The sequence below is a fragment of the Pungitius pungitius genome, chromosome 1 (genome assembly GCF_949316345.1).
Source record: "Pungitius pungitius chromosome 1, fPunPun2.1, whole genome shotgun sequence".
NCBI lineage: Eukaryota > Metazoa > Chordata > Actinopteri > Perciformes > Gasterosteidae > Pungitius > Pungitius pungitius.
The window spans coordinates 24406970-24651297 of record NC_084900.1 but is presented as its reverse complement, the minus strand read 5'-3'; the positions used below and the strand labels follow the sequence as shown (position 1 = coordinate 24651297).

Genomic DNA, 244328 nt, shown 5'->3' with positions numbered 1-244328 from the left:
GCAGCTTCACAACACACGAATGCAGACAGGCCGGGGTGTATCCAGGGGCAACTGAATCTCACCAGCATCAACCCGAGCAGATGAGTCCCGGTGGAAAAGCCACACCTAAAAACAAAAGGCACACGCACACAACACACCCTCCATCTACCTGGATTTGTTGATTCCAAGTGACAGGCAATGTAGGCGTTGAATTCAGATGTATAACCCCCCAATATAGTGAATATAATGAACTAATTCTCCAATAACATCAACTATTTACTCAATATACGCCGATATATAAGTAAGAGTCGGGGGGTGGGGGTTCACTCGCTCAGACCCCTCCATGCAGTTATTATGGGGAAGGTATCTCTGGAGCGGACCAACCCACAGCAGAGGACTTTGAGAAGAAGTCTGAGATTCAAAAGACTGGCAGGAGCACACACACACACACACACTTATGCAGAAATTGAAATGACAAGAAAGAAAATATACAATATATTGATTTTAATAGAGACATACACACTCAGAGCGTGTTTAGCGATCAACTGCAACATGTGACTGTCAGGAGACGACAGAAAAACAGATGGGGCACAAACAGTGCATCCCCAAACGCCGGGGTTACAGCAGAGACAAAAGCGCTCTCTCTCTCTCTCTCTGTTCTGTTCTCCGTGCAAACCATAGCTGATGATGCTTTTGTCTCCCCCCCCCATCACACCCAGCCCACACACACACACTATGTTGTCCCGGTGGACGCCAAAGTGTTCCACGTCTCCAAGTAACGACTTATCCCACTGAGCATTATCCCCTCCTCGGAGCACTCTAGCAAGACTGCTGCAGATAATGATCAAGTGATCTCTGCGCTGCAGTGAAGGCCCACCCTCAAGCACTCAGCGCGGGAGGCAAGTCTCCAGTGATTTCCTGTCTTGAACTAGGACACATCAGTTCAAACAAATAAAGTATGGCAAAGTTAATATCACTCGTCAACAAAAACTTTGCTGGCGTATTTTGACTCGATTTCTGGCGACGGTGGGAGCGACCGATGACTTATTACTAATGGATCTGTATAAATTAGATCATCGAACCATGAGAATATATTAACATTACTTTGCGTAATAAAGAGTGTTTTGGATGCATGCCTGCTGGCAGGGTAGGACACGCAGCTCTGTAGTTAAATTTGAGGCACGGTCTGTTTTGGTTTGCAAATGAGACTGTGTTATTGGCTCAGGGTAGCGGTTGTTGTAACTGACCTGAAAGTCATAAGTTGTTGTAATACACAAGGCACTTTTTAAAGTTCCCAAACTTGTCCATTTCACAAGTTCACAGAAAGACACTTTGATCCGTTTCCAAAGGTTGCCTGTTTACCAATGATTTGGGCCATATGTTGTTAAGATATTTGAACCAATTATTCCTGGTAAGATATGATGAGAGTACCCAACACAACCTATAGAGCTGCGTAGGCCGCATAACAAACCCAATGGCTGTTTTTCTAACCTACTCCGGCGTTAAGAAAAGCCCATTCTCGCACCACTGCAGATTTGAACTCTGTAAATGGCCACGGCCGTATAATTAAACGCGTCGTTTTGGCAGGTAAATGTTATTTGAGTATGTGGGGTGTTACCAAAAATGGCAGTATTTCCTGATAGCCGCCGACCCTCCGCCGTGCGTTGTGACGCTGCCGTAACGTGGGGTTTCCCAGACCTGAGTGCAGGGTTACCGCGCCCATCTCTGCTGTTTGATGGCCGGAGGAAGAAGCGACTGAGATCCTGGCGTGAAGGAAGAAAAAAAAGAAGAGGGACGACGACGGTGGGGAAGACGAGAAGGGATTTTTTTTGCTTTGAGTTGGAATTTTCGTTGAAACGGAAGACCGCGCCATACGGAACTGTGCCACGTCTTTCTGGGTGAACACCGACGTATCTCTGCGCCTCTGTGCCGGTGTGTCTCCCCCCCTCGGCGGGTCAAAAACTGGGTTCGGGGAGTGCCGCTCCTCGGTAGCTTAACTAACGCTAGCTAAATCTTAGGCGCCTGGGCGGAGAGAGGGGAGACAAGATTTAGCGGTTTCCAGTCAATGTGATATAAACAACGGATACCCTCGACTGAACGCGGGTAAGGATGTGTATTTAATGTTTGAATGTGCGCCTCTGGAAATGCAGTAAGTGGCTGTGCACTTTGCTAGCTTTTCGAGCGGGGAAGATGAACGAAAGGGGTTAAAAGTGGTAGAGTTAGCGCTAGCTGCCGCTAGCCCGATGCTAGCCTCTTGCTGCTGCCAAGAGAGTGGGTGTGGGTCACTCTGAAAGAAAACTTAACACATTGCGTTAACCCCGTTTCCAAATTCGGCAGGATAATATTTAGCTGGTTTAGTGTGTGATGTTTCCATGCGGCAAGCTGGTGAGGTTAGTCGAAGCCCCGCGTGGGTAAACTAGAAGGTTAACGGTTAGTTGGTGAAGGCTTGCTAGGTTAGCAGCACCCCTCTCCAACGTCCGGGTACCTTCCTGCTTCTCATTGCAAATATCGCTATTTGTTTCAAACTCTAGCCCATCTATACGAACAATATCACAACACGGGGCGCGCTCGAGTTGACGTTAAATCGGAATATCGAGCACACTTATTCCCGAGATGTTGGATCTGTATGTCGGCACACGTTTCACATCTAGTTATTTAACGTTACCAGGTGAGCTAATTTGATGGCACGTTCGCTACTCGGGTCATTGTTGGCCAACCCTTTGGCGAGCTACGATAATGACATAATTACAACTTCTTCTACTTGCGTAGCTCCAACAGACGTGAATATAGTTTGGATTTAGTTACTTCCTCTCGTGGTGTTAAACGTAACGTCATAGCACCATGCGAACACCAGCGAAACGAGTCTAGATGTGGCCACTTCACCAACATATTCTCCCCCACCACCCCCGCTGCTCCACGGCCAGTCCACGCCAGTAGCAGCCTACGTCTGTCTCCCGGTATGGCTGATCTGTGTGTGTGTGTATATGTTGGGTATGGCTGATCTGTGTACGTGTTGCGAACATGGAAGCCAGAACCATTAACACATAACCGTACCCAGCGTGAATACGGACAGTGTTGTTGTCGAGAGCCGTTTAAAAAAAGACCGTTTAACTCCAGCGGTGACTGGTTGGCCTTTTTAATAATGAAGAGTTTTTGGCACATTTCTCAGTCGCAATCTGTTATTTTGACGAACTGTGTTTAAACGAGCTGGTTGACCTAGCAGCGCTCAATCCGGTGAATCGAAACCAACCCACCGGGTGTTGAGGGCTACTTTCAGCCACGGCTAACGTTGCACGGTAACATTCCCCCGCAAGGTCTCCCCCAAAGCACGCAAAACAAAAATGGGAAAGGCGGTCCTGCGATTGTAAGAGCGCACGATGTGTAAAACTAATCTGTATTTACGTCTCTCGCCGAGCGGAAGCGCTGATTTCCAGATCGCAGAGAGGGGGATACGCGCCGCCGTGGACCCGCTGGGGCTTTAGCCATTTTAGTGCCACGAGTGTTATACCCACGTCGCTTAGCGGACACACCGTTCGACCTCAATTTGAACTTCTCTCTTTTAACGATGCGACAACGAGATTGCCTTGTGATAATTGGATTCCCCCAATCTGTTTATCTCGATCACGGGACTGTTTGCAGCGTGAGATGTTTAGCGGCTCCACCGGGCCGGACGAGTTCATGCTCCAGGCCGCTGTATCTGCAGCGAAACGCCGGATCCGGGGTTAGCACACCCGCATAGCGTGTTACGAGCACGAGAGATGAGTTCTGAGATTTGTGTTTTAGTGGTCACGCTGAGCGAGCCCGGAGATGCTTTAGAAACGAGTCGAGACGGCCTGTCGCAGGAAGTCGAGCCGAGCGCCTCTTGCAGCACCCGGGCAACATGCATGTAACGTTCAGGGCCAGCAGACGTGGCTTCCACACAAAGCTTTACCGGAAATATCCCGCTGGCATGACACGTTCGGTGTGTATTAACAGAGCTATTTGTATTTACGGGTTCACACAGATGAATTCATGTCGCCAGCGCGCCCCCTCCCTCCCGCCTCCTCGAATGAATGGGTTCCTGTATTCAGGGCCCAAGCAGCTGCAATGAACAAGATGGCGTTCAAAGCCTTTCTCATCACCGCTTTTTCTGGGACTCAGAGACAGATGCCGAGCATCGGATGAGTTCAGGCTTGGCGGACTAGATTGCTTTGATTTACCCGTCGTAGAAATGTACAGAACGTATCTTGGATTGAAAGGTATTAAGGGCGCATGCGGAATCCTGCACGGATGAGTCCAATATGTGCACCTCAGATCCAGGACAACACGGTGGGGAAGGGGTGTTGACAGAACATTGATATGATGGAACATGGTCAATACATGTATGATTTATGAGAAACATTTGTTAAACATATTTTGATATTAAACCCAATGGCATATTTTTAAGCATCTGTATAAACACCTCAAGGAAGTTGGAAATATTTTTCTCAATCCGGATGAGCACCATCTATTAGATATAACTGGATAGATTAAAAAGATAAATCTGATTTTTAATTGCAAATGCAGTGATTACGATCCATCCTCCGCTTTAAGCGCTGGTTCCCTCCCTCCCCCCACACACTTGAAGCTTTGAATCTAATGGCTTTCTCTTCATCTAGTAATCCACTGTAAATATAAAACGAAGGATATACACACCAGTGGACAGATCATAATCTTTTGACCTTTTTTTATTTGTTTTAATAAGGGAAAACATGTATTGACACCCAAGAGATGCAAGTTATGTCACTCTGCTTTAAACATTGTTTCATTAAATGCCGTGACCTAAACCATACTGACACCCAGAGTGTATTCAACTTTCTGTCCAGTGACCCTGGTGGACAAAGATGGCTAGATTTGCCAGCCTTTCTGAAAAATCTTTTGATGTAGACAGTGATACAAGTTGTGTCGCTTATCTGAAATCCTTAATGGCAGTAATGTGTCTGAAATATATTTGTACACAACCAAGCTTTTCAGTGGGATGAGTGTAAAACACAAGATAATGACCATGTGTTTAGAACCCAAGTCATTGGCCTTTAGTGCGTTCAGGGGTCTTTGTTTTTATCCCACTCATGTGTATGTTTTTTTCTTGTTAATCTGCGAGTGCAGGAAATTAATAGGATTAAAATCTCTGGGGATTTCACTCTTTGGGATTATGTGGATTTGGTCAGTGATAGTGCTGATTTTCCTTCATGTCTGATATGATCCTGCTTTTAACTATGTTCATAAGGCATCTTTAGCTTTTACCAAAATTGACGCGCAAACATTTCAGTGTGAAGTTGTTGGACTGACTGACGGGATTCTCACATTTTGGCCTAGTAATATTCATTAGTTAACTGTCTATTAACATCATAAAAAGCGGATTAATTTCTCTGAGTCTGCCTGTGTTTGTCGGGGGTAATAGTGCAGTGCGCTGTGAAAGAACGATCACACTTTAATAACTGAGGGAAACACTGACTAGATAGAAATATAAGGTAGATGCTAGCTAGCCGCTGTAGCTACACAAGCGGTAGACTATGGTTAGCTGCTGCGAGGACAGTGTCATCAGGCTGCGTAAATAAAGTGTTTCAATTGGCTCAGGAACCGAAATCTGAGTTGCGTTTTGGTACGGTAGGTACCGGTAGTGTAGGAACCAGTGCTATGTTGGTACCGGTTCTCGGTACCCAGTCCTAGTGACAAAGTGAAGAATTGTCAAAGCGAGATACCAAGCCTCATTTGCTTTCCACCATCGCAGAGGACATATATTTTGTTTTTCAGGCAATGGCTGTTCCCCAAACTACTTGAGAACTTTTGTTTGCACTAAATGACAGATGAGGTTCCGTCTCATCCCCGCTTGTCATTCTGGCTGGTCTTTGGAGTCTACCCGAGGGCTTTTCTTTTTTATTTGTGCAGAGTGGGCTTGAACTTTTCACAGACCTTCTTATGGAGCCAGGGCTTTGAGTCAGTGAAACCAGGGATTCGTGACCACTTCAGTTACAGTAATGTTTGATGAATTGTCTTCGTAGACCATCTCAAGTTGAGATTGCCCCACTGAGATGAAACTGCAGCACACTCAAATGGCTTGAGAGTGTGTTGTAGCTCCTCCAGCAGCCTCCACTCCTGAGGTTTGAGGTCAGGGAAATGCTTTTCTCTTTATGTAACTTCCGGGTCTAACAGGGTTGCTTTAACAGTCCAACGTTGCTCTGGGAGGCGGCTGGTCTTGTGGTAAGAGCTTTTCCATCTTCCATCTTGAATTAGCTTGTGTTCCGGCCAGGGATGCCTAAATGTTTTTGTTTCTTTTTTAGCTTTGAGCTTGATTCTTCAGTGCATCATTTATCACTATTTGTGATGTGTGGCTGGCCTCGATGTTACTCGCAGGAATTCAAAACTTCCATGTTTTTGTTTCAATCCAGGATGTGATAATCATCGTGGTGTGTTGCTCTGAGAGTAGAAAATAAGTTAAGCCATAGCTTCTGAGCCTCCTGTATTCATTGATCAAATGTGGCTGTGAATGTGCAGGTGACCAATCAAATATGAAGCAGCGATCAGGCTACGTTGTGACATTGAAGAGTGAAGTAAAACATCGGGTTGGGATTGATTACCTTGACTAATTGTGCCGTGCTGCCAGACGTGATAAACTTTCCTGTCTTTATTGGCACTGCTGTTCTGCACACAAAGTAGTAAACCAAGGACGTAGAGGCATTCCTTCTGTTTGTTGTTAAGCCACAATGGAGCTGCAGACACAGTGACTACATCCCAGTTACGTGAAAGACAGGACAGTTTGATTCTTTTCATTTTGTCTTCATTTTATGCAGCAAAGTGTAAATATACAAATAATAAATTCTGTCACACGGTAGATAAACCACATAAGCTGGTGCCTAATGCAGTTCTGTGTTGCCTGTGCTGCAATCATGACGTCAATAACTCGAGACAACAAGTTTTATTTTACAGTATTCTGTAAACATTTAATATATTGTTAATTGGAAGGAAAAAAATTGCCATGGCATAAACACCCTTTTAACGTTTGATAATTCATCGTTTTGTACTTTTAAAAGGAAAAAAAAAGTACCGGTTTAGGCACCGTATTGGGGGAAAAAGAAAACAATATCCATCCCTAGATAGGTCACAATTATATTATCTGGTAGTTCAATACATGATCTATATAAAAGCCACATACTAAAGCTTTTTTACATATATTCCTGTCTTAAGTAGCCACAGAACAAACTGAAAAGCACTACTTTCTTATTTAATTAGGAACTTCAGTGCAAAACAATGATTTTCTGACCAATTCAAGTATAATTTTATATCATGTCGTTGTGTGTCATGATTTCATCGCAATATGATTGTTTCAAAGACAATACTTTATTGTACTGATCTCCAGCGTTTTCGATCTCCTAAAAGGGAGATGTTTTAAGTTGTTGAAAAGGCTATTTGATTAGGTACCAACCAAAACAGTTTGTCCTTCCCTGATTAATCATTCCTCAATGGCATTATTATTTTGCAGAATAAACCAAACGGCAGCAAAGCCAACCACTGGTGGTCAATATCAAAGCAGATAACGAATTACACGCATTGCTGACCAAATGCCTGCACCTGTTGTGGATCTAAAATCTGAAGGTATTATTTGACCGCAAGTAGCATGGACGAAGATTATTGCTCAAAAGGCGCTAAAATTCTCGCCGGGACGGACAGCTTTTTTGTTAGTAAATGGGATGTAGTCTTAATATAAATTCACCACTGCTGGTGGCCGCTGCATTATGGCAATAATTACTACACTCTTAAGTTCTGCTGTGTTGTGGTTTAGCAATCAAAATCTTTTTCCTCTTCACTTACTGAGCTTCTCAGAACACAACTGAAACTGTTTCGTCATGCGTGTTGTTGCACATCCATAGTCAAATGTGGGGCTAAAGATTGTGTTGTAGCTTTCTGTTGCTAGGTGGCCTTGGGTAGGCGCTGCCACTGTTTGTTGAAGATCTGCTGGCGGCTGAGTTTTACCTGCATACAGTTAAGCTGAAATTTGCCTAGCTGTATAAGTTATAGTCACGTAACTTAACATCTGTTTGGCACACACACACACACTTTACGATGTTACAAGTTGCAGGTTCACGTGCTATTTTTAACCCTAAATGCCAGTTTGGAGCTCAAGGCTCCAGTAAACTATTTGTGTTCTTAAATGTGATTGAATACAGAAAGGGGTGAAACAGGAGGTGTGTCCCTCTGCACCAGAAGGTGGTGTTTGCATGTTTCACTGAAGGGGATTATGATGCAAATGAAAAAATCCCAAACGGATACATTACGGACTATGACTTTATGGAAAGACCCACCTGATAATATAAGTCAAAGATTGTAGCTCTTTCTTATTAGAAGAACTTAACCAGGGACACGCTTTGGGGGAAATGGGGGACTTTGCATGCAACGCATCAGGTGGTGTAACTTGTTGGTTGGTGTTTGGAGTTTGCTGTGCTACAGAGTGTCACTGATATGTCAAATTGAGTAGTTACAACAACTTGTATTACAAACGCTTCCCTCAAAAAACCCACTGACAAAGCTTGAAAAATGTCCGACAAAATATTTTCCCCTACACGTCTTGACGCTCGTCCGTGCTAATTAGAAGCCATAATTTTTCCGGAAGGACAGTCACGTGACATTTTGGTGAAACTTGAACTGCATGCTGCTGAACACAAAGCACTGTGCAAAGGACAGGAAAAGCTTTAAGTTAAATGTGACTGCCTTAATATACGTGGAGTGTCTGTTTTTAAAAAATTGGTAACACTTGTTGCAACTTGGGAATATGTTGGATTTATAGATTTAATGTTTTAGCCATTTTTTTTGTAGATTAGTTATTGAAGAAATTCTACTTGTATTGTATTAGAGCTGCAACTAACGATTATTTTAATAATCGATTCATCTGTTGATTATTTGTTCGATTAATCGATGAATCGGATAAAAAAATAAAAAATGTAAAAACATTAATTTCCAACCCTTTATTGAAAAATAGAACTGACTGTGCACTTTCTAAATATGTTTTGCACTAACAGATTGCTCCTTGAACATCCCTAAGTAAGCAAATAAAATGGACTAACACAAAAAACATACACACATCGCATGATGTATACTTTACAGCTGCAAAATTAAATATATTAGGCACAAAATCATGAATCATTGCCGTGGTGCTCCCGTGCCAGGCCATGTCGCTTTTGCATATCTTACAATCAGACATGTCAACCCTCCCGAATTTCAAAGCCCCTCCCGAAAATATCCAGGACCGACCTTTATCCTGATTTCCACCCGGACAACAATATTGCTGCACCATCCGTCACTGGGCGGGCTGTTTCAGACCGAACAATAATAAAGGTTACACCTTGAAGTCGAGCGCGGCGATTAGAACGTAAAACTACTGGCGTTGCAAAGAAAACCGCAGCACCCTGAATGTTATCACCGGAGGCCTGAGACTATTGTGGCGAAGACTGACCTCTGAGAACCGGGCGGTTTGGAGTATTTCAGTACAGTAACACTGTAATCATTAGGCTCTGTTTTGGTGAAAGTGTTCGCCTTTTGGTTAGTTTTGAGGTCCCTCACCCATTAGCAGATGAATGTATATCTGAAATGTTTATATGTTTCTTGAAAAACTAATTCAAAAAGGCAGCAGACTTTTAGGGGCATGACAGCAAGATATAGTCAAAATTCATTACATAGGGCCATCGCATACTAATGTCTTTTCTAAACCTTTTTATACTGCACATTCCTACAGTGGGAGATGCACCTCTGTATAAGCTTTGAAGAATATTGTTAACAATCGAGTAAGGTCACGTATAGAAGCACCCACAAACACTGTATATTTTGAGTTCTAACATTGGCACATTGATGATGAACAGCAGCAGTCGGTTTTGGCCTTCAGTAGTTTGAAACATTTGCGGTAGAAATTGAGTTTGAAGTATATACAACTGACTTTGACTAAAACAACTAGTGCACTGCCATACCTTTTTATTGTTTAGGTTTAAAAGGTGTATTGAAAACCTATTGATTTTCAATGTTTGGTTGCACCAAACCACCGGTAGTAAAAAATGGTTTTAAATGAATGCACATACTGTTTCACCTCCTAACAGCCACTGTTTTGAACAGTCAAAGTAAGTGGCAACAGAGCAGCTTAGTGACCCACACACGCACACCTGTCAGCACTCGGACACCGCGTAACCCTGGAACCCTGCCGAAAGCCCATCACAACCCCCAGCGGTGCTTTGCCTATGCACGTCAACCTCTGCCCGGCTTTGAATAGAAACCAGGTCTTTAGTTACGCTTTATTTACATTTCATTCTCAACATTTGGCCACCAAAGGAAAATGGGACCAAACCTAAACGGTACAGCTAGCAGGTATTGGTGAGTTTAAGTCTTTAAAGCCATAGTCAATAGTTACCTGTACGAAGGATGTAGGGCTGGATATTGCCAGAGATTTCCTGAATTGATGTAATGCAGATTCACAGAATAATCTACATCTCACAGATGGGCCGAAACGGATACCAATATTACTTGGATATGAAATGTGTTCTCGGGGGAATAAAACTTCTGCAAGGAACCCCCCCCCCCCGTGGCAATGCGTGGCAGATCCTTCAGTCGAGCAACTGCTCTCAACAACCGATATGTGATCATTCAAACAAAGATCGATTTGAATCTAGTGGACTGGCACGTGACTCTTCACACAGAAGCACAAAGGGAGGGATATGATTATTAATGCAATCAAGTGTATTTTATGTTTTTAAATGAAGCCATGCTTTTGGCTCTGGGCTAGCCTGAATTTTCTTTTTTTCCTTCTCATTCATTTAACTCATCTGTATGAAAAGCTGGTTTTGCAACTCTCCGTAGCCCAAAACATACTTTTAATGTACATGACTTCTTTGTGCTGTGGAGTGTGAGGATTGTATTGTCAGATTGTTATTATTCTTTTGGCTAATTCTGGCGATGGAGTCACTTGTAAAACAGCCAATGACTGCTACTTCTAACAATCCACTCTGTCTAGTAAGAGCATCATGGAATGTTTCACTGATCAATCAAATAAACGCCACTGTCAGTCCCATTGACGTTATGTCCCCAATCATCAGGCGTTACCCGCAGTAGGCAGCCACAATGAGGGAGCCCGTATAAAATTGTGCTCAGTTAAAGGGACAGTTCACACAAATTCCACATCTAGCTTGATCGTTTTCACAAAGACCCAACCCTATATCAAGTCACGTGTTGTAGCGGAATCTCCATACGTGGAAAAAAAACTATTTTTTTATTTCACACTTTTTCAAGTGGGTGGGGGATAATTTCATAATATAATGGTAGGGGATACACTGAAGGTAGACTGGAGCAGCTTTTATCATCCCCAATGCACTGATTGGAAAATTGCTCTTGAATCTCAAATTGTTTTGAATCAATTTCAAAAATGTATTTGATTTGTGTAATCGAAATGTGAAGTCGGGAATTTAAATGATATTTTCAAATTGTATAGCGAAGAAATTGGTTAAAGATATGAGGAAACCAACAAAGTTATGGACAGTACTACTATTAAATACTTTGGTTCATCAGCCTTTTCAGAGCCGTGGGGTGATGAAGCTTCCTCAAGTTAATGGTGGAAGAAAACGTGGTCAAATATAATGGAAATAATACAGAATACAGCACCATATTATAAAAGGCATGAATAAAAAAATCCATATTATAATGTCGCAATAGCAACACGTGCATAGAAGACTCCTTGATTCCTTTATCTACTCATCAGTTTAATCGTGGAAGTGCATGGGCTGGCTAAATCTCTTTACATTGGGCAGTTTGAGGTACACACGTCAGGTCATCCCTGTATCCCTTGGCAGATGTACATAAAGGTGTAATACACACTTGTTGATTCATATCATACATTCATACTTCATAATAACACTGACCTACACCCCTACCACGAGTAGATTACACATCACATGAAGAGGCCCCCCAAATTAGCATATGTACAATAAGAAGGTTTCAGTGCATTGTGTAACTGACCGCATGTTGTGTTTCTGTAACTTTTACGAACACTTACTGTTTAGGAAATGCAAACGTTTCACCATGCGCTTATTGCCCCTGGCTCCATGTGGGCTGATGTGGAAAGGTTTTTGGTTCATGCTTTCAACTTTTTGTCCTACAAAATACATTGTTTTCAATAGCCTCCTCGTCGACAAGGCTTCAACTGACTGGAATTGTTTCACACACGTTGGAAGCAATTTTGTGTCATTCTTCTGGGCCCACGTTTGTCCTCTGTGGATTTTTCAGTGGCCAAAAGTTGTCTTACCACAAACCACTGAAAATGAAACCATCCTTCTGGTACAATTCCACTCAGAGTTTAAAGCAGATTGTAACGTACCACATTCACCCGATGGTATTCAGGGGAAAGGTAGAGGCCGCCTCTTCAAGTTACAAATTGCTGAACTGTACCGTTTTCTTGTTTTTCCTTAAATGAGTTGTGCAGCCAGATTCAGTGGAACATGATGAACAGAACTGTGTCGGCTTATGCATACTCATTCGTAGCCCTAGGATTTTGCTCCACTTTTAACAGAGCAAAATGGGTTGTGGGGCCCGAGGCTATTCATTTTCAGTTCATCCATTCTTCTTAAGACCCATAAGGATTTGAAATCCACCCACTCCTGCAATTGTGATTAAATGAATAATCCACACATTGTCAACCTTCGCTGTTGCTTGCTGAATGACGTTCGGAGGAGTGACCAGTATGTGTCACAGTGCTAATCAGCACACGTTGCTTCAACAGGGCAGAAACCTGAATATGTCAAATGGACTTTTACTTTTAAAAAAAAATTGGTTTTGAACTTTATATTTTCGGACACCATCGTGAACATTTCACCAGACAACATTTCATCATTCATTCTGATGCCCGACATGCAGTAAGACTTTACTTCCTCGGTGCTGTAGATTAGTGGTCCCCAACCTTTCTGCCTCATGGAGGGTTTTCATGTTAGACAATATTTAGCAGATCTGACTTGAAGGTGTGGCAGACCAACACAACAAAATAACAAGCCAACGGTTGTTGCAGACCGACCAACCAACGTGGGGTGTGGAGGGTGTTGTTTCGCGCTCCCTGTAGTAATTGTTACGAGAAGCAGGAAAAAAGGCATTTGGTGATGTTTGGGAAAATATGTCAAGCGCAAATGGCCCACAAACCGGTACAGGTCCGTGGCCCGGTGGTCGGAATCCACTCCTGTAGATCCCTTCTGGTTGTTGGAATATCACAGGCCCATAGAAAGTGAGTGATGGAGTGAATAAAGCGAGTGGGATGGGATGGAGCTTTTAAGAAATGTCCAGGAGCGATCCTCTTCTGTCTTCCTGCACCGCATCATCATCTCCCTTGTTCCTGCCTTCCTTGTGACCTGGTTGTGTTTCAGCTCCATTTACCATTTACTCCATCTCTTCCCCACAGCACTTAGTCGGGCTCCCGCCCACCGACCAGACAAAAAAAAGACGCTTGCACTTAAAATATCATTTGATATATGTGCGCCTCTTGTCAAAACTTTCACTATGGGCACTGACATAAGTGAATAAATATGTATCTGTTCATTTTTTTTTATTACCTAGTTCTTTCATATTATTTAACCCAAATATAATCTGATTGTTGCACCTTTTTTCTTTTCAGCTTCAGAGCCCACATTTAGCCGGAGTAGGGTAATAGTAAATTAGTAAAGTAACTGGTGTAATCACACAATCTCCAGCCTGTAGCTCAAATGCGTGTGGCCCCCTTGAACAAACAGTGGGGTTATTTTTAACAGACCGATCACAAATGAATTGGGTCGTTTACTGATATACACACACCTAGTCGTTTAATTTGACATTTCGACTTCTCCGTAGGTTGCCAGTTTGGTAGTTAAAGCCAGTCAGTAACACTAATTGGACTGGAGGCTACAAGCACAATACGGGTTAACCCAAATTCAAAGGGCACCAGTGTGGGAGAACGCTTTTAAATAATGCATTGTTTTCTTCTAATGGATGGATACAGAGGAGAAGATGGAATTAGGTGGTTTCTCCCCGGACAGAGTGCTTTTCTAAAAGCCTACCAGTTGCGTGTAGACCTGAAAGTGCAGTCCCATTGTAAGCCCGGCATGGGAGGCAAAGGAGTCTTGGAGCCATCCACCGTTTCACCGGTCCAGCTTAGATTTAGGCACTGTCTGTGGGACCATTTAGTTGAAATCTAACATTTTAATACGCCACCTAAAACACCTTCATGGCTCTTCGGTTCTTCCAAAATAAGCCGTGAAGAAACAACTCCCATAATCTGACACATATTTTATATTTGATTTGATTTCCATGGTATTTCCTCTGGGTTACGGCAGTGACCGTCTCGTCCCACCGACAGCACGGGTTCTCGTCCTCCCAACAGGCGCGCGTGGCATCTGCACTCAGTGCACTTGGCTTCCATCCAACGGTGCGTTTTTGATTAATTGTTTACCAGTATGGGCGAGGCCTGATCTAAGCCAGACTGACCTAATTTTCTGTGAAGTGGCCGCCTATTCTCCGGCGCTGCAGCACCACACACACACACACACCGCCTCCTGCTGACCCACCAACCCCCACAACCCGTCCATCCCGATTTATCACCGACATTTGTATGTTGCCTGTCTGGATGTCCAGTGAAACCTGTTATTATGTTAATGCGGCGGATTGCATCTCCTGGTTCGAAGCTGGGATGGACACTGCCGGGTGCAATGGAGGCAGCAGAAACCACACAGCGGGTGTACTTGTAAAGTGTGCTCGCTGTCGCCACATCCGCTGAATGTTTTGACAAAGGGGGGGAGAGAGAGAGAGAGAGAGAGAGAGCGCGAGAGAGACACAAGCACAGCTAGGGAAACACCCTGAAAGAGGAAACGCCTGCTTTGAGAAGCTACGCGCTGGCATTGAGAGTGCGGCAGCATGCTGACACAGCCAGCTAGTGAAAGTCTCCCTGCAACAGTCCCTTCCATTCCCTTCTGTACTTCATACTGCATGACTGGAGTAACGGCGAAGCCACCACAACCTTCGTGGCACTCTGAAGCCCTGGAATGTGAGATCGGATGGAGAGCTGAGGGAGCGGGGACAATCGGACCGGGGAAACAGGATGTGATCCCCCTGAAGGCAAGATGTGGGGCTCATGGTATCCAAGCAGGAAGCCCACTACCCCACACCCCACCCTTTTGAATACTACAATAATGTGTGCCAAATACATGGCTGTGTTGGTCTTGTAGCTGGGTGACATGTAAACATTAATCCTTAATGTTAAGTCTGAAAATATTAGCCAATAGTTTATGGCCCAGTCGTAAAGATTCCCTCTTCACTTGCCCAAACCTCCCCTTGTACACAATGTCCCCCGTTAGCAGGGATGTTCCAATCCCATGTCTTGGTCTTTGACACGTATCTGCAACACTTCCATGCACTCTGACCCCAGATGATAAACAGACTGCACACACTCAAAGACAAGCGTTTGGAAAACCCAAGGGGCTCAACTAGGGCTGCAACAACGAATCGATGAAATCGATTAAAATCGATTATTAAAAGCGTTGGCAACGAATTTCATTATCGATTCGTTGTGTCGCGCGACTATTATGTTTGAGTATTAAAAGAAAGTTGCGCGCGCCGCGCAGAGCTGAGAAAAAAAAAGTTGAGCGCTCGCGCAGCAGAACAGAAGAAAAAAAGCTCCGCCCAGCAGAGCGTTGCTAAGAAAAATAAACAAAGAGCAGCGCTGAGGTAGATGAAAGACCATCGGAGAGACCCGTAATACTGTTCTGAAACCAATGCGATCTAAATCCTCCCAGGTATTTCACACTGAAATGGGGGGTGCGGGTCCTAGCGGGAAACGGGGGGGGGGGGGGGGTGCTGCGGTTTTCTTTGCAGCGCCAGTAGTTTTACGTTCTAATCGCCGCGCTCGACTTCAAGGTGTAACCTTATTATTGTTCGGTCTGAAATAGCGCGCCCAGTGACGGGTGGTGCAGCAATATTGTTGTCCGGGTGGAAATCAGGAGAAAGGTCGGTCCGGGAGATTTTCGGGAGGGGCTTTGAAATTCGGGAGGGTTGACATGTCTGATTGTAAGATATGCAAAAGCGACATGGCCTGGCACGGGAGCACCACGGCAATGATTCATGATTTTGTGCCTAAAATATTTAATTTGGCGGCTGTAAAGTATACATCACGCGATGTGTGTATGTTTTTTGTGTTAGTCCATTTTATTTGCTTACTTAGGGATGTTCAAGGAGCAATCTGTTAGTCAAAACATATTTAGAAAGTGCACAGTCAGTTCTATTTTTCAATAAAGGGTTGGAAATTAATGTTTTTACATTTTTTATTTTTTTATCCGATTCATCGATTAATCGAACAAATAATCGACAGATGAATCGATGTAATCGAAATAATCGTTAGTTGCAGCTCTAGGCTCAACGTTTTTTGAGCTCAGCCGTTCACACACTTTCAGTATTTAACAGAGTAGTACGCCGCATTTATTTCACCTGGTGTACCCACAGGACATAAATTCAGTATTTGCGGTGTTTCCAGGCTAGAATAGCAAGTATGGATCAGTTAGAAATCATGCAAAATATGTTCCTGATGATCATAAAGGCTGATAATTATTTGGTTTGCTGTGCTTGTCATTCGCGTGTGGTCGCGTGTTATGACAGCAATAGTTTATTTTTAGTTTTGTTCATACTTTTATGTTCCTTTTTTATTCTTTGTCTGGATTGCGTTATGTTGTATCGTGTTATCTCATTCGTCTTTTTTTTTGCGAAGGTCAACACACGCGACGAAGTGTGGGCTGCCTCTGCTCGCTCTTTAATGCCAGTAAAGTAAGTGAGCCTGGCTCATGTTCACCAAGGGGTTAATTAGCAGCTCCCCTCCCAATTGTCCTCTGCTTGTTCACTCTCATTAGTTTAATCTGGCTCTGTTGCCTCGATCCTCTTGTGCACCAGAACATCTCACAGCCTACCTACCGCACGCCGTGTGTCATCGGGGTGGAGCCTTTTGTCTGCCCCCAAAATCTACAGTCCAACTCATGAAATTAAACAAACCAAATAACTGTTTAAATACCTGCTGCTCCATTCATTTAGCCATCTTTTTTTTTGTAAATTCATAAAAATATTATTCCGATATTGATATATTAAGTGTCCTCCGTCTAGTTCCCATGGTTCACTTTTGAGGTTTATTGTGCTAATGAGTTGAGCAACACGGTATGCGTTTGGACACATTAAGTAAAGGAACACTGCAGATTTGTTTCACAACATTAAAAACAATCTTATTTTGAATAGATTTAACATTTAATGCCGTTAATATTTTTAAGAGTTTAACAATTACTAAATGTGCTGTTTCAAGCCCACAATAGCCCCGCTCTTATATTTCAGTACTTTTATTTAGAACTCTCAATTTTGTTTAAAAAAACAAAACCTCTGTAGAAATCTCCTGATTTGTAAAAAAATTAACGGCGCTTGCGTGATTATTGTTGTTCAGGAAGGAGAAATACCAGTGAAGTGTGTGTGGAGTCAAATTACACTTCCTCTCTCCTTGTCACTGCGCTCGAGATGTCGGAGCTGATAGGAGTGGCTGGAAAATGTGAAGTCTGCTCCCCTCCCCTTCTCCTCTTCCTCCCCCTCCCCCACCACCTGTCTAAAAATAGCTGGCAGAAAGAGAAGGCAGTGCAGTGGAGGCTGTATCTGTTGGCCGGCCAGTGGTTTCAACACTCCCAGCACAAGGGAAAAACCAAATCCAAATCACACCTCTAATATGAATAGCAGTAACGAGTGCTGCCATATCATGTTTTTGTAGGAGAATATTCTCTATTTCTATAACTCTCTGCACTTCATTAATTAAACATTCATCTAATTGGGTTGTTCTGGAGCATGTGGGCGTTTTGTAAAGCAGAAATGTTTGGCGTTCATTTTTACGAAGCAGTTGAAACAAACCCTGTGTTGCATCAGCTCTTAAAGGACCAGACAGTGTAATGTTCTTGAGGGGCTCCATTGATAACCTGACCTCAGCCCAGCCGCTCACTTGTTTAAACAAGTGAAACCCAAAAGTCCCTAAAATAAGGACACAACATGTCTGCAGTACAGGCCTGGCAGGGCGTTCCCAGCAAAGAAACCAAGCCTCTGTCCATAGCGGCAGTTAGTGAATTCTCTTTTTGCAATCATGTGTATTTTTCTTTTAAACCTATATAATATATATATTTAGTAGTCCGGTGAACTGACTGGGTGGGGGGGGTGGTCGTTGCGCTCTGTCTGCTGTTGTCTTGGATCAATGGTAGTGGAACCACTGACTGAAGTTAGAACAAATAATTTAAACTACCAACGGCCCCCAAATGTTTAATCCAAGTATCTACAGCACCAGTCAAAAGTTTGGACACCTTCTCAGTCAAACCTTTGATTGGTACTGCAGATGCAATACAATACATGGAGAAAATATCAGGACGGCAGAGTGTTTACAACACAGTTGACCCTAGAATTAGTCTGTGATATTACAGAAGTTTTTATCGCAGAGATTAGGGGTTAAGTCTTGTGGCTCGGATGCAGACTCATTTAGCAGCGCTGGCCAATCAGATGACAGTTAGCTGCTGGGATGTCAGGGACTTGAAGCATACCGTGTTCATTCCGAAGGTCTCAACACTCCCCAAAACCAAGGACTTGTATCCAAACAGGGAGGTAAGGTGTGTTTGCGGTACAGTCTGTACAGATGGGCATTTATGTTACCAATAGTTCCCTACATGGAACAGTTGTGTTTAGAAAAGATTGTGTATTTTTTTGAACGAGTAAGAGGAGAGTGTATCAAAGGAAGACACTGTGAAATGATTGTCACTGGATAATGTAGTGTGACTTCTACCGGCTCTTCTAGTAGCGCTGATTGTGCTGCTCAAACTGTGGATTCCTTTAGTGACCAACAGGCCTGTTAGCCACAGATCATAATTGTTACAGTAGCTCTTCTTGAGAGAATTTGTCTTCCATCTATGGAGAGTGAAAGTGTCAATGCTAAGAGTGTCAACCAGAGGATTGAGGTCAGCAGGATAGCCACTGCTTTTAGGATCATCAGCAGGTTTTGTCTTAACCGGATTTGGCTGTAGGAGCTGAATCAACTGTGTCCCAGGATTACAGGGATGACATTGGAGGAGAGTTTAGAGTCCAGAGGCCAGAGCATCGACGGCTTCATCAAACCTTGGCCGTCATCTGAGCGCCTTGAGGTTCCAGTAGTGCCACGCAACCAAGGCTGTTTCCTGTTGTGCCTCTGCTGTCTCTGGACTCTTAATTCTTGCTCCTTTTGTCAGTAAACTGGTATGTTTTGCTCCCTCATAGCGGAGTGGATTTCTTTTTTTTTTCAAGCCATTATTTTCTTTGCCTTGGCTGTTGAGTAATGGTTATCAGCTGCTTAGTGTGGCCTAATCTCTGCCCAAGGGTTTGCTATTGTTTGTGAGGGAAGAGAGAACAAATTCAACATCATCTTCAAAAATGGTCTCTTATGCCTCAAGTAACAGCTGAGTCCTTGTTGCTAGGTAACCGTGCGAAGCTGTCTCGTCTAGAAAGTGTTGGGCAGTTCTGATTCCCCTTAACTTTAGTCTGGATCAGATTTAGGAGACATGAAGTGAGACTCGGACGCATTCATTCCATAAGTTCATCACGGAAGTATTTCATTCAGAGTCAAAGAAAATACAGTACAATTGTCTTCGTTGTACAATATGTACAGACATTGTGTTTGTTTCCTGCAACGTGAGATGCGCAGTTTGTGTGTGTGTGTGTGTGTGTGTATGTGTATGTTAAGCCTCCCGTTGTTCTTGTCTCCTTAGATCAGTAAGAGTCTCGGCGGCGGAGCGAAGCACACCCTTAGCAGAGGAAAATGAGTGAACTGGATCAGCTACGCCAGGAGGCTGAGCAGCTCAAGAACCAGATCAGAGTAAGGCCTTCAAGTCCTCAAATCTGCCCATTGCTTGTTTTTTCTTTTCTATTAGTTTCAAACTTCCCGCTTAGTACTCTGGAGACTGATATTTCCAGATGGGGTTGATAAAGGCAGATCTTCCACGGAGAAGCATCGTAGTTTGATGCCTCTCTGTGTTGACATTATGAACATATAGCAGACTTTTTTTTTTTTTTTGACATTGTTTTTTCTGCTTCAAAACACAGGGCTATATGGGTTAAGTGACGGAAAGGTCTTTACAGATTTTACAGCCAACCTGTCAAATTCACTGCCTACAATGCTATTAATGAGCCGCCGAAAGAGGCGGGACAGACACTGTACAATATTTTACAGATTAATGCCACTTTAAGCTGTCTGCTAAAGTCCATACCAGCTTCCCGTTTGCATCATTGTAGTGCTATGCAACCTAATGCCAGTTCATCTTAAATTGTTACGATGCATAGAGTAAATGCTTTGATTTGTCTAACTTGTATTGCTCCATCATTTTTGCTATGTGTGCTATTATTATGGAAACAATGCACTTAAACTGAGATTACACAATTGTATATATTTCAATTAAACATGCATTTATGTGCATTTATTTAGTAATTAAGAGCCCACTCGTTTTTTAACCAATTTCTACTGCTGTAGGTATCAGTTTATTGAGGCAGGGTAAATTGTATTACCACTAAAACTTTTTTTGGACACTTTTTATTTTGTTGCGTGTTCTGATAAAGTGATCGGTTTGATGCTCTGATGATTACTGTGCTGAAGCAGTTCTGACTCTGCTGTTGTGTTTCAGGATGCCAGGAAAGCGTGTGCGGATGCTACTCTGTCTCAGGTAAGATACGTGGAGAGAAACATGTTTTACTACTTTTTTTATGAGGCTGAAACGTATTGGAGAATGTACTAAAATCAGCTTTGTTGTTTGACTGGGTGGTGTTCGTGATGTTCTTTTGTTTTTCTCAGGAGTACTCCTTAAAGTTTGAGCGCAAATAGACAGCCGTCTCAAAGTGACTTCCTCTCTCCCTTTTATCTCGTTTAGATCACAGCTAGCATCGACCCTGTTGGCAGAATTCAAATGCGCACTAGACGGACACTGAGGGGGCATCTGGCTAAAATCTATGCCATGCACTGGGGCACTGACTCAAGGTAATCTCATTCAACTCCATTCTGTCCATTAAGGAAATAATCATCCCACCAGTCTGCCTCGCCTAAATACAGGAAGTGAATATAAAAACAAGCTTGACCGTCTTTGTGCTCGTCACTGGTCCCGAGGGACCTCGTCGAGCCACCGCGTTCTACAATGGCTCGCTCTTGACATTTGTACAAAGCGATCTGTCAGGCTAACATTTACTTGGTGTTCTAGCAATTCTAAAGCAGGCTATTTGTGCACTTGCACAAGAAGTAATGTGTTTTTTTTCATTGCGCATTCGGACATGAATCAGTCACTGTCTCGGAGTATGTGTGTGTGTTGTGTGTGTGTGTGCGTGCTGTGTTTGTGTGCATTGGGGGTGGGGTATGTGGGTAGGGAAATACTCCAAATGGAGTTCAGCCTTTGTTAGAGCTGTGCCGAAGCGAGATAGCCGAGGAAGATGAAGCAACGCTCCGTTCCTCGCATGTAACGCCTTCCTTCCCCTTCCCCCGAGTCGTACACACTCACCTCAGCAACGCGCGAGTTAATCACCGTGGTGCCGGTGTGCGTCAGTCCGCAGGGAGTGCGCTGCGAACTGCTACGTCACCTCATCATAATCATCCAGTGGAAGTACTCCAGCTCATCCTGTTTGTTTCATGTGTTCATTTTGAGCTCCAAGAGGCATTGGGGGATTTATTAGACTACCTGTTGAGATTCAGCTACCCAGAAAGAAGGTCACATGAAGATGTTTTGACCGACAGTCTCTGCATGTTCTGCTATTTTTAGCCCCACACTGACACTGCTTGGATTCAGTTTGTGGTGGCGGGTTTCCAAGTTTGGGAAAGAAAACCATTGTTAGTTCAACTGTATATTGTGTTAAAGGTTAAGGGGTTCACACTCTGATGTACCAAAAATTCTAGCTAATAAATGGTTGAAGTCCTTTTAAGAGGCAAAGTGTAGTATTCCAATGAAAAAATACATAAAACAAATTTGCTGCTGAATGTAACATGCTCATTTTATTCATTTTACAAGTGGGACATTGATCAATCGCATTCAAGTAGGCTTTAGTTGAATACAGATAAAAAAGACTGCAAAGTAACAAGCGAGACACGTTGGCCTGATCTTGACAGATTTGGAAAAAATTGTAAACTGGCCACTCCGGTTGGACAAGTTGCCTTTTAACTCCAACTTCAGATTTCCATCTCAAGTTGCTGAACAGAATGTCAACCATGAGCAGCACACTGAAAGGCCCGGATGTCCGCTGACTACATCGGATCCCCACAAATATCACTTAATGCATTTAGTTACGACTGTTACCATGGTAATTCACATCCAAATTGGTGTTCAAATGGCTTTCCCCTTATGTTTTCTGTGATAATGCATAAAGCCTAAACACCTCGTGAAATAAGAAAGAGTATTCTCACACAATCCATTGTTCAACATGAAGTATTGTTGTCATTCATCGATGGGGAGCGATGCTCAAAGACATGTTACTGATGTGACTTCAGAAGTTTTGAATCAATGCTTCAGCGTCCAACTATACTCAACAGTTCTAACACTGCCCTCATTTATGAATGGAAGAGCTGGCTTCTTCCTTTCTACTTTCGTTTTGGTGCATGTGACTGACATTGTGGTCTTATTGTCTGTAGTAGTGGGCATTGTATTGAACTAGATCACAAAGTTTTTTTGTTATCTCTGTCCTTTGTACGGCTTTGTTACCCTGTGTTTCTTAGGTCTAGAATATAACGTACACATTTAATAAATAGGTAATCACTAATCGTTTGCTATTAACTCAATCCTATGCTGGACGATAATTCAATATGATTTCTGTCAAGGGAGTGTGTTGTGATGAAATAATTTATCAAGACACACAATTATGTTGTCTAAATTGATAAATATAAGCACATCCAAACTCCGATTTTGAATTGATAAAAATGCTGCTTACAGCAAACTGGTACTAATATAATAGTTGGTTATTTGTTTGCATGCATGTAAACCTAGTGCTTCTACAGCAGGAAATTGAATCTCAATTTATTCATTAGAAACACCTGAAACACTTATTTTATTCATATGCCAGATTGATTCATATCTTTATTGCAACCGTGCCGCACAACCCTGACTTCAGCTGCACAGGACCACAGTTCGGCAGAAACTCTTCTCCCGGTGTTCGACTGCGTCACTGCAGCATCACGGTTACTCAGACACCTGACGAGTGACGAGCAACACTAATTCATTTGCACTGTTCATCGGGGCTTTCCAGACATCGGCCGCCTGTTCCCAACCTTGTCATCAGAGCTCAGTTCTGACGAGAAAGTGAGCATCTCATTGCATCAGTGTGTACCAGCTGATAAAATAATCAGATCATTTTAAGGCTCATTCTCTTTTAGACTGAAATTCCCAGCACACACCATTCTGTCCCCGGCTTATTATCAGCGCGAGTGTGATTGCGGTAGTTAAGACGGGCACAGTCCCAGCCGGCCTCGGCCAGCCGGTGTGTTCACTCCTCTTCCTGGCCTTCTGCGTACTGGGATCGTCGCTGTGGTTACTCTTGCTGGAGTCACCCAGATAGCGGAGCACAGTCACAGGAGCACCTGAGAACGGGCTGTAGGATTTAAAACGGGATTTGTAACGGCTCCGATTACAACTATTGAGCTCACAGCACAGACTTTGCAAGGTGGCTTTTTGAGTTACTTAAAATACTAAAATAAATGTGGTCTTGAAAGTACTCTAGTGAATTACATAGGAACGTCAGCGCTCTTTATCGGCCTATTTTAGGAACTAGCAGTGTGCATTCTGTGGAATACTGTGTTGTTGCTGCAGTAGCAGCTTTAAAAAATAATGCCATGACACATTTATCTGGTGTACAGGTGCTGGATTAAAAGCTTTTCTATTCATTACCTGCTTAAACTCCATGCAGCGTGGTGCAGCTTTTATCTGTTTTGAAGACAGTTGAAGTCTGCACAATATTACATTGAAATGTTAATACACAAATAGCCATACAGTCATGTCACATGTTTATCAATCAGCTATTTCCATTGCTGAAGGACAGAACATGAGTACCAATAGATTGTATGATTGTATCAATCACCATTAGATTAAAGCAATCAACTGTCTATACAAAACGGCCTTTGCATAGTGAATTTTGAATTTGATGTTATCTTTCTTTTTCGTAAGGCTTTTGGTCAGCGCCTCCCAGGATGGTAAACTCATTATTTGGGACAGCTACACCACGAACAAGGTAAACAAAGTTTAACTTGGGTTCACAAAAAGTACTGAGTTATTAATAAAATATTTCATGAGTGGTGGGAAGTAATGCTATTTATAGTCAGTGTCTGTGCCCTTGATAGGGTTAGGCAACCTTGTCACATGCACTAGTCTCTCTCCCATCTGTCACTTCATGCAAACCCATACAAAATCTTCCTTCTTTCTTCCAGGTCCACGCCATCCCGTTGCGCTCTTCCTGGGTGATGACGTGTGCCTACGCCCCTTCTGGGAACTACGTGGCCTGCGGAGGCCTGGACAACATCTGCTCCATCTACAACCTGAAGACCCGCGAGGGAAATGTGCGCGTCAGCCGCGAGCTGGCGGGACACACAGGTAGGTTGGACCAATCAGCTGACACAAACCCACTCACCCATCGGCCGCACAGCTCTTTGAAGGGCGGATCAGTGGAGTCACATTTGGAACCTCAGGCAATAGAGAATTTGCGCGAGGGACCTGTGGTCTCTGCTTCTATTTGGCGATCATGCTGGGCTCTGCAGTAAAGCTAAACAGAATACATTTAGGATTTTATGAGTTAGTGTTGATCTACTGTTAAGTTCCTTAAGGCCTTGCCCCAACGTCAGTGAAAAGTAACTGGAAAATGGCAAACCTCAGACACCGGGCCGGTGTGCACGTTGTCATATTAACATGACAAAGCACTTGAGATAATACCCAGCTCAGCAAAGCTTTCAGTGATGGATGTCTGATATTGACTTTGTTTTAACACAGCGTGCAACTCAATTCTGTTCCTTTCTTAGATTCCTGTTGCATGTTGTTTTTGTCCATAGAACCAGAAGTTGTCTGAGTTGTGTCCCAGCTCAAACTAATGAAACCCTTGAGCTTTTAGGCAAGGAGCATTCATCTGATCAGTGTCACATGATGCAGGAAGTGTGTCAGCATTTTAGCTCTAGTTGTTGCTATAGGGGAGGGTATGCACTCTCTGCCAGCTAGTTAAGGATGAATTATGCACAGGGCGATATTCCCGTTTCTGGGAGTGAATAAGTCAATTCTTCGGCGCATCCCACACATCACACGCTTCGAATGATTAGAGTGTGTGATGAGAATTTTGTTCATGACTTCTTCCTCTGTGCCGACAGTGAATAAATCTAGTTCTTAATTCCATATAAAAGACACTCTATCATAAATGAGTTATTTGATCTCTGGCAGGTTACCTGTCCTGCTGTCGCTTCCTGGATGACAATCAGATCGTCACCAGCTCTGGAGACACCACCTGGTAGGTTGTGGTACTGCACCTAGAGTTGGTTTTTATATTGTATGTTTGTGTTATACTATAAGACAACCCTGTGTTCCACCCCATCAACACTAAACCTGGGAACATCCAACCAGTACAATGTATAGCCGTCCACCTCCTTGGTGGCGTCCCGTCCAAGTCCCATGGTTCCCATCTCGAGTATTCTTTATATTCTTTGTATTTCTATACAGTTATTTGAACCCGGTATCAAACGGTTAATCCTAACCCTGCTGAACAATTGAAGACTGTTGTGTTGATAAACTCTTCAGACAACAATGATCACTTGAGTTGGCAACAACTAAACTCGTTGCCCTCAGTACAATTAACCTTTGCAAGCTGAAGGCAACATTTGTGCTTTTTAAGCAGATGTATTAATGAAGTGTAGAAAAGCAATATTTTAATCTGCTTTGTCAGCCGATGCTTATGCAGTACTATCTTAAAGAGGCACAGTGGGCTAGCTTGGCCAATGGAAATTGCTACAAACAAGCTAATTCAAGAGACATCCGTGAATCAATATTAAATTTGGCAAATTTAAGCACGCTCTCTCTACTACTGGAACCAGTGGAAGTTTCGATTGCTGCCCATGTTCTTCATTCTTTTTAGGCTTATCCCAATCTTAGGATGCCATGAATATTATCGATTTCCAACATTTTTGAAGTCTTTCGAGTGAGACCTTTTCGATAGCTTAAAAACAAATATATATATACTAAAGTCATTTCAAATCCTTTTCTGAATTCCTACTTTTTGTTTAGTGAGTCATTACTGTGTATTGAACAAAAACTGATAAGAGTGCTAACTACCCCCATCACTAAATTTTACATTCTTCTGCTTTCTCGCAGTGCTCTGTGGGACATTGAGACTGGTCAGCAGACGACCACATTTGCCGGTCACACTGGCGATGTAATGAGTCTCTCCCTGGCGCCCGACACCAGGCTGTTTGTGTCTGGGGCCTGCGATGCCTCGGCCAAGCTCTGGGACATCAGAGAAGGAATGTGCCGACAGACCTTCACTGGCCACGAGTCGGACATCAACGCTATCTGCGTAAGGCTGCACACACACACTCTTTTACATGTCATCTACTCATCACATGAGGGTGTCGAGTCTCCGTTGCTGCTCGCCGTGTCCTAGTTAGGAGCCTCGGAGCAACTCGCAGGTTTGAGGAAAGTCAAAAGAGTAAAATTACAGAAATGTTAATTCATTAAGTTGGTCTTCCAGAGCTGTCTAGAGGGGCTCTAAATAAAAATGTGATGATTTGGTGCCATATATTCAAGTTTTTTTTTTAAGCACCAGAAGCACGAAAGAAACATGTTTCACAATCTCAGGAAATTACCTAAATCATTTACACTGACTAAATGTAGTTATTGGAGTTATTTGTATCCATCACGCAGAACTAAAGAACATCGGCACACAAGTATCAACATTGAAAACCTCCATTGACCTCTGTTGCAGTTCTTCCCCAACGGCAACGCATTCGCCACCGGTTCGGACGACGCCACCTGCCGGCTGTTTGACCTGCGTGCCGACCAGGAGCTGATGGTTTACTCACACGACAACATCATCTGTGGCATCACCTCTGTGGCATTCTCCAAGAGTGGCCGCCTACTGCTGGCTGGCTACGACGATTTCAACTGCAACGTCTGGGACACTTTGAAGGCCGACCGTGCAGGTAAGGCGTTGCACCAGAATAAAGGGTGGAGCTGCGTGGTTACGTTGCATTGATCAGTTTGGCTGTTTTGAAAATATGTCAAGAGTCAATACGGCTGCTCCGTTTGATCGGTCAGCAGTAAGAGTCAGTTTGGTGTTGGCGCTGTTCAGAAATATGCTGAAGAAATGAACCACATCTGTCCCAGCTGTTGTTCCGAACCAGCAAAGTCTTCTTGGGTTTATTTATTCCCTTTTTTAAACTAAGCCTGATGTTGTAATTGTGGATGAATTTCAAAGCTGAAATTCGAATGAATGTGGAGAACTATTCTGTAGCATGGTTTTAGCTCACCTCTCAACACCTGGTCTGTTTCTGCAGAAAGTGGGCGGAGCTGTCAATTGGTTTTATTTTTGGGTGCTATATTATACAACCAACCATGTTGTCCAAACACGCAGCATAGTTTCATATATATTAAACATAACCTGAAGCCTGCTGAGGGATAGTGTGTAGTGAAATATAAATGACTGATTTGTCAGTCTTTTGATTGCATCGACCTTCCCAGAATGAAAACGTTCTAATTACTTGGCCTTGCAGCTGTCATGACTCCCTTTTTCAATGCCACATCAGAAATACAGTTAAACTAGAAAAGGAAACTGTAGAGAGCAAATCTGGGTCAGGTGTGTCCATCCATGCAACAGATAATGGGCTCTCCTTTTCTCCAAACACACTCCCATTTAAATTCAAAGTACAAGCAATCGCCTTAAGGCGGTCGCATGAACGGGAGGGGGGCAGTTCAGTGTTGCGAGTGAGGCGCCAGCACGCCGTCAATGGCGCAATAAACCACTAAATAAAACATGGTACCAGGGGGAGTCACTGCAACCCTAACTGCCCCTTGAGCTTGGCCGTCTCCGGCTACTCGAAAGCGCTACGCACACTTGTACCTTTCCTAAGACTTTGTCTCAACCTGACCATACTTTTATTTTTTTATTTTTATTGCGTTTGTTTTTTACTTTGAATTCCAAGGAAGCATCTGGAAAGTTAAACAGCTGGACAATGTCCTGTTAGAAACTACATCAACAGAACGTCTGCACACAGTCGTGAAAGGTTTACTTTCACATTAGTATTACCAGTGAGGAAAAGCATACAAGCCAAAGCTTGAACACTGAATGGATGGAAGACGCGGTCACACAACATCTCCTTCCTGGCTGCTTCACAAATCACAGCCTTATGCGTGTTGAAGAAACCTCACATGACATTTGGACTAGTGATTGGCAAAAGAGAAAAAAAGTGTTGGGATCATACTAGGTTTTTGCTCATGAAGCTAAATGTTATATTTGGCGTCGAGTCATCCCGGGCCAGAAGACAATAAAGTGTAAGATAATTATAGAAAAGGGGAAAAGTTACTGCCGCATGATTCAGAAGTGTACAAGTAGCATATATATATATGTATATAAATGGCAGAGCAGCAGGCGCCCACTCCCCTGCAATCCTTGCCCCTGTGGAGCCATGAATACTTTACAGCTATTGATTGTATAGAGGGTCAGGGATCAGATAGGGCTTACATCTGAGCAGGCTATTTCAAATACACACACACACACACTCATTTGATCTTTTGGTGGGTAGAATATTGATTACCAGCGCAATTGGTCAGTATTTGCCTTTTAATTAGTCTAATCCCAAATATTTCCACAGTACAAAAACATATCTGGTATCCCGACAACAAACGTCCTGAAACCTTCATCCCCTCTTTCCCTTCATCAGCTTGTTCCTCAGCGTCTATCTCAAATGCGTTCTGTTATCCATGTCCTTTGTTGCAAGGCCAGGTTTGTTGCCTTGTCTCAGCCTGTGGTGTCTCTACAGGTGTCCTGGCTGGTCACGATAACCGGGTGAGCTGCTTGGGTGTGACCGACGACGGCATGGCAGTGGCGACAGGGTCCTGGGATAGCTTCCTCAAGATCTGGAACTAGAGTCTGAAGGTAAACAGAGGCCATTGTTCTGTGTGAGGGGGAGGCAGCAGCCACATGGAAGCGGGTCTAGAGTTTGTAGACACTGCCATCTGGAGGTTGGGAACAAAGGTGCAACATCTGAAACGGAGAAACCAAATGTTATCACGTCCACTATTTGTATCCTGTTCGATGTCGCTTTACTGTTCAATGACCACTTTGCAAAACTTCAGACATTTTTGGTGAAATTGTTTTGGACAATAAATTACAACATGAACATGAGTAAACAAAAGTGAAGTTAATCTATTGTCTGCGTGTAGTGAATATTTGTTGCTCTAAGCGCTAACCAAGCAGAGATATACATGTATGATCAACCCTGACTTGATCAGCCAATGACTTGTACAGCTGAATTATGACAATCTCATTGTATTCTTTTTGTTTTTCCCAGATGGCACCTGGACTCCAAAGTTGAGTGGAAAACCATTCCAACATCACAATGTTCAATTTTATTGCATATCCAATCTTTTCAAAAAACACCATGATACTGACTCCAAACACCCCAAAAATCTGTCAAGGGCAAAAATTCTCTCTCGCTCTCTCTCTCTCTCTCCCCCCCTCTCCCGTTCTCATTTGAAAGAGCACAATTGTCTCGTCACTCATTAAGCTATGAAAAAGTAATAACAAAAAAAAAAGCTTGAGGAATTCAGTGGAAGGGGAAATTGTGCATTCCTCCTATTAGCATGGTCTGGAATTGTATTAAGCCACCTTAAAGCAAACCTGTCCTGTGTCCTCATTACGCACAGGTCTGAGTGAACATGGCAGTGATTTAACTCGTATTGGCTTTTTTTCTTTTTTTTAGGCAAAGTTTCTTATCTATCTCTTTTTGATTTTTTTGTTGTTGTCAAAAAGTAGATCAGTGAAGTGTTGAGGTTTGAAATGAGGATCACAACTTTGTTTTATTTCCCTTGTCTTTCCAGAATGTTTTTAAGTTGAGAGCTAGAAGAACCTCCAGATCATGTCATTTTAAATCCAGCTTTATCCCAGTGGAGAACAAAGTGAGAGAATTAAGCTTCAACAGGGAGTCCTCAAGCCACTTCTGGCCCTTCTGTATATTTAGTCCCGTGATACTTTTACAGTTTCTTTTTTTCAGTGTAGTCCACAAATCTTTGTTTGCACAAAAATTAAACTTTGCATATATAGAATAATGTCTAAAGTAAAAAAAACAAACAAAAGTAAACTAACCAAGCACACGCTGTTTATGATGAATGCTCGTTTTTGAAACGAAGAAAAAACACAAAAAACAACCCTTTTAACCATTCTTACACCCTTTTGTCTGGCGACAGTGTAGAATAATTAAATGAAGATTAACTCATCGGTTCATAATCCACCCCGCCCTCTTTTTTATTCATTTTTTTTCCTCCTTGAATTTAGTTTCCCCTGGTTTCTGTTGCCCGTGGTTGGGACCGGTGATGTGATTTGGTCGGGTAGGGAGTACCTCCACTTGAGCCCGGTTGCAGTCCGGATGTTTCTCTTTTAACAGAGGTGCTCATTCCGTGCTTGGAAATGCAGTTACTACTCTGTGAATGACATGTTGTATAAATCAATGTTTGAAAATAATGATATTGAAACTTTTTAAGTTAAAAATGAAAAAAAAAGATTTTGGTTGTCTGCCATGGGTGGGTTATCTCTTAGAATCGCATGCTGTAGAATTGCTTAAAAAGGTGCATATGGAATTAAGTCCTTTGATGTTTTTCTTTAAGAAAATAACCTGTTGAATATATCAATACAATGGTATTTATATTTTTCTTTTTTCTTTTTTTTCTTTTTGGCTACTCGGTGCATACATGATTCAACTAAAATGTCAAAGCTATGCACATGAGAAGCAAACCCTGCAACATGAAAGGTTACTTGGTCCATACTTGGGAGGGATTCCACAAATTAAGAAGTAACGTAAAATGTTCAAATTGTATACACATGCATACTTGCATTCATTCACCTAAACATACACAATCTCAAATGGAACAAATGAATTGTCATTCCTTCTGTAGCAAACGAAAATTCCACTTACAAAGAAACATTTTATAACAGGTTTTTTTCTGTCCTTTAATAAAAAATGAAGAAAAAAAATCTTGCAGCATCTGAATGGCAGAATTTTCTGTTGTTCCCTTCTCCTTGTAAACAGAGGCGCTCTTTCTTTAGCAGTAGTGACATTTTTCCATTCTGTTTTTTCTCTGCGACATTCTGTACAAAAAATGTGCTGTAATTGTGCGTTAGGCCTGGAGTTGGCAAAAAATAAAATGAAATAAAAACTATAAAAAATTAATTAAATTCCCTTTCCTTTTCTCTTCATCAAATAACTTTAGAGCTCTGCACCCCCACTCTTCCCTTTTCACCTTTTGTATTTAATTTTAAAGTCAGTCAGTGTACAACCGAAAGCTGGATGCAAGATAGAAACTATATTAAAATGTACTGTTATTTAAGATGTAATAAAAAGCAGTTTGAGATGACCTGTGTTCAGTGTGATTCACTTAAAGAGGTTACCACTGAAGCTAGAATGTTGCAGACTGTTTGGTTTCCCTGTAATTATGTTCAAGTCAAATAAACAATTTCTTATCCACTGTTGAATCAGCCTGGCGTCGCTCTACAGTTATTTTCTCACAGTTGCATGCAGATTGCAATTAGTTCATCAGCATGGACCTAAAGCTCTATGTGCGGTTATTGTGAAGATGGATATTCAAACTGCCATCTAAGGCCATCTACTTGCGACCTGGGGTCGATCAGCCAACCCTCTGGTTTGGAGATGACCGCGCTCACCAATATCAATAAGGTAATTTTAACCAACGCAGTACTTACTAATCAAACATTTTGATTAAATTTACTTTGAAGAACTTTAAAGGGGTTGTGAAGCAGTCTAAATATAATACTGATGGCTGGTTCTGCATAAATCGACACATAATTAACGTTTCTTATAGCAGCCTTAAAGACAAGGAAATGGTTTTTTTAGAAGCCGTGTCTGTTTACTGTACGCTCCTTTATTTACGCAGTAGTACGTTAAACGATTAATTCAAAAGTCCTGTGTTGCATTGCTCCGTACATTTTACAACTATGAGCCAGGCGGTGGCGCTATCACACTGCGGTGAATGGGTGAAGTCCCTGGTCAGATAGTCAGAAGCCCGGGGGGGCGGGTGTCTCAGGGGCGACTCGATTTGTGCCACAAGCAGTCCGATTGCATCGTCATCCAGATGGAGCGAAACTGTGAACAGTTGTCCAATTGTCAGTTTGTGATTGTTTGACATATAGAGAGATATATGGCGCGGACTAAATTTGCTACAGGGTTAGTTATGTGCGCATAAATAGATGAAAGCTTTATTTGTGATTTATTATACAATGTGATAATTATCGTTAGAACACGTGGGCGGTACAACAAACAACATCGTGAATTCAAGGGCTCAAGCTCACAAGGGTAACGCCCGTAAAATGATGTTTCCTAGTCATAATGTAATTACATAGTTAATCATTTCCTTCTGATTCAATCAGTGAATTATATATTCTCGTCACCACGGCCTGTTTGGAGAAGTATGGGCAACATGACGTCGATGGGAAGAGAGGCTGTGATTGGTCGGTTCGTATCCGGAAGCGATGAGCTGACTGTTGACGGGTCTGTTGCAACGTAAGATGGTGTAACCGTGTCATTTAACATTAGTTTAATTATGGCGAGGCTTTGATCCAACAGCAGTTTGCTGGCCTCCACGTGTGTGTCGTCCCCTGTAAAGCTGTGGGTGAAAGGTACTGTTTCCAACTGAGAGGATGATGTTACACTTTTCGCTGAGCATGCCCAACTATTAGCTAGCTCGCTAACTAGCTTAGCAAGTTAGATTAGTCCGCTCACTGTGAGCCCTGCCATCTGGACTAGTCACCTTTCATCCTCTTAACAGTCATGTAATGCTGTGCTTGAGGGCTTGTAGCTAACATTGATGAAATACTGGACATTTGGGAAATGTATAGCAGGGTGTCGTTAACCGTTAGCTAAAGTGGCTCCTTGCCTTATGTAGCCGTGTCATAATTATACACCCAAGTTAAGTTAACGTTAGCGGTTATGTAACTTTAGCTAAATGACAGCTCAGTCAGGTAACGTTATTTATCAAGCTAGCTATCAAACGGTCCCCTCGTATGATGTAACTCGTAAAAACCTTAAGTACTTGGGTGACTTTTTCAACTCTGCTATTCTCCTGCAAAACCCACTTTATTTCGAGGTGATACCGACTCAAATTGAACTGACCGGAAGTTGACTGACTCGAGCTTCACTAACAATGGCCGTGCCTCGTCAGTTTACTCGCAGCCCGGCTGTTTGAGATGGACTGTGGAGAGGAGGTCCGAGTGGAAGCTGCCCCGTACTGCTGCTCCACCTGTGATGGAGGGGAGGTCTCCGGACGCAGCCTGGCTCGTCGCAGCAGAAAGACCCGAAGCCTGAGCAGCTCCTCGGCCGGCAGCTCCTCTGACTACAGGTGGGTGTGGACCCGGGGCCCTCGCGCTTTATTCATGTGATCACATTTTGACTTTGTAATGTGGCGTGGGTTGTCTTAGTTTGTCTAATGCTGTCTGCATTACAGTAATGTTATGATTTTGATTGTTTGACTGTTATAATATTTACAGAATGTGATGCATACTGTATGTAATATGATACATAGCTTTAACCACTGGAGTGCTGCCGGAATGAGTCGTTAACACACATGTTTTTGGCATTTTTGCCGTTCTGGTTCCCTCTTCTCCAAGTCCATGTGTTTAGTTTTTTTTTTTTTTTTTTGGCTGAAATACTGTATCTGGTTAATACCTGCTTAAAAGATGGGGACATTTTATTCTACAATGTCGGTAATTCCTTCTGGAATTTTTGAAGCTTTTTTTTGTGTCTTAACAAAAGCAGTTTCTAACCAGTGAATAAATGTTCCTACTAAACGCCATCCAGCTGACTAGTTCCCCTGTACAGCCTCGTTGTTTATACTTGCTCTCATGCAGCTATGGTGCAGCTTGTTTGTAGCAGATGTTTTCTTCTGCCAATTATAGTAACCCACGCCTCATGCATGTGGAATCAGCCGTCGTCCTGCTGTCCCCTGTTGTGTCCCACAGGCCTCGTCTGACCTAAGCTTTAAATAACCGCGCCTGGATTTGAGCAATTTATGTTTTGGTGTTGTTGTTTATGGACTTTGTATTCAAAGGCTGCTTAAACTGCTCAACCTGAAACGGGTGTCGCAGGGCGGATGCACAATATTTCAGCACATTGCCACAACGCAGTAACCCGACTGACTCACTGCTCTGGGATATCTATAAACACAGGCTGTGGTTCTAAACAGGGAGACAAATAATTCTGAAGAGGGGACAAGCATTTGTGTTTCACTGCCTCAGACACGCTAATTCTTTGTTTGCTGTGGATGTTCCCAGGGGGTTTTGGTTTTTGAAATTTTGGCCAATAGTGAGGTGGTTTCTAACAAGGAAGGGGGGAAAAGGCTTCAGGCCAAGTCCCTACAGTACAAATCTGGACTTTCCCAGGTAATGAAATGTCACTGAGCGTCTAAGATGACGTAATGCGGCTTTGTTGAGTTCATCCTAATCGGGTATAGACCCTTCTTGTTTTATCAAACTTTGCAGAAGGTCGTTGTGAGGGACTTGGGTAAACAAAAAGCTGTTTAGGTTTTGTAATAGGAAGGTGATAGAATTACTTGGACATGTTACGGTCAGTGACTCATAAATACCAAAGAATAAGGAAGTGGGTTGGAACGTGGCTGAAACGTGCATAGGATAAAACGAGTGACATCACAGGGTTCTCTCTCTACTCCGATGTCTTTGATAGTCACCAAAAAGAGAAACCTGAAACATTGAGTTTATTGGTGATAGGTGTAGACAGAAGTATGTTGACATTCAGTTATATTACAAGCCCACATGACTTCCTTTTTGTAGCTGTATTTACACAATTTTTTACTCAACATTGTTTTATCGTTGATCAAAAAGATACTTGTTAGGTTAATCAGTAATTAAGTTGCAGATCCGGGTTGTAGTAGACGGGCCTTCTGGGGAAAATGTAATGCCGATCTAAATATCAATTGAGACATGCATTTTTTCACCTCACGTTTTTTTCCCCCCTTTTGAGTTTTTAATCAATATTCGCCTCAAGTCTTAAAGGAAACAAAGGAAACGCATGTGAATGCTTTTACACTTTAAAGCTGCATTAAAAACATTTGATTTACTATTTGGCATTTTTTTTAACCTGGTACTTGACATTTAAGCAAAGTGATCAGCTCAAATTATGGTGACTTTGTAATGTTTGCAAAGGGCCTTGTCTTATATTTCAAAACAGTTGGGCTTACTGATAACGTGTAAGTAGAGCAGTTAGGATTGATAAGTGATTCAGCTTCTGTTTCCTTAACCCTTATGTCTACCTTTTTTGTCCTCCTCTCCTTTAGGAGGCCTCAGTCGCTGCATGGACCGAGCCCTGTGACCAAATTCGGCCCAAAGGCATGCATGCTTCAGAATCCACACACAGTAATGTAAGTCTGACTGAATGGTTTCTCATCTCAAGGAGTGCTTGAACCTGTTTTGCCTCTGTGGGACAGCTTTGCACGGTAGTGTCAGTCGACGCTGTGTTGCACAAAAAGCTGATATATTGAACCTTTCTTTCAACCATTTTAACTGGAGTGGTTAACTTTGAGATGAGGCTTGAACTAAACTTCCCCATAATGCATTAAAAAAAAACACCTGTTGTTAAAAATGGAAAACATGCTATACACGGCAAGACAGAGCCAGCGCAGCTGATGCTGTGGAAAAACAAACCATACCTGTAAATCTTCTCGTGTAAATGAATGGAGTTTTAAAGAAATACTAGAAGTGTTAAGCATCTGACCCGTTCCTGGTCGCTCCTCTGGTGGTTTCTTTACCGCTGAAAATAAATTGACTGGCTTCCCCTCATTGAGCGTTGACTTTACCAATAAGTAACTTTTTAACGCTACCTGACGTCACCGTGGCAGCCGTGACAGGCCGCCGCCTGCAAGCTAGACCCCAGCTAACTACTTTAGCAACACAGTGTGTTTAGCTTAGTCAATATTGGTCAAATCATTAAAGAAATTGACATCAAACACGCTCTCCATGTTTACTTTTGTCTTAAAGTGGATGCAAATATGTACTTGTTATTTAAAAATAAATGACACTAGTCTTACTTGTTCTCTAATGAGAGTTAATTATAAAAGCCATTCTCCCTTTAAGTGATAAATACAGCACACAGGTCCATACGGTACCGTATAGTTCTAAACGTGATCTTCTGAGAAGCTTATACAAACCCAGTGGTGCACTTACATTTCTTAACATCCTCTGATGCAGTCTCCTCCGATGTAGCGGAAACACAAACGTGTTACGCCATATGTCAAAGTTGCATACTTGTTTTTTAAATATTTGAACCAAGTCTGTGCTTTATGGCAGTACAAGTTTTGTTTGTTATTTATAAATTCAGCAGCATGGACTTCCTAACTTTGGTCTGTGGATTCAACAGGTGTTTGGCAGGTTTGTAGCTTGCACCTGTGAAACAAATCCGTAGATTTCCACCAATCGCATGCGGAACCTTGCCGTTTCAAGCCTTGTTGGAAGCGGCTGAACCGATCATGAGAGACGGAGGAGACGAATCCTAAAGAATTGTCATTGTCTCTTTACAAACATGCACCTGTCAAACGCAGTCTGCCTCACGTTTGAGTTGACGAGCCGCATTGTGGCTCTACGTGTTTTTTTTGTTTTGTTTTTACTGTTCAGTTAAACAGTGACCACAGGGTTAGCGGGGTGGAGCAAGATGATAATGATCCTAAACGTTCAAACAAGGCAAACCTGGGGCTGATTTGGGAGTCTAATTGTTTACCATAGCATGTGTCAATAATAATGTGTCAAACCGCCCTTAAATCTACTTAAGGAGTCAGTGGGCAGAGGTGGGACGGACTGACATCGGTTTCACCGGCGCGTGTTTGTTTTGGGGCAGCAGTCATCAAAGGTTTACTTTGTTCAAAGCTGCTCGACGGGTTTAAAGTAGCAAAACCAGTCTTTTCTTGGGGGGGGGGGGGGTTCACACCACACTTCTTTGTAAACAACAGATTGGCCGAAGATTCCCTCATCAGTTTCATAACCACATAGCCTATTGATGCATTTCACCCCACACATTCTACTGCCATCAATGGGTTGTAGAATACAAATTTAGTTTTTATTGGCTTCACAAGGAAGCTCCTAATCTGTTAATTTCTACCTATTGTTACTTAAAAGTTGACATTTTTTAATTAACTGGATGTATGCAAACTTGCATACAAGCGTATGTACCTCCATACTTGGGCACAGTGTTTACTTTATAGATAGCCTCTATTAACCTGTCATTTTAGATCATTTCAGTGATTAATTACTACTTAGAATAAAGGAAAGCATTATGTATTATTGGTTCATTGCCATCAAACTTGTTTCAGGAACGGCGTTATTGGGTTTCAGTAAATCACACCTGTCCTTTAAGGAAAGCCTTTCCCTGAAGTGGGCGTGTTCGACACAGCCGAGTGGGCTGAGCCCAGATAAAGCCAATTTTAAGACGAGCGAGAGCCTTAACGCTGCAGCAGAATGCACCGTGAAGGTTTAGTGTTAAGTCCTCACTGGGACAAATATAGCCACTGTTAGCCCATCCCGGAGCCCAACCACAGCGCATGGGGAACAAGCGAACTCACTCAGCTGCTCCAGCCGCTCGGCCGCGTGTAGCAATCGAGGAAGTTGTTAGAATGTAGAAGGAGCTGTTGTGTCAGCCGCGGGCCGCCGAGACAGAGTGCCGCTCTCCAGCTGAACGCACCCCGAAGCGCCATCCTTGTTACATGTGTACAGCCATGAAGTTCCACCAGTGCGTACTTCAGGACACTCCCGGGAACCAGAGCGAGAACGAAGTGTGGAAATGGTGAGATTATTTTTCCCAGTCTCTTTTGTTAACAGAGAGGACCTTTTTTGCAGATGATCAGAGACACTCCTAGTAGGAGTGTTGTGCTTCAGCAGAGGACCAGTTTTGGGCTGGAATCGATAGGGGAACATTTTCTGTTTGTCTTGAATGTCCAGGGTTGGGCTCATCCTTTCCCCGGAGGCTGATGATGTGATGCCATCGCTTAATTGTACCACGTCCAGGCGGTAACACATGAGAAGTGTCAATGTTTGCATTTTACCGCTGGCTGGTGCGGCGTGCCCCCGGGGACCAGGGGAGCCGGCCCTTCAATGACAACGGGGAAGGTCGGGGTGTGGATGCTTTGAGGTGAACAGAGGAGAAAACGTCCGTGAATAGATCACAGCCCTCAGCTCGACACCGCGTCAAATGAGATGCATTGCTTTGTCCTGCATTTGGAGAAGAGGCCTGCACAGCTTTCATGTTCCTGTATGTACCTGGACATGAACAGGGTTTGATCAAGCTACCTTCAATTCGGCAGGTATTTGTCTCAACCTGTTGTACTTAAAAAAAAACATGTATTTATAAACGTGTACAGTAAATCCCCATTACAAGGCACATCTAAGGGTATCAGCTGATTTTCACAATGAAACTAACAAGTCATGATTTTGACATTGCAAGTTGGCCCTCAAACTGTGTAGAAGAATTTCATGACCAGAGGCAACACGTGTTGGGCGGCACTAAAGCTGAATGCCATGTTTGTTTTCTCGTATAATATGACCGTTATTTTCTTTAGGATTCGTCTCCTCCTTCTCTCATGATCGGTTCAGCCGCTTCCAACAAGGCTTGAAACGGCAACGTTCCGCATCGATTGATGTAAATGTTGTTGTGTAATGCCGAAGATAAACCAGAGCTAATGGTTGTCAAGTAGCGCATTGATTGGGCGGTGTGGGCACATTTAGACTGTTTAAACCATGCATGCAGGAGCTAAAAAGTGAACTCTTTAACAGCCCGTTATGTATAACCGCTGTAACTAATGAGAGCTGTTATCTGGGATTTAGCGATCCTTTTTTAATCCTCAAAACTGATCGATTTCACAGTTCTGTTCATCCACATTTAGCATTGGGCCACCAGCTATTCCTGACTTGCTTGAGGGGTCTGTTCCAAGGCTGGGTGGGGGGTGTGCAGATGCCACAGTGTGCAGAGGCCTGTTAGCAGTCCTGGTTAGGATGAACCGCTTCTGGTAGTTCAGATTTCTCATTAACCCCAATCAGAGGTTCAATGCTCAGATCTTTAGTGGCGTAACTGGGGAAACCTCATCGAGCACCCGTTGACTCTGGCCTGCGTCTGTCTTTGCCTCCTGAGCTCATCCTGCTGCGTCTCTTGTGTTTTCAGGCACATTCAAGACCCCGCCAGCCAAAGGCTGACGTGGAACAAGCCACCAAAAAGTGTTCTTGTCATCAAGAAGATCCGTGATGCCAGCCTGCTTCTGCCTTTCAAAGAGCTCTGCGTATTCCTCACCGAGGTATGAGCACAAATTCACCGGCGCTAGCAGTGGAAAGGATGCACAGGCTTTTAGGGTGGGAAGTTCAATGGGACAGTTTGTGGGACGCTGTCCTTCTTTCTTGAAGTCAGTTGCTAATCTTGTCCCTGTGTGTTTTTTTGTAGATGAAAGACTTGATTGTATATGTGGAAAATAAAGTTCTGGAGGACCCAGCGATTTCCGACGATGAGAACTTTGGGACCATTACTAAGAAATTCTGCACTTTCAGAGATGGTATGAAAACTATCAGAGTCCACTTTGCTGTGACTGCATGCACATCATGTATACAGAAAATGTACATATACAGACAAGAAAACGTTCAGGAGCTCTGCCCAGATAAGTAAAAGGTTTATTTTCTATATTTCTCAGATCTTGATGACATCTCCAATCGCATAGACTTCATCATCTGCCTCGGTGGAGATGGAACTCTGCTGTACGCGTCTTCGCTTTTCCAGGTATCCAGCCAGCTGATCCTCCCACCACTTTAAAAACCGCCGCTGTATTTAGTTTTTCCTTCACTGGTATGACACCGCAGTTCCCTCCTTCCTTTTTTCATCTTTAGGAGAGCGTTCCACCAGTTATGGCCTTTCACCTGGGCTCCCTGGGATTCCTGACACCTTTCAAATTTGACACCTACCAGTCTCAAGTCACCCAAATTATTGACGGTGGGGACCTCTGTCTTTCTACAGCTGTTGGTGAACCATGTGTTTTCGTACACGAGAGACACTTCTCTTATTTGTACTGCTCATGTGTGTAGGCAATGCTGCCATCGTCCTGCGAAGCCGCTTGAAAGTCCGGGTGCTCAAAGAGAACTGCGACAAGAAGGCCAGAGTTGACGAAAACTGCATCGTTCTGACTAATGGGGACATTGAAAGCAGCCGGAAAGCTGTCGAGTATCAGGTATGCACCATGTTGCCGTGGCAACTGCCAATTGGATCTCAGTGCGCCCTGGAAACACGACAATCCAGCAAAGCCATGTGGTTTCAACAATATGACTGGCCTCACTTTTGGGCGGGTTAAATACATGTTGTGAGAGAAGCACAATGTAAACGCAGTCATCGGCTCCATAACAAGGAACGTAGTTCTGACTGCAGTTATGAGGTTAATCTCCCTTCTCGGTGTGTCTGTTTACCGACTCATTACATCATGTGTCAGAGGTTACGCCAGGTGATTTTGACGTCACGACAGATCGTGTGCCTGCAGGAGTCCGTGACCAACTGGGTAACATGCGGCTGTGTGTCTCAGGTACTGAACGAGGTGGTGGTGGACAGAGGACCCTCCTCGTATCTCTCCAACGTCGACCTCTTCCTGGACGGACACCTCATCACCACCGTGCAGGGAGACGGTGAGTGTTCAGCGGGAAGTAGTCGGCTTTTAGTTCCAGAAGAATGGGTCTTAGGGCCTTGAAATCGGTACACATGCAACGCCTGCAATCCGTCTGTGTGAGAGCGTGCACGGTGCATAATGTAGAGGAGTGTTGTGTGAGGCTGACTGGGGAATCTCACTGTGAGCAGAACCGGTCTGACCGCCCAAACAGGACGCTCAAGAAGCATCAGGTAGAGAGGCGGACGGCTGCTGGGTCTACGCACAGCATGGCTCACAAACGTTATCGGTCACACGCCCTTTGGAGGAAGTAAAAAAAAATAAAAAAAATAAGGCGTTCATCTGTTTTGCGCTGAATGTCTTTTCAAGATAAAGATAATTAAGTGCAACCTGTCTAAAACAAAACAAGTTCGGCAAGCGTTTTACAAGCATTCTTTTCCAAACAACGACAATGTGCAACCTGTGCAAAACAAAACGAGGGCATTTCCCAATCTGTCGGAATGTTGTCCGTATAAATGAAGGCTTGAACAATTATTACTAGAAGTAGCGGAGTATACTATCATTTCTAAAAAAGGCAAAATACCAAAGTCAAAAGTGTGTTTACCGAGTGGTGCGACTCACATGTGATATTGTCTCTGTGTCCCCTCAGGTGTGATCGTATCCACACCCACGGGTAGTACAGCGTATGCGGTGGCAGCAGGAGCTTCCATGATCCACCCCAACGTGCCGGCCATCATGATAACCCCCATCTGTCCACACTCGCTCTCCTTCAGACCCATCGTGGTGCCTGCAGGGGTGGAGCTCAAGGTATTTACACCAACCGTTTGAGTCTGTTGAGGACCCGCTTTGTTTTGCGCTGGTTTTACTAAATGTGGTGCTATGACATGCATCACTGGAAAGTGTACCTACAATTCAATTGTGCACGCAAGTGACATGTGGATAAAGAGTTTGAATAATTGTCCTGAGAGTCAGGCAGCTTATGTAGGATGGTTAGGGTGAATAAAACTGACTTGTGAATTCATTCCAGTAAAAGGTTTGTGGTTCATCAAAGAGTACGTATTTTTCGATTGAGGACGATAAAATAACCCCTGTTCTTTCTGTTGATATTTATTTTAGATAATGCTGTCTCGCGATGCCAGAAACACAGCCTGGGTGTCATTCGATGGAAGAAAGAGACAAGAGATCTGCCACGGAGACAGGTGAGTCCACCCAAGCACCCGGAGCGCTGACTAAGTGGAGCTAAACAAAGCCCAGAGAGGCCTGAGTAGAGGAGACCTGACCCTTTCATGGAACCGCACCGGCCTGCTTAACGGGCGCTCACCAAGTGGCAGATCTGGGTCTCTATGGGTATCTTCTCCTAGAGATCGCCTTTCTGATTCTAGAAATAAGCTGCCATTGTTTTTGAGACCCTGAAGCATACTTTGAGAACGGTCCGGTGTTGCTTCAGGAGGAAGTTGCGTCGCGGCATGTCGACACCTCCTCAAAAATTTCTTTGATTGCAGGTTCCTGGACTTCTCCTTTTGTTCCGGTCGCAGCAACTGTGACTCAAAATCGGATCTTTTCTAATCTTTTCTTCTTCTTTTTTTTCTTCCTGTACCAGCATTACCATCACTACTTCCTGCTTCCCTGTTCCCTCCATCTGCTTCCGGGACCCGGTCAATGATTGGTTCGAGAGCCTGGCCCAGTGTTTGCACTGGAATGTGAGGAAGAAGCAGAACCACATTAGCTCGGAGGACGAGGAGTTCTGAGGCTCCAGTCTCACGCACCCTTTAGGCTTTGTTTCTTTTTGTGGGCAGGTTTAACCAAACTCCATTCACCATCATTTGGCCTAATAACGTTGGCAATTAAAGTTTTCAAAGCGTGATCATTCAGTTAGTTATATCATTTGTATTTCAAAATGCCTTCTCAACAAGAATTTTATTTTACTATTTTCCCCCCAGTGACACATTTATTCTTTCCTAATGCAGTCTTTAAAACAGCTACTAGGTTATGTCCATTAACTTGAGTAGAGCTCTGAGCTCGTCAAAGACAAAAGTCTCTGAGTCGGACGCCGAGCTGCAGAAGGCGACCCAACTAACATGCTGCTGAGTGCTCTCGTACGTTTTGATTATTACGCCCCATCAAAGTGCAAAGCCCGTGCTGCTAGCCATATTTACATAAGGCCACACAGAACCAAAGTTTATTTAGTCTATTGTGCAAGAGACTGGGGACAATTTCATTTTTAAATAAGTAGAAAATTTTCATTACCAACATTTGAAAAGGGGCATTTTCAGATTCAAATATAAATCCTAGAATTTCATAAAATGATTTGTTTTTAATTAATATAAAATAATTGACTATATTGGACATATAAAGTTTTTAATGAGTCTGTAGAATACCCCAGAAGATATAATGACACCTAATGTGTAAAGATGTGACTATTAGAATGGAGTTTGGCGCCACGGTTTTGGTGTTTTCCTCCTGCATGCCTTGCAAAGCAGTTTGAAGGGTTGGTGGTTCGATCAGTAATCAGGAGGAATGCGAGGCTTGGGAGGAACGTGGACTAAAGCGCTGAAGGTGGTTTTTGGCACCTTTTTTTTTTTTTAGTCTGACACATCTAGGGACACTGCAGGAACACATCTAGTACGTTATTAACAAGTTAATTCCTACAGCGGAGGTTAAGGGTTTTTTTTTTTTTTTTTGTCTAAAGCATGTGTTCAATCAAAATGTTCATGAAATCAGGGAGGGGGAAAAAAAAAAAGTAAAATTCCATATGAATGACAAATGGTGGTGTTACACATATTTAGTTGCATCTGGGGGGGTGAGTTACAAGATATCTACTTGGCTTTAGTGACCCAAATGTACAGACTGTGCCTTACACACGCGTATCATTAATTTTATAGATATGTCATTTTTCAAGGTTTACATCACGCACGACACCAGGTTGGCTTTTGGGGTTATTTAGTATGCGATGCGTAACCCGTTTTGCAGACACGTATTCCTTGCGTTGGCTCGTATGTGACGCAGGACGATTCATTCCAGGTCCCATTTCTTCAGTGTTTTTAACGTCTGTTTTATGAAAAGCCATTCAAGCCATAGCTGAACTCTGTAGGTTTTATAGACCAATGTCTGGGCTGCGGGGGATTTAAAGTGTTGTTGTTTTTTAGACTTTGTTCTCTGCCACTGTGTAGTTTTTTTTTTTTTCTGAAAACGTGTGGCCTATCGTACATATCTGTTCACATGTTTTTTCTAGTTGTTAATAATACATGTGTGTGTGTGTGTATATACACACTATAAATTGGCTTAACTAAATGTGTCTGATGGAAAACATGAAGTTTCACCTGTAACTAAAGTGGACCAACTGAGTTGTGAAAGGCAATCATTCCTTTAACTCGGCATATATGTATATATTGTATGGGACACTTGAATGAAGATGTATTTTGTAAAGTCAGTATGTTAATCTGTTTACAATGTATCATTGCTTAAAATAAATCTATTCGATACTTTTTTTACATTAATAAGCTGTATAATTAATTTTTGTCAGTCCAGCAAAAATTTTAGAAGCACTTCTACATTCTAAATGCTTTCCAGGAAAACTTGAAATCAGATTGTTTTTTGTTTTTTTTAAGTTCTTCAACCTATGAGTCAAGAGATGATGGGAAAGGATATAGTTTGTTTCAAGTGTTGATCTGAACAAAAATAACAGGTTTTACTTGTATTTTCTACGAGGAATTGTCAACTCTTCTCTCAAAGTGCTTTCCACTTTTGTAACACTTTTGTAAATGTGTCTAATCCCGCACTTTAATAAACAAAACATTAGGGAGTTTGTATCCTCCTGTATGATCATTGTGCTTCGCTCCAAAGGTTCGTCAGGCAACATGCACTAGAAGGAGAAACGATGTTACCTGGATGTAACTCTCTCTGCAAGTAAGCGAAACCAAAGGGAATCTGGACCCATGTGGGAGTCAGCTTTCCAAATTATGTCTTAGTGACTAGCCAGCAATGGCTAATTAGAAAGCATGGCATGTTTGGAAATAAACAATTACTTTTCCTGGTCAGCCTGTTGGACTCTTGATCTTAGATTTCTTGAAATACCTCAGGCTGACAAGACCTAGTTTTGTGAATAGTTCTTTTGCATCCTTGATTGTCTGCTCCAAAGAGCTGCCTTGGAGGGCAGAAACGCTTTGGCCAGTCCAGTATTTGTTAATGATTCCTCATTCTATTTTGTGTGATTGTTTGACCGAACCAGTTGTTCCTGAACATGCAGGTGTTATGTGGACATTAAGGAATACTCTGATGGTTGTACATGCCACTAATCCCACCAAGTGGACCTCTCCTAATACCAGCAAACACCAATTGAGCCTCACTGAGATCAGATTACAAGTTGTTATTCATTCTGTGCAAATCTGTTGTGGCAGAGCTTGTCCAGTTGGGAAAAGGTAAAGCTTGGTCGATTTTAGAGTATAAACAGACCTGTGTTACAAACCAGGGGCAAGGAGGAAAAGACAATTCAATGCAATTTATTTTGTATAGCCCAAAATCGCAAATTACAAATTCGCCTCAGAGGGCTTTACAGTCTAGACATGCAACATCCTCTATCCCGAAACCTCACATCCCCAAAACGTAGGAGGGATCCCTCTCCCAGGATGGACACACTGCAATGGATGTCACGTGTACTGAATAAACAATGTAAAAGATGCACGATACATTCAGTTCGAATAACAAATGATTCAAATAATTGTGAGTAGTATAACATCCGACCAACCACTATCCGATAGAAGCACCGTCCACAGAAGCGAAAGGTGTAATGTTGGTTTATCATGACTTAATAGTAAATGTGATTAATATTTAAAATAATGAGATAGCAGCAGCAGAAGGATGCTATTGGTTGTTGAGGTTTTCCAGTGGGTTTAGAGCATGACCCGAAGAAGACTATTTCTTCTGTTGATTTTTTTTTTTTTTTTTTACAATCCCACAAGTGAACACTGTTCATCAGTGTTTCCGCCCCCCAGTGGTTGTAGTGCAGGCCTACAGATCCTCAGCATTGGATTAATTTATCGAGTTAAATGATCTACGAAATAACTTCTTAGTTGAGGAAGTAAACCCCAAAATTGAGCGGTTTTTAAATGATCATTTCCTCTCTGTGGTCACCGTACACGTACAAGTACACCACAAAGGAACAAGCCAACAGATGTGAATGGTGATAATCGCGTTATTGATGTTATAAGTTGGAGTATGCAATATATTCTTATTCAAAGGCATTTTACACAACTTTGTGTGTGGAGTCGTCCACTGAAATTCATTTATTTGGAATAATAACTTCCGTAATAGTAGTTTGGAACAAATTTCCCGTTGGTTTTTAATACTTTCTCTTTAACGCCATTATTAAATAACTTCGTTAAAAGAAGACACACCCCGGTTGGAAAGCATCAACGTATTCTGCATTATTGTATCGTGGCAGCTCACACAAGCCGCAATGAGCCTTACCGGAAACGCAGCCAGTGTGTCTTACAATGTAAAGTTATTTAATTCTTGAGAAAGACCCGGACTTTACAGAGCTAAAACTGCGTTCAATGAGTTTGGACCCCCACTAAACTTCACCATAGGTCACGTAACATGGACGAGTAACTTTGTAATGCCGACTAAATTTAACTCGCGAAGTCTGGTTTTATTTTGAAGGGGTTTGCTGGAGTTTTTCCGGCTTGTCTTGACGCGGCGCGTAAGTTGCTAGCAGCCACGTCTCCGGGTCAGCTACACAAATTCCCGACCTACATAACTTGAATAAATAGCGCCTGTTTGTTTAGCGTCACTGTTGTGGACAATGGCGCACAACACGGCCGGCTCTTTCGCCTCCGCTGACCTCGAGCCCACGCTGGCGCTAACCCGCGGCTAGCTAACATGCACGGGTTACTTCCTCTTTCCTTGCGCTCGTTGACCGGCTGCCTGCAATATATTTCACCCCAAGTGGAAGCAGTCCAACAGGTAAGAGAGGTGTTTTATTTTTAAGTTGGATATTCCATTCTGTCCGGTTACCTCTTGGTCTCGCCACTTCCCTCACGGAGTTTATCGTGTGTGTTGTTTCGTTAGCAGCCGAGTAGCTGTCGGCATGTGACACGGGGTTTCAAATAAAGTTTACAATGACGTGATCGCCGCACCAGTAGTCCAGAATAAATAGGCACGTTACCACACACTTTTCTACAATTTGGTTATCTAAGTTAATATGTTCCAGCTGTAGTGTTGTGCGTTTGATAATGCTGAATAGAACTCTGTCTCTGGGGCAGAAGTTGTTTTGAAGAAAGAATTTGTTTAAAAAGTGGTTGCAAGTGAAAGTGCATTCATTCCTAAAAGTAGCAGTACGGTACAAAGTGCACGGCATGCACAATGTATGATTAGAGGACGATTTTGTGTCCTGAGGGAATACTTTTTTTTGTTTTTTTAAGCTCATGTAGCGGAGGACCAGGTACACCAGGACTCAAAGCACCCCGGGCTTTTTGATGCGGGACTGACACTCCACCTGCTTTCCTCGAACAATCTGAAGATGGACTAACTAACGCATAAAAAAACTCATCGAACCCCCACCTGCCTCCCTCCCACTACCCACCTGCCGTGGCCCCTGGGGGCCCACGGGCTGTAAGGCGGGATGCCTTGCTGCAAGCAGACCGCTTTACACCCTCTATGGCGCCTACTGTCCCCGCTCCGCACCCACCAGGAGCGGGTGGTGGTGGCCCGCAGCCACAGCCTCCCGGGGGAGCAGATGCTGAAGCTCACCGTCACGGAGACGACGGTGATGGAGGCGGAGTCCGGCGTGTGGAACTGGCGCTCCCTGACCTACCTGGGCCTCTGGTACTTCTTCAGTTTCTGCACCCTGTTCCTCAACAAGTACATCCTGTCACTGCTGGAGGGGGAGCCCAGCTTGCTAGGTAAAGACGAGGGACACACATGACACCTGATGAAGCGGGACACTTTGTTGCAACGTGTTGTTTTGTTTTTTTTGTGACATTTTTATAGAACCACTTTGCAGAGTAACTCTGACCACGTTACTTTTCCTCTCATGGTAGTATAGAAGACAATAGTCAATTTGTCATTTGTGCACAATAACATAACATTTTATGACAATGTAACATAATATTAGATTTGTTCTCCATGATGTTGTTTCTGAATCCTGCATTTGTACGCTGCTGCCCAGGGGCTGTTCAGATGCTTTCCACTACGGCCATCGGCTTCCTGAAGATGTTTGTTCCCTGCTGCCTGTACCATCACAAGTCCAGAACCGAGTACCCCCCCAACTTCATCATGATCATGCTGTTCGTTGGGCTCATAAGGTGGCTCCCTTTTCTCTTCGTAGAAATGTACCACGTTATTTAGTAGTATGGAGTTGCAAATAGATTTATTAAGTGCTGATACTAATTTCATTTGTCTTCACAAAAAGTCCCTTTTTTATTAATGTCATCTTTTATCTCCATTTGTCAGGTTCACAACAGTGGTTCTGGGCTTGGTGAGCCTGAAAAATGTGGCGGTGTCTTTTGCAGAGACGGTGAAGAGCTCGGCCCCCATCTTCACTGTCATCATGTCCCGGCTGATCCTCGGGGAGAACACGGGTAAGGGGACACGCATGATTCAGGTCTGCGTAAGGGGGTGTAATGTCTTTCACTTGTTGGTTTGTTTTCTGAATCTGAATCTCCGAATGTATCACCGCGGCTTTGCTGCACATAAATCACTGCGGGCATCCAAAACGAGTAATACGAAATTGAGGGCCGTCGGTCAACAGGCTCTGAGCTTTTAAGTAGACGTGTCAAGGCGTTCCAAAGTCACTTCAATGTTCTATTGGCAGCAACCCAAGAAATACGGCCACGCCTTAGTATCATGCTGGGGATAAACTCAGGTCATGGTGGTTGTGTTAAGTCTAATGGAGTCATTGTGTCTGTGTGTTTTTCTTCTTGTTTTTGGCAATGTGCAGGGCTGTGGGTGAACCTGTCCCTGTTCCCTGTCATGGCGGGCCTGGCCCTGTGCACGGCTACAGAGATAAGCTTCAACATGCTGGGCTTCTCCGCCGCCCTTTCCACCAACATCATGGACTGGTACGGCAGCCTCCCCCCCCCCTCCCTCCTCCACGTATCCCACGGCCCCGCAATGCTTTGTTTAACCCTTTTGTGCCGGATTTCAGTTTGCAGAACGTGTTCTCCAAAAAACTGCTGTGTGGCGAGAAGTTCAAGTTCAGGTAAAAGACCGCAAACCCTCCCGGCTCATACCTGCACATTTTCTGAGTTTGGTGCAATCAAACTCTTGTTATAAAGGCGTTTTTCAGCCCTGCAGAACTGCAGTTCTACACCAGCGCCGCTGCAGTCATCATGCTTATACCTGCCTGGGCGTTCCTCTTGGTAGGCCGACTAATGACTCTCCCTGTGAACTAAGTGAATGTACAGTACGTTACATACGTGAAGGCTGTCGTCATTTGCTGAAGTAACAAACTGACAATGACGTTGCTAATTTCTGTCAGGCGTTCTTATTTACATACACACTTTGTGATGGGCTGTGTTTGACATGCTCCGTCCCTTTGTGTCCAGGACTTCCCAGTGATCGGGAAGAGCGGTCGAAGCTTCATCTTCGATCAGGACATCGTCCTGCTGCTGCTTTTTGACGGCTGCTTGTTCCACCTGCAGAGCGTCACTGCCTACGCCCTCATGGGGCGGATCTCCCCAGTGACCTTCAGGTCGGCCACGCTTAGCACACGGCTGTAAATCTTCACCCGCGACCACGACTTTTAGTCAAATCCAGTTACTGTAGTCCCAACCGGCTTGAACCAGCTGCGCGGGGTGGTGTTCTGCAAAATCTAGATAATTATACGCCCTGTCAGCCATAATGATCCCTTTTTATCTCTGTACAGAGTTCTCGGTTAGATTGATTAGCATGCTGTAAACGGTCTGCTTGTTGCATAACAACACAATAATGTAGCACTGTTTTGGAGTCATGTCTTATTCTTTGAGAACTTTAACAAAATGGTCGTGAGCCCGGCGTCCTCACCGTGATTCTCATATCAGACGATGACCTCATCCAGGCCATGAATTTTGATCCGTTGAAGTCAAGTGCTCTGCAACAGTAAAATGAACCCTCCTCTCTCCTTCAGTGTGGCCAGCACCGTCAAACACGCCTTGTCGGTTTGGATGAGCATCCTCGTGTTCAGTAACCAGATCCACTTCCTCAGCGCCGTTGGCACACTCCTCGTCTTCATCGGGGTCTTTTTGTACACCAAGGCCAGGCAGCACCACAGGGCCACCTTCCAGGCCGCGGCTGCCGAGAAGGACCACAAACTGCTTCTGAAGGATGGGAGTGCCCGAGCCCCTCCGTCGCACGGAGGATCCGGGACTCGCCACCAAAGTGCCGCCTGAAATGGGTGTGAACAAAACATTTTCCCCGTGGCGTTCCACCGGGGATTACTGCAAGTTTGTCCAACACATTCCAGTTAAAGAGGATCCGCTGGCGTTTTGTTTTCCCAGGATCCTTTAGGGGGCATTTTCGTGTCTTTGAGCTTAAGGTCGGGGACTGACTCTTTCCAGGATCCAATTTTATGTGCTCACACACCCTTGATCCTTTGCTTTGTCTGATAAGGGGAAGCTCAGGGTCTCCGTCAGCTTTTTAGAAGAAGAACTTTCTTTGGTATTCCAGAGTGTGCTGGTTCATCTTATCTGATGTTCAGCAGCTGCTAAATGCGTGCGTGAATATTTCTAAACCGTTGAAGCTGTAAGATCTTAAGTCTGTGTTTGTGTTGCCTACACTGTATCATAAAATGTCATTGTTCTTGCACGTGATTTGAGCAGCGAACAGGGCCCTGGAGGCTGAAGCTTTGACTTTGCCGTTTGACACATTTTTAAACAAAGTGTTGAACTTTGAAGGCCAAATCCTGCATTCCAGGAATGCTCATCCTCAAAGTCGGGATGTGTTTATGAACATAGGTTTTTCCTTCTGTAAGATACCTCTCGGCCCAGTGCATGCTGGGATAGCAGCCTTCAATAGGAAAGGGGCCATAGGGAAGGAATGGAGTTGCAGACAACACATCCAGAATCTTTCAGAAGAAGCGGTTTATTATAACTTTGGTTTTATTTTCGTGGTCGTCTACAGACGTACCGCCTGGTTCAATGACCTACTTCACTTCCTGTGGTTGTCTGTAGTCAATCTTCCCAAATGCGATCACTGTTGGTTCTTCCACCCAGGAGAGTAAAATTGGGTGGTGGAATTGCTTGTTTACAAGCTGTTTGATGTTTCGATGACTGCAGCGTTCTGACCACTAAGAACAGGACTAATGGCTTGAAAAACCCAAATAATTCCCTGGATGTAGTAATCAGTCAGTTTTCAAACAAAAGCTTCCTGCTAAATGGATCAAACCACTGTTGTATGATTCACTTGACCACTAATGAAAAAGGACCAATTGCCGTAATGTCGTCAGTCTGAACATCCCATCATGTGGAGTATTTTGGAGTTTATTTACTGGCAGCAGTCTTTGTTCAAGAAGTTTTTTTTTTTTTATGTGATCAGATGAGTTTAAACTAAAAACATTTCCATTCTACCGTTATTATTTGGGGAATTTGTTATTTTGAAAAGAGCTAATTAAACCCTGCGGTCCAATTTGATATTGATGGACTAGGGTAGCACCTTTTTTAATTCTTCGGAATGCTGCCTCAAATGTGAAATCAAAATATACATTTTTCATTTCAGAGGTTTTTGGGAATGTGCAAATTATGTAAAGAATATTGACACACTAACAGTCGTTAGTGCAGATGTGTGGAAACCCTTGTCTTTGAAGTTGGAGCGAGTTCCCGTTGCATTACTGACTTGGATACAAACTATAATTATATCCAAATCAAATGCATGGCTTCAACTCTGAAATTGTTTTCATTCACTGTTCTTAAAATGGCAATAAGCCCCCAAGTTTCTGCAAAAGGAAAAACAATGTGATCATATGTATGACAATCATGTTGGAGGACACAGAGAAGCCTTACAATTGTGTTTTTGGTCTCCAGGAAAATGTCATTCCCAAATATACTCTGTGTCTTCAGTATGCTAGCTAGTAGCAAACTCTCTGCTGTAGAGTAGGTCTCCCCAACCCAAGGACTACATGCTGGCAACAACTGCATGCAACACTACACAGGGCACACAAGGCAGACACTGGATGTGAGAACCCCAGAGACCAAGAAGACCAATGCTGGTAGCAGAATTTTGTATTAGTTTCTTATTATTATTGGATCTCAGCGCAGCATTTAAAACTATTACTACTATTGGATAGACTAGTCGACTGGGTGGGACTCTCTGGCACAGCACTTAACTGGTTTGAATCCTACTTAAACGACCGAGAATACTTTGTGCCTGTAGCTAATTACACATCAGAGCGGAAGGGAATGACGTGGTGTTACCCAAGGTTCAATACTGGGGCCCCTTTTGTTCAACATATACTTACATTATCTCTGATTATGGAAAACAACAAAATGTGTAATCATAGTTATGCAGATGACACAAATCTATATCGCCAGGGGACTACAGTCCAACACAAGGTCTGGGTAAATGCATTAAACAAATCAACAGCTGGATGTATCAAAACGTTCAACTAAACCAAGATAAAACAGAAGTAATTGTTTCTGGCAATAAAGATGAACAATGGAAAGTCAGCGCTGAGGTTCAATCACTGATGTTAAAAACCTCAAACCAAGATAGAAATCTAGGTGTAATTATGGCCTCAGACCCCAACCTGAACAGTCATATCAAGACAGTTACAAAATCATGCTTCTATCACCTGGAGAATATATCAAGGATTAGAGGACTCTTGTCTCAACCAGGTTTGGAAAAGCCTGTCCATGCATTTATCTTCAGTAGACTCGACTACTGTAATGGTGTGTTTACATGTCTCGAGTCCTCACTAGGACCAGGATGGAGGGAAGTGGATCCCATCCCTCCGGTTCTCAGGTCTTTACGCTGGCTTCCCGTCAAACAAAGAATTGACTTAAAAATCCTGCAGTTGTTTTATAAAGCCCTGAGTGGTGCCAAAGTACGTGTCTGCTCTGCTGTCACCTTATGAACTGCCACGACTCCTCAGGTCGTCTGGGACGGGTCTACTTTCTGTTCCCAGAGTCAAAACTAAACAGAGAAGCAGCGTTATGTTTTTTTGTTCCACGTATCTGGGACAAAGTCCCAGAAAGCTGCCGGTCTGCTGAGTGCCTCAGCTCCTTTAAATCGGGATTAAAGACTTTACTGTTTGCTGCTGCCTTTAATTCTTGAAGACATTTTTAAACTACATTGCAAATGTTATTCTATTTGTATTATTTTATAACATCTTTTAACATCAATCAATGTTCCTAACTGTTGGTAAATCTGTTGGTTTTTTATGGTTTTATGTGAAGCACTTTGAAATGCCTTAATAAAATGGCCGGGCCTTGCCTCAGAGCAACAAATCTCACTTGCTAGTATGAACAGACAGAAAGAGCAGTATATTGAAATTACACAAATGCGTCTAACAATGAGCTGAGTCTTAACATTTGAAGACTTGTATTTACACAGTTAATTTATGTGTGATCTTAAAGAAGTTTCTAGTGGCCCTTCATGTGAACGACTCTGTGGACTAGTCCCCACATTTATTTATCATGAAAAATAATTAGACTCCATCGTATGTACTTGAAAGGAATATAATTCATCGTAATCAGATAAAACATGGTGAAAAACATTTGTGAAGTTTATACTTTTGTTTAAGTCATGTACAGTTTAGAAGTTTCACTACAGGCTCTTCATCTTAACCGATGATGTTAAGTAACCCAGAGGATATCTGACCTGCAGTCGCATTGGGTTTGTACATTAAAGCCCCCGCCCCGTCGGGAGGGCACCTCATCTCGGGGGTGGACAGTACAGACCCATCAGACTCTCGTAGCTGAGGAACGTGACGGCGTTGACTGGGAAAGCCCTCAGGCTGTTCAGTAGAAGGCCTTTGAAGAAGACCCTCAATCCCTCCTCTCTGTAGCTCACTCCGATGCAGTGCAGGACCCCTCTGAACTCCCTGCCGCCGGCCCCTGACATCTGGACCCGGGCTTTAACCACATCCATGGGCGTGGCGAAGGACCAGCTCACCACGCCCGCCAAGCCACCTGCCATCAAGGTTGCAAACGTACCTATGTACGGAAAGGTTACAGAGAAACAGAAATAATAGGGAGTTTGGTTTCATATTTCCAAAATGTAATCGCTCATCTTTCCTGACATAAATCACCCACAGTGTTTCACACATGTCATGTTGCTTATTTCCCTCTGACACTGACCTGGCTCTTCCCCGCTCCTGGCCAGAGCCTTTCGAGTGACCTCGTAGGGCAAAAAGTAGAGCCCGTAGCAGGGTATGTCCCTCAGGGCGACGGCCAGCCCCCCCCTGAAAAGACCCTTGGGTCCCTCTTGCTTCAGGATGACAGCGACACAATGGACGGGTCCTCGGTATCTGTCAACAGTGGCTTGACTCTGCAGACGCACCTTCACCAGATCGATGGGAGCGTACACACACACCTGCAGGCGGTTCATCTTTAAGTGTCATTCCACCCAAATCTTACAACATTCATCATTCTTTTCCGATTCAACGTTGAAGGCTTTATCCGAGGTCCTATGACCTTGCAAAGCTTGAATGAGACACATTCTATTTCTATTGACACCAAATCTAATGAAAAGGCTAAACGCAACAAAGGCGATTGCCGCTTGTTGATTTTGAAGAGCTAACTGGTTCCACCAGTTCCACCGGAAGTAAGTCAATAGAGGCTATAATACAGCTTTAATGATATGATTTCCTTGCAGTGCCCTTAAACACTCGACTACAACCAAACAAACATAATTTTTCATGAGGATTCTCCTCCATGAAACACAGCGACATGCACAGCGAAGAGTTGTTCCCTTCCTATAATAACTAATCAATAAATATTCTTGTGTACATGGCTGATGGTTGCAAGTTAGATGAACCTTTGGCCTCTCCTCAGTTCCCTCACCAAGACTTTCATGTTGTGGGATGTGATGAACATTGCAACCTCCAGGGGCCAATAGTTCATTGCATTTGTCCTGACTCCATGCATCTCAATTCTCCTAAAGGTGGGGGACACAACGTCCTAGTGAAACCATAACTAAAGAGCTGAATGATCTGTCTCACACGCCGGTGATATCTGCAGAAGCGTTGTGGCCGTGAAGCTCGGCCGGGCAGTTCTCACCTGCATCAGGCCCGAGAAACAGCCGGCAGTGAAGACCTGTGCAGCGGAGGCTGGTTTTCCATGGCCGCGGCCCCCGTGCTGAGACTGAGTGAGGTGATCTAAGGCATTACTGTAAGAGCCAAAGACAACAGAGTTGGTGATGCCAGTGGTCAGCACGGGAAATGCCATACCTTTGAAGAATCCATGGAGCTGATATGATAACAAAGCATAATTACCAGATAAATACACATAAGTCAATACGTTCTGGAATTTTTTTGTTTTGCGCATATGACTATTTCTGCAGTGATGACTGGGGAAATGAGTTTGAGAGGACGTGCCACCTACCCCTTCTTTAGAGTACGTTTTAGACACACAGTGAAATATCCCTGTGTACACAGACTGGGCCTGCAGACGCACCTACAAATGAAACATATACAATGTCTGGGTCAGTATAGTTTTATACATCTGGTCCATTTAAAGATTTCAATGTGCGTGTGTACACACATATATATATATATATATAGAGATCATACAACCTTCACAGTGTCTAATGGATGGCCCACTGCCAATCCGAGTGCACCTATACAGATGACCAACAAGGATGTGTGATTTCTCCAAGTGAATACAAATACTGCATTTAGTCATAAAATAAAGCATTGTTTTTCTTACCGGAAAGGCTCCCAGCTATGAATTCCATAAAAGGCAAATGTCACAACCTGCAAACAACGTGGTTGTGGTGTTTCAGAGATAAAAGCGAGGAGGAATCCTGCAGCAGCTACAAAGGAAACAAAGGAGACTTTGAACTAACTGCTGCTCAACTGTAAGAATTATGTAACACTGAATGCTTATTTTCCCCCACACAAGTAGAACTATGATCCCCTTTATATAACATAGGAAGTTAACTATAAACTATTTAACTTCACTTTAAAGATTAAGTTTTCCTTGTTTTCCTTGCTCGATGTAATCCGTTTTGCCCTTAAAGTCACCGTACATAACAGATCTTTGACTTCAACCCACATAAATACACATTTCTTTACAAGAGCTTTTCCTGTTTGACAGGTTGGTCTGTCAAAATAAAAGCCACCAAACAATTGATCAGTTACTGTAAAATACAATTAGATACATGAACAAACCGGGTACTTGTGTGTTGTCAGTGACAGTGTGTTAGAGTGTGATTTAATATGTTATGCGTTTTTCTACTAACCCTATAAAAGGAATATGATCACTTTAATTAGATTTTTCTTTATTGAAAAAAGTTTTGCTACCAAATATAGGGAATTTGGATAAAGTCAAGTTAACATTTACTATTGCTAATAGAGCAGGTAAACAGAAATAAAAAATATATAAAAATGTAAAATATACAAGTTGTGTAGCCTATTTAAAAAAACGAATCAGGTCGAAAATGATTTCGTACCTCCACCTTCAGTTGTAGTTGTATACATCTATCTGTGTTATTATTATTATTATAAGTCAGTTTAAGTGAAACTATGACTTCATTCACCACAATTCAATAGTGCAATTAATATGTAACACGCTCGCAGTGGAATATTTTGTAGCAAACTCCTTAAAATGTGGGATTACGTAATAGCCTTCAATTAAGATTAAGCTTCTTACAGTATATTTCTTAAATATCTCGTCTTCTAGGTGTGTATAGTTTTATTTTGAAGGCGGAATCGCAAGATTTCCGCTAATTATGTATCAATAGTTTCAACCTTTCTGAAATCACAGAAGTTTGATAATTTTGTGCATGAAGAAGCGTTTTTTGTGATCTTGTGCTCATGTTGTTTTGACATGTGATAATATGGGTGATCTGACTTGAACAATGTAACTAAATATATTATAATGTAATGTAATAAATATAATTCTACCTGGTTATCACATATCCAATGTGTTGCAGATGCAAACAACACATTCAATTTATTCTTCAACTTGGAAATTGTGTTTTCATTCACCATTCTTAAACGGGAAATGACCTCTGAGGTAGCTGTATATGCAACACACTGACTTATCACCTGAAAATAGGTGGGACGAACATGTTGGACGGGTTAAGATTAAGTTAGTCATACCTCATGGCCGTTGTTTGTGATAGGAGCAGTATGTATCTGCATTACATGAGTGTAGCCTCGGAGGACATAGCGGCGGTTATCCCCAACAAATAAAGCCAGTATTGTTTGACAAACGACGTAATCACTAGTAGACGGTAGGCGACTTGTAAACAAATAGTGACGTCAACACAATGCGCCAACGAGCTTCGGATACGCTTAGGTGACGGCGGAAAAGCCGCGTTTTCGTTTTATGAATTTGACCATGTCCTCTGGTCGTTTAGAAGTATGCCTCTGGCGTTTTGATATTTCCCCGTAGATGTTTTTGCAAACGGACGTTTTAATCCTCCCCTTCCATTAGTTGTCATCGTCAATCCGAGCAGCGACAAAAGAAGGATAGCAACTCAAATCAGCCCGAAGATAATGAACGCCTGACAGACAACCGCGTTGCTAACGTTAGCTGGCTTCACAATTAACGTTAGCTGTTTGTTTCGCCTGACAGTTTACTGGATAGATAAAACATGACGACTTTAACAAGGCAGGATCTCAATTTTGGACAAGGTAAATCCACCACACGTCTTTTTATCCGAATATTGGGCGCAAGCACTTCTATTGTGGGCACATTGCTACTTTGTCTTAGTACACAAATGCTTGGAGACGCAATCATCAAGTTGACTCCTCTCTTCCAGTGGTTGCTGACATCCTGTGTGAGTTCCTGGAGGTCGCCATTCATCTCATCCTGTATGTCCGTGAAGTTTATCCCTCGGGAATATTTCAGAAGAGAAAGAAATACAATGTCCCCGTGCAGGTACAGAAGGATACGCGTGTTATTCTTCCACGCTCCCTCTGTTTGGTGAGCTTACCTGTTTGTATCTCAAAATGTGTTCTTTGGTGTTTGGTGTGTTTATTTCCAGATGTCATGTCATCCAGAGCTAAATCAATATATCCAAGATACACTGCATTGTGTAAAGCCCCTCATTGAGAAGGTGAGTCATGACCTGAGGTTTGTTAATGTCACCGTGTCTCCTCTCCCTGCATACACATCTTAAGTCTTTAATTTCCCTCCCAGAATGACGCAGAGAAGGTTGCTGTGGTCATCATGGACAAGGAGCATCATCCAGTAGAAAGATTTGTATTTGAGATTTCCCAACCTCCACTACTGTCCATCAGGTTTTTCTCCTTCGTCTCCTCCTCCTCATCCTCCTTATTTAAAAAGTTTGGAGTACCACTAATGACTTGGTTTTGTTTTTACAGCTCGGACACATTACTGTCCCACGTGGAGCAGCTGCTGAGGGCGTTCATCCTGAAGATCAGTGTGTGTGACGCTGTTTTAAATAATAACCCTCCAGGTAATGTCACTGACGATTACAAAGATAGATGCACATGACAGACACAAAAAAATCATCTAATCTGATTACCTGACATAGTTCAGCCCAATATCCAGTATTAACAGCTAAAGGATTTAGTCTCTTGACCAGTGGTTCCCAAAATCTTGTTTTAGTAATGTCCTTCTTTGTAAGACTAACCACTGCTCTGTGTACAGAAATGTATGGCACCAGATTGACAAAATACATGACAGACACAATGTTGTTCAAGGTCTTACATTACAAAATCCTATATACAACACAACTCTACAGTGCAGGTCCTACTGAAAATGCATCCATCCTATGGGATAAGCATGTAGGGACTAAGCAAGACCAGGGACTATTACAAGAAAATCAAGTGTGTAATGAGAACCACATTTAATGTTAAAGACATTATAGTAAGATAGGAACAAACCCCAGACCTCTATGTGACCTGTTGTTTGTCACAGGGTGTTCGTTTACAGTACTGGTACATACTAGAGATGCTGCTACGCGCAACATGGAGAAGGTTCAAGTGATCAAGGTGAGATTCTTCTTGGCGTTATTGCAATCCGCTCCAGTAATATGTCAACGCCGTGTAGTGAAATGCATCTGTGGTGTCCAATTTGTGCATTTTCCCTCTTTAGGATTTCCCATGGATAGTTGCTGATGAGCAGGAGGTGCACATGCAGGAGCCTAGACTCATCCCACTGAAGACCATGACATCTGACATAGTTAAAGTGAGCAGAAATGTCATTGATCTGTTTATCTTCCCAAAAAGGCCAAAAAACATGCTGATGTTTTTTTTTTTTTAATTTTCCACAAAACCTAAGCATGTGATTTGAGTTTTAATCTGCTACCCTTCACCTAAAACCAAATCATGCAGTCAATGTAACCAATTTTCATTTGGTCATGTTGATATTCCCCCCACTTGCGCCTACTGATTTTTGATGATCATTGTCTGTCTTTAACAGATGCAGCTCTACGTGGAAGAGAGAGCCCAGAAAACGTAGGCCTTTGAAAAGTATCATCAGCAAAGTATATCAGAGCTACCTAAAACCGTGAAAAGAAACAAACAAACAATGGTATCATGAAGACTGAGAGAGTGGGTGAGATGTGCACGCTGAGCTGCAGCTAGCGCTTAGGGTTGGACGGATGAAACACACATTAGGAATCAAATGTGGCTCATGTAGTTTTTACCCAGCCGGTGATTTGATTGAATGCCATAAAAATATGCACGTTGTAATTGCCATGTATCGTGTTGGATTACTTTATCGTCCATGCAGAACTTTATTAGAACAGTATGAGAAGAACTTACCAATACAATATATTTACAGATCACAGGTGTCATTAACCGTTAAATGAGGCTTCACTATAAAACAGATTCATTGTTTCTCTTCTTGGGGAAGTTGCTTTGTAGAGGTGGTCTTTTCTTCTCCACATCGAAGTCACACATGATGATTTTTTCCCCCATTGTAACGTCAGTGAGTGATGGCAGGTGTCCTTCATGGTGTCTACGATGTTATTGGTCAGGGATGCGTGAGGAGAGTTTTAGGGTGGGCTCGTATGAAGTAAAGAGGGATGTTGGTGAGTTTATCCTAAATTAAAATGTTTTATGTTGTGACAAAGGAACCTTTAAACTGCTTATAACTATGTGAAAAGTAAAAATGTGATTAAAAGTTTTTCCAAGTACAACCACTGTAAATCTCTGTTAGTGTGTAATAAAGCAAAAACTTGACTCATGGTGATTTTCCAAATAGTCTAGTAGATTAAGTCTTTGCCAAGTCTTGGCTGAACACCTGAACAGCCATCGGGTTTCCAGACATCACATCAGCCTGTACATGTAAGTACATGACAAGCAATGCAGCAGAGAGTTCACTCAACTGAGTCCATTCGTTATCAACATTCTCGTCAACTGGTTTCACCACATACTCCCTTCATTCTGACTGTAAATGTTTTACAGTTTGCCAGCTATAAATGAAGGTTTGATATTTTGTAAATCTACAAACCGTACACTTTTAATATATCATAATGTCCTTATTGTGTATGTTAAAGTGTGACATAAAACATGTTAACAAAGTAGTGTTTAATCAGTCCAGAGATAAAACAGAACTAAAATATTCACAATCAAAAGCAGAATTCCCGTTACATCCCTTCATTCACTTACACGTAATTAGTTCAAAATTAGCCTCAAACACCACTCTGCTGCGTGGTTATGAGACGGTGTTCACTGAGGTCACCCAGTCCAATAAATTCATAAAGGCCTTGGTTGAACCTTTTCCACTTCCTCATCCAACACTGGGTCCATAATAGATACAGTGTCTTTGGCTCAATAACGAAAGAGAAATGTGTTGGAACTTTTAACACTCTGAACACTGTGGCGTTAACATGCATTCACAAAGCATTCAAACACGGGATGGAGAAGTCAATGAATCTACTCTTACATTTCATTAGATTTCAATACTCGTGTGGCCTCTGTGATACATCCGATATTACCGATTCTGGCAGGAATGTTTTATTCATGTTCACTGTCCATATCCAAATAAACCAATAAAATAGACAAAAAACAGCAGTTCCAGAGCTCAGCTTTACGGGCATCGGTGGAGTCTAAAGCAACCAGAAGAAGTTTTTGAATGGTTTTTGCTGTCCATTGGTCTCTGGTGATGGAACTCAGTTCAATAAATAATAAACCTTGCATGCTGCTGCCCCCCAATGGACAGGCATCAATCTTACGACTGAACATGTGTTCTGAACACCTGCTTCCTAATAGCTGCAAATATCAGCCTATGTTTCCTTATGGTTTTTTGTAAAACTGCATTTTAAGCACATCAAACCAGTGTATAAAATCATATATATATAATTCTTTGAACATATTGTACCTAAAGATATAAAGCATTCTTTATGTCTATCGTGAATTTACCATCGTAAACCATTTCCATTTTTCACTCCAAACACATTTACACTTATTTTTGAAAATCTTAAAACTTAATATACTTGGCATTTTTTTCACATTTTATTGCTATTTGTTCATGTCGTAACTCTACTGTCAATCTGTCCTGGAAGAGTGGTCCTTCAAAGGCCACGGCTGTGTCTCTCTTTCTTGGTTTTGTGAGTGCACGTATTAAACTGGTCGTTATCCCATTCAAATATATAAGATTGACCGATAACACAGCCTTTGATGTGATGAGATGTGCAATCCTACAACCAACACCTGCCATCCTCTGTGTGCTGCAATGACCTCCACTATCAGGCTGTGACTCAGAGGGCCCGAGGGCCTCTGTTCCACCGGCACTCCTGGCGACCTTTGGTCCAAGGCACCGCACAGGCTTCTGTGAGCAAAGCTCAACGCTGAGGCAACAGAAATAAACAGACGAGCCGAGCTGATACTTCACATTTTCTGAACCCACAAACCATGCTTCTCCGTAGAGCGTGATTGCGAAAATCACCTTTACACCCATGTGCTTTTCTAAAACGTGCGACATTTGAAAAGTCGACGTCGGCACGATGTTATCCTTTTTTACTTCTCTTATTCCGACTTCCTACTTCCTACCAGGGTGGTTGACTCCCGATACAAACCCAGGGCATAGTTTACTTCAAGGTGAGCTCCTAATTGTCTCTGATGTCTTCATTGCTGCAGTCTGTTTCTAAACTGTTTTGGTTAATTGAACATTCAGTGTTGTTTGAACTGCAGGACTGGTCGGTGCTTGCGGTGTCTCGGTGCTATGCTCCCTGTTAAGACTGCACTTATTTCTAAAGGAGGAGAGGTTAGGATGATATCCTATAATAGATCAGCGCATGAATGGATTACATGAACTGTTTCTCCATCCCCTTAACAAAAACTCTTTCATTGCTAGAAGGCACCCATTTAATTTTAGTGTTTCTTTCCTGATTTGTTTACCCACAATCCACAGTTGGAGTGATAAAAGTGACACATCGAGCCAGAGGACAGCCAGTCACCAAAGAAGAACTACCACTGGACTTGTTGGGAAGCTCCAGTTTCTCTTCGTGGCCGGGACGCTGGCTGTGGTGGGCTCCCGCGTAGCCTCCTTGGTGGTCCTGGAGTTTTGTCTTCGCGCCATCTCTGGATTGGTTACAGCAGGACCTGTAAGAAGCCATTGATGTGCTGAAAATGTCCCTTACTCTACCCTACCCTAATTGCTTCATTTAGCAGAGTTAACTTCTGGGATGACTCACCACATGCATTACAAAAACCGCCCATAATGTGGTTAGATGCATCTATCAGTTTAGTTAATATTGCTCTTTTATTTCCCCAGGAGTCAAAGAAATTCGTGCAGCAGCTGCTGATTCAAAGCCAGTTCTCCCTCGGCTGCGCCTTAACCTGCAGTTTGCACTTCCTCCACGAGGGGGCGCCCCAGCGCTGGCTAAGTTTACTCCTGGCCGCAGCGCTGAGCTGGTTCCTAGCGAGGCAGGCCACGCTCCTGCTGCACCACGTCCTGTCTCTGTATAAACTCCACAGCTCGCAGCGCTACTGCGGAATTTGCATCGGCCTGCTCGCATCGGGCCGCCGCCTGCAGCCCTGCCTCTGCAGGACTATGATCATTACGTTCTCTGTGGCTGTGGTGGGCGCCGTGTCAATCATCAATCAACACTTCATCTCTGCAACTGAGGCCCTCAGGTTTTGGACGCCGTTGACTATCTGCTACACACTGCTGGTTGTGTACATGCAGGGTGAGAAACGAGAGATTACGGTGCAACACTCACGAGGCACTGATCACCTGGGCCCCAGAAAAATAAGGAATAATTCATCATTTGGACGCATATCTCTATTTTTATACATCTATATAAATTGTATAAACATGCAATGATAACGATGTGTTTTGGCTCATCAGATGAGCAGCACCGTACGCCCGGGGGCCAGGCAGTCCTGAACGCCGTGGTGGTGCGTCTCGGCGGTTTGATGGTCCTGATGCTGACTGTTGGACGTTGGGCCGACGTGCTCCACATTCTAATGTGTTTCCTGGGTGAGGCCAGCTGTCTAATCCCCACTAAGGATCTGCTAGATGCCGCATTATCACAGGTCAGTGATTCTCCCTGGAAGCAGCGCGGGGGCGGGGGGGGGGCAAAAGCACTTTCTGTCCACCGGGACCCCAAAACTGGGGCACAATATCAATGTGTTCGTTAGACTGGGTCCCAAGATGAGAACTTCTCAAACTTGTGTCCCAGGTGGAGAAGGTATAAGATCCCCAGGACGGATTCAGGTCACAGTGTTGACTCAGAATACTGAACCTACTTTTACTCTCACTGAGCAAACCTTGTTAAAAAAGCTCTTTACCTGTAAATTTGCTTTAAAACATGAGTTGAAATAGGTTGAGGAAATAGTTTTTGTTTTTTATAGGATTAACCTTAAAAACATATGATTGGAGCCCCCGCACAAATGTTCAATAGTGTTAATATGATGTATTATATAATATGATGTGATTAATGTGTGTTCATATGTACACACAGGACGAAGAGGATTACACACACTACGCGAAAAGAGATCAACGAAGACCACAGACACAAGAGCAGCAGCATCACAGATAGACCCTGTGGGATTTCACAGTCCTCTGGCACTCCACTTCAATGACACTATAAGTGCTCTTATTTCCACGTCAAAAATGAATGGCTTTGTACTTAAAATGTAATGTTTTCATTAAAAAAAAAAATCCCAGGAGGACCCTGCCATTAAATATCTTTGAAAATGTTATCTAAAAATGTAATTAAAAACACACAATCATATGGAATAATTGTATGATCCAGAGAATCATTGACACTCACTCGGAGACAAACCTTAGGCCTTGGATGTTATATTAGGGGTCTTTGTTGAATCGATGCTGGACTGTGTGGGAGACGATGGCTTTGTTCATCGTTGTTCCACAGAGCTTGTAACCCTTTCCACTACCAATTGATAGATGCCGGTCAAAATAAGACACGTTTTGCATTTTTCCTCAACAAGGAGGTTCAAGAATGTGTTTCATGTCCTTTCCAGCAACTGAAGTAGCGTTTATATATATATATATATATATATATATCACGTTTAGAGCCACGCAGTCGACACAAATGCATGTAAAATACATATTATACATAGTGAAGGCTGCATTGAACTAGTTATGCATTTCAAAGCCAGTTAAAATGCATAACGAGACCAACACACACGGTTCACGTCTATTTTATTTGCAGTAAAACAAATACGTGTTAGTTAAATTATAACGTGATCTCAAATCATCTTTCAAAGGAACGACACAGCTCAGTTCCCCCCGTTATTCAGGCGGCGGGAGGGCGAACAAACGCAGACATTAACTCCCCTCCCAACACCTGGGGCCATGGGTGAGTTGGTTTTAATTACACGTTAATCGAGTTAGCTCAACCTAAGGGCCGCTAAGTCGTTATTCCGCCTTCCACTCGTGTCTCCCGTGGCTGTCGACGTGGAAAGGGAAAGAAGGCAAAATGGCTGACGACGTCGCAAGTACTGTAGAGTCACACAAAATGGCGTTGTGCAAAGAAAGGGACACTGCGGGGTTGTTGTCGGTAATTCACCGCCTCTGAATACCCGCGGACCGGACGAGCCGACGGCAAAACACGCAACATGGACGCGCGTGGTTTTCATACACTCGCGCCATCGGCTTTATAACACCTCTTGAAAGAGGTGTTTGTAACTCTTGTTCTCGTCTTCTCTACATAATCTCGACACACTTTACAAGCAACACACATCTCATAAAGTCCGCATTTTGACGCCGGTATTTGCCCAATAGATGTGTCTTTATTGAGAGCTGCGGACCGAAAGAAACATATTCCAGGACACGGCTTTAGTTTCATCAGTCCCGTCATTCCTTGTAAAAAAAAGAAGGGAAAAAAAGGCGTGTGAAATTACAGTGGGTACATTAGGCTGACGGTCCAGTTCCCGAGATAATCCACGTCTGAGAATCACTGAAGCGGAAATTTAGTTTTGGTGTCTAGTCGATCCACCAAAATATGAAATTGTACTCCCATGGGTTTATTGGATGTTTAACTGAATAGAGTTCCACACCAGGACGCGCTGAGTAGACACGGGGAGGACGTCCTCCACGCGCACCCCGACGCGGTGCCCACTGAAGTGACTGGGTGGGTGTCGTCGGCTCCTCGGTACATTTCCAGACTCGTCCGTTCTCATCTGATAGGCACGCTGCGCGCATGCGCAGAATGGTTCCGCGAGTCCCTTGTTACCGCATTTTGACGCAAGCGCACTTCCGCCTTTCATGTGCGCGCTTAATATAGTAACAGAAGCAGAATAATGCCGTAGTGTAGTAACAGAGCGGTTCTGTTTTTTCTATGTTATGTTCGGCTAGTAAGGGCAGGAATGTACCAAGGAGTGACTGAACAGAAACTCACCATTCCATTCATGTGAGACACAAGGATTAAAGGTTAACATTTGTTCAAGTAAGATACACAAACATCATAAAAACACAGTGGCAGCTGGTGGATTTTTTGGTAGGGCCAGCCAATCCTTTTCAGTAAACATCCCAGTATGATTCAATGCCAAAAAAGGGTATCAAACACGCAGTATTACTTTATTCCAACAGTTTAACATAATAATAATTGTATTCAAACAATTCAGTATATCATTGAATATATAAACAATATGCAGAATATTATATAATATATCATATTAAATATATATCAAAATATATTTATATAAAATCTTTTATAACATGTATATGTATATATTGAGCACCTATGAATCTATTGTGTTGGAAAAACACCCGATCAGTGTGATGAGGAAAGACCTACTGAAAAGCCCCACAAAACGTCACACGATGAATTATTTTGGATAAAATGTCTCTGTTTTCATCCACGTCCTGGTTGTGTGTCCTTTCCGCAGTCCTGTGTGCGTCGCAGGTAGCGATATAAACCTTAACACGACAACGTCATACACGGCTTTAGCGTGTAGCTAACTAGCTAGCTAAACATCCAGGTGTAGAAGTCTCTACAGAAGCGTTGAATGTGCGGCTTCCCTTTCACGCCGGTCCGTTGCCTGGTTGTGAGGTCGGGCTGCTCTGGGTCCAGCTGTTTTACCTCTAGTTTCTCCTGCAAAATTCTTCACCCGTACCGAGTTTGGGTCGGGTCTTCTTGGAAGGACACTGCTCGTCCTTGCTCTTGTTATGTAGTTAACCGGCGTGTCAGAGACTCGCCCTGACGAGAGCTCAGCGTAGGGCGGCGAGGGGGTTATGCCCAAAACTCATTGCCCTCTATAAGACCAGCCGCCACTGTAAAAACTCCTGCTTTTATTTTCCCTCATTAATGTTTATCACCACTGGTCTTTTGTACCTTTGCACATGGACCTCATTTCTCATGTTACTAATTAGCTTGAAACATGGCTTTTTGAGACAAGGGAATCAGACAAATGATAAAGCTCATGATAAATAAACGTGCATGTGAAACATTGTTTTCTCGTGCCTTTTACAATGCTCTAATGCCAAATTCTGTGTTAAGCTGTGGCAGGTTTTGGGTTTTTATATTGTTTTTTGTGTTATTCGGTCAGCCAGTAACCCATTCTAAATAACGATTGTTTCATCTGTGCTAGCAGATCTAACAATGCACCGCTCAAGACTATCAAGGGGTTTCTTCTTTCAAAATAGCTCAAGTGAACTCAGAAGTGCTTTGTTTTTTCTATGTGTATAGAAATGTCAATCACACAGCTTTTAAACCATATTTTTTTGCGGAATAACCTTTTCAATTGGATACCTAATGATTTTTTTCTCATTGGACCAGTGGAAAGGAACTTTCTCTTGCTGCAGTCCCATGTTTCAGCTTTGGTGATCCACAAATTGCAATTTTTTCTATTCCTTTATTTTATTTTATATTTATTTGTTATTTGTACTTCCTGCTAATGCTTGAGCCAAAAACGGTCTTGTGAGGCTGTTTTATAACATCAGAGCAATAACTAAGGGATTGCACTTTAAACAGATCTTGACTTACACTATGTCACAACCTGTTATTTCTAAAGCTCATCGCACCCTCAAATATTCTAATCATTAACATTTAGGATGCCCTACAATTGGCCCTTGGTTTCCTGCAGACTGTACTTTCCAGTTTGTACTCTATGTCAAAACGTTCAACACTTTCAAAATGAAAGGAAGAACTCTGCAGACCCTTGTGTACGATTCAATCCCTTCATGTAATTTAGTTTTACTAATGAAAAAAATCACAGGAGGTTGGAGCCCATCCCAGAACCAAGTACATCCAGTAATTATTATTAATCAGTGATAGATGGTGGAAATACCTCAACAAGCTTTTAGCCTTATCAGAGCAAGCCTGAATGAAGCCTTTGCTGCGTTCAATTTGGCCTTTGACTCACCTGATAAATCAGCAGTGATGATATTATTGTGCATTGATAAAATGGTACAATTCACAAAAGCTCGTTAAAATATCCAACTCTGGTTCATTTAGTGTGTCAATGAATGCAAAGTGACTAACATTGCCATTTGGAACTAGCGCTGATGGGAGCCTCCTGCAGAGTCAAAGCTTCTCAGATGTCAGAGCACCTTCATTCAAACAGGGGTTTTCTCACGCATGCGCAGGGGCGGACGGCTATCTCATCAGGGAGAAAAAAAGAAGTTCACACACAAAGCCACGCCTGCGCGGTGTGCCGCTCATTGCAAGCGAAGTTGCTGCATCTTTTTAGGAAGCTACATGCTTTCTTTCGACACCCAAAAGGTCGCATGGTGTCAGGGACGCGCCTAGTCACGGGAACAGTCCGGAGCGCGTTCACGTATTGAATGATCGCGCTGTAACAGTGAAGAGTATCTATACAGCGTGTGAGGATCCAGCCTAATGCTTCACATTGGGTCACAACGACCAGTCAATGATTTGACTGTTTTTTTGTTTTAGCTCCGTTGTTTTATTTTTGCAAAGCTTTTCTATTTTGCACGGGGATAAAAACTGACACGGCCAACTCATCTGCATGAGAGGGGAGCAGGAGCACACAGTATGGTCCGGGAAACCAGACATTTATGGGTGGGAAATTTACCCGAAAATGTGCGAGAAGAGAAAATCATTGAGCACTTCAAGCGGTGAGTGGAAACCCCAGCGAAGGATGGGAATGTGTCTGTGTGAGCGTGTGCGTGTCTGCATTTTGTAATTTAACGGCGGGTGCACGACCAGCATCTCCCTCTCTGTTGTGTCACGTTTGAGTGAAGTCGGGATGAAGCAGGAGGTTCCCACTGTAGCAAAGTCCCATCTGGCGACTGGGCTGTCAGCTCTCCACGAGCAACAACACTGTGCTGCGTTTCAGCTGACGCTCCAACCAGTGCGTTACACCGGCTGTTTCTTTTGCCCTATTAGAAGGGCTAGTGACGTGTGGGCTAGGGTTAACCTTTACCCGTCCCTTTCCACGCCGTACTCTCCACGAAACCCACCTGGGTGAACCGTGAAATACAAACACGTTGGTTTTAATGTGGTTGGCTTTTCTTTGCGGCACGCCGTCAGTAAACAAACTCCTCGCCTGCCAGGTGAGCTGCTGGCGTCGTAACGAGCCGCGCACGTCTGCCTCTGGCAGGCGGTACGAAGTGTATCGCCGCGCGCGCGCGCGCGCGTGTGTGTGTGTGTATTTGTGTGTTTTTTCCTGGTGCTTGAAGCGGAGCCACGGACCCGGTGCTTCCACTCCGCGCGAGCTCCTCCGCTCAGCGCTTCCGACCAGACGTGTGCAACGAAGTGTCGTCAATGAGCACGCACTGCGTCCCCGCTTATCGACGTGCGAGGCAACTGCATTTATCTGCTGTAGTTGTTGTTGTTGTTGTTGTGGTATTGTCCCGCGCCTAACGTTACACAAGTCACAAGTGAAAGCTAAAAGGTGACGCGACGTCCGCACAGCAACGCTGTTGTAAAATTGGCTGTTCCGCGTGCACTCTTATGATGAGACATTGTAACGTTGTAGTATCCACTCGTGTTTACCGCGTGCGCGTATGAGCACGGAAATGGCTTTGTTTTCTTCTAACTACATTATTACCGCGTTTGCATCCCACCACCCCCTCCCCCATCGTCACGCACAGCGGCTGACTTGCACAGCATGCAGGGTGATCTGATCGAAGGAAAATCAGCCATCACGTCGATCATTTAATTACGATATTCGGATCGAGCCCCACTTGCCCATTTATTTGTTGTTGCGTTGGTCTATTCAAATAAATCCAACACATGCACGCACCACTAACGGGCTTCTGGATCTTTGTTGCCATCCCAGAAGGGAAGAAAATGTAAATACGATTTACTGTATGTATGTATGTCTGTGTGTGCATCGCCTCTCCTCTCTCGACCGCTGCACAGCACGTAGCAGTCCGCTTCTCGTCGCGTACGCGCAGCGGAGCAGAGCGCTCCACCTGTACATGTTCCTCCACCGCCGTGTCGCAAAAGACGGCTGCTAAATTATAAACGCAAATCCCAACATGTGTCGTCGAACCAAAATGAACCGGGAGGCACGTTCGTTCCGCGATGTTTGCGTTCGTGTTTAAAGGTCGTGATACTAATTTGCCTCGGACTCTCTTTCGTCTTGTTATGCTTGTTTATGGACGGCGTGCAGTGAGCGGACCGCAAACGTGGTCGATTCCCGGTGCCTCGCGCAGCGCACAATCACGGGCTGCTCATTTGCATACGCTCGTGCTATGATGTGCGTATGGGGTGATACGGGTGATACGGGTGAAATGCTTATTTTAGGTGGGGTGGCAGGCAGCGTATTATCGCAATAGCGGGTGGAGGGTTGGGGGGGGGGCTTGATTCGGCAGGCACGCCGCCTCGGCTCGTTTGGAGGTGGTCAGAGGGCTGCAGGTGCGTGACGGCGATACAAGTCATTGAAGATGGGGGGCGGCGGAATGAGTAAGCAGTGTGAACAGCTTTTCTAAAATGGCGTCGGAGGCTCTTCAATGTTGGGAACTGGCATGCCAATACATTTATGGGCACCCTACTGTCCCCATCGGACAGCGAGAATACAGTTTCGAAAGATTCTTCGGTGGGGAGGGGTCCGAGTGTGTGTGTGTGTGTGTGTGTGTGTGTGTGTGTGTGGGGGGGGGGGTGGTCAACACACAAAAATAGTGGGCTTTGTAACCCCAGACTGGGCTTTGGTGTAACGTTAATACTCTTCTGTGTTTTTTCAACCATCATTTTAACGACTGGATAAGTCAGGAAACAAGGGGACACCAACCTTCATTTGCCATATGTTTAATAATACAAAAAAACCCAAGTGTTTTTTTTTGGGAAGTTGAAAGGGATAGAAATTATCTTAAAAATGCTGAAAATGACGGTTGAACCAAAAGTACTTTGCTAATAATGCAACCAAAGAAGCTATACAGACATGCATAATGCATATTGAATTGCATTTTTTTCCACACACAAAGCAAAGCAGGAAATGTCACGTCTCTCTTTTTGTCCAGCTTTGCAGTTGCTATTATATTATGAGCACCACCCTCCTCCGAGAGAACATGCTAATGTTGGAAAATACATACATTTACTAACGTGCAATGTGCCAGTTGCTGGGTAACCGATGCCTTCAAGAAATTACCACAGCGTCAAAAGTAATTGAAGCAAAGCCACTTTACCCCCCCCCCCCACACACACACACACACACACACACACACACACACACACACACACACACACACACACACACACTCTCTGACCTAATATATTATTCTGATCCATTCATTAAACATGGGGCTACTGAACAATGCTCAAAAAATGTAATGTTTTTGGAAACCGCTTTATTTTTGCTGTGACTGGAAATTTACAGCAAAAATAAAATTCCCTGATGCAACATAATTGCATAATTGCAGTTCCAAACCACCTCTTGTCTCCATTGTCTTCTTTTCAGATATGGACGTGTGGAGAGTGTCAAGGTCCTGCCTAAGCGCGGTTCAGAAGGGGGAGTCGCAGCCTTTGTGGATTTTGTGGACATTAAAAGTGCTCAGAAGGCTCATAATGCTATCAACAAGATGGGAGACAGAGACCTCCGCACTGATTACAATGAACCAGGCACAATTCCCACTGCAGCAAGAGGGCTGGACGATAGTCTGTCCTTAGGCTCTCGAGGTCGGGATGTATCAGGGTTCACGAGGGCGGCCGGGGGGACCGTGTACGGGCCCCCCACGTCGCTCCACAGCAGAGATGGACGCTATGAACGCAGACTAGACGGGTAAGTGGACAAAGTTTCTCTGAAGATGGGGAAACCGTGGTTTCTTGCACCTTACCTCCAAGCATCTTCCCACCATCTATTCATTTTCTTGTTTGGGGCAGGGGGGGGGGACATGTTCATTCTCAGGTAGACGCGGATCAATACCATAAACGATGAAAGCATGATTATACACAAGTATCTCTACTACTTAAAGGAATAGCCAATAGTTTATTCTGTTGGGGGATCTTTTGTGGTCTTAAAACGTCCCTGTGAGGTGGATGTATATCATTTGCGGAAAACGTGGGGCAAAGATTGGATATGGTAAAAATTTCCCAGGATTATTGCAATGCTGGAGAGGGGGGGAGGGGAGGAAGAGAGAGAGTGGTCCAGCAGCCATCCCTGGGATTCCCCTAATCTGGAGTTACACGCCTTGCTCGGTGGATTAATGTCACTCCTTTTTCTCATGTCACAAATCTACCAAGAGCGCACATTATATGTAAACAAAACACCCTTGTTTGGATTAGTCTAATTTGGTTTTCGATTCTCGGGCGCTGAAGTCACAAGGATAACCTACACAGGATATTTATCACTCTCTGATGGATTAACGCTGGCCAGACACCCCAAGGATAAACAATCATGCTAAAGGTATGAGTTTCTTTCTTGTTTTCTTTTGTTCTTTTATTTGGGATCATATCTAAAATCAGGGCAATACAGTTTGAGTGCTGGGAGACTTCTACTGGTGATTCAACTCAGAACAAACAACAAAAACTGAGCTTTTTTTTCTAATTTTTGTCGAGATTATTTTTCGTTGACTCGAAAATTCCAGATTCCACAAAGATCAACATGGACTATGTTTGGATCGTACAATTCAAAGAAGAAAGCTGGAAATAGCGAGTGTACCTTAGCTGCTGGAGATAACCTCCCTCATGTCCGTGGATTACCTACTCCCTTCCTGAGTATGGAACTATCATTTAAACATGGATACAAACACGTACAGAATCGGTGAACAAAGTTGCACCAACAAACCGTGAAGGAGATCAACAGACATGAACATCCATAATTTTTAGGACTGTTGTGAATGTTTGCCACACTGGGAATGACAACTGTGCTACTATACGCAAGAATCTGGATTACCATTAAAAGACATGTTCTTTATTCCTAATCTGTCACGGGCAGATCTCCCGCCCTCTGCGAAAAGAATTTGGCAACTACTGCTGTGACCATCGCGGAGTGCCCTCGACTTCACCAATTGAAGACGCGAATACTTACGTCGCTTCCATCTTTGCTGTTGAGTGTGCTCTACTTTCCGAAGAGGGACTTATGGATATCATGTATTCATTTTACTGGACTCCTTTTCCATCACGTTTGGATCGTTCTATGGACTCAAATGGACATTTTCTAGCAAAAGAAACGAGTTCCTTCCACCCTGGATCCGTACAAGGCCAACTTTTTTTAATTAAAAACACTGAAGCCTTTGCTGCGTTCAATTTGGCACTGATCTAAGTTCAAGAGGGCCCTTGCCCTGAAGATGAGGATTACATTTTCTAATGTGATCTATTTTGCTTTGTTTTTTCCCCGTCTCCACTCAACATTTTTGCCCATTTTTTTCTGCTCACAAAGTTCTATCTCCCTAGATTGTATTCGGAATTATAGGTCAAGTTACCACTCTCTCAAAAGGTTGGTATGTCCTGCCCTGTGTATTTTAGCTGTCCTCTAACCCCCTAGTTTGAAACCCTGTCTCTCTCCATTTCCCCCACTAACCGAAGTAGACGGTACATAGACTGCTGTTACTGTGTGTCTATATGACGAAATAACCTCACCGTGTGTTGTTTTCCTTTTCTCTTCCTCTCACCTGACCCACCTTCAGCTCGTCCTCTTCCGATAAATAGAACCACAGCCACCCTTTGAAATGTACTAAAGACTTGGGATCAAAAAGCCACGTTTATATTTATCTTAATAAACGCAGGGATTGGGTTCTGGAAGATTCAATGGATTTGATGCCTCAAATATCTGTTTACAATATGAGCAGTGAATAGAGGGGGGCAGCATGCTATTACAATAATCAGATCAATACAAATATAGCATTTTAAAGAAAAGATGAAGAATGTACATATATTAATGCACTGGGAACATTTTCTAAGGTGTTAGAAAAACAGTGAAGAGAATAAGTTCACTCTTAAATTAACCTCTTTGCGTCAATTCAAGCTTTTTCAAGGTCAGTTGTTACTTGCGATTATCTAAATGTTTGTTTTCTGTGTTTGTATAAATTATTATTAAATATGTAATGGTTGAAGTCGGGCTTGTGAACAGACCAAAGAACATTTTAAATTTTGCTTTATGGGGGAAAAAGAATAGACCAAAGCATTTAATAAATTAAATGATGGATGATGGATTTAATTAAAAAACAATAACCATGATATTCATAAATAATAAAGATGATCATTAGGTCCAGCACCATTACCTTTTATTCCTTCCATGCGTCTGCAGTTTAAAAACATGTCCAGCTTCCTTTCTCTGGGAGAAGAGAGGAACATGTATGCGGTGTAACCTGTCGCAGGGTGCAGACTCAGCGTTTCATTCTTAAACTCCTGAGGAATGTAACCAATTTCCAATTATTTCTGAAGAATGTAACTGAAGCGAGTTGGCCATCGCGCTTGCCAGGAACTATAAAGGTAGAGAGATTACACCACCCAAAGTCCTTGACTGGATTTGAAACTCTCTGAGTGGGATTGGCCGATTACACCATAGTTGCCTTGTTTTGTGAGAAATCCCATGGTCAAATATTTATTCTTTAGGATTCATACTGTGCTATCAATGCCTTTTTTTAAAGAAATTCTGACTGTGTTGGACTGTAGAGGGGAAGATCACAAATCAATAAACAAATGTATTTATCAATAATATAATATATATGCTGTATATAAATTTCACTAAATAAAAACCCATAGCCATCCACCCAAGGCTGTGTGGTTGGTGCTGCAACGACTGCGTCCGTGTTACTGCTGCTTTGCAGGGCAGAAGGATATTCAACATTGCACTTTTTGGAAATTTAGAATTGAATTGATATGCATGTAGAGCTCCCACAGTCTCCACGTAAAATGCCTTTTCAGCATGCTGCCGGAATGCATCCATATAATTATGCTTTTCGGGTAATCCCCAAAACAGTTGATGCGCTTAGCAGAGCAGACTCATAATCAAACACTGATGGAAAATCTGCCAAAATAAGAGTCCAACTGAATTATTTTGAGTTCCATGAATAATGTAGACCCTATTTCGTGCAAAGTGAAATTGAAGTGAAATTGAAGCCTATCTATTGAGCAGTGAGCCTGGGCCACCAAATTAGCATTTTCGGGAGCATCTTGGGGTCAAGGTAATCCATCACTTTCACTGCAGACATCGTTATACCATAGATGTTATTCATGAATCCAGCCAACGGATGATTAAATCAAATGGGATGAAACAGAATTTGCCCCGACCCGCTGTACCTTATGTATAGTGCAGTGAAATACAGACACAGTGCTGCCTCCTCCATCCAATTTATCCTCCCCATCCAGTAGACCATGGTCTTTTGTTCCCGCGCCCCATGGCAAAGGCCTTTGTTGGAAAGACTTAATGGGAGACTTCCATTTAGGGGCTGATACATTGACGTTGTTTGCATCTATAGGTTCCATTTATGTAAAGGTTTTACACAGATTTGCCGCACAACTGTCTGATAAATGATTTGACAGTCACTAACCCTACGCTTTGAGATCCCCACTGGACGGATATTTTGCTCGGTTGATTCCAGAAACCTGAATCGTGTATCCTTGAAAGGGATAAAAAAAAAAAAAAGGTTAGTGGATGAATGCACTCTATCAAAGTCCTCTCAGAAACGCATTCTCAGTCAGTTGGAAAGGTCAGGTTGGGCATTTTGAGGAAACTCATCTTATGGATCACTTCCCAAAGTGTCTTTTCGGGACATCCCAGGCCATCAGTGACGCAGAGGAAGACGCCTGTGCCATGTATCTTCAGAGAAATGGCAGCAGCCTCCTGGTCGCCCTCTGTGTAGCCCACATTACGTGGTTTCGAAAGCTCAGATTGGAGCCTGTTTCCGCATGAACAGGCAAATCCCTACGTCCCCCAAAACAAATTGTTCTACTCTATCCCTGGTGAAAAACAACACTGCACATGTCTCAAAGCTGTAGCACAGAGTTACCGTTAGAAAAAGTTGAAAAATCCTTAAAAGTGTAACACAAGGAAGCTTACGTGTCATCCACAAATGTTTCCGAACAAAGAGCTTTGTAGCCTCATTTTCACAACCAAAGGCTGCTCCTGATTCTCTTTGAGATAAACCGCTTCAGAAGCTTCTATGCGCAGCCTCCTTTGTAGGAATAGACAGTTAAGCAGCATGCGACCCAGCACGCAAACATTCGCACAGCCACATCTTAACAAAGATGTAATTAAAACATCTCTGATGGTCCAAATCAAAAGGTTTGGATGCCTGTCTCAGTTATCAGTAATGATGGTGTGCTGAACACATTTCAATCCGGAGAAACTTGTTGAAGTTTGAACACTGCTTTATTATAACATGCATGAATATTGATATTTCAATGTGTTTGGGGCTTGGACTCCATCCTGCCGTAGGATAGACCAGGGGCCGGGATGCTGAGCCGAGCTATTTCCCCCCCTTTGGGAGTCCAGACACTGGTGATGGTGGTAGAGAATAAGTTGCTCCAATTTCCTGATGTGCCAGGTTCTGCTGTAGATTGGAGGTGTGAGGGGGGGTGGCGCTGAAATGACAACTGACAGCAGAGAGAGACAACAGTCGTTTAACGTTTGCCAGCACTGATGCAATTGGTTTACGGTAACGTCACCCACGTCTGGTTGGCTGGTACTACCTGACCCCGCCCCTAATCAGCTGGCCGTGCGCCCCCATGGAGAGAGGAAGCCTACCGGGAACGGCACAGCCCGTCCAGTCTTCCTGACTGAATTTTGGCCTAAGCTTCATTTAGGCAATTAACTTGATCACCTTGTTTCGCACATTGTGATAATAATAATAATACCTTATCGTTTTTCTTTCTGGTTATGCTATCTAGTTTGTTTTCTTTGTTGTAAATGGCCACTGGCAGGACACATTGGGGGAGGACTAAGTAATGGTCTTAAAAAGTTTCCCTACCTTCTAGGAAGATGCATTTCCATATTACAGGCATTAAACCTTTTTTTTTTAAATTAAATGTACTGACCATTTCCTCAGTTGAGGTTTACCGTTGGAATCCGGCACTATCTTGAATCTTAATATTTTTCCATCCTTCTCTTTGAGCCGGACAAAGAATGAATGATGGAGAGTGTGTAAGTGTTGGATGTGTTGGAACATCATGGCTATTTTGCTGATTATAATTTGATCTGAATTCAAACAGTAGTTTATCGCTGTCCTGTCCCGCTCGTTACTTGGTGATACGACTGTTGTAATTGACACAGCAGCTGTACTGCCAAATTATCCTTTATTCAGAACGAGGATGTTCGGGTCTGAGCGGAATGTCCTTAATGGCACCTTTTTCTAATGGGTGCATTTGCGAAAGCTTCTTTAAAGAGCCTTTTTCTTCAGGAGAACAAGTGGCGTTAACTTACGTAACATTATTAACCAAAGGCTTGTCGTACAATATATCCCAAAACCTGCAACTAAGCTTCGAAAAAATGATTAAATCAAAGTTGCTCCTGTTATAGTTACATGTCCAGAATGACTTGACAGACAACAAAGGCGCAAATCTCTTAATTTACAATTTTTTTATTTAAAGCAATCTTGAACTATTTTACAATTTACCATTTCCGTTCTTTTTCAACACTCCTATGCTTTTTGTATTTTCATTTAAGGTTCAGTAGTTAAACATCTCTTTTAGGCTGTTGACTCATCTGTATTCAATGGAAAGCCGTGTTAAACAGTAGCAGTGCTGTGCGAACACCTCCAAGCACATTCATGAAGGACCTGTCAGCAGAAGGATCTGACACGTTACACCCCGTAAGCAGAGGACAGTTCCAAGAACCGCTTCATCAATTGAATCCCCCGTAGCTTTAGCCAGGAAAAGAACCATCTCTCTAGATGCTTTAGAACCTCCCTTCTCCCCGTGTGTCTTAATTGAGTAAAACCCCAGCAGAGACACCTGATGATGATTTAGTTTGCCCGGATGTCTGATGCTAGCCGCTGTCTTGAACACAAACGGTAATGTGATGTCCTGTCTCCCGGTCTCTGTTAGGACGGCTGAGAGTCGGGATCGGGCGTACGACCACAGCGCCTATGGACACCACGAGCGTCCTGGTGGCAGTTTTGAACGCCAGCGTCACTACGAGGCTGACTACTATCGAGACGCGCGAGAGCGGACTCTCAGCACAGCCGGCAGCGGCTCCGGGGCCTCCGGCGGAAGTGCCACAGCGGCGGCTGCGTCTGGAGTCAGTGGAACTATCGTCAGCGCCGTCGTTGCCAGCGCAGGCACCGCGGGGTCAGCGGGGGCCACGGCGGGAGGAAGCGGGGTATCTGCATCCAGCGTGGTCGGCTTCTTCCGCTCCCACAGCAGGAGCCCCTGCCGCTTTGAGGCGCCGGAGCCTCGCTACGAGCCTCGTACCAGGGAACCCTTCACTTTGGCCAGTGTGGTTCACAGGGACCTTTACAGGGAGGACAGGGGTCGCCGCGGGGAGCGGTCGTACCGCCACAGCCGCAGCCGGTCTCCACACTCGGCACATTCGCGGAATCAATCTCCTCAGAGACTGGCGAGTCAGGCGACCCGTGCCCCGCGCTCCCACAGCGGGTCGGGCTCTCGCAGCCGCTCCTCCAGTTCAGACTCAGTCAGCAGTTCCAGCAGCAGTACGAGTGGCAGGTGAGTGAAGATTTATTCCCTCGTGGCTGTTGTTTACCTTTGTGGATGCCAGTCTTAAACAAGGGCTGGACACAGTACTTCAGATGGCTGTAATCCTTCAATTCACAGAATCTAGCTTTGTTTTAAGTCTTAGTCTTAAGTGTCTTTGGAGTTTGGTCTATTCATAGTTTTGTGGTGTATTGTTTACATCGAATACCTGGATGATTTTTATTCAGCTTCCCCAGTCTTCCTCACGTTTACCAAAAATGTGTTTATGTGGATCCCTCAAACTTGTGCAAAGCAAAAACATCATAAAAAACAATCAAGAACGGGGAAATGCCCCCTCAAAGGCTGCCCTATCAGGGCCAAGTATCCTCACTTCCCCCCCCAATTGAAAAATATATATATTTTGTATCCTTGTCCAATCAGCCAATTGTAAAAAGACACATCAAATTAGCAGCTTTTCTAATACCTGATTGGTGGGTTGTGCCCTTTGACATACGTAAACGCAGACGTTGGTTCTCGATAAGACACATGCTTAATCAGCTGACTACTGAGGCCCCAGTGCTATGTGCGCACTCGTTTTGAAGGTTATGTAACCATTACTCTCGTGTGAGATTTACATTACCCGCTGCTACGCTATAACCACACCCATTCTTTTCGCACATACCTTTATGTGGTTGGTTATATCACCATTTTTCTGGTTACCTGGGCACATCACAGCCTCCTTTTATAACTTTCTTCTTTTGGAGAAATAGCCATAGCAAAATGCGAAAATGGTGCATTCAGCAAATCAATGTCTTTATTCTCCCATCAGCCACTACCTGAAAACAAATCTCCCCTGTCTTTGTAGTGATGCGTGTTCATGTCGTGACACTCTGAGGTAAAGCTTTCCTCTTTGCAGACGCTGCAGATTATAACATTAACATTAACCCTTTCAAGATGTGATATCTGCTAATACCTGGCCATGTTGCCTCAGCAGATACTGCATGTTATTATTTTAACACCAAACTGATGCAAGGTTCATTGTAAATTTTATGTTGTGTTCCAGCTCTTGATCATACAGCTGTGCTCCACCTAGCTGCGGACACAAATTGCATACATTTTCCAAATACAAATCCGCCAACCTTTCAAGCGGTGTTACGTGTACAAATGTCTTTGTCCCCTTCTTTTGTGTGAGTGAACTTTGTACTCATGATTCTTTCAGATGACAAATCTGCTTTTACAAGGTTGTGGACTTTAGCTCGTTGGAGTCAGAGCCGGAAAAATGACCTTTGCTGCATGTAGCAGCTGTAATGACAAACATTTTGGATTGCCTGAACTCAAGCTGAATAGGTTTATAACTGCCTCACTTCGGATTGAGTTGATTTCTACCTGTCTCTCCACACACACTGTGCCTGTCATCGTTGTTAAGTAGTTGATCTAGACTCAGCTAAATTAGCATGTTGAATTCAAAACAGAGCTGTTTTTGTCCACTGCAGAGTTTTGCTGCAGCTGTTGCTATTTGTGTCCAGGCTCCTGTCAATGTGTTACTATTTATTAGTGGATTTGGGGTATTGCTGACTAAATATTGTACAAGAAATGCATCTATAACAAAAGGTTGGGGCAATCAAATTCAGATGAGATTGGCAGTTTTAAAAACATAAAGATATCTTTCCATGAAATTTACTCCACTACGCCCAAACACATCCTCCCCCACCACCCAAAACACAGTACATTTTCTGGGTAACAGCATCACCCTTGGATGGCGGTTTTGAACGGCGTGTAGCGACACACGTGGCTGGACGAGGAAGTGCTCTGTGGGGAATTTCAGGAACGTCTGGTTTTTCTTTTTCATTACCTGCCTCTGTGTATGTGCAATGGCACGCCCCCCCCCCCCCCCCCCCCCAATCCCCCCCCTCCGTGAGATCTAGTTGGAACTGGAATTTTCTGGCCGGTGCTGGCTGCCTGCCCACTCCCACAGGCCGGCCTCTGTCAGCGGCACTTCCGCGAGTGTCTGAGCACAGGAGGAGAAAGTGAGAAGGAAACAAACAGCAGAGGGCTTCGAAAGCTGAGACAGGCATGGGAACGGTTGGAGGAGAAACAGGCCCGAGGCAGCCGGAGACGTGCAAATCCATCCTTTTATACTGATGATGGTTATAAATTAGGGAGATGAAGGGTGTATCTCTCTTGAACGACACTTGCATTTTCTTTACAGTAAGATAATCCTCCTTCCTTTATCTAGGATTGGAAGAAAAAATCCTTTGTCCTGTTTTTATTTAAAAAAAACGACATTTTAATTGCTCTTCTTGTCACAAAGTGGAGTTTACAACATGCATCATCCGATCTATGAAGGATTTTTCAAATGCAGACAGCATAGCACTGCAAAAATGATTAATCTGTACAGCCTACAGTGTACATATTACATCATAAAAATGCATCATTCATGGTATGAACAGTCTTTTTATCTCAAGAATAGCTTTGGTAGGCAAAGGTTATAACGAGTTATACGAAAATGAAGGACCCCAAAGCTTGAAACAACATATAAGTCCATGTTTCTCTTTTGCTACAGTGATTCTAGCAGTAGTTCAAGTGATGACTCCCCGGCGCGTTCAGTGCAATCTGCTGCTGTTCCAGCACCCTCGGCACTTCCTTTATCCTCGCTTGACAAGGATGAACCACGTAAAAGCTTTGGCATCAAGGTCCAAAATCTTCCTGTGCGCTCTACAGGTTGGTAATAAGCTGCTCCTCTCTGCAACTACAAATAACTTGCAGAAATAGCAGCGCATTGTTCCCTCAAACATTGATACATCTATGAATCTGTCCTATTTTTTAATGTGGTACTTTCCAATATACATACTTAAAACAATTGACTGTTTTACTACAGATACAAGCCTAAAGGATGGTTTGTTCCATGAATTTAAGAAACATGGAAAAGTCACATCCGTACAAATCCATGGAGCTTTAGAGGAGCGCTACGGGCTTGTCTTTTTCCGCCAGCAAGAGGACCAAGAGAAAGCACTTGGGGCATCAAAGGGGAAGCTCTTTTTCGGCATGCAAATTGAGGTCACAGCCTGGAGTGGCCCTGGTAAGTTCTGAACTTTCACTATATGCAGCACAAACATGAAGCGACAAAACGCCTGAGGTTTGAACGGGCACTTGCTGTATTTTTCAGAGACTGAAAGTGAGAATGAGTTTCGGCCCTTGGATGAGAGGATAGACGAGTTTCATCCAAAGGCCACACGGACGTTATTTATCGGAAACCTGGAGAAGTCCACCGCTTACCATGACCTGCTAAACATCTTTCAACGTTTTGGAGAAATAGTGGTAGGTCATTGTTGTGATGGGGGTTGGCGATATCTTCATATAGGCAATGCTGCATAGTTTGAGATGACCATGCTTAATGAAAGCCTATTGCTGTTTTGTTATTGTGCAAAGGACATTGACATCAAGAAGGTGAATGGAGCTCCACAGTATGCCTTTCTACAATACTGCGACATTGCCAGTGTCTGTAAGGCTATAAAGAAGATGGATGGAGAATACCTTGGTAACAATAGACTAAAGGTAAAATTGATCACGTTAATTTGGTTTAAAACATTGAGCTACCACATTCTGCAATCTTTTCATTTTATCCTTCTCTTTTTCAGCTGGGCTTTGGGAAGAGTATGCCTACGACGTGTGTGTGGTTGGATGGATTAGCTTCAAACACAACCGAGCAGTTTCTCACTCGTCATTTCTGCCGCTATGGACATGTTGTCAAGGTAAGTCTTCCTTCCCGTAAAATTGCCCGTTGTTTACTTTCTTGCAACATGGCACTGTATTTTCCTCTGTTTTGTGCAGGTGGTATTTGACAGAATGAAAGGAATGGCTCTTATTCTGTACAACAACATTGAATATGCACAAGCCGCTGTCAAAGATACAAAGGGATGGAAGATAGGGGGAAGTAAAATCAAGGTAAGTGGGGAAAAAAACATATTGGAATGTTTTTGTGTTCTCGATGATCTTGTGAATATTTCAACCTACGCTTTTTTTCAGGTGGACTTTGCCAATCAAGAAAGTCAGATGGCGTTTTATCGTTCCATGCAGGCATCTGGACAAGACATTCGAGACTTTTATGACCTTCTCTCTGAAAGAAGGTGTGTGTAGTTTTCTTAAGTAACAACCATTTTGATACCAAAGTGTGAGTAAAGTATATCTTGATTTTTTGGGATTTATTTCTTGGCAGGGATGATCGACGAACTCAATATGAGTTTCAAGCAGAAAGGCAGTATTACGATAATGTACGAACACCAGGAACATATACTGAAGATCCACGTCGCAAGTACCCTGCCAGGAATCGGGAGTTCTATACTGAATGGGACCCATATCAGGGAGATTACTATGATCCACAATACTTTGAAGACCCCCGTGAATATCGAGAATACAGAGCTGACCCTTATGAGCAGGACATTCGCAAATACAGCTATCTGCAACGGGAGCGTGAAAGAGAGAGGGAGCGCTATGAAACAGACCGTGGGCGCGATCATGGGCGGAGGACCATTGAGCATAGCCAAAGCCCATCTCACGTTGCCTCTCGTCGTCCTGCCAGCCCTACTGCATCTCCTGCGCTCTCTGAGAGGATACCAAGTGATACAGAGCATCGTATTTGTTGCCAATCTTCTGAAAGAAGTGGAAGCTGCAGTTCAATCTCCCCACCCAGATTTGAAAAACCTGAAAAGGCACGCACTGAAAGGTACAATAAAACTGAAAAGCTTGAGAAGGATCGAGTTTTTGAAGTTGAAAGAGGGAATTTGGTTGAAAAGGAGAAGCGGGCTGGACGTAAAGATCGAGGAGAGAAAGACAAAAGTGAGAAGCAGAGGCTTAAGAAGCTAAAAGTTGCATCCCCAATTATCCAGGCATGTGAGATAGAACCAGAACCTGAACTTGAACAAGTTGGTAGCCCTGAGTCAGTCCTTCGAAGTAAAAGCATTAAAATTCCAAAGGAAGGCTCGAGCAAAGGGAGGTTAGATCTTCTTCCTTGTGTTGTGCAATTAACACGTGTGAAAGAAAAAGAAGGAAAACTAATTGGTCAATCTGTCCAAGAGAAACCAATTCCGAGGGGTGGCAGTGACAGTCCTAGATTAGCATCACCTTCAGCGGACCAAAGGAGTCCTCCATTCTGCTCACAACCATCAAAAAGTGATATAGCTAAACATGTAAAAGTGCCAAGAGACAAAAATATGCACAGTTTGGTGCAGGTTATTGAAAAGAATGCTAAAATGAAATCCAAAAAACACGGCAAGTCTGAAATTGGATTTGACAGTTGTATTTCTGTAGATATCGACCGTTTAGCTGCAAGGAAAAGGCGCTTCGAAGTCTCCGGGAAAACTGAAAAACAGAAGAGAACTAGTGAGGAAGAGGTTGTTAAACCTGGACTTCATAAACTATGGAACAATGCTAAGGAAACCGACCTGGATAAGAATCTTTGTATTAAAGGGACACATAAGAAGGAGCACCACAAGGATAAATGTGTCCGAATGCTTTCAGTTACCAGTCCTAAAGATGGACGAGACTGTGAAATCAACTCTGTAAGCTTTTCTCTGGAGCAGCAGACCCGGCTAAAGGAGCTGCCGGAAGTTTCTAATGATCAGTTGGAGTCACCCTACTTTAAAATGGATTTAACTGGATCAAAAAATGAAAACGCCTCCACTCTCACAAAGATATTACATGATGGTGGCTTTCATTTGGATGAATTAAAAGAACAGAAACAGTTTTTTTCTGAAAATGAACCAGGGAGAGGCAAATGCAGTCGCTCAAATGAAAGAGATGAACACATTGTGCACATTGACCAAAATGTTTGCACGAAACAAATTGAACAGAGTAAATGGCTCCTACCTGAGCTTGGCAATCCTGAGAAATCAGTCAAATTGGAAAACCAAGCAAGTAATCTCATGCATGACTTTGGAAAAGACCACATCATACATGAGGTTCCAAAATCAATCCAGGATATAGTCAATGATGAATTGTCTTCCAGTAAAAGAAAGAAACTTGAGAATTTAGGCTTTGAAATAGTCACAGCCAAAAGAGAGCACAACTTTCCAAATTCCCAAAAATTGAATGAAGACATTTATCAAAGTATAACAACCTCAATAGGACATGGTCACTTTTGTGCGAATGAGGAAGAGGACACTGCCCAGATTTCTGTGTCAGTTATAAACAAAGACAGAAAATCGCCAACACAAGAAACCACTTTGGGATTGAGACATTTTCAGTCTTCAGACACTGAGCTCCCAAAGCTTAAGACAACCTTACTTGACTGTGATGAGGAGTTGATGCACCACTGGGAAAGAAGGATAAAGTCTGATTCCCTTAGAATGGATATGGCTTTCCCGGGTGATATAGCAAAATGTGAAAACATCCGCAAACGCCTCGGCCAAGATTTGGAACCTGGAGAAGTGCAATCGGATTCAGATGAGGACGGAGAAAACAAAAACATATCTCCCAAGTCCAACAGTTCTTTGTCTTTTGTCCTTAGGGAACGTGATGAGAGGATGACTGATCTGCAGCTTTCAGGCTCATTGGAAAAGAATAAGTTTTATTCTTTTGCATTGGATAAAACTATAACCCCGGATACCAAAGCACTCCTTGAAAGAGCTAAGACACTGTATTCCTCCAGGGAAGATAATTGGTCCTTTCTCCCCTCACGTTTTCCAACCTCCCACAGCTGTTCAGATAAGGACAAAGTAGAGCTGGCACCTCGACCTATTCCTTCTTGGTATATGAAAAAAAAAAAGATTCGTACTGACTCTGTTGAAAAGCTGCATGATAAAAAAGAGGAGCTTAAGCCCCAGGACCAAGAACGACATGCCCTGTTTGCCTCTCGCTTCCTGCACAGCTCCATCTTTGAACAGGACTCCCGCCGTTTGCAGCATCTTGAACGTAAAGATCCAGATTTAGAGACTGGAGTTGGTGGGCCTTTTGCTGAGCCGGGTGCTACTGCGGCCCAGCCTGAACCTGGAGTAGGTGACATGCCATCAGAGCCTATAGTGCTTTTCCATAGTCGTTTTTTGGAGCTTCAACAACAAAAAGACAAAGACCCTTCTTCACCTGATTCTGAGAATGATTCTATAGTGGGAGAGATTAAAATAGATGAAGGACAGAATATTGATAATGGGCCGTTTGATAACGAATCCAAGACAGTACGGAAGGTTGATCACAAATCAGCTAGCCCCCCATTATCCAAGTTACTCTCGCCATTTTCTTTTTCTCCTAAAGACATGTCTTCCCCAGAAAAGAAAGAATGTTTAACTCCATTGTTGGATCAACCTGTATCATTTATCACAGAAGAAAAAGTAGAGCCAGTTTCTGAGGCATCTCCGTTGCATTCTTTTACAATGGAAGGCTTTAAACCAGAAGCTCCAAAGCTCACCACAGCCCCTCCAGCTGTCCTTTTGGGGCCAGACAATGTTACAGAAATAAAAGAAGAGTTAATAGAACCCAAAACAAAAATTGTAGATAATTTGGTAATGGAACAGAAACCTCTTGTGGAAGATGATCTTCCCACTACTGGTGATTGCCTAAGTGGTTCTGAAGAAAAAGAACAGACTGAAGAAAAAACAGTCATTAAAAAAGAACCTAAATTAGAAAATCATGAAACCAATCACTCTGAAGGGTCTCAGAAACCTGAGACAAATAGTGAGGCATATATGCCAGACCTTGAGACTGAAATAAAACCATTACCAAATCGCAGACAGCCCAAGAGTAAAAGGGCAAGACCACTCTCAGTAATACGTACTTCCCAACCTGCCCAAAGTGAGAAACCACCAACACGAAAGAGTGAACGTATTGACAGAGAAAAACTCAAAAGGGCCTCATCTCCTCGGGCAGAAGTACCAAAAGCTTCCTTTGAGTCTAAAGCCACATCCAAGTCACCAATTCCTGCATCAGATTCGGAGCAAAACCTTGAGTCTAATTTGATTCATGGCAGAACACGTCGCAGGAATGTAAGATCAGTCTATGCCACGTTACATGAGGATGACCAAGCTGGTAAAGAGGGGGTTGAGTCAGCACGCTCCATGCGCAAACGCAGTGTAGATAAAGAACCAATACTGCAAGATGTTCCTATTCCACATGCCAATACAAGGCGAGGACGGCCACCTAAAAGAGCAGCCAAACGAGGTGAAGATGCATCCCCGGTTAAGGGGGACCAATTGAAAATGGTGGAAGAAAGCACAGAGGTTAAAGAGAACTCCACTACTGTAGATGTTGTGAAAGCCTCTGAGGGATGGCGCTCACCCCGCACCCAGAAAGTGCAACAAACACAAATGACATCCCCTGCTCCAGTTAACAAGAAAGGAGGCAGAATTGAGAAACAGTGTGGGACCATGACAGTGCAGGCTGAAGAAGCTGATCTGACGAGTCTTGATGAGTCAGAAATTAATCCTAAATCTGATTCAGAATTGTTTTTGAAGCTCTCCGAAAAGGTGGAAAACGAAAGCTCAAAAGTGCACAGAAAGGAGAAAAACTTAATAGATTCTGGTGGAAAGAAATCTACTGTTGGGGATTTTGAAAAGGTAGACACCACCCCCTCTGAGAGTAGACAACAGCCCGAGAAGAATTTAAAAATGAAAACACCAAGGCTGAAAAGAAATACCAAGCAGGTCACTGAAGATAAATCCCACAGCTTAAAAAATCTTGAGATCCGTGTAAGCGTTGATGATGTAAAAGGTTTACTACGTTCGGGGGACGATGACCTTGATTCATTTGACGCTCCCAACATCACAAAAACCAAGACGATAGTGAAGGAGAATAAGGAAACAGAGATCATATGCTATCCAAAAGAATCAAAAGAACTTGACACACAGGAAGAGGATGACAACATATCAGAGCCTGAACTCCTTTTAGATCCGGCAGCTCTCTTAGCGCGGCAGATGGAACTAGAGCAGGCAGTGGAAAATATTGCCAAACTTTCTGTAGAGCATCCTCCTCGACCATACAAAGTACCACCAGCAGAGCCACCTACCACATTACCTCCTATCAGAGTGGAGCCAGAGGCTGAGGTTGAAGAGAAGCGAGCTAATCCTTCTAGCGAAACTGAACTTGCAGCCGCCATTGATTCCATTACAGCTGAAGAAATGTGTGCAGATGCAGAGAGTTTCACAGCTCCTCCTACTTACACTGGTCTTATGCCTACCCCTGAATCAGTGACATCATCCTCCTCAAATGAGATAATGGATCCTGAAACACACATGGTGATCAATAATATTCTTGCTGCAGACTCAGATGATGGTCCTTTGACACCCACCCCAAAGGTGCTAATGGCAGATTCTAAGAAAGCTGAGGATGCCCCTGTACCCGAAACGCCCAAGAAAAAAGGCAGAGTCAGAGCCAAAACCCCAAAGAAGTCAAGAGGTCGCAAAGGTGCAGCTAATAAGAAAGGGGATACTGCTGACAAGGTTTCACAACCTGGATCCTCCCCGGTCAAGTTACCAGAATCGATCCCAGAAGACACAGAAATCACTAATTCAAAAGAAGCCTCTGTTACAGCTGGGGTCACTGCAGCCACTTCTGTGGCGACTGCTGTTGCCACATGTAGACGGGATGTTACAAGTGCTATGACAGTAGACACGCCCAAAGAGGCAGAGCAGCCTGAAGTTGAACAGCCTGTACCCAAAGAATCTGCCTTTCATTCTTCCACAAGCAACATATCCTGCAGTAAAAAGGTTTCCCCAACACAAGAGCCATCTACCCCTATTTTTGCCCCTGCCCACCCAAAACCTGTATCTCACACCAGTGTACCCCTACTGCGGCCCGCTAAAATGACGCTTTCGCCTGGCTGGCCTCCTAGAACTGAAGAAAGTAGAATCCGTGTTGCCCCTTCGTGCCATGTTACGGTGGTAACTTCTTCTCCAGCAGCATCAATTGCACTTGGAACCCCATCAACAAATCCCCCAATGCCTCCTGACACTAAGGCATCCGATGTTGACCCTAGTTCTAGTACCTTAAGAAAAATCCTAATGGAACCTAAATATGTTTCGGCATCAAACAGCAATTCCATGCCTACCACTACGGTGACCTCTGTATTGTCAGAACGTTCACGAATGTCAGAGAATGAAAGTCCCTCTGATAGAGCAGGTACGAGGCAGTTATACCCAGAGGAGAGATCACCTTTACCCTCCCAGCCCATACACCACAAACCCTTTCCACTGACAGAGTCCCAGCAGAACTGTGGAGAGAAGATCCAGCATACAGTTATTTCTCCCGCTACCTCCGTAATCAGTCGGATTCCTATGCCTTATGATACAGAGGAAACCCCACGAATTTCTCTAAGCAATCGTAGCATTGGTCTGTCTATTCCCAAGCAAAAATTTAGATCAAACTCTAACGAGAATAATCGCTACCATGCCATGGATATTGTTGAAGATGCGACAAGAGGGCGCTCTGTTGTTGAGGCCACTCCCTACAGTACAGGCTCTAGTCCTGGCCTAAGGGTCAATACATCAGAGGGTGTTGTTGTTTTGAGTTATTCTGGTCAGAAAACCGAGGGACCTCATAGGATGAGAGCCAAAATTAGTCAAATCCCTCCAGCGAGTGCTGGTGATATAGAATTTCAGCAATCTGTGTCCAAATCTTCCACAAAGCAAGACTCACTCATCACATCATCCCAGTCCCCTACCCCTAAAGTGAACCCAACTCCAACAGCTTATGGGCACACAGGGGTTCTCTTGACAGGCCAGTCCTATAACTCTCAACCTGTCATATCCAGTATGAAGCAGGAGGGTATTGGGTGTGACACATCTGAAGCCCCGTATCACACTGCGTCCCAAGGTGGGGTTGTGAAGATGTACCAACAGCCAGTTAGTTCTCCACAAGTCTTGATGTACAACCAAGCTGTGATACAGCAGCAGCATGTCAAGAGAGGACTCGGATCTGAACCTCTACCGAAAAAGGTGGACATTGGGAAAGCTGTTCAGCAGTCTACTCATAGCCCAGTCATGAATCCCCACCACCCGTCACTATCTGGAACCCGCATGAGCCCCAGCCCGAGCATTCCAACTGATCGGTCAGCGCTACACCTAAAGCAAGAACCCCATTCCCCACGAACAGCCGTTCACTCCCCTTCCCACTTTGTCAAAGCCGGTCCCCCAAGCAGTTCTCCCAGAGGTACATCTGTCGTTCTAGGTCACAGCATATCTACATATCATTCTAGTATGCATCACCCGCTCCCGGAGCAGTCCACTGTCATAATTCAACCTCACAGTGTCACTCAGGCAATGGCTCATGAAGCGAGACGGAACTCCTCACCTATATCCGGGATAAATTATGGAAGTCGCGGTGACTCCCTGTCTTCTTCCCACCAAGGGCCTCTACAGCACTCAAACACACCTCAGTCTAATGTCATCCGGGATTTGGTACTGCAGTCCCATTCAAGTCCTCAGGGTTCAGTATCAGGCATTGGGGGCAGCAGTGTAAGTGATGACGACCCCAGACACTTTAACCAAGTCCATAGTAGATCTTCAGTGCCTCAGCTCCAATCAGAAGCGATGAGGCTTCACAGTGATCACAGAGGGCTCCATCCAAGCATACGCATGGACCAGTACAGGGACATGCACCAACGCATCCTCGTGCAGCAGCAGCTGGGAGAGCAGGTCGCTGTAGAGGCTAGACAGTCACGCCCCTCAGAAAGCGGAACGTCTTCAAGCAACATTTCTGGGCCCTCAAAGAGTCCAATAGTGGGAAAGATCATTGACCTCTCTGCAAAAGAATCTCACAAACCATCAGAAGGAAAGCTGATACATCCACCTACCAACGAAAGTAGAATCAAGGGAGTCCACGCATCTTCTCCTGTCCTGGTATCTCCTCACTCACATGGTGTTCAATTAATGCATCCAGGAGGCGCAGGCTCCTTCACGGTATATCGTGAAATGCGCAGCTTTCCTTCCCAGTTTCCAGGGCATCCTTCATCGGGACACAACCTGGCTAACCAAGGCGTTCCATCTTCACAGGTCACTTGATATGCTTTTGATATTTACATTTTGTATTTTATAATAATTGTATTTCATTATTCATATCCATGTGCACAATCAACATATGCATTACTCTTTTTACTTCTTATGTTGTTAATCAGGTCCCCCCCGAACCTGAGATCGGTCCCAGAGGTAAAATGTCTCAGCCACATGGGGGAGGAAATGGTTCCAAACCTGAGAGTTCCCATCTCCACCGTGCTACCTCTCCAGAACTCTCACACATTTCCCGAATATCACGAGATACAGTCTCCCCCTCATACCTGTCTCCCATGACGTCCCCCATGAGTCTTACTCCTAAGCCGAATCTATCTCTACAGAAAGGCACTACAGCCTTCCTGGCATCACCTATGCCAGCAGTAACCCCATCAAGTTCTCTGCACTCACGGCCGGATGCTAAGCTTGAACATTCGGGACATCGTTCCGTTGATATGGTGCAGCTTATGACGGTATAAAGACAGATTGATCAGCAAAATGGAATTATTTTTGAAGACCATACCAAAGAGGGAATTGGTTTAAACCCATTTTCTGATTTTGTTGTACAGAAATATCCTATTGTATGGCAAGGCCTGTTGGCACTGAAGAACGACCAGGCTGCCGTCCAGCTGCACTTTGTCTCTGGCAACACCGTACTGGCCCAGCGCTCCCTGCCACCCACAGAGGGAGGTCCTCTGCTACGCATAGTCCAGAGGATGAGGCTTGAGGCTTCCCAGTTGGACAGTGTGGCACGCAGAATGACTGTGAGTATATTTGGTTTTTCTTACCTATAAAATGTTGGCTACTAAAGTTTACACCACATATACATACATTTAACAAGTATGATGAAGTAAAGATTGTTAACGCAAATGTAGGGATTTTCTGCCAATAACCTGATTAACACCCTGTGGGATGTGCTTTTATGTTTACATTTATAAAAAAGACTTATCATTCATGGCAGGTGGACAATGACTACTGTTTGCTACTGGCACTACCGTGTGGTCGAGACCAAGAAGATGTCCTTGATCAAACCCAAGCCCTGACTAGTGGCTTCATCACCTACCTGCAAGCCAAACAGGCAGCTGGAATTATCAATGTGCCCAACCCTGGCTCTAACCAGGTATGCATTTGTTTAAACATTTGGTGCTACATCTTTTTCTGTTTTTCTTTTGTTTCATTTTGCCTTTGTTTAAAAGTCCTGAAGGTCATGTCTCATCGTGTTGTTTCTGATTCGCAGCCGGCTTATGTGGTGCAGATTTTCCCGCCGTGTGAATTTTCGGAGAGCCACCTTTCGCGCCTAGCCCCGGACCTTCTCAACAGCATCTCCAGCATTTCCCCTCACCTCATGATCGTCATTGCCTCTGTATAATTACCTTCATCTTTCCTGAGCAAAGACAACACCAGCCCTCGAACTGTCCAGTTTGATGAGCTGGAATTGCTTCATATTTATTTATTTTGAGTTGTTTGGTATGCACTCACCAATCCTCCACCAAGTCCTTAAGTCCCCTCAATTACATTGAATTCCAAAAACTATACCTCTACAGAGGAGGAACTGAAGGATCAAACAGGATTTTTGATGATCATTTTTGATTTATCATGTCATTTTTGCCAATTTTGGAGGTGTTGTGCAGCCTTTCCTTATTCATAGCACATGTAAAGCTATGGATTGAGGCCTTCCTATCGGATATTTTTTACCTTCATAAAAGTGATTGTGATAGTTTTTTTAAAGAGAAACAAATGGGAAGTCATTGCACTACGTTGAGGAAATAAATTGTGAACTCTGTACAGACTTGATTATAAAATGATAAATATTATGAAATGACTTTTGTGATTAGCCCTGCTTGTGCAAGATGAAAGAAAATCATGGCTGGTCATGGATTATTTCAGCTTGATCAATCACACTGCTTTTTCACTCCTTCACCATCAGCCAAGTTTTACAACATTTCCGGACACGAATCTCCATCCCGAAGTGTTCCCTACCCCAGGAACTCGAAAGAGTTGTACAGCTACACTTAATGCCTCAACAGGAGACTACATAAAGTATTTTTCTTTTTTCTTTAAGTCTAAGGGTATTGTGGACAAATGCAAAATTGTAAATATTATAAATATTTAAAGACTGAAGGATTGTGGAAAGACCAAGTGAATTATTTTACAAAACTCATCAAATTTTGTTTTTCTTTTCTTTGTATTTTCTTCCCTCTGGGCAGCGGCAAGAAGAGGAATGGTGAGAAGGATCTGTACATGATTCACTATGAATATTCAAGAAAAAATATTTTTTTAAATTGATTCTGTGCCAGAAAAGTCTTTTGCAAACAATCTACACACGCAATGTAAACAAAATTTGATCAGAACCTATTTTCATATGTGACTTTGTATTTTGCCACTCAGAGGGCAAACTTGATTCCTTTTTCTTGGTATTGTTCATCACCCCAACTCTGTTACTACAGTGCTTTTACATTCTGAAGTCGTATCCTCATTTTGAAGGAACCATTGTACTGTCTGGGTTACTTTTCTGTTGGGATTCCTGTTGTCCTTCTCCCCATTAGGGTCCTTTACTGCCCCCTCCTGTCTGAAAATCACCCAGTCACATATAAGGGACTGCATCCTGAGGTCATAAAGGCCATGACTTCATAACAGATGTGCTATAGCATGCTTTATTTCAAATCTTAAAGAGTAAACAGAAATCGTAAGAAAAGAATGTATCTTAAACTTGACATCATGCCGCTATTGGATGTGTTGATCATCTGTTTCCATCCCTCTCCTTAACTGTGTTGAGCCGAGCTGTAAATACTAATGTCCTTAATCTGTGCTCTTGTGTATTTTTCCCTTCATAATTGTATGTCTTAAGGGTCACTTTGTTTGTTTTGTGGTACAAAGCAAAGCAGTCTGAGAGGGACAGGAGCTGAGATGTGTGAAACCGATGCTGAAAGTAAAATCGAGCTTGTCAGTTTTGTGTTGTAAATATTTCTATGACTGCGAGCGGAATACTCTTATGGTTATGTTGAAGGCACTTATAATGTTTCATAAACAAATGAGAAGAAAAAAAAATACTTAAAACGGTGATTAGTATGAAAACTGTCTTTTGATCTTAATTTTGAGTGTATTTGCTGTTCCTCCATGAGGACATTTTAAACTGTAAAATAAATGGTTGTTTAACTTACTTGCAAAGATCATTAAATGGTCTGTCACTCTTGGTTTGTGGTTTTGTGATTTGCTTTCAGAAACTGAAGTTATTTTGAAGCACTGTTGGGAAAGAAATATTCATCCAGAATCTGGTTTGGGTTTTAAACAAAGCACACTTGAATCATAGTCATCTATGATCTGCAAACTAATCCGTTTATTGTCTGGAAGCCACAAGTTTTGCAACAGTTTAAATAAAACCACATCATTCTTCATCAGTGCTGCAGTCCATTCAGCAGTCAGAAGATGTCAGTATTTGCCTAACTTCATTGCTGCAACACAAAAGTCAATTGTCGTTTGAATTCACCTAAAATAACTAATATAGTAATATGATTGTCTTTGGTAGACTTGTAGGAGTTTTTGCAGCGAGTAAGACTTTAGGTTTAACTGTTCTCTACTACTGTGGAAGTTTTGAAGGACTTTTTTTATGGCTAAATATTTCTGCCTTTGTCAGTGAGTATTCTACTTTAGGTGTTAGAGTTTGCTGTCTCGTTGCGCGTAATGCATTCACTCTTTACTCTTATTTTAAAATATTACATCTACATGGTAGAGTAACTAGTGTGCAGAAGAATGTAATTTCAGCCCTGTTAAACATTTATAAAATATCAAAACTTAAACTAGGGTTAGGGTTAAAACCATGGTTTGAACATGAAGGTTTCCAAGGTCCAAGGGAACTAGCCGACAGCTTCCTCAGTGTAAGCTCTTTGGGCATTTAGTGGTGATTGGAATTATATTTGGAAACATTTTGGGGGGTCAGGGCTGCAGGATCTTTCACTATTTGTGTTCCTTACAATGCCTGTGAGAGACCAACTAACCGTATTTAATTCAAAGTAAACTTCTCAACAATAGTTATCAGAAGTTCTTTTCGGTACAAAACAACTGCATGTAACGAATTATGGACCTCTATTTTCTATCTTCATTCCAGAAGGCGGATCCAATTGGTCAGGACTTCCCATAAAAAAGGATGACACAGGAATGCCAGCTGCAAAAGCATAAGATGGTCATTGAGCCACCAAAGGAGGGTAAAGTGAGCCATAACCGGGCTTTTTCTCATTTTCGCTCTCATGTTGTTATTATGCGCACACTGGAAAATAAAGGAGTATGAAGAAGAGGTGAGGCATAAGTCATTTATAGCCCGGGCAGGCCAACACTTGGAATTTTAAATGACGCCCTGTTTGCATCGTGTGAAGAAGTATCTCAGGTTGGGACAGCGAAGACTTGTGAATTTCCAGATGATTTCCTGCACGTTGTTACTTCTTCAAAAATTACAGGCTCTGCCTTTGAGCAATGAAGCAAAATCGAGGGGGAACCCTTAAAGTAGACCTCTGAGCGGTTCTCCTCTTCAGTTCTTTACCACAAGACGACATCTTGAAAGTCCAATTTTAGCAACAAAATGTAAAAAATGTTGAAAATCCAGCGGTTGCATTTCCAGACCCTGATAAGTGCTTGTTTTCTTGTTTGTGCAATTTTGCCATTGAGCTCCATGCATTCCATTCCATGGTGTTTGGACTGGATGTCCTTAAATAGAGCAAATAATAAACCTGGTAAAAGAGATAATTTGAATAAAACTATACTGCTTACTTTGATCCCATTGCTGCAGAGTGTTGGAATGTGGCCTCGAGACAGTCATGGCGAACACTGGAAAGACCCTGTAGACCAGAATGTGCACACGCATGCTTCTGAGGAGGCATTTACCAGTTATCAATCCATTTATGACTAAGCTCACAGAAAGGGTGCCTGAGAGTAACAGGAAGCATTTTAAAAATTAACTCCTGCTTCACAGATGGATGCCACGCTGCTTTTCTCTCAACCTTAACTTTGATAACCAGAGGAAACAGTGATGTCACCATTAAAAACGTTCCCAAGGAGCAGCAGCGTTCTTCTCTGCAAAGTTGTAAGCTCTAAACCTGACGTGGTAACTTCTTGAAATATTTTGGATCAACTGAGCCGACAGCAGCAGGGAAAACTTACAGAGGTGTTGTCATTTGTTCCAGCTTATTAGACATTTGGAAACATTTTGAATCGTGTGAACTCTTTTGCGGACACTCCCTCCTTCGTGTGCCACTGTTTCTTTCTGTCACTGTTTCACTTCTTGTATGATCTATTTTACTTCTATACACCGTCGATACTCATTTCATCTTTGTGCCTTCTACTTTCCAAAAAGTTAACATAATATTTCTTTGTGCTAATCATTGATGCTTTGACTTGTCTTAAAGGGACAATGTGTCGTGATGCTTAATTTATTCAAAAGACACCTCTTAAGCTGTTAAAAGAGCTGAGGGAATTTAAAATTAAAATTTGCAAAACAGGTTCAACCAATCAGGTAAATTTGAAATATTGTTTATGTTAGAGAGATTAGCCAGTTAACCTAGCTAATTGTTTTTTATTGGTCTGTCAAAAGAAAATGATTTATTTGTTTCATACGGTTCAGATACAAACAATGGATAGAATAACAACTTTGAATTACAAAATGTTTTCTCTCTCTTCAAGGTCCTGTAGGCAATATTGCGAACATTAATGTAGCAGCAAAAGACTATAAGCAACGTAAAGATATTGAGTGAACGTTAGTGCGCGTGCCCCACTGGTACCGCTGTCCCATTCTACTATCTTCTTTAACTGTGGAAAATCTCTCATTAAAAGTTTCTGCTATCAGTTTTTCTGAAATGTAAAAGAGATTAACTATCCCAATTCCAAAAACAATGAATATCTGGCACTGCACCTGCTATTAGAATATGAACCCCTTGTGGGTTTCGTCATGTCAAATTGTTAACCTTCAAAACACTACAGCTCCCATTCACAATTTCAAGCACAGCAATGCAAGGTTCTGTCATTTTTTTGCTGTAATCTCAGCTGTCTATTTTGTTTTCAGTATTTGGTCTTCTATAGCTTGCCACAGCGCTGGGAAGCTAAAGGCATTTACCCCACAACCACCGTGGGCTTGTGGGAAATAATAATTTCTTTTCAGTTATTTCAAAAGGTTAAATGTGACAAATTCTTGCCAAGAACCCAGACATTCTGGTTTCTCTAAAGCTTGCAGGCTTACTGTTTATTAAAGCCTTTAGCAGAAAGCCTGTATATTCCATGAAAATGGAGGTCATCGTCGCATTTTGGGCAAGATTACAGAAACTCCTCAAATGGTCTCTTCCAAAAGAAGGATCTGTTGGGATAATGTGACTGTCTGTAGCCTGAGTGTAAATGCTACAAGAGCGCAAATATAAAGTGTAGGGGAAAACGAATACCTCGATAACATGGCATCTGAGGTGTTACACTCAACCAATGCAATCAGTGTAAACACGAGGCAACGTCATGTAGATTAATACACACTATCAAATCTGGTGATGCTTTAAAAGCGCTCTCAGTAAAATTCCAATTGATTTAGGACTTTTTTTCACACTCCTTAATGTAAGAAATTAAATTTTTCTTCTTGCAAAATAAGTTGTCATGCAACACAAAGGATTTTACCTGCTTCTCCAAGCTGAATATGAACGGTCAGCGTTGGACAAACACTGAATAGAATGAAATGACCTGCAACATCCAGTGACCGATGGGGTCACAGTATACATTAGGTGTGGACAGGCCCCACCCTGGTGACTCAAGCCTCATAATCACAACACCTTCCTCTGAAATCAGCTTTATTTCTCACTTGCTTCCTTTGGTGCTTTTGGATATCGTTAGACGGATACACCGCGTGGATGTGACTCATACAGGTTTTTTATCCGTTCTGCACATTCATACATTGGTTATTTGAATTATTTCAAGTGTGCCAATGGCTTGTATGGGTCTCCTACAGACAGAGTACCTTAATCAATGTTTCCGCTGCTGAAACAGAAACTGGGCGCACCCAAAACATTTGTGTGCACACATAATTATGAGAAGTATTCTAGGTAACAGGGTGAAGGACGTTTGGAATAGAGATGATGTAGGGCTTTCTTCATTGATTTTCATTTTCTCTTGTTTGTTTAAAACGGTCTGTTTCTTTATAGCGATGCCACAGCCTTCCCAGAGCTCAGCTTTTGCGCGTTGCCACCATCGGTGGAGTCGCATTAAACCCGAACAGAACCCCAATGCATCAGTGATGGCTGTTGTTTTTATGGTACACAAAAGCATTTCGAAATACAAAACAAGCACACATTGTAGAGTACAGATGAGTGACGTTAAACTGGAGCCCTACGGTCACCATTACAGTCGGACATTGAGCGTTTCTTGTTCCATTCCCTCCTCCCAGGAGCGGCGGGGTTTGGGGCAGAATCTGGCTCTAGGGAGATGTGAAGTTGATTTGTGGTTCCTACACTTTTTAGGGATAATAAAAGACAGACTTGGTAGTTATCTTCTTTTTTTTCACCCTCCATCTAGTCTGGATTTAACCACCCTCCGCCTCCAGAAACCAATCTGTCAGTCAGAATGAATGATTGTGAGAGACTTCCCATTGTGCCTCGGGTTGCTCGGCCGGCCCAACTGGACACGGCTCACTTGAAGTGGGTGTAGGTTTGAAAGCAGTGTGTGCTTGCGCCTTACTCATTTTTAAAGGTTTCCAGAATGAGGGTGGGGGAGTACAAAGGGGTATTATGCCAGTCAGGATGTGTTGATTGTTCAGCTCGCTCTGCCTGCACGGAGAAAACGATGCGGTTTGGAATTTTCTGGAAAATGCAAAAGGGGGGAATTAAGGAAGAGATAATACACAAAGGAAGGCTCTTAACGGGGACAATCTGGATTCCTCTGCAGCTCTTCTTTCCATCGCCGTTCTATTTGTGCTTGTTGCACAGATAATTGTTCAGTCTCTGCATTGCTCGTTTTTTGGAACCTTACAAGCTCTAAGCTGTTCACGAGAATTTCAGTGCTGCACTCAAACCTCAACCATGTTATGATTTATGGAAATCTGTGGCCTCACCATAGATTTAGGCACCAAAGTCTAGTTTCACTTAGATTTATGTCTTAGGGAAAGACTCTGTGGCCTTTCAAGTTGTAAACTAGAACACTGTGCCTCCGAAAGTAATAATAGTTGAATATATGCATATTTTGAAGGTAGTTTGTAAAGGTTTTTATTGAATATTTTACAGATTTAATTGTGTCCCTTGTGTCCCTTTTTTGAAATCACTTTCATATTCCTGAGCTCGGACAACCACTGATATTCATTTTAATCCACATTTCCTGCCGAGTGTGCAAATCTTTGTCGCTTAAAGTGACCAGTAAAGAGCTGTGTCAAGAAGAAACACTACAACGTGCTTACATTTAATAAAGCAGACAATTTGGTCCGTATTTACGTAATCCTAATAATAAAAGCCGGCACCACAACTTTCAATAGTGCACTGGTTTGTCTTAAAACCATGTATAGATTATTACTCTGTAAGTAGTGCATTTGCAATGAGCACATACTTTGATTGAATAAATATATATAGTCTTCTAAATCAAACACTTCTTGCAATTTAAGGTAAACCTTGAAGTGAAAATCAACCAAAACATTTGTCAACCAGGTATCGACTAAGTTACTCAGAGTAGAGCCAACAAATGCATAATATAGTTAACACGGAACTTAGTGACACTACTGGGACAACTAGAAAAACATCTCTACCCTCAAAGTATCAAAAACGTGGTTTTGGAACGTTTAGCGTTTGGATGCACAAGCTGCATTATGGGAGGAGTTAACCACTGAGCACATCGTTTTTTAACCCTTTTGTTATATTTGACTTCTTAATCTGTGCACATAGCTGTCCCCGCACAGAGGGGAGCAGATCACGCCCGACCCTGCAAATTACATCTGGACCATTTAAAACTGCCTCCACCATGGGAGCTGCCTTAAGGTGCAGTCCCACTGATGGTTAGCAGATGCTGGCTCTACAATAGCTCTCGCCATTGAAAGGTATTATAAAAGTTCCTGTTTTACTCTTGAAATATGATGTAAGTGTCTGTTTTTTCACATGAAGTTAGAGTTAAATACTTTCTACTTAACCGACTTGTGTCTCAGTCGTCATGGGCTCTGCTTTCTTACTCACTTTAGCTCAAATGATGTATTCAGTTCAAAAGAAAACTGTCGGCCCATGAGTGATGCATTGTCCAGAGTACCCAGGACACCTTTTTAGGAATGACATGTTGCTGCTCATATTATCATCTGTCACTCTTCATCGCTTTGATGTCTGAAACTGCAATTCCATTAGGCTCCATTTTATTTGGGTGGTGGAAGAAATCTTACAGATTGATACCTCAAAACCTCATCAGGTGAAACTGAAACTATCCTCCACGGCAACAACTGGGCATGTGAGGAAATAATTCCTTTGTGATATGAGTGGAATCACTTTTTTTTAAGTACCCTTAAACCTATAGAGAAATCAGTAATGCCATAGTCAGTGTTATTAGCCTGGCTGTGTGCCTTTGTGCAGCCCTTTGTGCTCATCAGAGGGAGAATCAAAATGATTTAACTGTCCCCTGAACAATCCTTTGCTGCCACCATGAAGCCATTCCAATTTTTTTAGTCGTTTAATTTGATGGATTTGGTACAGACATACTTTTACATTTCTCACAGACGATACATCTTACTGATTACCTTACCGACCACGAGCAGTGGAACACACTAGCTGACTCAGTGAGATCAGGTTCTGCTGGGGCATGAGCCACGTCTGTTAACTTTGTTAACGGTTTGGTGATTTTAAAGCGGTCGGCGCGGCTGGTCATACCTCGACAGGATCGGGCCCGAGTTACAGAGAGCATCAAAAAAGCACCTTGAATATTGAGCCTTTTTACCAAGATCAGTTTCAGTTCAATTTCCATCCCACGCCCACGTCACCGCCCTCGCAATTGTCAGAGAAAGGTTCACTGTGGTGTTTGGTGTTTGGGGAACGAGGCCCAACAAGCAGCGGCAGGCTCTCGGCATCTCTCAGGCACCCAAATGAAACCAGCCGCCATTCCACAAACAGCTGCGATGCGAAACGGCCCGCTGAACCACGTCCACCAGCCGCCGCCCCCCCCCCCTATCCCCCCCCCGCGTCTCGAGCGCGGCAAAGTAGCAGGCTGCTACACGAGTGCGTCTGACGGCACCGTATACCTGCTCACACATGCATGCACATTAGCAAGCACGCGCGCACGCCCCTGCATTCCCACACTCGACGGGCTGTGGATGCAGCAGCTGCAGGCAAGTGACAGTGCGCTGCAAGGGAAAGCGGGCGCCATGTGTGTTCGTAGCCATTTTGCCATCTGGAAGGTCATTTTAGGTGCATGTTTACGGTTGCAAAAGGTTCAAAGTCGGCAGTTGCATGGCACCACCTTGAAATCTTCTGTGAACAATAAAATGAAGTGCTACCATGTCATATCCTGCCATGTTGGAGCTACCAACACAAACACAACTCTGCTTTTTCTTTTTCATTACAACTATATTTTCATTCTCGTTGGCAAACCAAGATGTGGATATGAATATGAATATTATTATTAGAGGTTTACCACAGGAATTTTGTACTTTTGCAAAGTGGAAACTGAAAAAAGTATTTACCCAATACGACAAAACCCTCCGACCAAGGGTACTATTAGTACTGCTACTACTGGTAGTTCTGCATCTCTACAGTCAGCTGTAGGGATGTATCTCTACAGCTTCTATCTCTGACTGTTTGACTAGGGCAACATATGTTTTTCGCTAAAGTGGGGCTTGCTACGCATTCATGTTCTCATTAATGTAATGGTGAAGAAGCCAACTCTTTTCATTCAATCAAAATAAAACCCCACCTCTCCATATCACACGCTAGAGCCTTTTAATAATAGTCCGTATAGAATAGACTGTTTCCTATATTATTAATATGTAGTGTGCCATAGTAATGTCTGTTTGGAGCCATCATATTAGTGTTGACATGAATCAATGATGACATTTCAAAACAATGTAATTTCACTACTACTTTACTACTTACATACTGCCTTATCGACATCGGATTAATTGGTTTCTAGTTCGATTGGAGGAAATGGAATCCCTTCAAAACGGTTATTGTGAATCATCACAAAGGATCACAATCCTTTCAGAAAATTAAATAAACTAATCGAGCAATTTAACCCTTACTTCCAATTATTGTTTTAACACTAAAAGGAAAAAAAAGGCCAAGAGGTTTCCTTAGTCTGGAGAACTGGGTTCCTCAGATCTCTTTTGCTGAAAAAAAAGCAGGATTGTGTAATTATTCTTGCTTTCAAATGAAACACAACTATGGATGATCCATTGTCAACATAAATTTTTTGTATGTTAGAACTTAAATTTCAACATTTTAAATAGCCTTACTCTTTACCACTGATTTTTTTTGTTTTCCATCAAACGTCGTAGCAATAAATGGAGTAAACCTCAAGTACAATACTTGACTGCTAATCTGATTGTTTGGGCAATACCGTCTGGGCAGTCATATATACACATTCTTTTTACTATAACCATCAATGCCTTCTGTTTCAGTAAGACTTATGTGTTAACAATTATATTTAAACGTCATGCACAAGAAGGAGATTGAGCTCCTAAAATACACATGCAGTCCGGGAGGACACACACGCAGCTGTCCCAGCACTTTCTCTGGGATAACAGCACTTTGTTACTCGGTGTCGGAGTCAGACATGCTTTACATGCCTACCTCTGCAAACCACAAACCACCGCGGGGAGGTGGTCTCCTACCAACACGACAGGTGCTGCTGATATGGCTTCTCTGTTGGTGGGTGGGTGCGGCTCAGAAGCCTCTAAACATATCCAGGGACCAAGCAGCGCTGACAGCTACAACTGCGAGATAATGTGTATACAATAATCAAGAGAGTGTGACCAACAACGGACTGCAGTCTCTTTAGACTTTGGCAGCAGTTGGAGATTAACTGCAGTCACGACAGAGATTTGCGGGATTTACAAAGAGCGTAAATGACGCATTAAGAAATGTGTGAATCATCCTCGACACATCAACTGAAGCGTGTGCGGTTTTATTTTTTATTACCGTTGGCGGCGTCTGTTAAAATGTCCAAAGGGCAGACTGAGACATGCAGGCAGGTTGATATGTTTGTGTGAGCTCAGCCAACGTTGTACTGTGTGAGTCTGGCCACAGTTGACAGTCCTCTGTTTGCTTTTAAATGAAGTTGTTCGGCGTGGGGATCTGACCCAGGAGAATCAACAGTGAACCATGAAAGCCGTTCCGTGTTGTCAATCACCTGTTGCTAATTGCCACTGGCAGGAGGGCGGAGGAACAAGGGGAGCGGAAACTACGCGTATTTATCTTACAGTTGATCTTTAAACTTACCTACCACAGCTTCAACATCTGCGGACATTTTTAGACAAGTTAAGTGCAGATTATACTTAGTCAGCTGGACCGAGAGCAGCAATTTTAGATTTAGTCGGTGGAGGATCCTTGATTTGCCCGACGCAGCTGAGAACACGCTCAAACGGACTGTGTTTCATTGTAAGTAACTGTGTACACAGTAAGAGACGAATATTCACTTGTTACTTGCTTTTTTCCCTAGTTTATTTTCCACTTTGCTGGATTTTTCTGGATTTATTTCTGTGGTGTGACTCTTGAATTCTGTAGATGAAGACTAATCTTAACCATGAACCTGTGCTATGATGTCAACATTGCGGCGTGAGATTGAACTAAAGATTGAAGGCTCTCAAATTACCAGCTAATTTAAAATCCAACCCTCACTTGTGTGAGCTTTGCGTAATGACTGAAAGAATGTTGTATTGGTTACAACCAGAAAAAAATCTGTTCCCTCTATAGAGCGAGGACCTCCGAGGTCCAGAGGGGGCTTTGGAATTTGTCTTCTTTCCGTCAATAGGAACCATTTTAGGTGATCACACTTGGACGAGACCACAACCAGGGATGTCCCCTCTGACCTGGGAACACCTTAAGATTCACTATTTGTGTAACTGCAGGAGGAGGAAGGACATTTGGGTGGATGTGCCTGACTTTCTGACACAGCTGCTCGAATGAGTTTGAATGATATTCAATTTGGGCGGAAGGCCACAACCCCCCCCCCCCCCCCCCCAGAAAGATGTTTTTTTTTGTGTCTATTGTATGGAATGCTAAAATTGATTTAGTCTTTAAATAAGCAACCATAGAAGGACTGGTAAGCATGGCTGTAGACTTTCAGTCCGTTAAAACTACTTGTGATCTCATGTTTGACCAACCGAACAGGGTAGGTTGCCGCCAAAAAAGACGTGAACGTAAAAGCTCATTTTCACACAGTCCTTGTCAAAGCAGCTCTCCATTTCCTCCCTCTTTGCATCCCATCTGATACCAGGGAGCCCAGTAGGGTCATCTGGAACTGAATCAACAGGTGGCATTCAATGGAGGCTCTCCACAGCCTCGGGTCCCTCCTCCTCAGCCCCTCCAGGAATCCACTTTGACTTTATTCTAAGCTCTGCCTTCTTTTGCTCTTTCGTCTGCGCTTCCCCAAACGTCCACAAAGGCCTCTGGGCTGGCAGTTACGCGATATGGAAGGAGGAGAGGAAGGAGGTGCCTGAAGGAGCAGGTCATTCTACTTGGGTGAGCAAACGGGAACATCTGCCACTCCAGTGTGACCTGTATCTCCAATAAAAAAAACACCGGAGGCGTCGTCTGAGATGAGCTTGTTCCAGCTCAGGGCATCGGAATGCTGAGATAATGTTGTGATAAGGTGTTGAATGAACGCTGCGATGCATCTATTCTGCCTTTGCTTCCTGCATCAGGACTTTTGGTTCACATGCAGAACGAAAGAGGAGAGAAGTAAGAGGTGGTTTAATAATGGAAAAATTTCTTTTTGTGTGTGCAGGAGCGAGGTCAAAGGTCAAAGTGCTCTAATAAAGACTCACCATAGTTTCAAGTCCCCACAACAAACTTATTTAAATAAGCTTTTTAAGCTACAACTTTTTGTATGAGGTCTTGACGTTAATATCCAAAAATGTTAATATGTCCTCCAAACTGCTTTTTGTTTCTGTCAGATGAAGTCATTGCCTTCAGAATGTGAGATGCTTTCAAGTATCACCGAACTAAAGTAGTTTAAACATCTGGATCTTACTCATGCTCTCTTTTTAAATCGGTGATATTGCAGATAAAATGTGTGCTTTTACAGCTATTGTCAGTTACACATTTGGAGTCTAAAGCCTTAATCTTTGGCATTGTGTCCTCATGAGCAAAGCTTACTCTGAACAAGTTGACTTTCGCACAAGCCAACATTGCATAAGCATTTTACGCATTATATATATTTGAAAAAGTTTTTTAGTAAATATTTACATACAAATTGCATTAAATAAATCCTATTTCTATTAAACTCAAACCGATGTACTCATCCAGTAAAGAGTAGTAATGTCCTAGCATCCTACAGCTGCATTATGTCACGTGTGGCTCTGGAGGACCTCTGTCAGGTCCAAAAGGAAGCGTCTCCGGGTTCTCCGGCTTCATGTGCTTTAGGGAGATTGATGACTCCAAGTTGCTCGTAGTTGTGGATGTAAAATGTTGTCTGTGTCTGCGTGTCAGTCCTACGATAGCCTGGTGACCTGTGCAGGTTGAACCTTGCCCTCGCGCCAATGTCAGCTGGGATTGGCTCCTTCCTCCCCACGACCCCGACCAGCGTAAACGGTTACAGATAATGGATGGATGTTCTTGAGCAGTCTTTTGCGTCGTTGAAATACAGCATCACCGGAGGACCTGATTATTTTTTTAACAGAGTGAAGGAATCGAATTTCCTACGTGTGTTTGTAGAAGAAAAGCCACGCTAACATTCAAAATTGTGAGAGGGTCCACAGGGTTGTATTGTGACTGACAAAACATATACAGCTATAAAAGACAAACAAATGATGAAAACCCAGTAGAGTATAAGAGGCTCAACTTTGAAAGCACGGGAGATTAATCTCAGACTCAGCTGTCAATAAACGTTTCCAGCAAGGGTCCCTTTAGTCTTTTGAAATACAAATGGCCACACTGCAAGCACACATGGTGGGTTTACATTACAACTCAACACGTAGGGTCACACATGCCCTCGAGCTTCCTCAATACACACACCATGGCCACATTACCACAAACATGCTCATTACTACATACACACATTGGTAAGCATAAGATATACAATGATGTCTCTCTTGTAAGTTGATTTGCAAACAAATCCAGCTGCCGTGTCTGTGGCTTCTAAGTGATGTGAAGTGTCAGCGCTGAGTGGTTTCTGGCTGTTCTACGGCAGCATAAATGGAAATGGAGCGATCGTTATCTGTCCTTAAATAGTGACCTGTCCATGGTGAACGTGGCTTACGCCGGTCATTTGCAATTCCTCCGCATGTACCGCGAACCTGCCTCTTAATCCCCCTCCCCAGCCCGCCCCCCCCACCATCAACCGCACCAGGGAGCAGCACATCTGATATGGCCCATGGAACGACTTTCTCATGCCAGGACCCAAACATAGCTGGATCAACATGTTCTTGTGTTTTTTTGTTTGTGTTTTCCCGGGGAGTGGGAGGGGGGGGGGGGGGCTTATTTGCTGAAGATAGTAGCGCCGGGCTGCAAAGGTGATCAGATTGATGCAACAGCCAATATCCTGTTCTCACATATGGCTGAATGCTGGCCCACACTTGCTGCACTGTGTGTTTTGTGTGTGTGTGTGTGTGTCTGTGGGGGGGGACAATGGCCCTGCTGTTTGCCCCTGCTGCTTACACCTGTGCTCCCTACGTCCCCCCCCTGCCCCCTCCCAAACACGGACACAGATACACATAACCCTAACCTACCCACGATCGCCCCCCCCCCGCACTCAACCACCTCACGCCCCAATCCACTTTAGTTCTCAGATTACATCCTGCATTAGCTTTTAATGCTGCACTACAAAGAACAATGCATGTTCAACAGGCTTACCGGGACAGTTCATGTCCATGTGGTCGCTCAAGCACGTCTTATCGTTCCATATGAAATAGAAATGGAACGAGACCATATCAAAGGTTTCTTCGCCCCCTCATCCCATCGTGACCTCAACCCTTAACTGAGCAGCAGACCTCCCCCTCCACTGCTGCTCATGCGTTAGAGAAGTGAGACGAAGAAGGGAACGTGAGGACGTTTTTTAAAAGGGTTTTAAAAGCTCGCACAGAGCCACGGCGTTCATCTGCGGTCGGAAGGGGCCTTTGTGAAACCAGAGCCCCCCAGAAGGCATGGTGGTGGGAGATGAAGGGGGGGGGGGGGGAAGTGGTCTGGGACACAGCGGAAGCACTCCTCTTTTCCCGCAGTGTCGGCGTCACAGGTGTGCGAACGACAGTGCGTGTTTGTGTCTGAGCGTGAGACCCATGTCCAATCAATCACACACTGTATTGTAATCATCTATTGTGTGGACAATGCTGGTGCTCAGAGGTAAACACCATCCACAATTAATGTGTATGAACTGGGTAGAGCCCTCTGGCTAGAGCTAGAGTTCAGTCATACTGGATTGGATAGGAATGGGGAGGGGGGGTTAAAGCCAGATATAAAGCACAGCATCTCCTTGGCATCTCCGTAGCCGTTGCTCAACATTCAGCCATAGTAACACGGGGCAACAAACACTGAAAGTAAGTTAGATAAAGCTTGAAAGTGAATTCCACTGTGCACCAGTTGCTAGGTAAAGGACTTTTCCTAATTCCCCATAGGCATAGTGGACTCCCCCACTCCCACTCCCACACAGCCTCCTGGGAGTGAAAAACCCGATTAAACTTTGTTTTGTTTATACCTTGACCACTGTCTATCTGCAGGGTTGGCGGGGTTCAACATTTTTGGGATATTTCACATAAATTATGACGGGCTATCAGTAGGCCATCTGTACTGTGCTCATGGTTGCTATTATGCTCATGTGAATACATCTCTCCCCGCTTGTCACAATGATTCTAACTCTGTATATGCGGATGCTCAGAACAAAAGGGGGCGTCAAATAAAGCAGCTCCCGCTCCTTTTCTCTCCTATTCAACAGGGAACACTATTCTGAATCAATATCTTCATGCAAATGCAGGCTGCTTTTTAGCAGGCAGGTAGACCAGACTGTAAGCCTTCAACCATAGTGCGTACTAGGTCTACTTAATGGAAATGTTTGGATTAAACAAAGAATAGATGTCCTCAAATTGCTTGTTTTCATTCATAATGATATAAAAACGAGAGAGGCAAAAAAGTGTCACGTTCATGAAACAATATGTAAATGTTTGACAATTGTGTCAAGTTATTATCATAATGCGTCATCACGTCTCCATAGCAATACCGTAGTTAAGACAATCACATTTTACATTGTGTGAACCCTGGTAATTTGTTGTCACTCAGAATACTATGAGAACAAAGAACGAGACAGTTCTCCAACTTCTTTCTCTTTATTTTTGTTCCTTCTTTCTTGTTTTTTCTCAACAGACATGTTACCTCAATGAAAACGTCTGTAGCTTGTAGCCTACACGTGCGTGTGCGCGCACAAAGTCCTCGAAAGTTGCAAAACTTTCTAATGCGCTCCTTCACCCCGCCCCTGAACGCACCCACGCACACCAGCACGCACGCACGCACGCTCACACACGCGCATTCCAACGGGCGGAGTCTGCGCGCGTCCACGCCCCGTTTGTGAATGAGCTGCAGAGTGCGGCGCTCATCCCGTCACTCAGAGTCCCAGCCGAGCGCAGGAGCGCAGAGAGAGAGAGAGAGAGAGAGAGAGAGAGAGAGGGGGGAAGAGAGAGAGAGGGGAAGAGAGAGAGAGAGAGAGAGAGAGGGAGGAAAAAGTTTGCCAAATGGATTTCTTTACTGGATTTAGACCTTTATTGTTCTCATATGTACTCATTAACGGAATTTTAATAACTTTACAGACGAAAGAAGGTGAGTCTTTTTCTGGAAACACAATGTCTCAAAAATTGGTGACGCTAAATTAGTTTAAAGTATTTTGCAAGTGAAGCGCGTGTTCCAAGACAGGAACTTCCTTAGAAATACTTTAAAACCAGGAAACGCGCTTCTCGAATGCAGTGACAGTCTGAGATTCTCCCAAAGTTATAATCAAATAAAACTCTTTTAGATTGTAAAAATGTATTTTTTTAAAGTTAAATATGTTATCACCGAGCAGAAAGCGCATGTCGGCATGTGCGCTGCGCAAATCTTTGTCAGCAGGTGAATTTTTTTTTCTGAAAGTTTGTTAATAACTTTTTTGTTAATATTTATATTTTTCTTTTTTGTATTATTATTTTTATTATTATTTAAGTAGTGTCAGTGTAAGATTATTTTAGTTATAGATTTTTTTACGCAACTTTTATTTAAAACTGTGTTCGTTTTGAGCAATTTATATTTGTAATTAAATCCGGTTATACGTGTTGTATATACTGGTAATTTAAAACCACTGTTTTTTGTAAATGTTCCAACTTCTGTGATTCATTAAGAACTATAAGTAGGTTGATTTCCATTCATTTTAATTTGAAAGGCGTCTGTTGATGAGTTGAAAGGTTTATTTCCATGTACTGACATGGTTCTAATGTCCCCACAGAGGTGCTCTTGGATATGAAGGCAACAGGAGGTGAACTGGGCTGGTTGACATGGCCCTTAGATCAGGGAGAGAAGCCTGGGGTGAGTCTAACGTCCACTTCTGTTGCTCCCACGTTTCCACTTGGAATTTGCCTTGAGACAAAAACTGCATGGAGAAAATGCCCAGGAAGGGCCCGGCCGAACTGAGAGCCTCCAGTGCAAACATATTTGACCATTTGACGTGTGTGGTGAGCCGGTAGGCCTTGTGTGCGCGTGTGTGTCTGTCTGTGTGTGTGTACACATGTCACGTTGCTATATAATCTGTCAGTTAGAGCCTCATGGTTGCTTGAGTATGGATGATGGGGTTGTAGGATCCTGTCAGGCCGCTGCCTGCAGAGCACGTCTGTGCTACACCAAAGCTTAGGCAGACAGAATAGCTGCTAGCTCCTAACTGGGAATACTTGTGGTTTCAAGACGTCAGCTTCCAGAATTGTATGTTCGAGAGCAATTAACTTAAAGTTTGCAACATGTGGTACTTCTTCTGAAGGGGCGTTTAGATGCAGCCAATCGGGAAGAGTTACTTTTTCCTCAAACCAGGGTAGACTGTCTTTGTATTGGTGATGCGTCCACATAATCGCTACTCGTCATTGCACCCAAATGCTGCGGTTATCTCTTTGCCAGAATACAGAAGGGATGTGTGCCTTCTGCCATATTGTGGTTTCAAAGTAATTGACCAGTCAAGCCCATGCAAATTCACTGTAAATAGCTTCATTTCATGTGCTGAGGACTCAAAGGCATGTGCAGACTTGCTGTTCACGGTGGCTCAGGCCACTAAAGGTTTGAGTGCCCTTAATATCCTTTTAACATTTAAGGTTTCACTTTTTCACACTAATGAGCATCAGGTTGAGGTTTGTTGGATACCCTTTGTATTGTGCACCGTAACTACATTCACAATTATTTTTTTCAAGTTTTAAAGGCCCCTTTTTTAAAATGTAATGTTCAGCAGCTGTTTTAAAAGAGGTGTCGGTTTATATGCCGAACCACACACTCCCCTTACCAAGCACATTCCCCTAATTAATAGCACCCTGGCTACATGCGGAGGGCAAACCACAGGCTCCGCTCCTGTCAGGGAGCCGAGGTTATCTTAAAACGTGTTGTCACTTTTTTTCAAAAATATTTGTGGCAGCATTTAATATTCCAGCTGGAACTGGGTTTGGAGAAGATGCCAACAGTAGCGACAGCATGTGAAAGAACCAATTGAAGAAAAAAAAATTGGGTATTTTTGCCATGCCAGAAATTCTTTGTCACACACGGTCCTTGAGGTTTTTCTGCATTGTTATGCTGCCAAGGCCCAGACAGGGGTGTTTTCAATGTTGCAGGAACATATTTTAGCCCGAGGATTGTTAAAATATTCAGTGGGAGTAATTAGCAACATGTAGAGCCATGGCTACCCAGGACTCTTGTTGAATGTGAAATGCTCTTCCTTCCTGTGGGGCTCCCAGGGGGTCAGTGTTCTTACCTCTAACCTTGCTGGTTTGTGTGGTTTTGTTTCAGTGGGAGGTCATCCAGAAGACCCTGAATGGCTCTCAGTTCTATGCCTACTCGGTCTGCAACGTCGAGGAACGTGAGCAGGACAACTGGCTGCGCACCACCTTCATCCAGCGGCGTGCGGCGGCTTCGCGGGTTTTCGTTGAACTCCAGTTCATCGTGCGGGATTGCAACTCCTTCGATGCCGCCTCGACGGCCTGCAAGGAAACCTTCAACCTCTTCACGTCCGAGTCTGACGCCGACGTGGGCACCACCTTCCGCAAGGGCCAGTTTAAGAAAGTGGCCACCATAGCACCTGACGAGATCACCAGCAAAAGCGAACTGCGCATCAACACTGAGACGCGAGTGGTGGAGAACCTCTCTCGGAAAGGCTTCTACTTGGCTTTTCAAGACATCGGAGCCTGCATCGCTCTCCTCTCCACCAGGGTCTACTACAAGACATGCCCGGCCACCGTGAAGAGCCTAGCGTCGTTCCCAGAGACGGTGGCTGGCGGGGAGAACCAGGGCCTGAGGGAAGTGAGCGGGACGTGCGTGGATAACGCCGTCAGCGAGGAGTTGCCGCGCATCTACTGCACCGTGGACGGGGAGTGGGTGGTGCAGGTCGGACAGTGCCAGTGCAAACCGGGCTACGAAGAAGTCAAGGATGCGTGTCAAGGTAAGGAGCGTGCGATCCAATCTTTGCAATGTGCACAGGTATTTATGCCCCCAGGATCCAGCTCTCATAAGTGTACTTTTAAGATGACCTTTTGACGTTACTCTATCTTTTGTTAGAATTTCCATACATTTTAAAACAAGCCAATTTGGTATGCAGTTATGATACTTTATCATAGGTTATTATCGTGGAATTCTCCCCCTGGCTATCGAGGCTCCTCTGCAATGGAAGGAATGCTTAAGACTTCTCGTGCATGTCCCAGCATCATCCCTGACCATGAATACCTACACCACCTATTCCTATGGAGTTAGAGCATGTGTGCTTCCGAGTTGTGGCTATGCTACTGAGATCCCAAGGAAATGTTTGCACAAGCCGTGATCATTTGCTCATGTTTTTAAAGTGATACACCCCTTGTGTCACCACTGCTAAAGTTGAGCAGTGAGTAAAAAGCTCCCATTCCGTTTACAACAGGTTTTCAAACCTCAATTCAACTAGTCCTCTCTGAAGTTTTGCCCTTTATAACGGCAGATTTAAAAGTTGTTAAATGACTGTGGAAGTCATGCTCAAACCCTTCACCTTGCACAACACTCGAAATGGGTCATAATAACTTACAGCCTGTTGCGTCAGGTGATTGCTCTCTCATATCATCGGTTCTCTTATCTTAATATGGGTGTGCTGCCTAGTCCAACCACAATGCTGTCCCTTGACGTTGTTGCCATGGCGCCGCTGGGTTTTTCAGTCCTGCTAATAAGGCTTTTATTGTTGTGGGAAAAGCTATCAGAGTGACAGTAAGTGATCAAAGAGGCTGGAAGACCACTGTACTGTGATGGATTAGCATCTTCAAGGCTGCAGGGGAGCGGAGAGGGTGGGGGGGGGAGAGGGGGGACGAAGGGGGGGGGGACTTTGTTCATCTCAAGCATCACAGAAAGACAGGGGCCCTCCTCGTTGCATCTGTCTCCCCCTGCTCCCCCCCCCCTGTTTTCGTGAACCTACTGAGCCCCAGCTCCTGGGTGTATTGTGTGACTCCGGCAGTGTGTGTGTGAACATGCAGCACATGCTGGCATGCAAGGGCATGTTGGAATTCGTTCCATGACAGAACACCTAAAGACTCCCATCAGCCTCAAGTACTCCTCCTCCCTCTTTTTCTGAAAATCTCTCTTATACACCCCCCCCCCCCCCACACACACACACACACAGGTAATGCCACACTCTGGAACACACTGCAGTTGTAAATCCACATGCAGCCTATATATAATAGATTCCCTCCCATTGGCTACAGATAGAAAAAAAGTGCTGAAGTTTTCTGTCAGTACATCATTTTCCGCCACGGGAAAGTGCCAGCTTAGGTGATCGGGGAGGAGAGGCAGGAAGGAGTGAAAGAAAAGCCATCCAAAAGCGACCGAGGATTTGCTTAGCAAAGGGGTGTGATTATAAAACAGAGAGAGGTGAGGAACGGAATGCAAAGGTAGGAGAACAATGAAGCGCTGTGTTTTCCCTGTGAGTCCGGAGGAGCCCACCTCCACCTCCTCTCCCCCTTGGTCGGTACATTCCTGATCAGTTTGCTGAGAAGGAGTCTCCCAACATTACTCCAGACCTGTGGAATTCCCAAGGGCGGAAGAGCAGCTCCGGGTCAAGCCCTCACATAAAAATGACCAAACAAAGAAAACCCCCCCCAAAAATACCGCAATGAAGTCAAATGAGAAGCCGGAGAGGGCCGTTGTAGATGAGAGGTGGAAATGAATCACAGGGTTGCAGAGCGGGGACAAGATGAATAGCTTGTAGGGCTTAAAGTGGAGTCTCGTACAGACACACAGTTAATCATTCTCCCAGCGTCTGTCCTCTGCTGCGTGCTGTAAGGGGAGAAACCGCAAAACGTGATTTTTTTTTTTTTTTTTTTAAAGTTCAGTGATGTGTTCACTCAGTTTTATGACTCCTCTGCCCCGAGGGATCTGTTAAAGTAGCAATCTGTGAATTTATCTGGTTTTTGTCCGCTTCTCCTCATCATTGCTCACTGCGATGGTGTTTTTGGCTTAGAGATCGCTCAAACTGAGTTTCTAGCACACAACACCCCCCTCCCCCCCTCCCCCCCCTCCCTCACCTCTAAACTCTGGATCTGCAGGTGGCGTTTGGTCTTTTCTCTTGTTGGCCATCACTGCTCATGTGAACTTCTGGATCGGTCCTGTAGACAAACAAAGTGTGAAGATGAAAACGCGTCACTTCCCGTGCTGCAGAAAAACCTACCGCAGTGTTTAGAGCAGCAAATCAAAGCCTTGATGGACTGGTTCTAAATTATAGTAGAGAGGCATTCCTTTTTTTATGAAAGTCTTTGAGACGTCTTTTGAAAATATTTGTTTTGGCTCTCAAAATACATGAACGGCAATTATGAAAACTATTGTAAATAGAGTAAACTGGGTGAGAGCTGCTCTCAAGATTTTTGTTTATTGCCAAAATCCACACAAGACTAATGAAGGTCCGATGAAGAGGGTCTTTGTGTTTTCTCTCAAATGTGTTATTCTTCTTCCCTACCCTCCTAAACTGCTGCACCAGTGCCAAAGCATTATATTCTTTTATTTTTATTCTATTAAAATCGGCCAATATTACAAATATCTGTCTGGTATTTGTTGAAGTCCTGTTTTCTAGTTTTACATAGTGAAAAGCTTTAAGCAGAATCATTATCGAGAACTGTACTTGAAACATCATAAAATAGTAAGTATTTGAGGTAATGTAATTGGTCAAGTTTTCTATGACTCAAACGTGTGAACAGAATAAGATAAATTCAAAAAATAAATGGATAAAATGCCCGTGGTCATAATGGCTGAAGTTGTGAAATCTATTTCATTTTGCACTTGTTTTACACAAAGATTTTGTGCATTCAATCTCCTTAGTGAGATGTTAAACATTTTTAAAAATTGTATTCTTTAAAAATAATAACTTATTTTGCAAAGAAACTGTTTTCTTTTTAAACCGAGAGCAGCGCTGCGACTCACTGTAAACACTGACGCAGTTTTCCTCCGTTACCCCCTTCCTTACCCATAATCCTCCTTGGCACAATAGAGCTTGGCTGGTCCTGAGGAGTGTGATTGACCGCCCAGGTTTACACCTCATCAGCTGCTCTACACCCTCAATGAAATAGGTCTTTATCCCGCGTCATGGTTTCCATAAGGCCGAGGGATGCAATGTGTATCTCGCCTGCTGAGGGCAGTTTGGTGTCTTGTTGAAAATTGCGTCTCCGTAAAGTTATTATTCCTCTTGCCAAAGACGTTCCAGTAAGATTTTTTTTTTCCGCTGCCCCTCCTTTCCTCTCGGGCCGTGTCTCCAAACTCATCCCCCGCTTATGTAGGAACAGTTGGTGACTAAGTTGCAGTTATGTGACTGCGCGTGGTGGTGAGTGATTTGTATGGGTAGTAATTGACTTGGGTGTGTTTGTGCTTTTTAAGCGAAGTAACTACAGGTCCTGCATGCTTTCTTGCCTTTTGTGCAGTCCTCTATAGCTCTCTCCCCACATCCTGGCAGTCCCTGGAGTACTTTTCTATTTTTACAATTTTCCGCTTCTCGTCTTGCATTTATTTGATGGTTTCTTATCTCAACACTCGATTCCCGTCACAATTTCACAGTTCTTGCTGCACATTACTGAGACGTTCACTGCTGCTCACGCTGTCCCAAGTATAACAAACAGACAAAGTTTTTCCTTTTTTGTCTTGTGTTCTTGTTGTCCGTGAAATCACAGCCACTGTTGATTTTGGCTGGCGTGCAGGTCATGAATATGACACCAATAGACTTTAAACATCCCGTTTCACACGGCTCTGATGGGGCTATTTAGACTGTGTTCAGTGCTCTTCTGTCTCACTGGTAAATACATTTTTCTGCAACTGACTCGTAAAGATAAATAGAGTCTAAATTTGAACAATGCTGCCAATCGGAGCGTTTTTAGTGGAGACTGAGAGAAAAAAACAGCTGGCCCTGTTCTCATTGCGGTTGAGGCATAAACATTAAGTGGAGGTGAAATGTAAACTCGAGCAGTCAGCTTCTGTTTTTGTTGGGGAACTTTATGATGGAGTTAGCAATTTGGCACACTGATTGTTCCCTTGGAAATACCTGCTGGCAAAAAAAGTGTTTCAAGGCAAAGAGTCTTTAAATCTGCCCCCTACCTGGAGCCAACCTGTTCATCATAATCAGCCCAAACATTCTAAGGACAAGATGTCTTCTGCAATTTCAGCTTATCTAATGGTGAGTGTGTGCAGGTACGGGAGCACAGCACCACCCCTCAAGATCTCAGGGATTTAATGACGGACTTTAGATCAATCACGTCATGCTGAATGCGGAACAAAGTCTTTATTGAAAAGTTGTGCTCTACTGGATTCCCTCGTCTCTTTACTCACGTAGCCAGTTACGGGAAGAAAAAAACAGCGTAGTCGCAAGTCACTGACTTATCGCACGATGCACTTCATGGATATAACTTTTTTGATTCCTTTCCTCTTGCAAACAGCCGTGATTACTTTGAATTAGCCAATTCCTCAGATCTTGTTCCAAGGAAAGGCCTGGCTAGCGGGCTGAACTTGAGGGAGTTGGTTAGATAATGGGGGAACTCTGAAGGCACTTTCAAGTGGTGTCATGCACCGTCTTGTTGGGCTGCGTTTGGAGTGAACAGAATGCTGGCAATTACTGTGAAAAAGTTGACAGGAAATGTAACAAAGAGGAGATCTGGTGGCTCCTATGGCTCTTTAAAGTGGATTAGAGCTAATAGTACTTTTATGGTGTCAGTGTGATCACTCTATTGGTGGAGCCTTTGAGGTATCAGACTACGTAGAATACACTCAATATAAACTACAAAATCGTTTACTAGCATATAGCATGACCAGCGCATGAAAATAAGAGCCATATTTGGTGTCGGGACCAAAGCAGGTTTTTCTTTATCTGACCTTGGCTACGCAACATCTCAGATATCACCACCTTAAATGCTAATGTAATGTAAAAGATGCAGGTGAACATGTGCTGTCATTTGGAGTTTCATTTCTGGTCACCAGATGAAACAAGTTTAGGATTCTCTTTTCTTCCGGGTTTGGCCTCTCCCAAAACTACCTGGTCTTTTAGCTTCACTATATGTAAAATGTCTGTCATCAGGGAAAAAACTTGACCTCGTTGATGTTTTAGTGTGTGTGCTGGTGTGGAAGTTGGGACATATTTCCTCTTGGTGACATTCCTGAGCCTGGGGGCTGTTCGTGTGTGTAGGCGTGGATGTATGTGTGTGTGTGTGTGTGTGTTGTGATTGGGTTCTCCAGAGCAATGTGAAGCACATTGTATTGTACTGCTGGTGTGTGAGGTCAGCACTTTCCTTCCCCCTCATGTCAGTCAGTCACTGCCCCCCCCCCCACCTCCCCAGCAGCACCCACCAGCTACCGCCCCACCCATCACCGCTAACAGGACGAGCCCGCGGCGGAAACCGGAGGTCACCTAATCCCTCGGTGACTCCCCGAGCCGTTGGCTCAGGGCTTTCCATTGTCACTCGACTCGGAGCGGCCTCGCTCAGCCACTTTCCATTTTGTTGTATTGCCTGATAAGTCATCTGGTTTATTGGCGCATTTGGTCCCATTTTGGCCCCTTCCTCTACCCAGGAAGCAGACGGTTGTCGGCATCCAGTGTGAGTGTGTGACCTGTTGACTCCGCGTGCTCTGGTGGAGTGGCGTCGGGTTTGTCACCTGGATTTCTGATTTTACCAGCAACATGGAGAAACTGAGAAACGCCGCTGTACGCCTTCTGTGACTGCGATTGGTGGTGTTGAAGTGAACCGCTCCGTTTCAAGCTATGTTTTGTGCCTTCTTGACACCACTTATCTCTCCTCCTGTTGCTGAGGCTGGCTGGACACAGGGAGTGAGAGGGGAAGGGGGATCAGGGAATTTATTGTGTTTGTTAACAACCCCAGATGAAAGCCTTAGTGCAATTGTAAAACAGATGTAATGCCCCCCACAGCTGCTCCATTGGTCGGCTAATCCTTTTGACTAATGTCCCCCCTCCCCGCACACGCACACACTTCCATCAGCTCTTACACCTTTGCTCCCCCGTGCTCCCCCCGCTCCCCCTTCCTCTCTTCCACTACCTCAGTGACCCCTGGCTCATGTTACCGGCTCACCTCCCCCATCAGAGAACCCCATTGTTCCAGCCGAACCCGGCTCTCTGAAAAGGCTAATGACATGTTGTCAGTCCGCATACAAACAAAATGACATGACATATTGCAATTACGGGTCCGACCAACTCAGGAGCGGAAACGGGAGGGGGGGGGGGAGAAGGTTGGTAGATGAGTTTACTAGATGATGGAAAAGACTAAAGCAAGGAGCCCTTTGCCTGCAGAAGGCCTGATCTCGACAAGTTCTCGAAATTGTAGTTGTTTATCATGGATTTATTTTTCCATGATGTTTTTTTTTTTTTTTGTCCACTGGCTTTGTTTAACAAATGTAACCTCCCTCCCTCATGAGGCAAGCCTTCGGCTCCCGCTGCGACTCTCTCTCCCTCCTCCACCTCACGGCCAACATGTGTTTGTTTGACTTGGCCACTGACTGACTGTAAGCCATGAACAGTTTAACTCGCAGCCACCCCGAGGCAGACATGACCTTTCTGCCTTTTTCAAAAGCCCAGCGTCGGACTCGGTTGTGGGGGCCCCCCTGCCACTTACTCCTCCAGTCCTGAGGGCCATTTCTGTTGTCAAGCCCCCATGTTACCTATTCATCCATCTATTCGACCATGCATTCATCACTGTCGGCAATCTCATCCATCTTAACTTCTGCCGACAAACCGGGAGGGGGGGGGGCGCCCTTAGGGGGCTCCCACTCCAGAGCCACTCGGACTCCCAAAATGTAACAGGCCCCTGCACTCACTCTCAATAAACAAACACAGAGCCACTCAAGGCACATGGGGCCTCTCGCATGACAAAAAGTTCCTTGCTCTTTAGCAAATAGGGGGGGGGAGGGAGAATGTCCGGTTTAAGTTTGTCAGATGTTTCAATTTAGAAGAGGCTGAGAGACTTTTGTTTATGGTGGGGAAAGCATTCATCCCAGGAGCAACCCGCCCTCCTTTCAACCTCCATTTAGTTTAGTGTCCATGTCAGGGCAACACGTTTTAGCGTTCTTTTCAGTTATTATTCTGTCTCAGGTCTCTGGTCGTCTCAGCTCTTGGGTCGTCGTTTGGTCACGCTTCACTTTGTTTCCATGCTTTGATTGGCTGCTTGAGGAAGGAAGGCTGCATCAGCCTCACACTTCCTGCTTCCTGTTGTGTCCAGCAACAATTCAAAGCCCTTCCTTCTTCTCCATGGAACCAAGACGTTTCCTCTCACCGGACTTTGCTCTTTTGTCGAGGAATCCTCTTGTTCGATACCTCGCCAGAGGGTCATCTACTTCCATTTAATGTCTTTGTGACTCATTATATTGAAAGAACACAAACTCATCCACCTTCATAACAGAGAACTGGGCGGAAACTCTCGCTGCAGTCAAGCGCCTCTGCTACGGGCCTCCTGTTGGGTGGTGTGCGCTGGAATGCATCTTGATTACAGAGGCGGCTCATAGTGTAAGGCCATCATCTCCGCAGACCTGACCACGATGCATCGCAGCCTGCACTGTAGCGCCAAAAAGAGGCTAGTCCTCCTCTATTCAGTTGCCATGTGGCATTTTGGCTATTCTTGTGTGTGTGTGCGCTTCTTTCAGCACTTGAATGGCATGGCATTCTCCTTGCCTGCTGGTCAGTGGTGAATGGCAATGTTAATGGGTTAGCTGGGAGCCTTTTTAGTGAGGGCTGGGTAGAGAGAAAGGCGGGGAGGAAGGAATTTGGGGATTACGAGGAGGAGAGGTACGGCTCTGAATTGGGGTTTGGGGCAGCAGCTGTTTCCCCTTCTCAATGGAAGAGTTCGCCCTGGCCTGTCTCTTTTCTTTCTCCCCTCTTTTCTTCAGTCCTCGGCAGGAGACAGTGCTCCTCTCTGTCCTTCTGGAACCTTCTGTTCCTTCAGAGCGCCTCTCTCCGGCCTCGCCCAACCTCTAGCTCGTTTGCCTTAATGAGTAGCAGTGGCTGTTCAGTGAAACAGCTGGCCAAGACGGAGAGGAGACAATGTCCTGAGGGGAGGGATTGGGTCACATGCAAGACTATTTCACAAACTCTCAAATTCTTCTTATGGCGAGGATTACCCCATCCGTGTCATGCTCTTAACTCAGTCAGACCTCTTCACGCGGCTCTGCCGCAACCCAGTGAACCGCAGTGATAGAAGACACCGAATGGCGTCGACGAGAAACTCATGGTCAATCGAGTAAATCCCCTTGATATCATTTAAATGGAGCCATGTGCTCTCCGTACTGTGTGTGGTCACTTGAGGCTTCCAAATGAACTTCATTCAAGTGAACCGCAGCCATCGATCGAGACAGTATCTCCGAGTGAATCGGAGAGTGTCTTGGTCTTTCCTTTCCTTTTCAATTCGCTTCTGCTGCAATCTGATCTCTAAACTGTGTTTGCCTCGGCACAAACTACATTCACGCTTCATTTTGTGTCCTCGATCCTCCGATCTTCTCTCATCCCCATCTTGCCATAACCTTCCCCTTTTCAAAGCTTTTTCAGTTGTTTCTCTCCTGCATCTTTCACCTTCTGTTCCAACTTGGCTCTCATTTGCATTGTCAACAATTCATGACATCTGTCATGGGCTATTTAAGTACCGCAAGCAAAGGAGTTGAAGTGTGTGTGTGTCTGTGTGTTTAACTGCCTGTGCAGAGTGACATGAACAGGTGAAAGGCAGTGTATGTAATCCCTCTTCTGATTACAGATTTAGCCATGTGTCCATGGGTGTGCTTTGCAGACATGTATGTGTGTTTTGCGCATATATTTGGGTGTGGGTGGATGTGTGCAGTGCATACATGAGTGTGTGTGTGTCGATGAATGTGTGATGGTGCGAGGACATGAGCAGCAGCCGGTGGAATGCTCTTGCGGAGTTAAAGGGGGCCCCCGTCTCATTTTCACTCCTTTATGGCGCGCTCTCTCTAAAATTTCACACCGTATTAAGTTCGTATTTCACCACCGCTATGCACAGCTGGATCCTCTACCTGGATTTCTTTATTCCAAGACGGAAATATGAAACTTGGTTTTATCTTAGCAATACTATTTTGAATTAAGGTCTGCATGTGGGACTTTGAAAGGGGAAAAAGAACACACATTTTAAATGTCCCATTCGTGCAAACGGATGCTCTGCTTTGGACCGCTTCACTTCCATTGACACAAAACGTTCCAGATTTCTCTTGTCTTTAGTTCACAGCACTGAAGAGTGACTTAGTGTTGTGGAATGTGGGCTAGCTAGTTGTGTTTGTGTGAGAGAGACCGTAAGAAAGCAGTAAACGGGGGGGTTGGTGGTTTAAAAGAGTAGGAGTGCCGACTAGGCAGGGAGTGTGCGTTTTTTGCTTTTAGGGTTGGGTTCCTGTGAGCAGCTACTTTGCTGGAACGGACAATGTTTTTGCGTTGCCTCTGTTATTCCTCCCGTATATCTGTGACTTGTCCAAATCTAACCCTTGGCCTATACGTAATAACGTGGCCACTCAACCTTGTCGTGTTGCTCGTGAGGTGAAGGGTTCACACACAATTGCGGAAGGGGCTTGAGGGATCTGGACCGACTGGTTATGTGTGTTGCGAAATGGGATGTTGCCTGAAGTCAATATTGTCCTTGTTCAGCTGCTCACCCAAAATATGTGTTTTTTTGTTTGCAGAATGTCAGTCTGGCTTCTTCAAAGCCTCTGCATCCGGTGACAAGTGTGAGCCATGTCCCGCCAACACCCAGCGGTTGGATTCTGGGGCTTTGTTTTGCCCCTGCACAAATGGCTTTTACCGGGCCCCCACTGACCCCCTTAGTGGACCCTGCTCAGGTAACGAGTGCCATTGATCCCTAATGAGAACCGTGCAGGGAGAACATGTGGTGATATAAGCTGCCGACGTGCTCTTAAGTAATGTCATTTCCATGTGACTCTGCACACATTTATGGGGTTTTAATAAATAATTGACAATTCAACTTTTACCTCATGTCAAAAAGGAAATCCCGCATTTCGCTTCATGTTTTCTTTTCTTTTCCCTGGCTCCCCCATCTTTTCCCAATCGATGTCCATCAGGCCTCCCGTCTGCCCCACGAGACCTCGTTGCAACCACCACGCAGCTCTCCGCGGGAAAACTCCTCCTCTCCTGGAGCCCCCCTGAGGACACCGGGGGCCGTACCGACATCACCTACAGCGTCCAATGCCAGCGCTGCGAGGACAGCGGCTGCCAGCTTTGCGGAGAGAACATCCGCTACGAGCCGGCCAGTACAGGCCTGACCCACCCCAAGGTGTCCGTCAGCGCGTTGGACGCACACCTCAACTACACTTTCACCGTGGAGGCCCACAGCGGCGTGTCGCTGTTCGCTGTCGAGGCAGCGCCACGGACTTATAGGCCGCCATCCACCAGCGCTCTGACTACATCACTGCACTACACAGGTGAGTGCTGCTTGATGAGAGGCAGCGGTGGGATGATATCGGTGCTACAACAATAACGGATGCTATCGCTCAGGCAGTCTGTGACGGTCATATTAAGTTTATTAGAGATTTCCAACTGCAGATCGAGCCGCCTTTGACACACTTTCTGGTGAGCTCACTTATCAGTGGGGGAGCTCTGCCACATGTTTGGTATTTTGGGAGGTCTTTGCATTCCAAATGTTCTGAAGTAGTCTTTACCCTGTGCCCCAAGACCCCCCCAGGATTACCACGATCCGACTGGTTGAGAGGACCTCCGCCAGCTTGTCCCTTTCCTGGGACGTCTCCCCCCGAACACGGATCCAACCCCGGCCCATCCGCTATGAACTTACCTACCGCAAGAAGGTACTGTTGTAAAATGAATGCTAGTTTAAAGATTATTTTCCAATATTCAATAAGATTGGTGCTCCTCATCTGACAATCGAAATGAGTCCAGTGTATTTATCTGGACCATTCCTCCACCGGTGGATAAAATGTTCTATCGTGATTGAGTTTCTCCCCAATCTCTCGTGGACAGGATGATAACAAGGATGTGACCTTCATCGTGCGCATACTGGAGAAGAATTTTGTGCACATCGGGGATCTGACCCCTGGCACGGCCTACCTGTTCAGGGTGCAGGCCCTCAGCAGCGATGGCAGCCCTGGAGGCTCCAGCATCGAGGAACAATTTGAGACCTCGCCCGACGGTACAGAGAATAGAAGCTCCCAAGGTTTCATTGAAGAAAAGGAAGATCCCTCTCTTATGTCTATGTATGTTTTTTGCCTTTTCCAGGACCCATCACTCAAAACAACACGGCGGTCATCTTCGCCGCAGCAGTTGGGGGAGCTGCCATGTTGTTCATAGTGATCCTGGTCCTGTTCCTACGCAGACGGTCAGTTAAAGCCCCTCTGCATCGTTCTGTCCTGTTAATCAGTCCTCCTTCACCGGCTTCCTGTCTCATTCTTCTTCCGTTCCTTTTGTGGGGCCTCCACGTGGCCTTTGCATTCACTCTCGCCTCACCTCTCTCTTTCTCTCCTCCTTTAGCCAACTTTCTCTTGCTCTTTATCTGGATCTGTGTCCCGGCACTCACTGGGGGGAGAACTTGTGTTGAATGTGCCCTCTTCAATAGTTGCCCTCGAGTGAGTGCTGGGGGCCTTTGAAAGGAAATTGGTCCGGTGTGGCACATTGTTGGTGATAAGAGGCCCTCGGTTCTGTCTTTACCAGACCGCAGGCACTTTGTGAAGGTGACCTGGACCTGTACTGTAGCAGACTGTAGCCTGTCTGTCCACCTCCCTCCCGCCTGCCTTTTGAAATCGCCTTGGCAAACACAGTCTGCCGTCAGCCTTTATCAACGAGCCGCCTCTGTGTGAATAATCCTTTAGAAAGCCTTGGAACGTCTTTAAAAATGGCTACAAAGGTTTCTATGTGCTATTGATATTAAATCAGGCAGATGATGTACGGCCCATTGTCCATTTGTGCTTTGAAATTGAGATATTCATTTGCAGATGGATTTTTATCTTTTTGTTCAGGAAACGAAACTCTCACTCCAGACAAGGACCAGAGGACACCTATTTCTCCAGCTCAGGTAGTCAAACGAATCTCTCATCCCTGTATGTCGCGCTATTAAATGCGTTTCATTTATTCCAACAACATGCGACGTTGTCTTGTTTTCTTCCCACAGAGCAATTGAAGCCTCTGAAGACCTACGTGGATCCACACACCTACGAGGACCCCAACGTAGCCGTCATGAAGTTTGCCACTGAAATCCACCCCAGCCACATAACCAAACAGAAAGTGATTGGAGCTGGTGAGTTACAATGCTGTTGAGACAATCTGCCGGGGCTTAACTCCAAGATGTTGAAAGATTTTTCCAATCCCAAAATTCGCTGTTTATATTGCATTTTCAACAGCTCAGATGGCAGACTGACAGGTTACTTTAGTGAGATTATCAGCTTTCTGGCAAAGCTCGCACACGACAAGTAGAGACATTTTGCTGTGAGGCGAAGTGAACATGTACAATTACACAAGGAACATGTTGCACAAACAGTATTCTGATTGGACATCAGAGCACCTTCCCGGGCTCTGCCCACATCTTCATTTCTTAAAATGTTTATTCAAGTGTGGCCACCTTTACCCTTTGAACTGACAGCCTCTTTTCCACTTGCACCCCCCCCAAGTTCCCACGACTGTGACACCCCCACCCCCTCCTGACAGCTGATTCCCGTGCGTCCACACAACAGGCCATCCGCCAATCATGCAACATAGGCTCTCACTCAACACCCAGCCAGAACACACCTCTGTGAGCCTCAGGCAAAACAGCCATAGAGACTTCCTTATTTGCACAGAAAACCCCTGCAGCCAGAAACCCGAGGAGACGTATCAAAGGCACCGTCACCCCATATTGCCTTCCTAAGTCAATCGTCCCATTGATGTTGTTTTCCTGCAGGGGAGTTCGGTGAGGTGTACCGCGGTAACCTCAAGATGCCGGGAAGGAAAGAGGTGGCAGTGGCCATCAAGACGCTGAAGCCGGGTTACACGGAGAAGCAGAGGCAGGACTTTCTGAGCGAGGCCTCCATCATGGGCCAGTTCTCCCACCAGAACATCATTCGCTTGGAGGGGGTGGTCACCAAATGTAAGGATTTCTGTGAGTTTTGTTACTTTTTTCTTTTCATACTTTTTTTTAAAATTTTAGCCGACTTTGGGCCAGTTTAGTGATTTGTTCTGTTTTTTTTGTGTGTGTGTGTGTGTGTGTGTGTGCAGTCAAACATGCCATGATTGTCACTGAATACATGGAGAACGGAGCCCTGGACAGGTACCTTAAGGTAAGTCCATCACTTTACTTTTGTCACAATACCCTCTTACTCCGGAAAAGTGCATTTGATTGCGGTTTTCTTTTCTTTCTCTTTTTTTCAAGTCGTATCGTTTTGTCTGGCCAAAACCAAATTAATCTGTGTTCACTTCCTCCCGTCAGGACCACGATGGCGAGTTTCCCTCCTTCCAGCTGGTGGGCATGATGCGCGGCATCGCTGCGGGCATGAAGTATCTCTCTGACATGAGCTACGTCCACCGCGACCTAGCCGCCCGCAACATCCTCGTCAACAACAACCTGGAGTGTAAAGTCTCAGACTTTGGCCTTTCCAGGGTACTGGAAGACGATCCTGAGGGCACATACACCACAAGTGTAAGTAGCTGTGGAACTTCCTGTTGGGGTTAAATGTACCTCGGTAATGTCATTGCGAGGTACAGCCTAGTATTTCTCTTGTGTATTTTTCTGTCTCTGACTCAAAGCTTTTATTTCCTTAACAGGGAGGCAAGATCCCGATCCGCTGGACGGCTCCAGAGGCGATAGCATACAGGAAGTTCACCTCTGCCAGCGATGTGTGGAGTTTTGGCATCGTCATGTGGGAGGTCATGGCCTTTGGCGAGAGACCTTACTGGGACATGAGCAACCATGAGGTAAGGGGCAGGCAGATTGCACTCTTCTCCGAAGTCTCGCTCTTAAAGGCGACGTTTTATGTAAAGAAAAGAAGGCTTGAGACGATTGAATCCAATGTTGCATCTTTTTGCAGGTGATGAAGGCTATCAACGAGGCTTTCAGGCTGCCGGCGCCGATGGACTGCCCCTCAGCGGTTTATCAGCTGATGCTGCAGTGCTGGCTCCAGGATCGCTCCAAGAGGCCGCGCTTCGGAGACATCGTCAACCTGCTGGACAAGCTTCTGCGGAGCCCAGACTCCCTGAAGACCATCGCAGATTTTGACCCACGGTGAGATTGAGTTGCATAAAAAAAAAATGAAAATGTAAGAAAATGTTCAATCAAATCAATTTAGAACAACTTCTAGTCTCACTTCTGTTAACTCCTTTTGTACTCTTTCAGTTTCCCTACTAGTTGGTATCTACTTGACAAATAACTTTGATAATAAGTGCCCAAAGTCCAGGGGTTGTCAACTTTTAAAATAGTTGTATTATCTGATAAAGTATTATTTCCAGTATCTAATCATTAGGTCCATGGGACATGGACAAACATGAGTAAATGAGTAAAATACCATTAACAAAAGGAAAGTAAAAATTGAAATACAGAACATAAATTTCTCTTTTTAACAAAGGAAATAGATAATGACAGGAAACACAGAGATAGAGAGAAGGTATATAAACCAGGGATATTTTGGTCTGCCATATCTTGTCTCACTCTTCACTCCTTTTGATTTGCTTAAAAACAGCAGTTGCCCATTTTATTCCAGTTAATGAAAATTCCCATGAAGGTTCGGTATTTAGTGTGTTTTTTTGCAGAAGAGGCAATAGCTTTAAGATATTCTAAAAGAACATACTGACGCCTTTCCTGCCGGGCTGATTACAGAAACGTGTGCACGCTCTGGCCAGGGAATCACAAAAGCTCTGTTGTTAGTGATTGTTTGCAGGTGGGCATATTATCCCCCTGGGGAGGGAGCATCAAAGCCAGAAACGGTGGAAAGGACAAACAGCCACGCTAACTTTTTAATTGGCTCTCGCCCTGACTGCTCCAACTGGTTGCCATCACCAGCCGGTTTTCAGCACAGTCGTCCACCGGCCGGCCTTTGTTACGCTAAATCCTCTTAAACATCATCATTTTTTTTCATCTACTCTTCCTCGCTTGCAGCGTGTCCATCCGCCTGCCCAGCACCAGCGGCTCGGACGGTTCCCCCTTCAGGTCGGTGTCAGAGTGGCTGGAGTCCATCAAGATGAGTCAGTACAGTGAGAACTTCACCTGTGCCGGGGTCGTCACCATGGACCATGTCCTCCAGATGAAGAATGAGTGAGTGGGACCTCATTTCAGAGACGCCACCTAATGTGTTTTGATCCATTTGCTTTATTTAGTTCAGTGTGTTTATCGCAAAGAAGAGGAACTTTTTTTCTCTCTAATTATGGCTTTATTTCTAAACAACAAAGATGTTTTTCTTCCCAAGAAGAAGGTAGTTATGGACCTCCACCCCCCCCCCTCCCCCTGCACCCCTGTAGTTTATGTATTTGTTTTTCTAAAGAATAGTTGCTTTTCAAAACCTTTTCATAATAGTTTGCGCGTAATATAATCTCCAACCTCAGTTACAACTTGAGAAATGTTTTTAGATGGAAAAAGCAATGGAAGGAGGCAGAAGGAGTGGACTCATTTGTGGTGGGGCGGTGGCTTGTGGTCACTACAGTCCTTATTCTTCTTTCCCCTCTCCATTCTCATCCCTCCCTGCACTGTCGGTAGCTCCGGGCGGCACTTTTGCTAGAGCCCCAAAAACCACCAGTTCTGCTCCTTTAGGGCAAAGGCCTTTTGTGGCTCCTTCAACATAAAAGCAGAGACAGGAGAGCAGGAGACGCTAGAGGGGATTGAGGAACTAATGTAGATGTGTTCTCAGGATGTAGCCCCTGAACTTATCACATGGTAGTTTAAAGCTATTCGGTTTGCTCAGATGTGTAGAGGGGCTCTGGTGTCAATTTGATCAAATGGGCTCAACGTTGAAAGAATAAAAGACATAGTGAGTGAAGCATGTGAGGTTGTTTTGGAGCAATAATGAGGGCCAGAGCTTTCCTAACCGCATTACCAGCCAGTAGGACACCCCTCCTCCCCCCCGCCCCCCTCCTTCCTCTGCCATGGTGTGAGTATTTCTGCAGGTCTTGCTCCTGATTTGGGGAGATGGGCGGCCTGTGAAGCAGACGACAAACCTTTTTGAAGTATTTGTCATGCTGAATGGTGTGATTTCACGGCCCCATGTTTCCATCTCGGGGGCATCTGGTAGCACTCTTGGAAAACCAGCTCTTATTTACGACCCACCCTCTGCTTGCCAGACGAGTGATTCATGGTCAACGGGGAGAATCCTCGTTAAGTAATTAAGGCCGTAATTAAGGTCGTAATTAAGGCTTTGACTTTGGGCTGCTGCGTCTCAGAGATTTTCCCGGCTTGCGTCATGTGCCCGCGAAGAGCGAAGATCCCAGTCATTACCCGTTTATATGGAAGATAAAATGAAACCTCTGCAGATTTCTAACTGGGATACCACCCACACCTGGCTGAGCGCAAAGGTGTGGGGTGGAGGCAGGTACTCATTGGATGAGTCAGCGGTTAACTGCGAGGCTTAGGAAGCATGTACATGAAAAGTGTCAAAGATTCCAACGTTTAAAACCATGTGCTGCTCCTCCTTATATTCTCTCACGTCTCTTTCTTTCACAGGGATATTAAAAACATTGGCGTGAGGCTGCCTGGCCATTTGAAAAGAATTGCCTACAGCATCCTGGGTTTAAAGGACCAGACCAGCACCCTAAGCGTCTTTGCAGTGTGATCGTAACAACGGAGGAAATTCAATGCGTCTCTGAAGCACGCAGCCCTTTGAACTCTGAGCTGAGCTGCAGCGAAACTACAGGCACGGTGTTTAATGGGCAGGACCAAGAGACATGTGCCATCCATTGGGGCCGACTGAAACTAACTGACTTGCTGTACATTTTTGATTTCTTCATCTTATCCACATGGGAAATGAGCAAATATACAATACAGTAGATGTATCGAGTAGACTCTGAATATGTAGATCTCTATTTTTACTATCCGCGTCTTCTGTGCAGTTTCAATTCATTCCTCCCGTGTTTATTTTTTCTCCTCATTTTGCATTCCTCCTTCAAGAAAGTCAACAATCAAGTCAGTTCCGGGAACGGCTTTAACTTAACTCAATTACACCCTGTTGCATCCAGTAGCAAAGACACAAACACAGTAAGTGTGACTGTGTGGGAAAGGTGGAGCCAAGGCCTCGCTTACGTGGGTAATGGCGCTTATGTCGCGCCGTCTACCTTTTTTTTAGTCTAAATTTGGTCCATTTCCTGTCAGACCAATGAAGATGGAGCGTCAATAGCTTGAGCTGGCCCAAAGTTAAAGAGACGGTCTATAAACACTGAAGGACCTGGTGTTGCTACTTCTGATGCTCCGTGTAGAAATCAAGCTATAATCATGTGAGTAGTGAAAAAAGCGGAAATATATCAGGTACTCTTTGTGTAAAGATTACTAAAAACATTGGGGTGAGAATTTATAATGTAGCACTTGATCTCAATGTCTTGGTTTGTCTCAGAATTGCATGGAAAATGCAACTACACAAAAACTCCTAAACAAAATAAAATGGTATTGAGGTTGGAAGTTGTGTGAATTGAATGAGTTTTAACTAGAAAGCTTTCCATCTGTTCAAAGCGTGACTGTAATAAAATTTTTAAAAAAAGCAAATGCATCAGTCAAAAGAAAGCGAGATTCTTGTTGTGGTTGAGATGATTTCACGCCTAATAATGGTTTGCAATTTCAAGGTCTCATTTGGTTTTGTAAAAACTATATTCTTCTCTGTGTAACTTTTGATAATTAAGTGCCCGGCTTGTGCCATACATTCAAAGACATTTGGAAGTGCCTGTTGGTGGAACATTAGCAGGAGTTTGCTCCTGTCTTCTGGTTTAATGAAGCAGCTTGCTGCTGTAGTGGGACGTGCGTAGTGAGCAGTTTCCCCAGTGCTCTTAATTGATGACTGCAAATCATTACTGATCATTACCTTTCTGTACTTGAATTTTTACTGTGTTTTCAAATGCATCTATGATTCTCTTGTAGTTGATATATCCATCTTTGGAAATGGGATTTAGTTATTACTCTGGTTGAGAGGTTGCATTGCTTGTACATTTTGTATGATCTCACTTTTTACCATATTACCAAACTGATTATTTTTCTAAGTTCTCATAATTTACATCATTTCCTTTGCTTCTTTTTTTTTTAGAGTTCTTTCAGCGGAAAGCAAACTCCTTCCTTTTTGACTGTTTTATACTGTATTTAATAGCCTATTTATTTTTTACTTTTATTTATTTATGCTGAAAACACTGAGCTGGGATTATAATTGAAGGTTGTGCTCTCATTCTCAATAATAATAATAAAATAAAAATCACTGCATTTGTGGAGCAAAAAAGTCTCTGGTTTAATTCAGCCTGCTGTAGGATTGATTAAAAAAGAGAAAAGCGGAATAATGAATTAATGCTTTATTTGTTTCAAATGCCAGGATGTTTTTACTTCGACCTTGATATCCTCACAATGCGGCGGGATGGTTTGATCAAACAAACAAGTGCTTCATTACCTGCAGGGGGGGAACTGTGACGTCGTAGTGTTGAACTTGAAGCACGCACACATTGTACAAAACCGACATCAACATTCCTCTGTCAGCATTTACTGAGATGGATTTCCTTTTTAGATGGAAGAAGTACACCCGCCCTTTGCATTGGGATTATGGGTAGGAAGATATGGTCGAGAAATGTTTGCAGAGCTGCACTCGCCAGACATGATTGTGGCATCACAAACCTCAACACATAGCATGTCAATAATGCAATACCTAAAATGTAGAATTGCGCTTGTAATTATGAATATTTAATATTCAATAGACTGAATGCGTGACCAAATAATAGGCCTTTTGTAACTATAGACATTGGGTGTTTTTGTCAAAACTAACCAAATGAGATCAAAATTGAAGAAGAATGGCATGTGTCATCTTTCCGTCTGATCCCTTAATTCAACCTTCTCTCACTCCCTACATTTACATCTTTTTCTCTGTAAACTCAACCAGGGGTCAGAGGTCAGCCCTTTCATTTGGGAACTTCCCATGACTGATTTTGAATGGAATGCGTCACGGCAGCAGGCCAGCATGCAAGTTGTTACGTGGGCGGCATGTTGCATCAGAGAGACTCCCACCTGCTGAGGAAAAGAATGCAAATAGAATGCAATAAAAAGTTAATCTTCAAGCAAGAGAATTCAAGTCCAGACATGCCCCCGGCTCGCTTTGTACTTGTCCTTGAAGGATCCACTTTGCCTTATCTCACTGGCTGTGACCTTGCACTGGCACGGAAGTCCGTGGCGCCTCTCGTTTTGAAAATTATCGGCTTTTGGTTGATTAATACAAGCGGCAAAGCCGTAAAGGGATTCCTAAGATAAGATCTGCACGCCAGAAGGACCAATGTCAATATTTAGGTGTTGAATTAATCCTCGGCTCCACGGAGAAGTGGCAAGGACGAGCCCAATGCCGACGGGGCATGGGAACTTGAATGGGACACCTTCGAGTCGTTGTCCTTGACTCCCAGTCGAATGTGTGTTCCTGCCTTAAGCCAAAAGGAGGCCTCGAAATAGTCCTGGCTTTGTGTGGCGGCTGTAAACGGAGAAAGTCTTCCACTGCTTTCCGTCTACGGTGTCTCTCTCTCTCTCTCTCTCTCTCTCTCTCACGATGGAAAAAGAGGAGCGCAGCCACAACGTACAGCTGCTGACTGTACTGTTTGGATTTATGCAAATCCACGTCTGAGCGCGTCCAAACGGACTGCTGCAGCCGCTCGGTTTACGTCCCTGTCGTCAGCTGTAATGTGATTATCCTCGCTCCGCGTGGGGCTGAATGTGTGGAAGTTTGTGTCTTGTCATTAGGCCTGTAAATGACAGGGATGCATGGAGAGACAGAGAAATGGCGCGGGTGGAAGGGGTGGAGAGTGGCCCGGTGGTGAGGGGTGGGGGTGGAGCTGGGTTAACTGGAGATTTGAGCCATACCAGGGCTTTAATGCAGGCCACAATAGCATGTGTGGTGATTGTGTTGAAGGCTTGGCGTCCACGGCCCCCCCCCCCCCCCCCCCCCCGGTGGTGGAGCGTTGTGCGCGTGGGCCGCAGCTTTCGCTTTCGGAGATTTTCTCCTTCTTCTTGTGGCTTGTTAGATGTCTTTGTTCACAGGGGGAAGGTCAATTTGAAAATCAACGCGGAGGGAAGAAAACCCCACCATGGCTGTGTTCATGCATGATCGCTCCCTGTACTGCCTTTCCATTTTTGTTTCAATTCTCTTTTCTATTTTTTTCTTATGTCTTGTGCTTTCCTGGCAGCTCGTCAGTGTCATGCAGGGATCTGAAAACCGGCCACGCCGAGGAATTTACATTCACGCTAATTTTAGCAATGGGTTCCTGACCAGAAAACACATCCTCCAATTTCTGTCTATATTGGTCTTCCTGCGTCTTTCCGCTGCAGCTTCTCTCACCAGCCCTCTGGGGCTTTTGCACATTATTCTGCTCCCTGAGTCTCCTCCAGGGCCCCACAATTTTCCTATTTTCACTGCATTCTCCACAAAAAGATTTTATACATCCTGATCCAAGATTACACTCTAAACTCTGCCAAAGCTCATCAACAAACTAAGCTGCTGGAACTTAATGATTTAATGAACTTATTTAATGAGACAGTAAGGAGAAAATAATGATTACCAGCAGCAAGCATTTTCCCAAACTGTGCTGCTGCGATCTGTTTGATGTCAGCACCAGGCGACATGTGGGGGGAGTGCAGAGCAGACACACAAGCTGCTGTTGACATAAGCCTTGTCTTTCTGCACTCTTTGTATATTTTAAAACACCGGTCTAATTCGATCCATATTCCCGCTAATGGCACCGCTGATGTCACTCAACACATAAAAAGTCGCACAGAGGCTGCAATCTAAAGGTGCCGTTCTGGCTGGGTTGAGCAAACTGCCCCAGCACAGCGCCTTACGGCACCGAAATTCATCCTGAAGCTGGAGGCTGGAACACAATGAAAAAAGTCACCTATTTCTGAAATTTGCTGAGATTTTTGTCATTTAGTTGAATGTGAATGTAATGTGTTTTTTTATCTTAGACGTGGTAGTTTAATAAGAGCATCTTGCAATCAGTCAAAATACAACAATTATTTGTTTACAGCTAATTTGAGAGAATCAGGAGCAATGTATTCAGAATGACCTGAAACAAACAAAGGCCGATGAGGCAGAAAATGACTGTAGATCCTTGAGTGTCTGTGATACCAACCCCAGGCCTCTGGCTCAAATGAATGGTGTGTATCTCTGCAACTACAAGGCCTTCTTGAATAGTTTGGATTTCATAATAAATCTAACGTGTGTAAGATATCTGCAGGGGAAAAGAAAAGTGGAACGCAAAATAAATTAAATAAAGGTCATATTTCTGCCTTACAAAATGCAGGATGAATATATTGGTAACTTAGCTTATCTTTATCTGGTTTTTCATGCAATCGGCGCAACTGCCCCCCGTGTTTCACTTTATCAAGTGACCCTTTTAACTGGCGACTTTCAGTCCGGGGGCACTCAGGTTCTAGAGTTAAGAAAACAAACCCCTGAAAAATCAGAGTCAGCTATTGTTTAGGTATACTGACACATCCCAGGGATGTTACTTTGGCTGTCGGTAGGCCTCTTAATATATTCATTTACACACAGAGCTGAAAACAAATGTGCAGGGAGATACATATCCAGACATACAGCCAAACAAAGATTGCAAGGCTAAGATAAGCAAACATAAACATATAGCTATTAGTTTAAAAAACATATACAGTGTAGATTTCTACAACATATACAGGCCAGTATGCTGTAATAACAGGATCTTGGTGTAAAATGTGAGATGAGTTTTGGAATAAATATTTGGCCGATTGTTTCATACTAAAAAAGTTGAATTTAGCCTCAGTCTTGGAGAGAAATTCACCATCCTGCACGAAACGTGTTCCAAAACAATTATTATAAATGAAAATGGTACTATTTCAAAACAGCCAGAGAACTTTTGGAGCCAGCGTCTAGAGGAAACCGGTTGGACTCCAACCTCCATCATTCGGCCTTCATCTGTTTGTGGATGTGATGGCGAGCGTTGGCTCGTACCGTTTCCCTGCATGGGTGGTATGTCCTGTGCATGTGCCTCAGAATACATCCAATAAATGCCCATATTTTCTTTCTATCAAACAAAGAACCAAGCTTTAGAAGTTAATATGACATTTTAACAGCAACAAAATTCACATAAAGTAGGAAAAAAAAACTGCTGTGTCATTATTGTAGTTCTCTCACTCAGCAGGATGCGTCTCTCTCTCTCTCTCTCTGCGACTTTATGGCTATTTTTCTTTTGCAGAGCTATTCTTTGTCTGAGCGCCCCTCTCTCTTAATTTCCGCCTGTCTGCATACGCTTTGGAGGCCATTAATCGTCCCCCTGCACAACATGCACCCCAGCAGATAATTACGGTCATTAAACCAATTAGGGAGCACATGGATGGGAGGATTCAGTCAGGCCCCCAGGCCTCCCACTCCTGTTCTTCTCTTACCAGGACGGCCGAGGTGGTCCGCTAGAAAACCCTCGCAAAAGCCTTGAATAAAGAAGGGAGTGAATTACTTCAGCCCAGCTCTGGATTAATGCAATTTCCTGTTGGTGTACCCTTGACAGGCCTTGCCAACTTTGCTGCAGGCCAAGTAGCCAAGCCATTAGCCAGCAAAAGTCCTCCTTATTTTCACATCCCTTTTTTGTGGTACAAAGCAGTCATTTGGGTTTATGTCGTCCAGAATATATTTTCCTCAAGGCTAAGGGGGAGGGGGCGTTTTCTGGTGCTTCTGTGGCAAAACACTAAAAATGATAGAAAGATATCAGAAGGGGCAGTGAAGGGAGTGAGAAGTTGTCTCTCGGTCTGTCTGTCTGCAGACAGTGGTTTTCACCACGCTCAATCTATCATGTGATTCTCAAGCTAATATTATGCTCTGACACAGAGGGTGTTCTGGTAGAGTTAGGTGCTAACACACAAGACACACAACTGTGATTACTTAGTTATTGAGACAAATGGAACTGAGACTTCCAGTCACCATCCACATGTGCAGGCAAGCCACAGAAAGTCCCTCACACTTCCTCGGAAAGTCTCACATGGTCAGTTGCGTTGTACGACAGACTGTCCTCCCTTGTTTCGGCGAGGCATTTCCCAGCATTCTTCATGTTTTTCTTGGCATGTGTGTATCCGAAATCTGTGAAGAGAGAAAAACAATTTTAACCAGATGTTAATGGTGTGAGCTTTGTTCACAGGCCTCGTAACATTGGAAAATGTGGATCAAAGAAAGTAAACAAGCCCTTTAAAAACGAATCTGAATTTTTGGAGTAATTGTTTAATAAGCTGCTAGTGTGAGAATTACAGAATGACATAAATTGAATTGCTATTCCTAATCAGTCCACTGGGGGTCACTTTGATGAGTAAGAGCATGCGAAAGACAATTAAGAGGACTTTTACTCTTAATAGTAGTTAAATAATACTAGTTAAATAATAAATTATCCAACGGATATACTTACCATAATAATATACCATAATTTTTTATCATATCATGTATCTTACCATCCGCACACCTGACAAAGAGCCAAATTATGTGTTCATAGAAATATCTTTCTTGTCTGCCTTTTTTTTACATAGCAATTAACATATTCCACTGGTACGATAAATCCCAAAAACTGATACACAAATGAGACAAAAGATTCACAGACTGTCCAAAATGTTCCCATTTTTTATTGTGCCTCATATCGATCTACAATTGATCTCTCCCAGGGTCTACATCACTATTACAAAGCAGAACAAGCTCTTGAAAATCCAGTTATTTTCATGATTTTTGGGATGATTTGGGGGATTTATCATATGACTAGGACAACTTCAAACTGGCCATTTTCTAAGCTTCTGTGTATTCCTCACAGCAAAAACATGTATATTTTATGATAATAGTTTCTCTCTGGATGATTTATTTGCTTCATGATGTTTATATGACATGTTATGTTTAGTACATGCTTGTCAAACATTGGTCTCGTTATTTCTATGTTCTTTTCAGGGAAAAATGCTGTCTCCCAAGTGCAATATCCTGCAGCGTTGTTCAGCTCTGCTCTGATTGGGCCAACTTGATTGTAGATGGTGATTGTGATCAATCATGCAGATCACAATCATCTGATTATTGTGTTTGCGTTTATTTATGGCTTGTACTGATTTGACGATGCCCGACGGAGATTCGTGTTGCTTGGAACCGTCGATAAATGCTGCTCTCCGTGAGCATTAAGGGGATCGAAAGATTCAAACCCGCTGGTAGTTCTGGATACAAACCACAACAGCTCACTGAAAAAGCACATAAAGACTGAAGACTAGCTAAAGGCTCATGCTGTTTGCCAAACGAGGCTTCATCTACAACCTCAGGTAGACCAACTGGAGCCAAACCAAGTGGATCGGCTCCGATAGTGTGAAGGTGAAGCGGGGGAGGGCTCTTCAACAAACACGGTGGTCTGTAACTTCGACCTTGTGAAAACTTCATAACCTCCAAGGCTGTTGTTTTTTTTTACCCCATCATATTTAACATATCAAAAGTTGGAACTCCTCAAAACATTTGTCAGGAAGCTAGACCACAGGTATGACTACCTGTATTCCATCCTAACCCAACACTATAAACAGAAACAGAAGTGTTTTTGTGGATGGTGCAGATAAACGGCGCTATTTGAGAATTATCCTCTTTGCCTGAAGGGGAACAGAAATGTCTGTGGCTTCCCAGTGAGGTGCATCAGTGTATGAAGCCATCACACATTCCTCCAGCTCCCTGCTCCTCCTGGGGGAGGTGGGGAGAACTTCTGTCATCATTAATATCCAAACAGACTTGAAATCCAGGCAGAAATCTAATTCTATGGGCAGTAGATGTTAAGAACTGCATGCAGTTGGACAAAAAGATGTCTGCAACGTGCGGGGCAGGCGAGGACCAAGAGGTACGACTTCAGGGGTGTTGCAAGTTTTGATTAGTAACACATTTCCAAGGAGTCAACAGAAAACACATGTGAATGTTTGTGGCACTGCTTTCCAAAATGTAGGACAAAAGCTACGTGATGATGAACTGAGCACATTTGACTTTTCACCACTAGATGTCAGACTCTTCCCAACAAGGCTTCTCTGTCACGACCACGTTTGCCTCTCTAATTCCAGTCCAGGGACCTGAGAGAGTCGCATCAAGAGCTGACTCGAGGGTGTTCGTTTTGTCCTAAAAACGATCTGCACTGTGATTTGTGCAACGGCTATTTGCTGTAATTCTATCAATATCTGTGTGGAAGCTTTACAGCTTGTGCTTTTACGTTTCCTTTTACTGCTTTTCTTCACTAAGGGGATATTCAACTAATTGAATAGCTGGGAATTAAGACACAACTTTTGTAATGAGTCAGCACACTTTGGCTGAAGATATATTTTAATGTTTGGACCTCTCATGAAGATTATTTCTACTGAGTGCTAATCCTTAGACATGAGATGAACAGGAAGTGGTGGTAACACCTTTTGTTGGTTTTGTTTTGCGAAGTAATCTCTTTAAATATGCCAGTGGGACTTATTCATCCCAACAATACATCAATGAAGATGCAATATTTTGAGGAAAAGGTCATAATATAAGCAGAATTTAGTCATAATTTAATGATGACTAAATCATCGAGCTGCTCTCAGCCTGAAACGAAGTGTGCAGAAGTGGCTGCACGAAAACAAAGGGAAAACAACAAACTTCATTGGGTCCCCCCACTGAGGACAGAACGTATCTGGTCATCATTAGCCATGGGACGCGAGAAGTCCTTTTACTGTAAAAGGGTAAATCAATTCTTATGAACAAATAAGACGCAACTTTTTCTCATCCTCTGAATGCTGGCGGGTCCAGGATTTTGTAAAATTGATCTGGACCATATTCCCCAGCTTGGACTCATTTGACTTCATCTAAAAAAATAAAATAAGAAAAGCTTCTAAAAAATGAAGTGGCTTGGTTGCCATGGCAACATGATATTCCCCACGGCAAGAGTCCTGGTTACATTATCCCGGCGTTCTCACATTTCCTTACAGGTGAAGGTGTGTGTAACAGAGCCAACGAGGTCACAAGAGACAAAGCAGGCTTTGTTTAAAGCTGTGAATGTGAGTCTGTATGTTTATTTATTAAACCTTAATCTGTGTAAATTAGAAATTCAATATTCATGTCAGAGTTCATGGAGCGTAAACATCCTGAATACCAGAAACAGCCAACAATCGTATGACGTCTCTTCAATACATGTAATACATTTGTAGCAGCACTTAGACGTTATTTGGCGCAATGCAATGGTGCTCAACTGTTCCCTTCATGTCAAAATATGAAGTATTTAGGCGGTGAGTCTCCTGCACATGGATGGAGAGGACAAATAGTGAGGTGGAAGAGTAGCAAAGGAAATGGAGGGGAGGAGATTCTAAATCGTCAGCAAACGGGCATTCATGCCGTTTCCCCGATTTCTTCTCTCTCTCTCTCTCTCTCTCTCTCTCTCTCTCTCTCTCTCTCTCTCTCCGTCTCCCCTCCCCACATTTTGTCTGTGTCGCTCCCTCACCTCTCCTCTCCTATACAGACAAGTCAGCCAATGCATCAGCCTGCAGCTCATCCGGCTTCCACTCGTACACTGCAGCTGCCTCCCTTCCTCGCTTCTCTCTGCTCCTCCGCCGGCTCATCCCTCCTTTTTCCTTCCCCGCCTGCCTTCCTCCCCTTCTCCCCAGCCCCCCGCCCCCCCCCCACCCCCCCTTCCTCACCCGCGCCTCATCCTCCTCATCCTCAAGCCACCATGGGGAACAGATAACCGCCCGGCCGTTGTGACACCATGGGTGCCTGCTTCTGCAAAGGTCACAAAGGTCAGTGCCCCGAATCCACCTGTTTGCGTGTCCAAGCCCGCGTGCCTCTGTTGGCTCAGCCCGCGGGAGGCGCTGACAGCGGCCAACAGGCGTTTGAGGGGAACAGCCGTTTTGGGGAAAGTTCCGTCGTGCTTTGGAGGGACGGCTCTGTAGGTGAGGATCTAGACAATTTGGGGAAAATGAACGAGGTCCCTGAGGCAATGACAACCTCCTGAACCCTATTTTTAGCCTGGCTAAAGCCCCCGCTTGTATGTAATCGGATGCAGAGCACAAATAAAAGCAGGCAACCCACTTGTTTTCATCTGCACTTTTCGTTGCGATTGTTTATCGGAGGGAATCAATCCAACTGGACTTTTGGGAAGTTGATCAGATGGACGACAGCAGTGGCTTTAAGAGAAGACAGCCCCGTCCAAAGCTCATATTCAACTTCATGTGATTTGAGGGTGTGACTTGGGTTCCAACTATCTCCCCCATGTTTGCTTTCTGCAGGGAGCATTAGGAGCTTCTCAGTGGAAATAAGGCAGTATTTGTTCTTTCAGGGGAACACGACACTCATTTGTGCTGTCAAAACAAACGATCTAATCAAAAATAAAAGGGCAGCTGAAGATGTCTGCGATACCTCTGAACAACAATTTGTTGTTTGATTAGTGTGCGGCATCCAACGTCATGTTACATTCTCACACTTTATTTTTAGCCTGGATCTGTGAGTCTCACAATATGTTGTGAGATAAGAAGCCTGCTATTGTTCAGGAAGGATCCCTTTTAACAAGGTGCAGGGTGTGAGGGCAACGCTTTCAAGCTGGGAAGAAAAGAGGAAGGCAGCTGTGAGGCTCCTAGAAGACTGAGAGAACAGCTGGAGTGTGTGTGTGTGTTTCAGTGTGTGTCTGTTTGTCTGTGCAACAGAGTGTGGTTAACCCCATGAAGGCGGCGGGTCGGTTCGCGATATCATGATGTTTTTTTCACCTGCAAAAACCATTTGATGAAGCCAGAGCACAGATCGTGACTCGAGTAAATGAAAGCCTATCACTGGCCTCTTGTTGCTGTCGCGTATCCATAGCGACAGACCATTGTCTTGACAACAACTCCCAGGGGAACCCCCAGGCATGTTTGTAAATGCTTGTGTCCACGTGTCGGTTGACCTTCCTAATGATGTTAATATGCCATTGCTCTGAAGCACGCTTCATTTCTTCTTGGCATTCATATGAACCTCGTCGCCGTCAATTAAAAAGCAAACAGGCCCAGTGTGTAGAGTTCGATGTGCAGAGAGGATACCAGTTGAATCTTGTTTGGCCCCCCCCGGGCCGTCTGTGTCAACCGGGTTTTGGCTTCAAGGAGCGTCACCTTTGCCAAGAAAACACACCAATCACGCACGCACATACATAGAGCATGAATATAACAGCAGCGTCTGTGTGTGTGTGGCTCCCCACAGAGCTCCACCATCCCATGACAGCACGGCAGGACCAAAGCGACCACGTACAGTCATCCTCGGTGAAGGTGAGTGAAAGCACTCAGCTCCAGCTTTGGGGCCTTTAGGCCCCCCCGTTGGCCTGTGTATCTGCCTCCAAAATGCAGACTGAAGGCAACGTATTGGATTTTACATTGTTGGTTCAGCTGAATTATAACAGCTGTCTGCAAACTGTTTGACTCGCGCTATTTCTGTTGAATTTACTAACCAAATGTTTAATTCAGTCTTAAAATATACATCTTTTATATATATATATATATATATATATATACATATATAAAAGTTGTTAGTTATTTGTTTGCATTGAAACAAATTCTTGTTGAGCTAACTGTAGCTTGTGTTGTTAGCTGTCCGGACAGCTATTAGCAAAAGAAAAATTAAAGGTATTGCTGCCATTGAAAAAAAATCGTTTTATCATTGTATAGTGAATGAGTACTGGGTAGGAGTTTTTTTCTGGAATTAAGTTTTGACATTAACACTGTACTCAGATGCATACATTAGGTCTGTTAGACACCCAAAAACACAAAAGCCACATAGCAGTGATAAAAATCTAAAGAAAATTATAAATTAGATTAAGACAATTCATATATAGAGTTGAATAAAATAAATAAAAAAATAAAATCTTCTCTTACTGCTTAAATTCTGTTATAACTCAAATTTCTATTTCAACTCGAATTCAAACCATTGGAAATGAAATAAATGTCAAACTTGTCTTACAATCATTATGTCATCATGCATTTAAAAGATTTGATTATATTAAATGAGAGTTGTTACAAGAGTGGTTCTATTGGGAGCACCAAGACCTTTTTGGGTTTGCAGTGACCACACATCTGGCAATGAAGTAGTTCATTCCAAAAATAGACACGGCCTTAATTTGCCCAAGAGACTGCTGGGTTTTCCACATTTACACATTTTACATTAAAGTGACTCTTATGTTGCATCTTATTGCCAGTAAAACCTAATTTGGAATTAATTCTAACACTTTGAAGCAGAACCATCCACTCATAAATTAACAAGTACTTGATTACTAGTCCTATTTTTCTTGCAACCTCTATGGAAAAAAGCTACAGTTTTACTTTTTGATCCAAAATACTAAACCAAGGGAAATTGATCTACAACAGAGTTCCTCTTACCTTGTTGATTGTTGCCACTTATGGTTTTGAGTTCTAAATATGTTTACACAAATGCCACCTGTTATTGTCCTCAACACTGTGTGTGTGTGTGTGTGTGTGTGTGTGTGTGTGTGTGTGTGTGTGTGTGTGTGTGTGTGTGGGAGGATGCATACATTTGCTATTATGTGTGTTTGGATTTTATCTGTGCAATTTCTTCAACTATGGATCCTGGTGATTGATTTGTTTGCTCCGTATGAGACAAAAACGTCTCTCTTTGTCATTTATAATTCCATGTCGTAAATTGTAGCAACCATCTTTGTTTTCAGTAGTAGTAAAGTTTTCCACCTTTCATCAATGATAAGGATGTGACATTCTCCTACTTCTTGTGCATCACACTGTGCAGAACGGCCAGAATCCAACCAATGGCAGTGTGTCGGATAAAAGCAATGGCTATGATATCGGCGAGCTTGCCACCTCCTCTTTGATTGGTGAGACACACACACACACACACACATAAACAGGTCTAGGTCATGTGAGTCTGCCTTCATCTTCTCTTCAGGTCTTTTTCGTCCCCTTTTCCCCATCGCCACTGCTTCCCTCCGTCTGCGGGGGTCTAATTATGTGACTTAATGTGTTATGCCTTGCTGAACCTTTCCCAGTGAATGCTCCTTTATTACCCCATCATTATAATTAGGAAGGATGTGAAAACCTCATGAATATGTCAGACAAATGCAGAGGTTCAGGCAGGCAGATGAGAGGCCAACAGCTGCTTTGGGAATGACAGAATCAGTCAAAAAAGCTTTTTGGCATTTACTCAGACTTAATCACTCTTCAGTCATCATTTTAATTGGCACAGTTCTGTTGAGGGAAGCACTCACATAGTGCAGAAATCAGATCACACTGCAGCAAATTGTATTTATGGTATACATTGGAATCACATTTAGAACAATATCATGCAGAACATTATTGCTGCAATTATTCTACTTTTATTTATTACGGTGATGTAATTTTTATCAACAGCGAATGGTTAAAAAAGCCCTGCTGGCGGCGCCAGGAAAAATAAATGAAATCATTAGTTTCCACTAATTCAATAGATGTCAGATTGAACCGTGTAAACCTTGCAGCAGATTTTATATGCTGCTTCTGTCGCATGGACAGACAGCGATTGAACAATCAGATTCCTTTGTGGCATTTAGCCACGCTCAATGAAGGATGAAGCCTAATGACTTTAGTGATCCCTCGTACAGCTCTGGTGTTGAAAAGCCTTCTCCAGTCCGGTGATCTGAACCGGGCTCACGTAGTGCGGCCGAATGGTGACTCCAAATCCACATTGGATGCCAAAACGCCTGGTAACAATAAGCTCTGAGGAAACGGGACCATCTTTTAGATATAAAATCCAAAATTCTGCAGTTTTTGATTTGCTTTCTTATTGACAACAACTTGAAATCAACCCTGGTGGTGCTTGCAAATTATAGTTCCTACCAATTAAACCCCATTTAGGATGTGAGATGAAGTTGTTTTCTATGTTGGCTAAATAACAAAGCTCTGAATGCAACACCTACACTCCATGTTTATTCATGCCCTTTGTTTCCTCACATCAACAGCAGAGTGATGCCTCCCAATGTGCATTAAATGTCTATTTTTGTAAATGGACTCATTCCTACGGATACTGGTTGTAATATTACCTGTAACCTTGTGTTGTAACATGATAAAAGATGGAGAAATACATGTAGTATACTTTTTGCTGCATTCACAAAAGAGCCAGTATAAGTAATCTTGCCACTTCCATGAAAATAACATCACAATACTGAATGTATTGGGTAAAGACACCAAAAACCAAGCTAGTAATTATTGGACTTACATCTGTGCGGTATGAGTTAATTTTAATGTTCTTTATAATATATCAATGTTGCTTCCGTCTTGTGAACAATTGCAGCTAATGCAGGTTTAAGCTTAATGGTAACATCTAATATTATGAAAATGTTTTACTGTTGCTTACACAGAAAGACCTTTATTAAATATATCTCCTCATGTGCAAAAGACAGAAGCAACTCATAATTTCTAGTCAACTCTGGTATTTAATGTTGAATTTTTCAATCCAACATTAGAACTAAATAGGGACGTTAACCCTAGAAAACAACAGAGAAATATTTGCGAGTGCATTGAAACATCGAAGCATGATTATTCTGTGATGGCGGCCTGATGTCATTTCAGCAAGTGGACAGCAAGTTACCAAATTTGACAAACAAATGGGATTTTACTGCGGTTTGCACGGGTTACTTAAATCGATGCAGACATGAGCAGTATTTTCATCTTTTTCCATCCTTTTGCATCTGTTTAATTGAGCTATTCTGCCATCTAAACAAGGATTTCGGGACTGTCACTATTGCTTCAACCCCTCATTTCCTTTCACCTTTCTAACCTTGTCTTATGATTAAATGAAATGATGGCTCCATTGTAGTTTCGCCCAGTGATTCAAAGGGTTATGAATACAATTTTACTGCTGAGATACAGGGTCACGGCATCAGCTGATTTATGTCTCAACCTTTAAATAAATAAAGACAGGCCTTCCATAGTGACTGGGCTTGAACAGTTAATTATTAAGGTGTGCTGTGACAAACCTGAAGTGATTGTAAAAGGCAGAGCAATCTGTTGCTTGCTAACGTGCAGCTGATGTCGGCACCATTGGTTTATTGGCTGTTTGCGCCGAATCAACACACCCAGCAGCCCAAATCACACAAATGACGTGTCTGTGCACATTGCTTTCAAGCTATATGCACTGAGGCAATGTGAACACTTTGCACATGTTGAAGTCAGTGAGCTGATGGACTTTCCCTGTTTTCTTACAATACGTTTTAATACAGCCTTTGTTAAACCATTATCTAGAGCCTCAAATAAACCACAAAGTAAAACTAGAGCAATGTTGACCTGTAGGTCTTCTATCCTCTCAGCTTGTTACGGGGTGGCTGAAGTGCTGTCAGTAATCAACAAGAAAATGTACAATTCTCTCTAAATTCCCATCGGGTGCTGTTACCCTGCAATTTTCAACCTCAGTGAAGCTCCACATAAGACCGCAGCGGCAGAAACGCCTCTTTCATGCTTCAGGTTATGCAAATCCGGAGAAATTGTTCACCGTCTAAATCTGAATTATGCTAAGTGTTCTTCTCAATTCATAGTTAATCACTCTTCTTGCTCCGTGTGTCTCCTTTTTCCATTTCCATATTCCTCTTCCTTAATATGACATTATTTCCTCCCTCAATACCTACTGGAAACCACTTACTCCTTACACCCTCTGCTACCACACTTGCTGTGGGTGTCCATCTAATCCTCTTCATCATGATGCGGCCCTCCTCGTCTTCCTCTTGTTTAGGTCTTGTGGCCACGATAAAGGAGCGCATCACCAAGCCGACAGCAATGGCGCAGGGACGAGTGGCTCACCTGATCGAGTGGAAGGGCTTGGGCGGTGGAGGCGGCGAGGCCAGAGGAAGCGGGGCCGGTTGGAGCAGCGCTCGGGGGAGATGCGGCGGGGGCTGGGGGGGGGCAGAGCTGCACGAGGATGAACAATTCTACTCCCAGATGACGGACGAAATCAAGGAAGCTCGCTTCGCTGCAGGTGAGACGGACCAACGGTTTCAAGTGAGGGACAACAGGTTCTCAGTCGGTGGAGATGGAGTGACACTCACATCCCTGTGGGCCTGCTCTCTGTTGGATTGGCTTTTGGCAGAGAGGGCGTTGACAAAAGAGTCGACTAACCCCCGAATAAGTCGTGTCATGGCAGTGACTCAAATCTAGAGCACCGTTTACATTGTTTTGTGATAACGGTAGACTGAAAACCCGCCGGGGGGTGGACCTCCAAACGTGTTTGTCTCACAGGAGTAGCAGAGCAGTTTGCCCTGGCCGAGGCGTCCATGAACGTGTGGTCCCTGAATGACGGCCTAGAGCAGCCCTCCTCCAGTTTACAAGGTTTGTCATGGAAAAGTGTCTAGCTCTTTTTGGGCTTAGTGTTGGCGTTCTTAATGGGGATGAAAATGGTTAATGGTCTGATCAAAAAGTCTGACTTTAAAGACTTTTTTATAATGCTTTTAATATTTTTGACTTCCAATAACCGACACAATCAACACCTGCTTAAATCCTTGTATGTACAACACAAATTTCTATGATTTGATATACATGTTAAATAAAATATAAAACATATTCCTGACAACAGGTTTGCTCTTACCTTCAGTTTTTAACCTCTGTTATATCTGACATTTTTCCACTGTTGAAACACTGCTATGAAATTTTGAAGAATTATGAACATTTATGGGCCCCAAAATATGCTGCAAGATCGCAAAGTTGGTTACATCTAACTTTCCTAATCAATATTTAAAGTCTACTTACTTTAGATTTGTTTGAAATTAACAAAAGTAAAGACATGTATCCTCAATCCATATGTTGTACTAGCAGAAAATACACTGATCTACATTTCAAACTACAGTACATGGAGCAGTTGGTTCAGAATATGCCGTGTGAGGGCTGTATAATTGTGTAATTCATTCCACTGCCTCACTGATACTGTTCTTGTCCCTCCTCAGCAGCACAGAACCACTTCTTGTCCCAGTTCCTGCTGGATGGCGGGAGCCTCAGCGTTCCTCAGCACCTGTACAGCATCCACGCACAGACTTATGGTGAAAACAGGGCGGCCAACCTGGTCTGTCCGCCAGTGGTCCAGAGCATTTCCCCCACGTCCAACACCCAGCAGGACAGAGGCTGTCCCTTGGAGGACCGAAGCACTGCGCCCGCGGAGGCTGCTGTCCGGCACGTAGACAGTAGCTCTCTGTCCGAGGATGATGTTTTTTATAACTAGGCTTCCCAGGAATGCAAGCCAGCAATCTTGGTGGCAACTTGTAAAAGGAGCACCACTGAGGGGACTTAAGTCCTTTCTAGCAGCGATGGCTGATCCAAAACATAAAGGGAGACATTTGTGAGGTATTTCTATTCCCTCAGGTGGCTGGCCGAGGGTGTTTCAGGGTGTTTCTCCTCCTCTATGACAAACACTCCAAATTGTATTTTTTTCCCATGTTGAGGCTTGTGCTTTTGTGAATGTACATAGTTCCATTGTTAATTGAATTTTTTGTATTATTTGTCCTTGAATAAAAGCAGCCTGATTAAAGAAAATGACAAGAAAGAAATTGAAAATGTGTTTTCTTTGAGGTTCCTCAGCTGATAAAGAGAGAAGAAGAAGTGCGTCGTGAAAAAATCGCTCAATTATCTGTCTCAGCTACAGGATGATTAGCTGGTATTCACACTCTTCTGTCTGGAGGTGCAGGAGAGCAGTGCAGAGGACGAACAAGCGCTGAGGAAGCGAGGGAGAAGGACACAGAAGGCGTCACTGTGCATGTGGTTGCTGTGTATTTCCTCATGGTTGTTACCGTTTCTTTGTGTTTGAGAGCTGGTTCGAGGATTGGAGGTGTTAGCGCAGCAAAACGTTTACATATAATGAAGCTGTGCTGCGCTGTGGCTGTGGCTGTTTCCCCTTTCACTGTCTCAGTGTAGCTCACAACAAAAGAACAAAAGGAGCTTTCCTGAAACGAAACCCTCAACTAGAGGAGCCCGGGTCGTTATGTAACGACATAATGATTCTTTTATCCAAGCAATCATAGTCAGAACTCTGAGCCTGCTGCATGCATGTGGCATGATTGAATCCACACACACGTGGCAGAGCAGCTCAGGCCAGCTTTTGTCCAGAGACCCATTTAACTCTTGCTTTTCGATGAGGGAACTGAACTTGGAGTGATTGCTCGGGCACATCAGCCAAGGGGGGGAGTAGGGTTAGAACCACTTAACATAATCTTAACACAAACAGATTCCATTCAGCTCAAATATTCAGTGTGCCGTCCGGAGAGACACTAGAGGAGCCTGACTATAGGCATTGCAATGTGCATTTTGTCTTATTAACTGGGCCTATGTTGTTTTATTTGTCTTTGTGTTTGTTCTGTGCTGAAGGGGGGGCTCAAGTGGGTGAGTAGGAGTTTAGCATTTATATTTAATTGTTTGGGTTGAGTCACATGAGTGTTATAAATAGCTACATTTGATTGGATGTTTTGTGCAGCGGTGCTATATTTTGAATATTCCTAGTCATGTTGTGATCATTTCTGCTCTGACGTAAGGCTCTGAGATCCCTGCAGGTGCATTACGGCCCCACAGCTTCCTTTACTAAACAAAGCATTTGTTCACGCAGGTGAATATTGTTGTTGCTGTCGGGCAGTGTCCCAAAATTAACTTTTTTGATGCTTTAAAGTGGGACTCCAAATCATCGAGACAATTTTTGTAGGCAGACATACTGAAGTTGAGTGAGCCACTAGCCACCATCACAACAAGCCCTTGATCCAACTTTGTCTAAATGGGAAACACGGGACTCTTTTAGATGTGATGGTTTACCTTTCCCAAAGGTGAATTTCATAGTGACCCACTATAAATTCTCAAAAACGCATCGTTATCATGTTATTTGGTGTACAGTTTTATTAGCTTTTGTTGTCATTGCCACATGTCTTTAAATATTAGTATGTTACATGAAGGAATGTCAGGATATCGGATGTGTGATTCAAGACCATGCACATTAAAAGATGTGAATAACCTTTAATACATGTTAAGGAACCTCTAGCTGATCCCAGTTTTGCTTGAAGCTTGAGTCACTGCTAGCCGTGAAAGACGGGGATTCACGTTTGCTGCTCAGATTTCTTTGGCCAAGTTTTCTAATATTCTCTTCATCTAGAGGAGAAATCAAGAGAGAGGGAGGGAAGAGACAGCTTTCAATTGGTAAAATAGCAACATACACGAGGAAATGGACAAACATCCTATATAAGAGATAAAGAGGAACCAAACAAACTCAAGCTCTGTGTGTCAGCAGGAAACATTGGGTGTTATATTTGTGAATGTTGGTCAGTGTGAATACACACAAACACTTATTACCTCGGGCCATGTGATGATCCCAACTAGCCTTCCCCTGTCTGCAACACACAAGGTCTGAACTCCAACCAGACTCAGGATACTGTGCGCCTGTGGGGACGAAAAGGAAAACGGGTTAGAAGGTACACAGCAAATTAGTTAGAGTTAAAGAGTTAAATTGACTCTGTGAGATTCAATTTTAACTCTAAGCTGGTGTTTATATCGTCCCACTCTTGTCAGAGATAAATCAACACTCAACGAAGTGTTAAAAATTTAACTCGGAATAAGTGTAAAAATAAATTTGCTAATTTTTGAATACAAGGTCTAGCTGGTGCTTTTATCAAAAGTTAGTTACATTGCAGTTTTTAACACATGGAGTTTACATTTTAGCCCAGGGTGTCACGCCCGTGGCATGAGGGGAGGACTAGGATGCAGAGAAAGGTTGACTGGCACAGATTTATTCCACCAAACTACTAAATAACAATAATCCAAAACACACTTTTCTTGACTAAGACGCGAGTGTGGATACATGAACAATTTGAACATGCAAGACACACTGGCACAGGACAAGGGGAGACGCACACTATAAGTATCCATGAGGGAGGTGAGGGAACAGGTGGACACAATTAGGAATCAGGGAAGACAATCAACGGGAGACACACGAGGAAGGGCAAGGCACCTGAAACGAGAGGAGAATTAGATACCAAAATAAAACAGGATGTTCAAAAACAGACGTGACGACAGGACACAAACACAAGCTTGACCTACAGGTATGAACCAGGGAGCAAGTCAGGGTTAGGTGTATTGCTCAGGAACACTTTGGAATATGGGTAAGTCAGGGTTCAAACCAACAACCCTGTGTTCCTGGCGCACCCTCACCAATCCATGCGCCATAGTACAAGGAGTTAAGTCTGATACCAAAAACTGTGAGACTGTACAGTTACATTTCAATCCTATCAAAGAGTTCATTTAACTCTACTAAGTGTTGCAAATGAATCTGATCTTGACACCAAGATAATGACTCCAGCTCTTTCCTACAATTGACTCTGTAAGAGTTGAATCTTTGAAGTGTGATTTCAACTCTGCACTTCAACACTTTTGCCCAACACCGGAAAATTAACTCTAAGGATTTTGCTGTGTATCTATTATCAAAGGGAAATAGGATTATTCACTTTCATTCATTTCAGAGTTAGATGAGAAGATTCCTACCAAACTTATATTGTTTAACCCACGTTAACCAGCAGTTACTTTCCAAATTCATCATTTGTTATTGTCATTGTTACTTCATGTTTCGAGCTATGTAATTGCAACATTCACGCACTTTTAGCTCTGTTTTTTTTGCACACCATCTACTCGGAAATATCCTGCGCTGCTGTTCATGTTCACCAGCTGGGTACTAATCTAGGAGCTGATTTACATACCTCCTGAACAGTGTTGTGGGGGGACAGCAGGACAGAGGTGGGGTAAATGCAGCAGACCTCATCCAGATGTTTCTCCAAAGTCTAACCAGAGCAGCAACACAGAATGATTGCAACAGGCTGTGAGCACTTTCTACACGCTCGTCATGCAGTAGCTTTAAATAGGGTTTGAGGATATATTTTACACAGTTGTGTTGTAGTGTCCTAAAAATGTTCATAAGTTCTTAGAAGCAGCTCTTTTTTTCTATCACTATAATGCTTTAAAATAGATGTCAGGTGTCACAAGATGGGCTTTTTTCATCAGCCAGCGGGTTGTAAATACCTGAGTGACGCCATCAGCCGTGCAGTGACGCAGGAACATCAGCAGCTCCGAGCGGAGAACAAAGCCCAGTACAATCTGCGACTCTTCAACAGAAGAAAGGAGAGCAAATGTGTTTCCTGTGGCCACAGTCGGTGCAGCAGTTCAGAGTGTGTGCAGCTCTCCAGGAGGCAAACTTCATCCAAGTGATTACGACTCAGGACAATTTTCAACGCTGGAGCTTTTTAATGGCCACAATCATTTCTCCCAGCATTTTACTCTATTCTTCAGGGGCTGTTTATCCGGCATTTGTCTGCAAATTTTCTCGAGGATCTCGATGACTGTGTCAATATTTCATGTCCTCACTCATGTATAGTTGAATCATTTGTGGGACGATTTAGACAAACTGATTGTGTTGTCTACGCACCATGTGAGTCTACCACAGGGATTTGTTGGTCAGAGCTGGTGTTGACGGCATGTTGAACCTCCGCTGGCCCAGCTGCTTTCTGGAGCTGCACTGATTTTGATCCCAAAACCTGTCCAATTGGTGTGAAGGGAAGCCTGCAAGGTGAAGGAATGGTGCCACGCTAAAGCAGCTGTGGTTAAATCTGATACATATGGAGGTTAATGGCTCTTCCAAATCATTCTCAGGTCTTAATTATTCATGAAGTCAATGGTTTGGGCTGATAGTGGCAATAATAGCGGGTCTGATTATGTCCCAGGTAGAAGCAGAATCCAATTACACCTGTAAACACTTTCACAGGAGACTCTGGGAAAACCATTTTCAACTGTTTTGTCAGACAATCGAATCTTCCACGAGCAGTCTGAGTTTCTCAAAGGAATACTTGACGCTGTCTCAGGCAAATCAGACTGGATTCACCAGTCTGAGTGAGAGGCTAGCGTGAAGGGACAAACCTGTCCAGACAGCCACCAAATGTCACAAACTGTTTTTAACACTGCTTCCATATTACCTTTTTATTTATTTATCTACTTACCACAGATGTGATCATTTCAAAACTTGCCTGAAACGACTAGACACCTTGATTTCCAACTCACCGGGGCGATGCCTTCACCAGAGAGGGCAGGTGTGGGAGCCTCTTGCCGATGGAGAGCGCGTCGTAAAAAGATGGGCGGTGCCCAGAGCGAGCCAGGGCATTGGCCAGCAGAGTGGCGAGGAGTATGGGCAAGGCGTGGCTAAACTGACCCGTTAACTCTAAAGCCAGCAGCGCTGGGGACAAGGTGTGTGTCACAGCGCCGGAGAAAGCTGCTGCACCTACGAGGAAGAAACCACATGGGTTGATGCTGGTGACATCACCACACTGTCAATGCGCGGCCGATAACAGGGCTTTTCATTTCAATCATTGAAAAATAAACACGTTTGTTTTAATCTTTATGGTATTCACTTTGTAAACTACAATTTATCTTAACACTTTCAATGTATTTTCTTTAAATATGTAGCTTTTATCCAACATAATGTTGTTAGGGTTCTTACATCCTGATATGAAGCACACAATCTTTGCATCAAAATCATCGAATCCGCCAATATTGGTATTAGCAACTTTGAGGAAATAGCCCATAAAGACATCCAGTGGTGAATGAAAGAGTGCTACACTATAAAGGTGATGCCATCTCTAAACGAACAACCAGCCAGTGATCAATGTTCTCTACCAGCCAGTGCATATCCTCCAGGATTTACAGAAGCCCACTGTTGGCTGGAGGTCAATCCAGTGGAAGACACATGAGCCACTCCTTCTCCAAACAAACGGCCCAAAGCTGCCCCTGGAGATCAAAAACAGAAAAAAAGAGGAGTTTCTCAATCGCTGTCACAGCACACGGCAAACTCTTCAAACTTCCAGCTTCTTTGCCTTCACTCACCGTAGACAAACACTGGCATGAAGTATCCGGTTGGGAGAGGCAGAGTCCAGGCGAGGACCATCATCCACATCTCAGGACAAAGAACACACCGTCAAATACCTCCTCTGCCAGCCTCAAAATCAATGTAGCAAAAATAAACCCATTTTGCTCCTCTTTAAATCTGCTGGTGGTAATGGGGGTGGCGGTGGGGGTCGGGTACTATCACGGTCTATAGAAATGTTCCCAAAGCAGAAATGTCCACATACAAAAGCGTCCATTTTCTGCAACAATGAGTAAGGCTTCCATCCGCTACAAGTGCAAATGAGAATATTAGATATGTGCAGTGGTTGACGAGGTTTTCAATCAATGCCGTCTCCTCTCCCACTACTTGTCTGAGATTTCTGTTCTTCTTTCTTTCTGCAGCGTTGCTATGAGCATCAGCCATCAGAAGACATTTGAGCTTGAAAGGGTAAACAGTCTTCTGCTCACTCCTGTGCAAATGTCAATTACTGCATGGTAATTGTCGGTCATCGTGACCAAAGGCAACGAGTGGAGTGACTGCTTTGTTGGTTATCAGTGCCGGTGGACAGATTGGACAAATACTTTTTTAATTGGCTTCCGCCTTGCTTGTACCTTCATGAGCAGAAAGACAGCCAGAGAAAGGACCGGGCTCCCTGATGAGCTCCACTCCAACAAAGGATCGGGGCCCAGTTGAACGGAGGCATTGTGGGATTGAGAGCTCCACTGTCTGCTATCCAGTAAGGAGGCTAGGAGCTGCTTCATGGTGAGCTGTTAAAAAGAGATTTCTGACATTCAGAGTCCAAACACGAGAACAACTGAACAAAGGCAGGACACTAAAGGACAAGCACATTCGGCTCTAACAATCCATCTCCCAATACTTCCCTTTCCTTTCATGTCACTCAAAGAGGGGAACATTTGTTGGGGATTAAAATCAGCTGTTTGTTGTATATGTATGTATATATACAGTCAGCTAGAGGGTTTATGAAGGATTGCCTCAATATAATATGTCAAATTTCATTAGCTACCATGTCATCAATTCTAGGTGGCCCTCCCCCTTAATTTAGTTCATTCCTACCTTAGAAGCCATATATTGACCAGCAGAGGGAGGAAATGTGAGAGATGCCAGGAATAGAGCCACCACGCCTGTGTATAGACCCTTCCTGCAGAGATTTATTCACATAAACAGACACCATTGTTACAATGTATCTTTCAATTGAGTGATTCCTATTAAAATTCAAATGTATTTCAATGGGTTGGCTGCGCTCCGTGAATCAAAATAAAGATCAGCTCTGATGCTTTTCATATCCATACTTCCAAAGCTTTACAATGGAACTACTTGAGTCTGGATTATATATGAAATCGCTAACATCAATTAGTTGTTGTGGTAAAATGGACAGAATATCACGTGCGACACAATATGTAGAAAGACACCAGGTTTTTGCAACGTTGGCCCATCAATCTGCTCGAAATGTCACCCCGCGCATAATTTATCGAACGAGTCAGTCTTACGCCGCTGATGACTCATCACTATCTGGCTTTCACATCGCAAACAGCTCACTCTGTCGTCAGCATTTTGACCAGGAAGGGGTTGGTCTTGGTGAATCGCAGGATCCGCCGATGGCAGAAGAGGTAGCAGCAGCTGACAGCTCCACACAGCAGCCTGTTTGCAGACAGAAAGCCCAAAGCACTAAGTCCACAGCGGGAGACATAACCTCGCCATCAGTGGACTATCGGAAGTGATTATCCCCAGGGGGGAGTGATGAGCAAGACGAGGCCAGGAATTGGCTTGAGAAAAAAAAAAAAAATCTGACAACTGATGAGGAGGAATACAGAAAATGGTCTAATACCAAATGTCCGTTTATAGTTTTGGGACTTTAACTGTGCAGGTACTGTCAAAAATAAACTCACCCCAGGAGGGCAAACAGAATAATCTCCAGTGGGTAGAAAGGTAAAGAAGAGGGGAAGTTTGTTTTGAACAACGCCTGAGGAGTCTCTGTGGACACAGAACAAATTGAAGTCATCCCTCTTGTTCATCCCACACCCCCTCGAAATCGAATTGTCCCTCGCTTTATTGCACTGCGGCTTTATTGAAATTTGCCTCCTGTCAGCTGAAATGTTTCTGCTAATTTTGAAAAAGCTGATGCTGCTAGTTATTGTCATGACAAGTAATTAGATGGCTGTTAACATAGCTGGCAAGCTAGAATGAACAAAGCCGTACATTTACTGTGAAATAAGTATGTCAGTCAGCCCTCAAATGTGACACTCTCATGGGAGGACGGGGTGTGAGATTTAGTGGCATCTGGTGGTGAAGTTGCAGATTGTAAACAACAGAAGATTCCTTTAAACCAAACTCAATTCAACAAATGCAGCATTTCAATATGCACATATACTATGTTGTGCAAAAGTTTGTGCATATCTCAAAACAATGGGCCCCTATTTCTGTCTGTAATAGGTTCCCACTCATCTGAAAAGGGTTTTCCGCAAGAATCCCGGCCTCCGTTACCTCCATCTCCGCTCCACACTGAGAGCAGGCGGAACATCAATGCCCCGCACGCGGCGGAGAAGAAACATGGGCAGTAATGCCTCAGTGCAAAGTGAGAACACATCACTTCCACGCTGATCAACACACCTGCAGGAGCAGAGGACGTTGAGAAAGTCACTTCAGACTATTTCAAAAACAGCAGTAATTTACTCACAGCTAAATGAACAAAAAATGATCCTTTTGCCTGCAGGTGTGACAAAATAATGCGAATTGGAGATGTAGAAATTATGTATTTAAAGTGTAAGTATTTAACTAATAATAAGGGCATTTTCAATTCATCTGACAGTGTGAGCACAGATGTGCTGAGGGGCTGAATCCCTATGAGTAGAATATGAGGGCGCTGAGAGGATAGAGGTGAGAGAAAACACTGAACACACAGACACGATGATGAGGATAAAAGTCAAGAGCGAATATGTGAACGCTAACAAGCGGGAAATGTGAGGTGGAGCTGTGGTGACGAGGACAGTGCGAGGTGCGACGGATATAACGCGAGCAGGTAGTTCATTATTCCTAATGCTGAACCCGTGCTGCCTCCCTCACCACTGATGGGAGCTCCGAAGCAGCTCGCTACTCCGACTGCAGCAGCAACAACCAGCATTTCTCCAGCAGCTCGCTCCTAAAAGAGACGTCATACTCGGTCTCTTTTTCAGACGGCAGAAATAGCATTCGTTATGATTTTACTCCTTTTTGTTCCACGCCTGGGGAAATGCTCCAGAAGGCCGTTTCTATTCCAACCAACCAAAGTTTTTTTGGGGGTGAGAAAATCTAGTACAAGATTTAAATAAAATGCACAATTATGTTCACTCGGAATTTTGTGAAAAATATTCACAAAGTAGAACAAGGACATTGTGAGTGTATTTTTAAAGAGAGAACCAACATTTTTAGCAAACATGGATTAAAATGTGCATTTTGAATTTTTGAAAGACAGAAGTAGTAGTATATTCCTCATATTGTTTCTTTGCTCCCAATCTTTGCCTCGAGCAGTCCTCTTGCACATGAAAAATCACATTTTATTGTCCGGGCTAAGAAACCTGCAGATTGCGCGTTGTTTTACCCGGACTATGTGTGTTTGGTTCAGCGCCCTAATGGAGACGACGGAATCTCTTTCTAAGGTCTACCTTCTTATTGCCTTGAATTAGAGTGCAGAGGTTGCTGAAGTACGCTGCAACCATGGTGGAAAGATGCACAAATGGACCCTGATGGTAAAAGACAAATATAGAGGTAGAAGAGACAAATGGAGTGTTCATGTATGTTTGTGACTCATGGCATACAATCTCAAACGGACGCTTTGTTCGACAAACAGGTGTGCTGAGGTGCCTCTCACCACTTTGCCCAGAAAAATAGTGCTGCCGGCTGCCAGTGTGCAGATGAGGGCCAGGAGCTTGGTGAACAAATTAGTGAGCGACAAGTAATGAGGCATTTCAATGCCTGCCAGCATGGTCCTCACCTCTGGTATCCCCGAGCCTGCAGAGAAAGAAATGAACAAGAGAGTGTTTTTAAAAAGACGTTTAAAAAAGAAAAACGTCTTTAAGATGAAGTTCTTCTTCCTAAAGGTTTTCTGTTAGAGAGATAAAACCGTGGTTAACTTTATCAACTTACTGATACTTCTAACTTTAACGCTCACTGTATTTCAAAGATAATATCACACTTGACTTTTTCTCAATGCCATTTGCTCTGTGGGAAAAGAATAATGTTTCTAAACTGAAAAAAAATGAGACATGTCTACTTTGTGTTTCAACTTTTTCAAGTATCCCACTTGACGATAGCTTGTGGCCTTGTGGTTGACCCCTGTCCTCTGTCATGGCTGGTAGCATTGTCTCATGTTAGTATGTAAGCATATCAGCCTTTTTAAGACGCCGTTGACTGCATGCTTGTATGCAACAGAGCAATGCGAGCCCCTTAGCATCTGGGGTCAGATTAGGGTCAGCTCATCAAAAATGTCTAGCGATGGTGTGCTGCATTATAATCCCTATTTTCATTGTAAATGTTCCGTACTAGTATTTTACTACTGCAATTTTTATTTTGCATGAGTGTCATTCTTCTACTTGTATTGTCAACCCAATATTTTGATTCTATATGTATTATCTTCCTTTCTTTCAGTGAAGTAAAGTTGCATTGATTGGAAGCCGGCCCCCTGTGGCGAGTTCTCTACACCTTATGCATCCAAGTAAAAGAACTCAAAGACAATTTGCATTATTTGGCCTGCGGTAAGTCTGCAGTGGTTTTCTTTAGCACTCTTCAGTGTGGTATGCAACTCCACCACTGGCCTCAGCACACTTTCTTATTTGTTCTTTCTGTGGTCTAACTGGCTGTTAGAAAAGGTGAGTCAAATATTTGCTCTGACGCTTTTACCTAAACTGCTGCTGTACATACCTGTGGAGAACGGACAGATGTTGTCAGTGAACGATGATGCGACAGCACAGAGGCATGCTGGGTAAAGAGTCCAGCAGAAGAACTGCAGCAGGCTGTTGCCCTCCAGCTTCAAATACATCCACCGGTGAGCTGAAAGTGGAGGAAAAGCAAAACATGAATTGTTCTGTCATTTGCTCACTCAGATTGCGTCCTTTGTACCTCGCTGCAGCTTCGCCACACTCAGGTCCACCAGAAAGCTGAGGATGGCCATTGAAATGCCGAGAGCAGCGTAGCAGTACCACTCCATCCCACACACTGTCCCCAAACAGCTCCTCAGCTTCAGCAGCCACCCTGAGGATTCAAACACAGGGTTTAGCTCTGAGCTTCATTTGCCGAAAAATCTCTTCAATTCAATTTAGCAGTACATGAAGAAGGCATTTGTTTCTCGCCTTACATAGCGTAAATGTGGAGCTCGGTTTGAACCTCTAGCAAGGCCTCAAACGTTAGAAATTGACCTCATTTTAAAAGCATTGCAAAAGTCAAAAATCTTAAAGTCTTCTCACTCTGTGAAATGTCTTTGAGCTCAATCTATGTCTTCTCAGAATAAACTCAAAGCTGAGATTCATGTCACGAATAGATACTTTGATTTATTGATCATGCTCGGTATCGATCACATTCTAATGATTTTCTACTTCAGTCTGACCTTTAACAGTTGCACGGGACCGTTGGCATGGTTTCCATGGATCAGCTTGAAGCAGAATCCTATCACATGACGTATCTGATCGATTTCTTTGCTCCCAGTCGTTGTTCTCTCCGACAGTTTCGCTCCCAGCAGGCTCCTCCGGGCTCTTTGTTTGGTCTTGGGGTGTTGGCGTCATTGTGTGATTACAGTCTCAATCAGACCTTAATGCTCGATGATTGGAGGGAGAAAGCCGAATGCTCGGATTATTATTATTATTACGTATTGCTGTTGCTGACAAAAAGAAACCAGAAGACAGGTAGACTTACCTTCTTGTTGCATTGGAAGTGTTACTACTCTGACCTTTTATCAAGGTATCTGCATAGAAGTGATGGAGCAGTCATGGTTGAAAGGGTAGCTAATATTAACTCTTTCGTTGAACACGTGCCCTTCATCTGACTTCATAGCAGAGAGACCTTTTCACGCTACAGGGCATTTTAATTAACCATGCTGTAGAAATTGGATATACCAACAATCGTTTTTGTATTATCAGAGATTACAGGATTCTTTGCAGAAAGATAGAACAATGCGGAATATATTCAACAAAGGATAGGAAATAATTGAAATAGATGAGAATAGTAATTTGAAGATATACATCTGAAGTATTTGCTCTTGCTTTTCTTATGCCAGTGATTGGTTTCAAAGAAAATCCCAGAAGGACCAGGAAAAGACTTTTAAGAGGAAATGATCATTAGAAATCTGGTAAATATCCGGCACTTCGTAGGAAATGAATCGTTTGTTTATTCGAACGGATTGCTCAAGGTCGAGGCAATCATTGTTCTGATCTTGGAGAACACACACACACACACACACACACACACACGCACACATACACACACAGACTTTAAATGAGCCTTTAGTTAATGTTTATTTTCCCCAGTTTCACCTCCCCAAGCGGATATCAATAAGCACTTGTGTTATTAAAAAGCTTCAGCCACACTTTCAAGCATAAACACACATGTTCTCTTTAGAAATTGACAGACTGCTCTTGTCATTTTAAAAGCTTGTTTCCATGGGAACAACACCCCTAGGCCACCGGAGAACCAGACCGTAACTTTTGTACTTAGCTATCGTAAACATTCATTGCTGACAAACTGTTGTTTCCCCTCAGGCGTTATAAGAAAAGAACAATCCCCAAACTGACAATAAAACTAAAGCAGAAATCATAGGTTAGACATTGTTATTTTTAATAGAAATACAAAAGGAAAGCACATGATATATAAATACATATACATACATATATTGTGAACAACTGGGTTTTTAAAACAAATTTAACTCGGCATTTTACAATATTCATTTGTTACTTAAAACCACTTACATGGTACTTAAACGTAACCCATTGGGTGATGAGGCAGCTGCACCTGCTGCTGAGGTATATTCTTTACTTTCTTTGTACATTGGTAATATGCAAAAACGACAGCAATTGCAGGATTAGGAAATTGAATTGTGTGGCTGTGTCATTTCATTTTATCTTCCAGCTGCATTATTCATAAAAAATATTTATTCATTGATTTCCATGTCAACAACTTATCAAGTGTCTATAATAGTCTATAAAAGTGAAGTGATGTGTGTGTGTGTGCGTGTATTAAATCAGATTTTGCTTGTATTTCACTGGCTTCTTTTCAAAAGAAGTACAGCTTAACAATAACTAAGACCAGATCATTTCTGTATGAGTCATGGTCAGAGAAGCCAATGAATAGAGCTCCCAGTCTCCCAGACCTCATAATGTCCTCACGAAGCTGGCCATCTTAAAATGAATCATCCGTAGTGGGATGACCTTCCACGTCCATCACTGTAGGACTTGTCCCTCCGCCTGCAACATTGTGTAACAGTGAGGAAGCAGCAGCTGAGGAAGACGCAACCCAAACACGTGTGTGTGTGTGTGTGTGTGTGTAAGTGTGGGTGTCTGTGCCCTCTATGTGGCCAGATGAGAATGCAAACACAAGCCCACACATGTAGAGGGGACTCAAAGTCACTTATGACACTGTTTCTTTTCTGGCGATCAGTCTGTGTGTTCCAACCCTCAGGCCGGAAACTACTAATTTGGTTAAATTACTTTTATTTCCTTGCAGCCGAGGTCATTTTGACTTTTCTTATGATGAAAGAAATGATCAAGAAAATAACATGACTGATTAACATTAGTAACATATTCATTCCAGAGACTCTCCCTTTCTTTGATCTCAATGGCATCTCCATCAGAGGAACAAAGCACAATCTAACTGAATAAAAGCCCAGCGTGTACCAACAATATTCCTGCTGTTACTGTGGAGGGCGGTGGGAGGAGGGGGGGGGGGGGGGGGGTTCTGTGTGCGCCCTGGCAGGGAAACTGTGAGTTGCTGGTCTGGATTTAGACCTCCAGCAGGAGGACCCTGGGCTCCATACTGATAAGACTGTACGCAGAGCAGTGAGTGTTTTCTAATCACGATGGCCTGTGCTCTCTGCGCAGATATTAATAGCCACAAAGCAATGTCACCACTAAGTCCCCTTGCTCACGCTGACGCCTTTGTTTTCACGCATTCTTTCCATCTTTGTTTGCTCTCGACTTCGCCTCCGAGCACACGTGAGTCCTGCGTTTCACTTTCCGATTCCTGCTCCGCAGATAATAAACGGATGAGAAAAATCCCTCTAATGGATGCTGAATTAAAGAGAGGGGAGGAAAGCTATTTCAGGGGGCGATGCGTCTGAAATGACAACTGTTACCCCCCTCACCCCCTCAGCCCCCGGCCCTTTCACTACCTCTATCAAATCTTGCTATCTCGCCTGCCCTTAAACCTAAAAGCCTTCAATGCCTTCAACTTTTCCAACAACAAGCCCCTCTCTCCATCGCTGTCATGATAAATATAGAACACTATTACCCTTTCCTGTTGAGCTGTGACGCACGTGCACACCGCCTGGGACCGCGCAGTATATAAGGGCCGAGGGAGGGCAAATACACAATTTTAACAAACTGGTCAATTCAAACCCATAAAAAAGAAGAAGAAGAAGAAGAAGAAGAAGAAGAAGGACAGGAGAAGGGTGTTTTGTTTATTACGTTGAAAGCGTCTGGAAGACAGATCAACCACTAAAAGAATAGCCCGCCTCCCTCTTCCCTCCCTTCTCTCTCCTCCTCTGCCTCACCCAGCACTCTCAGCCATCCATGAGTGGGACCAACTCCTCTGCCTATCGATCGGAGCGCAGTTTTCACCAGACCTCGTCCTCATCCTCTGGAAACCCACACATGGAGAAGAGCCGGGGACTGTTCGCTGAGGACTTTGGCTCCTTCATGCGGCCTGGGAGCGAGGCCTTGGGCTTTCCCAGTAAGTTGGAAGGAATGTCAGGTTTCTGGGTCTCGTATTGTCTACTAAAGGGGTTCTAATAACAGCGACAAACGCAAGATGAGGGGACAGCTTTTACTGAGATCTATGTGCAAGCTTGGTAACAACTTGCTTAAAGGGTTTGTGATGTTTCGTTTCTGTGGTGACAAATATATATATCCCAGCTGAGACAGTTGAGAGCAAAAAAAGGAAAGGATCTCTGGTGGGGTTGATGTGTTCAGACAAGATCTGTTTCCCAAAGTGTAGTAACTTTTAAGACAGTGTGAACACTGAACATGTGTTGGCCATGTGATGGAATTCACTCCTGGGAGCTTTTGCCAGCACGGAGGAAGTGCTCGGCTCTCTCTCACAGGTCTCAGGGGCGTTTTGGGTGTGTTTCAAATACACATGCAGGTCAGGAGCCATTTCCCTCTGGCTGTGCCTGCGTGGTTCACCTGCGGCGTCGTTTCACCGCTGGCACACACAGGTGTGACGTCTGCACTTTAAGTGGACTCTGGGTTTATGTGGCCCAGGTGTCGGCGGCAGAGCAGAATCGTTTAGGATTGTCTGCAGCTAAAGGCAAAACAACACACACACACACACACACACACATTTGCATGGCGAGAGAATGCTGGACCGGCTGCCAGCAGTGTGACTTCACACACTGAGAATCTGGAATGACGCCTGCGTGAGGAATGAGCAGATGGTTGCCCGGTGACCGGCGTACACATCAAATACACACGCAGATTTGGAATGATGTCACGCGGTCCAACTAACCTGCGTATGTGAAGTCGGACCACTTGTGTGTCTCTACTGCAGCCCGTTTCTGCCTAATCATCGAAGCACCTTTCACATTGTTCCATTTACTCAAACCGAGCTTTGGACCTTGTGACGCCTTGCTTCTTACTTCTTTGGTCTGAACAAACTTCTTCTACTGATCAGAGATCCAAATATGTCAAGTTTAAAAAGACATTTAACACATTTGTATTTTAGTCCATAAGATGAATTTTGTGGGAAACCAAACAAATGACATGGTATTGCTTTCAGATCTACATTATTGGCTATGATGGAAATAAAGGAATGGAGAGCCAAATATAACACATCTAACGCCAAATTATTTATGAAGCTAATCATCCCGTTTGTTACATTATGTTAAGAATATTAAGTTCTCAAATGTCAAAGACATTCAATACACTTCTCATCTGATTACTATTGATGTTACATTAACAGCCAAGACCCTGAACCTGAGCAATGCAATGATTTTTTGTTGGGTCAAAATGTCTTTTATAACATTTTGAGCTGGTCATTAGTTTAGTTTTTTTTAATTTCAAAAAGAAAAAAAATGATCCCTTTATGTGTTTTTTGAACAGCTTTGCCTCTTTTGAATGAGCTTCAATAATATTAAATTTTAGTATGCACTCTTCTGTAACATGTTTGTAAAGCCTCACTGGTTTCTATCTATGGCCCACAATTATTAGACAAAATACGATTTCAGTTAAAGTGAGAGAAATATACTTCTGTTCCCACCTGCTTTAACTTTCTTTCTCATCCTGTTATACGCTAGCTGCATCTGGGAATGTAAAGACTCTTGGAGATTTGTACCAGTTCACAGTCGACGTGCAGGACTTCTCCCCTGAAGATGTCATCGTCACCACATCCAACAACCAGATCGAAGTTCATGCAGAGAAGGTTTGCAGACTCCCTTTTCATTTTGAGTCTTTAGAATGATATTAGTGTCCCCCTGATAGGCCCTTGAAACAATGGTGTCGTTTAACGGAGCACCGTGCAGTGGAGCCATCTCTTGTCACATTACGTGTCCTCTGTCACAATCCATTAAGTCATATTCTAACTTTGGCAGTTGGCGCAAGATGGTTCGGTCATGAACACTTTCACGCACAAGTGCCAGCTACCCGACGATGTGGACCCCACCTCAGTGACATCATCACTGGGCACCGAGGGGACCCTAACAGTCACGGCACGCCGACACCCGGCCAAACACGAGCTCGCACAGACCTTCCGCACAGAGATCAAGATCTGAAGAGGGAGCGCCTGGCGTGTCACACTCCTAATGTTTTTGTGTTCTTGTGCTACTTCCTGGATTTCCTGTATTCACTCAACCCATTCTAATAATGTAATAACATGTAATGTAATAATACTCCAAACGCTCAACAGAGAGTTGCCCCTGTGCTCTATGCAACATTCTCCCTCCATCACTGGAGCAATGCCTGATGCTGAGTTAGTTCCCTTTACGCGTCAGCAATAGGTCACGTCTGCACGTAACATGCTAAGACTGAGGGGTTGGACATGTGCAGCATTTACTCTCTCTCTCTCACACACACACAAGCAAATGAAAACACATATTGAGTAACTGTTAACTTGACTGCTGTCCTCTAACATTGTTCTAAACATGAAAACTATCCTCAATTGATGGTTGCCACGTTAATAATAACTTATTGTATATTGTTGTTTGTGTGAATTAAATGATCCTGCTTTGACGATAAATATGTGTAGTCTCTTGAATGACAAACTGAATGACATGACAAATTGTCATAGAGTACATATATATGAACATAAACCGTACACCAAAGAGAACAACTATTGTGCAGAGTGCAAGTGCAAATGGTTTTGTTGTACAGTTTCTTTTTAGATACCTTTACGTCCTTTTAGAAAGCTCTGAAAATAAAAAATGAAAAAATTAATTTGTTTTACAAAATTATAATAGCTTCAACAATTGTCCCATTGATCTTTATTGCTCTAAATGTAGCACTTCATTATCATAAGGTAGAAAATATGTATAGGCAAACAATCAAATAGCATCAGCTCAGTGTTAAGTCCTCGGGCGCTTTCCAAGATGTATTTATTTAGAACAGAAGCAATACCAATGACATACAGTAGTAACCTGTTTTAAAGCAGGATTAGCCCCCAAACACTTGCTTTCTCCCCAATATATCCCTACATCAGACAATCAAAGGCCTAAAGGTTGGTAAGCAGTGAATACAGCAAGGCTTCTACTCTCAAATGAATGAGACAGAGCTAAGAGGAAAGATGGTGCTTTTATTCAATTTTTTATGCCACAAAGGCATTAATGACACATCTGTCCTGCTTTCGTTGTGAAGGACCACAATGTGATTTAGCATATTATGTCGTAATGTAATTAAGTGTCTATGAAATGAATGCTTTGTGTGTTCCCTTGCAGAGTGCTTTGGAAATAATACTGCATCAATATTCCAAAAAAACTTGCACACCCTGCACATTGGTGCCCAGTATATCCACAGTACAGATCTCTAATTTATAATAATATTTAAGATTAAAGGTGGTTGGTTTTAATGATTTTGCCATTCAGTAGGATACCTGATTTACTCCAAATCAGTTTGATGAGATCAATGTGTGTCTGCTGGTGTTTTTGTGTGTCACATATCGCTACGTGACGTGCAGAGGAACAACATTAGTGTGTAGATCAAGTTCGTCGCGCAAATTGCGCCCCCATGTGGTCGTCGTAGAGACACGTCGTGTGTTCACACTGCGCATGCTCCTGCGATACATCCGGCCGGTCCGTATCAATCGATCAGAGAGAGGAAGATGGCGGTGGATGGAGTTAACGGGAAAGGATCGATCCCCGAAAAACTCGATTGGGTCTGTTTTTCCTAACCGAGAAAAACACTCGATACCCCCCCCCCCGAGCATCACTTTGAACCCGGAGTGAAGACGCGATAACACAGAGGTAATCTAGGAGCTGTTCTTAAATAAAATGGCGCTTGAATAAAGCAAAGTTAGCGAGCTAGCCGAGAAAACAACAAGGGATGAAGACGAGCGCTCCTCGGCTGTCCGCCATCTTGTCCCTTCGCTACATGCGTGTTCAGGCACGCTAAATTAATCCCTGATACCGAAGCTGTAAGGATGGAGGAATTGTAGTCGATGTATTGCACTGTCAAACCAAGCTGTCAAAACGTTTAAACAAACCAAACGCCTGTCACGACGCATGTTCGCCGCGGTGTCCCGGCCGTGTGTTTCCATTGCATCATGAGCAGTGGAAGCCACATTGTGGGTGATTTGTGGTTCATTTCGCCTCTCAACGCTGCGTTAACTCGCATCTTATTGCGACGCATTTCGTACATTGACGCTGTAGATACCGTTATTTACAGACCTTTTTAATACAATGTGTTTTCATTGTTAAAACGCAGGTTGAGGTACCTTTACCTCTCCCTCTAGTATTTGCTGCTAGGTCTATTTAAGGACATTTACCAACAAGACAGCACAAGTCTGACACACTTTGTTATAACAATAAGCAAAAGTACCTGTTTGGCTTTTGCGTTACAGGAAGTAAGAAAAAACCTCCACACAAATGTATTAACAAAAAAAATATTTTATTGAAATAAGCGTCAAAAAACGAGATACTATCGTAAATATATAATATAAATATAATATAGTTGCAGAATACATAATCCCCCTTCTTAAATTGTTTTGATCTGAACGGGTCATGATAGAGAGGGTAGTAATTTCAATATTGCAAAAACCTGAAACCGTTTTAACTGGGAAAAATATGGAAGCAACTGATCAATCCAATGTGAACGGCACCAAACCGGTGAGCCTTTTTGAGCCTTTGCTCGTGCTTTCCACAGAGGAGCCGTTCCCCTCCAGCCGCCCGGAGGCTTCGGGACGATGGAGTTCCCGTGGCACAGTGGAAAGGTTCTGGAGCAGCTGGACCGCCAGCGCAAACAGGGCATGCTGTGTGACTGCACCTTTGTGGTGGACGGGGTGGACTTCAAGGCGCACAAGTCTGTGCTGGCGGCCTGCAGTGTCTACTTCCGCACCCTGTTCCTGGACCAGAAAGATGTGGTGCACCTGGACATCAGCAATGCAGCAGGTGGGTTCCCCTCAGGGTTTGGACACGTATCTTTGTATACTTTCACATGTAAACTATGTACTTCATAATTTATTTACCGTGCATACCGTCACAGTGCTTTAGATCAACAACAGTTAATGTACCCCATCATTACTGCTGTATAACTCGACCTGTTGTATTGTTGATTGTCCTTGCAGGTTTGGGTCAGGTCTTGGAGTTTATGTACACAGCCAAGCTGACTTTGAGTCCACAGAATGTAGAAGACGTGCTGGCTGTTGCTAACTTTCTACAGATGCAAGAAATTGTAAACGCCTGCTCTGCGTACCAGTCGATGGCAAATCCTGCTCCGTCCCTCATAACACTGGATTTTGCCGTTGGTGAGTCTGAATGAATGCCTACACCTCAGCAAATGTTCATATCTAAACCTTTAAATGCTCAATCATTGCGGGTGTAGAAAAGGGCCGATGAGGTTAAGAGGACAAGTTTTCTCTGTTGGATGAATTTAACAGTTTAATGTGGTTAATCTTAACTAAGTTGCCTGTGTGTAGGTGTTAGTTAGCAGGTAATTCCACCAACTCAATAGTAGCGATTACCAATTGAATACTTCACTGGCATATTAAAATGTTGTATCCGGTGCGGTATAATTTCGACACAATTTGATACATTTCCACATTTCGTGCAATCGATAAGTCTAATCTGGTTCCTTTTTATTTTTTTTATACTACGATATTAGCCACATTGAATTCAAATTCACATTTTCATCACAATTTTTATCCACCATATTCTACTAAAAAAAGTAAACCCTTCCTTTTTGTCTTTGAATGAACCAGAAGAGAAACATGGAGAAGGAGAGCAGAGGGAGGAACTAGAGAGTGACAGGAGTGAAGGAGTGGCATCTCAAGCAGAGGAAAGTCCCTGCACGACCACAGAAGATAAAAAAAACACACAAAATGGTGAAAATGTGCAGGAAGACATCTCCACCGAGAAACAACCGACAGTTTCTCAGCCCAGCCCGGCCAGAACCCAATCGGGCCGAGGAGGAGTCCACACAAACGCCCCCGTTCTTCAAAAGAAGATATCTGTGAAGAAGGAAGAGGAAAGTGCTGCAGAAGATGCACCTGTACCTGGCCCATCTGATGCTGACTGCAATCCCAGTGAGTGCGTAGCGTACCAATATTATTTTGAAATATCACAGGGTTGCTTATCTTAAATTAATAGTGATTTTCTTTATTCACAGAATCGCCGCCGAAATCTGCTTGCTCATCATACACGAGCTCTCGGGGGAGACGAATCAGAAAACCTCCTCGGCGAAACTTCCCACCTGGTGAGCCAGGATAGTTTGCTGCGCTGCCTCAACCCATACCACCCTAATCATGCAAAAACATACTCCAGACTAAAAAGTCAATAAGGAAATAAGTACATTTAGAAGATTTCAATATATCTTTGTTAGTTATTTTAGTTTAGCGTTTTAGTCTTACATTTAAATGCAGGTATAGGAGGCCTTTTTATACCAATTAAAATTTGGAGTCGAGACTTGTGTCATACACAGACAGATTATCATTTTCAAGACTTCTCAATCATTGCCCCTTTAGATAATGACTCGGAGGAAGAAGCCCCATCAAAGAGACAAACTCGGAAGAGGGCGGCAGAACTAGCCAATGAACCGGATGACGACACTGAGGAGACCCGGGAGGGGGAAGCTGACGACGAAGAGGGGTCGGCAGAGGAAGGTGACGATGACGATGTTGATGGGGTCAATTCGGGCAGCGAGAGGGAAGGGGGACAAAATCAGTCAGCGTCCATGAGCAGCCGATCCGAGTCAAAGCTTTACAGCTCTGTGACACACGAATGCGAGGTGAGTGAATGTCTGGGTGCAGGAGGGAAGAGGCGGGTGCATTGTCAATTTCTAATTTTCTTTAATGTTCAAAAAAATTCAGACTTAATGCTGTACTTGTAAGGTGTATGAATGTAAACGTCATCAACTGTTGCATCGAAATGCATCAAAACTAATATATCTGCATCAAACCTGGAAACTTTGCTGATTCCGAAGGCCTTTGTGCAGATGTTTGTAAAATGTTGGGCGTTTACATACAAATTTTGCGTGGATAGGTTTTGCTCACTCAACATGACATTTTCTTCTTGTCAGGACTGCGGCAAGAAATTCACCCACACTGGCAATTTTAAGAGACACATGCGCATTCACACAGGAGAGAAGCCGTTCAGCTGTCGCGATTGCAGCAAAGCTTTCTCTGACCCTGCGGCCTGTAAAGCCCACGAGAAAACACACAGGTGAATCCCTTTGTTTCTACTTAGGCACATTTGGTTTACTGACACCTGCTCTTACTGAGATCGTGTCTTAAGTTGTTCCCTCGCTGCCCCCCAGCCCTCTGAAGCCGTACTGCTGCTCGACTTGCGGGAAGAGCTACCGCCAGATCAGCCTGCTCAACCTGCACCGCAAACGGCACACGGGCGAAGCGCGCTACAGCTGCGAAATGTGCGGCAAGCTCTTCACCACATCTGGCAACCTGAAGCGCCACCAGCTGGTGCACAGTGGGGAGAAGCCGTACCACTGCGACTACTGCGATAAGTCCTTCTCCGACCCCACCGCCAAGATGCGACACCTGGAGACGCACAACACGGAGAAGGGCAACAAGTGTTCACACTGTGACAAGCGCTTCAACCAGGTAATAATGATATGTGATACAAACATAATACAACGTGTAGGAGCCGTCGGTAAAATCAACGCGCCTTTTCTCGTATTGTCACTTCAATATTCTTTTATTCATTGTTCGTCCAAAACAACATAAATCACACTCATAATAATCGGAGAAATCAATGCGTAATGCGGTCAAAAACAGTAGCTCCTTCCGCTCTCAAAATAGAAAACACACCTGGCCTTACTCGGGTGACATTTAAATAGCCAACGCCCCCTGACGTCATCACATACATCATCACAAATAAATCAATAGAAAAGGCAGTTTTATTATGCACAATACAAGTGTAGTGGAATGGCTTCTACACAACATGTTATTCACAAACATTAATGATGATAGATTCTCATATTATGTTGACTTTGTTTTACTTGATTTTGTGTTTTCCATAGCCGGGAAATCTGAAGGCTCACTTAAAGATCCATATTACGGACGGGCCTCTCAAGTGCAAAGAATGTGGCAAACAGTTTACTACTTCAGGTAAGAAGATATTTCGGACCATAGTCTTAAGTTATGTGTTGGTCTCTTATGCGGTTAGGACATGTGGTGTTTAAATGCTTTGAGCGGTTGGAAGACTAGATCATCTTGACTTTTTGCTGACTACAAATCACTATCAAGAAACTGAAGTTCTACCTAAACTCTTTCAAATGTATGATCCTTAAAATCCGAGCAGCTGTACAATCAATTCTTGATAGTGTATTATATAATTCCAGCTGCTTTCTCAGTCTGCGCGTAATCTGAAGGAAGTTTACTTGAAACGTCATTGCTTTGAGGCATTTGGTCTAACCTATTGTGTGCTTTTTAGGGAATCTGAAGAGGCACCTGCGAGTCCACAGTGGGGAGAAACCATACGTCTGTATGCACTGCAAGAGAGCTTTCAGTGATCCTGGAGCTCTGCAGCGGCATGAACGCATCCACACAGGTACTTCCATGGTACTCTTAGAGACTATGGAATGTGTGAGCCACACATCAGCTTTCAATCAGAAACTATGCACATATATGTTTTACATTCCCCACTGTTCTTCATGGGCTACAGGAGAGAAGCCCTGCGTCTGTGTTATCTGTGGCAAGGCCTTCACGCAGGCCAGCTCCCTCATCGCTCACGTCCGACAGCACACAGGAGAGAAGCCCTACGTGTGTGATCGCTGTGGCAAAAGGTCAGCAAGCAGATAAATCAGTGCTTTAACAAAGGGTTTTTTTAAATGTACTTTTGCTTGGGGAATGTAACTGTAATTTTTCTAACAAGGACATTAGTAGAGTGTTTAAAGAATAAGACAACAGAACATTGACTTTTGGTTTCAATTGTTAAGGTTACTTGTCAATTGTCAACTGTGGGAGAAAATTGTCTTAGGGAGAGGGAAGATTCAAGACCCTACCCGTATGATAATAACACGGGTGTACAGCTAGAAATAGGATAAAACAGCCTTTTGGCAGCATGCTACAAAGCAGAAGCAGGAGCAGATCTTCATCCACTGCTAGAAGTATGCGAGAGAATGTTTTCTTTTCATTGTATTTTTTAGACTGGCTGTTTAAATGCGATGCCATGGTGTGTTTGCTGGAAGCAAGACGAGGAGTACAATTTAATGTTTGTCTCCGGACAGGTTTGTGCAGTCCAGTCAACTGGCCAATCACATCCGGCACCATGATAATGTCCGGCCGCACAAGTGTCAGATGTGCAACAAAGCATTTGTTAATGTGGGAGACCTGTCGAAGCACATCATCATTCACACAGGTATGGACAAGATTAGTGTCAAATAATTATGGAGCAATGGTGGAAATAGGGAGAGGTCCCGCAGAGCTCACAACTTCCCCCCGTCAGTTGATTCTATTCCTTCGTCCTGCTCTCAGGGGAGAAACCTTTCCTGTGTGATAAATGCGGCAGAGGCTTCAACCGGGTGGACAACCTGCGCTCCCACGTTAAGACCGTCCACCAAGGCAAGGCCGGCATGAAGCGGCTGGTGATGGGCGGGGGCAGTGCGGATGAGGGGGGCGACGCGTCCGCAGGGGCGTGCCTCTCTGACAACGAGATCAACATAGTCACCGTCACCACAGAGGATATCGTCACCCTGGCCACTGAGGCCCTGGCAGCTAGTGCAGTAGCTCAGCTGACAGGTCAGGCAGCATCTGGTGATATTAGCAAACATATCAACATATTCAGGGGTTGAATCTGAGAATTGCTGCAGCTAAAATTATGAGAATTAAATTTGAAGGTGTTTAGTGTTTAACTTTGTGTCATATGTCTTTGACAGTTGTTCCAGTGGTTGCTTCAGTGTCTGCAGATGAGACTGAGGCTTTGAAAGCGGAAATAACCAAGGCGGTAGAGAAAGTGCATGAAACAGGTAGGACATCAAGAAAATTACTATAAAGTAAGAACGTTACTTAAATCATTGTATATGAATATTTAATAGGCATTAGAAAACTACTATTGCTAATGCTGTTTTACTGCAAGGGTGCAGCAGCATTATTACATTTTGAACCCTGGCTTTGGAAATGGGATGGTCAGCTGAGTAATCCCGAAATTCAGCATCAACCGTCAACACATTTAACAGAAACATTATAATTCCTATTGAAAACACGAAATATCTGTTTTTTAGGTCTCCTGCGTTAAAAAGGATTATTTTTTTTAATGTAGAAACCAAATACAAATTTGAATTGCTAACTCTGTCACATGTTCTTTTGTTCCTAGACCCCAACACCCAGATTTTGTATGCTTGTGATTCATGCGGTGACAAATTCTTGGACGCCAGTTCCCTGGCCCAGCACGTACGCATCCACACCGCTCAGGCACTGGTCATGTTTCAGGCAGATTCGGACTTCTACCAGTACACCACAGCCACCACTGCTGAGGCGGAATCTGCAACAACATGGCAACCCACAGCTGAACATGTCATCCAGGAAGGAGATCTGATTTTCCGAGCCCAGGATGGGGAAGGAGTGGCAGAGGGGGAGATAGTGGGGGAGACACACAGTGAAGAGCCTGGAGCGGTCACTCGTGAGGAGGAGGAGAGGGAAGATGAAGAGGTGGAAAGTCCTGTTGAGATCCACACAGAAGGAATAGATGAAGAGGCAGAAGATGAAAAACAAGAGAAGATGGAATGTGAGAGTCAGGCTTAGCGGGTTAGAACAAGAAAATATAAAGACGTTAATTAATGCGACCTCGGTTTCAACATGCTGTGCTATGAATCTCAACTGGATTCACAACGTACAACACTTTGTACACAATTTTATCTTTGAATGTATGGTCAAAAATAATGTGTTTTGTAGTCCGATTTCCAGAAGGTCCAGAGATGAGATAAAAAATATTGATACTCTTCCCGAGATGTTTATACTACGTTGTATAGTCTTTAGAATGAATGGGAGGACTATGACGTGTCGTTTGTAATTGCTTTACAAGTCCTAGTGTTATTTTTCCATTTCACCCAAAAGAGATATGTACATTTCCCTTAAATAGTAAAAACTATTTTATTGTACTTAGTTCTAAGTATTTTAATTAAAATCATATTACATAAATTATCCACATGAACATGTCAGCAGACTGAAGATTTAGTTGGGTGTATGTTCACTCCTCTTTCCTGAAGTTGGATGATGTCATGAACTTGTATACTAGCAAACACTGTAAATGCTCTGCATGTTAAATATTGTGTATATGTGTTACATATCCTTGAAATGAATGAATGAATGAATGTCTTATTTGAATTGCTTGAAGAGAAAGGAATAGAGAGATGACAGTGTGGTCAACAACTTTTTTTCTTCTTCTTTGTTTTGCAGTAAACTGTAAAATAATCATGTGAAGATGGTTCCCTGAAACCAACGGTTTTATGTAATTATCTTGTCTGCTTATATTACCTGTTAGATAGTAGCAACATTGCTACAGCTCACTGGAAGTTATCTCATCAATAAAGTGTCTGCAGTCTGATGCATCCGCCTCGTTGTGATGTTATTTTACAAATGTGCTGTTATGTTTATATTGCTCTGTCAAGATTCGTTAATTAATCAAATCTATAAATTCACTGAGGAAAAGTAGTCACCCTTCCAGGAACTAATCACATTAACTTGTTTTACATGTCTCCACACTACTTCGTGGCTGTCAGTCTTATAATAAAGCTCCCGTTCCATTGGCGGAGTGGAGGCCAGAAGGACGCGTTCCTCTCGCTCATTGGCTGGATCTCGGGGTCAAAGTTGACTCAACTCCTAACGCTGACGCCGACTTCTGCAGCAAAATGGCGTCGTTGACAGCAGTCATGCAGACGAGTCCGTCCGTTCCTTTATTATCCTCCAAAAAGCGCAGCGGCACGATGATCCAAAGGAGGTTCAGACTTTTGGACAACAATATAATTCTGCTCCTTTCGTTAGCCTCCATGGTGCATTGTGCTTTGGCTGACGGTAAGACGTTGGTTCTGCTGGACAACCTTAACATCCGAGACACCCATTCAATCTTCTTCCGCAGTCTCGCAGGTCAGTCAATTACGAGATTTGGGCTGTTTTACATCCCTAAATGTTCTCCTCTTTACTCGTATTAGTCCCTCGCTTTGCTAACTGGTCTCAGGAGTATAAAGTTAAAGTGCTCGTACTCGAGATTAAGCTAAGGTTAGCACAACATGCTAAGTTAGCACTATTGTGTTAGCACTGTCTCGTGAAAATTACGTTTAAGGCGCTGTCAGTTTGAAGTATATTTTTTTATCCAGTGGTACTGAACTTGCTTGGTGATGTGAGCTTTCACTGAATTTGTTCGTAATGGAGCCGCTTTCGTTCGGCATACTTAAAATAAATTTCTGTCTTGAAACAAATACAAAATTATGCCACATGCAATCGTTCGGTGGCATATTAGATGAATATAAATAAGGTTATTGGCAGGATGCTGACCGGTTATCCATGACTAATTCAATGTTCTAAATGCCATACGTGGTCTAGATGTGTATCGCACTGTAAATGCCTCAATTTATCCTCAGGTATTTCTATCCAAGGAACAGTTCTTGCTGAAATCCCAAATGCACATGGAAGTCAGAGCACATAGATGATTGCGGAGTTGACAGTTTTAGTCTTTCAACCGTGTCAATGTTTGAGTGATCATGTCTCTCCTTTTCAGATCGTGGCTTTGACCTCACTTTTAAAACCGCTGATGATTCCTCCCTAACTCTGATCAAATATGGCCAGTTCCTGTACGACCATTTGGTCATCTTCTCTCCATCAGTTGAGGGTAAATTGCACACTTTTCATACTGTTTTTATTTTTTAAATGGTGATTGCGGACATGTTTTTGATTTGTTGTAAAAGTAATACTTGTTATGTATCCCTTTCTGGTAATTTGCAGACTTTGGAGGAAATATTAACGTGGAGACAATTACAGCCTTTATTGATGGTGGAGGCAACGTCCTGGTTGCTGCAAGTTCAGATATTGGTCAGTGGCTTTTCTGCAATATCATATAAAACGTGTAGAAAATGTGAATATTAATGCTCGGCTCCTGTTACACAGGTGACCCTCTGAGGGAGCTGGGCAGCGAGTGCGGCATTGAGTTTGATGAGGAAAAGACTGCTGTCATTGACCATCACAACTATGACGTGTCTGACTCTGGAGAGGTGAGCAGAGTTCTGTTCATACAGCAGCCACATTCAGGTTGTCTCACAAATCTAGTCTCTAGAACTGGTGCTGCTTGTTGATACTTACAAGTTGAACCTTCTTGTCTCCAGCACACGCTGATTGTTGCTGATCCAGAGATCCTGATAAAAGCTCCAACAATTGTCGGCAAACCCACCAACAAACCTGTTCTGTTCAGAGGTGTTGGGTAAGCAAAACTCAACACGTTTTAAATGTTAGCAACAAAAGGTTCAAGGTATATTACTGAAAGTCTGTTATGTTGACAATCACTGTTTCTGATGTATTTTATTCAAATGGATGACTACTTGATTACTTTCACAGAATCCTTAATGTGTTTTGTATGTAGCAAGGATGTTGGAGAAGGGGTTATACATTGCACCTGTTTATTAATGGAAGTCTTATAAAGTCTGACTAACATGACATCGCCCCCTTCCTCCTCTGCAGCATGGTGGCAGACCCAGAGAACCCTCTGGTCTTGGACATCCTGACTGGCTCCTCTACTTCTTACTCATTTTTCCCAGACAGACCCATCTCTCAGGTAAGATATTCAAAGATAACAATAACAATTCTGTCTGATATTTTTATGCCACAAAGAAGTCTATTCAGATGTCAGTTAGTCACAGCGGGCCTGAATGGAAATAATTTTGTATTTTCCTCATCCAGGACGACTTTGGAGAATCTATTGTTTCTGTGGAGAGCCGGAAACTAGAGAGAACCTTCATACACTCATTGTTTTCTTTGCTTCAGGCTAATAATATATATTTTTATACCTCCAGTACCCCCACGCTGTTGGCAAGAACACGCTCATGATCGCCGGCCTTCAGGCCAGAAACAATGCCAGAGTGGTCTTCAGCGGCTCCCTGGAGTTCTTCAGCGATGCCTTCTTCAACTCTGCTGTGCAGAAAGCCACGCCTGGCTCCCAGAGGTAGTCTTTGCTGTTCAAATCTCATCGATCCATTTTTTTTCTTCTTCTATCTCATAGATAATGGCTTGCAGCTACAAACTAAAAACTCGTAGTACTCAACCAGGGTGCATGCAAGTCCTTAAATGGTCTCAAAATGTTTACAGTTGAGTTTCTTAAAACCCTTAAAGGGTGAATTCACCGGATTCTTATGTGGATGTCAGGTTACTGTTGATGTTGAATACAGTTCAGCATGCCTTTTTTATTAGACCCGAATTAACTTGTAATGTAAAAGACTGCAACAACTGTCAAGAAATTATTAGTGCAGCCATAATTTGTAACTCGATTTTTCAAATGCAAACCCAAATATTTTTGAATTGGCTCCTGACGGTTAATATAAGTTATTCTAATTCTCAGTATTTTAAAAATGTTGACATTTTCATGTCCAAAAAGTACCAGCCTGAACAAAAACAACTGACTGAGAGACAGACTATGATAAACTGACTAGTTTTGATGAGAATCCCTCCTCTTGCTGCGGTCCCTTTGTTAGATACGAGCAGACAGGAAACATGGAGCTGGCCGAGGCGCTGTCCCGCTGGGTGTTCAAGGAGGCCGGAGTCCTCAGGGTGGGAGCTGTTACCCATCATCCTGTTGGAGAGAAAAATCCCCCTACAGCATACACGATCACTGACCTGGTGGTAAGTTCACAATTTCAGAGGCCTATGTGAACAATCCTTAGCCTGAACATGTTTTGGCGGAGTGCTTTTTTAAGTGCATTTCTCAATCAGTGTAAAACCTTCCAACACAGGAGTACAGCATTGTCATTGAGATGTTGTCTGAGGGCCGCTGGATTCCCTTCAACGGAGATGACATTCAGCTTGAGTTTGTGAGAATCGATCCCTTCGTCAGGACTTATCTCAAGAAAAAAGGTTTGTCTGGGTTTATAGAACATACACATTAATTCAGGCTTGCGGTCTAAGTGTGTGTCAGTCTTGTGATTTGTGTGTTTGAGCTGTATGCACCTAAGCAGTGTATCCACAGTTAATACTGTGTCTTTCTCCTAGGAGATAAATATAGCGTGCAGTTCACGCTGCCTGATGTCTACGGAGTCTTCCAGTTCAAGGTGGACTACAACCGACTGGGATACACACATCTCTACTCCTCCACTCAGGCAAGTTAATTGGAAGGTTTACTTCACTTGGGCAAACCAAAATCAGAATATTGCTATGACAGCGGTCCTCCGATCTACATGCATGGAAACTCTCAAATGGACTGAAATACTAAAGATCGATTTAATTCACCTTTGTCCCAAATATCTTATGAGGTATCTCAGGGCTTACTATCTCACCAAGCCAGTGTCTATTATTTAAAAGTATATTTTTGGAGTACTTCGGCTTGGAAGAGCTTATTCCTACTCTAATGAATTTAACAACCACACTTCGTGGTTCCCTAACCTTACGTTTTTTTGTTTTGTTCATCACAGGTATCCGTGCGTCCCCTGCAGCACACTCAGTACGAGCGATTCATCCCCTCAGCCTTCCCATACTATGCCAGCGTCTTCTCCATGATGGCAGGACTCTTTGTATTCAGCATAGTCTTCCTGCACATGAAAGAGAAGGAAAAGTCCGACTAATGCAGGGAAGGAATAACAAGAATACAGAATTGAACTTGTGTGAAGAGTTGAAATTGAACGTCTTGATGGCTTGAATCTCTTCATGCAGGGACTTGGACTGCAATTCTCCATTTAAAAGAAAAAAGTTTCTGTTCAGATATTGGGTTTCTCAACTAATCAGGTGGTGGAGTCCAAAGAATATGACCCTAATGCAGACGTTAAGGGTTTGTTTTGGGGCTTTTTGTACTCTCATTATTCAAAGGCTTATCAGTGTCCTGCATTCAGTCAATGTTTGTATAAAGTTTCTTTACGTCTGATTAATGATTTCTTAAGTAGAGCACATGCCTTGGAACCTGAGAGAAATCCATATTACAATTTCATTAATATGTTCTCAATCAGGAAAGTTTATTGCTAAATGCACTGAATATGCCAACTGCGTGTTTTTTTGATGAGTGTTTCCAAAAAAATTGGAGTCATCTTAACAATAAAATATTGACATTCCACACTGTAGAAATTCCTGTGACATTATTTTACACAAAGCTTTGCCATCGGTCTCCAGTCCTGGAAACAGGTTGGTGGAGGGTCCAAATTAAGTCTACAAATATGCAGCTACATCGCAAAGAAGGAAACTCTCCTATATACGACATTACTTCTCTAAATAATTTCTTAAACCTACTGGTCACTTGATATAATCATTGATATAATCCTATTATCATGGATATAATCCCATCATAGCAGTCTCAATGAAAAAAGCAATCAGGAACGCTGCTTTAATCGCTTCCACGTGATTGGCTCAGTTTCACGCAGTCAGTCTGGGAAAAAAAGACCGGATGAAGCCATTCAAAACACAGGTTTATTTATACAATAGTTAATATATTGTTTTGTACGCACATGGGATTGTAAAGAGAATTCCATTGATCTAAAATAGAGGGATTTAAAGATGCTTTTTTTGTGCATAAAGAGCAAACGTAACTAAGTCTTCCCCCGCGCCAATAAGACGTATAGGGGCAAATGGTGACGTAATGCACTGACAGTGACTTCCCATATAAACGGCGATAAGTCACTAGTAGCACAAAAAGTGACCCTAACTTTCGTGACCGATATGAGTAAACGTGGTTAAAGTAGTTTACTAAAGCTAAACACGTGAAAGTAAGATAATGATAACCACAAACGCTACTAAAAGTTATCCTCGCTGGCATTCAGAACTTGCTTGACCACCCCCACCCCGTCTAGCGTTGAAGAAGTGGCTAACGCGGAGCTAGGCAAACATCACTTGGCTAACCGGCTCCGTTGCCGGCTCGGTGGACTTATCACGCCACTATCTCGGCGTGTACGTGGTTGGTTGTGAAGCAGCGGTGCTGTCGAGCTGAAAGTGTACAACTGACAGCCAGCGCTGTGTCGTTACTTTGGCAGCCCGCTGCATTGGAGGACAACATCATGATAGCTAGCTAGCTTAGCCGGGCTTTAGCTTTAGCAAAACAAGAGCTCTGTTCTTTGGAGTCAGCTGATCGGCTGCCGTAAGCTGCCAGCAGACCAGTGATGGATCAACTGAAAGTAAAGGATCGCATATTGGAAAACATCTCCTTATCCGTCAAAAAGGTGAGTGCTGTCCTATTGTTACGCACGCTTAAACGTCACAAAATTGAAGTATTTTCACGTGATGTCCTGTAGCTAGCGATAGGTCATATTTTGTCTGCCAAAGAGGGCAAGTCAAGTCATTGGGACATTCCCAGCTGGCTGCTACGGGAGGGCCTTTCCCTTACTCATCGGATCACTAACATATACACTCTTCTTTACGTTTTCTTAATTGTTGTATGGTGTTGACGCTTTAGAGCTACGTGTACAATACTAGCAACAAGCCCTGTTTGCCCACGGCAATATGTGCATGTAAACACTATGACAAATTTTTGCAATGCAGTGGATTTCTGCTCCTAATTTACATTCGTCATGCAATCTTGTACATTTTTTTAGACCAATTGTGCCTGATGTGGTTGTTAGACTCTCGTGACTTGACAGAGAACATCCTCTGTCTGTACTTTCTGCAAGCTCATACATTCATTTTTCCAAAAAATCATCTGTTTCAGTAATTTCCAATTTCTAGTCCACGGGTCCCGAATGCATTGAGTCAAACCTCCCTTCTATTGTAAAAACTGCACAAGGGGCATGAACGTGCTTCTGAAATGGTGCACCTCGAGGTTCCAAGAACGAGTACAGTGTTCACCTCATGCAAACACTGCTTAGTCATGTCAAAAGATATACTGCTCTTTAAAACCCACTGTGCAGGAGCACAGAGCAAAAAAATAATGAGATTTGATCATCTGGTTAGAAAGTTCTTACACCCAAGAAGTACTTTACAGTTTACTTTATTTAATAATGGCCAGTTTTTCATACAGCTAACATATTAGTTAAAAAAATGAAATAGCTTCAGTGTAGCTTTAATTTTGATAAATAATAGACAACCGTGAGCTTTTGAAAACGAGCCTCTCCAAACCAACAGCAGAGAAACCATGTCCCTCTGTAGTTGCAGAGTTACTTTGCCGCCTGTGAAGATGAGACTCCAGCTATCCGCAATCACGACCGGGTCCTTCAGCGCCTCTGTGAACACCTCGATCATGCTCTGCTTTATGGGTAAGAGACGTTTTGCCAGAAAACTGCACACTAGAAAGAGGAAAGGTGCATATGCCAAATAGTAATGGGCCTTGTTATTGTTTGTTTGCAAAAGAAATCTTTTTTCTTTTGTAAGAGTCACATTCATAACACGCTTTTAGGCCCACACTACAAGTAGTATATTAATGGTCCATTTCTGTAAAAATGTAGCTCTTGTCTCATCCATCATCTCCCTTTGCCTCACACTATTGTGTTTTCTACACCACAGCCTGCAGGACATCTCCTCTGGCTACTGGGTCCTGGTCCTTCACTTCACCAGAAGAGAGGCCGTCCGTCAGATCGATGAGCTTCAGCACATAGCAACCAACCTCGGTCGAAGTGAGACATCTCTTATCTCTCTCACACTTTGTCAAACACACTCACATTCACAGTTTTCTGTGTGTGTGTGTGTGTGTGTACAGAGGAAATAACTGTTGTCTTTTCTGTATAGGCCGAGCATGGTTGTACCTGGCGTTGAGTGAGAGCTCGTTAGAGAGCTATCTGCGCCTCTTCCAGGAGAACCATGCATTATTGCAAAAGTACTATTTCAAGTAAGTGATTCATTTACCCTGTGCTTTATTACCTCAAATGTATTGATGGTATGTAGCAAGTGGAAGTGACATTTCAGGAACTACTTGCTGTGGGTTTTAGAAAACAAATCTAAAGGTCTGAAGTGTGAAAAGAGTGCTTTTGTGGTAAAAAAAAAAAGTCTGTCTTTTCCCTGAGGCTAACGGATGTTCCTCTCTGCTAGAAACGCACTGGTCTGCAGTGATGACCACCTCACGCTCTTCCTCACGCTGGTGTCCGGCCTGGAGTTCATTCGCTTTGATCTGGAGCTGGTTAGCATGCGCTTCATGACGACATCAATATAAAAGCTGCTCCGAAAAGCAGCGTGTGTGTAACGTTTCTTCTGTGTACTACTGGAACAGGATGTGCCCTATTTGGACGTGGCCCCCTACATGCCGGAATACTACAAACCCCAGAACCTGCTGGACTTTGAGGAACGGCTTCCCAGCTCAGACAGCTTGTCCCTGCACTCCTTCACCTCCCTGACCTCCACCAACCTGGAGTGGGATGACAGTGCCATCGCTCCCTCCAGTGAAGGTAAGCTGGAGGGCGTGCCCCGGTACACTCTGGTTGGAAAGAGCCGTCATTAATGGTGGAAGCGCCGGCTGAAATGAGAAGCTACCAGCTGAAGGTTTTATACGCTGGAGCGAGGGGAGAGATAACAGATTTGTTACAGTCACAGATAAACACATCTTCAATCATTTTTATTTGCTGATGGTGATCTCATAATGTATGCCTTGATACTGATCCACATTCTCAGCTCAGAACAGCTGTATTTAGGCCCTTTGCTCCACTTATTCACCAGTGATTGTCTGCTTTTAGAGGAGGGACACAGGGGTAGTTTAACGGTTTTCATAATCATGTGGACCCATACTTGCTTATTCTGAATCACTATTCACCAGCCAGTACTGCAATCCGTTGAATTAGCCGCATCATGTATAAAGTGTGAGGTTTTTTGTGCAACTGTGTCTCTGTGTGCCTCTAATCTGGACGCTTCATGATACAACTGTTAACGCAGAATGGCAGCATTTATTTCAGGTTCATGATCTGCTCGAGCCACAACTACACACGCGTGTGCAGTGGCACAAATTCAGGGAGTGATGTCAAGCTGGTGGAATGTTGAAGCAGAAGTTAAATTGATCCTTGCAGACTCCTGTGACTCAGGAATACCAAAGTTAATTTCATCAAATGCTCCGCTTGGGGTCAAGAGGCTTGCGGGTTACGTTACAGGATATTTTCACTGAACATTTCCCCTTCACTATGCACCAAGTAGTGAGTAGGATAGCCTTCTTTAGTTTTGGTTGATTCTGTTATTTCTATACCATATATCATGTTATTTTTTTCTTCCATTGTAATCTCCTGTCTCCACTCCCATCTCTCTAATATTGGTATTGAATGTCATCTTTTTTTTTTTTTTTTTATAGATTATGATTTCGGTGACATCTTCCCCGTGTTGCGGTCATTGCCAAGTGCAGACTGGGAAGGTGGGACATTGGTCAACCCATCCCCTTTCTGCCATTTCATCCCCTCCTTCCTATCTCCATTTCTCCCTCCTATCTCGCCTGGCCATCTCTCAGTTTGTGTGCAATGCATGCTGGGTACTCTCGTCTGTAATGTGACGCGTTGATATGTAATGTATAGCTAGCTGATCCTTTCTAGTAAAATGTGACAATCCAGGTTCATTTTTGGTAAGGCTTTTCTCAATGATGATCGTATGGGTTTAGTTATTGAACCAGAACACAAGGTGTCATCATAGTGAATAATTGGACAGGTAAGTTCAGGAAGAAGCACGACTCTTTGGTTCACTGGCAACTCTGCTTGGGTGGGTTCATCGCTCCCCTTTCTGCACGTGTTACTCATCTTGGGAATGATCGGAATGCTTGCTCAGCCTTTTTGTTTCTAAGATAATCGCTTGGTGTACTGCCTGGTACTCACCTCGCCCACTCTGTCTCCATTACCCGGTGCTATCTGTTTGTCTGCTGTAGCGTTGTCTTTGTGTGTGATGTGTGGCACTGGTCTAGGTTCTGCTCAAATGTAGTGTGATCCAGAACCTTTGCTTAACTACCTAGATGACAAATTCTTTGACGGCTTGCAGTAAGCTCGTTAGTGTTTTGTAGGTTTGATGAGCACAGAAGAAGGCTCACTAAAATCTGGAAAATAGATGCGATAGTCTCTTCCACAGCTACGTCAGTCCACTCGGGATGAATAAAAAAATGCTGATTCTTCCTAATTATATTATTTAAATATGTGTAGTATGACTCTTCTATAAGGGCAGTGGTAAAGCACTTCCTAGGCCTGTGCCTTGAAAAAAGCTGCTATCTTATGTATTGTGTTTTGTCCCTTTCTGTCGCTGCCTAAGAACTACGAAGGACACTGCAGCCGCTAACATTTGTTTGTGTGAAAATGTCTCGTTGGTCAGCTTTCTATTGGTGTTGAAATATGGAGAAAAAAAAGCTGTCTGAATGTGTATTGCTAGAAATTACTCAAAATCACTACGGCAAAACTTTTTAGATTTCTAAATCTCAACACTCAACTTACCGGCGAGACAGTGGCTGCAAGAACTCTTCTGTATATTTCGAAATGAATATGCTATTTTGACTCTTGATGTAACTTTTCACGTTAGAGGGAGACCTGACTGACCAGGCCAGCTGCCCGCGATCCAGTGGCTCTGATCCCCAGACGGTCGTCAGCGACACCGTGGTCCTTTCTACCGGTGCTGTGAAGGTGAGGGCAGCAGCTCATCTGGCTCCGCACAGCCCAACGTACAGACACAACCCCTTCAACGAGGACTCGGACGCCAACACCTCGGCCGACGTCACGCCGGTTCATTTGGCCAGCTGCTACGTCGCCGTCCCCGCCGGTGATGTCACAGAGAGCGCCTGCAACGAGCTGGAGGTCATCAGGTACCGTAACAGGCTCGTCTTGTTCCAGACTCCATCTGCGTCAGTCGTTGTAATTGTGAACGAAGGAACCACAGCTAACCCCGCTGGTCTTCCAGGATGGCCAGGCGAAGGAAAACCTCGAGGAAGCGCCGAGGGAAGGGCTCCACGGAGTCTATCAGCAGCCTCCACAACTCCGTCTCCTCTGAGCACTTGGAAATGAACAACCGCCGAATGTCCTCGGAGGACGTGGACTCGCTAAACGGCACCGCAATTCAGCTGGATGCAGAGGCCGAGCTGCGGAGAAGCCGGGTGGGATCGGAGGTCGTGGATGAAGGAGACGAGGGGGTTGAAGGGCTTTTAAGGCTCCCAGAGATGACGGACACCTCCATGGAAGCTCTGGGCCAGCCGCTGCGCGAGGTCATGGACCGGCTCAACGGGGCTCTGGATAGGGAGGAGGCCTGGGAGCACCGAGAGGGGGGGGAGGAGGAGGAGAGAAGGGGCTCAGAATGTCACCGGGGTCCTGAACCCCCTACGCAGCAACCCTTTCGGGAGGAGTCCGAGGGAGAGCCTCCCGACCCAGCACCAGGAGAGACGTCCCTCTTCTTGCAGGCCGCTGCTGAGCCTGCAGAGTTATGCTGCTTTACCCCCAACAGTTCAGACTCTACTCCCTCGGGTGGTAGCCACTATGACTCTACAGAGCATTGCCAGTCGCAAACTCTTTCAGGTGATCTCGAAGATGAAGGAGATGCAAAAGCGTCAGCAGGACTGAAGGCCGGGGAGGTAGACACAGAGGAGGGAGAGAAAACTGTCCACAATGAATTTACTAAGGAAGCAGAGAGTTCTCATCCTGCAGAGTTTAAGTAAGGAGTTGTGGGGAAAAAAAACACTTTTTTTGTTTGTAGCGTAAGTTTAATGTTCGTCGTCATTATCTAAATTTCAGGGTGGACAACAATCACTTGCTTCTTCTCATGATTCACGTATTCAGAGAGAACGAGGAGCAGCTCTTCAAGGTGAAACCCGGCCGACATTTTTTTAATTTTGAAAGACATCCTTCTAGAGAGAATATGAATGTTTGAAGTGTACCTATTAAACAATGACATTTGGAGAAGACCACAATGCTGTGGTCATTTTTTTTGTTTTTTACTAGGCCCGTTTTCAATCTTCTCACAAATTGATCTGTTTTTGACAGGACAGAAGTGGTTTGGAGACTGTTGCTTATTGGAAGTGTTGCAAGGCTCCGTTTGCCAATTTCCTTATAACTGCTTCTGCTCAGGTGGTAGGGATATAGCGGTCTGGTATAGATGGTTTAAAAATCCCCACGTGTATCATGCACAAAGAAAGAGAATGTAGATTTATTACAATTTGCCATTCGCTTAATTTGCTTAATCAAGTGAATCAGGAGTTTACTAGTTTGTGATACATGATGAGCAACGCTGGGCTACACTGTGCTATTTAGAGGCCAGAAGCCAGCACTCATGAACACAAGAGTTGGACCCAGTTGAATTGTGGCTGTCTAACAGAATTCCTCTTTGTGTTTTCAGATGGTGAGAATGAGCACGGGTCATATGGAGGGGGACCTGCAGCCCCTTTACCTGCTGCTGACTGACTGTTACATCTACCTGCTTAGGAAGGGTAAGTGCTTGAATGCCCGGCGTGAACGAATGAGAGTTTCTTCAGTTATTCTTTACGCAGAAAATGCTTTAGGTTGTGCTCGGCACATGTTTTGGTTGTAAACATGTTTTCCTCCACAGGTGCAGCAGAGAAACCGTACACAGTAGAAGATGCCGTTTCCTATAACGAGCTGGACTATCTTTCAGTAAGTGTTCTCAAGAAAGGATTTTTTTTGTTTTGTTTTCACCCATAGGTCCATGGCTTGGGCCGCTGTTATGTTACACACACATGTTGTCTTTTTTTTTTTCATCCTATTAGATTCACATGTATGGGGCTTTCTACAAGGATATGTAGTAGCCAGTCGGGGGAAAAGTAGCCAGCTGATGAACACTAAAGGGGATTTTTCTCTCTACTTGTTAGGACACAACCATGGAGGGAATGTGGGGGCGGGGCTAAACAATGTGCAAATTTCTTTATTTAATGCTTGCATATTTCTGAAGCGGACACTTGTAGTGGTCACAGGTACATCCATAATATGCCACTTTTTAAAAACTATTGTATTAGAATAAAAGATGAATATAATACATTTTCTGTTCTTTAGGTGGGCCTTGACCAACAGACAGTGGCAGTGGTTTGCACCAACAGACGAAGAAAATTTCTGTTGGACACAGCTGATGCCTCTCTGACTCTGTGAGTGTACCAATCTCTTCCTTCCTGTTTCCTCGAGCAATGTGCAACCTGTTGTGTTCCTGTGCAAAGAGCCAGCATACACCCCTCCAAAATCACAACTTCTCTAGCTATACATGGCATACTGTGAGGCACACGCAGCACTTTCTTCAACCGATCTACTGCACCTTTCTGCAGCTGGTTCCTGTCCGTTCTCGAGTCGGCCATGGTGAAGGGTTGTCGTGAGCCTCCTTACCCTTCTGTGCTGACTGACGCTACCATGGAGAAACTGTCTCTCACCAAGTTTGTCTCCCAGGAGTCTCAGTGTGAGGTACAGACACGATAAACTTCACATACGCCGTACTGCCTCGTCCTCACCGGTCTGGTCACTAATCATGCTAATCAAACATTAATCAAAGTTAACTACTTGCTGTTCAAAAATGTGATTTGTGACACAAGTCATCACAAATCATAGCTAGTGCGTCTCCTACTATAACACTCGCAAATGCACATTGTTGTATTTTCTACATGCATTAGGTGGGTAACAATGTCAAATATGTAAAAATACTACCTTTTTTTGCATCACAATATTAATATGATATTGACCACAAAATATCTTCATGATGATCACTGTGATAAATACTTTGGTTAAGTCAAATTTCATATTATATTTCTCTTTTTTTTAAATTTCTTCCTCAAAGGCTGAAAAATGTAATTTACACTACTTTATTTTATAAGTTTAGGGAATCCCCTATAATAATATATTTTACTTTCAAAGAAGGTGTAAACTAATTATTTCCTGTTTCTCCAGGTATGCGAAGTGTCTATCCAACTGTATTCACTGGTCCACTGGGAGGATCCGATGGACATGGCTTTGTCACCCCAGGGTGGCCCACTGATCTCTGGACTGCCTGCCAGCACCAAAGAGGGGGCTCTGCAGTACCGGGCTGGAAGCACCTACCTGGGCAAAGAGCTGTGGAAAAGCTGCTACCTCGTTCTCAGGTATGGACGAGTCACACCTGCCACCATCCTGTTCAGTTTATTGCCTATAAGACTGACAACTACATAATGTGATATATAAAACCCAATGTATGTGGTTTGTATTTGCTTGTTCCCTCTATTCCTCTGTAGTGTCTTTTTCTGTTGTATACCAACCATGTGTGTTCTGATTCAAACTTCTGATTAGGTGAATGTATCTTTTCTTGCAGTAAGGGGATTCTGTACCTGTATGCAGAAAGAACAGATGTGACACCTGTGCTGTCAGTCACGATGGGGTAAGCTTCAACTGGCTGACATTTATGACCCGTCATTGCAGGATATTACCGCGTGGATGTGTTTTCATTCCTCTTGTGCCCGACAGAGGAGAGCACTGTGGTGGTTGCCGTCGCTCAAACAGCACGGAGCGGCCGCACGCCTTCCACGTCATCCTGACGGAGCGGCCGGCTCTGGAGCTCTGCGCCAACAATGAGCAGGACATGGCCGAGTGGATGCTGCTGCTCTGCCAGTCCGTCTCCAAAGGGGTAACTTTTGTTCGTCTGTTCATTAGCACACCGCTGACTTTATGATCAATCCTTAATGAACATCTCTACCCACTTGCCAAAAGCTCATTACTTTCAGTGGCTGTCAATATATCAATATATTAGTATTAATATATTAGTTTCACCTTTTTAAGTTGAATTACTGAAAGTAATGAGCTTTTGCACGATATTCTAATTTTTCGAGTTTCACCCTTACATGCAGGTGTGCAAAGTCTGTTTTCTTCCCTAAAACCTTTTTGATACTACATTAATGATAAATGCAATGATTTACCCTATTCTTGCAGGTCATCCCTCAGGGTGTGGTCCCTGCTCCGTGTATCCCGTGTTGCCTGGTGATGACAGACAGGAAGCTGCTTACCTGCCATCAGGACTGTCAGACCAGCTTCTTCCGTTCGCTTGGCAGCACCGATATCTGTGATGTCACTTCCGTCAGCGTGGAGGCCAACAAGGAGTACTGTGTCATTGTGAGTGGCCATTTCATAACTTCTCTTGGTGTTGTTCCAATGTATTTGATTTATATTAGACTTAAACTAATTGCTTTATGTATAGATATGGAAAGGTTTTAACTATCAAGTTTTAAATTCCCATGTGTTTGCAGGAACATGCTTTTAAATTACGGAATGCATACGTAACATCAAATGCATATATTATCTATTTCATGATTTATTTAATTAGAATTGTTCTCCACTGAATGTGGGGGGGAAATTAAATAGATGGTTACACGCCCGTTCCAGATTCTGGATAATTATCGTCACTTGACCAAAGATGTTTTATCTTTTGCAGATTAAGTTGGTGAAGTCATGAAATTAATCTTAAAAAAAACGCATTAATGTACCAGTTTCTCCGTGCTATCCTAATTCAAATATGATATTTCCAGTCTGAAACAGGCTTTATAACAAACCGCTAACTCTGGTATGAATAGCTTTCAGATAAAGGGGTCAAGAGTAAGACCTGTTGGGCCTCATGGTTTATTAATAGTTAAACTTTGTCATGAAGGGCCTTCCTCCACATCATTCTTATTTGTAACAAGTAAATCAAAAGGTGTAATTGTTTTTAATGTCTTGCTTGGTCCATTAGTTACATCATTAGCATCTTTAGTTTTACCTACAGTTATATCCTTATTGTATTGACGGCACTGGAGGAAATTAGTTCTTACAGCATTAGCAAAACGTTTGTTGAATCTAAAGGCGTTGACATTGAACAGACACTATGTATACACCAGTTTACCGATATGTAGTCCTTGGAATAATTGTCCTGTGTCCCCCTCTATAGGAGTTTGCAACTGATCGGTCCCAGTTCCTCCCTCCATGGGTGTTGTACTTCAGTGGCTGTGAAGAGAGAGATCGGCTGCTGAAGGCGTTGGACAAAACGTGGAAGGCCGTTTACCAGGTGGGAAGATGAATACACTAGTCTCTAATGCGGTTGATTTAATAATGCAGTATTTGGCAACCCAGAGAAATATTGGAATTCTATGTATTCATTAAATACGGCCAATGTCAAACCCTTGTTTTATGTCCTCACTATACACAGGTGGATCTTCCCCACAGAGAAGTGCTGGATCCGTCTGTGCAGAAGCGCTGCGGCGAGGCCCTCGCCCTGATGAATAGCGCTTGGCAGAGGGCGGACAGTCTGGCCCGGGGCAGAGCCCAGCGTGAGCCCTGGTGCTGACAGACATGCACGCGTACACTAAGCTGCGGTTCTCCAATGAGACGGACTATTGGGGTGAACAGTCTTCTATGGCTCCAGGATACGCAGAGTAACTCTGGCCTTCAGTCTGTGTCACTGTAAACTGAGCTGAAAATCAGACGAGGTTAGTGGTCGATGCACTACAGCACAAGCATGTGAAGCACCTCTGATTCACTGATGAAATGTTTCTACCAGAGAAACATCCGGCAGAAGCGGTAATGCATATGGCACACCGTAACATTCTGGCTTCAAGTGATATAAATCAATATTAACAGACAATTTGCAATCAATTCAAGTTACCCATTGCTATTATTCCTTTATAGAGCTTCTTAAGAAATAGCAGAGATGCAGATCAAGACGATATGAGTCCTTCTTGTTTTGTGCCATCCGTGTAGATAAAGCCCCGTAGGAAATGGGGATGGATAATTATAGAAGTTGTGATGCAAAGACTTTAAAACCCACCACCATTACATACTGCGATTCATTACATCCTGCTGAATTGACTGGGAATTCTGCCCGCACAAAGTAAACCTCGACTTTGAGGCCTGAACAGGAAAAAAAAAACATTTACTGCATCGAGGAAGCTAAGCGCGGCGGGGGCGACAAGGACCCGTTTCCAGCAGCTTCACTGCACAGTGACTTAGAAACAAAACCAATCGGATGTATGTCAGGAGCAGTTGATGCTTGTTCGCTACGTGGAAAAAGTTCACCATCCTTGCCTTGCACACACAGAAGTGACGCCCTCTAACCTGCACAAGCCACACAACTGTGTGAAGATAAGCCACTCCTTAGTACCAGTTCTACTGAACCGGTACGGTTATAGAGCCAATGTACAGCGCTGTACAGTCAACGCATAATCCTTGATGGTTATGTATGGGTCTGATATTCAGTTAAAGTGCACAAACCTCTACACTGAATTCTTGTCACGTAGGACATTTGCTTGATAGAATCGGGATCTCAATATGAAGAATATTTGGATGTTGAACAGTTGCACTGTAAACAACACGCTCATTCTCCATTTGAGAACCACCAATTTCCACGCTGTCACACGTTGAACGAAACAGAAGAAAAATGACTATCAGGAAAACAAAAGACTTTATCTCCACCCTGCAGAGACGAGTGGAGGCTTCCATGCAGACTTGCACATTGTTTTTGCTGTTAGTCTTTTTTAATGGTAGAAGTTTTTTTTAATATAACATGCTTTTTATGACCTTTGCGGAGAAAGTGGGAACAATTGTTACAAAATGATTTAATTGAGGGAGCAACATGATGTGTTACATATATGTCCTCTTATTGTGGGCCAGCATGGAGGAAGTCTGTTTCTGACTGAGCTACAAGTCCTCTTTAATTGCCTGTTTTTATTTTTTTTTTGCACCCGTGGTTGGTGGCACGTTACTACACAGTATGATCTGGCCACTCTACTTACTGAATACATCCCTTCCCCCATGAGTAATGTAGTGGTGCGAGACCATGTTTGATGTCTATTGAATTCTTAAAGCTAGAATCTCAAACCTTGATTTTATTCTCTGAATAGTTGCAGGTGTCTTTTTGGATCAAACTTTCCAGTTGTCCCAACAGTGTCTGTAGTCATTTTCCTGGGAATGTTGCCACAGACACCCAGTTCATAATAATGCAGTTGCAGGGGGTATCACCAGTGGGCCATACATGCTTAACACCATTGTGTTATCTCATAGCAGTTCATTAATCCCAAAAGATAGTGACTCGGCAGACCATCGTTTAAAGAAAACTCTGAGATTATTACTTTAAATAGAGCATTTTTGCATCTCTTCTTAGCAGATTCTTATTTTTAAGTAGTCTGTAATGTCTTCGAGTAGCAAAGCTTTTCTTGGAAATGGAATAGGAATTAGAAGACCCTAAACCACCCTTCACACTTTCCCTACGGTTCTAGGCACCAGATGGTTCTGCATGTGTTTCAATCTGTTCTCATCTGAGATCTGCGTTGAGATCTTCCTAGGAGTTATTTTGCAGTGACAATGTAGCCTTTCCGTCAGCCTTGACTGAACTGGACAAAACCTTTTACACATATGAGACACTATTTATCCTCACTACGTTGAAACTATCTTCCTGAGTTTATGTTGTTTCTGGTTTCTCATCTTTTCACTCGTCTGAGGCTAAAAATGTGCTGTATGTTGGGCTCGCTGTCAACCTCGATACTCTAAGCATATACTTGTTAGCGTGTTGAACAGTGCTCTCCTCTGTAGCTGCGTTTTTCAGTTAAGAATAATAACATCTGTTGTGTCAAAGTTGCTTCTATAGTATAGTATGATACTGACAGAACGGTTCAAATGATACCCAGACCTATACATGTGTCACTTATTGATTGTGTCCTTCGTGTTACCTTCACATCAGCATTAATCAGTGCTTTAAGCCTTTCTAAGTGCCACTTGGTCTCTTCTATCTTTTTTATTAATTTTTTTTTAACAAAAAAATCGATTCTCAGGTGAAAAGGGTACATCACATCCAAAACCTTAAGACCTACTGTGTGTTGTAAGTCCGGTTTTCTATTTTGGTTTGATGCAGCATTATGAAATTATTTTGCTCACACAGACCCGGGAGAAAAATAATATTAGGTGTTGAATGGGTTCTGAGATGATAAGTTGGGTGTCTTCAGGATTTAAGGAGAGAACACTTGCAATAGTTGGACTTGAAATGTTTGTTGGGTTAACAACAAAGAATCAACTGCATCTAGTTGTGGCCTATAAAGTGTATATAAATACAAAATTAAAGCAAGTCTATTTGAGCAGTGTTTTGAATTGGGGACATTGCTGGCCAATGGTGGATGACATCGTCTGAGTAAAGCATTGTGGTGAAAAAAAACGCTTTTTGATTTTGTTCGTAACGGTATTATTGCATGTCATATATGTATGATGTTTAAAGGTTTTATTGAGTTGTAAATATAGCACTAATCAAATTTAAAATATTGTGTACTCACACATGAATATGTGCATTCCCACAGGGTTTTACACTGTTCATAATGGTAATGAATGTACAAATAAACCTTTGTGATTGGCAGCCTAACTGAATAAACTGAAACAAAACCTCGGCTCCTGTGGTGATGCTCTCTATGGACCAGTATACCTGCCTTTAATGTTTAATATTTCTGTTGTAGGTAAGACCAGTGCAATGCCGTGTGTTCATAATCACAGGGACAGTCATGTTAGAGCAGGGACTCAAGATTTACAGGTAAGGGAGCAGCTGTGTGTGAGGTAAACTGTGATTAGACAAGCGAAAAATGTAGTCATGTTGCACACTGCCCTTCCTGCTTTAATCGCTTGTTAAGTCAAAGGTGGGTTTTCAGTATGAACGCTGCACACACAAAAACGCCATACTGACTTTTGTTGATTTGATAAACTTGAAAAACTCATTTTGAAAACAAACCTTCCAGAACGCCTTTTTCAACCACCGCAGCTGGAAGGAAATGATGCCGAGATGAATGGAAGCCTCTGCTTTATAAACAAAAAAAGCATGTGACTTATTGGCTGATAAGTGTCATATCGTGTTGCTGCATTCTTCAATAGAGCTGGAGTTGCTCACGGTCACCAGTAGAGGTCACACATGAACTATCTCTTTAAACCCTTTGACAACAATCTGTTCTGTGCTTTAGATTGTACGCATCCTTCAGGAAATGAGGACTTAGTTTGGTTTTGGACTGTTTTCCTTAATTTGGATAAAGTTCCTTGGTTCCAGATGAAGTTGATCGTAATGCTGCAGCATTTAACCATAGCTCAGGCAACACCGGGCCTCCAGCTTTGTGGCTGTACAGCACAAAGCCAGCTAAGAAGAAAAAAGAATAGTTTTTGTTTGGAAAGCGGTGCAATGAGTAGTCCTCATCATTTTGGAGAACCATTCAAATACCAAATAGTTAATGTTTAAAAAAAAACAAAAACAAATCAATTGCCACCTTCTCTGCACACTACTTTACAGAACTATGTGAAAGCGAAATATAGGGGAGTGTGTCCTTTATTTCAGTCTCTAGTTAAAACACTGGATCCCTTTCCATAATTCATCTTTCATTAGGTCCTCCTTGCCCATATTCTTCAAACTAGAAACCTTCAAATGTAACAAGTCATACCGCCAGCATGTAAGCCCAATGACAACATTTGAAGGCTGTATTATCATTTTATTTTAAAATAAATAAATGACTGAATTGCTATTTTATGTGACATTTATTAGTCTTGCTTGCAGATTTCCCCCTTCAAAGGTTTTCTATTAACAATTTCAACCTCTCAAAAGACTTTGAATCTCAGTTGGAACTAGATTGTGTTGAGGTAGTGTTGTATAGACTGGACAAAACCAGTCCCAAAATAAGTCTTATTTTGTCAAGGCATTTCTTTTTTTGCAGGGATTTTCATTTAAAGACAGCAGTATTTCGATCCCTTAAATGGTACTGATGTTAGTCCTGCTGTGCTTCATTTCCTGTGCTCTACAGCTTTTCACCTTCTAATGCAATTTTAATACCTCACTCTCTCCGTTTTCCTCCCCCCTCTTTATGTATCTCCTCGTGTGCTCTTCTTGCATGTAGCTCTGTCTTGACCGGAGCATCGCAGCCCACTGAAAAGAAGCAGAGCTTTTGGAGAAAGCCAATTATGTCTCCTATAGCGCTCATGCAGTTTGAGGCTGTCCAATAGGAGCTTCTCTGAATATCGTCCGACCTTATTTGAATTCTAGTGCCTGTGATGACGTAACTCAGGAAATTAAGCTTAATGGGTTGAAGCGTCTCGTCTAGCGCTGGCATTGATGGCAACTTTAAATGTGTGTGTGCAATTCTTGACCATTTAAAATAACATGTGCATGGATGAGGTGAACACCCATTCACATCCAAGACGCGTTTGCCCCCCAACATGTTATATCCTGCATAATGAGCGTGCTACAGATCCCCTCCTTCTCCGCCCCACACTGACTATTCCATTATTTACGAAGTGGGGATGTGTGCCGTGCTGAAATGCTGCCGGCTGCTGCCTGCATGCTAGGTCTATTACGGTATTCCACAGTTAGCAGTGGAGCCTGACGGATGCAGAGATAGAGAAGAGGGAGAGGAGAAGGGGAGCAGCCTAGTTTTCACCACGTCAGAGGTACAGTATCAGCCATTCTTTTCCCTTTCTCGTCAGCACGCGTGTCATCGGAGGATGCTTTCAGTAGTAATCATGGGGTTCTTCCACAGTACCTTTTGCTATCTGTGTCATCATGTTGAGGAAGGGCTCAGAGCTGCTGAAGGGAGACCGAGAGGTCCTCCTGGATCTGGACTACGTGGCTGAAGCACCAAGCGCTGAGGGCTACGGGAGCCTGCAGAACGGGAGCTACATCCCAGCTAGATGTGTACGCAGTATTTTACTTTTGTTTGATAACGCTGCATGTTTTTATCTTTTGTAGGAATCCCAGATCTTTTTTTTTTAAAAGTAATTGCACATCTATAAAGTGTCCACAACCCTGCTGCTTTACTCATCCCTTCACCCCTCACTGACTTCTCTGAGATTTTGCAGTACATCTGAAATTCATAGTGGTACTATGTGGCATGAGACACCACGTATTGCTGGGACCATCAAAAATGTCTTGTTTAGCCATGTGACTTATCTGTACTGAAAGGCTTTTCTCAATCAGACTGTGACTGGCCTCATAACTGCAACGTGGAGGCTTTTATGATGCAGAGTAACGGCACAGCATCTCATTGGTTAAACCTCTTTAACTGTCCTACAAGAACAAATGATGCACATGTTAAGAGAACATAAAATAGTCTGTTTTCGCCAGCAGTTGTGACTTGTTTTAGGTTAGTTGATTCTGATAATAACTCGGGCCTTTGGACGCGTGTAGTTTGCAGCTGTTGACCAAGTGGGAGATGATGATCCCATGTATAGTCACTGCAATACAAAAAGCAACCAGCCACTTCCACAGCTGGGGAATTACTTCAGAGATGGCCGGACCAAAATCGGTAAGTAGCCTGTGCATCTCTCCTTGTATTACTGGTCAGAAGCTGACTGATGGATGACCGAGTCAGTCCTTCACTTAAGCTTTTCTGTGGATCCGGGGTCTAGACTTTGTGCTGGTATGGGAGGTTCGCTCCCGGAGAAAGAAGCGAGGGAAGGCAAAGAGCCAGGGCAGCGCTGGGGAGGGGGAAGCGGCGCCAGCGGAGCAGAACAACAGGTCTGAACGCAGGAAGGCACAGCTGGCACAGTGGAGGGAGAAGTTTGTGCAGAATCTGCAGAGCGCTGGATTGCTCATGGAAAAGGTACTGTGCATCGGATTATAGATCATCATCCTCTTTATGAGTCTCTGTAAGCCTAACCATTATTTTTCAGGCCTTATTTACAACTTGTCTATGTTGCCTCTCTTCCCTTCAGGAGGAAACAGCAAATGAAAAGAAAACGATACATTTTCTGAAGCTGAGCGCTCCTTGGGATGTGTTGCTGTATTATGCGGAGGAACTCTGTCTGAGGGCTCCGTTGCAGGTTAGTGCGGCTGTTTGTGGTGTTTTATGAATGATGCTCCGGTGTGTGTCCAGACTGAAATATCTCAACAATTATGAGCTGGAACGCTTATATTTTCTCCTGAAATATTTCAATATGTACATTATACATTTTGTTCAGAAATTGGTTGTTTGAGTAAAGTAAAGCCGGAGTAAAGCCTGGACTGCCTGTCTGACAATCCTGCGGGCCATTTAATTAATTACTACTTATTAAAACTTAAAACTAATTAACCTCTCTCCCAGAGAGTGTCTTTGGCCTTATGGGAGGAGACCGTAGTACCCGGAGAGAACATCAGGCCCCACACAGAACTTTCCGTGAGGCATCAGTGAACCACCGTGCCGCTTTACAACCCAATATCGGCAGAATGACTCGCATTGTCCACTGCTAGAATGCTATAAGAGTTGATTCTTCCTGTTTCATTACTGACAGATTAGCTGCTGATACGCTTACTGCCCCAAAACGGTTGATTTCAACATTTCAAACAAACTCTTAAGACAGCTCTCAGCAAAATATTGACTTTTATTAAGGGATGTTCTCCATACTGAATCGCTATGTGTTTGACCTCCAGGCCCAGCCGAACCTGGACTTAAACACATCTGCACGGGTTCTGAAAAGAATGTGCATACCTAACGTGATGATGGAGTCGGTGCCGAACAGGCCGCTGGACTATTACACATGTGCCTTTCGCAAGTCAAAGATGAACAGGTCTGTTCTAAGTAACAAAAAAAATAAAAAAATTTAGGATCCGTTAAGATTGTTTGTCAATTTTTAAAAGTGTATATGTGTTTCTCTTTTGTAGGTTCCTAGGCTGCAACGACCAACAATCCTACTTCACCAACGCACAGAGGCACCGTGTTGTGAGTGACAGGGATTTCTCTACAGCGCATGTACTCTGTGAAATGATTGTTCCGTGAAATGAGCGTCGTCGTGCTATTTCAGGTGTATGAGATTCTTGCCAGGACGGTGTACGGCAAAAGGAAGAGGGCTGAGGTTGGTGTGGACAGACTGGTAAATGAAGGCGTGTACATGGCAGCTTTCCCGCTGCACGAGGTTCGATATCATTTATTCTGTCTTTGATCGAATCAGAAGCTTGAGCTCTGCTCTTTCTCTAATCAACGGCTCTTTTTTTCTAGGGTCCCTTCCAGCTTCCAAAGTACGAGATCCGTCCCGACGAGCTGAACCAGAGGCAGATTCTTTACCACTATTGGGCCCGCTGGTGGAAATGGTACAAGTACCAACCTCTGGACCACATCAGGGAGTACTTTGGAGAGAAGATTGCACTCTACTTTGCCTGGCTGGGTGAATAAGGATTTGTATTTAGACCCATTAGCTTCAGTGCTTTGAAATTAATAGTTTGCACAAGCTTTTCTGGACCTTTCATTTGCATCTCATGGTACTTATCAGCAGATAGCGTTTTTCTACTTGTCATTTGAAAGGCTTCTATAAGTTTTTCTTCACTCTGGATACGTGCGCAATTAAAATCTTATGGTTAATTTATGCCCTTGTCAACCTGTGATAAATGAATAGTCCTCAACAATGTAACACACTGTATAACACATCAGTTTAGGCTACACCTGCATGGTATCTGTATCTAGGAGAGATCCAGCTAGTGCACATTTTAAATGTTGGTACTTGGTAAGAGGAGTAAAGCACGTTATATTCAAACACGTTCTTCTTTTGCATCGTCTGTCCAAGCTCTTCATCAGGGACATTCAAGGCATCAAACAGCAATGTAATGGCTGCAGTCTGATGGAGCTTCATGTCCCTGCAGGTTTCTACACAGCCTGGCTGCTGCCGGCGGCTGTGGTTGGAACCCTGGTGTTTGTGTCTGGAGTCATGTCCATGGGTTCCAACGCACCAGCGTGAGTCCACACACTACACGCGATCTGCATCTGTGACTCATGAGAACAAAATCAATGAGAAGGACCAATAGACAGTTTATTTAGATGATATGTCATGTTAAATGTTCCACCAATTTTACAACAGTTTTGATATGTATTCTATTGTATTAGTGGTGGTAGTACTGTATTAGTATGATGATACCATTATATACATAGAAGAACATATTCACTTGTTATATTTATTCATCATGTCACAGATAGAAATTTCATTTGTTGAATCACAAAAGTAAAATCTCAACAGATGCCCCGTCGTGGGGCCATTACACTCCATGTCAGTCAAGGACGATTTCAAATTATAAATTGGCCTGAAAAAATCTTTTGTAAATTATCTTCAATCTGCCAAAAATGAGTATTTGTTCAATTGTCTCTTGGGATGTGGAATACATTTTTTTTTAGTTTATTTAATATTTAATGGAAGATAACAGCGGTTCTCTGAGTCTTGTTCCTGCAGTGCGATATTTGGTGACATAATGCCGTACAGGGACCTAGTTCCAAACCTTTGCTTAAAGACCAGAAAACCAGCACTATTGCTGGTCCAACTTCGTACTTAACACGGACATAAGCTTCTTAGATGGCGACTTGAATTGTGTCAAAATCTGTATTTACAGTCGAACATATACGTTATTATAATTATGTAATTATGTATGTAATTAAGTACAAAATACCAGTCAAAGCATCAAAGCAAACCACCTAATTATTCAGATAGAGTGGCCTCTATCTAAACAGCATTGAGGAACCCACTGTCAAGTACCCATATATTGCTTCACCAGGTGATTTGTGTTAACCATTCTTTTTCTATGGCACCCTGTTGGTTTCAATAAAAGAAAACGAGAACGGCAAGTCAATATCTCAGGAGAGAACACAACCCAAGGTCCAAGATTAATGAGGTTCATTAGTTCAGACTATAGATTAGCGCCCCTGATAATGTAGAATAGACTAAGAGCAGTCCGTGGAAACTAGCCGCTGTCATCTCATGTGATAGTGAAGTGTTGGTGCAGAATGATAATCTCCCCATGACATTAATAAGGAAGATGGACGTTTCTCAGTGCAGGGTTCATTTTTGCAGTTGATGTTTAGTCAGTGATGCATCAGAATTTGAATGTTGAACGTTGTAACTGATCTGTGTCTTATGTGTCAACAGTAAGGACATCTGTAACAGCGAAGCTAGTTATCTGATGTGTCCTCTCTGTAATACATGCAAGGCCTGGAACATGTCTGATACATGCACCATGGCCAAGGTAACAAACCTCTGGCACCGACCCTGTTTTTTTAATTGTTTTATTATACTACATAAGTACTTTCATTTGATGTTCTGTCTGTATTGCAGTTGGGCTACCTATTTGACCACCCAGGTACAGTCCTCTTCAGCGTGTTCATGTCCTTCTGGGCCGTAACCTTCCTGGAGTACTGGAAGCGAAAGATGGCCACCCTGTCCCATCACTGGGACTGCATGGACTTCCATGAAGAAGAGGTCTCACAATCCTTGCTTTCTTACTTGAACTAGAACGAGCTGTTTATATGGTGTTCTTCATAGAGCCGGCTATGTTGCACCACCATGTTTCTACAATAGCTCAAAACAACCCCGACACCGGCTCTACGGCATGGACCACTCTGATGCTCATTTGGCACACTGGCCCTTCAGCTGCTTATAATCTGGAACCTAGATGCCGCCAAATACTACACACTGACCCTTTAAGTCCACGGGAACTTTTTACACAGAATTTATAATACATACATGTATTATAATAATAACTAATACATAAGTTAGAAGCGTCCCCTGTGGAGAACCTATTCAAGTCCAACCCATTGGCTCACTGTGTTCCCTCAGGAGCGTCCTCGGCCTGAATTTGCAGCCACGGCCCCGACTATGGAGCCAAATCCAGTGACTGGGGTGAAGGAGCCCTACTTTCCAGAAAAGACCAGGTTGTCCCGGATGTTCACTGGCTCCATGATCATTATTATGATGGTGAGACACAATGTACAAAGTGTTCCTTATGAAATATATTGGCTTCCCAGATTGGCTTGTCAATCTCTAATCTGATGAACACATTGTAGTTTGTTCCATTACTGCGGTTTATTACTCTTTATGATCTGATACTGTATGTTTATGACCATTTACCGGTACCTGGACAAATATTCCAAATATGCAGAGTGTTGCAGTTTAGAATGGACATGCCCCATTTTGTTGTGATGGTGTGCGATATCATTCATAGCCGTAATCTCAAGAAGACCTTTGACACTGATAATCTAACAACTGTTTATGTTTTCCGCCCAATGTTGTGGTATCTTCCCACTCAGCTGTGTGTGGTGATGATTTTCCTGGTGACGGTGGTCATGTGCCGAGGCATCATCAGCCTGATGTTGTTCCGCACTGGGAGCCCTGTCCTGCGTACAGAGGTATATCGGAGTTTCTTCGATGGATGTGTAATTTGTTGTGTTATAAATGTATTGTTTTGTTGAAAAGCTGGGTGTACAGCAGCCCCTCAAACATCTCTGTGTGTCTGTATACGTGTCGGTATGTGCACACACACACACACACACACACACACACACACACACACACACATATATACATATATATTGGTACATGTGTGAGATCTCCTCTCCAGGCAGGGACCATAGCCAACATCTCCAGCAGTATTGTGAATCTGGGCCTTATTCTGTTGATGGGCCGGGTCTACACTGCATTAGCCGAGCAGCTGACTAAATGGGGTAAGAATCAATACTGCTCTGCAACAACACGAGTGCTCTATATTGATATCAGCCTCTCACTGGATCTCCACTAACTAAAAGATGAGACTCGTCAATGGTTTGAATTTGATCCCGGCAGTCTCTGGTAATATTAGTTTATATTTAGTATATATTAGTAATTATAATTAATAAGAGAATTTGTGTAGTACCTTTTACACAAGAAATGCAGTTTACAGTTACAGGAAAGGAAAAAATGCACATGCCATGATGTAAAATATGATAAAATGAAATTAATTTTAACACATAGAATGCATAATGATAAGATGAGGAATTAAACACACTCAATAATCACAGGGATATTGAACTATTACTAAAATAAGGACCTATTTCTGCAGCATTCACACATACATAAGTAAACACTGCAGTTTTTTTGTACAACAGCTTAGGTTACAAATTATACATTCACACCAACATATATGGCATCCACAATTTTTCAAAGTTAGGTAACTGTGCAATTTGGGAGTGTACGCCTTAAATGAAAGAAATTAATTCAGGATAATTAAATTTTCTAAGCCACCAGTCTTGATTAAAGCAAAATAAGTTTTTTTTTAGCCCCCTCAGCCCCCTTTTTTATAGGGTGTAATATTTCTGGGTGTTGTATATGCTGGACACAGGCCAAAGTGGTCACTGTAAAATGTGATATATTACAAGATATTGTAGCTGTTTACAGCTAAACACAACAAGAGGATAAAAAAACACATAAATAATATAAACAGAAGATCAACATTTCCATTTCAGCTGTACTATAAAGACATTTTTTTTCTACTCAAACACAACAAGATTATAGTTGCTTGATAATGGCCACTACATTATGAACTCTCGATTATGGTCCCCAGAGGTTATACACCACGTCCCCTTTGCAGTGTTAAGGATTCATTCCACCAGACTCCGTGGAAGAAACTCAAGAGTCAATCGGAATGAGTCCAAGTCAAGAACTGAACGACTCTGCTCCATTGGACTTTTTTGAGGATAATTCTAGTTTTTTGGGGGGGTTTGTTTTACATAGTGTTGTCTCTTGTTTCTATAAGTTAAAATTAAAATATATTCATCAAGTTACATGACAGCATGCACAGACAGGTTTTTACGCTTAACCACTTAAGAAAAGAGTAAAACCGACGTGAAGAATAAAATGAAGACATTACGTTTACTCTAGTGTCTTGTGCCCATGTTTTCTGTGTTACAGAGATGCACAGAACACAAACCCAGTATGACAATGCCTTCATCTTCAAGGTGTTCATCTTCCAGTTTGTCAACTTCTACTCGTCCCCCTTCTATGTGGCTTTCTTTAAAGGAAGGTGAGACATAAGTCTCAACAGACACAGAGGATGTTAATTAATGAACAGAACCGATTTGAACTTTCCTTCCTCTCTTTGTGTGCAGGTTTGTGGGTTACCCCAGCAACTATGGGACCTTGTTTGGGATGAGAAATGAAGATGTGAGTATCATTTTCTAGTGAATTTCAAATGGGATATAAATATATAAATATATGTGTGTGTGTGTCTTCACTCTCTATTGCAGTGTGGTCCTGGCGGTTGCCTCATTGAACTGGCTGAGCAGCTCTTCATTATTATGGTGGGAAAGCAAGTCATCAACAACATTCAGGAGTTCATAATTCCGTAAGTTTCCTATATTTTCTGAGCCAGGAATACCACTAGTTGAATTTAAATGGGCACAACAAGGTCCGGTGATATTTGTAATCTAAAAGGCTGCATACTAAAACCTATACATTACTTTTTTTTGAGGTGTTGCATCCTGAATGCAACTCTTTTTATTTAAGGCAGTAAAGCTCATTGATACAGCTCTGCAGCTCACACACACACAGTGTGTGTCAGTGCAGAATCCATTTTCAGAGAGCTTTGGTAAGCCAAAGAGTAACCTTCAGTCAGAAAGGGAGATTTAAGATTGAGTTGGCGGTGAGATTTGTTCTGCTTGTTGGTTTTGTTGTAGCTGCGTCCCAATTCAAAATATTAGTTTAATATTAGCTAAATGAAATCTCCGACAGTGGCAGGATGTCCTTGGAGTGGCAGCAGCTGCCTCTTGGTGTCAGAGCAGCTGTTTCCAGTCGTACATTTTTGCTCTTATCTCGGTCGGTTCTGCCACTGGACAATGAAAGGGACACATTTTATGGCACTTGTTCAGTGTCATTACTTCATACGCCACCGTAAAAGTTTAAAAAAAAAATGTATATAGCGGGATTAAGCTAAAATGTCCATATGGTTCAGATATTTTACATATATGGATTGTTTTATTAGGCCGTATTGTGCTGGCAGAGATTCCATTTGCAAAGCAAAACAAACCATACAAACTTCAAATGTTTCCAGCTTTGAAGTAATAAAAAACCCGGGCTGATTGCTGTTTCTGAAAGTCGAAATTAAGCTAGCAGTTATCCATGTAATAAAGTTTTTTTTTCGATTATTGTCTGTAACTAGGGTGCACAAAATGAAAAGGGTAGAGATAAAGGCTTAAAACTAAAATAAGATCAGATTTTTTAAACATCTGCATGAATATCTAAGCTATTTATTAACTTTATTGTCATCTTTATTTCATCTTTATTTGCTCTGACAGTAAAGTGAAGGCCTGGCACCAGAAGAGGACTCTGGCCAAGGTGCTGGGGGACACTGCGTCCCGTGAGCCCCGGCGCTGGGAGGAAGACTACAAGTTGGTGGAGTGTGAAGGCCTTTTTGAAGAGTACCTGGAAATGGGCAAGTGTCAGCTGCTGTAGCCTGAGCGCATGATGTCATTGCTATTCAAATATTTATAAAAATCAATCGCGATGAACCTATGTAAAAAAATAATAACGTAAGAAGTGGCTCCAATTGTCTTGGCTCCTCATTGCTCCACAGTGCTGCAGTTTGGGTTCATCACCATCTTCGTGGCAGCGTTCCCACTCGCTCCGCTCTTCGCCCTCCTCAACAACTGGGTGGAAATCCGTCTGGACGCCCACAAGTTTGCCTGCGAGTACCGCCGGCCGGTGGCTGAGCGCGCCCAGAACATCGGAGTCTGGTTCAACATCCTGGAGGCCCTGTCCCACCTGTCCGTCATCGCCAACGTGAGGCCATCAAAAACCACCACACGACCACACAGGCCGCTGATCTCCTCTCAAACACAATGTTTTGTTGTTTTTCTCTCTGCCGTCCGCAGGCTTTCCTCATAGCCTTCACATCCGATTTTTTACCTCGTCTGCTCTACCAGTACAAGTTTGATAATGATCTTAATGGATATGTCAACTTCACGTTGGCTTACGCCCCACGGAACTATACCGAGAACCCCATGTGCAGGTAAACTAAATGCTGATAGTCTGAATGCAGGTAAACCAAGAGTTTGACACCTCAACCATTACACATTATTTTCTGCATTAACTGTATTTTTTTGTAAGGTATAAAGCCTTCAGAGACAACAATGGAGACTATTCTCTGTTCTACTGGGAGCTTCTTGGCGTCCGACTGGGTTTCATCATTGCTTTTGAGGTATAACAGGAGCCGCTTTTTGTCTATATATCATCATCTTTTTCCTTCTGCATGTTTCAGTTATTTCAATGCCCACATATTACATCATTCAACCACATCCCTATCTCCTCTGTTCCCAGGTGCATACATTTAACTACTAATAATTTAGCCCTCTCTTAGTTTAGGTTTTAGTGTTTCCATCTTGTGTAATGCCGACATATATAAGTAGTATTTTGTAGTTGGCAGTTTATCATGTTTCATTTTCTTGGGCCTTCTTCTCAAACATATCATTAGTATTTTTAGCATCTACCTTAGGCCCTGGCTCTTTATCCAAGTCCACATTTATTCAGTTGCATCCATTTCAGCCGTGTCAGTCTCTATTTATCCATCACTTTTTCAGGCTGTGACCATCTGCGATTTTTGCTTTCTGCCCCTCTTTTATCTTTTTACAATTGCATTCCTGGTTTGGAGATTTGCAACAGTAGAGTAAACCTCAGTTTATACATCTTAAAAACGTACACCACTCTGTTCATTTAATTTTGATCATTAGTTACAGAGTTTTCGGCTCAATCTTGTGTCTGTGTTTAGTGGAATGAGTTCTTATTTCCAAGCAATGGCTACATCTCAAAAAAGGATTTGGTGCTCAGCAAAACAGGCTGTAAGGACACTTGGAGGTGAGGAATAGCTGAGAGCTCTAGGGAAAAACTAGAAAACTTGAAAAAGTGGTTTAAATGGATATTTTTGACAAATTATAAATCACACCCAAGCAGAAACACAAATTTTGCTTTCAAGATATTTCTTTACCTTCTTTGAATTGCCCTTTGCTTGTATCTGACAAGGAGCATAAATGTCTTGCTGTCATCCAGCATGTGGTGTTCTTCGTGCTGCGAGCCATCGACTGGATCGTGCCTGATGTCCCCGAATCACTCGAGCTGAAGATCAAGAGGGAACGCTACCTAGCAAAGCAGGCGCTAGCCGAAAACCAAGAGGCGCTGTTGGTGAGTCGAGGCCGAGGGGCCGCCCCTGCCGCCACTCCAGGCACATCCAGCCCAGGTCAGTAGAGTGAGGGACACACACATGATGCATGTTCCTTTCAAAAACCTGTAACCTTTGGCTTGTATTTGGACATTTAACGCGACTGGATCAGGGGTCCTCACCTGTTTTAATGAGGGGGAAGTACGAGGTTGTATTTGAGAGAAGAGAATTACTCCAAGAGAACAATAGCATTTCCGTGCATTGAGGTGTGCAGAGATGGTAGTGGTGAAAATGATTTTACACCACCTTTAGCAGGTATCCTAAAACTTTTCTAAGGTGGATGATAATAATCAATTCAAACCAGTGGCGGCTGGTGGAAAATATTCTAGGCAAAATATTTTTTATGGAAATACAGACTTGTTATAGTTACTAAATTAGATATTCATATAGGTCTGTATTACCTTATGATACCTCACCTAAATATCACAATTCATTTTTATATTTTGATGATGATTTTCTTCACCAGTTGGTAGTACACAGGTGATTAATAAATCAATATACCACCAGAATTCACATCCAGCGTTAAACCAGTCACTGTTAATTCTCATAAATAAATTCCAGATCGCTCACACCTCCGCACAGCATTTGTAAAGCACCTACGACTCGACTAGCTGTTATAACCCCGTCACACAGCATGAACATTAAAGGTAATCTGTGTGGAATAAGAGCCTAATATGTCGGCGTCTGAATACGATGTCATCCATAGAGCTTGTGGGCTGTTGCCATATATTATAATGTTCTCTGTTAATGCTGCTCTTTTGACGCATTACATTCAAGTAGGAAGTAAACAGTGATCAGTGTAACAGTGCAAACACATACTTTGGGGATCGCAGCCTATACAATCACATTTTGTTTGTGTAGAAGACAGCCCTGTGTATTTTTGTCCTCGTCTGTATGTGTATGTGTGTGTCCCTGAGCGCTGACCCCTGTTGTTGTCATGTGTTTCATGTAGTGAATGTTGCTGGAGGAGTGCAGGTGAGTACCACACAACCCGTAAACAAATGGTATTCTCCACAAGGATGTTATTATTTCATTAATGACACAGCAGAATTGATCAGATGAAAAGGAGCTAAAGTGTATTACTCAATGACTGGCATTAAATTAGGAAAGCTACAACAGCCATGTAATACCAATTATCATTTTTGCCTAAATTCTGTTGTCGATGTATGTGGTATAAAAGGAACAAGACGGAGCCAACAGAATATCTGACGGGCCCCATTGTGCTCTGAATGGTAGTTATTGTTATTGAGATGTCATCAGGCGGCACTCAAATTCTAGTGAATTTGCTAAAATCATTAGATGTGATCAGTCATTTTGACAGCAGCGGCTTTCTTTACCGCATCACTCAAGGCCACATGCAGCACAAGTTACAATTCTACCAAACCTGGCAACCTTCACAACAAGATTTCACAGCATGTACACACAAAGTCCCCGTGGCGCCCTGTTCATCAAGAAAGTGTAAGCACATAACTCCCCAATAGTAGGTTAGGGTTAGCAGCTGTACTCCTTCCAGGCGTAGCGGTATGCTAGGCAAACCACAGCTTCCTTCTTGACGTGAGATTAACATCCTGCTTGAATGATTTTACTGAAAAGCTTTTCCTCTGCGTATTGTTTCATTGCCAGTTTTACAGTATAATAAATGACAGTAGCTGCCAGCTGTTACTTAGTAGCATGTCCAAACAATGATTGTGTCCGATTTTTCATTCTTCATTCCTCTGACAGTAGTCGGTCTGAAAAGAGTAATTCTCTCCTTTTCCTCTGTGCTCCTTCCCCATTCCTTCTGTGCTCCAAACCCGGCCGCGCATCCTCCCCTGAAGCCAGCGACACGTCCTTTGGAAGCTTGAGTTAGGACCGTTAGCGAGTGGTTTGAGGGATAATGGAGGAGTTGACGACACTTCTTCCCATCTGGGATAGCATGGAGTGAGCTTTGTCCCTGAGTGGAATACTGCTTTTGCACTGGGATTTTGTTTTCATTTTGTTCACTAATGCGCACATCGTCACGCAGACTTTCCGATGAGCAGGTGTGTGACGGAGGCTAAACTCACCTTTCATCAACTTTTCATCTGGAGAACAGCTCAAACTTATCCTCAGGCCTACAGAAATGCATCTCCACATTATTCATACTGTGTACTGACCGTACAGCAACCGAGGCCTGGCCTGAGCCGACTTGGAACAAAGGAGTTGGAATCGGAACAAAATCACCCAGAAAATGTGTTTTGTACAGTTTGTGGATGCACTGAGCCTAATTTCCTTTTAACCTGGATCCCTCGCCTCTATGCTTTTATGCCTCAATTTATATATAAATGAGTATTGAAATTGATTTGGTGAGTTTGGGGAAAAATTCAAAACGCAACAATAACATTGGGCATAATATCTACCATAGTGAAGCCCCATCTATGCCAATAACTTAAGTATTAGTACTAAAAAAATTAGCAGCATGAGTTGTTAATGCTATCAGTGTTCTATTCTTTTCGTTCTTGATACTGACCGAGTTTTATCATTATATTGCTGCCACATGGTTTTAATGACTTTAAAGAGTAACCTAATTCCACCCAAAAATGTTGTGTTTGCTGACCTCAAGTGGCGTAAGTTCTCTTGAAGCAGTAATGCACAGGTGTGAACTGTGACATCACAGTTGGGTATGGTTGTGGGTGTATCACGCAGAGGGGAAGCCGCTCAGAGCTGTTTAGTTACTCTTTAAAGGGCATTCGTATCATTTAGTGTCAACGTATTCCCCCTAATACTGGTTTGGTTTCAAACAAAAACAAGCCACTAGTTTTCCCATCAAGCAATGTCTTTAATCGGGTTGCATTGGCGGGGTTTTGTTGTAGGAAGTAAAAGTCTTAAGATGCCAGGATTCTTTCGTCCAAAAAAGCGATGCTCGAGTTTCCCCACAATCCACGGGTCTGACAGTTTTTGGGTACGTCCTCGTGTTGACTTTTTTTTATGGAATCCTGGCAAATGGAGCAAAACTAGTTAAAGCAGCATTTTAATGAAGTTATTGTAACTATATATAATCAACTTTCCCCCCTCTGTGCCTCTATCTTTGTCACCCTCCGTCTCAAACAGACGCACATACACATGAATGAAAGACTCTGGGTCATGTTTGGCTAAATTGGACAACTGTGGCCTACATTTGGAGTTAACCATTGTGTTGAAATGATTCAAAATGATGCTCATCCACCTGTAGTATCCTCACATTTCCCAGGAAACTGTGTTGTGGAATACTGAGGATATTATGAAATAAAATGTTTGCACTCCCCTAGTTCTTTCCAAACAGAAATAACCCAGATGACATCATTTGAGTTACTATTGACCCTTTTAGTTTACATTGTGGCTGATTATCTGATGTCTTCAATGGGACGGAGAGCATATTTAGGCACCTACACTCATCTGCAATGTATATACACTTAAACTGTACATGTCTATTGTGCTTGGATGCTGAGCATGCCCATCCTTTGTACCTCAACTCTGTGCAGAGTTTTGAATGGATGATTTCTGCGAGTTGTTGTTGTTGTTGTAAACAGGAGTGAAATATAGGACATATTTTGATGTGTGGGATGTTCCCACTTAAAAACTTTTGGACCAAAATAAACGTAGTTTGTTGAATGTTTATTCCTCCTTCGCGTGGGATTCAGAAATGCTGATGATATAACGTTGCTAGCCTGCTGTTGGGATGAACTGTATGTTCTCACGCTATCTACCTTCACTTCTTCCTCTCCAAACAGAGGAGAATTGCAGAGAGGTAAAGAGGAGGCTGATTCATTCGCACTCAGAGACAAACAGATGTTTGTTAATGATTTCTTTCTTCCTCTCCCTCCTCCCCTTTCAAGCTAAACCAATGGCTGTGGCTTTTGGCAACACTTGAATTTTATTTGATCTTCTTCACTTTCCTGCCCTCCTCCTCCGTTGCCCTCTCTTCACCCTTTCACGCAACTCTCTCTCCTCCCTCTGTCCCTCTTATTTCACTATTGTCATGCTTATAATTTGATTTCTTTTGTGCAGGCACGCTCTCTTTCCCTCCCTTTCCGCCTCTCTTGGCCACATTTATATTCTGATTGTTATGATTGCTGTGCGTTCCTCTGCCATAGCCTGAAGGAAGAGTGAGTTAGTACTTGTCAGTAAGCACAGGTATGCACTGTGGACACCGGCTGGCTCATTCGCCGTCTGCTGCAGCGAGAAAGGAGACGCTCCCATGCACGGGCTGCAAATCCGCCACAAGGTTATTGATGCAGCAAACAACACGCTGCAACACGGCATGTCTAACGGCCAAAGAGCTACTCTTTCATTTGCATTTCTGATGAGGCTGAACCATTCATCGAATGTGGAGTAGGATGCAGACCAACTGCGCAGCTGTGTTGATCTGGAATCAATATCATATAGTGATGAAAATATGTTTGCAATACTGATGCACTGCACATCCCAAAATGTAGTAATGTTTCACCTCTTGAACTGGAAAATGTCAGGATGGTCCCATGGTTTAAAAACATCACAGACGCGTTTCATGTTATAAAATAAGTATTCGTGCAGATTTGAAGCTTCTGAGTTCAATAGCTGAAGGATGCCGCAGCAGCTTTTTTTCCTGCTACAAACTCTAAAGAAAAGTTGCATGAAAACACACACACACACAGCCTCGGCATTTCAAGCGATGGATGACAAAAGCTAACATGCAAATGTACACTTTTGCGTTGCATGTTAGTCTTATTACTTGTGAATACACTGATGCATCCCACTCATTTAAATAACAAAGAACATGAGCACACACAAGGCTTTTGCTGACAAAGTGCACATGCACATTTTACACACTCCCACAAGGACATTTTTCTCGGTCTGCTCCCTCCTGTCTGTGTCTCTTTCTGGCTTGCAGCAGGTGCTGAAATGAGACACTAAATAACTATTAGAGTTAGAGGAAGGGCGAGAGAGGGGGAGGAGAATGGGAGAGAAAATGAGAGGGCACTTCCCCAACAGTAGCAGGGAGAGAGGAAAAGGAGAGCGAGCGGAGGAGCTCACAGAGATCTGCATTGCAAGTGGCTGTTTTTTTCCCAAACTGTTTTTGTTTTCCCGAAGACCCAGTGAACACGAAGGAGGAGGAGAGCCAAGCGGACGAGCACAGATTGGAAAAGTCCGAGCTGAGCGTCTAAAGAAAAAGACAGAGAGGAGGAGAAGAGGAGGAGGAGGAGGAGGGGGGGGGGGGGGCAAGCCGGGAGGAACACAAGGCAGCAATGGATAGCAGCGGCTCAGCCTGACCCTTGTACGGCATGGATTCACACACACGGCTGCTGCTGGCTGCGCTCCAGCGCACACACTAGGCTGCAAACACCAATGAGGTACTGTAACAACATCAACAATAATAACTAACCAGGCGTAGGCATTCATTCACCCTCCGTTGTCATTTTGCTCCCATGGAGATGGGGGATAGTTGAGCAGTGTTCTTTGCCCGAGAGTCAAGGGTCTGCCTTGTTTCGTGCACTCGGGAGAGAGCAGTGCCGCGCGGCTCGTCAGGTGCATTGCGTGAAACGACAGCTCTCAATGGAAAAGGAACGCAGTTTATTTAGAGAGAGAGAGTACAGGAAACAACACCGTGATGAGAAGGATTATCAGAACTGCCGTCGTTTTGTCTTCGCCAACTGAAAGCTGCTTTTTTTTTTTTTGTGGTCTATATGTATGTGCATTGCAATGGAGCACTGGGTTCAAATGTGAAATCTGACACTTGATCTTTACACCAACGTTAGAGCAGCCAGTAGATGCGAACGTGCTGCCGGTGTGATGGTGAGTGCGCTCATGCATGGTCTTGGGACAAGTCACTGTTTGGGTCGATCGTGTTCCCAGCAGCTCCCTGTGGCGGACAGGACTGAGGTGAGCCTTGGATGTGATGGTTACAGTGCAGCAATGTCTTGTTGCACAGCGGGGCAGGTAAGTGCATGTCTGGAGTATGTTGGATGAGGGGTTGTTAAAAACACTGTACAAGGCCGAACCTTCTATGTTCTCCTTCGTGGGACATTTTTGCAAAAGTCTCTAACAGCAGACATGGCCTCCTGGTTACTGTGGGTCTCTGTGTGTGTGTCTTTGTGAGCATGTTCAAGGTGTGAATGGATCCGTGTACATATGTGCGTTTCTCAGAGGCAGCGCACAATGGTTTAAAGTTTTCTTTCATGCCCGTCTCACTGTTTGGTTTGTCAGCTCACGTGGAGCCTGCGTCTGGTCCGAGTTGTTGTTTGCACGGCTCCACCGGGGGACGAACAACGGCACAGTGATGACATCCAGCAGACAGCCCCCCCCTCTTCTGCGCATGGCAGATGAGACCCACATGTGAAGCACATTACCTGCCGCCAGACCTTTTTCCCCGAACTTCTTCCCAGCTACATCGGTGGGGGGGGTGGGGGGGCGAGCTGAGGTGACGGCGTCCTTTTCCGTCTGGCGTCCCAGTGACGAAGCGTATTGCCATGCGACATGTCTGCTGATGCAGCTGTGTGCATAGTCTGGAGGTGAATATTTTGGCTGGAGTGCAAAAAGATAGCTGTGGGTGTTTCCTGGATTATCAGATTAACTACGGTATGCCTGGACTGGAACGCACCACCTGCACAGGACCATGAACCTGCTCCACTGCACGTTTTTACAGGCTATAGATGCACTGCATTTTTTTTTAGGATAGCCGTCATATCGAGTGATGTCCTTTCACTGCGGTTATATCACACACAGATTTATAACTCACCGCGGGGCCCCTCCCTCTTCTCCCTTCCTCCCACCCCCAACAACTGTATGTCTGGAGAGCACCTGCCCCATCACCTGCCACTCAGGCAGTGGCTGTCTGAGCGTGTGTCTGTGTGTGTGTGTGGGTATGTGTGCGTGGGGAAGCGTTCTAGGATGCCACACCTCAACCTCCTTCTACCCCATTCCTCCCACACCTCGCCCAGCATCGCATACGCTCCTGTGCTCTTTGAGGCGTTTCCAGTCACATGGACACACTACCGGAACGTGACTTGTCTCGGCTCTGTAATTTTTTCTTTAAACTAGGCTAAAATCGTTACGCATGAGAGCAACCTGCCCCTTAAACGTCAGCTAAACTAATATTTTGAGGAGGCCCTGTCACTTTCCAGTCTTTGTTGCTTGTGGCCTAAATGCCGACGGACTTAATAGCCCATAATAGCAGCTCTCGCTTCTGTATGTGTACAGTTGAGCTGCTTTGTTTGTCTCCTGCCTCCATTTAGTGGTCAATTTAAGAGGAATGAGCTTGCCGAGTCATCCAGAGAATGTTGAAAAGTGTCTCCATGGGTCATCTGGGGGTCGAGCGCCTCTGAATTTGGACATGAACTCGTCCTTAAACCTGGACCTTAAATGAGACCACCTACTGAGTTGAGCCCTGTGCATTCACTTAATAAGATACATTAATGTGATGGCTTCATAAAGGGGGATTTTTTTTGCATGACGAACAAAGAGCTGCAATTATCTGAAAGCACAAACCATAAGTGCATAAGCTCTGTCTTTTATTAGTTTATCGGCATATCTGAGAACATTTGGCCAGTGCATCAATGTTAATACAGAAAGAAACTTGAGCCCACTGGCAATGTGTGCAGAAAGCTTGCAGCTGCATTGCTGCACACCTGTCTAGCACTGTAGCCCTCGGGTTATTTCACAAGACGCTGGGGCTTTTGTGTTTGTACTCTTGCAAGATAAGACTTTTCTGGCTCAGGAGGTGTTGCTTTTTCGCTAAAATGTTTTGGGGTATTTTTGTGCTTGTTTCCACTTCTGGGAAAGAAAATGTCAAGTTGCACTCAAATAAAACTTGTTTTAGCTTCTTCAAGGTTGTTTAGCGCTCACTCAACTCATAATTAATCCTGATGACACTGTTGAGAATTGCTTTAGCTCTGTGCTTAGGTGGAATAGTTTCTGGATGGTCAGCTCGTTGGGTGTGTTCCACTTTTACCGGATCACATTTCAAAACAACAAGCAGCCCAGCGAATAGCTTGTCCATACCTGTCCAGACAATGAAAGGAAAAATTAAGGGGGGGAGGCTGCTGGTGCTCAATGGCTAGAAAACCGAGACGAAGTTCAAGTAGATGCAGGAGCAGATGAATGCAAGAGATGCTCGTTGTACTAAAGTAGGTCAGCCTCTTGACAGGTCAGCGGCGAATGATCAGATTGTAATCTCAGTGCACTGATGGACCGTTTGAGTAAAGCAAAACCTCCAGCAGGCTCCTTTTCATTGAGTTTAAACCAGAAATGAAACTACAACATATTCAAGAGTGGCACAAAAAAATGCAAAAATGCCAAAAAAAAGAAAGAAATTGCATTGGTCATTCCACAAAAACTAATCAAAAGGATACTTTTTTGTCTCATCAACAACTTGAACTAATAAAAAGTCCCACAAAAGGACCTAAACTAGTGATGCACAAGTGCGTTCCTTGATACTTTCCTAGCTCAGTCTTCAACCTGATATAGGCTCTCACAATAGTGCTCTATTGAGTATCTATTAACTATTAACAGCTGTGGGAGTCTTTATAGGGACTTCCGTGAAAATAAGCTGCAGAGTGTGTTCCCGGTAATGAAGGAACATGTCATCCAGCGCAACTGTTTGGCTCAATGGTATGAATCATTTGTTGGATAACAGCGACGCTCTGTCTTGCCAAGGATTTGATTTTTGGTCCTTATATGGAAAGTATTAAGCACAAGAAGATACAGAGAATAGCTAGACTTACCCAATAAATGCTTTTATCCACCTAAGTTTCTCAGGATGTACGGTTTGGAAAACATTCTTTTTATCGCTCTGGAATACTGAATCTTTCACTATTTTGTGGCATTTTATAAACAATTGATCAAAACATTTATTAATACACATGTCCACAGATGATGAACGTATCCATTCGTTTCTGCCACTTTGTCACAGTACTTACTGACATACACTTTTACTTAGTGAGATATCTGTTAAGAAGTTGTACAAATATAAAATGGTTGTTGAACTATTTGTAAAAATCCCTTTTTTGATTATCTTGTTTTTTAAGTTAAAATACAATATGTTTGCTTACAATGCCTTTTTTCTAAGATGTGTTGTAGTTCATTTCTTGTCCGTGTAACTTGACAAAACTTCCTAAATCAGAACTTCTATTCATAGAATGTCCTCGCATCGAGATTTCCATCATCTGTCAGAAGGCACTGATTATGAGATCTTCTGGATTAACTGCGTGTTGGATCCCTGGCCCTCCGTCGACTCGGTAGCTTTGGCGTCTTATGACAAAGAACCATAATTACACCAGGTTGTTTCCACTAAATTGTCAATAGCTCCTTTGTGTCTTTTCTCTCTTGGCTGTATGTCTCGTGTTTGTCCGCTTCTCTGACTGCAGCCGTTATGGTGGCAGAGTAATGTGGGGGAAGGAGAGGTTAAAGGTCCCAAAGTCCTGCCGTGTACGTGTGATATGGTCGCCACTTTTTCCAGGCTTTTCAACGAGAGATCGCTGTTTGTCTGTCTGAGAAGGGCGGGAATCTCACCGGTTGAGACAAGGTCAGGGAAGGCCTCTCTACATCTTTGTCGCGCCTTCAATCAAAAATAAGTTGCGTTTCAAACACACAGTGGCGTTCAGGTGTGTGTGTGTGTGTGTGATTGTAAGCCAGGTTGTCAGTATGCATCTTCATAGTGTCTCGGAGGGTCGTGGGTAAATTGCCCCGAGGCCGTAGAGGCGGATTAGGAGGACCCGCACCGCGTGTAAACATTGGGTTTCCCCCCCCTCGTAGCCTGCGGGTTGCTCACCTGTCTCAGTGGGTGGAGGCCAAAAGAGCAACGAATACCATTCAGGCGTCGGATCTGTCAAAGAAAATGCAGCTTAGTGCGTTGGCTCCCCATCTGGTGCCCTTTCGCTCGTTGGAATTTGAGTCCCGTTGAGGAGTTTGTTTTGATTGATTGATTTTAGCCCATTAAAATACCAACCAGACACACCCTGGCTTCCCATCGTGGTATTTCAGGTGTCATTTTGAAATGCTGTCCCAAGATAAACATTTAAATGACATGCATTGCCAACAGCTGAGTCGAGGCAAATGTCCCGGCAACTATCAATCTTCTTCTCTTAGTGGGAGACATATGGGAGATGAATTTAGCCATTTCAAAATATGTCAAAGCCGCTTGATATAATGACAAAAACAAGCATAAAAACATGTTGCATATTGTCTGAATTTCACCAACACGTTACCAGTTGACCTTAATTGTTGTCAAAAATGGCATCAACATAATTATATACACTAACAAATGATAACACTTAAATTGTACTTATAATGGCACTTTTCTATAACATGTTTTGAAACTGCTTATTTGATGAAAATTGTACTTTCTTGTTACTTGTGCTTCTGAGTTTGTATCTCTTTGTGGAAATGCACTTATTGTAAGTCGCTTTGGATAAAAGCGTCAGCTAATTGACATGTAATGTAATGTATGTGGAGACCCGCCAGACAAGATGGCAAAAAGCAGTTAACACAATAATGAGCCGACATTGAACAGTAAAAACCTTTTTGATTCATTTTAGTAATTCAAGTTAAAAGGTTGAACGAAAAGAAGGTTCATCTTGTTGGCTCGCATCACTAAACAGACAAAAACAGAGAGAGCCCACAAGGGCGTGTGTTTTCTTTCATGAGTGACGCTGAATGATGTCACGTCTTCTCTGGGCAGACAATGCTGGGCTCTTTAGTTTGCTGCTTGGCAATTAGTGGTCTGATGTGACAGAGTTAAACTGCGATCTCACACACACACATCAGCTGGTCACACCACACTGTCAGGACACTCCAGTCTGTCTGCCCAAACACACCAGACACCAGTTCATGGAGAGAGAGAGAGAGAGCGGCAGAGACACAGAGACACAGAGACTATGAAGTTTCCACCATCCGATCAGTGTTAGATTAAACCGAAACCACAATGTAGCCTCCATTAGGGTTTTTAGTAACTTCCTTCTGTGACCAGAATGTAGGCTTACTGCAACAACATAGCAAAGTGCCCTCTAATTTAATAAACTGTCTTGTGAGGTTTGTTTCACTTTGTGTATATCTAGGTCTGACAAAACACTTGGGTGGTTTTATTTTGCTTTGCTTTAACTGAAATGGTTAAAGCAAAACAAGGGAATGGAAATGGTCTGGCCCACAAGTGGCAAGGGATCAGTACACTTAACATCCATGATATTAGAAAAATAAAGCATGTCAAGATCTGATTGACTGAGTCTGGAACCATTTTCTTAATCCACACAAAGTAGCTGCTTTGACATTTGTTGTTGACTTCACATTGAGAATTTTTAGTCTTGAAATCTGACTTTGGTTGCATCCGGGATCACTTCTTAATGTTTGAACAGCTGAGAAGGAAGTATGCAGGTGTAAAATGTCATGAAACTCGGACAGGTTTTACTTTTTATTTCTTTTTTTTGTGACTCGCACACGAGGGAATGGACTCTGAACAACAGCTCAACATCTGTCCTTGCATAACTCGATTTAATCTCACAAGATCTACTGAGAATCTATCTATGAATGTAGATATGTATCCAAAGTAACTAAAAGCTTTCTCATCAGATCTGAATCTGAGTTTGTGTAGAGTTAGTGCCAAGGTGTGACATCACGAGGGAGGAGACATCACAGGTTGGCTGTTACCAAGCAGGCAGTTTTACCTCTTAAGGCTGCAGTGGAGTTTGTGTGCAGCGTTTTGTAGGATTAAGCAATAAGTCTGGTGAAATTCGTGCATTTCTGTCTCATTACTTTCGGACATCACAGTCCTGTTTGTGTCACTGAGCCAGAGAAGGTTTTGTGTTTCCTTCTGATGACGTACATTGATATATTCTTATTGTCTTTCTCTGCGATAAGCTTCCTCTGTACTGCCGCTTTATGGCATCGTAGCCATCAATGCGTGTTTTAAAGTCCGTATCTCCCCCATTGGCAACATCAAACGCATTTTAAATATGCGATTATACAAAATTTGGCCCTGCCAGTTATGGATTTATGCTCATATGTATGTGCTACACTCCATTAAAGGATTTTTCTGAGACCTTCAAGATGAAAAATATCTCAATTAAAAATGCACCTTGTGTAGCGGTTGGCATGCCAGAGTGCCATTCATTAGCTGCTGTATGCAGACATGGCGTCTTAGAGCAGCCTAGTGAAATTACAGGGGGAAGGACTGACAGCAAAGTCCATAACAGTCCCAAATAACACCCTGCTATGACAAGGGAAATTACCCGTCTTTGGAATTGAGATTTTAATCGCGGGATATAATGGTATCGGCATGAGGAATGTGCAGTACGTGTACTCTGATGCTTTCATGTTTTGATAAATGCGGTGCCGAGGCTTATTGTCAGTTTTGGGGATTATTGAGCATTCTTTGGCAAATAAGCAGATTACTAATTTTCTTCAAATGGTATGTTGATTTATTACCACTTGGATGTTGAAGGAGGATTATCTCGCACTTCATTCATCAGGATTTGGAGGATAAAATGATCATTTGTGTTTCAAGAAAACACCTTATCGGATATAATTCATATTCATTCTGCAGTTTGGTTAACGCTGAATATCTTTGGCCGGATTACGGTACAACCAGCCGGTTATTACATCCAGGCCCCATTAAGATTGTGTCATTATGTGCACGGCTCAGTGGCTGCACTCAATGAGGGGATCAGTATAAGGAGTTCCCACAATCTCTCAGGTGTCCTATGCACAGGACAGCCTGGCCCAGGTTCACACATAAAGGCTGCTTTTGTCTGGAGGAGGGAACAGGTAACCATTTGTGCCTGCACTACTAGGTGTGCATGAACTTCTGTTTGTGTGTGCGCATAGGTGTGTGTGTGTGTGTGTTTGTGTTAGTGAGAGTGAGTGCAGGAGAGAAACATAGAGCGATACCACTGATTGGGCGGCATGCCATTACCTCAAGGTGCAGGTGTGGCTTTTCAACAGCCTCATGTTCACAGCGCACAGCACCACACACGTGTGCTCATAGAAAGCAGGTAAACCATTATCCATGATCCAGTTTGTGAGTCCCCAGACGAACCGACACCATTTTAAACATAGTTGGACATCCAGGAAAAGCATTTTTTCCTCTTTAAGTGCAGATCTAAGGGCATCTTACACAACATACATTGAATCAAATGACCATTACTTTGTTTCAATTAGTATCACTTGCAAATCTGAAGGGTTGTGTTTTTGTGAGTTGCAAAGTTCAAGACCATGGCACTGCCAGGCGTCTGACTTGTGTTGCTCTTAAAATATAGTTCCAAGGAAACGGAAGGCCTCGGAAAAGGCAAATGGCTTTACCACAGTTTTGCACTTGATGGCCCACGTTAACACACTCATGGAAGGAGAGGAGCAAGAAGATCGGTATTGGTACTTTAAGAGCGACTCCTATGCCCACGTTAATTCAATAGCCAAGCCTTGAACTTGCATTCCTTCCCTTTACCCTCAGGGTGCAGCTCTTGCAAAAATAAGTTTGCTTATAACGACGTCAATGAGTAAATTACCCTGTTTCTCACATGATATGTTTTTTACCTCTTTAATCATTGCACACATGAGTTTGCTTATTATATTCATGTTTATATTACAGATGTAAAGTTTAATGTGATACTTCTTAATATAATATGAGGTATACTTACAGTATCTCATGAACATTTACAGTGTCACAATGTTAAACATTAACTTACAAACTTTCGATCACAGAGGGAAACAAAAAAAAAGTGGCAACTGCTATGGCATCAACTTAAATACAAGGAATGAATTTTGTATTCATTCACGAAGTAAGCATTAATGCAAATGTACTATTTTATTGAAGTTGAAGGTGCTAAGAGAAATGAAAATGTTAACATCTTCCCAGAAGACTATCCAGCCTACTTCGCTCTCCAAAACAAATGCACAAAATGAAGACATATGAGCAAAAATAACAAATAATTTAACTTTACCCGTTGACCAAATGATACTACGGAAAACTGTACAGAGTCACCAAACCACCTTTAAATGGTTGAACAATGACTAAATGTGGCACAATGTGTGTTTGTCATTGAGTGTATGAGTTTGTTTGTCTCCACCCTCTGGACATATACTGTAATCATGCAAGTGTCCAGGTAACAATTAATATTTTTAATGAACTGATTATTGAAAAAATTTATTCCTGATCTGCTACAAAGGCTTAAGGCTGCAGTAAATATGGAGACACTAAAAAAAAACAACTAAGGTTTACAGGTCTCATCGACTGGGTGAAGAAAAATGTAATTAATCCGGTGCGACTGCAGAAAAGTAACTGAGTTTACAGTTCCTTTGACCCGCTCTTTGAATCTGGAGTTGAGGGTTGAGGAAGCAGGAGAGTAAAAAGAGACCGAGCTCCACAAGTGTGTTTTAACGGGCTGTCAGGAGATCTGAGTGAATGAACGACCCGCCGCTGGGATTTAACAGAACCTCACTGGGAATATTCCATCACAAAAGGTGCCTGCCAGCTAACGTCTGCCGACAGGAAGGCAAACCAACCAGCAGAGTGATGGATGATCTCGGGTGAAAGGTGAGAGTGCTGAGGATGTGCTCTCTTCCTCCGTCTGAAGTGATGTTCTGTGTGTGTGTGTGTGTGTGTGTGTGTGTGTGTGTGTGTGTGTGTGCACAGATGCTAAGTACAGGAGCTGTGAGTAGAGAGGTCTTTAATTAGAGCAGGAAGACACCGCTCAGGAGACACGCTGTACTGGACTTAATTGTGTGTGTGAGTCTGTCCAGGCAGGAACGTGTGTGTGTGTGTGTGACTGGGGAACATCCTGCACGCGTCAATAGTTTCATCCGTCTTGCTATTTGTGCTCGTGCATTAAGACACTGAATCCTAGACATTTTTCAGTCAAACAACTGCAGAGTGTCTGAGTAGTTATTTATGTACACATTGCTGCCTGCTGTTTGTTATAACTAAACATTCTGTGGTTGACACATTGATTGTGTTTGGCCAACAACTGCTTTTTGTTGCCGAGTTTGTTTTTTGTCACCGTACTTCTTTTATTTCAATAGTTTAATCATTCCAATCATGTTTTCCTCACAAATAGCTCAGCTGTGTAGGACAAGAAAACAAGAAAATCGTAATTTCTTTTTATATGTGCTGATATTTAAAATTTGATTCCCTAAATTTGCATTGAAATGAGGCATTGTTAAAGTGAAATGAAATGATAATACAATCATGCATAAAAGTAAACAACGGTGTTTTCAGTAAAGCGTGTTCCCTCTCTCCATTTGCAGCTCTCATGTGTTCGTTCAGCCATGCTTCCTGGCTATGGATTGTCACCTTTTCCTGATTTCCAACCCCACCTTCACGCTTTTTGCTGCCGAGGAGAGAGTCCCAGCATGTGGATCCCGGGCTCAGGGGAGGCCCAGGCTCTGAGTGAGGCCCAGGAAGACCGGCCTCTCCTCCACCCGCGCCACCACAAGCATGTCGCTGTGTGCCAGCAGGAAACATTGGCTTTCATTGAGCTGCAGCCCCCAGTGACCCCTAAACTGAACGGTCTTAGCTCTCCGACTGCTATTCCAGAGACACAATGCGCCGCACACTCCCTGAACGGCTTCACGCGCACTCTAAATGAACTGAACGACTGCCTCCGCAATGAGAATGAGGAGGGGACGGCTGTGAATTCGACCTCGTGTTCACCTGCGGGTGACTGTCAGCTCAAATGCCACGATAGCATCAGGACTTCTTTAAAAGAGCGGGTGGAACATGCTCACACGGTCACAGCCGCATGCCGTCCTCTCCACGCCGCGCTCAGCCTCCCTCTGCCGTTACCTCTGTCCTCTCTCTATACAAACGGAGACTCCTGGGAGTCTCAGTTACCTTGCTCTCCATCCTTCCCCGAAGGTCCTGGGTTTCCGAGCCTGGACCCCTGCCAGCTGCAGCGGAGGACATCGCAAGCATCAGTGAAAGAGAAGTCCATCCGTGAGTGTGCAGCTGTTTCCCGCTGTGGCCAAGGTTTATGTTATGGGACATAAGGGTCAATGGGTCTTAATCTCTTATTAATTTGTTTTCTCGTTTCCAGGGCGAAAGATGCAGGTTTACTCGTCCGACAGCCCGAGCGATGAATCTCTCAGCAGCCCAATCTTGGACCCAGACTACATCTTCCAAGGACCTTTTGCATCTTTCCTGGAGGAGGACCTCGGTGGATTATCCTCCCTGGAGGCCTGTCAATGGCCTTCATCCACTGACGGTCTTGCACGTCTCCCAAACCTCTGTCCCGATGATATTTTCGATCTCCCAGAGGAACCGCTGCACATAATAGAGGACTCAATGACCCCGGTGGGGAAAGACAGTGGGAGTATAGAGACATCAAGTGCCGTGGGGGGGGGCTTTTTGCCACGCAGCCGCCAGGGGGACCAAGAACGCCGGCGCTTCTCGGCCTCAGAGCTGATATCGAGACTGCAGCTCTCTCAGAGGAAGAGCTCGTTCACCTTGAAGCTGGGGAAGTCGCTGTCTGCACGCGTGGCCTCCAGAGACAGACAGGGCCCCAGCAGCATCAGCCCCAATGCTGACTGTGAGTAGAGAACACAATCAACATTATGTAGCATGTCATGGAATGATGGACCGACCCAGAGCACCACACAAAATTAAGTTGTTTGCTGGCTACTTTTTTTTTAATAGATGAATTAATTGATTATTTGACTGGTTTTGGATCTGTTGATCAAACAAAACATTACTAATAAGACATTACTTCAATTGATATGGGGTTTTATTTGTTGATTGAAACAGTTATCAGCAGAATTATTCTAAATTACTGCTAATAGATCTGAAAACGTACAGGAGAAGAGAACATTTATTGTTACACCCAATGACTAGCTGGGTAATTTACATGTTTGATAGACTAAGAAGAAGAAAAAGGTGGACTGTGATGAAAGAGCCCTTAAACAACTGTGCTGCTCTAATAAAGCTATCCTCAAAGATCCAAAAATGAACCATTCATTGACCTTCAATACAGAAAGTCTATTGCTTCTAACTCAACCTGCACCGTATGCTTTTTAACCTCTTTAGATAAACCCAGCTGCAGGCACCGCAGCTCCGGAGGCTCTAGTGATAGCGCCCCCCACAGTCCTGTAGGACCTGCACCTACTCCGCCCAGCGGGGACAACAGCACGTCTTTGCATCGCTGGAGCACAAAACTCGGGTAAATACACTCATTAACTATTCAGAAATTGCACAGATCAAAATGTGTTGATTTCAATTCATTTGTACTTTTTTTCACAGAATGCGAAAGAAATCGATAGAGGAGGAGCTCTGCACCCTTCCAACCGTTGCTGGTTCCAACCGATTATCACGTTTTCTGCCTAGTTGTAAGTCTCTGGACTTTTTAAGCTATTAAACCTAATTAAACCCGAACATGGTTGACTTTTCCTGTAACTTCCTCGTTTTATTTTCCTCCAGCCATTCTGTACCAGGAATACAGTGACGTCGCCATCAACAGAGAGATCCAGAGGCAGCAAGGGAAGGAGCCGGGCCCAGAGGAGGAGGGGCTCAGGGACGAGGGCTCGGATGGGGCCCCGTCTCCTTCTAACCTGTCTCCATCAAGCTCCTTTCGCTCATCGCGGGGCTCCGCTTTTGCACTGTGGCAGGACATCCCCGACGTTCGGACCAGCGGCCAGCTCGACAACTTCAGCAATGAGGAACGGAAATTACAGGAGGTGAATGAAGACATGGAAGGTTTGGTCGTTCATGCACTGTAGCCGAGCCGGGTTCACTTACTGTCTCTCCCTTAACCCAGGCAAAGTTTGAGCTGGTGACGTCCGAGGCGTCCTACATTCGTAGTTTGACGATCGCGGTGGACCACTTCATGTTGTCTCAGGAGCTCGCCGAGTGTCTTGGAGCTCAGGATAAGCAGTGGCTCTTCTCCAAGCTGCCTGAAGTCAAAGGTGTCAGTGAGAGGTGAAGCAATAGGCTGCTGATGGGCCTCTGCAGCCTTTGAATTCTTTATTTTAACATCTCAGTGGTGATGTCTTCTGCTCTGAGAGTATTTTCTGCTCACTCGGTGCCTTTTAGGTTTCTTCAGGACTTGGAGCACAGGCTGGAGGAGGACATTCTGCGTTTTGATGTGTGCGACATCGTCCTGGAGCACTGCCCGGCTCTTCGAAGGGTTTATTTACCCTATGTGACTAACCAGGCGTACCAGGAGCAGACATACCAGCGTTTGCTGTGAGTAACTGCTTTCATTTAATGTGGAACATTGCTGCTGTTTGAGACCCAAACATATACAGTATGCAAATGTATAAAAATGTAAATGCTTGATAAGTCCATAATCTCCTCTAAGGGTATTTCTGGTGATATTTAAGTCCTGCATGACTTAACTTGCAGATGTTTCATCTAGAGTAGGCGGAACCTTCTTTTTTTTTTTTCTCTAACGAAAAGTACACTGGATTTAACAGCCACTTTCGCTAAAAGTCGTTTAGGTATTTTTTAAGTGTACTCGTCTTGTCCTCTCAGGCAGGAGAATCCTCGTTTCCCTGGCATCCTGGCTCGTTTGGAAGAGGACCCAATCTGCCAAAGACTACCTCTGACCTCTTTTCTAATCCTCCCATTTCAGAGGATCACACGCCTCAAAATGCTGGTGGAGGTAAACGATTAAATGATCACTGTAGAATTCATGTTTGCACTTGAAACCCAGTTACATGTTGTAATGAGGTAAGAACGGACCGACAAAGCCATCTGCCAAAGTTATTTCACCAAACGACTAGTATTCACTCAGTTGGCGTGCCTTCAAAAAACGTATCCACTCCACAGAACATCTTAAAGAGGACGACACCAGGCTCCCGAGATGAGGACACTGCCACGAAGGCTTTCAACGAGCTAAAAAAGGTGGTGATTATCATCTCTAATAGGTAGTTGTATGAGTACCAGTATTATCACTGGTGAGGCAAACAGTAATAACAATGTTGGTATGTGTCTACTTAGATCATCAAAGAATGTAACTCCAGTGTGCAGTCAATGAAGAGGATGGAGGAACTTATTCACCTCAATAAAAAAATCAATTTTGAGGGAAAGGTGACCAAATCATTGCAAGTTGTTCATTGTTCTTATCTATCCAACTCATCCACCTATTTCCTTTCTTTGCAGATCTTTCCTCTGATCTCTCAGTCCCGCTGGTTGGTGAAGCACGGGGAACTCCTAGAAGTGGACACTCAGACGATGAGTATTTCTGGATCAAAGCTCAAGTTGCCCACAAGGCCTGTGTACCTTCATCTGTTCAATGACTGTCTGCTTCTATCCCGGAGGAAGGAGTGAGTGAAATGCAGTCGATACGAAGAGACCAACAACTCAATTTTGTACTGATTGCAGGCTCTATGTACTACTATGCTGCGTATGTATCTAAATGCATACACATGTAAATGTATATGAATACATTATATAAGTCGGGGACACAAATGTTTGGAATGTGACATAATTATTAGGGCTGTCAATAGTTAAAAAAAATAACTAATTAATGACAAATGTATGTAGTATTCCTGTGCACAGTTCTCCGCTGTATGTCGCGCCTCTGTTTGTTTTGGCTCTAATGCAAAAAGCTCTCCATCTTGATGTAACTGACTGCAGCTAGCGGCCATTTCGTTTCTAACTTCCAGTCCCGGAAGTATGTTGACAACCCTAATAATTATTTAAAATGTCCCTTTATGCAACTCCGAATGATTTGAGCTGAAGGAGTTAATATTTGGTTGAAGTAAAGAATGTTAATCTTCATTCAATGCATTCTGCTTACAACCAGTGAAAAGTTTGGACCTGTTTTCTTATTCAATTTAATTAAAGAAATTGTGTCCAAACACACTGGTACCATATATATCTTATGACTCATTGTGCTGAGGTATAAATGAAATAGACATGCATTGTCTGCGGGGTTTTTTTAAATAATAAACCACCATATTTTTTGCAGCACGTTGAAATTCATGGTGTTTGTACACGCCAAGATAGGAGAGCTAAAAGTGAAGGACCTCAGTCAGAAGCTGCAGGGCATCTCAGGCTTCATCTTCCACTTGCAGCTTTGTGGAGGCCAACAGCTCAAACACCAAATCCTGCTCAAGTCCCACACCGAGTGAGTAACAACAACAACAACAATTAAGTATGCCAGAGTATAAACAGGTATCAGAAGCTCATGTAACGGCCCTTTCGTATGTCCACCAAGGAGCGGGAAGCAGAGATGGATTACAGCCATGTTTCCATCTGATCCGTTTGAAGACATTGAGCAAGCCAGTGAGAATGAGGGTCAGTGGAGAGCTTTAGATGCTCAATGAATCAGCGGAAACCTTTCAATCCTCTCGTTCATATTTTTCTTGCCTCTTTCACTTAGATATATCCCAGGTTCAGTGCATTAAAAGCTATCAGGCCCAAGAGCATGACGAGTTAACACTGGAGAAGGCTGACATCCTTCACGCTAAGACCATCACAAGTGATGGTAAGAGTTTGGATAAAGTCCTCCTTTAGATAAACTGCATTCCGACCTGAACCTGTGTGAACCTAACTCATGGCCATAAAAAGTTAGGTCCGTCTGTCCCACTGGCGATCTGAGTTTTAATTAAGTGCTGCAGTGGGTTTTTTTTTATATCTAAGGGATGTTCTCTTTCAACAGGCTGGGTGGAGGGCATCAGGCTGTCTGACGGAGAACGGGGCTGGTTCCCCAAAACCTACGTGGAAGAAATCACGAGTCGCAGCGCTCGCCTCCGTAACCTGCGGGAAAATATCCGCATCAAATGTGTGACGCAGAAACTGGAGGGGGGAAGACTGATCACTTTTACTGCCTAATCACTTTACCCAATCCCTGCTGCACCGTTGACCCCTTTGTCATCTGTCAAAGGTATGTTTCAGTTGTCGAGTTGCCTTTTTAAGCTTCGGGATCATTTTTGTCATGAGTTTCGATGAATGTGGGACCTATTTGAAGTACGCAAGTACTAAAACCGACCGACACCTGTGACGTTGTGCGAGCTTTTTTTCTTCTGCAAACAAACTTCCACTTTGGTCTTGGAAAAGAGAATGCAGGGCTGAAACCGCTTCCATATGAAACACGTCGTGTTCAACAGAAGGACATTTTTTGTTGGAGCTATTTTCATTTAATAAGTCTGAAAAACACAGTAATCTGATCATATCCAAAGGTAAACCAGTCAATTTCTCGGCTCATGTAAGAATGCACATGTTTGGACCGTTAAGCGGTCAGCATGAGAGTCATTCAGTTGATGTTGGATTATTAGAAAGTTGCTTGCGGTAGATGGTTCAATTGGGCTGCATTAGGACCCAGTAGAGGCCTTTTATAAGCCATCTGTCTTCACTCTGTGCCGCTCTTGTTTCAGAAGACAAATGAAAGGTTTTGAAGATTTTTCTTTTCTTTCCATCCGATATGTGATTACACTGCAGTGTTGTTCCTTTGCATCCATGTAATTTGTCAAAAACATCCTTGCCTATTTACTAAGGAGGAAGTCCAGACGAGGTTACTCAAGAATGGTGGTTTTAATTTGTATTTTATTAAAGAGGATCTGAAAATTCTGCTGTAACAAGTGAAGGACAGATTATCCTGTTAAAAAGGCCACAATACACAAATAAGGATTAAGCGGGCAATGTTTTTAACATTTTTTAAATTGTCATCAAATAAACTATTTATTATAATGGCAAGTATTGTCTGAGAAGCTAAAGACTGATCAATCTTATACTTCTCTGCCATAGAGCTCCACTGGTGTCTAAAAACAGTTAAAGACACAAACTTAGACTCAATGACATTCCTTTGTTTCTATGAACACTATGTGGCTCATCCCGGACTACATAAACCACTAATGCAAATACTGACAGCACCAAATATTTATTAAATGCACTATTTACTAGTACTAATGTCTGCTAAAAAAACAACACTGCCCGTACATTATAGGCAATGATTTAGCCTCTTTAACTGTTAAAACTATATGTGAGTAATTTAAAATCTTTAGTGAGAACACGTTGGGCTAGGTGATGAGTCCCACCGACACGGTAGAGATTGTGGTCTTTTTACTTTAGTTGTTGACTGTAAGAAAAGAACAAAATAATTTGGAGGAAATTGACATCCACCAAATCATCTACATTGACCGTCCATTTGGTAAGACGTGAAGATTTTGCCTTTACCTAACTTTTATCAGTTTTAACCGCGGTTGGACTAACGCAATGGTTATTTTCAGCTTATCATGCAATACTGTTATATACTGAGGCCTGAATGACATTTAGGCCTACGTCTTCCATATTACTCCCCTCATTAGTTGCGAAACTCCCCAAATGACCAAAAGTGCAGCATAACGGAGCTGAGACCTGTTATTAACAAACCACTATAATGAACATTCAATTGTAAACTTCCAGTGGCACATACAATGTTTATAACCCCCTATTTTCTATGTATGTGTTGTGAGCTGTAATTTAATTGGTTGCTGATGTGTATTTATACTCCTCAAGCTGGTTGTTCTCTAAGGAGATTTTGATGTAAATGGCCTTGTTCAGATGGCTTCATGTATAAAGAGTAGAAAATGAATAATTTACTATTAGATCTGTAATTTATGTGAACAAAGATTCTAGAACTATTATTAGTTTCCATTATTATACAGTTTTCAGTTTGATTTATTTCTAATACTAGATATAAATATTGTAATACACTGGATGTTCACTGGACCAGCACACTACTGTAAATGTTTAACCATTGCAATGAATACAAATACTTACATTGTTTTATTTTGCTGAATAAACAACCCTTAAAGGTTTGTAGAAAGTTTATTGTGGAAATGGACATTGTGTATTTCATAAAGACATGACAGCTAAATATGTACAGTTGCTTTAGTACTATTTTCTTCACTAAGTAACCCTCTACAGACTACATTTTTAGCTGTGCTCTGGCCACAACCTTGATGTTTGACTCCTCCGTGGAAGGGAACTAAAAGTGTCTTTTTAGTTCCTCAGTGCAACAAAACCATACATTTCAATAGTGTGCGTCAACATTTCAACGATGCCAAACTGCTTCCGTTATTTTTTTTTTCTTCATTTTTGTGGCCCCGTCATACACAACAGTCCTATGTACACACCGTCTACATGTTATTGCAGATTCATAATAAAAGCCTAGCTTTTCCACATTCGGATGAGTCAGCTGCGGCCGTTGATGCCGCATTGGTTGGCAGGTCTCGTCGGTTCCTGGGTCTCCTTCCTGCTCCTCTGCAGCTTTGGCATGATCGGAGGTGCAGTGTGACTCACAGCAACATGACTGTTTCTGTCTGGCTGCAGGTCAGAGAACAAATCTTGTTGATTCACATTTGAGGTATTCAACAGAACATTTTTCTTTCAAATACAACTTTTTTTTCCCAGATTTTCCAGGATTAACTAGAGCATTACTAACTTTAAAAGGGCTCCAAGGTCTAGGTGTGCGCTGAGGTTTTTGACAGAGGTAATATGCACTTTTCTGTTAGTGAACATGATAAAGCAGTTTTCAGGACGAGGCATAGCCATAGGCCAGATAATTCTTTGAACATGTCTGTTTATGTTGGTTAGAAAGTTTCGTTTTTTCATAATGGCTGAAGTAAAAACAAGTTTCTCTCGACATGTACAGGCACCACTATCTGCGAGTGAGTGAAAATTGGCAAGAGGAACCATAGCGGACTACTTTGCCTGGAGGAGAGCAGAAGGTATCTCTGGAAAGGATGGCTGGCTTGTTAGCTAGTTAGCAAGTTAGCTTGTCTATCTCCAGAGCTATCTCCCGCTTTGATATGCTAAAACATTGGGGTTTTTTCTCTGTCGATTTTGGGCCACTTCCGAGAAATAGAAAAAAAAATGGCACACAACATTGGCATACTAAATAGTCAGGTTATTTTTTTTTTTTTAAACCTCAGTCACCCGTTAGCACACTCTAAATGTATTACTGAAATCTATGGCGCTTTAGCTAATAATTGCTTCACAGTGTTTAACAGCTAGTCTCTAATACTTCACACCACAAAGAAGTCACCAACGCTGCACTTCCCCTCTGATCCTCTTTTGCCTCTCTAACTATTCTTTACAAGCGTATATGCCTGGAGAAATGTCAGGTGCACAATCTAACCTGTTGTAATTGAAACATCCAATTACGATAATCCTCCACACAGGTACAGGAGACCTGCAGGGGCTCCACCAGCTCACCTAAAGCACAACAGTGATTATTAAATGATTGCATTCATCCAAGAACTGCGTTTAGCAATGATCCAATTCTACATTTGGCCAAGAAAGTCAGACGTCTGTACACAGTATACCTATGAGCTCAAACTCCAGGCGTCCAGGCGAGGCGGACTTCTCAACTGCTTTAATGCTGTATCGGGGCAACCTGCCCTGTTAGAGATGACAAAGAGGTTTAAAAGCTTTCATTTGTGCAGAGAAAGATGTGTCAAATGATCCTGTGCAAAGATTACAGTGACGAGTAGTTATGCCACAGGGTTGTATTATCATGTATGTATTCCATAGAGTCACTTTACAGTACCTCATATCTTATATTTAGGCGCTTGTTGTCAACTGTCAGCAGCAGGATGTCTTGAGGGAAGAGAACCATCAATCTTTCTTGGGGTCCCTGAAAGAAAATGAATACCAATACTCCCACTGGCAAAATATATTGACACTTCAAATAATGCTGTATATAATATAAAATCGAAACTTATGATGACATGCGGCAAAAGTAGCATGTTTTTACAGCACTACTGCAATTTGTCACAACTCATGTCTCATATTTGCAAATTGGTCCATTATTCAAATTAGTAAAAAAAAAAATAATTGCAGAGATATGCTTATGTGGAGTAGCTGTGTTGCTAGAAAAATCCTGAACCTGAATAATCCTTTAACGTAAAAATCATTTCCATTCTCCAAATCTTTAGTTAATTGAATGAGACCATAACTTAAAAACAGCCTCTACAGAAGGCCTACTTACCACATTGTGTGCTAGTAGGTTACATTCAGCTTAAAACCTGACTTACTTAAAAAAAAAATCAATATAAAAGGAAATAGAGGATCAATTAATCAATCTCCAACAAAAATATTTTTGGTCCCTCTAATTTGCTGCAGAGCTTGGCTCTGTCAAACGTAAGTTTGTTTTCATGTCGACAAATAAATAAAATCCAATTATTTTATCCATGCTAATTTGCACATCGTTGAGTATTGATTACCTGTCTTTGTGTCTTGGTGATATGTACGATAGATATGTATCCCGGCTGACCCATGTGCTGTATCGCCGAGCCCTCCCACTGCCAAATGGGAGCTTGTAGTAAGTACTTATTCAGTTCTTCTCTTTTCCAGTGCTCATCACAGGGTAACTAGGGAAGAACCATGATATGTGATCATTTCATTCATTACAATTTGACTCGTCTAATTTTCATGTACAGTTGTATGGTCATTACAAGATAGGAGAGAGCGCAGTGGGAGGGACTCATGGGTTGTGCTATTGACTTGTATCTCCTGTCTTCTATGTGTTGCATCCATTTCTGTAGCTCTACAGAATTGGAGCATATGAAGACTTTGGAGTCCATCATTGGACCTGGAGGAAAGCGGGGAAACAATGTAAATCATGCTCAGTACTTCACACTGCCGCTTAACTGATTTTGGGCATTTTTTACAGACTCACCGCTGATCTTGAACATGTGCGGTGAATGTGACGTTTTAGGGTCCATGGAGACGGCTTCCAAGGAAAGTCCAGAAAGGGGAAGGATACCCTACGAGGTAGCACAAAGTGTCAGAATATAATTTGTATGTGTATATAATGTGCTTTATTTTCCTCTGAGGAGATCAGGATGAATTTAAACATCCAGCAGACACTCAGTTCCTATTTCGTCTGACTTTTTTGTCCACTTGGACCCCATGTTGGGTTTTTGATTTTGTGTTGTCAGTGTGTTGTATCGGAGCTTGTATAGGAACGTAAAGCATAGCTTAGTGTTATCTAAAAGATGTTAATGTATGGCTGACTAATTAGGAAAAAGTAGAAGGAACATGTCAAAACAAGACTTACAAGTATACAAAAACTTACAGGTATACAATCTTTATAATGTAAAGGAAGACCAATTTGTTTCCCTATGGAGTCCATACTAGTCCAATTAAATTAAATGCACTCCCCATTAGTTACTTTAGGAACAAAACACAGGAAAATTTGGTCCAAGTTAAAAAAAAGTACAGAAGTTACCCGTTTGAATCTTAGCTACATTTTAAGTCATGTAATTTTTACGTAAAGCGTATGAATACCTCATAAACGAAGTCTTGTCGAGTGTGGTCCAGTGAAAGGATCAAGAGGTGGAAATAGAATAACACCAGGAAGTGTTCCCTGGTTTCCTGTGGGTTGGGACAAGACGTGGGAGACTATTTAACACACAACAAGCAGAAAAAAAGTAGATGTATTCTGCCAGACTTTCCCTTGACGGTTCACACGGACTATGTAATAAAACTGATCTGTTTCACTATTTCTCAAAATAAAGATGTCGCTGGCCAGACAGAAGTTCAAACAACTAGAGCACTCGAAAAGGCCGTGTTACCTGTGTGTAGGTGTTGTAGTCAGACACCAGGGAGGAGTGGATGATCTCGCCATACATGTGGGCAGGTTGACCCTCCCACTCCCTGATTGGCTGATGGGAGTAAATCTTGTGGTGTAACTCGTCTCTGCTTCTGCCCCACAGTACCACCTACAGACACAAACCTTTATCAGCCCACGTGACTCCGTTAGGATTTGCACACTTAAATAACTTGGATGGAAATTTTTCTTTAGTTCAAATAAACTTGTTTTTCAATAAAAAAAGAAGCTGTGTTGTCAAATGTTTTTTGCGCCATCACCTGTCACCATCAGTATGTGGCTACACATTTTACAAAATGATGAGTCATACATTACACTGCAAATTGGCATTTGTTTCACTGCCTCTAGTCATTGTTAAAATTGTTGTTTTCAAGGGGTTTGGAGGCTTCACGTGTTGACAATTTCTCTTCAAGTGGATAGCTTGAGTTAGTGTGTCCTCCCTCCTTTATTTCCTGTAAAGTTTGAATCACACCAAAGAGGGAATGCAGAATCTCTGCGGTTTGTATACAGCGTGTGTCTGGCCTGAACAAAAATAACTGCACTGTAGAACGGTGGAAATTGTTCATACTCATGTGAGGAACATCTCTCCCAACTCAACACTAAAACGTGTGACAAGCTGGTTTCTCACTGTGAAAAGTGCACAATGAAGACTCTGAGTCACACATATACATCACGCCACATCACAAGCATTGTGACCTGTTGTTCCAGGTGACGTACTGAAGGGTAACGCGGCGGTGGCGGGGGAGGCTCATCTCTGCTGGTTCTCACTGACAGCTGAAGTCTGGTCTCTCCCAGACTCCACACCCTGAATACAAACATTTCATCAGTCACGTATGAGCCGCCAATGCTTGGGGTACATTTGCTGAGTGGGCGGCTCCGTGGCCTCATTGTTGCACGGATGTGGGTTTGGTTTCTGGTCCTGTCTGTACAGTGTGAATGTTAAAGTGCGTGGCTCTGTATCACCGTTTAAAGCAATGACATTCACAACAGTCTCCCTGTTTGCATGTGTTTCCCTAATGATGCTTTTGTTTGGGCTGCCTGAACATGGTGAACCTTAAAGAAAACAAACACAGATTGTAGCGCGAGTTCGCATTCTGATGAGCTCTAGCTCATCAGAATTAAAATGACGGCCCTCGATCCTCCTGCAGCCCAGTGGCAGACAGACGTAATCAGTTTGCAGAAGTCAAAGCAGACAACACCCTCCCCCACCCCCTCCCTTTACTGACATATATTGTAGCCAATGCTGTGCTCGCTAATTCTAGACAAGTCTAAATGTGTACTGCAGCGGACATGTTTTTTGTTTGAAGGTAATCTTGTCCCAGAAGGACCCTAAACCAGGAGCTGTAACCAACACATGACATTTTGACCGGAGGCGACCATATACCTCTGTCTTCATTTCTTTAACCAATACTAACTAATACAATTCTCTTTAGACCCGTCCATAAATGCCTAAGTAAGGAGTAACTTGGTGGCACTTCTCAGCGCTTCTGTCTCAGTTACTCTGAAAGGTACTGAGTGTGTTTATGGAGAATATCATTAAAGATGCATATAGAGCTCCTTGTGGAACTCAAAATGGAGTGAGCTCATTTTTAACATGAGTCAAGCAGCTTTTAAAAAGATATATGTCACAAGGTCCCTGGTGATTAATGTATTGTCAGCTCGAGTTTAAAGGCTTGCATTTGATGCTATATACTGAAATTAACACAATTAAAGGAAAATAGTAAAAAACAAACATTTCAACTTATAAACGGAAATACTTTTCCTTTATAAAGATTAATTGGCATTTTGTTTCAAATTATTAGTGTGAATGATGTTATTATTCGGATACCGACACAATCAAACCCAATAATAAGACTAAGTCACTAGTGATGTAGTGATATATATGTGTGTATATATATATATATATATATATATATATATATAGATATGTATAGATATGTGAGTGTTCATCTTCATGACTTCTTTGCTACTTATGGTTGCAGCCCATTCACAGACAATCGACCACGTAAGCAGTCATTATTTAACAGCCACACATAAGAACTGGTGGTTACTATTGTAATTATCCTCTGGTAATCCCTTTGCCTTAAAACAAGAGGGGATTAGTCCCGCCCTGACTCTGTATTAAACCCCTCCATGATTCAGCCATTGTCTTATAGTAAGCTGCTAATCACGTCAGTGCAGCATCACCGAGTCCTCAAGTTTATGTTTAGTAAATAGGAGCCAATTAGTTCTCCTGTCTTGTTGTTCTGCTGGGTGCTGATACGTGAAAAACATATGGATATAATGTGTTGTACTGCAGGTGTTTTCATCGTGGTTAAAGGGAAAGCACATCCTGTTACTCTGTGAAAACAAGCATTCTGTGTCTACATCGGAAAAAGGTTACGCGAGAGGCTTCCTCTTCTCATGTTTAACATGTAAAGTTTCAAAATGTGACCAATTACAGCTAAAGAAAAACCACAGAGGTTAAAAGAGAAACAGCTCAAATGCTTTATTCATTTCCCAGTGTCACTGCTTCCTCCTGCAGAACTCATCGATACACGCAACCACATTTAAACAGACCTAAAAGGTACTCTCTAAAGCTCTGAAGATGACCATGCGTTTTTACCCAATCTATATTTGGTTCCTGGACCCAAGCACAGACATAACTCTGCTTCCCCACCGTTACTTTTCTATTTTTGAGCAGTTCTCGGCTTTAAATTATGGACTCAGGTCTTACCCTAAATTGTCTCCAGAGAGTTCCAGGAGCTCGATCTCATCAGGGCCCACCTCGTCCACCCCAGTATGCCTCTGGGTCACACTGCAGCATCCCATGTTGGACAAGGAGTGTGTCTCTCTCCTTCCGTCTCAGCTTCTAGTCCACAAACTGAGCACCATCTGCCCAGACAATCATCCCTGCTGTGTGTGTGTGCGCGCGCCACACTTAAACCAAAGAGATGGAAGAAAAACGGGGGCTGGTTGGGTCCAAAAGAGGATATTGTGCTAAAGAAGAGAAGGGAGGGGGTGTTGTTGCTAAGCTCTAGTTCCCCCTTTTTGCCAGCATGTAGTTTATAATTAAACAAAGCTACAAGGACAAAAGCTTTTAACGCTGTTGAAGATATTGAAGATAAAGGTGGTAAAAAAAAAATGTTGGGTGACAGCTTTGTAGTTGTTCCTTCCTGTCAGTTGGCTGTCAGCAGAGAAACTAACCGTTTCCTCAGATTTTGTTCTATTGACGGTCTGAACGCAGAATAGGAACTTGATGACGCTATAGCATGACAAACTAGTTCTACTGCTTATTAAATCTTGCTCTTTGCAGATGTAAAAAAAGCAGCCGCTCCGTCCACCCAAAGTCGTCATGTTGATAAGTAAAGCTCCGATGCTGCCAGCCTCTTTGTTGACGTGCATCAAGATGAAGCAAAGATCCTGTTGGGAAAGATGGGAACATGAAACCATGAATATTCATAGACAGGTGAAATAATTGTGAGTCACGAAATGCAGATGTCAAGTGCTGCAGTCACAACAATAAGCAGCAACAACTGTTGCCCTGTGCTGATCTTCCTGGTTGGAATTACAGTGACGGTGCGGTGGGAGAGGTTGTAATAATACAGGAGGTGTTGCTAAGAAGTGAGACAACTTGACATAAGATGAGTGATTGATATACCTGATATACCATTTGGCTCAAATGTTAATTTTTGCCTTGATTAAAGTAAACCAGTCTAGCATTAATATACTGTACAATGCCATTTATACGTCATACTAAACAGTGACTTTAATGACATTCTGTGGAAATACTTTTTTGTAACATCATGTAATATAACTTTTCATGACTAAGTTTTAGACTATTTCTATAGCTTTTTGAGACTTCAGCATACTAGAATAGAATAGGACATTTTGTATTTGTTTAACTTATTTTTGTCTTTTTTCTAACCACTTTTTGAATAGCTACACTAGAACTTGTGACTGTTTCTGACTAATGGCCTTTTCTGACTGTGATGTTTCTCATGCTGTATCATAGGCCTGCCACTAGGTGTCAAAGGGCTAGCCAATTACCGGTTCTGTTTTTTTCTGATTCAATGAACAATGCTAATGTGATGGTGAACATGTTATAAATCATTTACACATTAAAGAAATATTTAATCTATCAATAAAGCTGCTGTTGTCATCGGTGGGAACAGAAGAGGACTAGAACTTTATTATAGGGGTCGACCGAACCTATGTAAACAATTGGAATCAAAATAAAATGTAAGAAGAAAAAGCTCTAGTTAAATATATAAAAACAATGCAAGATTTTAGTTACAAATATATAAATGAACATAGCAATACATTATTGGCAATAAAATGCAGTCTTGGCAGTGAGGCCAAGCCTGCCGGATAAATATGTTGAATATTAGGTTGCACACAACACAATTAACCATAGGTGCAATGAAGATTTAATATGTATTGTGAAAGTAATGTTGTTTATAGTTAGGGTCCTCACTACGACTAGTCGAAGAGAAACCTATTGTATTTATGTAAATATTATTAACTGCGGGCCTTTATCATATTCACAAAGTTAGTAAATTTGGCTGGACTGTTAAACAACTTGATAATTTTTGGGTCTTTGTGTATAAAGAAATGTCTCTATAGCGCCCTCTGGAAATTTAAAAAAGACCAGGCAAGGCCAGTTTCCGCCCCCAATGTCCGATCAACTTGAAAGTTGGCACACAGGTCCTCATAAAAAGTCAATAATGGTATGCAAATGCGCCTAACTAGATTTTCCGCCATTTTGAATTTAGTGAAAAACACATTTTGAGCAATTTCTCCTTAACGCTGAGTTTGATTGTCACGAAACCTTTGGGGGATCATTATTGGTTCAATGTGCCCTTGATATATCAGAATGAGATATGGGCTAATTAACTTCGCAAGGGGTGTGGCTTAATCTCTCAGAAATTTACCTTCCAAATGACTTGGCCTGCCCTCACCAAAATTATGGCATTGAATTGAAGCCCTGAACACACCCTAATATGCATTTAATCATTAAAGATGTGCCTTTTTGGCATATTTTCATAATTTCTTACAGTTGTAAAAGACCGAACTCCTCCCAGGGATTATACCCGATTCTTTTAAAATCCACGCAGTGTGCTCTTGAGACCTTGGCATCTAAAAGTTGCATTTTGCCAGAAGAAATGTTAAACTATGTGCGTAGGGCGACATTTAAAAAAAAAACACTTTTAAAAGATTTCAAAGGTAGTTGGGTTATGTATGGTATCTTGAGAGGCTTTTATTTTGGGATGGAACATCAGAATGTCCTGGTTATCCAAGTGTCACCTTGGGGATGTGTACTATCAACCTGAAGTGGAATGATTATGAAGGTATTGATTGTTTCCTTTTAAACCTAATCTGAAAATGACCAAATGTAGTCTGGTGATTAAGATATTGAAGGAAATTAGCTCATGTATTGTATTCTGAGAGGCTTTAATTTAATGGTATATCAGAAGCTCCTGGTTATATGTTGACATAAAAGGCCTAAGACCATGATAATGTCAAAGATAAAGTTTGCAAAGCGGCATTCCTGGCGTTGCTCCACGTGGTTAATGACCACTGACTTGCGAACACTTCGTCCGACGCCCGCAGGGTTCCTCGGCCGCATTTGTAACCGTCTGTCCAGTGCCCCGACGCGCAAGGAGTAGCGAGGACCCGTCCAACGCTGCTCGCAGCTTTAATTAGTTCTGTATTTTTTCAAATTCATAGAAGCTTCTCCCATTTCTGTCTTTTAGCAACTCTTTCAAGTTAATTTCTGTACTTTAAGCAACTTTCTGAAATTAATTTTACCTTTGTGCATTCCAACGCATTTTCAGCAGGAAATGCCTTTTCTAGTTTATATTTATGTTTGGGAAATATCAATAGAGAAAAGGAATTTTGACACAGTTTGCTAGTTTAAAAAATGTTATCCTCATTGAGAATTCAACCATGGCACTGGAGGCAGCATTCATTTACAGTCAACTACTTATGCAGTTTGTCGGGTAGACCCCAGTTTACAGTTTAAAACGGCACAATAAAGAAATACTTAAGGGATAAATAATAAAAATAAAAGTAAAAGTTCATCAGATTCAAGCTTAAGTTTGGTTGTTGAGTACCCCTATGAACCTTGGCTACAACACTGTTACGACCCCGCCCTTCATCTGCTCACCTGCTGGTGGCGGTCTTCCAGGGAGAGCGTGGGAGATTGCACACCCCTGTTCCCTGATTGCCTCTTAAATTATGGAAAGGATAAAACTCTAGATTTCCCCTCTCCACAGGACATTCCTCCAGGGGAGCGACTGCCCCTGGAGAAGTCACTTTGGCCTACCTTTGTTTAGTTACTCAACTCATACCAATCTTTTCTCTCCCCATTTGGATCATGATTTTTCCCTTTGTTTTGAACCCTAGACTTAACTGACGTAACTGTGTTGTTAAGTTACCGTTATTCTGAAAGAATAATTAAACTCTTGCAAGTCATTTCATACTCGTTTTCTTTATGTACGGTCGAAATGAGCTGGCCGTAACAAACACACAGAAGGTTTCCTATTTCTAAATGTGCGGGTTACTTTTTAGGATCAATTTTTCTCTCTGAAATAAAACATGATTGAAATAGTGATTAAAATGCTTCAGCAGCGACATCTTCACCCCAAGTTTTCACATTTTATTGTTTGTGCCTGAATCATATAAATAAAGTTTGTTTATTTGTAAGTAGAATTGGTATGTGCTTTTACAGTTTTTCTCGATTGTTTAGACACATTTTCTTAAAGCATGCCTCATACTCTCAGAACTCTACACACAAATCAAAAAACACACAAAACCCCTCAATACTCCTATTCAAAACAATGTAATTTCTGCTCAAAATGGTATTTTGTTTTCAAATGACACACACAAACCATCAAATGAATAGACATTTGTAAGAACCAGTTGAACATTGATGTGCTCAATGTAAAACACTGATGAATGGAAAAAAACTTCTCCATTCATCATAACGACTTTGACCTTTTTTTTGTTCAGTGTTACACTTACTACAGACAGTACATACATATGTGTTGTAAAATATTTTAGAATATTGTTTTTGTACTCAGAACTCACAAATCACGGTAACAAATATATTTTATTTTCCCCATGAAAACAATGCACACAGTGTACATCCCAACCAACACAAAGTTGCACATACAGTGGTCTACATACAAAACAACAGAATAATTGACTGTATACAGTTACAGTAAAAATCTATGCTGCATCCTCTCTTCTGTTCCGGTCTGTTCCACAGAACCTCATCCACATCACAAGCAATGTTTTCACTGGCCAAGCAGAGGGGGAAATATCGCTCAGCATGTCGAATCCAGCCATGAAAAGCATCAACTGCTTTATCTCCACATGCGTCTTCCATAGCTTGGAGAAGGGGTTTATGCGTTTGTGGATTTCGGTCACACACTTTCCATCTCCAGGCAGAAAAGAATTCCTCCATAGCTTTGGTCAACCAAAGTGGCTCAGATCTCATCAGAGTTTACGGTCCTTGGCCTTCCTCGTCCTCCCCCTGTCCTCCTCCTCTTACGCTCACTCCTCTGGCTCTGTTTCTAATGTTGTCATCCATTGCTCCAAAACAAAAGAGCTCACCTGTTGCCCTTTTATGCTAAAGCTCTGATTCCTAATTGTAACACAGTGTGACAGGTGTTTTTCCATGTGACGAGTCAGTGTGCATAGTAGGGCAATGGACTTTAGAATTTTGAATGACAGTGTTTTTCTTGTGAAAACAAAATTTTCTTCATTAAATTTGGGCAGAGAATGCAGAGAATTGTGTGTAGTGTTTTGAGAAAAGTGTGTTTTAGAACTGCAATTTGAGTGTAAAGCAAGAATTGTGCTTGTAGTTTTGCAGAATTGGTTCAGGGGGTTGGTGCATGAGTTATTCGCTCCGTCATTCGCTCGCACGGTTTTTCCTATCAGAGCTATGCCGACGACACCCAACTAATTCTCTCCTTCCCCGACTCGGACACTCAGGTGGCGGCACGGATCTCTGCATGTCTGACTGACATCTCCCAGTGGATGTCCGCTCATCACCTGAAGATCAACCCCGACAACACCGAACTACTTTTCTTCCCTGGAAAAACCTCGCCCACTCAGGACCTGACCGTTAACTTTGGCGACTCCGTGTTAACGCCCACTCAGAATGCCAGGAACCTCGGCGTGACACTTGACTCCCAACTCTCCCTGACTGCCAACATTGCAGCGACGACACGATCCTGTAGCTACACGCTCTACAACATCGGGAGAATACAACCCCTTCTCACTCAGAAGGCGGCACAGGTACTGATTCAGGCTCTTGTCATCCCGCCTTAACTACTGTAACTCTCTGCTGGTGGGTCTCCCAGGCACCGCCATACGACCACTGCAGCTCATCCAGAATGCAGCAGCTCGACTGGTCTTCAACCTTCCGAAATACTCCCACACCACACCGCTTCTCCGTTCTCTTCATTGGTTACTAGTGGCTGCCCGCATCCAGTTCAAAACATTGGTACTGACCAGTCTACATCCAGGACATGGTGAAACCCTACATCCCAACCCGCACACTCCGATCTGCATCTGCCAAGCGGCTTGTTCCTCCCTCACTGAGAGAAAAGCACTCTGCGAGATCGCGACTCTTTGCTGTCCTGCTCCCAGATGGTGGAATGAGCTCTCCGATGACATCAGGACAGCAGAGAGCCTTTACATCTTCAGTCGAAAACTCAAGACACAACTTTTTAGACTCTACCTTGACTAAAACACTAGCAAACCGTAGCACTAACAAATGATAGCACTTAAATTGTACTTATAATGGCACTTTTCTATAACATGTTTTGTAACTGCTTAGTTGATGAAAAATGTACTTTCTTGTTACTTGTTCTGCGTCAGCTAAATGACATGTAATGTAATGTAAAGTTACATGCTGTGGTCATTGTGTGTCAAGTACCAGTATTTGTGTGTAAACAATCAAGAAAACTGTAACACAAGAACACTGTAGCTTAACATAAGTCAAAAAGTAATAATAAAGAACAGAATAATGATTCTTTGTGGTCTAAAGAAAATAAGAATTAATTTGGTTTAGATCATATACGAATGTAATTATTCAGTAATCATAATTTGGAGAATTGGGGTCCCCGTAGCTCATCAAGGGACTGCCTCCGATGTAGTTCCTCACATACTCCTTTCTGTCAAAGTAAGAGAACAGTGGGTATCAGAGTATTTATATATATATAAATTTATGTATGTATTTATATGTTGTCACAAACAGACGTTCCCCGTCTCCAGAATACTGAGGTCCGAAGCTCGGGATCTCAGTCACCCCTCTGTGTCGCGCTACAGTGGTTTGTGCCATTCAGGATCAGCCCACTGAGCGGGCACAGCCACCCCCACCAACGCACCTGTGGCTCATCTCTCATCAGGAGAGGCTGGATACTTAAGCTGCTGAAGCCTCAGAGGCCGTTCCGAAGTCTTGTGCATGTTTCCGTCACATTCTGAGTGTTCTCTCGATATCCGGTTTCTGCCTATTGTTATTGACCTCTCGTTTGTCCCAGACCTCGTTCACGCCTGCCTGACCCTCGACGGTGCCTCTGCCTATCTCCACGCTCCCGGCTCTCGACCCCCTGCCTGACCTCCAGCTACGACCTCCCCTGCTCCCTGACGGTGCCTCAGTCCGTTTCCCCGCTTGCCTGGATTTTGACCCCCTGCCTGTTCACTGGACACGACTACGCCTGATCCTTGTCTGTACTCAGTCAATAAAGCTGCGCTCTGCGCTTGGGTTCACTCTGGTCTCTTGTGGTGTGTTACATATGTATATATTATATATATAATTAATATATAAAAATATAGATATATCTGCATAGAAATCTATATAGTATATATAAATATAATTTATAAAATATATAGAAATATATATTATATATAGAAATGTAATATATATATGAATATATATATATATATATATATATATATTAAATTATATATATATATTCTATATTTATATATATATGTATATATATTAATTATATTTATTATATGTATTATTATATAAATGTCAATTTAGATATATATATTAGGTGTATCTAATATATTTATATATGTTATATATGTAGATAGATATAATATATACATTATATTCTATATATATTTGTATGTGTATATATTTCTTATTAATATTACTTATTATTAATTATATTTATTATTTATATTATATCTAAATATACATCTATATAATATCTATATTTTAGTATAGGTGTATTTATATGTATATTTTTGTGTGTCTTTTTTGTATATTTATATTTTAGTTGGTATATATATATTAGAGCCGGGACTCGATTAAAAATATTGATCTAATTAGAGGCTTTGTAATTAAATAATCAAAATTAATCGCATTTTAATTACATAAATATTTGAACTGAGAACAGTGAGAAGTAATTTTTTTCACATGGATTTTTATTTTATTTTCCTTTTATGAACCAGCAGACAAGTGTAGCAATAGCATATTTAGAAATATAGTACTTTCAGAAATTCAGGTAGCCTATAGGTAATTAGACCTTCTGTAAACTATGTTTTTTTAAGTAGACCAATACTTTCAAGTACATTCCGAACATTGGTTATTTTATCAGACGTGGACTTAGTTACCCTGGTCCTTAAACCATCTGGTGCAGTGTGGGTTGGGTGTGGGTCCGTGTACCAGGAGTGGGGCTAACGTCCACGCTAGCTGCTAATTGTTTTGCGTTGAGGTGATACTTGAGGCTCGATGTGAATTCCTTGTTGCACATAACCATCCTCTTATCGACGCTTCCATCCGTGTGTTTATTATAATAATGTTAACTTATAGATATAAGAAACGGAAGCTGAATATAGTTTAATAATATTTATTACAAATGGGTCTAATCCGACCCCACATACACAGACACATTGCAGGCTCCGAGCGCCCTGAGTTACCCTGTGAAACACGCTTAACACGGCACAGCACACCTGTGTATAAGGCCAACCACGGCACTGCAAACACGCCCCCTTCAGGTCACACCATAGGTCAGGGTTTGCCCGGAACACTGCAGGAAGTGTACCTTGGAATGTGGGGAAAGTGATCAGAAAACAAACAAACAAACAAACAAACAAAAACTTAAAGTGGTTAGTCCGCTCTTACATCCAAAACACGCAAAGAAAACAAAATACAATGGACCAGGAGCGGACTAACCGCTGAAAACAAAAAACAAAACTAACAAAAGGACAGCAGGTAGCGGGATAATAACTGAAACACAAGGATTCACAATTACCAACAATGAACTTTAATTCATACTTTAATTTAATTAAAAAACCCAACATACCTGCTGCATCAAACTCTCACACCCATTCATTCCCTCTTTGCCCGGATCGGCGCATCTCCTCCCGATCCTGTCATGCAAACTCCATTAAAATCTACCACCCGTACATATGAAAGAATAAACAAATATATTTACAAATCGAGAGAGAATGGAGCTTCCTCACCACTACTGGGGGGCCCAACCATACCCTGGCCACCCAACAGGAAACTGGCACTTCATAGCAAAGTGCCACTTCCCCTTTTATAGGTGCACCGCCTTGACCCCACAGCGCCACCCCATGGTGCCACCTGCTACAATAAGATTTCCCATTCACGGGGCCACCCGACACGGTCTCGTCAGCTTCTTCGTTCATGTTCACTGTGGTTTGTTGTTGTCTGAAGTCATAAACGCTAGTTGGTGCTCCAGTATAATCGGTCCTCCGAAACTCATCCAGTGAGAAACGTTCCGCGGTGCAAAAAATAAGTGTAAAAATGCATTAAAAACTGTTTAATGTGTTATTTTTTGTGTAATTAATTAATCTTAATTCACATTGTAATTAATTAATCGTAATTACTGCGCTAAAGTCCCGGCCCTAATTTATAATGTACCAGCCCTTTTAAGTTTTATCATATCATAGTATACTGTTGTACCACCAATAGATGACTTTACTTTGATGGAACTTAACTATTATATCTTGAACCAAGTCCGTATTCCCCATTGACCCAAATACTTCCCGGAACATTTGCGCAGTGGTTTCTCTCCGTGGAAACATATGGACATTCAACGTACTTATCTGTATTGTATTTACATTGTTAATTCTTGCTTGTAGATTCTTTATCTTATTTTACTTCACTTTATTCTTATATTATATTCTTTATTGCACCAATGCACCAAGTCAAATTCCTCTATGTTTAACATGTGTTGCAATAAATGGCTTCTGATTCTGATTTTATTAGTCCAAACAAAACAGTAGTGTTATTTTTCCAGGCGGTAAACCTGAAGATGCACTCCTCTCTCACACTATCTACATTTTAATTAACTAAAACCCTTGATATCTTAACAGATCCCATTGAAAGCAGGTGGGAAATGTAACTCAGCATCATCAGAATAAGCCAATCTGCGTAGCTGCCCTATAACTGGATGCCTGTGTTGGGCAACCAGGTTCAACTTAACCTTAAGATAATCAGCTGCTATTATGAATGAACTATTTTTGAATATCATATTTCAATGTACTCATTTATTTTAGAATATTCTAAACAATTACTTTTTTACATTACTTCAGCACTACATACAATTTTGCTAATTTTGTGTTCTGTTAATCGTCAAACCTCAATTCAATTGATTTATTTGAATAGTGAAGCACTCTAAATTACCCAAAGTAAGTCTCTCTTCAAACACACTTTCAGATCTCTCTTTTTTCCTCAAATTCACAAACTTTTAATAATTTCAAAGCGCAAGAAGAACCATGTAATTGTAACATATATGACATACCCAGATGTCAAAAGGAATACTTTTGAGACAGATATCTCCAGACCCCAGCTCTCTGCACTTAACGCATCACAGTTCCTCTTATGTCTTATAAACAAAGCTGGTTTTGTCCAGTTTGAGCTGTGCTTCTCGTTCCTTTCCGGAGCGTGGAAGTAGTCCAGCATGAGGAGGGAAGGGTGTCGTCTCTGGAAAGCCGCAGACGGTGATCTCTGGTGGCGATGGCGGCTTAGTTACAGTCGTCTTCTTCTGCACCTTAGAGTCCTTCACTTCATCTGCAGCTTTTGAATAACAATGCATAGTACATTTGCTGAGCTTGAGTTCATCTCGAGACTTGGGATTCTTGTTCTTGACGGCCTGTATGCTGCTGAAGCTGTTGGGTAATTGTGAAGTCCCATGCAATGATGGATAGTTTTGTTGGCAAAGTGAGGGGGCAGGGAAGGTGGCGAGAAAGTGGCTGGACTTTGAACTGACTATTCCTTCCCAACTTGCTGGAAAGTTCCCAATATCAAGGGATAGTGAAGGCTCAATGTTACCCTCTGTCCCTGACGTATAACTTGTGGGCTCAGGCTTTTTGGTGCTTTTCTGGTTAAATTCTTTGTCTTTGCTGCTCTCGCTGCAGACCGCCACTGATTCACGAGGAACAATTCTGTTGTAGAGCAAAACAAAGTCCCTCTGACTGGCCAGAGGAAGAATTCTCTCTTTGAGTCTACACTTGTCGAAGATCTCCAGAGTTACATCTAAAGCATGAAGGAGGGACAGCAGATGAAAACAAGTTAGAAAAGTATAGAGGAAAATCGGACTGTTCCATGCATACAACGAAACGAGGTGAAACATGTTTCAGCGTGCTGTTAAATTCACTTCAACATTGGAAACATTTGGTTTCATGTGCAATTATAACAAAAGCCCACCCAGCGTCTCCACAACAGTGGTGGGTATCACCTCCTTCAGGACTTTACAATTTGTTTCGAGAGCTGGATTACTGTTCATCTCCAACAGCCAGACCTATTACAGACATGGAGACACAAGTAGTCCACAAACATGAACTTTAACATACATGTAGAACACGGACCGCCATCCAGAAACTCAGCGACGCGTCACCCACCTTGAAGTCCTCATCGACCATAAAGTCGCAGCCGATCAAGTCAAAGAAGCCCAGTCGGCAGTCAAGCTTGGATTTGACTGCCAAGAAACACTGGGTCATGATCTGCTGCATGCGCTTCTGATGCGATGGAAGGAAAAAAAACGATCAAATTATGCTTAAGAGGGACATACGATGTTTCTTTTTCACACGGTTTGGATGTCTGCAGCTCTTAACAGGAATAATTTTAACCTTTAATCCATCATATGCCTACATAATATTTGAACTTCAACCTGCCCCGGTCATTTTAGAGCAACGGGCTGAACGTTGAGGTTAAAGTATAATCCCCTCTCTGTCACTGCTATCGGAACCTTTGTGTTTGCATTTCTTCAAAGAATAAGGAATGTCATTTTACCTTTTTTCTGCATTTCTACAATCAAAATGTACAGTCATTAGTTATTTTAAGGCAGGAAAATGCTAATTTGAAAACTGCTAACTAATGATCTTTAGTATTTTAGTATTTATTTTATTTAGATTATTCATTATTTAAAACATTTGAATAAAATGCAACTTAGCTGTTAAATATAGTGCCCTAACTCAATGATAAGCTACAGAAAATGCAACTAATTACTCCTAAAATACGTAATGCCAAAAGCCAATATTTTTAATTGGTATAGTAAGGTTAAACATGATGTGTGCTCCGAGAGGAGTGAAGTCATACGAGCCTAGCCCCAATCTCAATTAGCTGCAAGCGCCAACAACCATGGTTATAATGGTAATTGGTCCCCGAGAGCTACGACTCACTGCGAACGCGCCCAGCACCCAGTCCCTGGGCAGACCCTTGGCAACCTGAAACATGTCGTTGACGTAGGTGTTTAAGCTCTCCATGGACCACACAGTGTCCTCCTTCAGCTGGCTGTACATGGGGTTCTTCTTCTGCATGTACTGGAGATGGACAGCAGGGGGACCAGAGACACATGAAGCAGTCAGCAGGAGCACAGAGAAAGTCAA

At 43.1% G+C, this 244328-nt stretch overlaps 18 protein-coding genes across 38 annotated transcripts in view; 14 read left to right on the top strand and 4 right to left on the bottom strand.

Moving 5' to 3' along the window:
- The first annotated feature begins 1651 nt into the window (after positions 1–1651).
- On the top strand, positions 1652–31740 carry LOC119221890 (guanine nucleotide-binding protein G(I)/G(S)/G(T) subunit beta-1). Of its 4 annotated transcripts, none has more exons than XM_037478054.2 (11): positions 1652–1911; positions 19773–19879; positions 20682–20720; positions 20925–21031; positions 24189–24252; positions 24449–24611; positions 25443–25509; positions 26367–26568; positions 26977–27193; positions 29030–29145; positions 29561–31740. In XM_037478054.2, exons 2-10 carry the CDS (start codon positions 19823–19825, stop codon positions 29134–29136), a joined length of 1023 nt encoding a protein of 340 aa, XP_037333951.1. In that variant the 5' UTR covers positions 1652–1911; positions 19773–19822; the 3' UTR covers positions 29137–29145; positions 29561–31740. The 4 variants fall into 4 exon arrangements, with proteins under 4 accessions (XP_037333951.1, XP_037333950.1, XP_062419532.1 ...); XM_037478053.2 differs by having other exon boundaries at positions 1653–2082; XM_062563548.1 differs by lacking the exon at positions 1652–1911 and adding an exon at positions 18616–18639.
- An 898-nt stretch (positions 31741–32638) lies between these two features.
- Positions 32639–44956, top strand: nadka (NAD kinase a). 3 transcript variants are annotated; one of them, XM_037478418.2, is made up of 12 exons: positions 32639–32782; positions 33441–33617; positions 35568–35651; positions 39434–39563; positions 39707–39815; positions 39951–40036; positions 40144–40246; positions 40339–40481; positions 40827–40926; positions 41554–41711; positions 42021–42103; positions 42505–44956. In XM_037478418.2, exons 1-12 carry the CDS (start codon positions 32691–32693, stop codon positions 42650–42652), a joined length of 1413 nt encoding a protein of 470 aa, XP_037334315.2. In that variant the 5' UTR covers positions 32639–32690; the 3' UTR covers positions 42653–44956. The 3 variants fall into 3 exon arrangements, with proteins under 3 accessions (XP_037334315.2, XP_062419513.1, XP_037334316.2); XM_062563529.1 differs by having other exon boundaries at positions 32736–32898; XM_037478419.2 differs by lacking the exons at positions 32639–32782; positions 33441–33617; positions 35568–35651 and adding an exon at positions 37384–38062.
- Positions 44957–46599: 1643 nt separating this feature from the next.
- LOC119222087 (solute carrier family 35 member E2A-like) lies at positions 46600–52554 on the top strand. 2 transcript variants are annotated; one of them, XM_037478421.2, is made up of 9 exons: positions 46600–46865; positions 47324–47803; positions 48070–48205; positions 48354–48481; positions 48841–48961; positions 49048–49101; positions 49178–49261; positions 49448–49593; positions 50008–52554. In XM_037478421.2, exons 2-9 carry the CDS (start codon positions 47559–47561, stop codon positions 50267–50269), a joined length of 1176 nt encoding a protein of 391 aa, XP_037334318.2. In that variant the 5' UTR covers positions 46600–46865; positions 47324–47558; the 3' UTR covers positions 50270–52554. The 2 variants fall into 2 exon arrangements, with proteins under 2 accessions (XP_037334318.2, XP_037334317.2); XM_037478420.2 differs by having other exon boundaries at positions 46602–46865; positions 49189–49261.
- Positions 52555–52928: 374 nt separating this feature from the next.
- Positions 52929–57268, bottom strand: LOC119222088 (solute carrier family 25 member 45). Of its 2 annotated transcripts, none has more exons than XM_037478426.2 (7): positions 57139–57268; positions 55742–55847; positions 55609–55652; positions 55418–55489; positions 55094–55282; positions 54173–54407; positions 52929–54028 (listed from the first exon to the last, which is right to left on the bottom strand). In XM_037478426.2, the coding sequence occupies exons 2-7, from the start codon at positions 55767–55769 to the stop codon at positions 53748–53750; spliced, it is 849 nt and encodes a 282-aa protein (XP_037334323.2). In that variant the 5' UTR covers positions 55770–55847; positions 57139–57268; the 3' UTR covers positions 52929–53747. The 2 variants fall into 2 exon arrangements, with proteins under 2 accessions (XP_037334323.2, XP_037334320.2); XM_037478423.2 differs by lacking the exon at positions 57139–57268 and adding an exon at positions 55996–56084.
- A 38-nt stretch (positions 57269–57306) lies between these two features.
- On the top strand, positions 57307–60195 carry mad2l2 (mitotic arrest deficient 2 like 2). Its single transcript, XM_037478427.2, has 8 exons — positions 57307–57675; positions 57804–57922; positions 58029–58100; positions 58184–58284; positions 58369–58463; positions 58928–59001; positions 59105–59197; positions 59432–60195. Exons 1-8 carry the CDS (start codon positions 57636–57638, stop codon positions 59468–59470), a joined length of 633 nt encoding a protein of 210 aa, XP_037334324.2. The 5' UTR covers positions 57307–57635; the 3' UTR covers positions 59471–60195.
- A 1545-nt stretch (positions 60196–61740) lies between these two features.
- tmem82 (transmembrane protein 82) lies at positions 61741–64128 on the top strand. Its single transcript, XM_037481088.2, has 6 exons — positions 61741–62055; positions 62149–62221; positions 62369–62561; positions 62732–63146; positions 63308–63495; positions 63924–64128. Exons 1-6 carry the CDS (start codon positions 61962–61964, stop codon positions 63999–64001), a joined length of 1041 nt encoding a protein of 346 aa, XP_037336985.2. The 5' UTR covers positions 61741–61961; the 3' UTR covers positions 64002–64128.
- A 564-nt stretch (positions 64129–64692) lies between these two features.
- On the top strand, positions 64693–93567 carry spen (spen family transcriptional repressor). 6 transcript variants are annotated; one of them, XM_062563490.1, is made up of 15 exons: positions 64693–64784; positions 71293–71613; positions 77820–78437; positions 80968–81125; positions 81283–81483; positions 81571–81722; positions 81834–81959; positions 82043–82156; positions 82236–82349; positions 82431–82531; positions 82621–90379; positions 90502–90846; positions 90943–91137; positions 91317–91493; positions 91611–93567. In XM_062563490.1, the coding sequence occupies exons 2-15, from the start codon at positions 71414–71416 to the stop codon at positions 91740–91742; spliced, it is 10392 nt and encodes a 3463-aa protein (XP_062419474.1). In that variant the 5' UTR covers positions 64693–64784; positions 71293–71413; the 3' UTR covers positions 91743–93567. The 6 variants fall into 6 exon arrangements, with proteins under 6 accessions (XP_062419474.1, XP_037337071.2, XP_062419467.1 ...); XM_037481174.2 differs by lacking the exon at positions 64693–64784 and adding an exon at positions 68074–68506 and having other exon boundaries at positions 91335–91493; XM_062563483.1 differs by lacking the exon at positions 64693–64784 and adding an exon at positions 68074–68506.
- A 14543-nt stretch (positions 93568–108110) lies between these two features.
- On the top strand, positions 108111–129570 carry epha2b (eph receptor A2 b). 2 transcript variants are annotated; one of them, XM_037480510.2, is made up of 17 exons: positions 108111–108306; positions 108962–109041; positions 110494–111142; positions 120862–121017; positions 121258–121617; positions 121868–121998; positions 122171–122339; positions 122426–122525; positions 123163–123218; positions 123315–123440; positions 124080–124265; positions 124394–124455; positions 124605–124814; positions 124940–125089; positions 125203–125396; positions 126267–126422; positions 127821–129570. In XM_037480510.2, the coding sequence occupies exons 1-17, from the start codon at positions 108222–108224 to the stop codon at positions 127927–127929; spliced, it is 2979 nt and encodes a 992-aa protein (XP_037336407.2). In that variant the 5' UTR covers positions 108111–108221; the 3' UTR covers positions 127930–129570. The 2 variants fall into 2 exon arrangements, with proteins under 2 accessions (XP_037336407.2, XP_037336406.2); XM_037480509.2 differs by having other exon boundaries at positions 124080–124277.
- Positions 129571–138001: 8431 nt separating this feature from the next.
- fam131c (family with sequence similarity 131 member C) lies at positions 138002–145816 on the top strand. Of its 2 annotated transcripts, none has more exons than XM_037479342.2 (6): positions 138002–138080; positions 139510–139574; positions 141061–141145; positions 144028–144270; positions 144531–144620; positions 145235–145816. In XM_037479342.2, exons 1-6 carry the CDS (start codon positions 138050–138052, stop codon positions 145501–145503), a joined length of 783 nt encoding a protein of 260 aa, XP_037335239.2. In that variant the 5' UTR covers positions 138002–138049; the 3' UTR covers positions 145504–145816. The 2 variants fall into 2 exon arrangements, with proteins under 2 accessions (XP_037335239.2, XP_037335238.2); XM_037479341.2 differs by having other exon boundaries at positions 145232–145816.
- Positions 145817–147060: 1244 nt separating this feature from the next.
- Positions 147061–156947, bottom strand: clcnk (chloride channel K). The gene is made up of 19 exons (XM_062562732.1): positions 156773–156947; positions 156289–156420; positions 156091–156219; positions 155042–155181; positions 154836–154913; positions 154258–154333; positions 153679–153804; positions 153084–153168; positions 152734–152835; positions 152251–152335; positions 151788–151943; positions 151176–151245; positions 150969–151079; positions 150357–150573; positions 149728–149861; positions 149325–149407; positions 149006–149086; positions 147609–147695; positions 147061–147407 (listed from the first exon to the last, which is right to left on the bottom strand). The coding sequence occupies exons 1-19, from the start codon at positions 156945–156947 to the stop codon at positions 147369–147371; spliced, it is 2106 nt and encodes a 701-aa protein (XP_062418716.1). The 3' UTR covers positions 147061–147368.
- A 2648-nt stretch (positions 156948–159595) lies between these two features.
- Positions 159596–162621, top strand: hspb7 (heat shock protein family, member 7 (cardiovascular)). The gene is made up of 3 exons (XM_037477663.2): positions 159596–160104; positions 161666–161790; positions 161960–162621. The coding sequence occupies exons 1-3, from the start codon at positions 159945–159947 to the stop codon at positions 162137–162139; spliced, it is 465 nt and encodes a 154-aa protein (XP_037333560.1). The 5' UTR covers positions 159596–159944; the 3' UTR covers positions 162140–162621.
- Positions 162622–163644: 1023 nt separating this feature from the next.
- Positions 163645–171573, top strand: zbtb17 (zinc finger and BTB domain containing 17). Its single transcript, XM_037480546.2, has 15 exons — positions 163645–163822; positions 164721–164965; positions 165142–165321; positions 165775–166098; positions 166182–166268; positions 166537–166799; positions 167091–167233; positions 167328–167628; positions 168048–168135; positions 168461–168577; positions 168692–168812; positions 169257–169387; positions 169504–169767; positions 169905–169994; positions 170342–171573. Exons 2-15 carry the CDS (start codon positions 164761–164763, stop codon positions 170767–170769), a joined length of 2742 nt encoding a protein of 913 aa, XP_037336443.2. The 5' UTR covers positions 163645–163822; positions 164721–164760; the 3' UTR covers positions 170770–171573.
- A 271-nt stretch (positions 171574–171844) lies between these two features.
- ddost (dolichyl-diphosphooligosaccharide--protein glycosyltransferase subunit (non-catalytic)) lies at positions 171845–176266 on the top strand. Its single transcript, XM_037480519.2, has 11 exons — positions 171845–172110; positions 172742–172852; positions 172966–173052; positions 173128–173231; positions 173343–173437; positions 173695–173788; positions 174027–174175; positions 174702–174849; positions 174960–175080; positions 175216–175322; positions 175635–176266. Exons 1-11 carry the CDS (start codon positions 171876–171878, stop codon positions 175782–175784), a joined length of 1401 nt encoding a protein of 466 aa, XP_037336416.2. The 5' UTR covers positions 171845–171875; the 3' UTR covers positions 175785–176266.
- A 461-nt stretch (positions 176267–176727) lies between these two features.
- plekhm2 (pleckstrin homology domain containing, family M (with RUN domain) member 2) lies at positions 176728–190424 on the top strand. Of its 2 annotated transcripts, XM_037479224.2 has the most exons (20): positions 176728–177362; positions 178285–178391; positions 178639–178748; positions 178861–178960; positions 179161–179248; positions 179339–179513; positions 180401–180460; positions 181600–181879; positions 181975–182718; positions 182799–182868; positions 183400–183490; positions 183610–183674; positions 184071–184159; positions 184334–184466; positions 184947–185137; positions 185344–185409; positions 185496–185655; positions 185958–186137; positions 186946–187062; positions 187204–190424. In XM_037479224.2, exons 1-20 carry the CDS (start codon positions 177303–177305, stop codon positions 187339–187341), a joined length of 3024 nt encoding a protein of 1007 aa, XP_037335121.2. In that variant the 5' UTR covers positions 176728–177302; the 3' UTR covers positions 187342–190424. The 2 variants fall into 2 exon arrangements, with proteins under 2 accessions (XP_037335121.2, XP_037335122.2); XM_037479225.2 differs by lacking the exon at positions 180401–180460 and having other exon boundaries at positions 176729–177362.
- Positions 190425–192079: 1655 nt separating this feature from the next.
- On the top strand, positions 192080–206589 carry ano11 (anoctamin 11). Of its 3 annotated transcripts, XM_037480696.2 has the most exons (25): positions 192080–192452; positions 192542–192696; positions 193189–193306; positions 193410–193603; positions 193716–193823; positions 194410–194546; positions 194641–194698; positions 194781–194891; positions 194975–195140; positions 195613–195703; positions 196884–196980; positions 197070–197213; positions 197571–197708; positions 198041–198139; positions 198352–198454; positions 199677–199788; positions 199874–199928; positions 200012–200109; positions 201059–201195; positions 201337–201542; positions 201635–201771; positions 201870–201960; positions 202806–202992; positions 203927–203949; positions 204792–206589. In XM_037480696.2, exons 2-25 carry the CDS (start codon positions 192565–192567, stop codon positions 204816–204818), a joined length of 2769 nt encoding a protein of 922 aa, XP_037336593.1. In that variant the 5' UTR covers positions 192080–192452; positions 192542–192564; the 3' UTR covers positions 204819–206589. The 3 variants fall into 3 exon arrangements, with proteins under 3 accessions (XP_037336593.1, XP_037336594.1, XP_037336592.2); XM_037480697.2 differs by lacking the exon at positions 203927–203949; XM_037480695.2 differs by having other exon boundaries at positions 203927–206589.
- Positions 206590–207821: 1232 nt separating this feature from the next.
- On the top strand, positions 207822–225677 carry arhgef19 (Rho guanine nucleotide exchange factor (GEF) 19). 3 transcript variants are annotated; one of them, XM_037479463.2, is made up of 16 exons: positions 207822–208301; positions 218179–218866; positions 218967–219458; positions 219953–220085; positions 220166–220251; positions 220343–220599; positions 220680–220840; positions 220955–221107; positions 221396–221525; positions 221693–221767; positions 221864–221953; positions 222026–222189; positions 222837–222995; positions 223086–223165; positions 223251–223355; positions 223530–225677. In XM_037479463.2, exons 2-16 carry the CDS (start codon positions 218200–218202, stop codon positions 223700–223702), a joined length of 2925 nt encoding a protein of 974 aa, XP_037335360.2. In that variant the 5' UTR covers positions 207822–208301; positions 218179–218199; the 3' UTR covers positions 223703–225677. The 3 variants fall into 3 exon arrangements, with proteins under 3 accessions (XP_037335360.2, XP_037335359.2, XP_037335361.2); XM_037479462.2 differs by lacking the exon at positions 207822–208301 and adding an exon at positions 208339–208887; XM_037479464.2 differs by lacking the exon at positions 207822–208301 and adding an exon at positions 214080–217468.
- A 3-nt stretch (positions 225678–225680) lies between these two features.
- Positions 225681–233002, bottom strand: LOC119222661 (rho guanine nucleotide exchange factor 7). 2 transcript variants are annotated; one of them, XM_037479465.2, is made up of 11 exons: positions 232180–233002; positions 230160–230268; positions 229429–229575; positions 229142–229228; positions 228531–228618; positions 228307–228443; positions 228076–228222; positions 227400–227486; positions 227176–227251; positions 226989–227065; positions 225681–226174 (listed from the first exon to the last, which is right to left on the bottom strand). In XM_037479465.2, the coding sequence occupies exons 1-11, from the start codon at positions 232272–232274 to the stop codon at positions 226043–226045; spliced, it is 1182 nt and encodes a 393-aa protein (XP_037335362.2). In that variant the 5' UTR covers positions 232275–233002; the 3' UTR covers positions 225681–226042. The 2 variants fall into 2 exon arrangements, with proteins under 2 accessions (XP_037335362.2, XP_037335363.2); XM_037479466.2 differs by having other exon boundaries at positions 230181–230268.
- Positions 233003–240375: 7373 nt separating this feature from the next.
- ttll10 (tubulin tyrosine ligase-like family, member 10) overlaps positions 240376–244328 on the bottom strand; it is a 10922-nt gene continuing 6969 nt past the window's right edge. Inside the window, exons 9-12 of the mRNA XM_037480769.2 lie at positions 244122–244262; positions 243342–243458; positions 243148–243241; positions 240376–242976 (exon numbers count right to left, since the gene is read on the bottom strand). Coding sequence (XP_037336666.2) covers positions 242321–242976; positions 243148–243241; positions 243342–243458; positions 244122–244262 — 1008 coding nt within the window. The 3' untranslated portion in view covers positions 240376–242320. The remainder of the gene's footprint in view (positions 242977–243147; positions 243242–243341; positions 243459–244121; positions 244263–244328) is intronic.

Coding starts and splice junctions, on each gene's coding strand:
- LOC119222088 (XM_037478426.2), bottom strand. CDS start 55,769: ATGGAATTCATAGCTGGGAGCCTTTCCG. Junction 55,283..55,417: donor AAACGTACTCTAAAGAAGGG/GTAGGTGGCACG, acceptor TTATCATATCAG/CTCCATGGATTCTTCAAAGG. Junction 54,408..55,093: donor GTTTCTCGGGCCTGATGCAG/GTGAGAACTGCC, acceptor AACCGCCTGCAG/GTGTGTGTGTACGCTCCCAT.
- plekhm2 (XM_037479224.2), top strand. CDS start 177,303: ATGGATCAACTGAAAGTAAAGGATCGCATATTGGAAAACATCTCCTTA. Junction 182,719..182,798: donor TCTCATCCTGCAGAGTTTAA/GTAAGGAGTTGT, acceptor TCTAAATTTCAG/GGTGGACAACAATCACTTGC. Junction 183,675..184,070: donor ACGAGCTGGACTATCTTTCA/GTAAGTGTTCTC, acceptor TCTGTTCTTTAG/GTGGGCCTTGACCAACAGAC.
- fam131c (XM_037479341.2), top strand. CDS start 138,050: ATGGGTGCCTGCTTCTGCAAAGGTCACAAAG. Junction 138,081..139,509: donor CTTCTGCAAAGGTCACAAAG/GTCAGTGCCCCG, acceptor GGCTCCCCACAG/AGCTCCACCATCCCATGACA. Junction 139,575..141,060: donor TACAGTCATCCTCGGTGAAG/GTGAGTGAAAGC, acceptor CACACTGTGCAG/AACGGCCAGAATCCAACCAA.
- ddost (XM_037480519.2), top strand. CDS start 171,876: ATGGCGTCGTTGACAGCAGTCATGCAGACGAGTCCGTCCGTTCCTTTA. Junction 173,053..173,127: donor TGCTGCAAGTTCAGATATTG/GTCAGTGGCTTT, acceptor CCTGTTACACAG/GTGACCCTCTGAGGGAGCTG. Junction 174,850..174,959: donor ACACGATCACTGACCTGGTG/GTAAGTTCACAA, acceptor CTTCCAACACAG/GAGTACAGCATTGTCATTGA.
- LOC119222661 (XM_037479465.2), bottom strand. CDS start 232,274: ATGGGATGCTGCAGTGTGACCCAGAGGCATACTGGGGTGGACGAGGTG. Junction 230,269..232,179: donor CTCTCTGGAGACAATTTAGG/GTAAGACCTGAG, acceptor GTTTGTATTCAG/GGTGTGGAGTCTGGGAGAGA. Junction 228,619..229,141: donor GACAAGACTTCGTTTATGAG/GTATTCATACGC, acceptor GCTACCTCGTAG/GGTATCCTTCCCCTTTCTGG.
- clcnk (XM_062562732.1), bottom strand. CDS start 156,947: ATGACGCCAACACCCCAAGACCAAACAAAGAGCCCGGAGGAGCCTGCT. Junction 149,862..150,356: donor CTGGTGAAGGCATCGCCCCG/GTGAGTTGGAAA, acceptor TTCACCTTGCAG/GCTTCCCTTCACACCAATTG. Junction 149,408..149,727: donor CCCTGTGGTAGACTCACATG/GTGCGTAGACAA, acceptor CTTCTGTTGAAG/AGTCGCAGATTGTACTGGGC.
- LOC119221890 (XM_037478054.2), top strand. CDS start 19,823: ATGAGTGAACTGGATCAGCTACGCCAGGAGGCTGAGCAGCTCAAGAAC. Junction 19,880..20,681: donor AGCTCAAGAACCAGATCAGA/GTAAGGCCTTCA, acceptor GTTGTGTTTCAG/GATGCCAGGAAAGCGTGTGC. Junction 26,569..26,976: donor CGGACATCAACGCTATCTGC/GTAAGGCTGCAC, acceptor CCTCTGTTGCAG/TTCTTCCCCAACGGCAACGC.
- nadka (XM_037478418.2), top strand. CDS start 32,691: ATGGGCAACATGACGTCGATGGGAAGAGAGGCTGTGATTGGTCGGTTC. Junction 32,783..33,440: donor GTTGACGGGTCTGTTGCAAC/GTAAGATGGTGT, acceptor GTGCCTCGTCAG/TTTACTCGCAGCCCGGCTGT. Junction 40,927..41,553: donor CACCACCGTGCAGGGAGACG/GTGAGTGTTCAG, acceptor GTGTCCCCTCAG/GTGTGATCGTATCCACACCC.
- tmem82 (XM_037481088.2), top strand. CDS start 61,962: ATGTTATCCTTTTTTACTTCTCTTATTCCGACTTCCTACTTCCTACCA. Junction 62,056..62,148: donor AGGGCATAGTTTACTTCAAG/GTGAGCTCCTAA, acceptor TTTGAACTGCAG/GACTGGTCGGTGCTTGCGGT. Junction 62,222..62,368: donor TTATTTCTAAAGGAGGAGAG/GTTAGGATGATA, acceptor CACAATCCACAG/TTGGAGTGATAAAAGTGACA.
- hspb7 (XM_037477663.2), top strand. CDS start 159,945: ATGAGTGGGACCAACTCCTCTGCCTATCGATCGGAGCGCAGTTTTCAC. Junction 160,105..161,665: donor CGAGGCCTTGGGCTTTCCCA/GTAAGTTGGAAG, acceptor GTTATACGCTAG/CTGCATCTGGGAATGTAAAG. Junction 161,791..161,959: donor TCGAAGTTCATGCAGAGAAG/GTTTGCAGACTC, acceptor TAACTTTGGCAG/TTGGCGCAAGATGGTTCGGT.
- ano11 (XM_037480695.2), top strand. CDS start 192,565: ATGTTGAGGAAGGGCTCAGAGCTGCTGAAGGGAGACCGAGAGGTCCTC. Junction 194,547..194,640: donor CGCAAGTCAAAGATGAACAG/GTCTGTTCTAAG, acceptor TCTCTTTTGTAG/GTTCCTAGGCTGCAACGACC. Junction 198,455..199,676: donor CGAGCAGCTGACTAAATGGG/GTAAGAATCAAT, acceptor TCTGTGTTACAG/AGATGCACAGAACACAAACC.
- LOC119222087 (XM_037478420.2), top strand. CDS start 47,524: ATGCCTTGCTGCAAGCAGACCGCTTTACACCCTCTATGGCGCCTACTG. Junction 48,482..48,840: donor GATCCTCGGGGAGAACACGG/GTAAGGGGACAC, acceptor GGCAATGTGCAG/GGCTGTGGGTGAACCTGTCC. Junction 49,594..50,007: donor ATCTCCCCAGTGACCTTCAG/GTCGGCCACGCT, acceptor TCTCTCCTTCAG/TGTGGCCAGCACCGTCAAAC.
- epha2b (XM_037480509.2), top strand. CDS start 108,222: ATGGATTTCTTTACTGGATTTAGACCTTTATTGTTCTCATATGTACTC. Junction 124,278..124,393: donor CACCAAATGTAAGGATTTCT/GTGAGTTTTGTT, acceptor GTGTGTGTGCAG/TCAAACATGCCATGATTGTC. Junction 124,456..124,604: donor CCCTGGACAGGTACCTTAAG/GTAAGTCCATCA, acceptor TCCTCCCGTCAG/GACCACGATGGCGAGTTTCC.
- zbtb17 (XM_037480546.2), top strand. CDS start 164,761: ATGGAGTTCCCGTGGCACAGTGGAAAGGTTCTGGAGCAGCTGGACCGC. Junction 164,966..165,141: donor GGACATCAGCAATGCAGCAG/GTGGGTTCCCCT, acceptor TTGTCCTTGCAG/GTTTGGGTCAGGTCTTGGAG. Junction 168,578..168,691: donor GCATGAACGCATCCACACAG/GTACTTCCATGG, acceptor CATGGGCTACAG/GAGAGAAGCCCTGCGTCTGT.
- mad2l2 (XM_037478427.2), top strand. CDS start 57,636: ATGACGACTTTAACAAGGCAGGATCTCAATTTTGGACAAG. Junction 57,923..58,028: donor AATACAATGTCCCCGTGCAG/GTACAGAAGGAT, acceptor GTTTATTTCCAG/ATGTCATGTCATCCAGAGCT. Junction 59,002..59,104: donor AGAAGGTTCAAGTGATCAAG/GTGAGATTCTTC, acceptor TTCCCTCTTTAG/GATTTCCCATGGATAGTTGC.
- arhgef19 (XM_037479462.2), top strand. CDS start 208,741: ATGGTGAGTGCGCTCATGCATGGTCTTGGGACAAGTCACTGTTTGGGT. Junction 220,841..220,954: donor GTCAAAGGTGTCAGTGAGAG/GTGAAGCAATAG, acceptor GGTGCCTTTTAG/GTTTCTTCAGGACTTGGAGC. Junction 221,108..221,395: donor CAGACATACCAGCGTTTGCT/GTGAGTAACTGC, acceptor TTGTCCTCTCAG/GCAGGAGAATCCTCGTTTCC.
- spen (XM_062563483.1), top strand. CDS start 68,424: ATGGTCCGGGAAACCAGACATTTATGGGTGGGAAATTTACCCGAAAAT. Junction 81,723..81,833: donor AACGTTTTGGAGAAATAGTG/GTAGGTCATTGT, acceptor TATTGTGCAAAG/GACATTGACATCAAGAAGGT. Junction 91,138..91,316: donor GTGTGGCACGCAGAATGACT/GTGAGTATATTT, acceptor TTTATAAAAAAG/ACTTATCATTCATGGCAGGT.